This window comes from Suncus etruscus, chromosome 20 (assembly GCF_024139225.1).
Source record: "Suncus etruscus isolate mSunEtr1 chromosome 20, mSunEtr1.pri.cur, whole genome shotgun sequence".
NCBI lineage: Eukaryota > Metazoa > Chordata > Mammalia > Eulipotyphla > Soricidae > Suncus > Suncus etruscus.
Genome location: NC_064867.1, coordinates 23,622,747 through 23,911,104, shown reverse-complemented (window position 1 = coordinate 23,911,104; position 288,358 = coordinate 23,622,747). Strand labels below are relative to the sequence as shown.

Genomic DNA, 288,358 nt, shown 5'->3' with positions numbered 1-288,358 from the left:
TCTTTTTTAAGAGATAACAAGGGGGCCAGAGCGGTGGTACAGCGGCATCCTATATGGTCCCCTAGGAGCGATTTCTGAGCACATAACCAGGAGTAACCCCTTAGCATCATCGGATGTAGCCCAAAATACGAGAGAGAGAGAGAGAGAGAGAGAGAGAGAGAGAGAGAGAGAGAGAGAGAGAGAGAGAGAGAGAGAGAGAGAGAGAGCACTTCAAAGATAAGAGATCATTGTGCTTGGGACATGCTGAAGAATGAGAGAAATCCAAGGGTCCCAGTCAAGAGGCAGGACTAAAGAGGGAGTGATCTTGGGTCTTTTATAGGAGGCATCACAGAACCCACAAAGAATGGGCAGGGATCAATCAGCAGAAAAGGGGGAGGAAGTACAAACCTTGAGCACCAGGATGGGCAATGGAGAGTCATCAAAGGGTTTTGAGATGAAGAGTGACCTGGTTATTGGGATAAGTGAAAGAAGTATAAAGTTGATGGCACAGAAAAAGTGATCAGCTGAAATGCCTCTCCCATAGAGAAAATAAAAATAATACAGTGACCTCAGAGTACTTTCTATATATTTGACTTTGTCCTCGGATGAAACCCTTGCTTGGATGAAACCCTTTATTAACTCTTCATAAGACTCCCATTGGATAAGTATTCTTGTTTCCACAAGTGACAGGTGATGCAAAGAGATTTAGTAACCTGCCCCCAAATTGCATGGTTAGGAAGTCCGGATGCAGGATTTTGGTGCAGGCAGCCGGGCCAGTGCACCTGTACTGTTTGACCTGTGAGTGCACTTGTCAGGGAATTAGAAGGGAAAACAGGATGTACAGATATTAAGGCATATTCCTGCTCCCCAAAGGAATAATGGAGAAATGAGTACAACCGAACAGCAGTGTTCTGTCTCGGGTGGGGGAGCCCTTGTTCTCTAAAGCATGAGAGAAAGAGGAACTCTGAGGGGAAGGGGGTCATGTGAGATGAGGACAACTGAAGGATGTTCTGAGAAATCATTTAGATGTCCTCAGCTGCAGAAGAGCATAGAGAGAGGTGCAGAGGGTGGGCCTTGACAAGGGTGTATGAAGGGGAATTGGAGTTTTGAAACAGTTTTTCTGACCACATACTCTAACAGTTTTGTTTGGCAGGGCCAGGCACTGTGACTGACCTTCGTTGAGCCCTCCTAGTTCTAGCAATAAGATGAAAAGGATGTCACTACCGTTCTCTGTATTTCTTGCTTTAAAATCCAGCATCATCCAAAGCCCAGAGTTGTAAGGATCAGTTCTGTTTGTGCACAAGACTAGGCAGCACAACACAAGAATTAGCTATTTGCGTTGCTGTTGTTATTTTTCCATCAGTCCTGGTATCCTTGGCAGCCTCCTACTTAGAAGGAACTTAACAGTGGTTGCTGGGGGTCTAGGCCTCTTGGGATAAGCTCATCCTTACTCCAAGCCAGGGGTTGGAAAACAGGGTCATTCATGAAACTTCAGGGCATAGATAAATCAAGAATGATTCTACCTTTGGCCAACTAACTTCCTCAGTGTTTCAAGGGCAAATCATAGAATCCTCAAGGAAGCCTTCCTGTAAAAATCACTACATGTTGTGCAGAGGAAACTAATGAATAAGATATAAACCTAAGGGAATTGTGAAAGATTATGAAAAATACCAACCTAATTCAACTGTGCTTCAAACTACAGAGGCTGTCCCCACCCACCCGCCCTCTCGTACTATTTTGCGACTGATTTAGAAGCCTCATCTCTAAGTTCACCATCACAAGGCAAACATTTTGTTGCAGAGAAGTCCTTCCCTTTTTCTGCCCCCAACCCCTGCCCTAGAGAGGGATTCAACATTAGTTTCAACAACAACATTCATGTTGTTAGGAGAGGTAGCTTAAAAATAGGTCTCCCATAAAAGAAGTAAAAACAATTCTATTTGTATCTAAGAGAATCCTTTACTACTGGGTATAATATATTCAATTCACATGAATTCCATTCATCACCTATCTCAGCAATATTTCTGATTTGATTTGTTATCACCTCAGATGAGACAAATTTCAAATAGCACCTTTTGATATTGGGGAATCACACTGGAGGCCCCTGATGGGCTACTGGCTAGGTCATGAGAATTGATAGGACTAAAAGAAAGGAAGAAAAACAGAGAGAGAAAAAAGAGAAAGAGAATACATGTCCCTCAACTCTCCATCTGTATCCTCATACTCCCACATCAATGTAGGCTTGTTATTTAGATGTGAAGCTCTGTCTTTTTTTTTTTTTAACGTTTTTCCCAGTAGGCTACTTCAGAGAGTTCAACCAAGCATACTAAGGGGTCATATCCAAGAGTGTGGATATAAGGGCCACCAGAGCTATACCAAAGTGCTAGGGGTCAAACTCAGAGCTGCAAGCATGCTAGGCATGTGCTCTGCCAATGAAACCATCTCCTCAGGCCCTGATCTGTATTTTATTGTTTGTTTGCTTGGGGTGCCACACCCATCTCTGCTCAGGGCTTAATCCTGGCTCTGCATTCTGGAGTGCCAGAGATCAAACCCAGGTTGGTAAGGCAAACATCCACACTTTGTACTATCTCTGTAGCTCTGAGATCTATTTTTTAACATATATATTTATTTACTTTCAGAGACTTCTTGCCAGTTTATCTTCCCCACCCAGCTGAATCTGCACTCAGGGAGACCTGAATAATAGAAGCCCTGAGCCAGAGGTATGAAAGGAGTGCCAAGGAGATGGGGAGGCCCCAGATGCATTCTCTCTTCATGGCAAAGCTGCCCAGATCTTGTGACCCTCCAGACTGAATACTACCAAAGGATGCCCACTGGGAGGACTTCTTAAAGAGAAAGTAAATATGTGCTTCAATGCAGAAGGAACACTCTAATTTCCTGAAGCATTGGCTACTATGTGATGCAGCCAAAACCACAGTAAACTAAGGACTGCTAGTCACCATTCCAGGCTCAAATCCCAGAGGAAGTGCTTTTATTTTCCATATAAATTTCAGAAGGGATGGATCTCTAGCCTCCAGAATGGGGAGAATATAAATTTCTATTGTCTTAAGCTTCCTCCCCCATGCAAACCAACCATTCAGAGGATCATTAATTTCAGTGTGTGTGTGTGTGTGTCTGAGGAGAGAGATAGAGAGAGAGAGAGAGAGAGAGAGAGAGAGAGAGAGAGAAAGAGAGAGAGAGAGGAGAGAAGAGATCCAGTAGTGCTCAGGACTTACTCTAGGTTTTGTACTACTAGCAATGCTCAAGGGACCATGTTTTGCTGGAGATCAGCCCTGGCTGGCTGTATTTGAGCAAGAACCCTGATATACTATATCTCTAGCCTACCTTTATTCCCTCTGGAAGTTCTGTTATCAGAGATTCTCAATTTTGGCTGCACATTGGAATGATCTATGTAGGGCATCCTGAAAAATTCTGATACTTAAGGTCATACTTCAGATCAATAAAGGCAGATTCTCTGGGACTAAGAACCAAGGACTAGGAGGGTTTGACACTTCCCTGGGCTGCATCCACAGCATAATGTATGCACAAGTGCCTGTTGTGTACTCAACCTCTTACAGAAGAGTTAAACTTGGTTCTCTTTTATCAAACGAGGAGATAAAATCATAGCACTATTCCAGGCTTTGTTAAACATCTTATAATCGGTCATTTCCAAGGTACAGATTTGAACATTGGCCATATGGCTTCAGAGTTAATGCTCTTTCCTAACAGGTTCATTTCTTCTCATGCCATGGAAACACACATTCTTGGCAAAGTCCCAGCATGTCCAATTGCATGGAGCAAAACTGGAAATCTGCCTCTGCTTTCTGAGAAGTCCAGGAAAACCTCTTCCCAAATATTGTATAATTCATTATCGAACAAAATTGTACCAGAGTGCACCAGATTTCCCACTCCTTCCACAGTGTCTGAAGAAAAATTTCTAAACTTTTTGCTCCTCTTCCCTAAAGTTGCCCAAAAAAACCCTGAGAGCTAGACTCAAACCAGAATTAAGAGTCAGCTTGTCCTTCTATTTCTAGCTGAGGTCCAGCTCCTCAGATTGAAAGTTTCCTGACCTGTGTATTGGGGTGGAAGTCTCTGGTATATGCTTGTCTGAAATTAGTCCGCTACTTATTTAGCTGCAGCAAAATATTGTGGAAAGGGATAGAGAAATAATTCAGCATGTAAGGTGCTTGCCTTGTACACATGGTCAACTGGATTTGACTCCTGTACTGCATAATTATTTCCCATGATTCAACAGGAGTGATCCCTGAGAACAGAGCCAGTAAAGCTCTATACACAGCTGCTGTGGCCCCAGGACAGGAAAGGGAAGGAAGGAAAGAAGGAAGGAAATAAGGAAGAAAGGAAGGAAGGAAGGAAGGAAGGAAGGAAGGAAGGAAGGAAGGAAGGAAGGGAGGAAGGGAGGAAGGAAGGAAGAAGGAAGGACATAAGGAAGGAAGGAAGGAAGGAAGGAGGGAGGGAGGGAAGGAGGGAAGGAAGGAAGGAAGGAAGAAAGGAAGGAAGAAAGGACCAAGGAAGAAAAGAAGACAGGGAAGGAGGAAGGAAGGAAGGAAGGAAAGAAGGAAGGAAGGAAGGGAGGGAGGAGGGAAGGAGGGAAGGAAGAAAGAAAGAAAGAAGAAGAAAGAAGAAAAGAAAGAAAGAGAAAAAAGAAGAAGAAAAAAGAAGAAAGAAAGAAAGAAAGAAAAGAGAAGAGAAGAAAGAAAGAAAGAAAGAAAAGAAAGAAAGAAAGAAAAGAAAGAAAGAAAGAAAGAAAGAAGAAAAGAAAGAAGAAAAGAAAGAAAGAAAGAAAAGAAAGAAAAGAAAGAAAAAGACTAAGGAAGGAAGGCAGGGAGGGAGGGAGGGAGGGAGGAGGAAGGAAGGAAGGAAGGAAGGAAGGAAGGAAGGAAGGAAGGAAGGAAGGAAGGAAGGAAAGAAGGAAGGAAGGAGGGAAGGAAGGAAGGAAGAGGGAGGGAAGGAAGGAAGAAAGAAAGGACTAAGGAAGGAAGACAGGAGGGAGGAAAGAAGGAAGGAAGGGAGGGAGGGAGAAAGGAAGAAAGGGAGGGAGGAAGGAAGGAAGGAAGGAAGGAAGGAAGGAAGGAAGGAAGGAAAGAAGGAAGGAAGGAAGGAAGGAAGGAAGGAAGGAAGGAAGGAAGGAAGAAGGAAGGAAGGAAGGAAGGAAGGAAGGAGGAAGGAAGGAAGGAAGAAGGAAGGAAGGAAGGAAGGAAGGAACAAGAGAGGATTGCATGGAAAGGGATGATTTTCTGGATCCTGGTTCATTCTCCAAACCAGTCCTGGGACCCAACGACCTCAGCTTCCCTTCCATTTGGGCTTCAGCCAATCTGCCTCTTCAGTAAAATGTAGAGTTGAATTCCATTGGAGGTCATGTCTCAGTTCAGCCAGGAGACATGCTTTCCTTGGCCTTCACAGTGCTTTCAATTTTTTTGAATTGATTGCCAACATTAAAAATTTGGAATCATTTACATGCAAGACCATATTTCCAGCTTTTCTTGAAAAATTAAAAGAGACATTCCTGATATACTGGGTTTCTAGGGCCATCAAGGGCTAGAGTTTCCATTTTGAGAAAGGGAAGGTTCTTCTCATGTTTCTTCATTGTTGACCTGGCTAAGATCCCTATTTATCTACCCATGAGGCATCTGCATAGACTGATAAACAGTTTATGTCTGAGGTTTCTACCAAAAGTTGAGATTTCTTTATTCATGGGATCCTACAGACCATGAAGACTTAAGACAGACTCTCAGACTCTCATGTCAATATTTTCATAGAAAGGTAGGGGTGATCAAAGTAAAACTAATAAATGGTAATGCTCTCTGCTAGATACTTGCCTATGCTTTGCTTAAACCTGAATACACATAAGTTACAATGTTTGGCCTACTCCCTGTGCATTTTTATATTCTGGCTCATTTTTCTAAGGCATCATAAGCTGAGGCAAAGCAAAAGCCATAAAAGGTTGAAGACATTGTATGGTCAAGAGAGAAGACATTAGAATAATGTGTTCTCAGAGGGATGGTCTGAAATCACAAAGGCACTACCCGTTCTTCAAAACAAGATAAGCTAAAATAAATTCCAGGAAATTATGTCAGGTGGGTACTGAATTCAAAATTGTTTTTGTCCAGACCATATTCAATAAAGTTGTCTCTTTTTCTTTTTCTCTCTGTTTTTATCTCTCTCTTACTCTCTGTGTCTATATTTATGTCTCTCTCTCTCTCTCTCTCTCTCTCTCTCTCTCTCTCTCTGTCTCTCTCTTTTTCTCCTTCACAAGTTTTGGGAAAGCTCAGCTGTTTACTTGGGAACTTACAGATGATCTTACTGTCCCTGGAAATAGCACATAAAATTTAAGTCTTGTTGGCTCTTAGAGATCTTTGTGTGGGAGACTAATAAAATACAGCTGGATGCAGATGATAAGTAAACTTAAGTCCTTCTGACCACCAAAAACTTTTCTTTTATCCGTTTCTTTTGCTTTTTATGGAACTACTTGTTTACAAAATTAAAAATAATATGTGCAGATACTTAAACAGAGTAGAAAGATATAAAATGAAAATGTCTTCTTTTCATTATTTGGCTTTTAATTGTATTGTGCATAAAAATGACATCTTCAGTACTTTCAAAAGTAGACAATATGCACATATCCTAATTTTTGACCTAGTATAACTGTATATTGTGACAAATTCTCAGAAGTCCATATATGAAGACATTTTATGGTTGATAACTTGCCATCTGAAAATTGATGGAGTTCATCTGTGTTCAAGGTAAGCACCCAACTCACAATACTATTAGCTGGGTCCCTTTTTCAGTATCTCAATCCCAACTCTAATCCCAGTTATTTTCTTCTATGGCCTTGAAGAAAAACATATACATTATTTATTGTTAATATTTGATTTTCTATATCTTCCTAAATTTCTATATTATCATAGATTATCCTGTCTTGTTCTTTTCTATGTTTGCAAAACATTCCATTTTTTATGCATAGACATAATTTACTTAACCAATTTCTAATTGATGGATGCTTAGATTCTCTTGAGATTTGGACTATTAGAAAGAAGAATAAAATATTGGGTGCATATATCCTAATTTTTGACCCATGTATAACTTTATATTGTGACAAATGCTCAGCAGGCTATCTACATATGAAGACATTTGATGGGTTGATAATTTTCTATCGAAAATTGATGGAGTTCATGTATTGCGTTTTCAGAATGAGTAGAATACTATCATAACCAATAGTGACATAGAAAATAGTTTGTGGTAATAACCCAGGTTCTGAAACTAGAGAACCTAAATTCATATGTAAGCCCTGGCAAACTGAGACCTTCATATTCTCATCTGGAAAATGGCAGTAATCATAATCCCTGCCTCTGAGAGTTGTTCAGAGGATTACATGAATGATACTAGGCATTTACTAAGCAAATATGGTGCCTGGTTTTTATTTTTAGTCTTTTTTCTCAATAATAAAACTTGAGCCTGGTATTTTCAGAATGGTAACTTATGTAAGATATTTTCAACGTAAGATACTATAGTACCAATTGTTTATACAACTGCCCCAAACTGGTAAAATAGAGAAGATATAGCAATATAACAAAAAATTATAAAAGTCCTACTCACAGTACCGGAAAGATAGCATGGAGATAGGGCATTTGCCTTGCTTGCAGAAGGATGGTGGTTCGAATCCCAGCATCCCATATGATTCCCCAAGCCTTCCAGGAGAATTTCTGAGCATAGAGCCAGGAGTAACCCCCGAGTGCTGCCGGTTGTGACCCAAAAACAAACAAAACAAAACAAAACAAAACAAAAAAGTCCTACTCACATATATTCAATTGGCTCTTATTTTCTCATTTCCCTAGGAATATTTTAAATATAACTTTTTTCTTATCTAGTATAGAAACTATGTTTACTTTGCATATTTTTTTCTGAACTTATTTTGGATCAAATGAAGACAAAACAATCTCATTTGTTTTTTTTCTTTTAGGCCTCGTTTTCAGCTGTTCTCAAGGCTTACTCTTGACCCTCTCTGCTCAAGGTAACTCCTGGAAAGTTGGGAAAGATGAGGAATTGAACCTGGACCTATGGGATTTAAGCACCCTACCTGCTCTACTATCTCTCTGCCCCATTCAAGAACAACCTTCCGAGAGTATAATTATTTTTGGGGGGTTGGACTCAAGGCATTTTTTTTGTGTGTGTGGTTTTTGGGTCACACCCGGCAGTGCTCAGGGGTTATTCCTGGCTCCAGGCTCAGAAATTGCTCCTGCCAAGCACGGGGGACCATATGGGACACCGGGGATTCGAACTGATGACCTCCTGCATGAAAGGCAAACGCCTTACCTCCATGCTATCTCTCCAGCCCCTAGGGCACTTTTTCTGACTCTGCTCAGGAATCACTCCTGACGGTGCTCAGGGTGCTCAGGCCTTCGGGGCCATGTGTGGTTGCCAGGGATCAAACCTGGGTCAGCCATGCGTAAACAAATGTTACATTTGTTCCGAAAGAGAATAATTTTTATATACCCTAAATACTTGCAAACCTTTTCTGTACTTTTTCTAAATAATCGTGTCTACTTTGTGGGTTACCTAGACTGATTCATTTTTATCTAACAAGTTAAGTAGCACTAAAGAACTCTATGACATCCCAACATTCTTTTCTCTTTTGCCCTGACTTTAGTCCATAAAGAAATCCTAGCCACTCACTCTTTGTTCCACATTAGTTCATTTGTTCGTTTATTCATTTCTTCCTTCCTTTCTTCCTTCCTTTTTTTTTGGGGGGGGGGGTGTCACACCCAGCAGTGCTCAGGGTTCCTCCTAGCTCTGTGCTCAGAAATCACTCCTGGCAGTAATTTTGGGGCAGGCTCAGGGGACCATATGGGATGCCGGGAACTGAACTGGGGTCTGTCCCTGGTTGGTCGTTTGCAAGAAAAATGCCCTACCACTGTGCTATTGCTCCGGCCCCTCCTTCCTTCTTTCTTGCTACCACTTCCCCTACCACTGTTGATTTCTCTAATTAAAAATCTTCTTAAAATATTAATAAAGATGGTTGAGGTAAAGCAGCAGAAACATTGTACAGGGTGCAGTTGTTGGCAGAAGAGATGTGGTGTAGTGCGCTTCTGTGGAATCTGTCCAAATACAAGCAACTCCTGAATGAATGCTTAACTTGGAGACACCACAGTTTAATATTTTATAAGCTCCAGCCACTGCTTTGTGGCCACAAGAGGTCCCTCTGTCCTAGATGTCAGGTGATAGGAAAAGACTAAGAAATGACTCTTAGAAAAGCAATGAAGTGGGGCTGTAGAGATAGCATGGAGGTAGGGCGTTTGCCTTGTATGCAGAAGGATGGTGGTTCAAATCCCAGTATCCCATACAGTACCCCAAGCCTGCCAGGAGCGATTTCTGAGCCTAGAGCCAGGAGTAACCCCTCAGCGCTGCCAGGTGTGACCCAAAAACAACAACAACACACAAAAAAAGAAAAGCAATGAGGGCTCTTTCAACTCCTCTTCATGTTATATAAGTTAATTTTCTATGAATGGTTGGATAGAGAAAGGGTTATAGAGATTTTATTATTTATCTGTCTTGTCAAAGTCTTGTACTAATTCTGAAAAGTTGTGTGTCCTGTTATTGTGGCCTTGGATGACCTGAACCATTTCTATTCAGGTATGGTACTAACTTTAGGAAGTGCTGGGTTTTAATAGCATGCTGACATCAGGAAGATGTCCCTTTGTAGGATTTACCATGAAAAATACTCTAGCTTTATCATCTATTGAGCACCTCCCTTAAATTTTCACACTAACAAGAACATTTAGAACAGGGGTCCTCAAACTACAGCCTGTGGGCCACATGTGGACCTCCAAGAACACTTCTCTGGCCTGCCAGGTGTGTTTGCCACCATTGCCTGTCCTGCTTAGCAGCAGACTAGTCCTAGGCCCGCAGTGCATACATTGAGATTTGTGCCACACTTTTGATTCCCCACCTTCTCTCTGTCTCTCAACTCTTCTCAGTCTCAGGATGGGGTCCCAAAACTATAGCCTGCTACAAACAGGCCCATAGCTCATGGCAAGAAATACTGGCAAGTTTGTTGATTTAACTTTACTTGTTCTTCAAGATACGTGTAGTGTAGGATTTGTGTATGTGTTTGGGAATTTGTTCATAGTTTTTATTTTAAACTATAGTCCAGCCCTACAATGGTCTAAGGTACAGTGAACTGGCCCCTGTTTAAAGGTTTGAGAACCCCTGAGCTAGAAAGACAGATATATAATGATATATATCTGATAAATAGATAGATGATAATGATATGATAGATAGATAGATAATAGATCATGATAGAGCCTATAAAAATAATGAACTTACCTCCGAGGGTAAGGTCAAGAGTAATAGAAAAAAAAGAAAGAAAGAAAAGAAAGAAGGAAGGAAGGAAGGAAAAAGAAGAAAGAAAGAAAGAAAGAAAGAAAGAAAGAAAGAAAGAAAGAAAGAAAGAAAGAAAGAAAGAAAGAAAGAAAGAAAGAAAGAAAGAAAGAAAGAAAGAAAGAGAGAGAGAGAGAGAGAGAGAGAGAGAGAGAAAGAAAGAAAGAAAGAAAGAAAGAAAGAAAGAAAGAAAGAAAGAAAAGAAAGAAAGAAAGAAAGAAAGAAAGAAAGAAAGAAAAAGAAAGAAAAGAAAGAAAGAAAGAAAGAAAGAAAGAAAGAAAGAAAGAAAGAAAGAAAGAAAAAGAGCAAAAGTATATTAGGTGGCTAAAGTGACAGTAGAGTAGTAGGGCCAGCCTGAATTCGAGTCCCAGAACCCCATATGGCTTCCTGGAGTGGACCCTGAGCACAGAATGCAGAGTAAGTCTTGAGCACCTCTGATGTGACCCAAAATCAAAACCAAACTTAAGAACGAAAAAACATCATATTAGAAACTCTATTTTCAGATAAAAGAAATTGAGGAAACAATTAAACTTGTAATTGCATCAAATAGAACAAAATACTTAGCAATAAGTGCAGAAAAGGATCACAAAGCATATTATTAGGAAACTGTAATACAATATTGAATGAAATTAAATATATACAGGAAAACTTTCTCCATGAATTGGAAGATTTAGTATTGTTGAGATGCAATACTCTCCAAATTGTTCCCACAGATTGAATAAAATTTTATCAGGATCCCTCCCATCTGATTTCTTTGTAGAAATTTTCACTAAAATTCTTATGAAATTGCAAGAACATTCTAAATAACCTTGAAAAAGATCAAAGTTGAAGGACTTACTTTTACCAATTTCAAAATTTAAGATAAAGCAAAAGTAATGGGACTGGAGAGATAGCACAGCGGCATTTGCCTTGCAAGCAGCCAACCCAGGACCTAAGGTGGTTGGTTCGAATCCTGGTGTCCCATATGGTCCCCCGTGCCTGCCAGGAGCTATTTCTGAGCAGATAGCCAGGCATAACTCCTGAGCACCTCCGGGTGTGGCCCAAAACAAAACAAAACAAAACAAAAAAGCAAAAGAACTATAGAGTGTGGTACTGGTACAGTATAACACGATGGGTCAACTGAAAGTCATATTCAAGAAAATTAATTTGAATCTTTACTTTCCACTATACACAGAAATTATCTCAAAATAGACCAAAGATTTCAGTGTAAAACCAATAAAAATTATTGGAAGGAAACAGGTCTAAACTATAATTCTGATTTGTAATAGGTTCTCATATGTGACATCTAAAGCACAAGAAACAAATACACATTAATTATGCTTCATTAAAATTAAAATTAAAAATAGATAAAATCAAGAAAATAAAATAATACCTTTGGAAAGGGATAAAATACTTTCAAATCACATGATTGTTTTAAGTGTTACATTTAGAATACATAAAGAGCTCAAAACTGAATAAAAAGACTAATAATGCAATTAAAAACAACGGATCTGAACAAGTATTATTCATATAAATACAAATGGATAATACATTCATGAAAAAAGTTTAATTTCATTAACTTTCATGGAACTGAAAGCCAGAAGCACACATATATTCTATTTTACATCAAGTATGGTAAAATAATATAGTATTTGTTAGCAAGAATGTGGAAGCTTCATATATTACTACTGAGAAGTTAGTTAAAATGGAGAAGCCACTTTAACAAACTATCAAGAAGCTACTCAAGTAACTGAACACAATTACCATTTGGCCCAAAAATTCTACTCCTGAAAATGCCCAAAAGAAATAAAATTACTAGCACAACCTGGAGGAAACTTGCAAATGCTCAATGAAAGAAAGTAGTAATAAAAGATTACTATGCACCTCAAAAGAGATAGTGCCCAGAATACAAAAGCCACCCACTGAGTGGGAGAAATTATTCACCCAATACCCATCAGATAAAGGACTAATATCCAAAGTATACAAGGTATTGACAGACTATACAAGAAAAAAACATCTAACCCCATCAAAAAACGGGGAGAAGAAATGAACAGACTCTTTCACAAAGAAGAAATGTAAATGGCCAAAAGGCACATAAAAAGATGCTCAACATCACTAATCGTCAGGGAGATGCAAATCAAAACTACTATGAGGTACCACCTCACACCACTGAGATTGGCACACATCACAAAGAAGGAAAACAAGCAGTGCTGGCGGGGATGTGGAGAGAAAAGAACTCTTTTTCACTGTTGGTGGGAATGCCGTCTAGTCCAACCTTTATGGAAAGCGATATGGAGATTCCTTCACAAACTGGAAATCGAGCTCCCATACAATCCAGCTATACCACTCCTAGGAATATACCCTAGGAACACAAAAATACATACAAAAAATTCTTCCTCACACCTATATTAATTGCAGCGCTATTTACAATAGCCAGACTTTGGAAACAACCAAGATGCCCTTCAACAGATGAGTGACTAAAGAAACTGTGGTATATATACACAATGGAATACTATGCAGCCGCCAGGAGAGATGAAGTCATAAAATTGTCCTATACATGGATGTACATGGAATCTATTATGCTGAGTGAAATAAGTTAGAGGGAAAGAGAAAGTCACAGAATAGTTTCACTCATTTATGGGTTTTAAGAAAAATGAAAGACATTTTTAGCAGAATCTCAGAGACAAGAGAGATGAGAGCTGGTAGGTGCAGCTCATGACATGAAGCTCACCACATCGAGTGATGAGTGCAGTTAGAGAAATAACTACACTGAAAACTATCATAACAATGTGAATGAATGAGGGAAGTAGAAAACCTGTCTCGAGTACAGGTGTGGGTGGAGTGGGGAGGAGGGAGATTTGGGAAATTGGTGGTGGGAATCTTGCACTGGTGAAGAGGGGTGTTCTTTACATGACTGTAATCATACAAATGCAATTATGTTTGTAATCACAGTGTTTAAATAAAGATAATTAAAAAATAAAAATAAATAAAAGATTACTACTACATGAGTTAATTGTACTGTCTGTCTAATAAGTAACTCGAGAGAGGCATAGATCCTTGATTTCTGAGGACAGGTGTGTTGGCCAGTAAACAGCATAGTAAGAAGAAATCACAGATACTGGTGTATCTTTGTCACCTTATTCTCCTGGTGAATTGCTTTTTAGCACCAAAAGTTCCAGTGGGCATATCTGGATGGAATAGGACCATTTACTACTTGAATGCCAGACCCTAACTCTGACCTGTCCAAGACTTTTTAAGAGTAAGAAGCACATCTTTGTTGAGTAAACTAGTGAAAATTATCTTTTGTGGCAAGTGTTGTTACTTTGACTCATTATGCATTTTCCATTTATTCTCAAGTAGAGAACTACACAATGCACACTACATAGGATAGCTGCACCAGAGGTTGACCTAATAATAATGGAGACAATCTAGTCAGGGTAAAATAAATGGTACTGAACCATCTCTTATACTTTTCCCAGTAATTGGAGGTAAAAAATTTAGAAAAAGGAAAGAGTTGTCAGCTTTTTGGAAGAGATGAACTTTAAGTTCATCATAATAAGTATTCCTGGCTTTATTTCTTAATTTTATGTCTTTATTTAGCCCACTCACTCCCTTCTCAGGTTACTGCCAGCCAGAAACTAGTCTGAAGGATCTAGAAATAAAGTGGGGAGAACAATGGTTAGGATAATCAAAATCTGTACTAACACTTAGCTAGCAAATGTATTGTTTTTACCTATTATATCCTGATTAAAGAATATACTTAGAAAATTAATAAAATATGTAATTTAATAGGAAAATGAAGTCCCAGTCAGGGCAATTCAGTCCATAAGAATATGTGTAGATCTTAATATTAATCTCAGCAGCTCCCTTGCTCCCTCTAGGAATATGTTTTATGTCTGTACCTCACACTGCTACATCTCAATAACTGTTCTATTCACTGATTTAATAAATATTTATGTTTGTTGTTAACTTTGTACTTCTTGCTACAAAAATACTGCTGGGAACCCAGAGTCTCTGTGAATATAAAAATATTTCAAGGAAAATCAGAACATTGGTCATGGTTTTCATGTGTTCAATCAACCTTAGTCTTAGTGTTCTAGGAAGGTATTTTGTAGATGTGATTGGAATCCATAATTTGGAATATCTGAGTAGTATCCATAATTATAAATTTATATTGCCTTAAATTGGAAGAAGTTCCCTTGTAATCTGGATGGGTTTTGATCTGTTTGTGGGTAGAAATGAGGTTTCCCTGTAGAATAAATTTTACCTGTAAGATGTAGCTCTATCTCACACCAGCTTCCAACTCCAAGAGTCTACCCTGGAGGATTACATATTGGCCTGGCCAACACTCACAAGCACAAGAGCCAATTATTTGCAATGATGCTTTCAGTCTTACTGCCTAAGGCTAATGGCTGTTCCTTGGTACTTATGAAATAACCTGTTCAGTCAGAATCTGTGTTTGTTCTAAAGAAAAGGCAAGGCAGAATGTCAAGATGAGCAAAACTGGGAACAACGGAGATGAGAACTCGGTGATTAAAGGTGCCTGATTTGGGGCTGGAAAATAATACAGATGTTAAGGTGCATTCTTTTCATGTCTGGGACCTCTGCTAAATCGCAGACACCATATTTCCCATTCCAAGAACTGCTGAAAGTTGACCTCAAGACTCTTGAGTATCAATGGGTGTGACCCTGAGGAACCCCTAAACACTACCAATGTTGTTTTGGTGGTTATTAAAAAAATAAAGACACCCTCGGTAGCTCAGGACTTGAGCAACAACATGTCATCAGGCTCTAGCTTCAAATGATCAAGTCTGATCAGCTGAGCTGTCTCTGTGAGGGGCCCTTGGGCTCCCGAGCACTGCTTGGGTAGACCTAAAAAGAAAAGAAAACCTATTTTGCAAGCATGAAGTTATGACTTTGATCCCTGCGACTGCCCATATGTGCCAAGCTTGCTCCCAGGAGCTCTTATGTAACTCCCGGTGTAACCTCAAAGGTTTTATCTATGGTGCACAGTTATGTGTCTATAACCCCTGGAAGAAATCACAGCTAACAGTGATTGTACTAGTACTGCAGCCAGTTGCAGTGCACGCAGTAGGGAGGTGTATGAGCCTCACCCTAAGAATTAAAATCTGATTGCACGCAAGAAGCACAACTAACAGAGTGTAAGCCCCAGTGGGCACATATACAAGCACTGCCACTGAAGGATATGATTCCTGAGCAGCAGACATGTTCAGCATGTGTGAACAGTATCCCTAGACATGTGGGAACATTTGGTCATCAATAATAGCAAAAAAGGAAGAAAAGTAGAGAGAGAAAAGGAGATGTATAAAGAAATTTTGCTGGATCTTACTGGTAATCCCTTCCATAGTAAAATCTGAGTTAGGGATCATATTTACATGATTTAAAAGCACCTGGAAATGGATCAGAGAGTTAGTACAGCAGGTAAGATGACTGCCATTTTTTTTTTCTTTTGAGCCACACCTGGGGTTCTTAGGGTTTACACCTGGCTCTGCACTCAGGAATCATGTCTGGCAGGCTCAGGGAACCATATGGGATACCGTGGATCAAACCCTGGTTGAATGCATGCAAGACAAGGGCCCTACCCACGTGCTATTACTCCAACCTAAGTGACTGCTTTGCATGTGCAATCTGGGTTCCATCCCTAATACACATATGGTCCCCTGTATCAGGAGTGATCTCTAAATGCAAAGTTAGGAGAGAGCCCTAAGCATGGCAGGATTGTGACCCAAAACCAACTACAAAAGAGTATCTGGGATTGTATATATAGAACGTGAGAACAAAATTCATAGCTGAAAAATCAGGTCCCAAACCATAGGTAGTGCTAGTTTGGTAAACCAAATGAGATCCCAGAAAAATCATTGTTTCACACCAATAAAGTCGAGTCTGCAGCACAAAACATGAGCTAGACCAAAGAAGACATGTTTCTGTTGCTTTAAGGGGCATTGGTGATGGGAATGTTGCCCTGATGAAGGGGGTGTTTTTCACATGACTGAAACCCAACTACAATTATGTTTGTAATCAAGGTGCTTAAATAAAGATATTACTAAAAAATAAAAATAAAATAAAAATTACTTTAAACATCATGATTTATAAGATTGTTCATAACACAGATGAGTTGTTCCACAGTTACAAAGTTGTTAATAATTGAGTTTTTTAAAAAATAAATCTTTATTTAAGCAAAAAAAAAAAAAAGAAAGAAAAAAAGAAAGAAAACCATTGTTTTAGACAGTGATGATGGTACCTGGCTTACAGGCTAGTTAAGCCTTAATGGAAAGCACCTATGAAGTGACATCAGAATCTCTTCTGTGCTCTAAAGGTTTAAATTTCCATTTTCAAGTATATAAAAATTGGAGAAATGAATTTCCCCAAGTTTGGGGGTTTTTTCTTATTCTGTGACTTTCTTTGGTAAGCCTAACAGATTCTGTTGGATGGTTTTCAAAATAAAAACCATGTTTGGTCATGGATTTGGGTGAACTTTCCTTAGAGAAATCTCAATTAGGGAAAACCAGTTATAGCAGGAGGTCTTTCCCACTACTGGAAATACAGTTCCCTTAGTCTTCACAAACAGCCTTCTCAGAGACATTTGCACAATGAAGGGAATTCTTCAGAAAACCCAAACTCTGCCAATTACTGTTTATCACAGTTTCTTGATCTGCTTTTCGAACACCAGATTGTGAGAAAAATACCTTCATGGAGATGCTATAAGTTTTCTCAGATTCTTAATGAGAAAAACAGGCCTGAGCTCTTAGGCCAATAGACATGAGATCTCCTAGAAAAAATAAGATCTGTATGAAAGAAAGTAAAAGGGGGAACACTGAAAATTGGGATTGAAATTAGTGACTAAGAAAAAAAGAGCAAAAGAGATCAACATTCTTTTTCAAATCCTACCATGAAGGTGCAAATTCCAAGAGATCAGAGCCCTATAAATTAGGGAAAGAAAGATTGGTAAGTGGTGAGTTGCTGACCCAGCCACCAAAGTCCCAGAGAAGCATATGCTCTACAGTTGTCCCAGGCTGTCCACAGGGCAGAAGGGCCAGAAAAACTCCAGTTCTTCTGTAGACTAAAAGATTAACTTATTTCACAATGTCATGTTACTTAGGCCCAGATCTATATAAGTGATATAATAAGGAGCAATATACAAATCACTTTTGCAAAGGCTTGATGGTAAGAGAGAGAGAGAGAGAGAGAGAGAGAGAGAGAGAGAGAGAGAGAGAGAGAGAGAGAGAGAGAGAGAGAGAGAGAGAGAGAGAGAGAGAGCAGGTATGGTTTCAATTCCAGAATCCTCATAGTCCCCTAAGCACCACATGAAGTGACCTCAAGCACAGAACCAGGAACAACTCCCAAGAACCACTTGGGTGTGGGCCAAAGAAAAAATAATTAAATAAAAGCCTGATGGATTCCTAGTGGCTTTCCACCTTTCCATCCTTCAGACCACACCAGGTCTAACAATATGCACACAAAAGTCCTCAGTCCTACTTCTAACTTTAAATGAGAATTTGATGAGGTCAAAATAGGAACCATACCAGGGTCTGCACAAGCCTCTACACTGGGAGCCTGCTGAAAAGAAGGAGGAGTAAAGGATCTACAATGCCAGGCTCTACCAGGCAGCACTTCTCATTTTTGTTGAATTTTGCCAAATCACAGTTGCTGGTTCTGTCCAATACACCACTTATCTTCCATGACCCCAGTGGTGAAAAGCAGCCCTGAGGGCCTTAAAAATATTACTGGGCTTAAGGTGTGTGACTTGCACAAGGCAACCCAGGTTCCATCCCTGGCACTGCGTATGATCTCCTGAGCACCATCAGGAGTAAAGGAAGCACAACCATACATGCCTCCCTTAAACCCAAAAGACATTCCTAGTGGTCTGTACCCTCATGAGACCTCTCAGCCCAGCCTCAAGTGATGGAAGAATCAGTTTGATGAAAATCTCTCTGGAGTTCAAACAGCTATTTTCTTTTTCTTTTCTTTTCTTTTTTTTTTTTTTAAATCTCACCTGCAACTCATTCCTTTCTTGCTAGATTGTGTTTTCATTTCTTTTAGTGTTTGTGGCGCACTTGTCTCATCCAGTAGATTTTAGTTGAGTTCAGCCTTGTTTCTTCTCAAGGTGTTGTTTTTTTTATTTCTTACCCTCCTCCATCCTTTGTCTTTGGGAAATGTGGACAGAAATTCATACACATAAGATATGGCGATCCTCTTATCAATATTGTCTTTAAGATTATTCAGTCCTAAACTGAGTTCACATACTATTTCTTGCTTTCTTAGCTTTAACATAAATATTAGTAAGTGGGTAAAGATATGCTATGTAAAGCCTAATGGTGAACTACTGTGACTTTTATTTTCAAAGCTTATCTTTGGATATGGGGAAAATATGCTTCTGAGTTTTGCATATGATCTTCCTATTTTCTTTCTTTCTTTTTTTTTTTTTTGGTTTTGGGGCCACACCCAGTGACACTCGGGGTTGCTCCTGGCTATGCACTCAGAAATCGCTCCTGGCTTGGGGGACCATATAGGACTCCTAAGGATCGAACCGCAGTCCGTCCTAGGTTAGCACGTGCAAGTCAAACACCCCACCAATTGCACCACTGCTCCGGCCCCTTTCTTTTCTTTTTGTCATGCCAGAGATAAAACCGAGCTCTCACATATGCAAAAATCACTATATTGCCTTCTCCCTCTTCCTAGTTTCTAATGCAAATTCTAACATTTGGTATCACTCAAACCCAGGGCCCTGCAAACACCAATACATCATGTTTTCATTATGATGACACACTTCATCTGGAAATATCCTAACCTCCATTTCATAAAGGTTCATCCAGTTCTCCTTGTTGTGGGTGCCTCAATATCGTAATTATCATTTATTAAACATCATGTGCTTCCTTTCCTAAAACTAGCTTGGTGCATTTATCTGGTTTTGATGCTTTCAGAATTTCCTGACTGTCTCTTGCCAAATAATATGCTCTCTTTTTTTTCACCCTCAGTTTCTATTTATAAACTCCAAATGATCAGATGCCAGAGTCTGGGGCAGTGGTTGTTTGGTCAGGCCCAGCTATTGAATGTTGTTTGGTAACTGGTAAGGTGTGACCAGAGCCATCTGGCAAGACCAGGATCCTGATAGCACTAGTAGTGTTTATTTAATTCAGGCCAAAGTAGTTAAGTTCAGTTTTCCTTTTTTTTTTTTTTTCTGGTTTTTGGGCCACACCCAGCGTTGCTTAGGGGTTACTCCTGGCTGTCTGCTCAGAAACAGCTCCTGGCAGGCACGGGGGACCATATGGGACACCGGGATTCAAACCAAGCACCTTTGGTCCTGGATCGGCTACTTGCAAGGCAAACGCCGCTGTGCTATCTCTCTGGGCCCTGTTCAGTTTTTCTTGATGAAGCAAATCGTATTCACATGTTTTGACCCCCCAGGTAGCCAAATTGATTTCTGAGTTTAGATTGAAAATTAACAACAGTGGAGTGGTCTCTGAATGCATTGGCATTTACCATAACACACCTTGCCTTTCCATCCTGTTTAAGATTTGCAGATGATAATTTGTGTCCCAATCCCTTTCTGACAAATAATATCGAGTACTTTTATAGAACATAAGCAAGGAAACTGATTTCTGGAGCTTGGGGGCAATGAACATTTTCACGGCATTCCAAGTATTGGAAAAGAGAGATGTACTACATCAATCAAATAAACTTCAGTTCAAATAATATGGTTTCCTGCATGAATCCATCTCTCCCAGAAATTAGGTCAGCCCCCAAAGAAATTATTCTATGAATATGTTAAATATAAATTTCAGTATGAAATGGAGCTCATGCCATTATTTGGAAGTAGTGGATTGTAACTAATGATTTTGCTTGCTCCTGAGCTGGAGGGACTGCAGGTGATGGGAGGAAATGCTGGCTCTAATGGCTAAAATTTTGCTAGGGGGCAGGAAAATGGCTAGGTGGACTGGAGCTTTGCATGTGGGAGGCTTGAGTTTGATCCCCAACACCATATGGGGAGAAACCAAAACCTTCTCTGGGATTGCTATTCAGAATTCTTGGCAAAACTGATTGGGATACTGCTTTGTATTTGCAAATTACTTCCAAAATCATTTCAATTGTCGTTAATCAGCAGACATTGTGTGAAAAACAGTCCCAGGAACCAATATTCTCAAGCCCTTCTCCATCCAAGGACTAATATATTTTGCTAGCACCTTCATCATCTTTCTGAGAAAGGATAGAGTGATTCCCCATGGCCAGGGCTGGAGAGATACCACAGCAGGTAGGGTGCTTGTCTGGCATACAGCTGACCCTGTATTTGATCCTTGGCATCCCAAATGATCTCTGATGTTCCATATGGTCTCCCGAAAACCACCAGGAGTGATTCCTAAGTGCAGAGCCAGAAGTAACAACTCACCATTGCCAGGTGTGTCTCCTGAGTGGTTCGACAACCAAGTGCTTTGAGGTTCTCAAGGTACTGGGATGAATTCTAACTCTGCATTGAATCTGTGGCTCTCACCAACTGACTACATTTCTTTAAATATCAATTTCCTCCTCTGTGAAACAAGGTTGTTGAGAGAGGGGAATAAAAAAAAATGGTGAACTGTTGCTACTCCATTCACCATCATGTCATCTCCATTTTCCCAGCTTAGCCAAAGTCCGGGATGCCATCTGGGAGGACTGGATGTGTTACCCTTGGGAGATCTCTGGGTCTTACCCACCCTTTCTCTCTCAAGATTCCTTCACAGGATGTGTTAAAGGACTGTGAATGCATATATAATGGTGAGACCTTGAAAATATAGTTGATTGAATTAAAAAAAAACACACACACAACGGGTTCAGAGGCCCGAGAGATAGCATGAAGGTAAACTGTTTGCCTTGCATGCAGAAGGACGGTGGTTCGAATCCTGGCATCCAATATGGTCCCCTAAGCCTGCCAGGAGCGATTTCTGTCCATAGAACCAGGAGTTACCCCTGAGCGCTGCCGGGCGTGACCCAAAAACCGAAAAACCAAAACAAATAAACAAGAACAAAGAGTTCTTATAGTGGGTTAAGGCATTTGCCTTGCACACAGCTGAGTCTACTTCCATCCCTGAAACTGCATATGGTCCTGAACACTATTAGAAGTGATCCCTGAACATAGAACCAAGAGTAAGCCTTGCCATAAACAATTCATCTATTCTATACAATGTATATAACCCCTCTGATATATTTCCCCTCCTCCACACAGAGCCCCTTCTACTCCCTCATCTCCCAATCCGGATTCGTTATCTTCCCCTTAATTAACCCTCTTTACCCTCAATTCTTAACTTTTTAGGCACCAAGACGGACCTCCTGCCCCAACAGATTCTGCCCTTTTGCACACCCCTACAAAGCTCATTATTACTCCTTAACTCTCCCAACCCCAACCATCAGTAACTCACATTTATGCTTTTTAACTTCAGTACTATACAGTTCTAATCACAAAACAAAGTCGTGCATTGGATTTAACAACCCCCAACTATTTCAAAAGACATAAAATGGACACATATGTCTTTTGAATATTTTTTGTGTATTTTCTTTAACAGCTATAACTCTTTCTAAATATTCTTTTACTGTGACGATTCTACCCACTGTTTATCTTGTCTTCTCTTTGTGAGCTGTTCAATAAGGAATTTTAGTGGAAGAGTCGCTCAGTTTAATATTTATGATTGAACCATGTCATGGGGATTGTTTGGACTTATTCTTATGGCCCCCATATGCACTGATAACGCCACGTGGCATTGTTCTTTGTTTGCATAGGCACATTAAATGGGAAAATACTATACATACAAATAAGTTCTTATCTATTAGAGATAGGAACACACAAATCTCGCAGTGAAATGGGGCCTTACACCCTGAACATTGATATAATGACCTGGCACAGGTCTCAGAAGAATGGGCATCCTCTATTCACCCCTGAACCAGGGAAAGTATCTACGAAACATCCAAGGTTTTTTATAACAACACGTGGAAGCAATCCTCTACCAGGGAAGAAACTACCACGGCTCTGACATCAACCTGCTCAAAAGAGACTTCCCTTAACACTAAGAAGACTTGACAACAACAACGACCTGCTTACAGGACAGGGTTCTCTGCATTGCCTTTTAATTGTGAGGTGAAACAAGAGGACGCTCTGCACCATTCTGACTGCAATATAGGATATGCAGATTCCAGGATCTTTAATACAGAAACATGATACCAACAACAGAGACTGTGTGAAAAATAGAAGTGTATTGACACTACAGACAATGACCTGGATTGGACAAACTAGTTTTCCTGGAGCCTAGAGTTGGTCTTATGCCAGGAAACTTCAGGGGTAGGGTTTCATTGTATTTAGGCCATGGCTTTTCCTTTCCATGTCCCTCATATTTTGGTGGGCCTATGCAAACAATAATTGCCACTCTAACACCGTTTTACTGTGCTTCTTTGACTCTAATCCTTAAGAGAAACAATCCACTTAAACTTTTGAGGTTAACTTAAACTAATATGCATGTGCATGGAAATGTAAAAAAAGTACTTTGCCTTCAATAGTTAAAAAGTTACATAAGTTTTATGTCTTTAGATTCCTTTGTGTGCTGCTAAGAAATATTATGTACTACAATCTGGGGACTTGAGGAACAAAGTAATTGTACATGGGTTTTGTTTTATTTTTCTTAATGTTCTTTGGCTGAAAGTTCAAAATTAAGATATCAGCAATGGGACTACTGAGAATTCTGTTTATGGGTGATTGTCCTTCCACTGTAAATTTACCTTGTCCTCTTTCTTTGCATCTTTGTTCTCATAATGAAAAATAAAAAATTAATAAAAAAAATAAGAGTAAGCCTTGAATACCATATAGTGTGGCCCAAACACTGCCAATATATTTTTAAAAACTTCTCTAATAAAATTCCTGCTGTTCTCATGGTTAACCATGCCGGTTAGGTATGGAAAGTAAATGTGTTTTCAATTATTTTGGATATGAGAAACAGCACACCCAAGAACATTCAAACCATGAAAATATTTGATAAATGAAATATATTTGACTACAAGGTTCTCAAAGATACAGGAGAGAGAATGCCAATAATCTATGACTAGGAAAAATCTTTTAATTTTATTGGTATTTTGTATCTTTTTTAAGGCTCCACCCAGCAGTGTTCAGGGCTTAAAATTGTTCCTACACTCAGGGATCACTTCTGCTGGGGCTCAGGGGGCCTTATGAGATGCCAGGGGTTGAATCTGGGTCAGTTGTATGCAAGGCAAACACCCTTCATACTGTACTCTTTTCTGCGTACATTGGTAATTTGTTTTGTTTTGGGGCCACAACCCGTGATGCTCAGGGCTTACTCCTGGCTATGTGCCCAGAAATCATTCCTGGCTTGGGGGACTATATGGAATGCTGGGGGGAATCTAACCGTGGTCTGTCCTATGTTAGCATGTGCAAGGAAAATGCCCTACTGCTTGTGCCACTGCTCTGCCCCTCATTGGTAATTTCTTTGGGATCCCTGGGATTCCTGGGATTTAAACAACTTTATCACATACATGATTGTATTTGGGTTTCAGTCATGTAAAGAACACCACCCATCACCAGACAACATTCACATCACCAGTGTCCCAAAACTCCCTCCTCCCGACCCAACCCCCGCCTGTACTCTAGACAGGCTTTCTATTTCTCTCGTACATTCTCATTACTAGGATAGTTCAAAATGTAGCTATTTCTCTAACTAACTCATCCCTGTTTGTGGTGAGCTTCATGAGGTGAGCTGTAACTTCCAGCTCTTTTCTCTTTTGCGTCTGAAAGTTATTATTGCAAGAATGTCTTTCATTTTTCTTAAAACCCATAGATGAGTGAGACCATTCTGCATCTTTCTCTCTCTCTCTGACTTATTTCACTCAGCATAATAGATTCCATGTACATCCATGTATAGGAAAATTTCATGACTTCATCTCTCCTGACAGCTGCATAATATTCCAGTTTCTTTAGCCATTCAACTGTTGAAGGGTATCTTGGCTGTTTCCAGAGTCTTGCTATGGTAAATAGTGCTGAAATAAATATAGGTGTAAGGAAGGGATTTTTGTATTGTATTTTTATGTTCCTAGGGTATATTCCTAGGAGTGATATAGCTGGATCGTATGGGAGCTCGATTTCCAGTTTTTGGAGGAATCGCCATATTGCTTTCTATAAAGGTTGAACTAGATGGCATTCCCACCAGCAGTGGATAAGAGATCCTTTCTCTCCACATCCCCGCCAACATTGCTTGTTCTCATTCTTTGTGATGTGTGCCAATCTCTGGGGTGTGAGGTGGAACCTCATAGTTGTTTTGATTTGCATCTTCCTGATAATTAGTGATATGGGGCATTTTTTCATGTGTCTTTTGGCCATTTATATTTCTTCTTTGTCAAAGTGTCTGTTCGTTTCTTCTTCCCATTTTTTGATGGGATTAGATGTTTTTTTCTTGTAAAGTTCTGTCAGTGCCTTGTATATTTTGGAGAATATCTCCTTGTCTGATGGGTATTGGGTGAATAGTTTCTTCCACTCAGTGGGCGGCTCTTGTATCTTGGGCGCTATTTCTTTTGAGGTGCAGAAGCTCCTCAGTTTAATATATTCCCATCTGTTAATCTCTGCTTTTAGTTGCTTGGAGAGTGCAGTTTCCTCTTTGAAGACACCTTTAGTTTCAATGTCCTGGAGTGTTTTACCTACGTGTTGTTCTATATATCTTATGGTCTCCGGTCTGATATCAAGGTCTTTCATCCATTTGGATTTAACCTTCGTACATGATGTTAGCTGGGGGTCCAAGTTCAATTTTTTGCAAGTGGCTAGCCAGTTGTGCCAACACCACTTGTTGAAGAGGCTTTCTTTGCTCCATTTAGGATTTCTTGCTCCTTTATCAAATATTAGGTGATTGTATGGGGAACATTCTTTGAGTACTCAAGCCTATTACACTGATCTGAGAGCCTGTCTTTATTCCAATACCATGCTGTTTGGATAACTATTGTTTTGTAGTATAGTTTAAAGTTAGGGAAAGTAATTTCTCCCATATTCTTTTTCCCAATGATTGCTTTAACTATTCTAGGTTGTTTATTGTTCCAAATGAATTTCAGAAGTGCCTGATCCACTTCTTTGAAGAATGTCATGGGTATCTTTACAGGGATCGCATTAAATCTGTACAATACTTTGGGGAGTATTGCCATTTTAATGAAGTTAATTCTGCCAATCCATGAGCAGGGTATGTGCTTCCATTTCCGTGTGTCCTCTCTATTTCTTGGAGCAGAGTTTTATAATTTTCTTTGTATAGGTCCTTCACATTTTTAGTCAAGCTGATTCCAAGATATTTGAGTTTGTGTGGCACTATTGTGAATGGGGTTGTTTTATTAATGTCTATTTCTTCCTTATTACTATTGGTGTATAGAAAGGCCATTGATTTTTGTGTGTTAATTTTGTAGCCTGCCACCTTGCTATATAAGTCTATTGTTTCTAGAAGCTTTTTCATAGAGACTTTAGGGTTTTCTAGGTAGAGTATCATGTCATCTGCAAACAGGGAGAGCTTGACTTCTTCCTTTCCTATCTGGATTTTCTTGATATCTTTTTCTTGCCTAATCTTTATAGCAAGTACTTCCAGTGCTATGTTGAATAGGAGTGGTGAGAGAGGACAGCCTTGTCTCGTACCAGAATTTAGAGGCAAGGTTTCAGTTTTTCTCCATTGAGGACAATATTTGCCTCTGGCTTGTGGTAGATGGCCTTAACTATATTGAGAAAGTTTCGTTCCATTCCCATTTTGCTGAGACTTTTGATCAAGAATTTGGACCTTATCAAATGCTTTCTCTGCATCTAATGATATTATCATGTGATTTCTATTTTTCTTGTTGTTGATGTTGTGTATTATGTTGATAGATTTGCGGATGTTAAACCAGCCTTGCATTCCTGGGATGAAACCTACTTGATTGTAGTGGATGATCTTCTTAATGAGGCATTGAATCCTATTTGCCAGGATTTTGTTGAGGATCTTTGCATCTGCATTCATCAGCGATATTGGTCTGTAATTTTCTTTTTTGGTAGCATCTCTGTCTGGTTTGGGTATCAAGGTGATGTTGGCTTCATAAAAGCTATTTGGAAGTGTTTCTGTTTTTTCATGAAAGAGTCTTGCCAGGTTTGGCAAAAGTTCCTCTTGAAAGGTTTGAAAGAATTTATTAGTAAATCCATCCGGGCCTGGACTTTTGTTTTTGGGCAAACATTTGATTACTGTCTTAATTTCCTCAATAGTGATAGGTGTGTTTAAATATACTACATCCTCTTCATTCAACATGGAAGATTATAAGAGTCCAAAAATTTATCCATTTCTTCCAGGTTTTCATTTTTAGTGGCATAAAGTTTCTCAAAGTAGTTTCTGATTACCCTTTGGATCTCTACCATATCAGTAGTGATCTCTCCTTTTTCATTCCTAATACGAGTTATCAAGTTTCTCTCTCTCTCTTTCTTTGTTAGTTTTGCCAGTGGTCTATCAATCTTGTTTATTTTTTCAAAGAACCAACTTCTGCTTTCGTTGATCTTTTGGTTTGTTTTTCAGGTTTCCACTTCATTGATTTCTGCTCTGAGCTTTGCTATTTCCTTCTGTCTCCCTATTTTTGGTTCCTTTTGTTGAGTACTTTCTAATTCTATGAGCTGTGTCATTAAGCTATTTAGGTATGCCCCTTCTTCTTTCCTGATGTGTGCTTGCAAAGCTATAAATTTTCTCTCAGTACTGCTTTTGCTGTGTCCCATAGGTTCTGATAGTTTGTGTCTCCATTGTCATTTGTTTCTAGGAAGGTTTTGATTTCCTCTTTGATTTCCTCTCAGACCCACTGGTTATTCAGTATGAGGCTGTTTAACTTCCAGGTATTAAAGTTTTTCTTCTGTGTCCCTTTGTAGTTCACATATAATTTCAGGGCCTTGTGGTCAACGAAGATAGCCTGCAAAATTTCTATCCTCTTGATATTATGGAGGTATTTTTTATGTGCTAGCATGTAGTCTATCCTGGAGAATGTCCCATGTACATTAGAGAAGAATGTGTATCCGGGCTTCTGGGGGTGGAGTGTCCTGTATATATCTAGTAGGCCTCTTTCTTCCATTTCTCTTTTAAGATCTAGTATATTCTTGTTGTATTTCAGTCTGGTTGACCTGTCAAGTGTTGACAATGCCGTGTTGAGGTCTCCCACAATTATTGTGTTGTTATTAATATTATTTTTCAGATTTGTCAACAATTTTATGAAATATTTTGCTGGCCCCTCATTTGGTGCATATATGTTTAGGAGAGTGAATTCTTCCTGCTGTATGTATCCCTTGATTAATACAAAATATCCATCTTTGTCCCTTACAACTTTCCTAAGTATAAAGTTTGCATTATCTGATATTAGTATGGCCACTTCAGCTTTTTTATGGGTGTTGTTTGCTTGGATAATTTTTCTTCAGCCTTTTATTTTGAGTCTATGTTTGTTCTGACTATTCAGGTGCGTTTCTTGTAGGCAGCAGAAGGTTGGATTGAGTTTTTGGTTGGATTGAGTTTTTTGATTCATTTAGCCACTCTGTGTCTCTTCACTGGTGCATTTAGTCCATTGACATTGAGAGAAAGAATTGGCCCGGGAGTTAGTGCCATCTTTATATCGAAGTTTGGTGTGTCTGTTCGTCAGTCTTGTCTTAAAGTAGGCCATTCAGTTTTTCTTTTAAGAATGGTTTTGAGTCTGTAAAGTTTCTGAGCTGTTTTTTGTCTATGAAACCATGTATTGTTCCTTCAAACCTAAAAGTGAGTTTTGCTGGGAGCAGTTTTCTAGGTGAAGCATTTATTTCATTGAGTTTTGTCACTATGTGCCACCACTGCCTTCTTGCCTTGAGTGTTTCCGGTGACAGGTCTGCAATAAATCTCAAGGTGTTCCCTTGGATGTAATTTCTCTTTTCAATCTTGCTGCTTTCAGAATTCTGTCTCTATCTGTGGGATTCGTCATTGTGACTAGGATGTGTCTTTGGGTGTTTTTTCTGGGGTCTCTTTTAGTTGGTACTCTTTGGGCATGCAGGATTTGATCACATGTATTCATTAGCTCTGGTAGTTTCTCTTTAATGATGTTCTTGACCGTTGATTCTTCCTGGAGATTTTCTTCCTGGGTCTCTGGGACTTCAATGATTCTTAAGTTGTTTTTGTTGAGCTTATCAAAGACTTCTATTTTCATCTGTTCCCATTCTTTGAGTAATTTTTCCATTGTTTGATCATTTTCTTTAAGGCTTTTTTCCAATTTCTTCTGCTGTATGGATTTGTTATTAATCTCATCTTCCAGTGTACTAATTCTATCGTCAGCTGCTGTTCACCTGTGGGAAAGCTCAACCATGTTTTTTTTTTTTAATTATTTTTTTGTCCCCAATTCACAATACAAACCAGGCAAAGGGCCTGGGTTGAGGTGTGTGTATATATATATATATATATATATACTGACTATATAGTCAATGTAAAGAACACAGCTGTGGTAAGAATTGGGAGGCCTTATCTTATCTTTTTTTAAATATAATTTTTATTTTGATCATAGTGGTTTACATATTGTTGACAATAATATTATGGGTACATATTTACATAAAATCAGGGGGGTTCCCATCACTGATTTGTCCTCCCTACCCCTCCGTGTTCGTCCTACCTCCCATATCCTCCTCCCTCACCTTCGGGGCTGCAAGAATATGTGGTACCCTCTGTAACTAGCTTACTACTTAGAAGTCTTGGTCTTGGTACCTCCCTTATTTTTCCCTCTAACTGGAAGGAAGGACTACATAGTTCAAGTTATGTGGTTTTATTTGAAGAAGAGAAAATTAGTAAACTGGGATAAAAGTCTAATATGCTGAAAATGGGCGAATCTTTCTAGAGGCTCTCATCGTCGGTTTGAGAGATGAAGGAGAAAATAAGGTGAAACACCCCAACAGTACAAAAAGAATTGTCAAATATCCAGTGAGCACTTCAGTGATAACGATAGGCACCACAAAAAAAGCCATGGTCTTGAGTTAAAAAAAACATGGCGGAGCACCTAAAGAAAGAAAAGAAAATAAGAAAAAATATATAAATATAAATGGGGACAACAACTTCAATAACCACACCAAAACAAAGAAATTGACAAAAAGTAGATAGGATAATAATAATAATAATAATAATAATAATAATAAATGAAGAAAAAATAATATATAAAAGATAAAAAATTTTTTGTGCTTTTTGCCTTTTTTTCCCCTCCTGCCCTGGCACAGTAAATATTGGGGTCATTCGAAAAGGAATTTACTTGTCCTAAGCACTATGGGGTTTCTCCACCCTTGGGGTATATTGTCACAGAATTAACTATAGACTCCGTTCAGGTTCATTTACTCTACTGGTGGTGCTTTCCTGGTGTTTGGAAAACTTCTGCTCCATCCTGGGTGATGAGATAAGACCTCTGTATCTAGAGATCTCAGTATCTGCACAGGTCCAGGAGTGGGACTAATGATGAAGTCTTTCTTTGTGGTTCTAGAAGTTCTGTTCCCTTAGTGTCATTTTAATTCATCTTCTGTGGTTGGTGGTCTTGGTCTTTGCACTGATCCTGGGATGGAACCTAGGATAGTGTCTTTCATTGTGTTTCCAGAAGCCCCATTCCATTGCGATTGTCTCTGCCGGACCTTTGGAACTGGGGATCATGGTTGTTGTGCGGGTAGTATTTCAAACCCTAGATTAGGGCTTTTTTATTGGTCTCAAGATATATTCAGTCCAGTCATGGTTCTAGCAGCCAGTCATCTATAAATTGGCTTTTGGACTGACCAAAGGATGACAAGTATTCTGATTTTGTCTTATCATTAGCTGGTGAGGTAGGATAACTGTTCTTAGGTCAAGTTATTCCCATTTTCTTTGTTGTCAGGATATCATATTAGAGCTGGCACTTGTTGGTGGCCCAGCAGTATTAAGGATGTCCGGATGTTTCCTGTAGCTGTTGTGAAGAACTGTGTCAATTCTATGTCTGGGATCCAGGGTTCAAGGCTGGACGAATGGTGTCTAATCACCTGAGGTCTAAGTTGGGTCCATGTGACATATTTTCAAGGTGGGAGATATCCCTGTATTGTAAACAAGTATGAGTTCTTATCTCTAGTAGATAAGAGCTCTTTTTTATGTGTAAGATTTCCCCTTTTTTTAGTGTGCCTTTGCAGGGAGAAATGGTGCTACTTTGCATTGTCGGTGCATTTGGGGGTGGACAGAGAAGAAAACAGAAGCAGGCCACACATCCAAACAAGATAAAAATAGGAATAAAAGTATATGTGCTCACATATGTATATGTAAAACAAACATTTAAAAAAATGAATTAACAAAATAATTAAAGGAACCATGTGATGCTTTTTGGCGAAAAGCAGGTAAAGAGGTGTTGCAATACCGGTCTTATACTTATGTTGGAAGTATAGGTTTCCCCATTGTTTTTGGGGATTTTCTTGTGGTGTGTGGGTTCCTAGTCACCTTTCCTTCACTCCCCCTGACCTTCTTGAGATTGGCAAAGGATTTGCGGCAGGGAGGTCTTGTAAGAGTTCTTGCATTGGGGATACTTTTGGAGCTAAGTCCGGTTTCAAGTAACAGTCCACGGTAGGGAGATTTGGTAGGGAGGGCCATGCAGCATGAGTCCGCCGGGGAGTTGGTTGCCTTTTCTTGCGGGGAGCGAGGTGTGGGTTTGACTGGGTGTCCCTTTGCTTGGGTGCTGGGTACTGGTTCGTTGGGGTAGGAGGTCAGTCTTGATGCCTAATGGATTAAAAACTAAGGGTGAAGAGTTTTTATATGGTGGGAGGTCTGGATGGGATTGAGGGGTGAAGGGATTGTTGATTTCCAAAGGGGGGAAAGGGGAAAGTATATGGAAGGGGTAGGGAAGAAGAAAAGAGAAAATACATTAGAAAGAAAGGGAGAAGAGAAGAGAAAAAAGAAAAAAGAAAACAAAAGAAAAGAAAAATAAAAAAGAAAGTAGTGAGAAGAGAGGAGAAAATAGCAAGGGAATGCTAGTTTGCTTGAATGTGTTCGATGAGTAGGACCTGTAGTATAAGTCTGTATGTCACAGTTGCTGCTTCAGTGGTCTGACTGCTTCAAATCCTAAAAGAAGGTATAACCTAGAGATAAAGTGTATGTTAAAGAGTTTTCTGGGGACATTATTGTAGTGCAAGCTGGGTATGATATCTCGTGTGACTGAGCCCCGTGTGACTGTTTACCCTTTGTATCCAAGAATACCTGTGGACATAAAAGCTGAGAGGTTATTTTAAATATAGTAAGATTAAGGCATTAAAACATAGTGTTAGGAATGTTTCCTTTGGAGTCAGTGATTTTCTGTGGTATACTTTACCTGTGGTCCTATATAAGATCCCTAAGGGATTATTATGGGCCTTTGTAGTAGAAGGCTGATTACTTACCTGTTCTCTCTATTCTGCTGTTTCTACTGTTGCTGGTTTCTTTGTGGTATAATGTGTAGTCAAGAGTTTGTGTTGTTCCTTTTTCAAGTATTTTGGGAACTGCTCCCAATTATACTTTGAGTATTACCATGTTTGGAGTTTCTACCCTGTTATACCTTGTTATTTGATTGTTGAGTATTAGTTGTATATAAGGTGTATGTTCTAGGTGCTTCAGAATAGTGCTATCATTCTGTGTTTATCTTTTGTCTTCTGACTTACTTCGTTTAACATACTATGTTCTAGGTCCATCCATGTTGCTGCAAAGTCTGTGATTGTATCATTTCTGACTGCCATGTAGTATTCCATTGTGTATAGATACCACATCTTAATGATCCATTAATCTGTTGTTGGACATCTAGGTTGGTTCCAAGACTTGGATATTATACTGAGTGCTGCAATAAATAGTGGGGTGCACAAGTATTTTGGAATGAATGTCCTTCCATCTTGGGGGTATATACCTAGAAGAGCAATTGTGGGTCAAATAGCAACTCAATTCTGAGTTCTTTGAGCACTCTCCAGACTGTTCTCCATAGGTGTTGGGGCATTCCCACCAGCAGTGGATGAGAGTGCCTTTCATACCACATCCCTGCCAATAGAGGTTGTTCCCATTATTTTTGATGTGAGCCATCCTCACTGGTGTAAGGTGGTACCTCATTGTTGTCTTGATTTGAATCTCCCTGATGATGAGTGACGGTGAGCATGTTTTCATGTCTTTATTGGCCATCCTTCTGTCTTCCTCAGAGAAGTGTCTATTCATTTCATCTCCCCATTTTTTATGGCTTTGTTTGGTTTTGGAAGGCTCAGCTTTCTGAGTGCTTTGTATGTTCTAGATATCAGCCCTTTATCTGATATGTCAAGTGAAAAGATTTTTTCCCATTCTGTTAACTGTCTTCTTGTGTTAAGTAGGGTTTCTTTTGCCATGCAGAAGCTTTTTAGTTTGATGTAGTCCCATTTGTTTATATTTGACGCTAAAGTTCTTGCCATTGGTGCTCCAGCTCCATCTTTGAAGACCTTTTTGATATATAGGTCTTCGAGTTCTCTGCCTATTTTGTTCTCTATAAACTTTATAGATTTGGATCTGATTTCAAGGTCTTTGATCCATTTTGAGTTGATTTTTGTATAAGGAGTGAGGTATGGGTCAATTTTCACTTTCATACATGTGGTTTTCCAGTTGTACCAACACCATTTGTTGAAGAGACTTTCTTTGTTCCATTTCAAGTTCTTGCCTCTTTTATCAAATATTAGTTGGCTGTATATCTGGGGGATTATGTCTGGGAATTCTGTTCTGACCCACTGGTCTGAGGTCCTGCCTCTGTTCCAGTACCATGCTGTTTTGATCACTAGGCTTTATAGTATAGTTTCAAGTTAGGTAAGGAGATGCCACCCAGCTTCTTGTTTTTCAGTATGTGTTTGGCTATCCTGGGTCTTTTGTTGTTCCATATAAATTTTGTGATTGATTGTTCTAATTCTTTAAAGAATGATGTCTGAATTTGGATAGGGATTGCATTAAATCTATATAGTAGTTTGGGTAGGATAGTCATTTTGACTATGTTAATTCTACCTATCCATGAGCATGGGATGTTCTTCCATTTCTTTAGATCCTCTTTAATTTCTTTCTGAACTGTTTTGAAGTTTCCCTGGTATAGGTCTTTCACTTCCCTTGTAAGGCTTATTCCTAGGTACGTGATATATTTGATACTATTTTAAATGGAACTGATTTATATTTTGATACTATTTTAAATGGAATTGTGTTTTTAATCTCTCTCTTCTCAACTTCGTTGTTTGTGTATAGAAATGCTACTGTCTTTTGTGTATTGACTTTGTATCCAGCCACTTTGCTGTATTGGTTAATTGTTTCTAGGAGTTTAACTGTGGACTCTTTGGGGTTTTCAATGTATATCATCATATCGTCTGCAAATAGAGATAGTTTGAGTTCCTCTTTCCCAATTTGGATTCCTTTGATTCCCTTCTCTTGCCGGATTGCTATTGCTAGGACTTCTAAGATTATATTGAATAAGAGTGGAGAGAGTGGACAGTCTTGCCTAGTTCCTGACCTTAGTGCGAATGTTTCTAGCTTCTCGCCATTAAGTATAATGTTGGCTGTAGGCTTTTCATAGATAGCTGTAACTATCTTGAGGAAGGCTCAACCATGTTTTTCTTCAATTCATTTACTGAGTTTTTCAGACCTGTTATTTGACCTGAAATTTCAGTTTGGAGTTTTCTGATTTCTATCTTCATATTCTCTTGATTCTTACTAGTGTTCTCTTCTACACTTTCTTTGAGTTCTTTAAACATCTTCCATATTGCAACTCTAAACTCCTTATCTGAGAGACTGACTAGTTGGTTGGTCATGCTCAAGTCATCAGTTGCCATCATCATTCTCTATGTCTGGCACTGGCCTGCGTTGTTTCCCCATTGTCACACTTGTATTGTGGGTTTTTCTACGTGTTGTGGTTATATTCATTGGCTAAATGATGTGCATGGCCCGGAAGCGAAGCGGAGCGGTTGTGCTCCTCTGGCTCCACCCTTTCTGGGCTTGTAAACTCACCTCCAGGGAAGGCTCCAAGGAAGGCTAGCCGTCCGCAGGTGAGCCACACACAGGATAAAATCATGCTGAAGATGGAGCACAGCACAGAAGACAGGCAGATAGGGGTGTTCCAGCAGAGTTCAGCAGCTTCCCCTTTCTGGGCATGTAAGCTCACCTCCAGGAAAGGCTCCAGGGAAGGCGAGCCATCTGCAGATGAGCCACACACAGGATGAAATCAGGCCGAAAATGGAACACAGCACAGAAGACAATCAGATAGGGGTGCTGGCATCTGAGTTCCAGCAGAGTTCAGCGGCTGGGCGTGTAAGTTCACCTCCAGGGAAGGCTCCAGAGAAGGCAAGCCGTCTGCAGATGAGTCACACACAGGAAGAAATGAGGCCAAAAATGGAGCATAGCACAGAAGACAGGCAGATCGGGGTGCTGGCATCTGAGTTCCTGCAGAGTTCAGTGGCTTCCCCTTTCTGGGCTTGTAAAATCAGCCATTTCTTACTCACTCACTTGCTTGCTGGGTAGCTTCAGAATGCAGTTTTTGCGGGGTTCACTTCCCAGGGCTCTGAGGAGAGCTTCAAGGATTCAGAAAAGACAGAGAAGCACAGGACAGGTCTCCCTTCAGGTCCTCAGTTTCCTCAGAAGAAGCACAGCAGGGCAGAGACTCCACAGGTGAAGCAATCAGCACTTCACCTGGCAGTCCCCACAGTCAGCCATTTCTTACTCACTTGCTTGCTGGGTAGCTTCAGAATGCAGTTTTTTTGGGTTCCCTTCCCAGGGCTCTGAGGAGAGCTTCAAGGATTCAGAAAAGACAGAGAAGCACAGGACAGGGCTCCCTTCAGGTCCTCAGTTTCCTCAGAAGAAGCACAGCAGGGCGGAGACTCCACAGGTGAAGCAATCAGCACTTCACCACTTCTTCAACAGAGGCAGCCAACATATGCTTCATATGCACCAAATATGAAAAGTAATCAGTGTGCAAAGAACTTTTCACATATTCATAGGTGATACAAAGGCAGAAGCAGCCTTCTTAGATCCCTGAGGACTCTGTAGCCTGGTTTTAATGGTATTTAGTGAAAATAATATCAAGTCAACACAAACACCTGCTACTCCATCAGCCCACCACCAGCAAGGTTGCCCACCTAGGTCGATCCCCAGCCCGAAGATGCCATCAAGGTCCCGGAACCACACACTGGCCACCGCCATCTTCTCATTGGTAATTTTTTAAATGTTAAATTGAGGATGGATATCAGTGATAGACTGTAGGCATTATAGGTGTATAAAGCCTTTTTTGTTTGAGTCCCAGAGAGGGAGGGGAAAAGGGGGTAAGGGGAGGGAGGGAGGCAGGGAGGAAGGGAGAGAGAGAAAGAGGGGAGAGAGAGAGAAAGAGAGAGAGAGAGAGAGAGAGAGAGAGAACTTGCCTCACCTCTGTGCTTGCATAGGTTACAAGTGCAAAAAGCCTCAAGAAGGTTGGCAAAGTCTTGGGCATTACCCAATCTCACGTGACGAGCCAAATGCTTCACAAAAATCCAGTGATCGAAAAAGAAAGACATCAGCAAGCAGTCAAGACTTTTTGGGTGTTCTGCAGGCATCCTCTCCTCTGCCCCTATGGAAAAGAGAGGACCCCCCCAAAACAGCACCTTGATGGCTGAGTGGGGTTTGGTTATGTGACAGGCACCGCTTGGAGCTTTTTGCAGCTACCCACAGAGCAGGGTGTGGCTGTCAGTCCTGCAGCAACCCCAGCAGGTCTCATAAACCTCAGCACAGGGAACCCCAGTGTGGTGGAAGGTCAGGCTGGGGTGGACCCCTGCAGGAAGTGCCCCTCCTCCCTTGAGGTGACTGCTCAGCAGCTGGGGACCCGCCCTTGTTTGCTGAAGAACTTTGCTGCTAGGTTGGAGTCAAGGCCAGAAGACTCCGGGAATCCCCACTGAGGCTAAAGTTAGGCCCCAAACACTTCAGGGGTGAGGTTTCCCTGTTTTTTTTAGGCCAAAGGTTTCTCCTTCCAATTTCTCCCATATTTTGCTGTGCCTGTACAACTGCATACACACACATTTTTCTTTTCTTCTAGTCCATCTACTTCCTAAAAACATAAACAAAACAAAACAAAAAAAAGAGCATGCTAAAGCTTCTGCTATTGCATTAATGACATTGGTGATACAATAATTGTCACGAATATATCTGCTAATGAACTCTCCTTTTCTTTTTCCAATTCTTTATTTCTTTGAGTTTAGACCTCCTATTTTCTTTATCTTTTTTGATAACTTTGCTTCCTGCCATCCTGAAACAAATGTATTATGAACAGTAATGTCAACTATGATGCATTTTCTTTTAATAAATTTATTTAAAAAAATAAAGTTAGGCCCCTTCTGAGTCTTTTTTCCACTGGGGTAGGTCTTGAACATCTCTGTGGAAGAAACACCAGATTCCAGGACCCAGGTTCTACTTGGTACCAGGAAACCCATCTCTCACTTTCCAAAGCCAAACTTCAATTGTCGTCAGAGCCCCGTGCTCACTTCCCTTCCTTTCCAGCTTCCCCTGACTCTTCCAGGCTCTGGAAAAAACCAGAGAAGTCAGGCAGCAGCTCCACACTACTGGCTTGTGAGGTGGAGGTCAAGGCCCAGAGTCCACAAGCCTGGCTGTGGCAAGTATAGTTGTGGGCAGACGAATGTGGACACTCTGTGAAGCAACGGGCCCACAAATCATGGGGCCTTGGAAGTACTAGTACTGAGCCAGGTCTCTCCTCATGTAGCTCAGGCTTTCATGGGCCTCTGAATTACAGCTCTGGAGTGAGGCTGAGACTGCATTTCTCTCCTTTTTTCCTCTTCTAATTTAATAAGCCCACACTCAGATGCATTGGAGGTGGTGAATTAGACCTCCAAAGCTACACTAGAGGTGTTAGAGAGTAGAAGCTTATGCACTGAGGGGTCAAACTCAGGGCCTTGCATATCTTAGATATGTGCTTTAGCACTTGCACCATCTATTCATCCCCAAGAGCCTACATTTCTTCTTTTGCAGAGGAGATTATGCAATTGTACTCAGGTCTTACTACTGACCCTGTGCTTGCAATGTTCCGGGACATATGTGGTACTGGAGGTCAAACTGGGATGACCTAATGCAAGGCAAGTGCCTTAATTCCTGTACTATCCAACCCTGAGGGCCCAGTGATTCTTCTGTTGCTGGTATCGGTGCCACACTTGGAGAAGTTCACTTGAGTTCTAAAACACAAACCCATTGGAGATATGGAACAGAATTTTCCTAAAAAGAGAAGAATTGGGGATTGAGCAATAGAACAGTGTGCTTTGTTGTTTTGTTGTTGTTGTTGTTGTTGTTTTATGGGTCACACCTGGCAGCACTCTGGGGTTACTCCTGGCTCTATGCTCAGAAATTGCCCCTGGCAGGCTTGGGAGATCATATGGGATGCCGGAATTCAAACCACCTTCCTTCTGTATGCAAGACACATGCCTTACCTCCATGCTATCTCTCCAGCCCCAGAACAGTGTGCCTTTCACATGATTGACACATCTTGGCTCTCTATATGGTTCTCTGAAATCTACTAGGAGTGATTACTGAGTGCAGATAAGGTTTAAACCCTGAAAACCACTGGATATGCCTCCTCCTACCCCACCCCCCAAAAATAAAAGAAAAGAAAAGAAAAAGAGAGGAGTTCTAGATGGTCAATGTCTGGAGTGAGAAGGGTGAAATCTTGAGAGAAATTCAGATTTTGTGCAGTATGTTTGAAATCATTCTGTGCTTGCCTTACGTTCTACCCAAGAAGTCATTCATTTTTGAAAATTGAACCCCAAACCAGATATCCTTAGACTCGCCTCCTGAAATCTCATGATATGGGTCTTCCTATTTCATTGGAGTTTACTGCCCTTTGGCCCACTTGGACCAAACTTGGTGGTAGGCAACCAGTCACTATGTGCTTCAAGCCCAAGCTATAGCTCCTTAAGGCTAGCCATTGCTTTTAAAGCACAGACAACACAGTGCCAGATGGACATAGACAAGTAGCTGGTGTTCATTATATACACTGAGTTTGAGAAGAATGGATGGCTTTGAGGAGTTCAGATTGGACTCAGCAGGAGAATAGCAGACTAATGAAGGCTCTGGCATTAGAATACCTGTAGACAAATCCTGAACTGGCCACTTGCCAAGCTGCCTTGATTTGAACATAGCCTGTAGCTTTTCTGTGTCTTAGTCTCTCCTCTGCAAAATGAAGATAGATGGTAATATCTATATGCTTCTAAGAGTTGTTGTAAGGATTACATAATGAGTTTATATGTACACACATACACATATACACATAAACAAACATATTACTTTTTTGTGGGCCACACTCAACTTGTGTTCAGGACTTAATCCTGGCTTTTTGTTAAGAAATCAGTTTTGGCAATCCTCTACTAGGCAGTACTAAACGGTGCCAGGAATTGAACCTGGGTGAGCTGCATAAAAGGCAGCCCATTGTATTATCTCTCCTATCCAAAAATAGGAAACGTAGTAGAGTATATCTCCGTGATGATTAGTGATGCGGAGGATTTTTTTCATGTGCATTTGGGCCATCTGTATTTCTTCTTTGAGGAAATGTCTATTCATTTCTTCTCCCCATTTTTTGATGGGATAGATTATTTTTCTTGTTCAGTTCTGTTAGTACCTTATATATCTGAGATATTAACCCTTTACCAAATAGGTATTGGGTGAATAGTTTCTCCCATTTCATGCATAGCCTGTATATCATAATCACTGTTTCCTTTGAAGTGCAAAAACTTCTCAGTTTAATATAGTCATTTGTTCATCACTGCTTTCACTTGCTTGGACAGAGGTGTTTCCTCCTTGAAGATGCCTTTAGTCTTAATTGTCACGCCTCCATAAATTTTTAGGGGAATTCAGCCCTCCAGATGTATCCTTAGATTTTCCTGGTGGGGTAAACTGAAATATCCCCCACGAGATTCCTCAAAGGGCCCGCTGTGGACGCCTTTTTTCTCCTGCATGGATGGTTGAGGAATTTCGTTAGAGATGCTTGACATTGCATTTTTAGTTATTTGGTTATCTCTCCTTTATAAATCTTAATAGAAAAAAAATGTGGGGGCCGGAGAGATAGCATGGAGGTAAGGCGTTTGCCTTTCATGCAGGAGGTCATCGGTTCGAATCCCGGCGTCCCATATGGTCCCCCGTGCCTGCCAGGAGCAATTTCTGAGCCTGGAGCCAGGAATAACCCCTGAGCACTGCCGGGTGTGACCCAAATACCACCAAAAAAAATGTGGTCTCTATTAAATAATTGGCTAAAGAAAAATCCAGCACCAAAGATTATATTAAAACCCCGTTTTTGGACCTTATAAGTTTTTTCTTTCTTGCAGCTGAAGTTCTGGGGCAGATTGAAGTTAAATTGATAAAAAAAAAAATAAAACTGTTTGCTTTGTTATGATAATTAGTATCTTTAACACCTGTGACTGGCTTACCCTTATAAAAACCTCTGTCTCAAGAATAGAGTGGTCACACTCCTGCCAGAAGATGTGTTGACCCCACATACTCTGTGGTGATTATTATTTCAATATTATCCCGCTCGTCCGCCCGTGCTCCCTCTTTCTTCTCGTGAGGACTTCACCCCCACTAGAGCTGATGAGACGCAGGATGCCTGCAGCACTTAATGTCATGAAGTGTTTTGCCTATATTTTCCTTTATGTACCTTATGGTTTCAGGTCTGATATCAAGGTCTTTCATTCATTTTGATTTGATCTTTGTGCATGGTGTTAAAGAGAGTCTGAGTTCACTTTTGTGCATGTGGTTGACCAGTTTTCCCAAAAACACTTGTCGAAAAGGCTTTCTTTGCTCCACTTTGTATTTGTTGTCCCTTTATCTAAGATTAATTGGTTGTAAATCTGGGGGTTAGTTAGACCTACATTTTCTAGTACAATATACAAGGAAACCATTTCCATTCATTAAAGATACATGAAGTTAAAAACTCATTTCATAAATTTTCACACTAGGTCACACGAGAAACATTCCAAATGTTCCAAACCTCATATATAGGTAGGAATTAAATAATTGGGCATCACAGCTAGACATCAAGAATATAGAATATTTCCTTAAATAGCACTTAGAGCCTAAGATCTTTAAGAATTTTAGATTGTAAATGAAATACCCAGAAATGTCAAAATCCAAAACTCACACAATAAGGATGTTGCAGCACCGAATGCGAAATTAGGAAACATGAATGGCAAGTTACTTTTAGACAATAGAGGCTGACTCTCATTTTTTTTATTTGTTTTAACATTTTTAAAGCACTGTAATCTACAAAGTTATTCAAAGTTGAGTTTTAGACATTTAATATTCCAGTAACAATCCCACCACCTGTGTCTAGCTCCCTTCACCAGTGTTCCCAGTTCTTTCCCATTTCTCCATTCTCTCCCATCTCAGCCTGCCATCTTGATAGGTGCCTTATTTAGTTTTGTTTTGTTTTGGGGCCACATCTGGCAGCACTCAGGTGTTACTCTTGGCTCTGATCTCAGAAATTGCTCCTGGCAGGCTCTGGGGACTCTATAGGATGCTGGGTTCACCTTGGGTCAGCTGCATGCAAGGCAAATGCCCTACTGCTGTGCAATTGCTCTGTCCCCTGCATTTCTCTCCTTGGCAGTTCATTTAAGAGCTCCAAAAACAAAAAATGAAACAATATTTAAGGAACAAATATTAACTTTATAGCCTTTTATCAAACCTATGCCTAGCTTAAGAAAGTGAAAAACTCCAATCCTTTAGGGAAAAAGGGTGACAAATTCTTTTTAGCTACTTTCTGCTGATAGGAAACAGTTGTGGGTTTTTCAGAGTTTTTCACTTTCTATTTCTATCTATCTAAGGAACAAATATTCTATATTTAATTTTTTCTTTGTTTCTCTATCTAAATCTCTTTTTTCTATATAATAATTCTCTTTCTCATTTTCTGCTCAATTTCTCTCTTTTTAAAATAATTTCTTTCTTACATTCATTTTCTCTCCATTCATTCAATTTCTCTGTCTTTTAATTATTCATCTTTCTACTTATATCATTCTTTTTAAATCCTTGTAGAATCCAGAGTTCACTTATCCATCCATGGAAAGTGTTCAATCATTGAACTGCTCTTCTACAATGAATAGTCCAGTCCCCCTGTTTAAACCTACCATGTAAATTTACTGGAGCAAATGAGAGGATTTATTTGTTATAAAATTCAAGTTCCAGGACGTTATAGTTCAGTAGTAGAGAATATGCTTCTCACATAGGAGGTCTTGGGTCTAATCCCTGGCACCCTTCCCCAAATCCTGAAAAAAAATATTTCCTAATTCTGGTGAATATAACATTCTTTCAAAATGCCAGTGGTCTGCAAAAAGTGAATGCATCTGCCTCCTCATAGAGTGCTGACTATCAAATGAGATTTGCCAACTACCTAGCATTGAAAACAAGCTATCAGAAGCCATCTGATTCTATTTAATTAAATAAGCATATGTGCAACTGGAAAAATCCACAGATAATTTAACAACACCCGCTATCTCTCCAGTCACTCATTTGTCTGAGGCCATAAAATGAGTGAAGTTCTGGACTTGTTCCAGATTACTTAGGAAGAATTGTGCAAAGTCTTCTTTGCTCCATGAGGTTGAAGCTAGGGAGGGGCGTATTCCCAAAGCCAGTCCCATACTCAGTTTTCTGGATCAGTCTTCATGGGTTCTTGCTTCTTTTACTCCTGATTGGCATAGGAAGATCAATAACCTGATGATGATGATGATGATGATGATGATGATGATAATGATGATGATGATGATGATGATAGGAAAATTCCTAGGAATAAATGGATCAACTCTTTGTATGGGATAACTGATTTTCAAAAACCGTGGAAAATGAGTGTTATTGAACTCAAATTCAACGTGTTACTGCTGCTATTGATTTGGTTTTAGGGCTTCATTTGGTGGTACTAGGGGACAACTTCTGGCATAGTGCTTGGTGGTCTTTCTTAGCAGTGCTTGAGAGCACATGTAGTGCTGGTTATTGAACTTAGACTTCCTTCATACAAAACATGGTCTCCATCTAGTTACCTTTCTGCGTCCTCAACTACAACAGGTTAACTACTGCCAGATCCCACCTCAGGTGTACTATTACATCCTGAGGAGAAGGTCACAACCTCTCCTGCAGATACCTTTCCTTTTTTTCCTCCTCTGTTGCTACCTATGTATAACAGTTGGATAAAATACTTAACAGACCAGGGGGCCAGAGCAGTGGCACAAGCAGTAAGACGTCTGCTTGCCCGCGCTAGCCTAGGACAGAGGTTCAATCCCTGGTGTCTCATATGGGCCCCCAAGCCAGGATCGATTTTTGAGTGAATAGGCAGGAGTAACCTCTGAGAGTCACCGGGTGTGGCCCAAAAACCAAAACAAAAAACAAAAAAAAAAACAAAAAAAAAAAAACAAAAAAAAACAACAGACTACTTTCAGCTTGTCATGGATTCTACGGGAAATCTCGTTTTTTTTTTTTTTTGGTGGGGGGGCCATACCCATTTGATGCTTAGGGGTTACTCCTGGCTAAGCGCTCAGAAATTGCCCCTGGCTTGGGGGGACCATATGGGATGCCAGGGGATTGAACCTCGGTCCTTCCTTGGCTAGTGCTTGCAAGGCAGACACCTTACCTCTAGCACCACCTCGCTGGCCCCCCTTTTTTGTTTTTACTGAGCAGAAAGTCTGAATTCAACTTCGTGGTTTTTCTTCATGAAGTTCATCTACCAATATTCATTCTTCCCACTTTACTCATTTTCCATAAGCATCCTTACTTACCTGCAATAGGAGGAAATGCATTCTTTGTAGATGATCCAATATTTACCTTCTTTCTGTGCATTCATCTCTGTATCTGTCCAGGCTGACCTTACCATGACCCTTTGCCTACTTCCTATTTAATAATTCTTCAAGCTAAAGCTAAGATTCTTCATTAACTCCTATCTGTGTATAGACACATCACTTTTTCTGGATTCCTACTGCATTTCTTGACAGTGAGAAACATTAGTATTTATATTATTATATTCTTCATTAATGTTTTCATAACATATAAAGTGAATGTATATTTTCTGCTTTTTAGATAATTTTTATCATTGATTTAGAAGACCAGAATTCTGGGGGAGTAGAATTTGAACCCTAAGTCTTTGATTTTTTTTATAAGATCTAAAGCAGGGGTCTTCAAACTTTTTAATGTGGGGGCCGGATTACGGTCCCTTAGAGAGCTGGAGGGCCGGACTATATGAGCTACTAATTCCTACTCACACTGCACATATCTTATATAAATAAAATGAAAACCATTTATAAATAAACAGATCACGCACCAGTATTTCAATGGGAACTGTGGGCCTGCTTTTGACTAAAGAGATGGTCAATGTCTGGTTCCATATTTGTCACTGCCAGCTGTAACAAGTGATGTAAGTGGGCATCAGTTAATCTTGATCTGGTTGGAGATTTCAGATGTTTCATTCTTGAAAAAGTCTGTTCACTGGCATAAGTGCTACCAAAGATGGTTACCATTTTGAGTGCATGGTTCCTGATATTTGGATATACACTTAGTGTATATGCTGGCAGGTATCTTGGCAACCAAACAGCGCTCACTGCTTGCGGGCTGGATCAGACTCCTCTGCGGGCCGCATGTGGCCCGCGGGCCATAGTTTGAAGACCCCTGATCTAAAGGATAGTTTTTACAGATCACAATTAAAGTTTCTGAGGAAACATCTGACCACATATTGAATTGATAAGAAGTAAACTGCACTTTCATCTCTGGACTGAGCTAGAAGAAAGATTTTCACAATCTTAGAGACTGAAATGGTAGTACAATGAGTAGAGTATTTACCTTGCACAAAGTTAAGCAGGGTTTGACCCCCAGCATTTGCACATGATATCCTAAGCAAAGAGCAACCAGTTAGTCTAAGCACCATTGTTAGTCTAAGTTCTCCTTCAAAGACCAACCAAAAAGATTGTTACTCCCTCAAATCAGGAATATTTATATAACTACTCGAGGGCATTTTTTTGTTTTGTTTTTGGGCCATACCCGGTGACAGTCAGGGGTTACTCCTGGCTATGCACTCAGAAATTGCTCCTGGCTTGGGGGGGGGACCATATGGGACACAGGGTGATGGAACCATGGTCCATCCTAGGTCAGCCACGTGCAAGGCAAATGCCCTACTGCTTGTGCCACCACTCGGCACCCAGGGCATATTATCTTTATAATTTTTTTAAATAGCTGATACTTTCCTAAATAGTTTACTGCTTGGGGGTAATACTGTAGTACTTAGTGGAGCAGTGTTTGGGAGTCATTTAGACTATTCTCATTGTTGCTTAGTGAAAGATAAATGTGCTAGGGATTAAACTCATGACTTCAGACATGCTGGTCATGTGCTTTTACTACCTAAGTTATCTCCCTGGCACAAGGGCATATTTTCAAAAGTTGTGACTAAAGGACAATAGATTGTGAAGAGATACTAGAACAATTCCACTGAAGATATATATATATATATATATATATATATATATATATATATATATATATATATATATATATATATTGGGGATTGACCCTAGGGCCTTATGCATCACAAATGCATCACTCATGCATCATGCTATGACATATCCTCAGTCCTACAATCAAACATTTTTATGTATAAAACTAAGCAGAAACTAGGCTTTGATGTCAAGCTCTAACTCAATCTACCCCCTTTTCCTTGATAAGTATGTAATGGGCTATTGTCCCACGTGTAAGAGGGACAGTAATGCTAAAGTTGGTATGGCTATCCCAAGCCCTTCCTGCACATCACTTTTAGTATTATTTCTTAGTTTTGGAAAAAGAAATATATTTTTTGGTTTTTCAGGCCACACCCGTTTGATGCTCAGGGGTTACTCCTGGCTAAGCGCTCAGAAATTGCCCCTGGCTTGAGGGGACCATATGGGACACTGGGGGATTGAACCACGGTCGCAATCTTTTCTTGGCTAGCGCTTGCAAGGCAGACACCTTACTTCTAGCGCCACCTCGCCGGCCACTTGAAAATATATTTTAATAAAAGGATTATAAAATTTATATTTTATTGGGGCCGGAGAAGTGGTGCAAGCGGTAGGGCATTTGCCTTGCATACGTTTTTGCAGGATGGACCGTTGGTTCGATCCCCCAGCGTCCCATATGGTCGAGCAAATTTTGAGTGCATAGCCAGGAGTAACCTCTGAGCATCACCAGATGTGGCCCCCCCACAAAAAGGAAATGAAAATTTTGTATTGTATTTTTTGTATTGCTACAGATGGTAAGAATTTACTAATCTTCCATTCTTACCTTTACACAACCCTTTTACTAATTTTTTAGTGAAGAAACAGTCAGCCCCATATTTTTTAAAACAAAATCTCCCTAACATCTAAAATACTTTTTGTAGTGCTCTATTTGCCATCTTATAATAATTTCTCCCATATGCTACTCATTAGTCAAAGTGAATATATTTGGGGGGGATCTCATTTATTTATTTATCCTATTTAAGCATCAGGACAAACATTAAAATTCAAGGAAAGTTATCACTAAGGAGTGTTCTCAGCCTTGCAATGTGGTTGCCAGGCAACTAGTGGGTGGGCCTTAGAGAAAGGAAGTGAGAAAGCTTCATCAACCCAGAGCTTCAATAGCAATATTGGCTTTGACTTCAAACATACTAAATAATAGGACCTTGCAATTTGCCTCCTTCAGCCCAAGTTGTTTACTTTTCTTCCTGAATGAGAGATTAATCCAGTTTCATACTGAGGTAACATTTGCAACCATATTTCCTCTACAGGCATTTTTTTTCAAAGATGTTTCCCACTTTGGGAAATAAGGAAGTTCTGTTTCTTCATGTTTTACAACCTCTCTTTCCTTTCCTCTTTTCCTTTTCTTTCCCCTCCTTTGTTTTCATTTCCTTTTGTTTCTGCTGCTGCTGTTGTTGTTGTTGTTGTTGTTAAAAAAAAAAAACACATCACTTACAACCTTCTAGCCCAAGAGCAAAGCAAGAAAGAGACTTTAGAATAGCTCTATACAACCACAACATCCTCCTTTGTCTTCTCCATGTTTAACAGCCTTCATTTGTTGTTTACTTTTTTTGAGCTTCTGATGTGCACACACATATTTACTATGTGTGTATTCACACATAGATATACTGATAAGTCATAAATTCTGCTTATATCAAATGAAAGAAGGTGGTTGTGTGCTATATATATGTATACGTGTCATTCCATGGCATGAGGAGGAAATGCAAAAACTAACCTAAGAAACAGGCAAGACTCACAATTTGGCAAGAAGTCAACAAGATTCAGTTCTATCATTGGCTAAGGGCCAGTATGGCTTCCGCTTGTCATCTGCTCCCACATGAAACTGAAAACAGGGCTAGTAGCACGCCATGTAGAGAATAGAATTTCAGCAGTGGTTTGGCTGTGCACGTGTCTTCGTATATGAAAGACAATTCTGCCCAAACAGCTGCATATAGTCATAGAGTTGTAGGAAAGTATATTTGGGGTCTGGTGTCATTTCCTGTCTGAACAGTGAAGGAAATGGACCAGCAGCCAAATTTGGCAAGCTATTCCTGGATGAAAGTTAACCAGGTTTCAACTCTGCATTATCAAAATCTCTCCTATGCTTTGTACTTCCTTTGGATAGATAACTTTGTTTTCTTCTGTCTACTCTTAAATTTGGAAGTTCTATGAAAAGTTCAAAGTTACTTTCAGAATATATTTCATAGCATTTCTAAGCATTTGTAGATATTTTTTAATTTTGATTTAGTATCTAATGATACCAAATAGTAACTTAAGGCTCTTCTTTGGATACACCTTTTCCTTGTTTCTTCCTTTCTGTTGTGATAATAATTTAGATCTGTGTTATTCTAGAACCATGTACAATAAATCCCAATTTCTTAACTGCATCACCTATTAGTAAACTCTTACTTGCCCATCTACTACCTATGTGGCCTTCATTCTTGCATCAACTCTCATTTGAACCCCTTTCCCAGATGTTTGAAGTTTTTCTTGAATAACACATTTGTCCACTATTCTTTCTTGAATCTGGTAGCTCTTTTTTACTATCAAGGACAACAGAATTCTCAGGTTGAGTATGTCTTAAAATAGAAGTCAAAAGCCACTTTGTGGTCTTCAGAGATTTTCAGCCAGGTTTGGAATTTCTCAATAATTTAGAAACAGGGCCCTTTTCATTTTTTTCACTTGAATAGTTCACTCTCCATGGTGATTGCAATATTGAAGTTTTAAACTTAATATTGTATATGACATTGATCTCATCACAGGAAGTAATATGAATGAGTTACAAACAGGAGAAAGAAATAAGCGAATAAAGCATAGGGAAGAGATGGCTAGGTAGTCAAGAGAAAAACGTGGAAACGGAAAGAACAAAGAGGATTAGAGAGGGAAGAAGCTAATTGGGGCCTTGAGAAGAGGTCTTGGTAGTCTTAGTGGAGAAAAAAAAAGTTTACTGCTGGGGGCAATTTTTAAGCATTAACATGATCTATATGTATGGTCCAGAACTAACAAAAAATGTTTTCAACTTACTGATAGATAATATTTAGCAACACAATAACAAAACATTAAATCCCAGAGAAAGGATTAAGTCTTTAGGAGTGAGAGAAATGTATATAGAATTCAACAATCTTTGAAATCATTGTGTGGATTATAATTAAAACATTTACAACATTTCAATAAAGCAGAATACATAGATTAATATACAAAAAGAAAACATTAAATGCATCTTTGTGTGGGAGTAAACTTTTGTTTCAGTTACGTGTGTGAGTCAATGTGCATAAAATTATTTCCAAACTGTGGTAATACTGACATATAGGTCATAATTGAAGAAATATTTTAATTTTTATTTAATTTATTTATTGAAGAAAATGCATCACAAAGTTGACATAACTGATCATAAAACAATTGTTTCAGGAAGACCAAAAGTAACATGATTTAAAAAAAAATAGGAAATTGAAAGAAAAGCTAAAGAGATAGGAGAGAAAGGAAAGAAAATGTTCAGTGGCAAGTACATTTTTTAAAATTATTGAATAACCAATGAACTCATTAAAGCACTAGCAGAATGTTTAGTAAGCTCTTTTTTTAAAGGATGAGAGTTTAAAAAATACAGTAAAATGGTGTGGATGGCAATTGTTGTTTGCATAGACCCACCAAAATATGGGGGAAATGGAAGGGAAAAGCCTTGGCCTAAATGCAAGGAGACCTTACCCCTGAAATTTTCTGACATTAGACAGACTCTGGGCTCCAGGTATACTAGGTTGTCAAAAATATTTTTATTTATTTTATTTATTTTTTTGAGGGGGGGTCACACCCGGCAGTGCTCAGGGGTTACTCCTGGTTCTATGCTCAGAAATCGCTCCTGGCAGTCTCAGGGGACCATATGGGATGCTGGGATTCGAACCACCGACCTTCTGCATGCAAGGCAAATGCATTACCTTCATGCTATTTCTCTGGCCCCAATATTTTTATTTTTTAATATAATAAACAAGATTTAGGTGAAGCATTATTAAAGGTTCCTTTGATATTGTACTCAAATTCATACAATATATTAATTTGATTGAGTATAATAAAAATTATCAAATATATTACAATTTTTATGTAATAAAATAAATACTTCTCTAAATGATTTAAGAACATTTTCTTCTTAATTTCTACTTTTCCTCCAAATAATCCTTAATTTAGTTTTTCTGAGATTTATTTTCACCTTGTGGATTACATGCATGGAAAGGAAATAATGCACTGTAGTTGAAAGGCTTTATAAAATTTCAAATTTTCATAAAGAGCTGATTTATATCCATAGGTAATAGCCATTAGGTTGTTGGCTCAGAAAGTAAATCTTCATTAGCCATTCTGGGATGCATTTATGATAGATAATGAGACGTTAAGCCAATTAATTTTTGTTTGTTTGGGGCCACATCCCGTGGCACTCAGAAGTTTTCCTGGCTCTGCATTTAGAAATCACTCCTGGCATGCTCGGGGACCATAAGGGATGCTGGGGATCAAACCCAGGTTGGCTACGTGCAAAGCAAATGCCCTGCCTGCTCTGGCTCAAAACAATTAATTTTTAAAACAAAATATAGCTGATTTTTGCCTAGGACTAGGAAAGATATGTGGAGAGGAACTGAGACTATTTCCAGGAACTTTTCTCCTTGATATTTTCTGCTAATTAGATAGCTCTGCTAACCAGATATATATATATATATATATATATATATATATGGCTTACTTGTTATGTCCTAATTCACTTAATTCACTAGATTTTGTCACTTGTTATCTGTATGATAATTTCACCATCTTGTTTAGCTTTGTTTAATGGTTTCAAAACTTGAAGTTTATAAATTTTAGAAAATAACTGTTGAATCAAAGTTACATAATCCTGATGGTAAAGGGTCAACTCTAAGTTCTCCTCCCATTGGGTCATCCCCACAGCACCTAAATTCATGTTCATTTTAGCAAAGGCAGCGTCACATCGTTCTAATTACAGACCAATATTACGGTACTGGGATCTCAGGTTCTGACTTAGCAGGTATTGGAAGTACCTGAGACTCCATAGTGCTAACAAATTTCCAGGTGGTGACCTTGCTTCTGATCCAACAACTAATTACATTTAGAAGTTATAACATCCACAGTGAGGATTCTCTACTGTTTTGCTGCCCAATACAAGAGCTACACCACCACAGATGGCTGTTTAAATTGAAACTATTTTAATTAAATAAAATGAAAAATTCCATTTCTCATTCACACTAGCCTCATTGCAAATGATCACAAGCCATATGTTGATTGTTGGCTGCTGAATTGGACAGGGCCAATGTGGAATATTTCCATTATCATAGAAAGTTCAAAGAATGGAGTTAGAGCATTCTATGAAACAATGCCGACATATATGTACATCTTGCTATTGTGTTTTTAAAAATTAATTGAATTACAATTTGCTGCTTTTTTGAGAGGACTGTACCCGGTGACACTCAGGGGTTACTCCTGGCTATGTGTTCAGAAATTGCTCCCGGCTTGGGGGACCATATAGGATGCCGGGGGATCGAACTGTGGTTAGTCCTAGGCTAGCATGGGCAAGGCAGACACTTCACTCCTTGAGCCACCGCTCTGGCCCTAACAATTGGCTAATTTTTTAAATATGCCTGTCTTAGAGAAGGGAATCAAAGACATTGGTGAAGGGAAGTTGACATTGGAGATTATATAGTGTTGGTGCTTTGTAAGCCTGAAAATCAATTATGATCTTTGTAAATTATAAATCAATTATAACTTTGTAAATCATGATGCTTTAATAAAAATTAATAAATTACTTTTCAAGATCAATAAATCTAAGGAGAACTCATTCTCTTTCACATAGATATAAAATAAATTTTGACTAGAGAAAACTGAATAATTACAGATATACAACATGCTCAGAACTAGGAAAGAACAGTATGAGAATATTAGAGGAAAAGGGTCATTTTCGTTTCATTTTAATAATCATTTTCAATGGATATCTGAGTTAGACCCCAGACTCACAGACCTTTACATTACTCCTGGTCTCTGACCAGTTTTAAAGCAGTTCATTAATTCTACCTACAAGTGAGAATAAAACAGAAGTTCTTCTTGGATAACTACCTTATATACAATATTCTATAGAGATAATAACCTTTTAGAACAACAGATTATCACAATGTAATTACAATAGTGAAGATCAAATATCTTAAAGATGATATAAAAAGGGCTTGGGTAAAACAGGTCATTACCATCAACCATTCCAAAGTATGACTCTATGCAACCATTTGAAATGTTGTTTTTTGAAAATATGTAATGATGTGGGAGTATATACTAAAAGAAAAATTAAATATATTTGTATTTCTGAAGTTGTGTCCTTTTTTCTGGCTAATTTATATATTCTTTGTATTTTCCTGCATTTTTCACATTGTTTACAATGAACAATTAGTAGTTTGTTTTCCCTTTACCAGGCCTGAACTGTTTCAGCATATAAGAAACATCTTCTTACATAACTACCATAGAACTGTTGAAATCAGAAAATTTAGTGTTGATACATAACTATTATAAAACCTATGGCTTCTATTAAGAACTGTATAGCTAGCATGTGTGGATTGAAACCAGAAGGATCTGTATGATATTCTTTCTTGATTTTTTTTTCTTTTTAAATCAAAAATCATTTGCATGTAATCAACTATCAGGACAAAAGAGAAATAAAAGTGTCATACAAGTCACCTCTGACATTTCCTAATCAAGCCATATGTATTAGAAGGAATGCCAGTTTAAAAATGTACATATTCAGAAGTAGTTTCACATTTTTTTTTCAAATATATGTTACCATATCATACCCATCATTAAAGTACTAGTACTTCTCTGCCTTTTGTCTACCCCACACACTGCTTCCTCTCTAGTAACTTTAGTTCTCTTTTTGTTTTGGTTTAATTTTGTCTGTTTCCCTTGCTTTTTTTTATATGCCAACTATGAGTGAAATCATCAAGGATTCATACTTTCTCCTCTGTCTTATTTTGCTTAGTACAATTCCTCCAATTCCATTTATGTTGTTGCAAATAGTAAGATTTCAAATTAAGGTTTATTATTCCATATGTCTACACCCTGTCTTCTTTACCCACTCATTCACTGTTAGGTGTTTTTGATAGTTTCCACATCTTAGCTAGTATAAATATGGTTGCAATGACATAGAAATATGTACCATCTTTTAAAATTATATCTAGATATAAAGGAAGGAAATAACTCTATGATGCAGTAGATATAACATTAATGTTTTGGGAAGCCTTCATATATTGCTTTCCATAGAAGCTGGAACTTTTATGTTTCCACTAATAGTGAGAAGGTTCTTTTCTTTCATCAGCTTCTGCAGCATTGTTTTTCACCTTTTGTTATGGGCTAGACTGACAGGTACAAGGTGATGACACATTGTGGCTTTGATTTGCTACAAGGTGATGACACATTGTGGCTTTGATTTGCATTACCCATAATAAGTAATGTTGATTATTTTATTCTGCACCTAATGTTCATCTGTATGTCTTTCGAGATGTTTCTACTAATTTCTATTTATTGATAGGATTATTTGTTTTGTTGTTTAACTATGGAGGTCACCAGTGGAGGTCACCAGGTAACGTATGTGAGGTAGGGAAGAGAAAGATGACCGCCTTGAGAAGGAAATATACCTCTTTCTCTACCTCTGCCACTTGGGAAAAGCTGAGGAGATCTAGAACTGTGAGCCTTTCTCTGCCAACTAAAGCAAAGTCAATCCTAAACCTGATCCAGGTCTTTCAGGTCTGTCACCCTCCCTTACAGAAAAGGAAATGAGCAGTGAAGTAAAAACTGGTTTTATTTGGAAATACAGAGGAAGGAGAGGGAATGGATAAGGAAGGGAGAGAGTAACATTACAGCACAAGAGAAAAGGTAGGCTTCCCCAACGGTGGCTATAGCCCCAGTACAGAAACCAGCATGAAAGCAGGACAGTCCTCATCTCAAAAAGGGAGGTGAGGGCAACATGTGCATGCAGGCATCATATGATCATTTGCCTGGACCCAAGAAGCACACTTGTGCATCTCCTTTGTTCTAAGTTGGCTTATATAGGTTTCTTCAAACCTGCTTTTCGTGGAGCTTTCTACTTAGGAAGAGTCCTGTTGTTATTGTCTGGAAGAAGGGTTGAAATCAGTTGATCTTTGGTTTTTGGGCCACACCTGATGACGCTCAGGGTTTCCTTCTGGCTCTGAGCTCAGAAATCACTGCTGGTAGGCTCGGGGAACCATATGGGATGCTGGGGGTTGAGCCTTGGTTGGCTGTGAGCAAGGCAAATGCCCTATCCACTGTGCTCCGGCTACATGGGATCAGTTGATATCTTTGACTTGCCTTTCCTGGCTTTTCTTCTTCCTACCGAGCACCTCTTAACAGGCCTTAATTCCAGTACCCACTAGATGTCCTGATAGCCTTAGGGTTGGTTACAAGAGTAATTTCTTCAAATTCTATTTCTTGGTTTTATTATGTCCCAAGAACTTTTATAACATCCCAAGAACTCTGCCATGGGAGTGGGGAGTTTCCCTATCTACCTGCCTGAATCAGTTTTATAATACCTTTATGTATCTCTGGTACATAAAATATCAGATACATTAGGGGCCAGAGTTGTGGCGCAAGCCATAAGATGTCTCTGCCTTGCGAGAGCTAGCCTAGGAAGGATCACAGTTCTATCCCCCCCGCATCCCATATGGTCCCCAAGCCAGGGGCAATTTCTGAGCGCATAGCCAGGCATAACCCCTAAGCGTCACAGGTGTGGCCCAAAAATCACCCCCCCCAAAAATATATATCAGATACATGAAATACGTTTTCTTCAGATGTATGACATGCAAATATCAAATCATATATCTTATGCAATACTCAGCTGTTCAAATGCTTTCTGATCATTCTTATTTTATTATATTGTTGCATATTGTATATATATACCTGAGGTAAAAAAATAATGACCGGATATGTACCTAAAATATTATTGTCAACAATATGTAAGCCACTATGATCAAAATAAAAATTTAAAAAAATGAAGAGAGGAAGAGAGGAAGAGAAAGAGAGAAGGAAGTAAGAAAAATGTGGACAAACTAGCTTGCCTGGAGCCTAGAGTTGGTCTTATTTTGTTTTTGTTTTTCGGGCCACACCCATTTGATGCTCAGGGGTTATTCCTGGCTAAGAAATTGCCCCAGGCTTGGGGAGACCATATGGGATGCGGGTGGGATCGAACTGCGTTCCTTGGCTAGCGCTTGCAAGGCAGACACCTTACCTCTAGCGCCACCTCGCCGGCCCCTAGAGTTGTCTTATACCAGAAAACTTCAGGGGTAGGGTCCCTTTGTATTTAGGCCAAGGTTTTTCCTTTCCATGTCCCTCATATTTTGTGGGCCTATGCAAACAATAATTGCCACTCTAACACCGTTTTTACTATGCTCCTTTGACTCTAACCCTAAAAAAAAAAAACCTACTTAAACTTTCAAGGTTAACTTAAACTAATATGCATGTGCATGAAAATGTAAAAAAATACTATGCCTTTAATGTTTAAGGAGTTACAAAAGTCTTATGGCTTTAGATTGCTTTGTGTGCTGCTAAGAAATATGATAATGTATTACAATCTGGGGACTTGAAGGACAAAGTAATTGTACATGGGTTCTGTTTTATTTATCTTAATGTTCTTTGGCTAAAAGTTCAAAGTTAAGATGTCAGCAAGGGGGCTTCTTCTGAAAATTCTGTTTACGGGTGATTGTCCTTCCACTGTAACTTTACCTTGTCCTCTTTCTTTGCATCTTTGTTCTCATAATTAAAAATAAAAAATAAAAAATAAATAATGACTGGATACAATTTTCACATACTTTTTATAAAAGGGTCTATTTTATATTGACTGGAGTTTAAGGATTCACTCATTCACTTCATCAAGCGCTTATTTTTGTGTTTTATATTATTTAATTTTTAAAATAATATATGTATTTAAGCACCATGGTTACAAACATGTTTGTAATTGGGTTTCAGTCATATTAAGCACTTATTCATTCAACAACAATTGTTGAGGATTTTGTAATAATTTAGAAAAAAAAAAGGTAAAACTTGGGGCCAGAGCAGTAGCACAAGCAGTAGGGCATTTGCCTTGCACGTGCTAACCTAGCACGGACCGTGGTTCAATCCCCCAGGATCCCATATGGTCCCCCAAGCCAGCAGCAATTTCTGAGCACATAACCAGGAGTAACCTTGAGCATCACCAGGTGTGGCTCAAAAATTTATGAATGTCAGCAGAACTTTATGTAGAAAGTCTTTTTGGGCCGGAGTCATTAACAGGAGGTAGGGCACTTGCCTTGCATGCATTAGAACCAGGTTTCATCCTTGCACCACACATATTCCCCAGAACCCTGCCAGTAGTGGTCCTTGAAAACAGAGCTAGAAGCAAGCCTTAATTACTGCTGGGTGCAGCCCAAACAAAACAAAAATTCAAAACAAAACAAAAAGTCTTTGTCTAGCAATTATCTATGTGTGGCTTATGTAAACAGGATGTGGGGATGAGTAAGATTCCAATCTTTAGAAACTGGATTTGAATTCAATCTATGCAGTTCTAATCCTGAAATATTTACCCAGGATGAAAATTTTACTCCCTTTAATTGCTTCTGTGAAAGAAATATTCCTGCTTGTGAGTTAACATGAAAAGCAAGCTTTATTACTTAGAAAACACACAAATGTTTTGAAAAACTGTTATTTGTCTATTTATCAAAGCGTAATCTATTGACACCCAAATAGAGATTTCAGATCTACTGTTTGATGAGTTTTGACAAGTGTCTACAACCAATGTGATGCTGAATGTTCCATCCCCCCATACTGCGCCCTCCTACCTCTTTGCAGTCAAAAATACCTCCTAATCCCCCCTCCCCATTACTGCCTTAGGCAACTGCCATTCTGACTTCTATCACATTGGATAAATTTGGCAGGCTTGCTAGTTATATTGAATTATGTGCTGTACACTCAGATTTGTCCATAACAAACTGGTTTTGAGAATGTTATGATTTTTATCCCATAATGAAGATATTACATTTTATTTTTCAACTCACCATGATCAATATTTGGTTTGCTTTCATTTTGGGACTATTGTGAATAAGCCTATTTACATGCAGTTCTCAGTATGTGTGTTTTTATCTAAGGTTAATAACTGTACATGAAATTGCTGAGCGTTAGGGTAAATAAACTAAATTACTTTCCAAAGTAATTACACCATTTTACATATATAACACTATAAAGAATTCTAGCTTTTTTTATTCTCACCAATATCTGGTGTTATCAGTCTTTTTACTTTTACCAGTTTTAGCAAATATATAGTTGTGTCTCAATGTAGTTTTACTTTGTATTTCCTTAATGACCAATGATGTTGGGTATCTTTTATTTCTAAGTTATTTAGTTATCTATATAATTTCTTTTTGAAATTATTCTATTTTGCTTATATCCCTTCCTCATTAGATTGCCTCTTCTTACTGAATTTTCTGGTTTTCTTTTTTTTTGTTTGCTTTTGGGCCACACCCAGTAGTGCTCAGGGGTTATTCCTGTCTCTGAGCTCAGAAATCACTCCTGTCAGGCTTGGGGGACCATATGGGATTCCAGGGATCGAGCATGGCTCAGCCACATGCAAGGCAAATGCCCTACCTGCAGTGCTATTGCTCTGGCCCCTTAATTTTTCTTTTATGAGTAAAATTTTTAATTGTCTAAAAAATCTTTACCTATTCTCAGTGGCAAAGATTTGCTCTTAGGTCAATCTAGACATGTGACAATTATAGCTTTTATGCTTATGTCTAGTATCCAGTTTAAATAATAATGTCCTGTTATTTTAATATAATTTGGATTTTGTGTGTGTGTGTGTGGTTTTTTGGGGGGTCACATCCAGCAGCGCTCAGGGGTCACTCCTGGCTCTATGCTCAGAAATTGCTCCTGGCAGGCTCGGGGGACCATATGGGATGCCGGGATTTGAACCAATGACCTGCATGAAAGGTAAATGCCTTATCTCCATGCTATCTCTCTGGCCCCTTAATATAATTTGTTTAAAGACCATACTTTTACTGACTTATCAAGATGCCATTATAAAATATTAGTGTGTATGTACATATAGTTGTAACTAAACAGGTACAATTTATATTTTTTCAAAGTCTATAGTAACATTAAAAAATCAAGTCATGGGGTTGGAGCAGTGGTGCAGGCGGTAGGGTGTTTGCTTTGCACGCACTAACCTAAAGGTTTGATCTCATGGCGTCCCACACGGTTCTCAAGCCAGGCGAGGTTTCTGAGCACATAGCCAGAAGTAATCCCTAAGTATCATCAGGCGTGACCCAAAAGCAAAAACGAAAACAAAAATCAAGTCATCAAGTTATTTTACTAGCCAACGGAAATTAAAGTGAAAACCTTCAAGGTAATTCATTCCCAACTTAACAGACTGATTATTGTTCATGTGTGAGCTTGTTCCTCTACTAGAAAAACAATGGATATAATCACAGTATTTTAATTATTTTGTTGAATAATTTTTTTTTTTTTGTGGTTTTTGGGTCACACCAGGCAGTGCTCAGGGGTTATTCCTGGCTCCAGGCTCAGAAATTGCTCCTGGCAGGCACGGGGGACCATATGGGACGCCGGGATTCGAACCGATGACCTCCTGCATGAAAGGCAAACACTTTACCTCCATGCTATCTCTCCGGCCCCTTGTTGAATACTTTTATATTGTTCATTTATGTATACTTATACATTTTAGCAATCTTTATTAAATAAATAAACTAAAAGTTTTAAACCTCAAGCTATTTTTTTCTTAAAATATAAATTCAGCAAAACCATCATTTAAAAATGGTAAGTTTGGGGCTGGAGAGATAGCATGGAGGTAAGGCACTTACCTTGCATGCAGAAGGACGGTGGTTCGAATCCCGGCGTCCCATATGGTCCCCTGAGCCTGCTAGAAGCAATTTCTGAGCGTAGAGCCAAGAGGAACCCTTGAGCGCTCCTGGGTGTGACCCCAAAACAAAAACAAAAACAAAACAAAAAAATGGTAAATTTACTTTGGTATTTTGATTTGTCTTAAATATATTCAGACTTGTAATGAATTTATTTGACCTAGAATCTAAAAGTCAAATAATATGTCTGGGAGCACGTTTCCTTCTAAGTGTTTCATTTCTTAATGGTTCTTCTACTTCCTTGTGGAGATTTCACTTTAGTCCATTGCTTCTTGTGTCTTCTCACTTTTGTTTTTTGAGCCAATGGGACCAATATCACTAAATTAGCAAAAGTGGGTATATTTGTGCTCTGTTCTGTGGCAAATCTTGATTGGAAAGGATGTCTATCATAATTAACTTCGGTTACTTTATTTATGCTTAAAATATAGATTTCAAATTCTTCAGGAAAAAAGGAAGAGTTAAAAATGAAGACAAAAGCTTGGATTGAAAGCACTAGTTCTTTCACTTGCCTTGTGTATACCCATAAATATTAGGAATGATATCAAGGAACACACAGGGTTGTTGAGAGCATCAAATAAGAGCATTCTGCAAACTGTGTAATTTAAGTGCTGTTTAAAGCATTTTTCTCCTTCAGTACCCCCCAAAAGTTGCTGATATTCAAATCTGAATCATTGCTTAAATAGGCTCTGTTTGAATCAAGTTCATTATGACTGAGTTGTTAGCTTGTTTCACTCTCTTTAAAGGCTCATCAGCAAACATTTGCTTGTGGAATGATTCCCCTATAGCCCTGATAGACTTTAGAGCTTATTCCTCAGAAGAGTAAGTTGCTCGGAGCTTGGGTCAGAGTCAACTTATCATTGGCCAGAATTAATACTTTAGCTGGGGAAGCACTGAAATACTAGCAAGGCCAACTATGGTGTATAATGTCATATAAGCAAAGCTTTCCCCAAAAGCATACTTAAATGCCTTCAAGTATTATAAAATAAATGCTCTCACATTTTTCCTCGATAAGAGCAAATTTCAATAAATATTTTTGGAATCCATATTTCCCAATTTAAATAGCAATACTAACCCATAATAGAACATTTGAAAACCAGAAACATGTATAAAGTTGAAACTAAAATTTATCTGTAGATGCTGCAGAGATTGCTAGCATGGACTAGGTCCTGAGTTCAGTCTCCTATACCACATGGTCCCCTAAACACTGCTGAGTTTGACCTTCCTAGTCCAAGAACTCTGATAGGGTCAAATTTGCCAGGAATGGCCCCTACAAAAAATTAATAAAAAATAACATAACATAAAAAATGCCTACAATCAAAATACCCAAAGATAACATTGCTATTTTCATAATACTTATATTTATTATACTAATATATATCTTAGAAAAATTTTAAAATATTGACGTACTTTTGCATTTTACTTTCTCCCTGTCATAAACAGATCCTGGATATACTCAGATCAATGGATATACTCAGAAAAAAGTTTAAAGACTACCTGATGTTTATTTGAACTTAGGACATCCAAAATTTATTTGCATCTATTTATCCAGTTCCTTATCATTATGTTTAGTTTAAATTTTTTTCTACCCACATTTGTATTAAATTTGTTTTGCTAATAATTTGGAGTAAAGAAAATAATATAAGTACATTGAAGTACAGTTGAATTTTATTTATTTTTTGTTTGGGGTCACACTGTAGTATTCAGGGGTTACTTTTGGCTCTGTGCTCATCAATTATTCCTAGTAAGTCTCAGGGTTTGATGGGGTGCTGAGGATTGAACTTGGGCTGATTCCTTGCAAGGCAAACAACTAACCCATTTTAGCCCAAACATGAATTTTAAAGATAGAGTTTGGATTCTCAATGTAGCGATTATCACTTAAAGGAAGTGAAAATGATTAACTGTTTGGGGTATGAAACCAACTTACTTTTTTATGGATAACTCTTAGAGATCAAATATGCAGAATATACAAATATGGTACATATGAAATAAAAATCTATGAGGAAAACAATTAATGAATGAGAGAGGAGAATGTATCTGAAAAGGGTCTTGGGTAACTTAGAGAATAGAGTACTAACCACTTGAGATAGTCAGGAATTCTGCTATCTTTAAGCCTCAAGGAGAAGAGGGCGATAAAAAGCAAATATCTGCGCTCCCATGAAAGAAATGAATTTCCTCTCTAACAATCTCCTGATTTAATACTCTAAGTTCTACACAGCATTAGCCCTGTCATTTCTTCCTGAGTACAAGATGAAGAGAAGAGAAAATATGCAAATTAAAGTAAGGTCAAAATTTCATGTTGTAATTATTCTAAGTAGTATGTCTGTATTATCAATCTCTCCTATCAAAAGGAAAACTCATTTCCTCTACTTTAAAACCCCAGAATTAGTAATTGACTTTTTAAAGTAAAATGTTATTTTCTTCATATTTTGACATAACTTTCATAATTTTTGAAGAATGTAAATCTCCTTTTATCTATAAGTATGGTAATTGAAATGACACCATCACTCCAAAACAAAAATGCTAGCAAGATGTATTGACTAAGGTTTGAAAAATAATAACCTTATTAAGATATAATAAAATACTGAACATTAGATTTTAAAATGTTTGCTTTTTTAGTGTACAATGTAATCTTGAGTACATTAAAATTACTATCATTGTCACTATCTTATTTCAGAAACTTTTCATTATGCACCAAAATAATCCTCTTCCCATTTCCTCCCCCTGTCCCAACAACCATGAATCGGCTTCCTATCACTACAGATTTTCTTATTTTGAACATTTCATGTAAGTGTATGAATAAAAGATTTTGCCTTTCTCTTATCAGAATGTTTTCAGGAATCACCCACATTGTTTGATGTATTTCTACTTTATTCCCCTTAATATCCTAGTGCATAGACATACCTATTTCTGCTTATTAATTCAACAGTTGTATATTTGAACTACTTTAATTTTTTTTTTTTTTTTTTTTGGTTTTTGGGTTACACCTGGCAGTGCTCAGGGGTTACTCCTGGCTCTACGCTCAGAAATCACTCCTGGCAGGCTCAGGGGACCACATGGGATGCTGGGATTTTTTCTGCATGCAAGGAAAACACTCTACCTCCATGCTATCTTTCCAGCCCCAACTTTCATTTTTTAACTATAGTGAATAATGTATATTTATGCATGTTTATATACATATGTTTTAATCCTCTGAAGCGCATATATATGAATAGATTTGGTAGAGCTTATAACTCTATAATCAACATTTTGAGAAACTATTGAACGATTTTCCAAAGTACATATACCATTATATAATCTCACCACTTTTGTATTAGAGTTTATAGTATTTCTCATTCTCTGCAATGCTTGTTATCTATTGTCTTTTATTATGTTAGTCATTGTGAAAAGAATATTGTAGCTTATTGTGGTTTCAATTACATTTCTTCAGTGAATAATATTGAGCATAATTTCTGTTTCTCTTTTAAATGTTTCTTTTTTTATTTAAACACCATGGTTACAAGGTTGGTCATAATAGTCTTTTTTTCCACAGATAAAGTTTTTAATGATTGAGTACAGTCAGACAATGTATAGCAATCTTCACCAGTGCTCATTTCCTGCCACCAATGTCAACAGTTTTCCTCTCACCTTCTCACCTTCCCTTGTTGATGTATGGCAGTTGGACTTGGCACACCCCTTGGATAACCCCACTGTAATGATAGCTGAATGTGGACACGCCCCTGAACATGCTCTTTGGACTTGCACCCCTGTTATGCCAGGTATAAAAGAAAAAAATTAGACCTTTACCTGGGTGGATGGACAGGATAGTGACTAGAGCAGTGCCTGCTGGTCTACGGGGCATCAGAGATAAAGCATCAGAAAGTTGCTGCTTTCTTTGCATTCATTCCTTTCTCTTTCTGTCTTGAACCCCGGGCTTCCCAGGGCCACCTCTGGCTGGTAAATTATCATCTATTTCTTTCCCCCTTTCTCAAAAAACCACAGATGGCTGCAGTAGGCCTCAGACTTCAGGAGAAATTAAAAAAAAGGTACTTGGCTTCTCTACTTCTCTCTTTCTCTCTACCCCAGCAGGCATCACTGAGTGGGCACAAGATCTCATCTGGCAACAGGGCCCTACAGGCCCCTGCAAGCCTTGCAGCACTGGTATCTTGAAGCCGTAGACCTCTGCAATGTGCAACCCTGCAGCCTTGGGCCCATGCAGCTGAGCAGCAGCCAAGCAGCAGGTGAACTTGCAGCTTACTGAGGCAGGCATTTTATTTCTTGGATTTTGGGTCACACCAAGCAGCGCTAAGGAGTTACTCCTGGCTCTGCACTCAGAAGTCACTCCTGGCAGGCTCAGGGGACAACCATGTGGGATGTCAGGATTCAAACCTGGGTCTGTCCTGTATTGGCCGCATGCAAGACAAATGCCTTACCACTGTGCTATCGCTCTGGCCCCATACCTTATAGTTTTATGCGTGGGTATCCAGTTATCACAAGAACATTTGCCGAATTGCCTTTAAATCAAAATATAGCCATTGGGACTGGAAAGATAGCACAGAGGTTAAGTTATCTTTTTCCTTGCATGAAACTAACCCTGGTTCAGTTCTTGGTACCACAAATGATGACCCTCAACACAGAACCAGGAGTAGCCTGATATGGCATGCCTTCCCCCAAGATGTAATAATTGTCGAAGAACAAGTTAAGATTTTGTCTGGGACACCTTTTTTTTAATTAATTACAACCCTTTTCACTTTTCTCTTATTGCAAAATACCAATTACGATATGGTAATTTTATGCAGGTGTTAAAGTTTTTATTGAAAACTATTATCAGTGGTAGGAGAATGGAGTATTCTGGCTTTTTCTTTTTAATTTATAAAATGCAGCACCTGGACCTTATATTTTCTGAGGTTTCTGATCCATATAATATAAATTTAGTAGACATATATTATAATTTCTGAAGTAATTCTTATTTTATAAAAAAAATACACATAGTTTTAAAACTGTTCCCAAGAAATGAAAATTTCCTTTTAATAGATTCATCTGGAATGTGGGGAGAAAAGGAAAGCATGTGTGTGTTCTAGTGCAGGTGAGTTATTTTGCAACAAAAATTAACTCTAAGAAAGACATTTATGGGCTGGAGTGGTGGCACAGTCGTAGAGCATTTGCCTTGCACTTGGCTGACATAGAACAGACCGCAGTTGGATCCCCCCCCCCCCCCGCGTCCAATATAGTCCCCCAAGCCAGGAGCGATTTCTGAGCGCATAGCCAGTCCCCAAAACAAAACAAAGCTTACTTGACTCATCAGAATAATATATTCAATGTAATTCAAATATAAATTCACATTCTAAAATACATAATTTGAAGAAATGAATAATGGACTTGTTTTACTTTGGTCCAGATCTGAACATAGTATTCTACAAACAAGGTGAGTCATGTTGCCACCATTTGGTCTGATATCTCTAGTTTTCATTTTACTACAACTAATTGCAGCCCAGGGCTATTTAAAAAAACCTTAACTTTGTTGACGAGTACCAGGCTTATGGGACTATTAAAAACACATAGAGAGTAAACCACTAAACCTGTTTTCAGAGTCATATGCTTTATTCCAGAAGAACTCCTCAAAGATGATATACAAAGATAATATAAAGATAATCCAATTTGTTTCATGTGAGCCAGTGATTTCCAACCTCTTTGTTATCTTAATGGTTATTTTGCCTTGTTCACCAGTCAGCATGTGAATGCTTACCAGAGTGTTGTAACAGTTGAATAGATTTTAGCCTAGTGTTGAATAATCTTTAGGATTTATTCTTTAGATGAAAGGCCAAAAAATAGGGACTAGATGTGGGAGAAATGCTTTTGAGGGGTTTTATTTCCTTGTGTACGCTTAGATAAAATGCTTTTAAATCTTGTTGCTTTGCCTTTTTTCTCAGGCCGGGGCAGAAGGGTAGTTATAAAATGATGATTTAAATGTCCTCTGACTTTCAGGGCTACTCTAACTTGAGTCAGGGGCCAAAATAAAATTCGATCTAATTGGAAAATTGGAGCCCTTTTCAGAGATGGCAAGAGGCTATTGTGAAGGTTATTTGAGGATGAGGGCTATCATAATAATTTTAAAAAAGAAAACTCTAAGCATCATCCAGTTATCCTCCTAATGCAGAACAGTGGGAGATTTACTGACAGTGTACTTTCTCACCAGAAAGCAAGACACATAATTCCGTTGTTTGGCAGGTTGGATGTTGTGCTCATGTCGCCAACTTTTTTGTTCTTTCTAATTTTGCAGGGAGTAGCTATTACTATGAATTTATGTGTAAAGATTCTCTACTTTTAGGAAACATTATTTTTTCCAGTAATACTTCTGTGCTCAATACCAACCCTAAAAACTAGCTTATATTATAATTGATGTTTATAAAAGTCAACAAAGATGGAGAGAACAGTGCCGGAGCAATAGCACCGCAGTAGGGCATTTGCCTTGCAGGTGACTGACCCAGGACCAACTTGGGGTTTGATACCTGGCCTCCCATGTAAACCCCCAAGCCTGTCAGGAGAGATTTCTGAGTGCAGAACACTCATGCAACCCTGAGCATTCCTAAATCTCCTTTGGGTGTTCCCAGTAATCCCTGACACCACATTGCATCCTCAGGCCCTAGTTTCAAACAATTGGCCTGGTTAATAAAAACTGCTGACAGTCCTCCTGAGCACCATTTGAGTGCTCCCAGCTCTCCCCTCCAAAATATGACCAAATGGATAAGGATTAAGGACTATGCAGGTAAATTTATTATTTGTGATTTAATATTCTATAAATTCAATCCAATATAAGAAAATATATATGACTTCTGGAAAATAAGCAAAATTAGAACTGTACCTTCATCACTGACTGTGGATAGAAACTTGACATGATGATTACTAAGTCATTCAAAGTGATTGTTTTGAGAAGAGAAATAGTTGGAGACATTGTTCTATACTTGTTTTCTATATTTCAATGTAATCTCTTCATTTTCCACCCAAAGATGTCTCAACTTGTTGTATTTTCAAGTTAGAAAAATCAAGGAATCAACAAAATTGTAAAACGAGATTGCAGCAAGCAGAGAGAGAAAGAGAGAGAGAGAAAGAGAGAGAGAGAGAGAGAGAGAGAGAGAGAGAGAGAGAGAGAGAAACTACATTAGTTATTGAAAAAAAGTCATATCAGAAGCCTGTTTCTGAACCTAAGAGCTGGAGAAGGGAGATGTATGCTTGGAAAGTGTCTGAAGCGAGAGCATGAACTAGTGAAGAAAATAGACAAACGGGGAGATTGACAGGGGAGCCATCTGTTACTGAGCTGTGGCGTGAGCTCCCCTCTGCATGATAGGGAAGGGTGGGATGTCCGTGTGACTTAACAGTCATTACAGGACCGAAAATGTGAACGTGCACAAGTAACTGTTTTCTAGTGTCTCAGTAGGGAAATGATGCAATCTAATTGACATTTCATTCTCATGTTTTATTTTTAAAAATTCAAATGTAAGGAAATTTATAAAAGAGCTTCTATGCACTCCTCCTCCACTGTCACCAGTTGTTAAGATTGCATTCCCTGATCTTTCTTACCCTAAATCATTTTAAAATAAGTAACAAATATAAACCTCTTATCTCTAAGTATTTTAGCAGTAGGCAACAAACATAACTGTGAAGTTATAATATTAGCTATTGATTTTATATTCCACAACATGTGTGCTGACTATGTGCTAAATGCTTCCCATATATTATCTTATTATAAAAATCTTATATCAATCATTTATAGGTGGTATTATTTTTGCCTTTTATTCATGGGATTCAAACCTATTTATGACTATTTCAAATTCATGCTTTAAAGACACACACACACAACACATACACACACACACAGCATAGATAAGGACCAAGATGAGAGAAACAATACATCACTGAATTTCAGAGGAAAGAACAATCATGGAAGACCAGGGTGGTTTATATATGTTTTCCCAAAATAAATTCCTTGAACTAGACCATCAGAAAGTTTTCTTTCCTTTGTTAAGGTTGGGAAGATAGAGTATTAGAATTTATAAATCCATTTTCCATTGTAGGCTCCCAAAACAAAATAAACTGTAAACATTTACTTCTCATCTTTTTCTTTATGCATAACAACAATGACATACTCTCAAATAAAATTTTCTATAATACTTATTAAATGAAAATTATTTTACTTTAATAGCATTGATTGCTTTCATGGTGGAAAGTAATAGAATACTATAAAAGAGACTTCGACTAACTGTATAGAGAAAATTTAAATCTCAGGAACTGTCATAGCAGGTCTATTTCTAATGTATATAGATATGTGATGTGTGCAAATATATCATCCAGAATGCACAAGATCAAAAGCGTGAAGCTAAACACAGTTCATAACTTCACAAAACAAGAGTGAAGTTGTGCCAAAACAACTTTGCTCTTCAGATTTCCCATTGCAGCAACATTTAAAGCAGGATTATTTCCGAAGATGTGCATGAGTCAGAAGTGGTGAATGAGTCAGACTGTGTGTTGGACTTTATGGACATTTTTCTGCTATAGAGACATCACTAGAGTTTTCAGTGAGGAGAGGAGTTGCCTCTTTCTTATATTCCTAACTCACTTCTTCAGAGAAACATGAATGTAAATTGAATACCTGAGTTTCTGTCATTTTTTTAAAAATAGAGCACTACTTTTCTAAAAATATTTGAGTTCAGTGAACAATATTTCAACTTCATTTTTACCTAGTGGAATTACTGTTGGGAAAGGAAATTACAATAATCTTAGGTCAACAGTATTCTTTATCAATTAAAAAACAAGGTTAGATACACTCACCTGGAATACACCAGACAATATATTAAATGTTGGTTTGACATTTCAACTTTTGTGTAGATTTTAAAAGTCAATCATGATGAAAAGGTTAATGGAAAAATATTCATGAGACCCACAATAGGGATAAATTGTATGTTTCTTGGTCCCAGTTTTCCCTCACTGAGTATTACAATTATGACTCTAATTATAAATGAGTCAGGAATTTTTTTAAGACTCTGGTTCGGGGGTTAGGGAGATGATTCAAAGGGCTTGAGAACAGACTGTGTTCAGGAGGTCCAGGTTTCCTCCCTGCACATAGAGGCATTCTCTGATCCAGAGACAAGAGCCCCTGAGCTCAGCCAACTATGGCCCAAAAACAAACAAGAAAGACCTCGAGTTGGACTGAGGTTCTAAGTTTTATACTAGTAGAACCATGCTATTTTAATCCCCCAATTAGTTCCTTTATTAATGTGCACTACTTGTGGTTCTAAGACTAGTGTTGGAAAATTGGGCATCCATAATATGTGCTGTTTTTGCCTTTTCACTTGTGAATCTTACAATTGTAACTTGTTTTCCTCTCTGACATGCTCAGACTACTGTCATCATCGTGGCATGAAATAAAGAGAATAACAAAGAAGAGATCCATCTTAATCTTTGCATGGGGACCATACTTTTAAGCTGCTAAAAAGAGCAAGGTTTTTATAGGAGAATATGAAATAACTCTTAAATTACATAAATGAATGACGTTTAATCTATAAAAGAATGATACTATTTTGGTTATATAGGGAGGGGCTTAATCATAAAGTCCAATAATTTTGGGGGAAAGGAGCATTCAGACAGTGCTCAGGGGACTCCAAATCTGAAACAAAACTAGCTAACACAACAAGAATAGAATTAAATGGCTATTGCGATGACAGAGAAGAAATATACAGATAAAAGTTTATAAGGCAAAATATTTCTTTTAAATCCTCAGATTTTAGTATGCAAAAATAGATTAAAATTCAAAGAATTATATACCAGTTAAGAGTATGCATATGTATCCCTGCTGATAATTACTAAACAATGTGATAAATGGGAAAAGGAGATGGCTGATCAGTTCTGCAGAAGCAGAGAATTAAACACCTTCTTTAAGATTTCCTTCACAAAGGAACTGACTTTAGAATTGAATTTTAACTTGTACCAGACAACTGTTACAACAGAAAGGAAAGAGAACACATAATGAAAAGAGGGCATTCTGGTCATAAGGTGCTAATTAAGGGTCAGGGGGTCATGGCCCAAGCCATAGGCAGGAGCTTATCTGTGTCATGCTAGAGTTGGGATCTTGGATTTCAAACCAACGGTCGGAGGAGAGGATGGAATGAATTAATCTGCAGGTTTGTGCTTTAAAAAGTTTAGTCTTGGAGCTAGGGTTATGGCTCAAAGATCGAGCATTTGCCTTGTTTGCGTGAGAACCTATGTTCAATTTCTGGCATTACCCCACCCCCGATAAGAAAATAAAATAAGATTTAAAAGATCATTATAACCTATAATATTAATAAATCATGGAAGATGGTGCTGGAGCGATGGTGTGGAGCGGTAAGGCATCTTCCTTGCCAGAGCTAGCCTAAGACGGACTGCCGTTTGATCCCCCGGCGTCCCATATGGTTCCCAAAGCCAGGAGCAATTTCTGAGTGCATAGCCAGGAGTAACCCCTGAGTGTCATCAGGGGTGGCCCAAAAATCAAAAACAAAATAAAATAAAATAAAGAAAATGAACACAGAGCAAAAGAAACTCAAACTACAATAAAAAGACAGTCTACTGACTAGGAGAAATTATTTGCATATAATATATCATATAAAGAGCTAAGATCCAAGATCTATAAAGCACTTGCAAAAATCAATAACAATAACAGACTTCAACAACCCCATCCGAAAATGGGGAGAGGAAATGAATAGACATTTTCCCTAAGAAGACATATGGATGACCAATAGCATATGAAAAGTACTCATTAACACTCATAATTAGAGAAATGCAAATCAAAACAAAATTGAGATATCATACCAATAAGAATGGCATATGTCAAAAAGTCTGGAAATAACCAGTTGGCAAGATTGTGGTGAGAATGGAGCCCTCATTTACAGTGATGGAGATGTCATGTGGGTCAGCCTTTATGCAAAAAAAAAAATATGAAGATCTCTAAAAAAAAAAGGAATTAAATTCTCATACAACCCAGAGATACCACTTCTTGGTATCTGTCACCAAAATAAAAACATTAATTCAAAAGGTTATATGCATACTTATGTTCATCACAACTCTTAGTACACTATCCAAGATAAGGGAACAACCCAAATGTCCAACTATGAATGAATGAATCAAGAATGGAAAAAATATGGCATATATAAACAATGGAGCATTATATAGCTCTAGGAAAGAATAAAAGCAATCAATTTGCTACAACATAGATGGAACTAAACCATATCATAATGAGTAAAAAAAGGGGGGTAGATACAGAATGACCTCTCTCATGTGTGTGACTTGAAGATATATAACAAGGTAGCAACAAGGCACCAAAGGCAACACAATGAGAGAACTGATTCATAAAACTGAGTATGGGAGAGGGAGTTGAAAGGACGGGCATTAGAATTCTTGGGGAGGGAAGGTGTGTACACTGGTGATGAGTGTGATGTAGAAATTATGTGCACAGAAAGCTGTCATTCGCAATAATATAAATCACTGTACCTCAATAATTAAAATGAATAAACAAATGGAGAGGAGGAAAGAAAATGGCATGGGGAAAAGACAAGGAATATATGTCAAAGATGGACTTAATGTTTGGGTGACTCTTGAGAGTAATCTAGGGACTTTGTGCGCTGAGGATTGACTTGGGGTCAATCATATGCTCCAGCCCTTTGAAAATATGTCTCAGTTCCTCCATGGAACTTCTTTTTGTTTGGGGGACATACCTGGCAGTACTTATGGGCTACTTCAAGTTCAGAGCTTGGAATTCACTTCCAGTAGTGTTCAGGAGATCATGGGTTACTGGGGTTCTGAAAGCTGGGCCTCTAGCATGCAAAGCATGCAAAACATGCACTTGACTTGTTAAATTCTCTCTGACCTCCCTCAGTGATCCTTTGATCCCAATAAAAATCCAAGTCATCCAATTTTAAGAGACACAGTCAGTATTCCCTTTGAGGCAGCACTCCAAAATGGAATAAAGGATTTACAAATTGATTTTGATGACAAAACTCTTAAAGCTTTTCATATAATTGCTTTTCAGTTTACCTTCATTGTGGGATGAAACATTCTTATTTTGGAACACAGACAACTCCCCCAGGCATACAATCATGTAAATTTGTTTCTAGTTATGTCCCCAAAGACCCAAGCTTAGTGGCCGGCTCAAAATTATGCTCAATATAGTGTGGATGGTTTCAAAGCACACTTAAGCCCAATGAAGTTTCCCTGCTGCTGAGGGTGCTATCAGCAGACCCTTTATCCTTTCCATGATGTCCCTGAGTGGTCAGAGCTTGCACCCCAAGACAGTCCACATCCAAGAACTGCTTGGTAGAGAGATTATAAAGCCAGCTGCCTTCTTGCCACCATTTGGGCTGTCTGTCTGAGACAGACTGAGTCTCTCATGGCTATACAATGACTCTACCTCTCCCTCTACCCTGTCTCCTTCCTTCCTTCCTTCCTTCCTTCCTTCCTTCCTTCCTTCCTTCCTTCCTTCCTTCCTTCCTTCCTTCCTTCCTTCCTTCCTTCCTTCCTTCTTTCCTTCCTTCCTTCCTAACCTGACACTTCCCATCATTTCAAAGTAAGCGTCCCAGTCACTCAAATGAAGAATAACCCATCCTATTTTTGACAGTTGACCATAGAATGAGCTTCTTTGCAGTGGGCATTCCCACTTTTGTGGGTAGAGATTTTGTGAATGAAACTATTTTCAGAAATAGTTGTTTGAAGCACCTCAGCCCTCTGCCTCTCAGCCTTCTTACGTTTTTCAAAGCTAACAATTGTTTGATGTGAGATCCAAGGCTGAACTCTGAGTGTGTTCATTCAGGGCTTGATTTGTTGCTCTTTGGCCTTGGTTGGCTTCTCTTTGATTTTAATGATTATTAATCTTTCTTGGAAAATCTCTGGATCTGGTGGTGCCCTGGTCTCTTCACTGATGTAGAATTATTAAGAAGTTCATAGATCATTTCCTCTTCTGGCAATTTTTATCATGTGAAAGTTCCCAAATGTGTAGTATTTAGGGATAGAATAGTATATAGAGAGGGTAACTATGAAATTGTGTTTTATCCAAAAGATATGATTGGGCTACCATTATTGATGGGATATCAGAGGTGATAAGTTCTTGTCCATATGGATGAATGACTTAAAGTTGGAGAAAAGCATGCCATAGAAGTCAAATCAGTATCAAACAAGTCCCTTCTCCCTGGGAACCCACTAGTCTGTGTGTGTGTGTGTGTGTGTGTGTGTGTGTGTGTGTGTGTGTGTGTGTGTGTGTAAGCAAAGGGTCTCTGTCCTTCCTAGACTTCTCTCCCCAGTGAATCTTTTTTGTTTGTTGTTTGTTTTTAGTTTTTGGGCCACACTCAGTAGTGCTCAGGGGTTACTCCTGGCTCTGAGCTCAGAAATCACTCCTGGTAGGCTCTGGGAACCAGATGGGATGCTGGGGATCAAACTCAGGTCCATCGGGGTCAGCCAGGTGCAAGACAAATGCCCTACCGCTGTGCTACCACTCTGGCCTCACCCTAAATGAATCTTTAAACCAATATATGACCACAGTTTTGGTGCAAACCTGATCTCACAAATTAATGGGACATCCATAAACTAAGTCGTGGGGAACAAGATCATTAAGTTAAGTTAGTTAAATTTAGTTTTAAGTTAAGTAGACATACCCTCTAGCAAGATTCAAGTCCTGACACTTACTTTTTAGCTTTGTGATCTTAGGTAAGTAACATTTCTGTACATCAATTTCCTCTATTAAAAATGAGGATGATAATAACTATGAGTCATTCATCAAGTAAGATACAGTAAGCACCTATATGTTTTGAGAAAAAAAAAAGTGAATGAACTTCGTTGGGAGTGAGAACATTAAGGCATAGGGATAAACATTGGACCTGAAAACAGCCCAGAGAACTGATTCCATCAAAAAGTTTCCAGCTCCACACTGACAAATTGTGACAACACAATAGATTACTACAAATTAGAAGTTGGTCCTAAATATCAAGGAGCTCCCCTATTAATCTTTGGTACTGAAATATAAAACAAACTCTTTTGAAATGGGGGAAATACATAGAATGGACTAGGGTCGGCAAAATGACTAAATGTAGTATTATTAAAATTGTATTTTAAAGCTAAGAAATATGATAATATCCAACAGAAATGTGGATTTTCATAACTACCAAAATACATATATAATGATTAATTTCAGTGCATTTCAAAACTGCTTAAATCAATATATGTTATATATTATGCTCACATTATGGTATAATTCAGCGTCACATCAGAAACCATTTGCCAACGAAGTAGATGAATCCCAGATGAAAGATATGACCTAGAGAGTTATAAAAAAGTGCTTCATGTAATGTGCACTTGTTATATTTTCAGACAAAAGAAGAAAAACGGGGCATAATTTCCACCTTACCAAAGCAAAGCAGCATTTTAAGTATAAATTCAAAATACTCAAAATGTTCAGCCTTAGAAAATGTAAATATGCATTGAAGTGTCAGACAATGTACATTTACAAAACTGAATTCTAGGAAGGATAGTTCTTTTCTTTTCCTCTATCCTCTTGTTTAGTAAAAGACATGCATTTTAAAATGTAAAATAAATAAATAAAAGTAATAGACAGTACTATGAATATTGCTACAATAATGTTCATTTTGAAAAAGGTCGCTTAATAAAAAATATGTTAGATTTGTTTTGATATCTGTATAAGACAAAAGGAAGGAGTTAGATTTGTGTTCAAAGAAGCTATTGTGTATTATATTTTCCAGACATGTTAAATAGTTCTCATATTTTCTTACCTTGCATTCATGTTAAAGTAAAACCCATACAAAATAAATTGGTGAAATCCTTTAAGTTAAAATTAGTATTAAAGTCTCCATTAAATGCAGATGACTGGGAATGTGGTAGAATACTTGCCTTGCATACTTGAGACCCGAGTTTGATTCCTGGCATGTGTAATGTGTGGATGCACATACACACACTTAAATTAAAACTAATAATAAATAAATATAGAAAGTTTATTGAAAATAATAATAATAAGTTAAATGTCTTCTAATATCTTTATTTGAGACTTCTAAGTACCTTAATTAATAATGCTAGAGGCCTCATATCCCATTTAACTATTTTAAATACATTTGTAGTATTTGTAGAGAAGGAAGCATTGGTGGCTAGGAGGTTGCACTGGTGAAGAAGGGTTTTCTTTTTATGACTGAAACTAAACTATACACATATTTGTAACCCTGGTGCTTAAATACATATAATAAATAAATTATATGGTCACTGTAGCTTTTAAAAATAACTATTTTAAATACGTTTGTATTAATGATAACATTTTTCTGCTAAACAGATTTTGTTGTATTATCATAGGTCTTACTTCTCTGATCTTATGTCTTATGTCTCTGGTTTATTCAGTTAATCATTTATTAATCCATTTGTTCATTGATTTATTTGCAGATATGAACCATTTTTTGCAGCCCTTAAAAAATCTATTAGCAATTAGGGATCAAATTTATGAAGCCTAAGAAAATAAACCACCCCAGTGAATGAATATGATTTAAGATCTGAACTTTGTCCATGAAGAAACTAGTTCACAAACTAAGTTTTGTTGGGATTTAAATTCTCTATTATGGGATGGGATAGATGGTAATAAATTGTGTTGGGATCATACCCCTCTTCTGTTTGTTTTTCTATATCATTGTTTGTTTCTGATTTTTTGTTTGTTTTGGACTCTCCAATGGGGCTTGGAGCCATCAAGACTACACCCAACAGCCCTGGTAAGATCAGCCAGTGCCAGGGAGGGGACCTATGACCCTAGGAAAGTCATAGGATTCAATTATATTTCCTTACAATGATAACATATCATCAGCAAAGATAGATTCCTAATGAAAACAATGAAAAGTTAGGAAATCGGGCCCGGAGAGATAGCACAGCAGTGTTTGCCTTGCAAGCAGCCGATCCAGGACCAAAGGTGGTTGGTTCGAATCCCGGTGTCCCATATGGTCCCCTGTGCCTGCCAGGAGCTATTTCTGAGCAGACAGCCAGGAGTAACCCCTGAGCAATGGCGGGTGTGGCCCAAAAACAAAAAACAAACAAAAAAAAAAAAAAAAAAAGAAAAGTTAGGAAATCAACTCAAAATAATTAAAGTACAAATGAGAACATGAAAGCATAATAAATTAGGTAGAAATGATAAATTTGAGAAGCCTAAAGCTAGAAAAGAAGATATTTTCTTTTTTTTATTTTTATTTTTATTTTTATTTAAACACCTTGATTACATACATGATTGTGTTTGGGTTTCACTCATGTAAAGAACACCACCCATATAATCTAGTCTACAGTGCTCAAGCGAATAAGGCTTCATCCTACAATTCTGGGAGTCTCTCACATATGCCAAACTCTTCCACTACGGCTGTGTCCTTGATCTCAAAATAACACTGTTAATAGAAATATTTAATGCACTACCAAATCAAAGTTCCATAATAAAACATACAGAACTTCCATAATAAAAATATACAAAATATACAAAAACTGATATATATCATCTGGATATAAGGTATCAATAATACCTAGCACTATTTTAAAGATGTCACTTTATTCACATTATAATTCATATGTAATTTTAGTTATTAACATATTATCAAAAATACAGGATCTAGGAATAAGCAATAAGTAATAAGCAATAAGAGTAAGTAATCAAACATAAATACAAAAATAAATGTGGGGGGAGAGTGATTTGGGTTTTAAGTTCAGCTGTGTTTAGGGCTTATTCTTGTCTCTGTGCTCAGGTATCACTTTTGGAAGTACTTGGAAAATGACTCAATGTAGCACTGGGATAGAACCAGGGACAGGTGAATGTACTACCATCTTTTCAGCCCCTACAGAAATACAGTGCTCTCCAAAATAAATGAGAGTCATATATGTAATTAAAATTATTTCAGTAGCCACAATTTTAAAAAGCACAGATACAAGTAAAATTCATTTTGGTGATGTTAAATGTAATCCATTTATCACAGATATCATTTTTGCATGTCATTAATATAGAAATATTAATGATGTAGCTGACATTTTCCTGCTCAAGCTAATCCTTAAAATCCAGGGTGTACATTACATTTACAGCATTTATTAATCTATTCACTTTTCATGAGCCAGTGGTGACCATATTGAAAGCACAGAGCATAAATAATGAAAATGTTTGATAAACTATATCTATATGGAAATTTATGCATATGTAGAACTGAATATAAAGGAAAGAATAAATGTAAGCTTTTTAGCCCATTGGGGTGGTATAAATGCTGCAGGCAGAGTGTCCTATAAACAACAGAAATTTATTTCTTGTAGTTATGGTTACTGAGAAGCACTAGATCAAGGAACCAGCATGAACCTTCTTCCTGGTTCATAACAGATCCTTCTCCAGTTTAATTATATCACAGAAGGGGAGCTCCGTGGGGATATTTATTGAGAGCATTCATTCCACTAAAAAGATCTCAACCTTATAACATATTCCCCTTCCAAAGCCTTCTACCTCTATCATACTGGGTGTTAGGATTTCCACATAGGAATCTAGAACAAGGAATGTGAAGGAGTCACCTTCAGATTCTCTTCATAGCAATATATATCAGTTCATTGGAAACAACCATAAAATAGAAAAAATAGCCCAGGCAAAAAAAAACGAGTGTGAAAACAACAGCAAAAAACAGCATTCCTGGGGCTGGAGCCATAACACAACAATAAGGCGTTGCTTTGAATGCAGCCAAAATAGGACAGACCCCAGTTCGATTCCTGGCCCCAAGTTTGCCAGGAGTGATTTCTGAGTGTAGAGCCAGGAGTAACCCTTGAGTGCGGCCAGTTGTTACTCAAAAACTGAAAAACAAAACAAAACAAAGAAAACCAGCATTCCTTAACATCTACATAGATGATAACAATGCACAGAAAATAGGTCATAAAGTGTATGGACTGAAAAAGGTCAAACAAAATAAGAAATATTCCTTATAACTCTATTGAAAAGCATCTTTGTGCAACGACAAACACCTAAATTATGAGAAATAGTCACAATAATTACCACACTTGGGCTATGCAGGAAGTACAATTGTACCATTAAGAAATATTCAGTTACACTTATTTACATCTGTTTAATAGGGATTAAGATTAATTAATTAAGATTAATTAAAGAGGTTAGGCATAGGAAGAGAGCTCAAAAGAATACATACATTGTATGCTTCAGGACACTTAGATTCATTTTACCATCTGTGGCCTCTACAAGTATCATCTCCTGCCATTGTATCCCATGAATGCCTCTCAAGCTCCAGCATTCCCAGGGCTGGCTCTGGCAGTGGACCTAATTATTAATGACTAAGAACAATCCAGAATGACTCTACTTCTTTTTTTTCTTTTTTTTTTCTTTTTTTGCTTGTTTTTGTTTTGGGCTCACACCTGGTGACACTCAGTAGGTACTCCTGGCTCTGCACTCAGAAATTGCCCCTGACAGACTCTGGGACTATATGGGATGCTGAGAGTTGAACCACTGTCTTTCATACAAGCCAAATGCCTTACTGCTGTGCCAGTTCCTCCTTCTACTCCTATGCCCACAAAATACTGGTCAGATAACACTCCACCATTTTTCTTTTTGCATTTTAGAAAATATCTAAAGCCTAACAGTCTTTCTTGGTATAATTTAATTAATTTCTATCCTTAGCATCTGAAATTGTTAGCTGTGTGCTTATTTTAGAATGAATGAAGAAAAGAAAACCTTGAATTACTTTCTGTGTTTTATTTTTGTGTTTTTTTTTTTGTGTGTTTCGAAAGAGAACATTTATTTCAAGAAAAGTTATTTCAAGTTTACAAGAGAAAACTTGTAAACTTATTAAAAATCACTGAATTGGAGTGGAAAGTTCCAGACACCACAAAAGAACCTAGGGGAGAGTAAAAGAACATGTACGAAACCTATAGTTATTCCCATGACAGTATACTTCAAGAGTGGAGAAACCCTGTATCTCTTGGGCCAAGAGAATTCCCTTTCTAATTTCCCCAATATTTACTGTGCCTATGCAAGGAGGAGGAGGAGAAATTATTTTTTGTTCTTTTTTGTTTTTGTTATTGTTCGTTTTTTTTATTTCGGGTTTTTTGTGTGTGTGTGCCTTGTTTGTTTTTATTTTGGAACCATGGTTATTGTGTGGTGGTTGTCTTTATTATGGTGGTGCTTTTCAGGTTTTCTGTTTCATTGTTTTTTTGTTGTTGTTGTTGTTGTTGTTTGTATTGTTGTTATGTTTCTCTTACCTTTTCCCTTCTCTTAAATTCATATTTATAGCCTCTTAAAGGACTCCTCCCATTTTTTGCTTGTTTGATTTTTGCCCCATTTTATTTTTTTCTTCCCTTCAAACAGAGCCACATAACTTGAACTCCCTCACAAATTGAGGGAGAAATAATCGAGGGTACCAAGACCAAACAGTCGTATGAACATTGAGTAGAAATAAAAAATGATCAGACTTAAAACACCAAATCCAAAGCCAGTGACAACAGAATCGATACCCAATCTACAACAAGCTAGACACAGAGGGGATCACTTATACTAGCAGCCAGGGGGGCAAAGAAGGGAGATATGGATGCCTGCTGGGAACAGGGGTGGAGGGAGGACAACATTGGGAATACCCCTGATTCAATGTCACTATGTACCTAAAATATTACTGTGAAAATTTGTAATCCACCTTGGTAAAAATAAAAATTATTATTAAAAAAGCACTGAATTGTACACTTAATATGGGTACACTTTAGGGTATGTAAATTATATATTAATAAAGGCATTTTTATAAATATAGTGCTATCTTTGAAAGAAAACCAGATGTCAAGATCTCAGAATGTGTTTTGTCTAGTAGCACTTTCAGCAAGGATGTTAATGTTTCACTTCTGTATTGGACATATTAGAACTACTGACCATACTAAACTATTCATCAGAAGAAATTTGCCTTGTGATGGAGACGATGAACTCTAATTCTACTTAATTTCAAGAAATTTACATTTAAATAGCCATATTTGCCTAGGGACTATTGTGTCAGATAAAATAAATGTATGGTACCTGAGGAGACTCACTCAGGAATGAGTTTAATTTCTCAAAAGGTTTAAGAAAATGTTGGCAACAATCAAGTCCTAAGCACATTTTCAATCAAAGCCAAATTTAGCCGCACCTCAGAAGATTGAGAGGCAACTTGAATGCTTGCCTAGCATATGTAGGGTCCTGGATCCTCTACCTGGCACTAATTCATTTTTTTATTTTTTGTTTTTTGGACCACAATTGGTGGTACTCAGGGCTTACTCCTGACTCTGCCCTCAGAAATCACTCCTGGCAGTGCTTCAGGGATCACATGGGATGCTAGATATCAAACCAGGGTCGGCCCCATGCAAGGCAAGCTCCTTATCTGTGGTACCCATTGTATCTCTCCAGCCCTATATGTCTATATTCTTGAGATGGTTGATTAATTTGAGTAAACAGACTTTAAAACACTACTCTTTCCTGCATTTATATATATTCCTTTTCTTGAATATAGTCTCGTATGGCTTTTATTATTATAGTATTTATGCTTTGTTATATCCAGGTGCTTATTTTTAATTATTAGTCTATTAAATATTTGCTACAATATATCAACTTTATATATTTGAAATACATTCTACTTTTTCATATTGGGAACATTTTAACATATTGCATTTTATTTGTTAAGCTTTTTGTTTGTTTGTTTGTTTGTTTGTTTTGGGCCACACCTGGTGATGCTCAGGGATTACTCCTGGATATGCACTCAGAAATTGTTCCTGGTCTTGGGGGACCATATGGGACGCTAGGGAATCGAACCATGGTCAGTCCTAGGCTACCGCACGCAAGGCAGATGCCTTAATACCTATGCCACTACTCCAGCCATATTGTGGGACCAAATGGAATATCGGGGTTAGATCCCAGGTCCTTCCTGGGTCAACCACATACAAGGCAAACACCCTACCACTGTACAATTGCTTAGGCCCCATTTGTTAAGCTTTTGCTTAAGCATTCCAAATTTCGTTTCATTTTAATGAGATTTCTTAGCTCACAAGTTTACTCAGAAAATATTGTTCTCTAAGAAAATATAACATACTTGAAGAATTATATTTAGAGAACAATTTAAGTGTATAAATGATAACTTTTTAAGAAATATTAAATCAATTAGCAGTTTTCTTATAGCTAATAGTAATGCTCTTTAACATTTAACAAATCGCTATTTTAATTCTATTTACTAATTAAGTTAATTTTTAATTTTTTTCTTTTAATCAAGAAGTGGTATATAAATTTAGGCTGGTCATTTTTTCATAATGTAAATCACCATTCAATTGATTCATTTCTATTATACCTACCTCCTGTGAAAAAATTTTCTTACTTTGTTTTGGTTCATTACATTATTCCATTTTAAAGTCCTTTGGGCACAGAATTAATTCAGAATGTTTCTATTCTTATTTTATAATTAATATAAATTTAGAGGGATAAAATTTATTTCTGGTACACTTCTGCCAGCATCTCATTAATTATGATGTGTTGAACTAACATGCTTATTATTTTTCAAAAAGATTTTACTACAGCTTTGCTTTATAACAGTTAATGTGGTATTTTGAATTTTAATGTCCTTGTGATTTGTTTCTGTAGAATTCCATTTTTTCCTATTTAGGCATAATTGTATTATTATGTTGTGATGTGAGAATATGGTTTTGTAGATTTCATGCTATTGTACTTTGCATTAAATAAGTGCATTTTTCTGTCCCAGTAAATGACTAATTTGTGCAACTAGAAAAAAATCTTTTATAATCCTTTGCCTTATAATTCAATACTTTCCACATGTCTGTTAGCTCAGCATTATTCCTTAGATTTTTGCAGCTAATTCTTTCTCTTCTATTTGTTCTCAGATTTTTCCATATGTCTTTTTTCTGAGACTCTCTATTAGATTCTTCTACTTTGTTTGGTTGGTTTTTCTTCTATATGCCTCCCTCAGAGATGAATTTAGGAATAGTCTGATCCAAGCAGCCACACCTAATTTGACTCTGAAAGGGGCCTGTACCTCACTGAATGATGGACTGGCATGATTTTGAATGTCTTAATAATTTCTGAATAAAAGATTGCATTTTCATCTTACAATGAACTGCACTGCAAATTCTGTAATCAGCCCTGCTTGTTTCCTATCGTCGGCAACTTTGCTGAACCTTTTACCTTTTTTTTTTTAATCACAGGCTGATTGGAAATGACTTGTTGGATTTTCTAAGTAGGGCATTTCATCATCTATATGAAATCCCCTTCTGGTCAGGCAGCTTCTAAAAAGTAACTCCAGTTAGTTATTTCTCCTTATCCCCTCCCCAGGGTGAAATCATTGCTGAGTTCCTTCTTGTGTCTCCTTCACTTCTTTGTCAGTGTTCTTTGATTATTTCCAGAGGAGCTTGCGGTCAGGTGTCCAACAGATGTAACTCGTGTGGGCTCATCCAGGGCTTCTCCTGGGGTAGAATGGGTTCAAATTTAGCTCTGTGCCCTCCAATCTCTTCCCATATAGCCCAAGAAGCTTCCTCACTGCAGCCTCATAATTCCCAGGGGTCTAGAAGATAGCACTTGTAATTTTAGGCTTTTGATCCTTTTCTATCACACATGGCTTCCTCAGCCATATACTCATATCATCCTGGGAAAGTGCTTATATATGGAAAACATATTTTCCTTATATTATGGGAAAATAAACAGATTTTGGACAGGGTAAATCTTAGAGAATATCCCAGAAAACTGGAATTCAAGATTGCCTTGTCTGTTACCTATGGTTTGACTTTAGCTAGTCACTTCATCCTTCGAAGTCTTGGTCTTCCTATCTGAAAAAACACAATAGCTATGCACGGGAGGTTTTGTGCAAGCTAAGTGAGGTGAGGCCTGAGAAGTCCTCAAAATAGTGCCTAATGCATAGAACGTTCTCCTTTTCTCCACTGAGGTGCACAGCTAACTCTTGAGACTACAGCAGAATGGTAATGCTGATTGAACGTTGAGAGATAGTTATTTCTATGTGCAATGACCTCAGGAAGTAAGGCGAAGGACACTCTCCAGGTCTCAGTTGCCCTGAGAAAAAAATAAGAGGGATTAAACCAGGTATCCACCAGCTGAAATAATATATGTTTTCTCCTGCACACACAGTGGTACTCAGGAATTACTCCTGACTTGTGCTCAAGGATCATGCTTAGTGGTGTTTGGTTGGTGCATTGGGTTGGTATTTAAGAGAAGGACCTTAACACCTACACTATCTCTCTGGCCCATGCTACTGTGTTTTAACGCAGGATTTCAGTGCCCCAGGTACTTATCTCTGCCAGTTCCATAAAGTGAGTAAGCCAATATCGCCAACGTCCTATCCAACCCCAAGTGCTTGCATGTCTTGTGCTGATACCTGGCATGATATGGACTTGTCTAGGGAACCACATGACCAGAATTTGATTCCACTCCTGCCGGAAACAAGTAGGGCTCTGGAGTCAATACATCAAAAACTATCTAATTCAACTAATCCTTTTTTTCGGTTTGATTCTTGGAACACGAATCATGTTCCTGCTCCCTGAACTCTGTTTCTGGCTGGATGGTTTACCCCACTACTATCTCTGGTTTCTGGCATATCCTAGACTTTCTCTTTATTTTTCATGAAATCAAAATGATAAAGCTATCATTTTCACTGTGGTTTCTTTTTCTCTTCAGAATTACTACCCCCAAGATGCCCCTAGGGAGATAAGCTTTTCCAACAGAATGTGTGCTGATAGATGCAAGATTGTGTAGATGGGTGATCCATGAGTCCACATCACGGATGGAAGGGAACTGCGGCGGAAATTCAGTCCATATGTCCCCACAAATATATTCCTTGGTCGATCAGACATGTCGCTTTCTCAAAATGAACACAGGGGTGTTGAGTACTGTTAGCAATATGAAGATAAATACATTTTATTGAGCCCCACACTCAGCGGAGTAAGAGTTTCTGGGAAGGAAAACACATTCATTCCTTCCTGTATGTGCTAGAAAAATTTGGAAGATTTCAGAAAACAATTAACTTTCTGGGTAAATTGTGAGCTCACTTGCTACCTTTTCAGTGTTTATATCATTTCTTAATGCTTGCAAATGTTGATCAACTTCCTCCACCCATAGGCAGGCCAGAGTTTTTAATCCCCAAGTGACCAAGGAGGAAATGAAATCCCAATGGTTTAAAGTCTTTATCTGATGTCAAGTGGTGAACAAATGGCAAGGTTCGCAGCCATAGTCTTGGCCAAGGCATCTTAGATTGGGGTGAAATATTTGCATACCACTACAGAGAAAAGGACTTAGGAAAGATAAGTTTTAAGCTATGTGTTTAGAAAGAGAGACACAATGGTAACTGTTAGGATTGTTTTCATGGCTGAAATGTCAGTATATATTAATGCTATCTTCCTATGGAGACAGATGAATGAAAGAATCTAAAGATGTTTCAGTATGTGAAGTATTTATGCCAGTATTGAGGATACTTTGATACTGTAGAATAAGACAGTAAAAATTCTTACTTTTGGATATAACCTATAATCATGGGATCTAGTCAGGACTGGAGATTGAGGTGATTTCATTTTACTCTATATACTGAGTCTAAGCACTTTAACATTTTACTGTACTGGCTACTTTAATTGGCCCTAACTCTTCCAAGCACAGCAAGACCTCAGCAATCAAAGAATTTGCCATGTTAGGAGAAGGATTGTTTTATCATCACCACCTTTGACTTAATCTGGTAAAGGGAAACCAGGGAACCTAATTTGAAAGGTGGGGAAAATGGGCCAATTATGTGAAGCCATTGAACTCAGACTACTGGAATATGTAAGTATAACTGTCTTTAATAGTAAGAGAGCAAAGGATAGAGAATTGAATGGTCCAGTCAGAAATGCATGTGAATTGGAAGAGAGCTAAAACATTTCATTATATCATGCCAAATAGTAATTCCACTAAAATAAAGACAGTCAAAAATTTAACAAACAGAACTTCCCTTCCCCCTCATGCCATCTGATTTGACCTCCCCCCCACCTCAGTTTTTAAAAAATCTGTGATTTAAAAACCCAGAATGAGAGGTCAACTGGAGTCATTCATCCTGACCTTTCTTTTGCCTTCAGGCTGGAGCTACTCAAACTGTCCTCGAGATAATTGCCTCTCTTCTTCTGAGCTTCTTGTGAAAAGGAAACTCCAACAGCCCCTTGATAATAGAAGACAGTGCCATGATAGTAGCAGTACAAGGTTTCTTCTGTGGAGTGTACAAGTGCTGTGGCCACAATCCTTTTATTCATGAGCAGATGGTTCCCCTGCATCTTGGGATCCTCTATGTATAGGTTCAGGTGATTTGAAAAGATTATGCCAGTTGCCTTCCATAGTGTGCCTTCCATAGTGTGTCTTAACTCAGGCCTAATCATGCAAGAAACATTTTTCTAGGAAGTGGAGACGAAAGGAAGACCTCAGCTGTGTTCAGTAAATTTGAGCTCTCCCGATTCCCCACAGTGAATTATGACCCCTATTCAGCAAACCAGTCCCATCAATTTCTACAAGGCCTTAGTTTCCAGATCTTCCTTCCTTCTCAAGCCCCTTTGAGGTCCCTCATATGATCCAGCTATACCACTTCTAGGGATATACCCTTAGGAACACAAAAATACAATTCAAAAATCCCTTCCTCACACCTATATTCATTGCAGCACTATTTACAATAGCCAGACTCTGGAAACAACCAAGATGCCCTTCAAGAGATGAATGGCTAAAGAAACTGTGGTACATATACACAATGGAATATTATGCAGCTGTCAGGGAAGATGAAGTCATGAAATTTTCCTATATGTGGATGTACATGGAATCTATTATGCTGAGTGAAATAAGTCAAAGGGAGAGAGATAGACACAGAATAGTCTCATTCATCTATAGGTTTTTAAGAAAAATAAGGACATTATTGTATTATTGTAATAGTCTCTAGAGACAATAGGCATGAAGGCTGGAAGGACTGGCTCACAATATGAAGCTCACCACCAAGAGTAGTGGTGCAGTTAGGGAAATAACTACACTAACAACTATCATGACAATCTTAATGAGTGAGAGAAGTAGAATGCCTCTGTCTCAAATATAGGCAAGGGTTGGGAAAGAAGGGGTACTTTTGTGGTGGGAATGTTGCATTGGTGAAGGGGGATTTATTTTTTTTAGACTGAGTAATTTTTTAAATATCTTTTTAAATTTCTTTAATCAACTTGATTACAAATACGATTGTAGTTGGGTTTCAGTCATGTAAAGAACACCCCCCTTCACCAGTGCAACATTCTCATCACCAATGTCCCAAATCTCCCTCCTCCCCACCCGACCCCCACCTACACTCAAGACAGACTTTCTACTTCCCTCATTCATTCACATTGTTATGACAGTTCTCATTGTAGTTATTTCTCTAACTGTACTCATCACTCTTTTTGGTGAGCTTCATGTTGTGAGCTGGACCTTCCAGCTCACCTCTCTTTATTCTCTAGGAATTATTGTAAAAATATCTTTTATTTTTCTTAAAACCCATAGATGAGGGAGACTATTCTGCATCTATCTCTCTCCACCTGACTTATTTCACTCAGCATAATAGATTCCATATACATCTATGTATAGGAAAATTTCATGACTTCATTTCTCCTGACAGCTGCATAATATTCCATTGTGTATATGTACCACAGTTTCTTTAGCCATTCATCTGTTGAAGGCATCTTGGTTGTTTCCAGAGTCTGGCTACTGTAAATAGTGCTGCAATACATATAGGTGTGAAGAAGGGATTTTTGTGTTGTATTATTGTGTTCCTAGGGTATATCCCTTGGAGTGGTATAGCTGGATCGTATGGGAGCTCAATTTCCAGTTTGTTGAGGAATCTCCATATCGCTTTACATAAAAGTTGGATTAGACGGCATTCCCACCAGCAGTGAAAAAGAGTTCCTTTCTCTTCACATCCCCGCCAGCACTGCTTGTTCTCATTCTTTGTGATGTGTGCCAATCTCTGTGGCATGAGATGGTACCTCATAGTTGTTTTGATTTGCATCTCTCTGATGATTAGTGATGTGGAGCATTTTTTTCATGTGCCTTTTGGCCATTTGTATTTCTTCTTTGACAAAGTGTCTGTTCATTTTTCTCCCCATTTTTGATGGGATTAGATCTGTTTTTTTTTTTCTTGTAAAGTTCCATCAGAGCCTTGTATATTTTGGATATTAGCCCCTTATCTGATGGGTATTGGGTGAATAGTTTCTTCCACTCAGTGGTGGCTCTTGTGTCCTGGGCACTATTTCCTTTGAGCTACAGAAGCTTCTCAGCTTAATATATTCCCACCTGTTTATCTCTGCTTCCACTTGTTTGAAGGGTGCTGTTTCCTTCTTAAAGATGCCTTTAGTCTCAATGTCATGGAGTGTTTTACCTATGTGTTGTTCTGTATATCTTATGGTTTAAGGTCTGATATCAAGGGGATGTTGCTTATGACTGAAATCTCTAACTACAATCATCCGTGTAATCATGGTGCTTAAATAAAAATATTATATATATATATATATATGTATAAACCCTTTGAGGTGTTACCTTGTGTGTGAGTGTGTGAGTGTGTGTGTGTGTGTGTGTGTGTTTGTGTTTGTGAATGCCAGGGATTGAACCCAAGATCTCTCACATGCAAGACAAAAGCTTTACTACTGATCTATATCCTCAGCCTTGAGGTATGTCTCTGAACCCTCACAGATATTCAACTGTCTTACACAATAGAACCACAATATATAGTTTTTCAATCTCTCTTTACTTACTGCAAGCTCCTTCTGTAGGTTGTTTTGTTCAGGGAGGTGTTGACAGGTTTTCTAAGCATTCTTTCCCTCATATGAATAATTTCATCCTCTTGTCTTGCCTCTCTCATGTGGCCTCCATAAGTCTGCTGCAAAGGACAAGGTGACATTTGGTTAATTTTTCCTAATGTTCATTATGTGGGAGCTATCTAGGGATGCTTTCTTGTTGCCAGGTAATTTGTACATCTTTAACATGTTCCTCCTAGAGATTTCATTTTTTCTCTCTGGTATTGTCTACTGTAAATGGGAAGGATTTCTAACTAAACAAGAAAGAAATTAGGCAGTGTGCCAGGCAGGATGGAGATTGGTTTGGATCTAGTCAGAGTCACTAGATCCTATCCTGTCAAAGCTATATCTGAGTTTTTAGAGACTATTCCTTTAGTTTAGTATGTTTACTATTTTAAAATTTGAAATTTGGGCCTGGAGAGATAGTATAGCTGGTTAGTCACTCACCTTGCAGCAACTGACCCAAGTTTGATCCCTGGAATTTCACCACCAAGAGTAATCCCTGAGCACAAAACTAGGAGTAGTCCCTGAGTACCACGAGGTGTGGCCCCAAACCAAAAATAAATAAAAATTTAGGATTATAATGCAATACACAATGGAAAATAAACTTCCAGCTAAAAACCCCACCAGTATCCTTGCTATAGTACTGCAGTCTTTACTTTTTCACAAAAATACCTATTAACTGAACATATGTTAGTTCTTTGTATTTATTTTTATAGAAATAAAACATACCCAGCATATCTAAAGAAAATAAAATATTAAATAAGGAAGAGCACATAAGACTTTAATAAGACTTTTTTATAAGACATTTTTAAGAGCACCTAAGATTTTATAAGCACAGATGACTAAGATGGCTTTTTTTAAAGAGTAAAGATCCTCATTAATTAAAATTAAAATATACTCTGAACTGAGTACACATTTTAAAGGGTTAGAGAGCATGCTTATAAAGTATCAGATTAATGTCTGGCATCACATGGCCCCCCTGGCACTGTTGTGTGAAGGCCAGAGACACTCACACTGGAAGACTTAAAATCTGAAAGACAATGATTAAGAATCAATTATATGTCTGTTTTTTAGCTGGTGCAGTGTTTAGAGATAAATTCTGGGGAGTTAATGCCAAGTAGTCGAGTTTATGGCTGGTATATGTGAGTCTCTGTCGACCCATCACTTCCCAAAGCACCATTGGATATGTATCCAATCAGGAGGTCCCTGATGCCATGACACCTCAAGGCTGAGCATCTGAGTACTGCTGAGAGTCATCCCTATTTAAGAAAATAAAGGTGAAAGTCAGAGAAAGTTACAGGGGGTAAAACACTTGAATTGCATGCAGCCAAATTCATTACAATTCCTGACACCACATATGGTCTCCTGAGCACCACCAAGAATAATCCCTGAGCACAGAGACAGAAATAAGCCCTGAGGGCCCTGAGAGATAGCACAGCGGCGTTTGCCTTGCAAGCAGCCGATCCAGAACCTAAGGTGGTTGGTTCGAATCCCGGTGTCCCATATGGTCCCCCGTGCCTGCCAGGAGCTATTTCTGAGCAGACAGCCAGGAGTGACCCCTGAGCACTGCCGGGTGTGGCCCAAAAACCAAAAAAAAAAAAAAAAAAAAAAAGAAATAAGCCCTGAGCACCATGGGGTTGGGCACCAAATGTTTCACTCAAAAAAAAAAAGGAAAAAGGCATTCTGTAGTGACCACTTTGATGATCTCAGTTAGTAGAGAGAAAAGACATGTAAGTTTGAGTTGATGGAGTTCAAACTCATATGGAGAGAAGATACATAATAAATAATTATCAAATCATAAAATGTACTGTATAGCAAAGGACTGTACTAAGAGTTTTTAGAGCCTTTAGTTTCTGGAGTTAAGAACATCTTAGCAAAGAAGAAATCATTTATTTTTCTTCTTATGTTTTTATTTTGAGGTCACGTTCTGCAGTAATCAGCAACTCTCCCAGAATGGGGTTCAGTCATTCCAGGTAATGCTGGCAGACCATGTGGTCTCCTACATACAGAACTTGTGCTTTAGACCTTTGGGTCATCTCCCTGAGCCCTCTGTGCTTTCTTGAAAGAGGTCTTGAATTTACTCTGATGGGCAAAAGAGAAAAACCTGGATCAAAACCCTAGCAAACTCCCAGAAGAATGCACAGAGGAGAAGAGCAAATGGATTAGATTGGAGAAAGCATACCTGGTTAGGAGATGAAGCCAGTAGGGAGGCTGCAGACCTGACTATGCTTTCTATGTCTGCTAGGAGAATGAAATGGTTCTAAAAATGGAGCTGTTGCGAAGTTTAGAGGTGATTCCTATGTTCAGTCCTTCTGTGACATGTTGAATTAGTTTCACTCATTGAGAGAGAAACTAAACTGAGTTGATTTGCATTGAGTTAGACCAACAGAGGAGAAAACAATGCTATGAGATACCATGGGGGCACCTCATAAAGCAATCTGAGAAGGAATTCCCCAGAATAATTCTAATGGTGGTTAGAAAAATAGGTCAAGAGGTTAGAAAGCTACTGTGTATTCAAGCAAGGTATGATAATGAGACTATAAACCAGTCTTTTAAGAGACTTTACATGATCAACTAGATTTTCATAGTCAGTTGGCATGAGTCAGAGGGGAATTAGGGATGTGTCTGATGTTTTAGGTTGGAATTTGTGGGAAATTGTTAAAAAAATATTACAAAATACAGGAGAAAAGATATGTAGAGCACATAGTCATGGATTAAACCTCATACTGGATATGAAATTTAGGATTTCTGTGGTATATGCAGACGAGAAATCTCAGCAGAAAAAGAGAATATTTTAGTGATGCAATAATATCAAACGTTCCACAAAAAGGGCCGGAGAGATAGCATGGAGGTAAGGCGTTTGCCTCTCATGCAGGAGGTCATCGGTTCGAATCCCGGCGTCCCATATATGGTCCTCCCGTGCCTGCCAGGAGCAATTTCTGAGCCTGGAGCCAGGAATAACCCCTGAGCACTGCCGGGTGTGACCCAAAAACCACAAAAAAAAAAAAAAAAAAAAAAAAAAAACGTTCCACAAAAAAAAGAAAAAAGATAAAGGAAGATAAAGATTAATAACTAGTCATTAGATTTGTTCTTTAGGATTTCAACCATGACCTTTGAGAGGACAATTTTGGTAGAAGGGGAAGGAAGCCAATGGCAGAAGGTAATGGAAAAATCTTCAGCAACTTCTATAGAGAAACTATTCATGTGCCAAAGAAAAGGAGCTAATGGAGAAGGAAATGGAGGGAGAGGCAAGGAAGGCAGAGAAGCTGCTTCACTTATCAAGGAGAGAAAAGCTCCCTGAGGCACTTCTGCCTATACCTCAGGCATTGCTTTCCTCCTGGTGTCTAGTGAATGACTGCAGCAGCTCTCACACTGCTATGAAAGTGTAGGAAGGAGCTTGTCTTTCTTTCATAGACCATCCTACAGACAGCTAAGAGCTCAGACACCCATTGGATATCTTTGCCAATAGCTGGGGAGAAGACTCCACAAAGAGTTAACTTTAACTGGCCACACAGGTTTTAGACAAAAATCAGTGTGAAGGAGAAGGGCAGATAGCGATGAGTTCACTCACAGTGAGTCTGTAAGGAGTGGCCAGGACAAGAACCTGGTGACAAGAACCTCTTGAACTTTGGCTACAGAACTGAGGTTAAATACAGAGAACTGGGGTGGGGGAGAAGAGATGAAAAATAGTAGACCTAGAAGTGATACCAGGTCAGTGGTAAGTATCTTGGTCACTTTGGTGATGGTGGTGGGGTAATATGCACACTTTAAGAAAAAACATAAATACTGTGGCTACCTCAACTACAATAAAAATAACAGCAACATCATATGGATGAATATTAACCCTGGCCTTACAGCTTATAGATACAGCCAAATGGGATTTTCCAAGATGACAGCTCTTTCTCTCTAGGTTCCTGGTAATTGTTTTCTCCTCAGGCTCTGAAATGCTTACAAAAGATATGAGGCCCAAGGCCTAAAAGAAGGAGGGCCGGAAGTGAAGAGAAAATATTTTTTTTCTTTTTGCTCTAAGGCTGCTCTCCCGATCTTTGATTCTTATCTATGCATAACTAACACTGGGACAGGCCATTCCTTCAATAAAACCCTTCTGCCTTCTACTCAAATGAGAGTTGGCTTAAAGAACAAATAGTTCAGAACTGAATTATTCAATGATCACATACACATATTCATAGCTGGTTTCTGATTTGGGATCAGCTTGGATGATGGATAAGGCAAGGAGAAATTGAATAGAAGACGAGTAAAACTGTAAGTATTTTGTTTTATAAATTTTTTCTCATTAGGGACCCATAGCATAGGGTGATCAGTTATGGTAACACCAGGAAACAAACCTCATGGTCTCAGACTTGCCCTGGGCAGTCGACCACTGTGCCATCTTCTGTGTCTTTCTTAATAGATGTCACAGCAGTCCTGAACACCTCATCGCAAATTACAGAACCATTAGGAATTTGTATTCTACAAGCAAGTACTTTAAACCAGAAAACCATCTCCCCATCCCTAAAATATGTGTTTATTGGAGAATGAAAATTTGAGCCCATCTAGAGCTCTGATTTTTTCTTCTCTAGCAATGTGAAGACTGTGTCATGGCTGGATTTAGGCAAATCTATAGATGAAAAAGTTAGGCACAAATGAAGACTGGTGATGTGAAGTGCTTAGGATGTGGGTGAGGGTATGGCTTAAAGTCTTGGTCATGGGAAATAAGGGAATAGGAGAAATAAATATAGACAGAAGAGCTTTTGAATTTCAAAATGGGATGGATGAAATGAAAGTTTCAGTCTTTCTGAGGTGGCTTTTGGGAAGTAAAGGAATGGAACTACGTTTTTCAGCTAGATCCCAGTTTGTGAGTTCAGATGTCAGCTAATGGGATGGTTCCAGACTTGAAGTGTTGAACTGTATAAATGAAAGCAAGAGGGAGGGAGAAAGAGAGGGAGCCATACATTACATATTAGTCTGAGGCTTCTCAAACTCTTAACATTTGTTTCTTGAGAATTAGATAGATGAGTTCCACAGAAATGCAGGGTTATTTTTCTTCTCAATTTTGTTTTGTTTTGTTTTGTTTGGGGGCTAAACCCAGTAGTGCTCAAAGTACTCCTGACTTTGCACTCAGGAATCTCTCCTGGTGGTCTCAGGGTTCCATATGGATCAAACTCAGTTTGACTGCCATGTAGGCAAACGTCTTCCCTACTGCGCTATTCCATCAGCCCCCAAAATGCAAATATTTGAAAGCATTTTCTGTTCTTTGACTATATGACCTGAATTAGAAAGAAGAGGGGAAAAAATAGGCCTTTCTGTATACCTTTGAAAGAACAGTCTAGGGAGACCTCATTTCATGTCTGTCTTCTCATGTGAATGAACTAATAAAACAAGTTTGTATTCCAAATTTTGGAAATTTCTGGAAAAATGAAATGATCCTGGCAGTACTGAGTCAGGGTTCCTTTGCGGCAGCAATGATTCCTCACTAAGCCAACTAAGACCGGCCACCCTGTATTGCCACCTCACATCAGATTGAATGCCAGTAGGATTTCACTTTTGGTTATATTGTCTTGCTTAAAATGAAAAGGGAAGTGAAATTATTCTTATATCCAAATCTCTAAGAGTTCTTGAAAATTTGGAAAGCCAAATATAAACCAGGAAGAGTGTTCCTCTGTATTTTATATGTAAATATATCACTGTTGAAAAACTAAATGACTGCATAATATAAATTCCTCCAATTTTACTCCTTACCTCACTATCCTGGGTCCCATTGGTGTCTGACTCCTATAATAACATCTTAGTAGAAACAGTCAAATATATAACAGTTAACAAAAAGAGTGGCAAACAAAGAGATTTTGATAAGCAGCAGTCATTTTTTGAGTGAATCATATTGTTAGTTTGCTGATTAGTATGCCTCACCAATCCCAAATAATTAATAGATTCCTTTCAAGTGTACCTAATTCAATAGCCATGGAGAACAATCTAATGAATTCACACAGTAGTTCCTCAGTGGCTAAAATGCTTTCAAATAATTCCCTGAGTACCTAGCTTCTTGGCAGCCTTGAATATTTCCAAAAGATGGATCCAAGGAAAATTGATGAAGTATCTGTAATGAAAGAGGAGAGGAAGAATAAGAGAATGAAAGGTTTCTGGTGGGACTAACTTATTCACTGGTGCCCAGGAATAAAGACATTTGATATATTTCTTTTTTGGGGGGTCTTCCAAGTGATGATAGGGGGCTGGGGCTACCACCACCGTTCTTGGCCAACCTTTCCAGTAGTTCAATGCAAGGGAGTTAGGGTGCAGTACTTTTCAGGCCCTGTGATCTGGGGATTACCAGGGCCACCTCTGAGGTGCTCAGTGGCTTTTAGGGCCATAACCAGCAGTGCTTAGGTCCTCAAGGGCTGCCCCTGGCAATGCTTCCATTTGTTGTTGGAGGTTAAACCCAGGCAGGTCAAGTGCAAGTCATGCACATTAAGCCTTTACTATCTTTCCAGTCCACCACAGATTTTTTGTTGTTGTGAATAATGATAAAATAAACATAATCCAAGCTTGAGGAGCCTAATAGATTGCAATCAACATCTTGGATTAATTTAGGAAGTAAATGGATGGCCAGTTTGGATCAAGACACTGGCAGAGTAGTTTGTTTCCTTAACTCCTTTCTGTCTTTGACTTCCTGCTCAAATTAGCATTCAGATTAGCCTATGGATAGCTGGGTCAGAAGTTGAACTGCATCTTTAGAAAAGACAGGAAATAAAATGAGATTGAGATTTTTGGAAGTGAGTTTTGTAGTGTACGGAGGGGAATAAATAATCTGAAGGCCAAGTGCTTAGTGAGTCAGAAAAGTGGCAAGAGCTGTAATGTTAGAGCCTGTGAACTGGAAACAAGATATGAATTCATAACCTACAAGGGTATAAATGACGCCAAGGAGTCAGTAAACAGGGTTATTTTGGGAGGCCAAAGGAAGGCTATTATGGAGCAATGAGCCCGAGCAGCTCATGTTCTAGGTATTGAATTAAAGATAGAAGCAAGCAGAAGACAGTTTGGTGAACAGTGACAATCGTGATTAAAAGCTGAGATGGGGGCCCGGAGAGATAGCACAGCGGCGTTTGCCTTGCAAGCAGCCGATCCAGGACCAAAGGTGGTTGGTTCGAATCCCGGTGTCCCATATGGTCCCCCGTGCCTGCCAGGAGCTATTTCTGAGCAGACAGCCAGGAATAACCCCTGAGCACCGCCGGGTGCGGCCCAAAAACCAAAAAAAAAAAAAAAAAAAAAAAAAAAAGCTGAGATGGACTGAAGTATGAAGAAAATTGGAAAGAGATATGGCTGCGAACTATTGACAAGATAATTCCATCATAAGGGTATCTATGGACTTTGTAATGGAACGTATTACTCATGAGAATTCAACTGATATAACATATCCATGTAATAATCTGATGTGAGCACGGTAGAGTCATCCAGCATGAGTATGTTATTAATGCCTTCTCTCTTAATGCCCAACTCTGAAAATCAGTATGAAGGAACTGTTAGATGGTATTTCCTGAGGAGCCATTATGATGTTCTGCCTCTTTCTTTTTTTTTTTTTTTTTTTTTTTGGTTTTTGGGCCACACCCGGTGACGCTCAGGGGTTACTCCTGGCTATGCGCTCAGAAGTCGCTCCTGGCTTGGGGGACCATATGGGACGCCGGGGGATCGAACCGCGGTCCGTCTCCTAGGCTAGCGCAGGTAAGGCAGGCACCTTACCTCGAGCGCCACCGCCCGGCCCCTGTTCTGCCTCTTTCTCACTGTAACTTCTATGCAATTTACAGTGCAGCGAAAGCACTCCAACCAGATATTTTTTGGCAAAATATTTACACTTTCTTCAATAACATTGCTCACGGAATAGAAGAAATAGAAAGCAACTGCTTCATATCTGCCGACTCAAGCAGGAAGGAGAAACAATTGCTTACTATGCTGTTTGGGATGAAAACAAAATCTGCTTTAAGCTATTAAAAAGCCCGCTGGGAGCCGAGGATCGCACATGTTGGAGGAGCCTACTCCTTCTACTTGCTCATTCTGGGTAAATGGTACTCACAGGCTGACTTTTCTGTGATGAAGAAGGGCAGAGCTAACATCAGCAGGCATGGGTCCTCTGGCATACAGGACATAGGCATTTACCAGGATCAAAAGGAAACTTGCAAAGACCATGAACTTCTGGCATCCATAGCTACAGGTCTGCCAAGATAATTTGGGATCTGTTTGAATTTAAATGCCAAGTCTATGTCAACGAAGGCACCCTGTTTTGACCTACTATTAGGAGTTCAAAGTGAGATAGATAGGTGCTCTTTTTTTTTTTTTTTTTTGGAGAGCATTAAGCAGATTAGATGGTGATTTTTTCTAAACAGCTTCCTTTAACTCTTAAGCTCCCACCTGAGCAAAACTCACTGCAGAAGAGTAGATTTGACCTTTGTAGCCATTTGCTGGTGATCGATTGGTAAAGGCAGGCAAGGGCAGCAAGCTATCCAAGAGTTTATTCAAAACACAAAAGAGAGCTTTATTAATAAAGTAAGCAGCATTCTCCCCTTTCTTCCCCACAGCAAACTCTTAGGCTACTACCACTAGCCATCTGTTAAGGCAGATAAAGAACCTGATGGAATGATTTGGTACATTTCAGCACACCTATATTATGTATTTTGGAACCAAGACAGAACGAAGGGAGGGAGGAAGGGAGGGAGAGAAGGAAGGAAGGAAGGAAGGAAGGAAGGAAGGAAGGAAGGAAGGAAGGAAGGAAGGAAGGGAAGAGAACAGAGTAAAGTATTAAACATAGATGTATGTAAATGTAAAAATGTTTGTGTGTGGCCCTGGATTGGCAAGATAGGGATCAAAACAGGGCTGGTGTGTCACAACGATTGCATTCCAGGGCCGGAGAGATAGCACAGTGGTAGGTAGGGCATTTGTCTCACACGCAGCCAACCCAGGACGGACCCTGGTTCAAATCCCGGCATCCCATATGGTTCCTTGTGCCTGCCAGGAGTGATTTCTGAGCGCAGAGCCAGGAGTAACCCCTGAGAGCCGCTGGATATGACCCAAAATAAAAACATTAACAACATTAGGATTCCAGAAGATCTGAAAGAATCAAAACTCCCCTCAAGAATAACATGAAGATATTTGAAGTTGGTTCAGAGGCAAGAGGGGTAAGGATATGTCCTTACATATGACTTCCTCCCAAGCTAGTTAGCAGTTTGCTTCAACATGGTGCTAATGACAGCAGGGACTTGAAGTTTATCTTCTGCCAGTTTCTCCTTGCTCCAGGAGCTGGGTGCTAGATCAGGGGTTGGGGAGGCTGAGCCCTAGAATATGGAATACAGAGCCCCTTGGAGCCAATCGGTCGAGTTGGACCCTGTCTAGATAGAGGGCTAGAGATCCAGGCAAGCATGGGAGGTTGGGGATAGAGGTGGGGAGCTATAGCAGAAGGGAGCTGAGGAGACTAGCCAGGATAACTGGGGTGAGTGCTGATCCAATTAGGATGCTCCCAGGAAAGTGAACCTGACCTCAGGACTCACCCAGATTGCACCAGGCCAATTCCTGGGTGGTGGTGGAGTCTGGAAGGACACTGGGAGGGAGGGAGAGAGGGCCTGGGATGATAAATCCCTGGAGGAGGATTTATCAGAGGATGCAAAAATCGGCTGCGCAGCTCGCCTTGCCTCCTCCTCCTCCTCCTCCTCTCCAGGCCCAGCAGCATCTTTGCAACCAGTTGGATCCATTCTCTGTTCAGGAGTCACAGGGAGCCAAAGTGTGTGTGTGTGTGTGTGTGTGTGTGTGTGTGTGTGTGTGTGTGTGTGTATGTGTGTGAGGAGTCACAGCAGCATCTTTGCAAACAGTTGGATCCATTCTCTGTTCAAGAGTCATAGTCATCCAAAGTGTGTGTGTGTGTGTGTGTGTGTGTGTGTGTGACAGGCAAGATCAGAGGGGGCACCTAGGCCAAGTGTGTGTGTGTGTGTGTCTCTCACAGGGAGGTGTGTGTTTGTGTGTGTGTCTCTCTCACAGGGAGCCAAAGTGTGTGTGTGTGTGTGTGTGTGTGTGTGTGTGTGTGTCAGGAGTCACAGCAGCATCTTTGCAACCAGTTGGATCCATTCTCTGTTCAGGAGTCATAGGGAGCCAAAGTGTGTGTGTGTGTGTGTGTGTGTGTGTGTGTGTGAGTGTGTGTGTGACAGGCAAGATCAGAGGGGGCGCCTAGGCCAAAGCCCCCTGCTGTTGTCCCGGGCCCCTCAGCTCACCTAGGGCCAGCCTCCTGCATGCACCATCGCCGCCCTCTCAAGGCTCGGGGCGGCTGTCAACACCTAGTGTAGCCTAGAAGAGCGGGGTCTAGCCTGCCTCCGTGGCCAGCGCGGGCCACGCAGTCGAGGAGGCCCCCGCGAGAGCCGCCACGACGGCAGGGCGCCTGGGGCGAGCAGGGAGCCGGCGGGCGGGTCGAGCAGAGCGAGCGAGTCAGCGAGGGCCAGCAGGGGCGATCCCCACGGCGGCCAGCAGGAGGCAGTGCGGAGTCCGGAGGCCCTTGCTGGAGAGAGCCGCTGGCGTGGGATAGGTATGGGGGGTGCATTGGGGCTCTCGCATTTTGCATCTGATCCCCCAGCTGCTTCTGCAAAGCAGCCCCATACCCTCAGGGGGTGGGTGGGTTTCTCCTCCAGGTGCCTGAGGTGGTGGTGGTCCTGGTGTGGGGGTGCACTGGACGCCCCCACTTTGCAGCTCCCCCCCCCCAGTTGTTTCTGCAAAGAAACCCCTGTCCCCAAGGGTTTGGATGTAAGTGGGGTGGGTGGTGGGTTCCTCCACCAGGCGCCTGAGTTCTCCTAGGGGAGGTGGTGGTCCTGATGTGCATCTACCCGCCCTCCAGCTGCTTCTTCAAAGCAACCCCAATCCCCACTGGGGGGTGGGTGGGTGGGTTCCTCTTCCAGGCGCCTGAATTCTCCTGGGGGGGGGGGTGTTTCTATTTTGGTGGAGTGGGGGAGTCCACCCAGCCACCCCAGAAAGCGAGAAGGACCCACCGCCTCAGCAGGGTAGGTCAGAAGGTTACAGGTTCGAATCCCCAGAGTTCCTCTAAGCTCCCCCGGGGCGGGTGCGGGTTATTTTTGGCGGTGCGTGTGCCAGGGTGTATTTTTCAGTGCTAGGTGTTGGGGGAGCCTTTTCTGAACTCACCTGGGGGGGTGTCTTTGTGCTTTCCCCACCACCCCCTCTGCAGGACCCTCCAAAGCAGGGCCCAGGCTGCATAGGAGAAGAGAAGCGGAAGAAGCAGCAGCAGCAGCAGCAGCCCAGGAGGAGGAGGAGGAGGAGGAGGAGGAGAAGGAGGAGGAGGAGGAGCCGGCGCTGGGGACAGCGGGGACGCGGCTTTGTGCAAGCGGGTGTCTTGGGGCGCCCATGGCGGAGTGTAGCCGGGGAGGAGGCGCCGCGGGGGGACCCCTGCCCACCTCCCCAGGCCCGGCCCTGGGCTTGCCCAAGGGCGCCTTGAAAGCGGGAGCTGCCGGAGCTGCTGGTGGAGGCGACAGAGCAGGCGATCGCCCTGGCCACGGAGGCGTTTCCAACGGGGACTGCAGCCTGGGGGACGAATTCCGAGCCAGCCCGGCCAGGGGACCCCAAAACGAGACCTTTGGGGCGCCCCCCTCCTGTGTCCCAGCCGCCTGCCCTCTCCCCAGGTCGGACAGCAAAGCTCCTTCCGTCGGCCTGCCCCGCAGGAGTAGCATCATCAAGGTAGGCTTTGACAAAAAAATAAAAAATAAAAAGGGGGTGCCAGCCTGTCCACCCCGGATGCCCTTGAGTCAGTGCATGGGTGTATGGGTGTGTTTGGGGGTGATCTGTTCCCTAGCTCGCTTGCAGCTAACTAACCTAACGGGGGGGAAAAAGCAAGGTTTGCATGCAATGTTGTTTTTTATTTTGGGGGGTGCTGAGCAGCCCCCACATCAAATGCAAATAGCCTCTGGGAGGAATGGAGAGGCGATTCTTTTAAGGTGCAAAGAGGAGGAAAAACTGCACGCAGACATCTTCTACCTCCTCCCACCCCCCACCCCACCCCCGGTTGAACTTGGGGTGACTGTCACCTTGCCGGAGTTTGGCCTGCATTGATGGCCTGTACCCTCCCTAGGGGCAGGAGACTGTGTGTTCCTCCTCTTGGAGCCCAGGGTGGTTCCAGATTTTCCTCTTCTAAGGTTTTTCTAGAGGGTTGAATTCAAGCACAGAGATGATGTGAAAATATTTTTTCTTTTTTTCTTGAAAGCCCCACGCATTGCACAGAGATTCTAGATGCTAGGGTCTGTCTTCCCCCTCCTGGAGGTAGGTAGTTGACTTTTGCACAAAAACGTGGTTGCTTCATAATCTCTGGTCCTTCAATCAATCACATGGACAAATGGAGATTTCTGAAACTAAAGGCAGATTTCTAGCTTTTTGGGGGCTCCCAGCCTCTGAGAGATTATACAGTTCTGCACGATTTAATATTTTTTTTCCTTGTTGCTTTATGCAAGCAGGCCTCCAGTTCAGGGGGAAGTTCTTGAGGGGAGTTTGCTGGATTTTTTTTTTTTTTTGCTCCAAGTTCTGTAGCACAAGAGAGCCAGCAAGAATCTCTGTATCTGTGCATGTGTTGTTGTTATTATTGTTGTCCAACTCAAGAAATCCATCAGGAACTCCCTTGTAGTGCTTTCATTCTAATCATATTTTATTTTGCTGTTGTAAAAAAATACTTCTCATTGCATGAAATAGAAATAAAAAAAAAACACACAAAAAAACCAAAGTTGCTGAGCTAAGAAGCAGCAGCCGCAGGCAAGAGAGTTTATGTTCTGTTCAGGTTGGGAACAAATAGGAGAAAGTTGCTTTCTAAAAAAAAATCAAGGGGTGGTTGCTGAGACAGGGACAGCTTAGGAGCAGAGCACGTTGATATTGCCGTTGCCACCCTTCCTGTGACTGATAAATGCCGGGACAGGACAGAATGGTTCACAGTTGAAAAACTGGCACTGGTGGTGTTTGAATTTCATTGGTTCTGCAGAAATCTTACAAGCACCATGTAAGTCTCTGGTGGCGTTATCAACTTTTACAGCAGTCTAGGGAAATATATCACCTCGCTACTCTTATGTTACAGGCAATTGTGAAATGGTTTTTCCGCTTTGTCATCTGTTTGCAGAGTTTATGTCCAAGCAAGGAGGAAATGGAAGGACTGAAGTTTGTTTTAAGCATCTTGTGTTGAGTCTAACCTAGGAATTTAAGTATCTTTTTGGCTGCCTATTTCTCCCTCGTAGTGACATTTCCTTGGCTCTGTAGTTTGTTTCTAGGAAAGTTTTTTTTTTTTAACTATGGGCAATAAATAGTCAGTCCTATTGATTATGTGTTGTGCCTGTTTTTATTGATTACCTGCTATTTGTGGCGATTTTGCATGATGGCATTATGGAAATAGGAGGCAAAAATTTGAGAGATACCAACCTGTTGTACTCTTAACTCCTCTTATTTTTTTTTTCGGGCCACACCCGTTTGATGCTCAGGGGTTACTCCAGGCTAAGCGCTCAGAAATTGACCCTGGCTTGGGGAGACCATATAGGATGCCGGGGATCGAACCGCAGTCTCTAGGTGTCTCTAGTGGGACTCACAGCATTAATTGCTCAACGGCAGCAGCGTCTGATTTTATTTTGCATTGATAGGAGATGAGGAAGGAGTGTCAGCCCAGTATTTCTGATACCTGGAATCGAGCATGTTTTGTAGAGGTCATTGCTTTCTTGAAGATTCCAGAAATCAGTTGGGGAAGTGAGTCACTAATTTTTTTTTTTTGGAGGGGGGTTGGGTCACACCCGTCGACGCTCAGGGGTTACTCCTGGCTCTGAGCTCAGAATCGCTCTTGGCAGGCTCAGGGGACTATATGGGATACCAGGATTCAAACCACCATCCGTCCTGGATCGGCTGGGTGCAAGGCAAGAGCCCTACCGCTGTACTATCTCTCTGGCCCCCACTGATTTTTTTTGAATTCTGAAACTTTCAAAGATCTCTTTTTCATTTTTCTTTTCTAGTGAGGACAGTCGGCTTCTTCCCATTTGCCTTCTGGGACTGTCGCTCTTAGTACACAGAATCAGACAACATAGTAGTGCTTGATGTATGGCTTTCCACTGAATGGAGGAATGATGAGGAAGTAGATGATTTGTTACGTCCTGCTGATTTAGTAAAATGAATGGTTTTGGGTTTCCCAGTCTCTTTATGATCTTGGGCCTCATTAGATGACTTAACTTTTTTATATTTTTTGGGGGAGGCAGTTGTTAATTCTCACCTGTGGGTACTTGGGGACACTCTGAAGCTCTGTGCTTACAGGATTGATAAGTGTCCAGGAAACCATGCAACGATGAGGATTGACTCAGGGTCTGCCACATTTGTGGCAAATTCTTTAATCCCTCATTCTGGCTCCCAATTTGCACGTTTTCTTAAACATTTTTTAAAACTATGGAAATAAATTTGGCCGAGGCTGGGTTATAGGAAAGGGATATGCTATTTCAAAACAGGTAGCAGCTTTCTGCGTTTCCCATGGATTTTTTTGTTTGCTTGTTTTTGGACCACACCCAGAGGCACTCAGAGGTTACTCCTGGCTAGGCGCTCAGAAATCACTTCTGGCTCAGGGACCATATGAGATGCCAGGGATCGAACCCAGGTCTGTCCTGGTTTAGCCTTGTACAAGGCAAAGGCCCTACTGCTGCGTTTCTCTTTGAATGGGTGCCTGAAAGGAGCAAGATTGTAGAAGTGTGGAATGGGAGACATCACAGCCTCCAGACAAGATCCTAATAGAATACAGAGCTCAAATTTCATAAAGCAATAAATAGAGCACAGGCATTTATGTCACACGAATGGCAGAAATTAGATTTCACTTTGGTTGCAAAAGAAAAGCTCAGTAGAAGCCCATGGAAGAAGCGGCCCCTGGAATCTTTTCTTGGTATCCTGAGGTTCTGTCTGAATGTGAAGCAAGAACAAATGAGGTGATGCAAGGGTAAAGGTGGGAGTGGATTAGGAAACAAGGTGCTAATTGGGAGCCTTAGGGACTGGTCTGGCAAGGAGTCAATGCTGGCTACGAAAGGCATTTATAGGGTTGCTCTATGAAATTCGGGCCACTGAACTCTGGCTGTATCCTAGTTTCCACCTTCATTATAGCATTGACACACCTTTTAGTTAGGTAGGTCTCTAAGCTGAGGGGGAAATAGCTTCGTTTGATAAACAGTGGGCAAAGTGGACGTAGAGGTATTGGACATGTGCAGAAATGCTCTGTAGACTGACCAGAAGTCTATTTCTCTGCTCTAGTAATTTCTTTGGAACCCTATTCATTCTGTAAATATGGCTTGGAGTAAGAATTTATTGTATAACTACGTTTTACGTCAAAATTGATGTCCCAAATCTGTGCCCAGAGTAGGATGTTAGATTGTGGTGCGATAAGAGCATTGACTATAATTTTGGCTGAGCAAATCTTGTAGAACCTTTTACAAGTATACTGTAAAGAGATAACATGTGAAATACATGAACTGATTTTTTTTAGTTTTTTTCTTCATTATTGGAATCATACTCCTTTTTTAAAATTACTTATTTACAAAGGCTTGTTGCTAAATTTTTTTTTATCAGAAGTAATCTAATAAATGAAAACAGCACTTTCATTTTCTCTTTGCACGTTTTTTTTTTTTCTCATTATTGCCATTCGATATACTTCACACTCTCTTTGGAAACCATTAGTTGGGTCAGTTGTTCAGAAGGAACCATTTTTTACTAATGGCTTCATTCCTTCATTCAAGGGCTGAGTCTAAAAATACGAAGTGGAATTTTAAATCTTAGGTTTCCTTTTTTTCTTTTAGTAATAAAAGAAGTTAAGCTGTTTATTCTTTTGGGGTGGATTTCTTTTCATCGAAACTAGTGGACTCTTGGCTGATGGGATGACATTTACACTCAGCTCAGTTCTCTCTTTTTGGTGCTCATGTCTGTGACATTTGACAAACTCACACAGTCTTGTAACCACCACCACCACAATTAAGCTCAAAAATTTCCCCAGTCCCTTTGTAATCTTCCTTGCCTTACACCTCAGGCCATAGCAACCTTTGATCTTGGGCGCTTCCTAGTAAGTAGGACATACAGCAGGCTTCGTGATTTGGGTACTTAGTGACATCAGCAGCCTGCATGGCTTCAGCATCCGTGTAAAACCCATGAATTTTGTTTAATACTATCACCTCCCCCTTTCTACTGCAATTGAAGATTTCCTGTCACAGCAAGAGAAGTGCTGATGACTTGGAATCAGAGATTTTCTTTTCTCCATTCAGTGGGTGTAGGGGAAGAAATCTGTCTCGATGGGTTGCAGAGATGGTGAGTTAATAGCCAGGCCATTGTTGAGCCACTTGTTGTGGTGCTGTCCAAAGCTGCCAACTTCCATGGGTCCCTATGGTGACCTTCACTGGGTGACAGCCCTGTACCCTGACATCATTGCTCTAAGGATCTGAGTGGCAGAATGGGTTGTAGAAAAATTTTTTTAAAAATTTTATTGATTGATTGAGTGATTTTGGGGCCACACCCATCAGTGCTCAGTGGTCACTCCTGGCTCTGCACTCAGAAATTGTCCCAGGCAGGCTGAGGGACCATATGGGATGCCAAGAATTGAACCAGGCTCTTCCCTGGTCAGTCGCATGCATGCAAGGCAAATGCCCTACTGCTGTACTCTCTCTCTCTCTCTCTCTCTGCCCCCCCCCCCCCCCGTAGAAACATTTTTATTCTCTTTATGTTCATGCTTAACTGCCTACATGTTGATGCTGAGCAGGTAAAAACAAGCAGACTTTTCACTCTGTGAAACTAAATTTAGTTCAGTTAGTTATTTTGGGAGAAAAGTGCCTTTCAATGGTGTTCAGGAGACTTCGGGTTCCTCCTAGAGATTCTCGACCAATCTGGCCAGCAGCTCAACGCAAGGGCCCAAGGATGCAGAAGAAGGAATTACTCAGGCCATTGCTGCAATGTTTGGGGCCTCTAGTGATGCGCACCCAGAGATGCTCAGGGGAACTGTGTGGTACCAATGGTCCAACCAAGACTAGTCACATGCAACTTAACTCCTTTCTACACTTTAGTCTCCTGTGTTTTAAACAAAATGATGAAAATTTATTCATAGACATTAAAAATGGCTCAGGGTTTCAATAGAATAGACTCCTTCAGGATTGAACTAATAGTATAGTGGGAAGGGTGCTTGTCTTGCATACAGCTGACTTGAAATCAGTACCCAGCACACGGTCCCACTGAGCTCTTCCAGGAGTGGTCTCTTAGTGCAAAGCAAGAGTAAAATATGCCAGGTATGTCCCAAAGTAGAAAACAAACTAGACTCTTTGAAGGCAGATAATGTGACCTGCTCAATAAATTGATTTATTTTCTGAATTGGATCTTAAATGTGTGTTATTTAAGGTAAATTTGTCATGTGTAAATCTGACTTTAGACTTAAAAAATTTTTTTTATATGGGGATAAAAAAAAGCAACTGTGAGTAGATTAGAGTATAAAATAGTAAACTAGATTGCAAAATGAATTTGTCTGGATGAAGAAACAGGTTAGATCTCAGGTTTGAAATGTCTAACACCAGCCAGCTTTTTCTCCTTGGAACTAAGAACATTTGAATCTCTAGGCAAGACAAAACTGCCCATGAGCACAGAGGTCTGGTCAGAGGACATCGGGATATTCATTCCCTTTCCCCACCAATTATGTGCTACCTTTGCTCTTGCCCTTCTCTAGTCTACCTCTGAACAGTTTAGTTTGATTTGAGTTCTTTTGTCCACAAATCCTCATAAACAACTGACAGGAAATTGATTATTAATTGCTGATTTTGACAGCTTGAGCTATTTTCTTACAGTGTCCTCAGTCAGGTTCTCCTTTTGTTACTTTCATAATACAATGTTTGTGTCCTGCTAAGGATCTGAACCAGAGTGCTTCACTTTCTTATTTGGGGAGTCTGCCAGGGTCTCCCACATGCACAAGAATGCTCCAGCTCTTTGAACCATCTCCCTGGCACTAGAGTACTTTTATTTAAAATACAGGGGGAAGGTAGAGTGATATACATACAGGAAGTTGGGCTCTTATCTTGCACACAGCTGACTCAGGTTCAATTCCTGGCACCCCATTTTGATCCCTGACTAAAGATTCAGGAAGAAGCTCTTGAGTACCACGAGGTATGGACCCAAACATGATTATGAGGCCCAGTGACTAATATTCAGTAGTTTTAGGGCAATGCTGTTTACAGCCTAAATGCAAACAAAACTGAAAGAAAAATATCCCTATTTTCTCTCTAGTCTTTATTTTATATCTACTGGTATAAGGCTGCCAAGGCGCTTGATCTTTGTTTAATTTTAAGTTGGCTGCTACTCCTTCCTCACTTCCCAACCCGTGCATTTGTTTAGTTCCCACCTTATTCTGTATGAATGAGATTCTCTAATGCATAGTACACTGGGACCACAGGATCTGAACTCTATTTGTGATCTTCTGGCTAGTTTTGTTTTCTATTGGAAATGAGTTGGGAGGGTTGTTGCTTCTCAAAGGAAGGATTAGAATGGCTCAAGCTTGGGTTGAAGCTGCCAGGGAAGTCTATATTGCTCCCATTTTTCTTCGGTCCCAGAGACGCTGCAACTTTAGCTGTGCCAGTACCTTGTTCATCACTCTTCATGAAACATCCAGCCTGTAGGCAGAAGACTGGTTCTACCTCTTTGCATGTGGCAGAGGTGAGTGGAGGCGTGCTGCTCATCACTTAGGTTTGAGGATCTGGCGGGGATAATGAGGGAAAATGTGTCCCAGCTAATTATTGCAGCAGGTGTTGGTCTGAAGTTTTGGGGAGCCAAAACAGTGGTGGAAGAAATGAAAGTTTTGGAGTTGGATGCTTGGAAGGGATTCTGCCTTCCTGTCTTCCTTTCAGTTGCAGTTGTGGGAAGAGATTTCGCTGCCTGGAATGTCTAGTGAAACTCACCTCTGCAATAAGAGGAGAGTGAAAAAGCCTTTCCTTCACGTTTGGAAAAGTTCAAAAAAGCATTGCATCTGTGTGTGTGTGTGTGTGTGTGTGTGTGTGTGTGTGTGTGTGTGTATTTCTTTCATGTTCTTTATTCTCTTGTTCAGCATCAGTTGATCATGGGTTCCATTGGAGGATTCGACACTGCTATGCCCAGTTAGCTCATGTGACTGTTGACACTCTTCAGATCTATTCTAGAGATGCCTCCAGGCAGGATAGGTTTGAGTGTCTTTTTCCAAATGGATGCTCAGTATGTATGTTCATAATGGACTTTGCCCTGTATTAGAATAGCCGCTAGCTGCATGATCCAAAGGGCAGAACTGCAGTTTCTTCAGCCAAAGACATTTACAATTTAATTTGTCCAGGACTATCTGTAATTTCACATATTACCTGTCAAGGTTGGGACTTGTTCCTCCTCATTCCCCCCTTTCTCTTTTTATTTATTTATTTATTTATTTATTTATTTATTTATTTATTTTTGGTTTTTGGGTCACACCCGGCGTTGCTCAGGGGTTACTCCTGGCTGTCTGCTCAGAAATAGCTCCTGGCAGGCACGGGGGACCATATGGGACACCGGGATTCCAACCAACCACCTTTGGTCCTGGATCGGCTGCTTGCAGGGCAAACGCTGCTGTGCTATCTCTCCGGCCCCCCCCCCCCCCCCCACTTTTCTGGCCCCCCTACTTCCTCTTATTCCTCCTGAATGATAATTATCATAGGAATCCTACTTACATGCTCTGCACAAAACTGTTTACAAGCTGGGCCAGAGCCCAAGAGGCTGCTGTTTTTGCCAAACTTCATTACTTCCCTCTCCACCCCCACAAGCTTTAGCGCTTGCTTCCTCCCCCTAGGCCATCTGCATGGGCTCTCTCAGTCCACTGCCGTTCAGGAGGAGGATTGTAGCAGATTTCTCCATCTTTCAACAGCTACTCCCCTATATCGCCAAGCAGCTGTTTCCTTGGGCTCTGTAGGTAACTTCCTGTTATCTCCAGATGGTTTGTTTTTTTTGAAAGCATGAAGTCTAATGTTTGTCAAAATAACATCGAGTCTCCATTTCTTGGATAAGTGTAAGAGCGAATCAGTAAGTCGGCCTACATGATGCAACTAATTCTGGGAGTTTGGTGACGAAGTTATTTAGACTTGACTCCAGCTGGTTATGATTGAGATATAAAATTCAGTGGGCTGCGTGTACTTCAAAGGAGACATTTATTCCATGCATATCATTTTGGAAACAACCAAATGGAAGCAAATGTCTTCATGTAAGTGGTTGATTCCAGGATTGTCCTAAAAGATGTCCATATAAATATTCTGTCCCTTTTGTGACCCTGATATCAGAGTAGACTTTTGAAATGGATTTTTTTTGTATGTGCTCTGTTCTAACTTCAAAGTTTATAAGAACTCAACAGGAGAACTTTGTTTTCTTTTGTTTTGGTTTGGTTTTTGGGTCACACCCAGCGGCACTCAGTGATTACTTCTGGCTCTGTGCTCAGAAATAACCCTTGTCAAACTCGGTGGACCATATGGGATGCCAGGATTTGAACCACCGTCCAACCTGGATTGGCTGCTTGCAAGGCAAACGCCCTAGCGCTGTGCTATGTCTCTGTCCCTGTTTGTTAAAGCATTTAATCTTTGTTCCCTGGTAGTAGTCTTCCTTTGCTGATCTATAATTTTGGCTCAGTATTTTTTATTTTTATTTTTTAAAGAACTAAATTACTTCTCTTGGTCTTGGATTGAGATCTTACCAAAACAGATTTTCTTTTCTTTTTTTTTCTTTTTTTTTTTTGGTTTTTCGGGCCACACCTGTTTGTTGCTCAGGGGTTACTCCTGGCTAAGCGCTCAGAAATTGCCCGTGGCTTGGAGGGGGACCATATGGGACCCCGGGGATCGAACCATGGTCCTTCCTTGGCTAGCGCTTGCAAGGCAGACACCTTACTTCTAGCGCCACCTCTCTGGCCCCCAAAACAGATTTTCTTTAGGAGGGCTATGGAATTAAAAGCTGAAAAAAAATAGCTTAGGAATGTAAGAGAACCAGAGGATAGAATTGAGGAATCTTTCAATGTCCTTTTTATCATATATATATATATAATATATATATATTATATATATATTTTAGAAACTCGACTTTTTGTTGCAAGTCAGGGTTGGGGTGAAGAGAGTTACTCGGAAATGTTTTGTGTCCTCTCTGCCAGACTCAGCACAGTCTGCAAGGATAGTATCATTCTCTTTGAACAACAGCAAATCAAGCCCATTTCTCAAGGTTTAGGAATTTCCAAGAGCTAGTAAGAGGCCATTTAGACCAGATTTGAACGGCTTGAAAGCCCACACTTGCAGCTGATCCTTTTTACCTTCTGTGTCGAGTTCAGAAATATATTTTTTACTACCCTTTCCCCTTCTACTAGCCCCAGCCTCTATTCTTCCTTGATCTTGACAGCTTCTGATAATCCTGAAGAAAGGATTAGCTTTGCTTTTCGTTTTGTTTTACTTTATTATTAGTTTTAAAGTTTGGGGGTGGGTTGGGACCATACCTGGAGGTGCTCAGAGGTTACTTATGGGTCTGTACTTAGCAGTTACTTCTATTGGGCTTGGGGAACCATAAGGGATATCAGGGATCATACTGGGTTAGACATGTGCAAGGCAAACTCCCTACCTGCTGTACTATCTCTCTGGCCTTCATTTTATTTTTTGTTTAGGAGAGTTTGGCCTGTTGTGTCTGAATTTTGAGATGAAGCCAACATGCATACTGAGCCTTAGGCATAGTTTTCTCCACCATGCCATAAAACAGGATTTTGTCCTCTTCCTCTCTGTTTTACTTTGATGGCTATGAAAGCTTCTTAGGCAGGGGGAGTGATTTCCTATTTTTATTTCTTTTTAAAGAAAAAGTTGATTTACACTTACACACTTTTAGTGTCTTGGGACAGGTATCACCGGTAATATTTATTAGCATTTTGTTATTTCTAGTGTCTTCTGATAAGATATATCTCAATATATCTTGTTATTTGGAAATTGTTAGACAGACTTATAGGTAATGATAATGCTCATAGTTCTTTACTATGAAGTAGACAATATCCCTGGAATATGATAAATGAATTGATTGGGAAATTAGCAGACCTTACATTCCAGGATCAAGTAACTGGATTCAAAAATGAATTATAGAGGCCAGAGTGATAGCACAGCTTGTAGGGTATTTGCCTTGTACTCAGGTGACCCGGGTTCGATTCCTGGCATCCCATGTGGCCCCCGAGCCTGTCAGTAGCAGTTTCTGAGCATAGAGCCAGGAACCCCTGAGCTCCACCTGGTGTGGCCCAAAAGCAAAAAATAAAGTGACTTATAATGTAGATTCACAGGATGTTTGGGACAGATAAGGTAAAATTCTTTTTTTAATAATATCTTTATTTAAACTACATGATTGTAGTTGGGTTTCAGTCATAAAAAAGAAAACCCCCCTTCACCAGTGCAAACACTCCCCTAGCACCAGTGTTCCCCATCATCTTCCTCCCCCTACGCCCGCCTGTATTCCGAGATCGGGCATTCTACTTCTCTCACAATATGAAGCTCACCACGAAGAGTGGTGAGTGCAGTTAGAGAAATAACCACACTACTAACTACCATGACAATGTCAATGAGTGAGATTATGTAAAATTCTTTTGTAGTTAGAGATACACCAGGCCATCCTGCTTATGAGTACATTGAGCTCCTAGCTATGGTTGAGTTCATTTATTTGCATATTAGCATAACAGAATTAGAAAAAAAAAAAGGGTTATATAATACTGCAGTTTCGTGAGTTATTAATAGAACTAGATGTGGTTTTCCAAATAGTTATTTTTTGAAAAGTTGTTTCTTGCTATAGATAGCTACTGTGCATACATGCTGTGCCGGTACATGACACATATTCCGAAGACTGCTTACTAGTCAGGATATAGAGCAGACCAAGTTACTGTACAGGCTGGCCTGACATGAGGCCTGTCTTGTGGGAGACTGATGGGAGCAGGTGTCTGTTCTGTAAATTGAAAATGCCTGGCAGGGGCAGGCTGCTTGTTATGAACATTGCTGATAAAGCAATGTTCTCTTGACCAGTTAACGTGGGCCACGGGTGGGAGGAGTGACATCATTTGCAGCTACCATTAGAATCACTAGTCCGAGGACTCTCTCCATATGCTTTTGGTGCCTTTCATTTTTCATCTCCTAAGCTCTGATATCCTAGGGGCATAGTAAATGTAATTTTTTAAATAGCTAATATGGCCTAATGCTTATTCTTCAAGCAGTGACCGTGAATTGCTTAGATTTTATGCCTGTCAATCCATTCTAAAGATGCTATTGAATACCTATAGAATTATTATGATGTCTTTAGATCTGAGCAAATAGAATTCCTGATATGAGTGGATGTTTTCATTCTTGATGTTTTTGATGGTTTTTTGAAAGAGATTTGTATACTTTTTTTTTTTTTTTTGGTTTTTGGGTCACACCTGGTGTTGCTCAGGGGTCACTCCTGGCTCTGTGCTCAGAAATCACTCCTGGCAAGCACAGGAGATCATATGAGATGCCAGGATTCGAACCACCATCTGTCCTGGAATCACTGTCAATCCTGAGGTAATCCTGCCAGGCAAACTGTGCTAGCTCTCCGGCCTGAGATTTGTATACTTTGTACTTTCTTTTGCTTTGTCGACCCACACCCTGTGAAGCTCAGGGGTTACTTCTGGCTTATGCACTCAAAAATAGCTCTGGCTTGGCGGACCCATACGGGAGATGCCGGGCATAGAACCAAGGTCCTTCCTAGATTGGCCACGTGCAAGGCAAACACCCTAATGCTGTGCTATTGCTCTGGCTCTTTGTATACTTCTTTTTAAAGCTTTTTTCTGATTTATCTGTGTCCCCATAAGTGTTTTTTCTGTGCATTGGAAATTAATATTGGAAAAGCCATTGTGGATTTATGAATATTTCATCTCTAGAATATGTTACTTGTCATTTCTCTAACTGGTTAGACCAATTTATACTTGCCACCAGATCACTGAGCTTTAGTTGCTGTGAATGCTTTCCAACTTTTGGTGTTATCAGTATTGTTTTTCAGTTTTTTGTTTTGGGGCCACACCCTGCAGTGCTCAGGGGATCATGTGACCAACCCTTTGAGCTATCTCTCTGTCCTGTTTTTTTGTCTTTTGAGTCTTCTCCTTTATGATGTTATCTAGTGACACCTTTCTGTGGCTTGTATGGTGTTTCCATGATTGATGATGTTGAGCACCTTTTCATGTTTGCTTGACCATTTGGATATTGTCTTTTGCAAAAATGCCTTTTCAGGATTTCTGTCCATTTAAAAAAAAATGAGCACCCAGTGTGGTCCAAAAACCAAATAGAAAAAATCTAGAAACACAAAACTGGGAAAAACATCAATTATCTTAAATTGATTTGTAGGGCATTTTTACACTTTCTGGATCTGTGTGTGTGTATGTATGTGTGTGTGTGTGTGTGTGTGTGTTGCACGTATATGACTTCATTGTCTTGAAGAGTTTACTTGAATTAATAATTCCTGTGAAACATAATATATTGATACTTTTATTTGGTTAATTTTGTGACTTATTGAAGAAATCTTAGCTTAAGATCATGAAGATGCTTGCTTACTTACTTTTGCTTACAAAGTTTACTTCTTTGACCCTTCTTTTCACATGTAAATCAACAGTCTACCTGGTATTTAGTTATGATGTCAGGGTAAAGGTAAGATTTTCTTTACTTTTAATCTGTTTAAATAACTTGACACCATTGCTGAAAATTGCAGATTCACTAAACTGCAAATTCACGAAACTACCTAAAAAGACAGTTCCCTACTGTAATACAATGACTCTTTGCCATCAATCAGATGAGAATATATGAGTAGCTGTATCTGGAATCAGCTTTGTTTCATTTTTCTTTTCCCCCTTATGTCCATTCTATGGGGTCTTTCTGACTAAAGACATGCCTAATTCATATTGGTTTGCTTGTTTATGGAGATACATACACGAATGCTTCTAGCAGCAGTATCTCTAACAGTTCCAAACTAGAAACAACCCAAATACGCATTTTATAAAATAATGTACCATGCACTGATATACAGAGGGAAAAAGATGGAAAGGAAGAACAACTAGGAGATATGGAAGAAGAAACAAAGAACTGAAAGAGTAGATGATTGCTCTCTTGGTCACCCCTCTCTCAAGCATGATGTTGAGGAAAGAGACAAGACCCAAAAGAATTCAAGCCGTCTGAGCCCAGTTTGCATGAACTTTACATACAGCCAGCTAATCCGGAGGAGCTGCATGGAAGCTTGGTGACCAGAGAGGCAGAGAGACCAAGCTCGTCTTTGAGGGGCTAGTGCTGTTTGGATTCTGGATCATGGATAAAAAAAACCATGAGCTCTGCACACTTAGAAGCACCTCCTAGTCCAGTAGTAAATAGGTTTTTTCATTCGTTTGTTTTTGGGCCACATCCGGTGACGGTCAGGGGTTATGCCTGGTTATGCGCTGAGAAATTGCTCCTGGCTTGGTGGACCATATGGGATACCGGGGATCGAACCCAGGTCTGTCCTGGGTCAGCCGTGTGCAAGGCAAACACCCTACCGCTGCACTATCACTCTGGCCCCAGTTACTGTTTTTCTGAAAAGGGACCACTAGGCCAAGTAGAGGGTCCCACTCTCTCCTAGATGGAGACCTGATGAGACTTTAGGTAAAGTTGTGGCGGAGCCAAGCAGGGCTGGGAAGGCCTGAAGTTGTTTGCTTTTCTTTCCCCATGAGAACACAGTGGGAGCTTGAAATAGCACTCGAGAATTTCTGGGACTTCTCATAATTCAAGGTTTGGGGTGGGTTTCAGCATTTTAATCGCTTTGGGTATGCTCAGGCGGTTTAATACTAATCAGAATATGTATGCACTGCATGTACAGAAACTCCAGACCCACTCATTTGTGGAGCACCTGTTCTCCACATGACAGTTTTCTCGATAGTGTTTTTTGACCCCAAAGTAGCAAACAAATCAGTCATCCAGGTGTGCAGACACAAGCACAAATCATCAGGTTACTGCTGAATAGCACTAAGCTGAGAGTGCTGGAAGGTTAACATAGTCATAGCTCTCCTGGGCACTTGCCTTGTTCCATATGAATACAGGTCCAAGTGAGGACACCAACCGGATCTTCAGATGAGTCATTTTAGGACACTACATTAGCTGTATGAGCTAATGCTCATGAACAGATCCACTCCTGTTCAATGAAATCAGGAATTCTGGGAGTGTCTGCAGCCCACTGGGAGATTTTAAGGTATAGGCAGGGTTAAGATTAGCTGTGAAAACTGTCTTCTATTGGGTCTTTGATACCCACTTGTTCTGTTTCAGCACAAGTAACTGTAGCTCCCTAGCACACAGAGGATTGGGATAAACCTTGAAGGTCAAGATGTTGCGTTGTCTCCTTTTGAGGAGATAAGCCCATAAATGTGTGAGGCCTGGAAGTTGGTTCTGTGGCTTAATACAGTTGTTGGTGAAACAAGAGGCCATGAGTTCAAACCCTTGTGCTGACAGTTCATACTCCAGACGATCCTGGTACTTCCATAGTTGGGCTGGGATGCTTGGCAAGTTAAACAGAAAACACAAGAAGCATAATGGTGAAGGAGAATCAATTCCTTAATAAAATTTTAGAGAAATTCCCGTGAAATATCTGTGAAAATGATAGTCTGCCCTGTGTGCTAGTCAGTGCACTGTCTGAATGGTGTGTGTGTGTGTGTGTGTGTGTGTGTGTGTGTGTGTGTGTGTGTTTTGGGGGGATTTTGAGCCATATCCAGTGGTGGTGCTCAGGTTTAAATGCCATACCAGAGATCAAACAATGTCAACTATATCTAAGGCAAATACCTTACCAGGGGTCTCAAACTCAATTTACCTGGGGGCTGCAGGAGGCAAAGTCGGGGTGATCCTTAAGTGCAAAGTCAGTAGTAAGCCTTGAACATTGGGGGTGTGACCCAAACAACTAAAACAAAACAAAACAGAAAAAGATTTCTCTACAGCAAGGCCACAAAATGTTGTACAGAGGGCCACAAACGGCCCTCGGGCCACGAGTTTGAGACCCCTGCATACCCTCTACTCTCTTCAAATCTAAAAATATATTTGGATTTTGTTGTTTTGAGGACTTGGGGTGTGGTGGAGAGGCTCATCTAATGATGCTCACCTAGTTTAAACCTGGCTTAGGAATCATTCCTTATGGGGCTCAGAGGACCATATATGGTACTAGGAGTCCAATTGGGATCAGCCACTTGCAAGACCTGAACCTTTGTACTGTTTTTTTGTTTTGTTTTCGGATCATATACACTGTGATGCTCAGAGCTTACTCCTGGGCTGCTTGGAGGACCATATGAGATGCCCAGGATCAAATTTGGGTTGGTTGCATGCAAGACAAACTCTCAGAGCATTATTGCTCTGGTCTCCATGAATGTCTGATCTGAAGAACCCAGTTTAGTTGTCTGGAGCCTTAATCTCCCTGGATTAATCAATCATTCATACCTACCTACCTTTTCCATCTCTCTGCATTAAAACAATCCTAGAGGCCAGAGATATAGCAGAGTGGTAGGCCATTTGCCTTGCACGCAGCCAACCCAGATGGTTGCCTTGCACGCAGCCAACCCAGGTGGTTTGATTCCCAACATTTCATATGGTCCCCTGGAGCCTGCCGGGAGTAACCCCTGAGCACTGCTGGGTGTGACCCAAAAACCAAAATAAAACAAAACAAAACAAAAAATCCCTCACAAGTTAAAAGATACCTGTGTATCCATGACATTTTCTATGACATGTTATAGAGACATGTCTCTAATGTCACAACATTCTCATGACATGGCCCCCTTTTCATGCTCTGGGATATATTTATATATAATATATATATTATATATATATATATTATATATATATTGGGGGGTCACACTCGGCAGCGCTCAGGAGTTACTCCTGGCTCTATGCTCAGAAATCTTTCCTGGCAGGCTCGGGACCATATGGGATGCCGGGATTTGAACCACTGTCTTTCTGCATGAAAGGCAAATGCCTTACCTCCATGCTATCTCTCTGGCCCCAGAGGAATATATTTTTGAAAGAATTCACCTGATTTGGTGATGAGCACGATATTTGAGGGAGATGATTATACATTTCACACTTTGCTGACAGAAGGGGTCCTGTTTCTTTGAACCATCTCATGTTCCAATGGCAACATGTAGTAAAATGCCATTTACTATCAGAGCATCTAAGTGAACCCTTTCCAATCAGGTTTCTATTCTTGTGGGTCTCTGCCAGCAGGAGATGAACTGACCTCCGGATTCTTCCATGTACTTCTTTATGCTGGGCTGACTGTGTCCGTATGTTATGATCTTTGAGAAGACGTCTGCTTTCCTTCGGAAATTGATCTTGTGGTCAGGAGTTTCTATGGAGCTCTCAAGGATGCTGTAAAATCGACTTTATTGGCTACAGAGCAGGAATGTGACTATCAGTGTTGTGGATTCATGATGTCAGGGACTTGGCGTACATTTATACACTTCCTTCTCACCTCCCTGTCCTATTGGCATACATTTGTTATTCACATTTCTTTTTAGTTCTGCCCCTTGTCTTCTGATTAAACATGAGGGGCTCTGAGGGCTGGAGAGAGAGCACAGCGGTAGGGTATTTGCCTTGTACGCAGCCAATCCAGGACGGATGGTGGTTTGAATCCTAGAATCCCATATGGTCCCCCGAGCCTGCAAGGAACGATTTCTGAGCGTAGAGCCAGGAGTAACCCCTGAGCACCACCCTGTGTGACCCAAAAACAAATAAATAAAAAATAATAAACATGAGAGCTTCTGCTAGCAGAGAAGCTTGTGTCCACTTCTGCTGCAGAGATGCCAAGGGAGAGATGGCATCTGTGGAAACACCATCCTTAGAGGCTGGTCTGCAGAAGTTGGAGGAGCATAGACTTTGGCAGCTGAAGTGTATTTGTGTTTTCCTGAGGGAGATTGGAACCCACTCAGCACTACATTTATTTTTTCAGAGGCAGTTTGTTGTCTCAATGGGCGGCCTACCTAGTAGAAATAAACTTGAGCATTCTTTGGAGGAGAAAGTCTTTAATGTCTTGGTATAAAAAAAATGTCAGTCCCTTGTCAAGCCAAGAGAAGAGACTTCTTTCCTGCAGTGGAAGTAGTCAGTTCTTGCCCCCATCTTCTTAGTCAGGGGAAAAAAGATTTTTTTTTCAGGGGGTTTTGGAGATAGTACAGCATGTAGGGCATGTAGCTGACCTGAGTTCTATCCCTAGCACCCCATAGATTTCCTGAACCCCTTTAGCAGAGATTCTTTGATGTAGAGCCAGGAGTAACACTTGAGGGGAAAGGGAAGAAATAAACACCAAAGCATTCTTTCTTTTTTGTTTGTTTTTGGTCCTACCTGGTGTTGCACAGAGATCTTATGAAGTCTTGTGGATCAATCTCAGGTCAGCTGCTTACAGACCAAGTTAAGCCCTTGTATTGTCTGTCTGGATCCTTAATGATAGAGAACATTTTAAAGTCATCCTCTGGTCCTAGAGAGAAATGCTAGAAATAAAATGTTTCCTAGAAGCAGGAAAGTGGAACAGGAAGAGTAGTTTCTGCCCAGCATATTCCCCCTAAACAGTGGATCTGTCTGCTTGTCCTGTCTGCTGCTGTGCCCTCTCCCCAGGGCCTCTGTTTTGTTCCCTCAACTTCACTGAGCCTGGCAGCAAACTCAGCCAAAAAAGATGTCACCATGAGGAGCTGTGATCAAGCTCCTGCCTTTCCCCAGATAGAACCTGGCAGCTCTTAGCCCTACTGTTCCCAGTTGGTTCCAGAAGAATACCTCCAATGTTCTCTATTCCAAATTTCCAATAGAAAATGATAACATAGGGGCTGAGTGCTGGATCAGGTGGTAGGGCTTTTGCCTTGCATGTGCTGACTTAGGACAGAGGGGACCACGGTTCAATCCCCCAGCATCCCCAATAGTCCCCCAAGCCAGGGACAATTTCTGAGCGCATAGCCAGGAGTAACCCCTGAGTGTCATTGGCTGTGGCCCCAAAAATAAAAAACAAAACCCCCAAATAAATAGATAAATAAATAAATAAATAAAAGAAAATTATAACATAGTAAAGCCAAAGTCAGGGTTTCTGGGCGGTAGGGCTGGGAGTGGCAGGAGATACATGTCTTAGAGGGCTTGTCACCCACAGTGAACTTGGCTTTGCCACAGCAACTTCAGCAGGTCTCTCTGAAGGCTGTCCCTGGTTGTGGATCTTGCTAGGCCTTAGGGTGCCAGGGAACTGCCTGTTAGAGCAGAGTGGTCTGGGGTCTGATTCTCAGTGTTTGTGCCTCTGTTTGTTTGAAATTTTAGCCCTATAGAATGAGAAGACCTACTTGCTTCTCTTTTTGCTCTTGAGTTTTTCATTGCTGGATTTCTAATAGGTCTTTGGGACACCTGGGTGAGTCCTTTTCGCATGACTGAATAGTCAAACCCATAGAGACCTTGGGAGGATCCGTCTAAGGCTTTAGTTCTGCTCTTCAGCTGTTGATTTAGTTCTTCATTGCAGGAAGAGCTGTCATATTCCTCTGGGTTTGTTAATAAATCCATCATTTTCCCTTCTCCACCTCCCCCACCAGCCCTAATATAATACTCTATCCTATATTTGAGGTCATATCTAACATCCTTTTTCTCTTGTCACCCTAAGTTTAAAAGGTTTTCAATACACTCTGCTCTACCTCATTTGAATAGCATGTTTTGGTTTCATATTTTTAATTCGGTTTATTCTGTCATTGGCTTACTTACTGTTTTAAGTAAAAGCATTTAATCCAAATCCTGCATATTCTCCTCTCAGTCTGTAATTTAAAATATTTTATTTTGTCCCACACCCAGCAGTGCTCATTGGTTACTCTTGACTCTGATCAGAAATTACTTATGGCAGGCTTGGGGAAACCATATGGGATGCCAGGGATATAACCCAAGTTGGCCCACATGCAAGATCAATGCTCAGTACGTTGTACTATTGCTCTAGCCCTTCAATCCATATTTTTTTGTATTGTTTTCAGCATGGAGAATTGTTGGGAGGGCCTGATTGTTTGAATCTTTATTTTGATTCAGAGGTCAACATCTCTCAGTCTTGAAAGGGTCTACTGTAAAGTATCTGTGATTGGAATAATAAAGAAAATCATCTTTTTATTTCTGGAGAAAGGTAAAAACTCAAATGAATTCAGGAATTTTATTAAGGCATTAACAACTTAGAGTTATTTCTGTAGGTTTAGTATGCACAATGGAATTGAAAAGGACAATAAATTTTCCCTACAAAATTACAAATTGCACTTTTCATTTTCCTCAGTGAGTAATGGTTAAAGACCTGATTTTCTGTCTAGAAAATATTTTGATTTGAAGGGAAAGCAGCTAAGCTTAATATATGGCATTGCATTCTCTGTCCATGGATACACAAAGCTCTGTGTTGATTCCATATAGGTCACCAAGAGAATCTCCTTATGCAGTGAAAGAAACGCAAAACTCCCAAAGCAAGATATTATGAAGATGTAAAGTGGGGGTCACAATACTTGATCCTTTCCATTCCCTACCCCCAAGAAAAAGTCTGATTAAGTTTATTTATATGTTGCTCACAATTTAGATTTGCATAGTGCTTTTATCACTGCAGGCATTTTTTAGCAATGTCAAAGAAAATGCTGGAGACAACATAATGGATCCTGTGTGTCCAAAATGACATCTACTCACACAACCCATTAGTTCCGGTGAACTTTTTTGTATGCTGTCTGTTCTTTCTCCAGCCCTTCTCCTCAGGCACCTTCACACACTTGAATGAGTAAATTGGGAAGATAAAATCTTTTTCCTTTTGCTATTTATTTATTTGTTTGTTTGTTTGTTTATTTATTATTTTTTCTTTTGGTTTATGGGCCACACCCGGTGCTGCTCAGGGGTTACTCCTGGCTATGTGCTCAGAAATTTCTTCTGGCTTGGGGGACCATATGGGACACTGGGGGGATCGAATCTCGATCCGTCCTAGGTTAGCACGTGTGCAAGGCAGATGCCGTACTGCTTGGGCCACTGTTCTGGCCCCTCTTTTGCTTTCTTCATAAAAAGAGAAACCAAGTGCTATCAGAAGGTGGTTTGGGTATGGGGAGAGTATCCTTTGGAGGTGAGGAACCTTGGTTGAGCAACCAATAAGCCTGTTTGACTTCCTTTGACTTCCTGTCCGTGACCTGCCATGATAACCTCATACCACCATAGCTTATTCTGATAAAGCAATACCTCTGTGCAGCCTTGAAGTTAAGAAAATTGATACTCAGGACTCTGTTTTGAGTGTGTTTAGTGAGGACCTCTGCCCCTCTGGGTGCCACCTGTTGCTTTCAAGAGCCTCATGGAAGGTGCTGTCCCTGGTGTGAGGGGCCCTCCCAGAGGTGGGGACAGCCTTATGCCAGCTGTGCTCACTGACACCCTCACCCATGTGCCATATATATTGGGGTGGGGCTGGTGCCAACAAGGTCACACTCAGTGGGCTGTGTGCTGAACCATGAAGCGTCCAGAGATCAGATATTATTTTTTTTCAACTGTCATATAATTTATTTTTATTTAAACATCGTGATTACAAACATGACTGTAGTTGGGTTTCAGTCACAAAAAGAACACCCCCCTTCACCAGTGCAACATTCCCACCACCAATGTACCCCATCTCCCTCTACCCACACCCTCTGCGAGAAAAGGTATTCTACAGGCCCTTTTTACATTCAATTGATGATGAGGAAACCCACATTTTCCCTCCTTTCTCCTGCCTATTCCTAACTAACAGTATTAGCATCTGGTCTGATTGCTGACCTCTTAGAGAAGTCTCTCACGTCCCTGCCTTGGGCCCTATGCCCCAATCCTCTTTGGTACAGTGAGGTCTACCTCTTTCCTGTAGCTTCTTCAGTCTGCACCCCATCATCTCCTTCTCCCCCTCACCTCAGCTCCTTTGTCTTTCAGTTCTCATCTCTCCCATGTCTCACCATCATCATGTCCATATACACCAGGGATATTTTTTGAAGGCTTGGACCACAGCTGTCAGTGCTCAGTGATTACTCCTTGCTCTGCTTAGGATCATATGCTACTGGGAGTTAAACTAGGGTCAGCCCATGTACAAGTGCCTTAACCTTTGTAATATCTCTCCTGTCGTTGGGATCTTTAGAAATATGAAAGATTGCAATCACCTGCGATTCAGTTCTTACACTTTTTTCTTCCAGCCCTGCCTTCCATGGCAGTAATCTTGGCTCAAGTGTTCCAGCTCCTAGGTCTCCTTCCCTTTGACCTTGTCCTGAACACCATTTGTGCAGCTTGAGTGACAATCAGGTATTCCTGGTGACTCATGCTGATGACTTGAACTCATTTTTCTTCCTATGTCAGACACATCTGTATTCTCAGCATCCCATCTGCATGCCATGCAACCAACTCTGAAGTATCTTCATAGCCAACCTTGCTTTCTGCCCACTCAGCTTGCCTTCTCTGCAACTGTTTTCTTTCTTTTTCTTTCTCTCTCTTTCTTTTCTTTTCCTTTCTTTCTTCTTTCTCTTATCTTTTCTTTTTTCTTTCATCTTCCTTCCCTTCCTTCCTTCCTTCCTTCCTTCCTTCCTCCTTCCTTCCTTCCTTCTTCCTTTCCTTCCTTCCTTCCTTCCTTCCTTTCCTTACTTCCTTCCTTCCTTCCTTCCTTCTTCTTCTTTCTTTCTTTCCTTTCTTTCTTTCTTTACTTTATTTCTTTCTTTCTTTCTTTTCTTTCTTTCTTTCTTTCTTTTCTTCTTTCTTTCTTCTTCTCTTTCTTTCTTTCTTTCTTTTTTCTTTCCTTTCGTATCGTTCGTTCGTTCTTTCTTTCTTTCTCTCTCTTTCTTTCCCTCCCTCCCCTCCCTCTTTCTTTCCCTCCATCCCTCCCTCCCTCCCCCTTCCCTCCCTCCCTCCTACCTCCCCTCCCTCCCTCCCTCCCTCCCTCCCTCCCCTCCCTCCCTTCCTTCCCTTCCTTCCTTCCTTCCTTCCTTCCTTCCTTCCTTCCTTCCATTCCTTCCTTCCTTTCCTTCCTTCCTTCCTTCCTTCCTTCCTTCCTTCTTCCTTCCTTCCTTCCTTTCCTTCCCTCCCTTTTTTAATTTTTATTTTTGGGCCATAACCAGCAATGCTCAGGAATTAGTCCTGGCTCTGCACTCAGGAATAACTACTGGCAGTGTTCAGAAGACCATATGGGATGCCGGGGATTGAACTCAGATTGGCCTTGTGCAAGACAAATGCCATGACCACTATACTACCACTCTAGCCCCTATTCTTTTATTTTTAATGATCAACAAATCAGTCTGGATGAAATTATATTTTTAAAAGAAGTTAGAAAGCTTACGAAATTATAGAAAGTTATTCTTTTATAATAAAAGTGCTAGCATTTCTTTCTCTTTTTTTTTTTTGGAAAACATCAAGTCTGACTGTTATGCATTGCTATTCATATTAAGTGTATCTGTTTGTAACAAAACACAGACTTAATTGAATCTGAAGGAATTATTTCTCAAATAAAACTTTATAATTTTTCATTCTGAAATGGTTTGGAGAAAAGCATACAAATATCTAGTTGTCTTGCTTCTTCCTTCATTGTTTTAATACCAACGTTCACTTAAGATTTCAAAGAAAATTTTAATTGGTATCTGACTCAGAAACGTTTTTTATCTCTTATAAGAAAGCTGTTATAAGTTAGTAATGGGCAACATTGTGATCCAGGGAGAGACGATTTTTAGCATTTTGAAAAGGGTTTTCTTCCTCAAGAATTCCTTTTCTGAAAAATAAAATTTCTTTTCTTTTCAGGTTTCAGTTTGATCTAATCATATTTCGACAAGAGCAAGCAGTTTTTATTCTGGGATCCATAGTGTATCATTTCTTCATTTCCTCCATAGCTCTTTCTCATTGATTCTTTCCCCTTTATTTTGCAATTTGTTTCTATGATAAAAAATGTTTATGTAGAAAAGAACGTGTGTGTGTGTGTGTGTGTGTGTGTGTGTGTGTGTGTGTGTAGTTGAGTGCCAGTAGATTAGTGTGACTTGTCCCCCTAGGCCTTTAACACACATATAAGCTTGCCACTGTAGCAAGACACTACGTGTCCATCTTTTCTTTGGTGCAAAATGCTAAGAACAGCGAAACACGTTGGCACTGCAGCCCTTTCATTTGTGGTGAGACACTGGCCTCTATGTGGGTTGCACAGGAAGATCCTTGCAGGGAAAGTAGTGACCCAGGAGGACTATCTGTGCCCCAGCAGAGGCATGATGATGTGAGAGAGGACTGGGCTCCCTGCAACAGCAAAGCTGAGTTCACATGCCAAGTGGTGGAAGCCACCCCGGGAGGGTTTGATGATCAGGGGACTCCATATTTCTGGGAGATGGTGGTCTTTTTGGTTTTGTGATAGAAGAGAACTGAAACCCTTTCATTGACACTAGAGGTCAGGGGTGCCCTTATGGTCTCTGGTATTGGAAAGCAGGTGTTTTTAGCAGCATAGTCAGTCCCCAAATGGTGCTAGGGGGAGTCCCCAGACCTTCTTTGTGACAGCCACACCCACCTCATGGATTTCTCTTGCTGTGGGTGGTATGGGAGAGACTGCTTCTTTCATGTGCTCTTGCTGCAAAGTGCTGTGGCCACAGAGCATTTTGCAATGTGGGCAGTGAAGGGAAGAAGGAATCTTTCACTCCAAGAAGAGAGATCATCTGCGTCTACATGGAGGTGTGTGTGGGGGGGGCAGTTCTCTGGCTTTGCTGTGTTAGTGGAACCAGTGTTCTGGGTGCTAGGAACTAAGAATTTCAGTGTCCCTGGGCCACTAGCATGCTGGATGGTGCCATCCCCAAAGTGACCCACTGGACTTGAACCACGAACCCTGATTCCTTGAACATCTTCACCTATTTAGGCTCTCTTTTTAAAATTTACTATATTTAAAAGCTGTGGATAATAGGTTGTTTACAACACAATTGATTTTTTCCCCACAGATAAAAGTTGTTCATTATTGTGTTTCAGTCATACAGTGTACAACACCTTTCACCAGTGCACAATTTCTATCACCGCTATCCCCAATTTTCCTTCCACCCTCTTAACTAAAAGAATGCCAAAGGGATGTAGACAGTGCCTTTCATCTTAACTCCAGGAGAGATATGAGAAGGCATGCTTGTGTTTATTTATTTTTGTGGGTTTTTGGGAGTCACACCTGGCAGCACTCAGAGGTTATTCCTGGCCCTGTGCTCAGAAGTTGCTCCTGGCAGGCTCGGGGGACCATATGGGATACCGGGAATCGAACCAGTGTCCATCTGGGGTTGACTGCGTGCAAGGAAAATGCCCTACTGCTGTGCTATTGCTTTGGTCCCTCATGCTTGTGTTTAAAGGAGGAGAAAACCTGGCCAGGACTGAGGCATGGCAGAGAATTCATGCCTTATGTAAGGGCCTTGGGTTTGATCCCAAATAAAAGAAAAAGAGAAAACCCTGTTTTAAAGGGGGGGGAGTTGTTGGATTGTGGAATAGCTTAGTTGGTGATCATCTGGCCCTTAACATGGGGTCCTATTTTAGAGGAAGGCCTCCTGAACTGGTCAGTAAGAGAAGCCACTCTTAGTCAGTGCTCTAGCCAGATGGTTCAGTGTTTGGGTTCAGCAATGCAGTGGTGCCAGAGGCCACAAAGTTTGCCCTGGTATTGCATGGGAAGGCACCTAGTATCAGGGCTTGAAGCCAGGGTCTTGTGTATATCAGATATGTGCTCCAGTCCCTAAGGAGCATTTTTTTTGGTTCAAAGTTTGCTGTCACCATGATCAGTTCTGCTGAGAACTAAGACAGCCATTATTCACTTACTGTCCTGCAAACAGAAAATCTATCTAGTGCATCTGCTGGCCAGAGTCAATGACAAAGGCCTGGCAGCCTCCTTGTAGGCAGCAGACTGTAGACTCCAGGAAAAGCTCCACAGTGCTTTTGAAGGTTATTTTGGTTCTGATAGCCTTCAGTTGCAATCCTGTGGCTAAAGCCTCTGCTATGACATAGCACTTCAGGGGTATTTGCCATGCAGCAGAAGGACCCCGGGGTATGGAGGCACAGGGAATGATGTCAAGTGAATGGAACTAGGAGAGGCTAGAGGGATTTTAACACTCCTTCCCACAATGTGGGGTATATGCTACAGGACTTTTATCATTATAACAGTCAGTAGAAGGCAAATTTGATTGACTGCCGCAGACTGGGACCCAATTTTAACTTCTCTAGCAAGCCAAAGTTAGCTGCCTTTTAAATGGAAATTTACTTTCAGTGTCTTCTGTTTTTATCTACATCAAATTTTTTTTATTTGGGGGGGATAGGCAACACAGTCAAATAACTTTTGCATCTAAAATGAGAATGAAAGCATTATTACTTATAACATTAGCAAGATCTCCTATTGTGGAGGAAATTAATTTCAGGGATGCAGCTAACTGGATGAAACATTTTGTGGGTGGGTGCATATGTTTCTGAGACATTTTTGTCAGGTCTCCAAAGACAGCTGAAATTTTATGGAAAAAAAAAAAAGAAGAAGAAAAGGCAACCAAACAATGGATTGAGAGCAAGTGCTGTTGCAGCAGCCCCAGCTAACAATTTAAGCTTCAGAATGTTCTTCAATATAGAACATAGATAGCCTGAAGTGCCAGTGGTCTGATAGTTTGCTTTGCCCTCTCTGCTGGAGGATGTGGAGGTGGGAGATCAGAGGGTTGAAGCCAATGAGTAGAGCTCCCTACAAGTGGGGGAGGAGTTTCCTGCAAATGGAGTAGCTCCCCATTACAATGCAGGCCTATTCAACAGCAACTAACCATCCTTCTCTTTGAGGCTTATAATCTGCATCTCTCTAGTGGAGCTTTGGGTCTGGAAGGACTGTGGAAACAGCTTAGTACATAAACCTTTCATCTTCTTCTTTTTTTGATTTTTGGGCCACACCTGGTGACGCTCAGGGGTTACTCCTGGATATGTGCTCAGCGAACCATATGGGATGCTGGGGATCAAACCGAGGTCCATCCTAGGCCAGCCATGTGCAAGGCAAATGACCTATTGTTGCGCCACCACTCTAGCCCCTCCCTTTGATCTTCTTAAAATATATATACATATATATTTCTGTGTTGATGTTAGAAGCAAACCCCAGACTTTGAGGTAGTGATATATTTTTATTCTACCAGAGATTTATTTTTCCTCTTACGATAAAATAAAGATTAAATCATTTTTATGGGCACCTAAAAATACTGTCAGCCTTAAGTATTGTGTTTATATGGTGGATACGTTACTGTTCATGTATGCAGTCCAGTCATTAACTTTCTTTATCAATTGTATGCAGAAGAGCTGGAAGAGACACATAAATATGGACATTTTACTTCTACTCTGTCATTCACTAGTCAAGTTGAGAGCATATTGAGAATTTAAATTTTGGATCATTGGTGATGGGAATGTTGCACTGGTGGAAGGAGGGTGTTCTTTATATGACTGAAACCCAACTACAATCATGTTTGTAATCAAATTGTATAAATAAAGATATAAATAAAGAAAATAAATTTTGCAGAAGCCAAGGGGAAAAAAGAATTTGCATGAGTTAAACTGTGGCTGGTATCTTCAACATAGCTTTATTGTACTTTTAATTTTTTCAAAGAGGTTCATTTTCAAAATTTGAATAAAATTCCAAAGTTTTAAATTTATAGCCTTTAGCATCAATCATTACAATTCTCTAGTGCTTGAGAAGATTTATTCTGGGTCTATTATTGAAAAATTTCCTGGGCATACTGTTGTGATTTTGTACTTTAACTTCAGGAAAGTAAGCTATTATATAAATTAGTTGATATTATATCCTTCCACCCCCCCCAAATTCTGAGATGTTTTCTTTGAATACTTTGAGTGAAAATCTACTTCACAAGATAAAAGGCAAGAATTTTGTGACTGGAACTTTTTGGAGTCGCCGGGAAAGCAATCTGAAAATAGACACTGTTTATTTGCCCAGTTCCTCTCTTTCCCAGCCCAACCATATGGCTGCAGACACTGTCCTTCCCCCCATAGCAGAGTTGAAGGAAGAAGACCTTCTTTTATCTTCTGAATCCACCTTCCTTTCTTTGGAAACCCAGATGTGTTATTTTCACACACTGTTATTTGAGAAGGATCTTGAACCATTTCATTTAGTTTTTTTTTCTCCTTTCTCTATCATCCTCCTTTAAACTTAAATATTTTATCTGACTTCTGTCCCATGAAGGGAAAGTGTGACATTAAGGATCTTACCAATGAGTATGCTTTTAAAATAATATACTTTTACATTTTTTGGGGTATTTTTTGTAAGGGGATAGTGCCCCTTTGGTCATGATATGAAGGAGGGCATAGGATAGAGATATGGCATGGCACAGCATGTAGGAAAGTCTCAGCCCATGTGTATTTCTTGAGATATGAACCATATAAAGTAAAGCTTAGATGAGGCCATCAGCCTTGCATGCAGCTGACCTGGGTTCAATCCTGCCATCCCATAGCACTACATGGAGTAATTCTTTTTATTTATTTAATTTTTAATCCTTCTTCTGGGCCACACCCAGCAGCACTCAGGGGTTACTCCTATCTCTGCACCCAGGAATCTATCTGGCAGGCTCGGGAGACTATATGGGATTCCGGGGATCGAACGTGGGTCCGTCCCAGGTCAGCCGGGTGCAAGGCAAATGCCCTACTGCTGTACTATCACTTCGGCCCCTGCATGAAATAATTCTTAAGTGCAGAGCCAGGAGTGACCTCTGAGCATCACTAAGGGGTGATGCTGAATATAGCCCCCAAACAAAAACTGATAAACAAAAAAGCAAAACCTAGAGGCCCAAATGGCAGCCTGGAGATTCCCCAGTGGTGTCAGCTACAGGTTTTATTCCTTAGGGCTCTTGAAGCATCTCCCACCATAAGAGCTTTTTGCCCAGCTGCTGTTGCTTCGTAAGCTCTGGCATAGTGGCAAGACGTTAGGCATTACTGGTGCCAATTCTGTGGGTGCTGCTTTCAAGGAGCAACTGAGTGGTTAGGGCTCTGAAGAAAGTCAGCTTGGGTGTGGATCTAGACAGACTTTTTCAGGCATTTTTGGCTGACTGCTCCGTAATATTCAGGAAACAATAAATCAGTCAGAAACTGAAACTAGAAACCTGCCTTCTTTATGCAAATGGTAGTACCCCTGAGGCTAGGCCAATCCACCTGGACAGTTTGAGTGCCTCCCATCACTGCTGGGCAGGGTCTATTCCTTCCTACTTTTGAAAACACTGATGTGGAATGAGTCACTTATTTTTCTTATGTTCCTCATTTTTAAAATAATGGGTAAAGCTGGGGCCAGAGAATAGTACAGGTTTGATCACCAGTACCATAAATGGATTCCTGACCTTTGCCACTGGATGTGACCACAAAACAAGACCAAAAAACCCAAACCCAAACCAAATAGAAAACCAAATTATATGAAAGGGTATAATAAAAAAGGAATTGATTTCATTGGAATTTTTTAATGGATATAATTGACATGTAAGATTACACATCTTCCAGAACTTAGGATGTTTTATGTCCTGTAAATTCACAATAAATAGAAAATATAATAAGATAAAATGTTTTTTCTACAATTTGGTGATGGGAATCCCCCCTGATTTTATGTAAATATGTACCTAAAATATCATTGTCAACAATATGTAAGCCACTATGATCAAAATAAAAAAAAGAAACTAACTGTAATTAGAAGAAAATTAGGAAACATTTTCAAAGTGTAATAGATAAAATTAATTACATATACTTGATTTACACACATCTGAGAGCATTTGACTGGAAATCCATTTTCAAAACTCTTGCATATAAAAGCACTACAAGAAATATATATTCCATTTGGAAACAAAGTAATAATACAAAGAAGTATATACAAAAAATATACAAGTCAACTTTCATTGAACAAACATGAATGTTGTATGTAATTATCAAATTATGAGCTCATATCACTAATAAAAATAAGAAATAAAAAATAAAAATGAAAATTTATTTCATACTTAGTATAAAAGGTTATAATAATATGTATACTGAAAATATTTTATATTAATGTATTCACAGCTATTTATGTATAGTTTGTATGAATCACTATTATTGTGAACTAATATAGTAATGTAATTGTTATTGAATCTTATATACAATTCCTGTGGATTTGTGAACCAGTTTTTAATATCATTAGACACAATACCATAAATCATCAAATATTTATGTACATTAGCAGCAAAATTGCCTTTTATTTTATATACATGAATACAATTATATCAGTTAGTATTAGGTCACAGGTAAAAAGCTGCTAATGAGAAGAGCCAGAAAGAATTCAAGGGGCCAGACAGATAGTACAGCGGTAAGGCATCTGCCTTGCATGTGGCAGAGCCGGACAGACCTGGTTCCATTCATATGGTCCCCCGAGCTTGCCAGGAAGTGACTTCTGGATGCAGAGCTAAGAGTAACCCCTGAGCATTGCCGATTGTGGCCGAAAAAAAAGCCAATCAATTAATATGTAAATAAATAAATTTTAAAAATGAAAAAAAAATGAGATGTAGGAATATCCTCTAATAGGAAATATTTCTGTACTCATGTAAAGGATGGGAAAGAATCTTGACGTAGGTGTTTACAAGGGAAAGAAGAAACTAAAGAAATAAAAAGTTTTATTGTTGAAAAACAAATGTTTTTTCTACATCTTACCTTTGTGATATCATAGTTTGGTTTCACCTTTTTTGTTTGTTTGTTTTTTTGGTGTTTGGGTCACACCCAGTGTTACTCCTGGCTCTGCTGGTGGTATTTGGGGGGACCATGTGCCAGGCATTATTGAATCTAGGCCAGCTGCATGCAAGGCAAATGTCCTACATGCTGTACTGTCACTCCAGCCTGCCTTCATCTATTTTAAATATACCCAGAACATTTACAGCTAGAATTGAGCAAACACGACACCTATTTTATAATTATATGTTAATATTTCACATAACTAATTTAATACTAGACTGAAAAAGAGAGTGCCTTGATTCAATATTTGCAGTATGATTTCTGCTGAAGGCTAATTGCTTTCATGCCATTGTAAAGTAGAAAAATCATCAGTTGAGTCCTCGTAAGTGGTTTGCATATTAGTTTGGGGGGCATAGCGTATAATGATTAAATTTTTGTATGTATTACAGAAGGGTCACCATCATCCATCCGTTGTGAGCATTTAAGGTCTTACATGTAGAACACAGACTTAATTAGTGATCATGAGTAGAGTAGCAGAAATCTAAACTTACCTTTTCGATTTGTGCACTTCAGGTCAGATTCAGCCACTTCTGGGGGAGAAAGGGCAATCCCTACCTAGGAAAGAAATTAGTATCAAGTCACTTTGATGCATTTAAATTCAGTTTACTCTGGAACACATTTAATGAATTTTTGCTCTATTTTTAATTCTGATGTTACGTAGTAATTATTTTCACCCCAAATGATGTTAAATTAGTTCCATCTCAAATATTTAAATGAATATATATAAAAAATTAAATTTTGTCAACTGATTTGACACTTTCATTATCATCATGTAGTTTAATTAGCTCCTTTTTTAAAAAAAAAAAACTTATTTAATTTTTGTTTGTTTTGGGCCATATCTGGCAGGCTCAGGGGACCACATTTGCTGGGGATCAAACCTGGGCCTGCCACTTGCAAGGCAAACACCCTCCCCACTGTGCTATCGCGTGGGCCCCAAGGTCTCTAAAACTTTTCATTATGGAAATTAGATAAAGGTAGTGAGAATAATACTTCTCAACTTATGACTAAATTTATTTCTTCTGTTCTCCCAGCAACTGATCCCTATCTTGACATCAGACACAATATTCAAATAAACATCAGACACATTATTATCTGCAAATACATGCACATAAACTATCCCAACTTTATATAATTAAAAATGAGCAATTATTAATGTACAATGTTCTGACAGTGTTTCGACATCTACTTATCTCTAAAAATTTAGTTTTAAAACATGTAGTTTGCTTAATTTCAGATCTACATTTTGCAAATGTGTCCAGTATTTTAGAGGCTACTTCTGTGAGTCTGTCGTTGACTATGGACAGGGGAACATAAACTATCGGAGTGCTATCAGCAACCTACACTTGGAGCAGTTGGAGGATTTGGGCACAGTCCCAAATGGCATTTACTATTTTGTAGCAAACTTCCAGCAAAGGGACAGCTGAGTGAAAACCTGAAAATAGCCTAGCACTGTCATTGATGATGTAAAAATGTTTGTTGTCCTGGGGGCCAGAGAGATAGTACAGGATTTAAGGTGCAAACAGGTGATTCTGGTTAGATTCCCAGTGCTACATATGTTCCCATAAATCCCCCCAGGATTGACCTTGAGCATGGAAGAGTGAGGCCCAATCCTCCCCTCCCTAGTCCCATTCCCTGTAAAAATGTTGGCTGGTTTTGCTATAAGGCAGCTTTAGAATTAGAGTTCCTGGGGATTGAAAGAGACTATGTTCCAAGTTGTGGTTTTTTTACTTTTATTTTATTTTGTTTATTTATGTGAAGACAAATTTAATAAAATGTGATGATAGTAGAGAGTATTAACTATACATTTTTGGGGGGTCACACCCGGCAGCGCTCAGGGGTTACTCCTTGCTCTATGCTCAGAAATCGCTCCTGGCAGGCTCGGGGGACCATATGGGATGCCGGGATTCAAACCACCGTCCTTCTGCATGCAAAGTAAATGCCCTGCCTTCGTGCTATCTCTCCAGCCCCCCATGTTAATATTTTTATGCTAAAGCCTAATCTGGAAGATTAATGACTAGGTGAGAGAAATACTATGGCATCTAAGAAGACTACCTCTTTGTAACAAAGTATAATTTACTCTTCTTGCTATTCTTACTTTTCTTATAAAGTAATGTTGGTGAATGATGACACCCCAGAGGGAGGACCATGGTTATCACTGTGTCCCAGGAAGATGACTTGTGTTATTTGTTGGCTGAACTTGAGTAAAAGTACTAATATTTACAAACATATGTCGTGCTTTTGTTTTGTTTTGTTTTTAAATCTTTTTTTGTCTAAACATTTTTTTGTTGATGATGATATTCTCAGGTTGAGTTCATTGATGTTTAGCCAAAGAGTTCATTGAAATTTAGCCAAAATAGGATAACAGCATGCCTACACTCAGCTTCTAGGTTTTTTTGTTATTTCATGGTAGTGAACTCTTGGGTCTGCATTCCCATATTGCCATTCACTGTTGGCAAGTTATATAGCTTCTTTTATGCTTAAACTTCCTCTTTTGTAGAAAGAGAACAGTGTTGTGTTGATGTAATGGGAGAGGGTCTAGTGCAACATTGAGAATAATATTTGGTACACCAAAACATATGATGATTTTATCACTTATTTCTCTCAGTGGTTTTATTGGGGGTGGTGGCCATACCTGGCAGTACTAAGGGTTTACTCCTAGTTCTGTGCTTAGCATTCACTCCTGCTATGCTTAGGGAACCACCTGGGGTGCCAGGAATTGAGCTTAGGTTGGCTGCATACAAGACAAACACCCTTATTCCTCTTGTTATACTTTTCTTAGTATCTTTTGGGATCCTTAAGCTAGACTAAGCAGATAGTGACTAAGAGAGAGGATTAGTATAAAATGAATGAACTTTTATTTGTTCTGGCATTGAATTTTGCACATAACAACACAGATGTGCTGCTACTATGTTAAGCAATTTCCTTTATACTTAGTCTACAATTGATTTAGAACTGCTCCGGAGTTCCCATTTCTGGCCAGATGAGCGGAAACCTGAACTGTCTCTAGTGACCATTCAGTATTCCTTAGGATCGATTTTTATGAGAAATGAAAATTGATATTTATTTGTTCCTTTATTTTTATAAATAGCATCTGATGGCCATGCTTTACTGAAAATCTGCCTTATGGTTTTAATGCAGGAATTCTTTGTTTTTTTTTTCTTTTTGGTTTTAGGGCCACACCTGGGGTCGCTCAGGGTTGGCTCTGGCTCAGAAATTGCTCCCAGCAAGCTCGGAGGACCATGTGGAATGCTGTTCTGGGTCAGCTGCGTGCAAGGCAAATGCCCTGCTGCTGTGCTACCGCTTCGGCCCCTAATGCAGGGATTTTTAAAACTAATTCCACTCACAATTCTTTTCACCCCAAAATGTTATGTGATTCTGGGTATTTAAAAGAGGTTAACAAACGGGATATTTACTGAAAGATCATGAATTGATTTTAAAACAATTTTGCATCCCCTCCACACACAGTTTTGTCATTTCAATGTGGGGTGGTGACCCATACATAATCTAAGGAACACAGCCCTATTTTATTGCAACAATTGTTTTTTTTATTTTAAGATTCTTAACATTTTATGTTATTATTGTGGTGTTGGGCAACACTTGGATTAATCCTAGCTCCGCACTCAAGCATTACTCCTAGTGGTGCTAGAGGACCATATAGGGTGCCAGGGATGTCAGCACCCTATTCAATGACAATCTCTCCAACCCCAGATTTAAATCATTTTAATTCATGAAAATACTTTGCTTTTCATTTTTATTTTTTTTTAAATAGTCCTGGGGATTGAATCCAGGATCTCACGTATGCAAGGCATGCTTTCTACCACTGATTTCTGGTCCCTGCCCTGCTTATCAATTTTTAATTACATTATAAATATTAATTACGTAAATATTTATATATCATTGGGGGCTGTCACTCCCCATTCATTCTTGGCTTGGCAGTGCTAAGGATCAGCAAAACCACACATAGTAATGCCAGATGGTACCGAGGATTGACTCTGGGTCTCAATTATGCAAAGTTTATTCTCGCGCCTTTTGAGCTCTGAACTGACAACCCTGAGTGTCAGCTTTTGAAATCACAATAAGGTTTCAAAATTGTAGCACAACTGTCACTTCTCTTCAGCTATGAAGCAATTTGAAGCTCTGAAGCAAAAATAAAGCACACATGGACAGAGGAACATTGGTGGATTTGGGTATTGATGTGCTTAGACATCCAAACAAAAATTCAGCCGGTTTGGTCAAACTGAACATCTATCTGGAATCATTATTTAGACATAGAGAAAAGATGGCGTGTCCCCAGGTTTCACATTTGTATACTCTTTCGACTTCCAGGTACTTTATTTTACGGATTTAAGTTCATTTGTATCTCCCTATAGAGCCCTAAATAAGTTGCACCCCTTTGTGCTACCTTTCTTCTTGGACGGGAACTGAGATCTTTGCAGTTGTTCAAGGTGATGAGCTGTGTGGCTTAGAGGAGCCAAAAATAGATTTGTGGGCTTCCTCCTGAGCGGCCAGGTGCTGCTCTGCTCTGTTATTCTGCTTTCTTTGAGTTGTTCATCTTCTTTGATTTAAGAATATGAATACCCAGCACTAAATAACTGTTGACTGTGAGATGAGCCCTTGCTAGAGCTATAAAAAATGTGCTTCCTAAGCAAACCAGCTGTCACCCAGGCGGACAAAACCTACATGCAGCAGAGAGGTAGGTAGATGGCCTCCTCCAAAAAACTGGCGGTGTCTTCTGCATCCTTCACCTCTGTCCCAGCCTTTGTCACACTGGTACCGGGCTTTGATGAGCTCATCACAAGGATGACCCACTCCCTCCTCCTCCTGCTCCCCTTTCTGCCAAGCCCTCCCATGCCAAACCCTGCAGTTTCTAGATGAATGCTCCTAGAACACGACTTTGTACAGTTCCTCTCTCAGCAGGTTTGTGGTGCTGTAAGGCCTGGATCTGGGTTTGCAGGCCCCGGCTTGCACGTGCAGGGACCTGATTTAAATCCCTGTAGCACATGGATCTCAACACTGCTCTGTGTGATTTCTAGTTGTGCCTAGCAAGGCAGGGCCACATTGCTGGCTTCAATAGTATGACCAAAAATTACCTTGGGTCCTTGGACAGTTTTAGAGTCCACCCCCACACGCACTCACACACAGAAACCTGTGTGTGTAGAGTTTGGTAGAAAATCTTTCTGCTATAGCAGTTAGCGTCTGTGTGGTTTCAAGATGTAAAGAAAAATTCATAAAATACCACTTAACATTTTAGAATTTAAATATCACTTTTAGTGTATGGAAACCAAGATTTTTTCTGCTTTTAAAGCCACATTAGAGGAAGTTCAAAACAGTGAATTCAAACATTACCTATAATGTCTTAAGGAAAATTACATGTACCAAACAATGCATAACATGAGCAAACAGTCTGGTCTGTACGAGGTTGATGTTTTTGATTAAAGGCCTAGAATTTGGTGTGCTTTATTGATCAGTGTGTTTATTCTCACTTTGTTTTGTTTTGTTTTGTTTTGGGGCCACACCTGACATTGCTCATGGGTTACACTTAGCTTTGCCCTCAGGAATTAGTCCTGGCAGTGCTTGGGGGTCCATATGGGATGCTAAGGATGGAAACTGGGTTACCTGCATGCAAGGTAAATGCCCTACCTGTATGAAGTAAATTTTAGCTGAAATCTGATGTAGAGTAGGTCAGTGTGTCTATGTTGTTTTGCAATCTGAAGCTCCCACTAAGTGTGATCTTTATTCAGAAGTTTCATATCTTTGGGAGCTATTGTTCTCTGAAGTTTGGGATATACCCAGCCAGTAGTTGTATGAGTTGGTCTCTTTGTTATTCTTACTAGTATAATTAATATATTTTAATGGTTATTTTCATTCTTTTTATTCACACAGTGTTTCAGGTCTGTCATTAGGAAATTACTCCTTATTCTTTTGTTGTTTTTGTTTTCTTTCAGCTGCATTTTTTGAAATGTTTCTTTTCCTTTCTAGGAAGGTTATTTGACATTATTTGGGGCAAATCAGTTTTGCTTGTTTCTGCTTGCTGGACTTCATCCAGTGGTGCTCAGGGACTACTCGCCGCTTAGTATTTGAAAATCTCTTGGTGCTTTCAGAACGACGAGGTGCCAAGCATTGAACCGAGGACTCCTACCTGCAATGTGGTGCTGTAGGAGGCCTCAGTTTCCCTTTAGCCTTCAAACTCTGTGTTGAATTTGGGAGAGGACCGTGCCCTTCTTTTATTTATCCATTCTTCTCTCAAGAAGAGTGAGAGAAAAAGCTAGAAAAAGTAGAGGGACATCACAGCTGACTTATATGCAGAATCTCTTAACAGGATGAAAATCACGAAGAAAATTCAGGCCCAGCTTGCTTGTGCCCCCGGAAATGGTTCACAATCATCTAAAATTGTCTACTATATCAAAAGGCACTCAGTAAAAAGGGGTTTATATCTTTTTTAAATTAAAAGCATTCTGGATTTTGGTCTGATGGAAGGCTGTTTTGGTTTTCTTGTTTGTTGTTGTTGTTTTTTTAATGTATTTATTTGGGTTACACACAGTGATGCTCAGAGCTACCTGCAAGGCGAGGCAAGCACCTTACCTGCTGTGTTAGCTATTGTTCCTGTTCCTGTTCTGTGTGTGTGTGTGTGTGTGTGTGTGTGTGTGTGTGTGTGTGTGTGTGTGTGTGTGTGTTTGCATGCTGTAGTATTTGAATATGATAGCACCAGAATAAAGAGAGACCAGGGACCTTAAGAGGCCTGCCTAGGGCCCCTGCACCTCTGAGGAGGGACGAGAAATGTGAACTCTACAATTAGTCATTTTTTAAAATAATAACCACATGTTTTGCTTTTTAAGCAAGTTCTTTCTCAGATGTTTTGATCAGGAGAAACACCTTTGTTGATTGTGGGTTTTGCTGAAGTGGATGGGGTTTCCGCAAGGAGCTGATTCAGCATGGCTCCTGGATTCAGCATCTTTCCTGAAGCATTGAAGAAGGAAATAAGTAAATAGTCCCCTGGGTGGGAGAGAAGTGTCGAGAGGGAAGTAGGTCTGTGCCAACTGTTTCTGATAGGAAAAAAATATCCTGAAGCTTTTGTTATATACTGGCCTTTGTTATTGCCAACGCAGTAAGAAGAATTCTTGCCAAAGTGCAGACAGTATGTTCAAGAGAATAGTTTAATACAGCTGTCCCTAAATTTATTTCGTCTAAAAAAATATTCTCAAGGGGTTGAAGAAATAGTACAGAGGTTAGGGTACATGTTTTGCATAGGGATGACCCTACTTTGAAACCATTATCACATGGTCCTCAAAACATTGCTGGGTCCATTCACCCTCTTCCAGCATTGCATGAATAACTCAGGTAATTCTGCATAATAGGGCTCAAATAGCAGTGAGTTCTCAGGTCCTCACATTGAGTTGTGAGCTGGGATCCCCACTCCTAGATTTCTGAGCACGGCTTGGAAGAACTTACCCTGCAAAATATGGAGGATCACTCACTTCCCCTCGCCCCCAAAGCAACCTTTTATAAGCAAACAGAAACCACCCCTCAATTATACCTGGGACTATTTCCTTCCGTCATTTCAGTGCCCCTCAGGCTTCTGGTATTGTCCACTTTGGGAAAAAAATGATCTAACAAATATCCGGAGAAGGCCAGGGCTGCTGTCCCATTGGAAAAATGTGTTACATGGATCATCATGTTATTTCTCTGCTTGGGAAAAAATGTCCAAATAGTTGATGAACTTATAGAATTACCCTCACCAATTAAAGAGAGATTTTAAATCCTGTGCATTATTGGCATATCATGAAGGAAAAGGAAGTAGAGATAGTTACCGAACTGGCTGCTTCCTCTTTGGTGCTCAGGCCTGTATGGTGTTCAGACTACCGTTGTGATGTCCGGCAACTCTGCCATCCGCTCTCTGTGGACCTGTATTGTCCATGTGTTATCCTGTGCTTTGCAGGGTGAACTTTTGTGCTCATTGTCTTCCTGGTCTCCTTTTGCCTGTGCTCTTTGTCTCAGGAGCCCCTTGGAGAATCCTGGTTTCCTCAGTAGGTTGCCTGGCAGTAGCCGGAGAATGAGAAAGCTTTGCTATAAAAGGCTCTTCCTTTCCAGCCCAGCCTTTTCCTGCCACTCAGCTCTCATCTCTCATTTACAATCCGGATGTACCTAGGATGCAGTTCCATTTTGGTAAAGGACTGACATCCTCTGGGCCTCATAGATTGTTCTACCTTTCAAATCTAAAGGATCTTTTATTTCATTGTTATTTTCTTGAGCCTTCTTGGCCTATCTAGCTGCCAAATAAGTAGCAGAATGAGTCGTATTAGTGTGTATAGATAGAACATTTTATTTTATATTTTTAAAACTTTATTGATTTATTGGTTTTTGGGCCATACCTAGTGGCACTCAGGATTTACTCCTGGCTCTGCACTCAAAATTCACCCCTGGCAGGCTGAGGGACCATATGCTGGGAATCAACTGGGTTCCTCCCAGGTCGGCAGTATGCAAGGCAAATGCCCTACTGCTGTGCTATCTCTCTGGCCCCAGAGATAACATTTTAGAGCCTATATTTTTATTTTGTCTCTGGCCCAAGTATGATATTCTGGTGACCTAGAACTTCGTAACAAGTCCCCTCAAACATAGCATTGGGAGCAGAGAACAGGCTCCACTTTATTGAGATTCTTGTGGACAGGACACCCAGAAATGGTAGTTCTTGGTTCTGAGGTCTGGGACTGCTGATGAGGAGACTGGAAAGCTAGTTACTCACCATCTTGGGGATGAGGCTAAAGGATCCACTTCTTGGTGGTGTCTCACCTGAGACACCCTACAATGTATCAGAGGAAAGTGTCCCAGTGGAGGGCCTGTTTGGGCGCCTTTCCAGTGGGATGATGTCCATTGGGTGGTCCAGAGAAGGCCTCCTGGGACAACTGGGTGCAAGTTCGTGGTCTTGAAGAGCACAACTGTCATTTCCACAGACTCTGCATGTAGCAAATTTCAGGCCAGTACAGAATCAGCTAGAGTGCATCGAGGCCTCATTTCTGGATAAGGCATAGGGTTATGCTGAGGAAGAACCAGGGGCGGGAGGGACCCTGTAGCAGGCCTCTTGGCAACTTTGGGGACAAGACCTCTCAGGAAAAGGGGACACAATCTCTCAGGGAAAAGGGACACAACCCCTTGATGTGATTTTTCACTTCCCCATTTCTAGGGTGTGAAAATAAGGACATATGCCAAGAAAAACATTTGAGTGTTAGTCTCTCTCTTTTTTTTTTTAACCTGCCCATGTTGCTCTTGAGTATTTTTGTTTGTTTGTTTAATATTTTGTTTTGTTTTGTTTTGGGGCCACACCTGGTGGTGCTCAGCAGTTACTTCTGGCTATAGACTCAGAAATCACTCCTGGCTTGGGGGAACCATAGGGACGCTGGCGGATCGATCCGTGATCCATCCTAGGTCAGATGCGTGCAAGGCAAACGTCCTACCTCTGAGCCACCACTCCAGCCCCTGCTCTAGAGTTGTTATTTAAATTTTCCATCACTTTAGAATCAAAGAACTATTGACCCCCCCCTCCTCAGTCTTCTGCAAACTTGGGGGGTCAGGCAAATATAAGATTGTGCCATGAGAAAGGACATGATAAAGAACAGCAAATTTTGACCATAATTTATACAATCAACAAGTCATTTCCGCCAAAAAGATAAAAGGAAAGAATTGTTTAAAACATAGCCTTTGTGTATGTGGAAATTGTGCTGCTGGTGGTTGTTTTTTGTCACTGCTTCTAAACATCCCTTCACACCAATGGCGGTTCTTATCTTGAGTACTATACACATTGGAGTGTTAGCAACAGCTTCCTATTACCTTCATAGTGAAGGTTGCTGCACAGCACTTTCACAAAGGAGAGAATTATCATAATTCACAGTGTTGAAGAAAAAAAAATAAACTGAAAATAGAGCAAACTGGCCAGGTTTCTTCATTTGTATTAGGTCTTAGCTTTCTCACTTGTAAAAATAGGAGGTTAAAATCCCTAGCTCCATAATGCTTGTACTTTATTATTCTTTTACTTACTGAGCGCCAACGAAGGCAGTTACACGGCAGCTTAAAGTTAATATTAAATATAGCAGGACAAAGGTCATTCAGATACGTTTCAGAAAGTTATTAAATTCTAATCTCTTTACACTTGGCAACATAGTTATGTTAACGAAGCTCCCAAGTTAAGCATAAATACGATAGAAAAATTCTGGATTAAGTAAATTATTTGGAAAGATCAGGGAGCTGAAAGAAGCTAGATCAGCAGTCAGGGGGATTATACACTTTGCCTGTGCTGAGATCTGAGCTCCATTCCTGGAACTACAGAGCCTCCTCAGCATTGCCTAGTGTGGCCCTGTTGACTCCTGAGCACAGACTGGCCTTGATGTCCCTCTAGTCTAGACCATAGGGGCGAGCTGTACCATATTCTCAAGTTGGAGCACTAAACTGCCCAACTGTTTGCCAGGAATAACTAATAACTGGGAGTGCCCCCCCCCAGGCTCCCTGAGCACTGCCTGGGATCCCATTCACCCTCCAAACAACAGATATGGAAATAATGATTAAATTTAGAGCACTAATGAATCCTTTTATTTGTATATGATATGATTGATTTTATTTTATTTTTCAGTGTTATGAGATGCTTGATTCGTTTGTTTTCAGTTTTTCCTTTGAACCCAAAGCATACACCACTCATTTGGAGCCAAAATAACTGCTAAACAATAACTTTACAGGAAGTAGCACAGCCCAGGATCTAGGACTTCTTTTTCCCCTTGAGCTTTAACCACTTCTTCAAGCCAACACTTGGCTTGAAGCACTTAGCCATTTTGCCTCTTAGCAAGTTTGTTCACGTGATGCACATATTTTCTTAACTCTTTAAAATCCACTGCAGATGTGGGTATGCCCTTTTCATGATTAGATTTTTTTGTTTGTTTCCTTGAGCAGGTTTATCTATTTCGTTATTGAAAACAACTTATGGCTTTGTTGATTTTCCTTGTTTCTCTGTTGTGAAATCTTTTCTTTTACTTTGATTTCACCTTTTATCTTTAGGTCATTTATCCTTAATCTCTCTCTTTTTTCCTTTTGGGTATATTTATTTTTTTCAGTTCTCTGACTTTCTTTTTTTTAAGATCTGTGTTTTGTTTTTAAACAGACTTCTTATTCATATTAACTCTGTGACTTGCACATTGGAACTAGGAAAGAATATAAATTGTATGATGGACCTGTCTTGCAGTCTTGGTCAGCAGACCCCAGTTTTCCTGACTGTGAGGAAAAATTGCATACATAGGTATTTTTTCCCAGGAATTCACATGGCTAAGATTATGAGCTTCAGGACAATATTTTCTGGAATCTCTGACAGTAGAATTTGAAAGGCAATTATAAAATTATAAAAACAACAACAATCAAGTCAAACATCTCATAAAACCGAAAAATAAATTCATTCAGGCAAATTATAAAATAACTAATACCCATATGTACCACATATATAGCATCTGTTTAAATAATCACCAGAGAATGCGACTCTTGTCAACCCAATATCTTTTGCTCTGTCTTCCTCTTAGAGTAGAAAGTCTGAGGGATAGAGCCTGGGTATTTTGAAATGCTGTAGAGTATTTTGTCCATAAGGTTTTGTTCATGGTACTGTTTATCTGTAAGTATCTCTTGCTACCATAAATTGTGTATGTGACAATAGAAATGGGAGTCACTTGATTCCATTTTCTAGAAGATTCTAGATTCTAGTAAAGTTATTATTTTTCAGTTTTATAATTAATATCACTTAACTTGGTAAACTGTCTTTATTAGAAAAACCACTGATTGGGGGCTGGAGTGGTAGATAGCACAGCAAGTATTTTCCTTGCATGTGACCAATTTGGGTTCTATCCCCAGCATTCCATATTGTCCTCTGAGCACTGCCAGGAGTGACTTCTGAGTGCAGAGCCATGAGTAACCCCTGAGCCCTGCCGGGTGTGACAAAAAAAAAAAAAAAAAAGAAAAGAAAAAATCATTGATGTTGAATGTTCCTCAACACTATGACTAAGTAGGAGCTGACTGTATTGAGAACCCCAGTGTATTGCAACTACTTCTCAACAGGAACTATTTTCAGTATTAGTGACTCAACGCCAAATCATAAACTATTACTGTGTTTTGGTAATTTTACAGGCAAGGTTTTCCTTTATACTTGTCCACTATGAGGACTTTTAAGAAGAAACTGCTCTTGTATCTTACTTTCAATTAAAGTACAAATTAAGAATCTCACCCATAACAACGGGAATCTATCAAAACCATAAAAATGCTTAACACTCTGATTTAAAAGCAGTTTACAAGCAGTATGTGTTTACTTTTGCGGATCTCATTCAAGGGCTGAGTCTCTAGACCTCTGCTTGAATTCATCATGGCTGAGTTTCTGGCTATAGAGATCTTCTCCCTGACAGACAGAGAAATGCTGACCAGTTATTCACATCTTTTTTGTTTTGTTTTGTTTTTGTTTTTGTTTTTGGGCCACACCCGGTGGTGCTCAGGGGTTACTCCTGGCTGTCTGCTCAGAAATAGCTCCTGGCAGGCACGGGGGACCATATGGGACACCGGGATTCGAACCAACCACCTTTGGTCCTGGATGGGCTGCTTGCAAGGCAAACGCCGCTGTGCTATCTCTCCGGGCCCTTATTCACATCTTCTAAAAATGACCTTCTCTTCTAAAAGGACCAGCGTGGTAGCATTGCAGTTAGGATGTTTGCCTTGTTCATGGCCAACCCAAGCTTGCACCTTGGCATCCCTAATAGTCCCTTGAGCCTACCAGTAGTGATCCTTGAGTACAGAGCCAGGAGTAAGCCCCAACACCCAAAAATAAATCAAATGGCCTTTGTGATGAATCTCTCCTTTAAATCTATGGCAGTGATTAAAAAGGTTTTCTTTATTTATTTGTCTTTAGTAATTGGGAAAGCTTTCAATTTAGTGGCATGAGATACGTGATTTACTTGCTTGTTGGAGAACTACGGATGGTTGACTCTTCTGATCTTGGCAAGTGGATGGAATATCTAGTAAGAGGGAAGATCATGAAGACCATTGCATACCCGAATCTTCTGAGCAAAGCAGCCTATCTGCCCAAGAGAAGATCTTGTTTCACCAGGCTCTCAGGATTATTCCAAAGACAGTGGGAGGGTGTAGATGAGGAAGACAGGAGGAGTGCTCCCTCCTGTGTCTGTGAAAAATGGGGAGCACAGGTTTTAGAATCCTCAGACCATTTCTGTTCATTGCCTATACAGATGAAAAAATGTTTTCTCAGGGCAGGCAGTACTCATGTCTGCATGATCTTTATCCCAGTCCCTTTGTGTTAGTCAGACAGACAAACACAGAAAGTTTGTTTTCAAGGAATCAAAACAGGGCTTCTGTCTATTTTAGTCAAGACACAGAACTTTTAGCTCTGTGAGAATTATCATCCAGGAAAACGTTTGGTAGCTGTGGGAACAAAAAAGTAGAAGCTGATGTGCTTTTGATAGGTTGGTTTTATACCTATTTTTAGCAGGCCCAACAGAAAGAGTGGCATGCAACTATTCAAAAAAAAGAGAGAGAGAAAATTTTCTGCAAAAAAGGTATTTTAAAAGTGGCAGGGTGGAATATAATTTATGCTTTTTAATATTTAGGAACTATTAAAATTAATTCCTGCAATGCAGTTTCTTCATTGCTTGAATTTGGCTTTCCTGCGGCTTTAATTATCCTAAAAGTTATTCTGACAGAATCTTAGTATTCAGAATTCAGCACTGCTATTTAGAGTTTGTAACAGAAATGCTGTCAGAGCCTATTTAAGGCTCTCAGGTCCCCTCAATACTTTAGCAATTCTGAAATTTTGTGAAGATCTAAAAAAGGGCAATTTTGAAGATATGAAATATTCTTCATCCTCCTCTAACTGGGTAGAACTTTAATAATGCGTTGTCTCTTTACTCATCTATAATACTACTTATTAAGATCTCATAAATCTGTCAGCTCTACATGATGCCAAATTTGTATTATGAATCTTTCTAGGAGTGTACTTACTAATAATCTGAGGTCAATTTAGGGATCACAGATTCCTAAGTTTCCAGAATATAACTTGGCCATTTCCTATACAAGTGCATAAAGTGATTTTTGAAGTCAGATGTCAAGATTGTTTGTTAATTTCTATTAATTAGGCATTCCTCAGTCCTGTGTTTAATGGAGATTTTAGAAACAGTATTAAGTTCTTCTTTTATAGTATCTATCTATGTCACTAGATAAATTATAGTTAACATTGCAGGCAAATGAAACATCATATCTATATCTACCAGTAGGTCGAGAATATTGTCTTAGCCCACAATAATAATAATGCAGACAGTCTGTTTTTTGGGAGAAAGAAAAACATCCTTTAGGGACAGCTAAATATGCTATTCAAAGTCTGGAGTTTACTAAAGGACAAATTCTTCCTCTCGCCTCCTGCTCACTGGCATCTGTTACTACTTTGAAAAAATAAAATCTTCCGGAAGCAATATTTTGCATATGGAACTCTGGAAAAGTAGTAGAAAAGGCATCTATTGGAGAAAACATACCTTATTTTTTTTATAATAAATAAATAAATAAATAAATAAATAAATAAATAAATAACCCCTTTCTAAGAATGGCTTTAAAGGTTCTCTGGGGATGGGGCTGGCGAGGTGGCACTAGAGGTAAGGTGTCTGCCTTGCAAGCACTAGCCAAGGAAGGACTGCGGTTTGATTCCCTGGCGTCCCAAATGGTTCACCCCAAGCCAGGGGAAATTTCTGAGCGCTTAGCCAGGAGTAACCCCTGAGCATCAAATGGGTGTGGCCCGGAAAAAAAAAGTTCTCTGGGAGCCGCAGAGATAGCACAACAGTAGGTCGTTTACCTTGCATGCAGCCAATTCAGGACAGATGGTAGTTCGAATCCCCACATCCCATGTGGTCCCCGGGCCTGCCAGGAGCGATTTCTGAGCACAGAGCCGAGAGTAACCCCTGAGCGTCACTGGGTATGACCCAAAAACCTTAAAATAAAAAGTTCTTTGAATGGGGCTGGAGAGATAGTGTAGCAGGTAAGGTGCTTGCCTTGCATGCAGCCAACCTGAATTTGATCCCCAGCATTCCATATGGACCAGAAATGACTCCTGAGTGCAAAACCAGAAGTAACCCTGGGTGTGACCCAAAAACAAACAAAATAAAAAGCTCTCTGAATGTAATAAAACATTGAAAGTGCTCAGAGTAAACTTACCCACCCTTCACCTCAGTGCAAGTCCTCCAACCAGTGATCCAATGATTGAAATGTTTTCCTCCCTGAGCAGTCACAGTAAGTCTCACTCCCTGCAGAGCGGAGACTAGAGATCTCTGCCTGTTGCCCTTGGCAGGATAACGTAGGGCTTAGTCCGTCACTGTGGTTGATCATGACCTAGTGATTAGAAGGTAGGGACAGTGAGCTGGTCTGCTAGAAGGTAACCCATTAGGTGATCCGGCTGTGGTGAGCCACTCAAACCTGTGATGGGAGAAGTAGCAGCCCTTGAGAGTGGCCAGGACTGCATGAAGGAAAGCCTGCATTTCTGTCTAAGGTTTCCTTTTACCTACCTATCTTGGGCTCATAAAATACTGTTCGAGCACAGTACTTACCTTTAGCTGAACTTCTATGACTGAGAAATTCTTTTTTCTTCCCCTTTTTGGAGGGTGGTGGTTGTGGTTTGAAGCCTGGGGCAATGCCTGGTAGCATTCAGGGCTTGTTCCTGGCTCTGTGCTCAGATGTGACCCCTGGTGGTGTTCAGGAGACCATATGTAGGATTTGAACTGGGGTTGGCTATATGATATACAAGGCCACATAACATATCTTTATTCCCTGTACTCTCTGGCTTTAGTATTCTATGTTCTTAAACTCTCATTTTCCTTATGTAAAACACACACACACACACACACACACACACACACTCTGTGGCAAAAATTACTTGTATTCCTTTTAAGTCAAAACAAGTTCTTGTTTTTTCATTAGACTTGGAGAACCTTTGTCAAAAGTTCTCCAAATATTCTCTGCTTTTTTCCCTCAAGTTCTAGGATTTCCATTATGTATGTGATAAAGGATTTCTCAAAGGTCTTTTGATTCTGGTTGTTTCTTTCTGTTCCTGAGATTGTCTGAGAGCAGTGAGGTGTCTTCAGATTTGCTCATTCTTTCTTTGATTGTCCTAGTTTTCTATGAAGCACCTCTAGTGAAAATTTGATTGTAATTATACTTTTCAATTTAAAATTTTTAATCTTTTTTTAATTATGTGTTTATTTTTGGTATTTTGGACCACACCTGACAGTGTATAGAACTTATTCCTGGTTCTTGGCTAAAAAAAAAAATAAAGTTGATAGTTATTTGCTTATTTATAAACTATTTTTCAAGTGTTATCTCTTGTGCCCAACAGCAGTTACTAATAAGACAAAATACTCCCCCCCCCAATAAAAAAGAACACCATAGTTCTCAGGTTAGGTAAGATTAAACACTTGGAGTTTAGTAAGTAGGCAGATAACTACCAACCAAATATAAAATTTTTAATATAAGTTTTCTTTTGTGCCTCTTGTATAATGTGAGTTGTATTCAAGGCACTGCAAGGAAATGAAAGTAACTTCAATAGCATGAAGCTTACTGGTCTAAATGAGAAATAAGCTATTTTTATGATTAAATGTCCCCCTGACTGCTGTAATCTTTTGGTGGTTTCTACAGTTCTACAAAACAAAAAATGGTGATTTTTGACAGTTCCTTCCATTTACTTGATGCTTTTGTAGAGGAATGGACTTTTAGCATTTGATGCTATTGTGGAGGAATGGGCTTTTAGTATTTGATGCTTTTGTGAAGGAATGAACTCCTAGTGTTTAATTCTTTTGTGAAGGAATGGGCTTTTGATATTCTCTGCTCTGCCATTTTCACCAATGTATCTCACTACCTGACTTTGGTTTATAGACTACTCTCAGCCTCAAACTGAAGTGCTTAATTTGACATTTATCTAACTCCTAAATCTTTCTTGATGAATTTTTTTATGAAACTTATGATTGGATATACTCTTTATTGCTTATGCATTTGATCATGCAACATTTGCTTACCTTAATCCTATGCTCTTCCAGAGCTCTCTGGTGTCTCTAGGTCTTTTCAGATAATTTTTTCTTGATTTTCCCCAATTGAATAAAACTTTAATCTTCTTTTGATAAAATATGAGATTCTTTTATAACCATAATCAAGATAAAGCATTGGGACAATACTAAGATTAAACCCTACCATAATTTATCTAAATTCTAAATATATGCTATTCATCACAAACATTTATGTGTTATTTTTAAGTGTGAACTGTCTCATAGCTGTCCTGAGAATCCTTTAACTCAGTCTCTTTTTACTCGCCTTTTAAACTCCTAGCTCAGTGCCTGCTATGTAGCTCAAGATAACATTTGTAGAATGAAAGAACAAGCATAAGACAATTAGATGAAACTATGCAATGAAAACCAGTATGGCTTGAGTTGTGAAGACTCATAAAATACAATAATTATAGGGCGAGAATGCATAGTTTGGTTTATCCTTAATTTTTGTGGCTTTACTTAGTACTAAAATCCCATATCCTTTATGACCCATTTTATTTAATCACTTCCAGTTGGACCTTTTCATGACAAATTTTTATATTTTTATCCTTTTTTTGGGGGGGGTCACACCTGGCGGTGCTCAGGGGTTCCTCCTGGCTGTCTGCTCAGAAATAGCTCCTGGCAGGCACAGGGGACCATATGGGACACCGGGATTCGAACGAACCACCTTTGGTCCTGGACCGGCTGCTTGCAAGGCAAACGCCACTGTGCTATCTCTCCGGGCCCGCCATGACAAATTTTTAAATTGTTATTTAAGTGAATACAAATTGTTCTTAGGGGATATGATTTTGGGAGCATAAACTGATAATGGGATGGTCTTCAGAAATGACACCTGTCAGTGCTTGGGAACTACATGATACCAATAATGAAACCCAGCATTCCTGTTTGCAAAGCCTGTACTCCAGCCCTTCAGACTACAGTCTGCCTCCACATGGAATTCGGTAATGTGGAGTATAAGTGGGGGGGGGCGAGAAAAACTGGCTCTATGTTTAGGGGTCACTCCTGGTGGAACTTGGAAACTGGTGGAACTTGGGAACCATATATAATGCTGGGTTAGAACAGGATTGGCTGTATACAAGCCAAGCCCCTGATCCCCTGTACTATCTCTCTAGTCCTCATCATATGATGTTTTTAACAAAAAGAAATGTAGAAAATAAGAAGTCCATTATTTTACTTTTAGCATTGAACTATCTGTTTGTTTGTATCAGTCAGGAAATGAATAATGGATATCCACCTTGGCTTTATAGGGACCACTGCTATTTTCGGCATTATTCAGTGTAAGTTTTTGGTGGGAAATAACTCTGATACTCTTTTTTTTTTTTTTTTTTTTTTTTTTGGTTTTTGGGCCACACCCGGTGACACTCAGGGGTTACTCTGGCTATATGCTCAGAAGTCGCTCCTGGCTTGGGGGACCATATGGGACGCCGGGGGATTGAACCGTGGTCCATCCTAGGCTAGCGCCAGCAAGGCAGACACCTTACCTCTAGCACCACCACGCCGGCCCCAACTCTGATACTCTTGAAAGAGTTTTAGAAGATACCTCTAGGTCAGAAATTTGGATTTTATTCTATTAATCTCTGACTATTTCTCTAGGTCAGAAATTTGGGTTTTATTCTATTTATCTCTCTATTTAAGTCCCAGGAATACACTATTTTTTAAAAGTGAATGGCCTACATCACAATAGTTAATCAACATATCTAGTTACAATTCCAAAATAGGTAGGTTTTTAATCTGACCCAATTTAAGTTATAATCACGAGCTTAATCATTTTTTTTTGAGCTTAATCATTTTTAATGCAACCATTCAATGTACATTGTGTGTTTGAAATGTAATTCACATATCATAAAATCCATCCTTTCAAGTGTGCAACTCATTGATTTTTGGTATAGTCACAGTCATGCAGCCATCACCAAGATCTAATTCCAGAGTATTTCATCTCCTTTTTAAAAAAGAAACACCTTATCTCTGAAGCTGCTACTGCCAGCTCCCAACAGCCACTCATTTGTTTTCTGTCCCTTTGAATTTGCTCATTCTAGACAGTTCAGATAAATGGAATCATATAAGATGTGAACGTTTGCAGTTGGCTTTTTTTTTTTCATTTAGCAGAATGTTTTCAAGGCTCCTTCCCATTGTAGCAATCAATACCAGAATTTCTTTCCTTATTTGGGGGGGGGGGGAGTAGGGGCTGTGCTCATACCTGGAGATGCTTCGTAGTCACTTCTGACTCTGCACTCATGAATCATTCTGAGTGCTTAGGGGCCAGGGGTGCTGGGAGGTGGGGGACAGGGTAAGCCATATGAAAGGCAAATCTATTACTCGCTCATTGTATTATCAGTCTTACTCCCATCTTTTTTTGTGCAACCAAATAATTGTTCACTGTATGGGCCTACCATCTTTAATTGATGTATACCTCCATTTGGACAAGCATGCCAGCCCTTTCTACCTTCGGGCTGCAGTGGAATATGTAGCTGTGGGCAGTTGTGTACACAGGTGTTTTGTCTTTCTCTCTTCTACCTAGACGTAGAGGGGAGGGATCATACGTTGACTCTAATTTTTAGAAGAACAGCTAAATGTTTTCTAAAGTAGCCCCAAACAATGGCTGGATCACATTTCTCTAAACTAAATGTTTCAGATCCTAACAACATACAAGAGGATATTTGCTTGAAAAGCTAATGTGATTTTTTCTTGATTACGTCCTCGGGGTTTCCCGTGGACCTGTGATGCTCATGAGAATGAAGTCTTTTGCTGATTTCTCATGATAGCTGTTTAACTAGCACACTTTAAATTGCTTGCAAACACGCTATCTTGCCAAATAAGTTAACATGCCTCAAAAAAAAAAAAAAAAAGACAATTAATGACTTTTGTATTGTAAAAGTAAAGTCAAACAGAGATGTGGACTGGCTTTGCTAATAGGTCCCTAAAAGTTTTCTGTTGGGGAGTAGCTTCCTGTTTGAATCTGCTTCCTCCTCTATAAAATGAGAGTGATAATAATATCTACTTTATGTGTTCCTGTATCAAACTGAGATCAGGTGTAAAACCCACTTATTTGGTACTCCCCCAAGTGCTTAATAAATGTTAATTATTGCTAACATTTTTATTACTTAGATACTATATAAAGTGAAAGAATTCTCTTTGGGTGCAAAAATTAAAAATATCTGAAACTGCTTAGAGATGAAACTTTTTTTACTTTAGTCATCATATGATCATTGCTGCAAACAATAATAGAATCTATAATATAATAACATAAATATTATAAATATAAATATAGAATAATATAAACTATAATAGAATCTTTTTTTTGCCTTTTGGGGTTACATCCAACAGTGCTCAGGAGTAAATTCTGGCTCTGCATTCAGAAATATTCTTGACAGGCGTGGGGACCCTATAGGATGCCGGGGATCAAACCCAGGTCAGCCGTGTGCAAGGCAAATGCCTATCTGCTGTACTATTGCCCTGGTCCCTATCGTAGAACCTTTTTAAAGCAAGGAAAGAAGGGTCAGACAGTTAATAGGAATCCATTTGAAGTTGCTCTATAGTGGTTACTATTCAGTTTATTTATGATGGAAATAAAATTAAAGCATTTTCTTCACTGAAGCAAGTTAACTTTGGACACAGATGTATTTTAACACAAATGAAATGTGTCCTGTTTTATTTTCAGTGTTTCTCGATAGTTACTCTTTAAAAAATGATAGGGTAAGCCCTTGATAGATGTTGTCAAGATCTTTGATTTCATAAAAGGGGATCAGCAGGAACATTTCCATTTCATTTTGTTTAGAAATGAAAATTTTCATTACTTGATAAGTAATCAATTTTCCCTCCTATTGCCCCACTGTGCAATGGTACAAAAATACTGCACATGAATGATTAAAATGAAAACTTCAAAACTAAACACGAAATAAAAATTTGAACGAAACTGAAAATGAACAAGAATGGTTTGTGAACATGTGACTCAAACCCCTTTGCCAGTTTAAAGAAGTGTGTCTTTGTTCTATCTTTGTTCTCTGTGGGATGGTCCTTCCAGAAGTAGGTACACTGGAGTATCTTGGTTAGGTTTTGTGAATTAAGTAGAACTGCCACCAAATTGTCCATCTTGAAGGTCCATTGGTAATAATTAATGTGATCTTGGGTAGGGGAGGCCTCCCAAATGGTGCTTGGAAGCCAATGTGAGCTCCCCAGGGATGCACCCCATAAGACTTACTAGACCAGTTGTACCAGAAATCAAACTGGGGTTGGCCACATGCTGCAAGTTATATCTCAGTCCTTGTAATATCTCTCTGACCCTAGCTCTGGGTTTGTTTGTTTTTTTTTTTTAAAGTGGTGACTGTACCTGATGGCATTCAGGGTTACTCCTGGCTCTGTGCTCAAAAATCATTCCTGCCAGGCTCAGGGGACCATATTGGATGCCGGGGATTGAATCCAGGTCGACCAGCATCTAGGGGAGAAAATACTTCTCAAATGACCTGCTTGGAGTCTCCAGATGCCACAGAAACTAAGGTTGGGAGCTTCCTGGTGCTATCCCTCGAACTAAAGGCAATGGCTTTCGAATCCTAAAAATGTTCCCAAGAAGATAAGCAAAACCTGGAGCATTTGATTGAGTCCTCGGACAAGCTGGCTATCCATCTATTCTTTACTTAGATATGGTTTGATTTGGGAACCACACCCAGTTAGTTGCTCAGGGATCATTTCTGGTGGACATGGTTTGGGAGAACAAATATGGTCTTCAGGATCCATCCCGGGATGATTGCATGCAAGGTAAATGCCTTACCCACTGTATTATCTCTCTAGCCCAGTTTATATTCATTCTTAATTTAAAAGCAAACAAGCAAACAAACAACAACAACACTCCCCCAAAAAGCAAGCTTCCCAGAGCCAGGAAGAGAGCTCACTAGGCTGAACTGAGGCCTTGGTTCAATCACCAGCACCACCTGGTCCCTGGAGCATTGTTAAGTGCGGCCCCCAAACCAAAAAGCTAGGAAACCTCCCAAATCTCACCTTGGAACCAGTAGCTATTGGTTCTGTGCTTTTGATGTCTCAGTGCACAAATAAATCTACCCCTCAAGGTGGTCCAAGGATGAGCAATACTATGACATGAGACCAGGAAGGATTTGGAAGGTTGGGGCAGCCACAGTCAGAGAGGAGGATACCTTCTCTGCACATACATGCTACTAGAGTTCAAGGAGGGGAAGGTTAGCCATGCTGAAACTCACATGGTGCCTTTCAAAGGGCGGGCCCCAAAGCCATGCTGAGAGCCTGGACTTTGTCCACATCTGTTCTCTCCACCCTCCTTGGGGGCCTATTATTGCTTACTTCTTGGGAAGCTGCATTTCTCTCTTTTCCAGGTGTTGGAAGTGACTTAGCTGGAAAGCGAAGAGATTCAACCCCATTCTGATTGGCCTTGCATTTTGTGTACCAAAATCCACCTAGTCTGACTCCTCTCAGGGCCCAGAGCAGCACATCTGGCTGGTGAAAGTGCCCCCTAGGCCTCCCTCTTCTTTTTGCTTGGATATTTTGATTTTTAATGGGGGCTAGTGTGGTTTATATTATTTCTCCGCTCCTAGGTTGTGTGTGTGTGTGTGTGTGTGTGTGTGTGTGTGTTTGTGTGAGCAACCTCCTGGGTTCCTGGTTTGTGTGTGTTTTTTGGTGTGTGTGTGTGTGTGTGTGTGTGTGTGTGTGTGTGTGTGTGTGTGTGTGTGTGTGTAAGAAATCTCCTGGGTTCCTGGTTTGTGTATGTATGTTCCTGATTTGTGTGATTATGTGTGATTGTGTGTGTGTGTGTGTGTGTGTGTGTGTGTATGTGTGTGTGTGTCATCTTGAGAACAGGCTACATTTTGCAGTGAGATGGAAGAACACCCAACCTAGGGCAAGCTCCCAGAGCATAAATACTTGTGGCTGAGAGAAAACAATGGCTCGCCCTCTACTGTGGCAGGGAAGAGCCCGGGATTGGGAACAGCTGTGTTTGAAAGGCTCCTAATTATTATTTATTCTCTCCGTAGATCTATAGCCCAACAAATGTATGAATAGGACCTTTGCTGATCATATCTCTTTGTTGTGATCAGCGATACTATAAATAAAAGAGCTCCAGTGACTGTTTTCTTAAATTCCCAGAGTTTTTACCACAATTCAGGGTTAGTTTTCTTTCTTTTCTTTTCTTTTCTTTTCTTTTCTTTTCTTTTCTTTTCTTTTCTTTTCTTTTCTTTTTTTGATACAGTCATTTCAGCCTCTTCTCACTTCTAGGAACTCAAACCTCAAGTAGTCAACAAATAAATCTGCTGTCAGCAATCTTGAGGAACTCCTCAGGTCCTCCTCAGGCACCCCCTCGTCTCATCTAAATCATTTGTTTTCTTATCTCTAGCAGAGCTTGCTCTCATAAGCACCTCAAGTTCAGCATGTCTCAAACATAATTCAGGATTTTCTCCTGAAAGATTTTCTCCATTAGTAGTTCCCTAGGTCACTAAGGTCATTTTAAAAATGACTAAATGATTTTTTAAAATAATTTTAAAATGGTGCCATCTTTATATCCATTTATTTTTGGTTTACATTGGGGCCACTTCTTTCTCTGAGTTGTATTTTAGGTGGGTCTGAATTTTACCCTCTCTCAAGGCCAGTGGTTGGACAGAGCCAAAATTTTGGCATGACTGCTTCTGGAAGGAATTCTCGCACCTGGGCCTGTTCCCACATGTCAACCCCCTGGCATGTCCTCTACAGATTCCATCACTCCTAAATGTCCTTCCCAAGTAGATCTATTCCTCTGTTCCTCTAGAAGACTATTTATTTTACTCTTAATATCCTTGAAATGATCTGTCATTTTTATCATTTGCAGATCAAGCTTTTCTCTTAGATTATAAAACCAATTTTTTCTTAGATCTATTGGCACATGTATTGGGGCCAATACCTATGGCTCCATTTACATTGGCCAGCATCATAGCTCTGTCGTGCTTTGTTCTTGCTTTGCCTGTTCATTACATACCTACAGCTGTACTTTTGTACTTAGATACATACATATATGATTTCATACCGTCATGGTATAGAAATACATTTAGTTGACTTCAATATAGAAAAAGATGCATGAAAAATAGGAGCCAGGGATGTTTATTATTACTGGTTAGATTTCCTTTTTTATTTTTTATTTTTATTATTTATTTTAATAAATATTGTTTTTTGTTTGTTTTTGGGTCACACCTGGCGGCGCTCAGGGGTTACTCCTGACAGGCTCGAGGACCATAGGAGATGCTGGGAATTGAACAGGGTTCCATTTGCTGTTGGCTTACCACTGTGCTAGCGCTCTGGTCCCTAATAAATATCTTTATTTAAGCATGTATGTGCTTGGGTTTTAGTTTATATGTATGAATTACATATGTATAAATTATATATATTTTAAATACATATAAATATATGTAATTTTATATATATATATATATATATATATATATATATATAAAGAACACCCCCCCTTCGAGAACTTTGCACTTGATTTCCCTTTGATCCCACCCTTTTTTTGAGTTGCTTAGGATAAAAGCATGGAAAAGTTGTTCAGATAATAACATTGTAAGTACAGACCATCTCTGTCAGAAAATGGAATAGCCTGATGCGATCATTAGTAGCACATCAAACTGAAATTTCATTACTATTTGTTTGACGTTAAAGATGAGCCCTGAAAGCCTCACAAAATGCATTATGAAGAAGCTTTTGGTCTCAGAGTCTGAGTGTTCAAGGCTTATTCCTGCCACTTATTTCCAGGGTAATTCCAGACCTATTAGCAGTGTTTTTAGGTTTCTCTTTCTTCTCAAAATAAAAATAATAATACTACCTGGAAATGTTATTCTAAGAATTTGATGAGATATTTTGGGGTGGGTGAGTTTGGGTCACACCCAGTGGTGCACAATCTCTGCTGCAGGATCACTTCTGACTTGGGGACCATCTGCTGTGCTTGGGGCTTGCTGCATATAAAGCAAGTGCCTTATTCCCTGAGATACCTATCTGGTTCCTTGATGAGATCCTGAGTAGGAAAACGTCTTGATTCTCACTTAAGTTTTAGTTGAATATTGAATGTAAATAGATAAGTTACATGTATATATGTTACAAAAATATACATGCACATATTTGCTAGGACTGAATTATAATTGGTTTATGTAGTATCCATTGTAAGCATATTTAATGTCTCAAGCACAACTTTTTCTTTTTCACTCTATTTTTGTTTATTTTGGGACCACAGTCGGCAGTTCTCAGGACTTATTCCTAGCACTATGCTTGGATAATAGAGTGCTAGAGGAACAATTTATGATGCCAGGGATCAAACTGGAGCCAGCCGAGTGCAAAGCTAGTGACTTATTTCTGTACTAATTCTCTAAGCCCTACATTTTAAAATCTATTTTTGTATCAAGTCAGTCACTTTTTATTTATTTATTTATTTATTTATTTATTTATTTATTTATTTAGGCTAATAAAAGCTTACCAAAACCTGTTTTGATGATGATTTCCTAAGGCAACTGAGCAGAATGTTTTCTTCACATTCAATGTTTTGGAGCATACACATCCTTTCTCCCATGTTTTGCATAATATTAAATTAACAATATCTAAAAATAAAACTTCAGTAATTAAATTTAGCCCTTGTGTTTCAGAGTTATTTCTTTCCATCTTGGTATGAGGATGAGAAGTAAGCTGTTTCCTAATAATTATGCTTTGGCATTGGAATCTTCACCGAATATTCTCTCCAGCATGAGTGTCCTTTGTGAAAGAGCCTTTTCTCTCTGGTGGGAGGTCAATTCATGTGGAAAGTGTCATGCTTGGTGGCACCAGGAGACCCAGATTTACAGCTGTGAGTCCCACAGAACATGTTTTGAGTAATAAATAAATCTTGAACCCAGGACTGATCAGAAGAAATCCAGGGGCCGGAGCTGTGGTGCAGTGGTAGGACATTTGCCTTGCAAATGTGACTGACCTAGGATGGACCTCGGTTTGACCTCCAGCGTCCTATATGGTCCCCCAAGCCAGGAGCGATTTTTGAGTGCATAGCCAGGAGTAACCCCTGAGCATCACTGGGTGTGGCCCCAAAACAAAAACAAAGCAAAACAAAAAAGAAGAAATCCACCCATCCCCTTTGCCCATGTGAAGTCTGAGGTAAAAGAAAAGCCCTTGGGAGGGAAGATTGATTTTGATGTCCCTTTTCTTCTTTTCCCCGTTTTCCCACATTCTTTTACCCACCCTTCTCTTCCCCTCCCCTGCCCGTTCTGCCCTTTTCTTGTCATAGAAGAAGAATTTGTAGTGATTGCTGGCTGATTGTACAAATTTACAACTTGGCTTTTCATGACTGATTCATTCAGTCCCACCTTCTGGGAAGAAGCGGCCCTATTTTGTCTGTGCAGATTCCAAGAACACACAGCATGTATTGTTAGGCAGGCGTGTTTCTTAGGGCGGCTGCCCAGGCAGTTCTGAAGGGGAAACCCTGAGAAGCAGGAGCAGCAGGCCCACAAGGGACAAGATATAACAGCCGTGCTCTAAGGACAAGCTTTAGGGGACCCCGGCTAGGAGGCAGTGTGAAAAGAACCACCTAAAAGCCATGTGCAGGAGCATTGGATATTGTAAGACTTACTTTGCATGGTGGCTGGAGGAAGAAGGTTAAACATAGCCTTTGTGCTTTCTCTTTTATTTATTTTTATTTTTTAATTTTTTTTGCTTTTGGGGCCACACCCGGCGGCACTCAGGGGTTACTTCTGGCTCTGCGCTCAGAAATCACTCCTGGCTTGGGACCATCCTGGGTAAGCCACTTGAAAGGCAGAGCCCTACTGCTGTGCTACCCCTCCAGCCCTGTGCTTTCTCTTTTAAAGAGTTTTGTTAGATAATCATACTTAACTAAATATGTAAAGTTATCACTGAAATGTGCAATATCTTAATCAAGCTAAATTGTGAAGTTTACAAAGAAAATATCTTCTTTCCCATCATGTCTCCTGCCACTCAGTTTCTTTGACCCCAACTGTTCCAGAGAGACTTGGGTGCATGGGTCAACAGGTCTCTCTGCTTGTCCTTTCAGCTTCAACACAGCCACTCATAATCCTGTTTATCACTTTGCTTTGAACAAAGCAAACCTTCCACAATTTCCCAGTGTTTCTCAAGTCTGTATTGGAAATCTCTCATTCGCCTCGCTGTACAGTCCTCCTTTGTATTGATGTATAATTATTTAATCAGTTTCCTTCCTGATGGGCATTTAGATTGCTTTTCATCTTTGATTAGTATCAAAGGTGCTGGAATGCAGAAATGCTTTTAAACTTCTCTTGTTGGCTTGTAAAAACTGTCTTCTTGTAATGTGCTCTATTGATATAATTAACAACTTGGCCTAGAAAAAAAGGAAAGAGGAATTATGTAGGATCTCTGGTTCCAAAACACCAAAAAATTACATCTGTTAAGTTTTAAAAGAGAATCACTAAGGATTCAAGAGCTGCAAATTCTGCCCATAAAAGGTACAGCTCCAGAACTTTTCTCAATATCTGGCTGTTTTGGGCAACTGTCCCTGGATGTCTGGATTGTGGAATTAGTTAGTGTGTATACCAAAAATCCTGTATGTGCATGGAGATGGTAGAGCTATGGGGCATGCAAAGATCGTTGTGTCTTCTGCTAAGTCTAAGACAGTGATAAAAGTAACCTGAGAGACCAACAACTTGAGTGACATACGGTTAAATGCAAATCCTAGCACAATGTGGTCTTTGCCTTTGACAGCAGCACCTCAAAACCACAGTCAAGTCAAGCATCAGCCAAGTAGGAGAGGTTTACCATGAGGAAGTACCTGCTCATGCAAGCCCAGAAAAGTATTTTGATGAGTAGAGATGAGTTAGTTAGTTCAGAGTCTCGGTGTGGTACCCCATATCTGAGGAGAAAAAAACAACAGTGTGCCCAAATAGAATCAAAATTTTCTAGAGTATCTATGGTGGTCTAAGGGAGAGGAGAGGAGGCTGGCAAGGTGTGAGGGCTCAGAAAATTCCCAGGTCTCTACCAGCAGCATGAGTTTGGACTAAGGTGATGGGAGAACATTGGAGACTTTATCAGGGTGTGAAATTATCTAATTTGGGATTTTTTATTTGATTGTTTTGGTTTGGGGCAGCCGTACCCAATGATATGCAAAGGTTAGTCCTGGGTTTGGGTTTGTGCTCAGGCATAACTCTTGGGGGTGCTCTGAAAATCATGTGTGGTTCTAGGGATTGAATTTAGGTTGACTATTTACAAGTTAATTCTCCAATAACTCCAGCTCCATATTTGATTTTTTTTTTAATGTCATATTCTGACTGTCAGGAGAAGAATATTCTAGAAAGGGATGGTATGCTATCTTGGATGCTATTGCAACCTTCCAAGTGGGAGTAATAGTGGCCTTAAACAAGGTAATGAAAATGTTGGTAGGAGAAAATGCCAAAAATCTCTTCAGTGGGTGAAAACTACAGTCTCAAAGCAATGACAGGAGTCTGGAGGAGCCCTCTTAACACTCTCTTAGCTTGGTTTTTTAAAAAAAGATAAATGGTATGTTTAATGCATGCAAGTCTATGAGCCTTCCTCATTGTTTCTTTCAGATTAAACCCAAGACGTGGATTGCTGAGTCACAGGGAACTGGAATTTTTAAGTCTTTTGACAATGTAGTCAGATTACTTCCCCAAAGGCTTTTGCAGTTTACAGCTCCATCAGCAAATCAGCAGACCAGATCGTCTCTTTAGCTTCATCCTCACTGAGGATTGTCACTGCTGTGAACTGACTGCCACAGCAGGAAACCTGTTTTGCCTTTGCTTAGTTTGTGTTTCTTAGTGAGGCTGATGTTTTCCTTCATTTATTTATGATCATATTTCCACAAGTTATGGATTCACGGACATTGGCTTAGCTTTTTCATCAACTGTTTGTCCTTTTGATTTCTAGGACTCTATAAATATTTAGTTGTGTATCCTGTCTTTTATATTTAGAGTGTCCTCTGAGTTTGTTGTAGCACTTCTTGAATTTGTTGTTCTGCTTACTTTTATTTATGATGTTTTGTTAATCATAAAGTTGTTTTTTAGTGTAATAAAATATGTTGCTCATGATTTCAGCCTTTTAGTTTGATCCTGAGAAAGTCTCCTTTGGTTGTTGGTTATATAAATCTTGTAATTTCTCTACCTTTTGCATTTTGCATTTATTATTTTTATGTCCTAAACAATGGATTTGGGGGATATAAAATATGTATTTTTATTTTCCTATAGTTAAAAATATTTCAAATAATTGTTTTCCTCAGAAACTCAAAATATTTTTAAAATGAGATACAGAGAGGCAGTCTCAGAGATTAAATGAAAAGATATTGCCATTTCAGAGGCATTGATGCCTCAGAGGGTTAAATGCTGAAATTAGAAGTGTATGGGAAAGGTGAGGTCCTAAAATGTGGCCAGTCCCCCAGGTTGGATCTACATTTCATTAAAATGCTCCAGAGTGGTGTTGCAGTAGAGCTTTTGCCTTGCTGACCCAGGACGGACCAAGATTCTATCCCCCAGCGTCCCATATGGTCCCCCAAACCAGTAGCAATTTTTGAGCGCATAGCCATGAGTAACCCCTGAGCGTCACCGGGTGTGGCCCCAAAACAAAACAAAACAAGATGCTCCTTAGTGGATGATCTTCCCTTTGTTGGCCCAATATGGCCTTTCCAATGATGGTGGCAAAGGAAATTAGAACAAAACCAGAGACTCGGACAACAGTGTTCAAGCCCAGCCTCAGAAGAACCCCAGGAATTGTAGGTGTGAAGACTACCACAGTTTCTGTCATTTATCTATTTGGCAGGAAGATGAAGTTCTAAAGTTTGAGTATAATTCAAGTACCTAATGCAAATCGAATTTTTTTTTTTTTTGATTTTGTGGCTTGATTTTTTTTTTCCCCTGAAAGCATTTCCCTACCCTGCCCTGCCTGTTCAGGGGAAATTGGATGCCTGTCTGAGGGCAGGACCATCTGTGCATGTCTGTGCTTGCGTCCCATGGGGGTGAGCCCTTGTGATTACTTCTCCTGGGAGGCCTTGTTTCCCACTTGGTTCTGGATGCAAGAGTGAGAGATGTGGGTTGTGGTACTTTTCAGGCCACCCGGAGTCCCATGTACATCTGCTGGATAAACTTTGTGGTTTGTTTTCCTCTTATGTTGTTGCCAACTTGTTGAATAAAAGAAAAGCAGACAGCACAATATCACTGTTTACTTTTTCACAGAGATTTATAAAAAATAAAAATATGATTGCATTCCAGAAAGAATAAGGAGGTTCTTCTTTGGAGTTCTTCTTTTGGGGGTTATTTATCTCTTAGAAGGTATTGGAAGAGAATATTGGAGCTTTCTTTTTAATTCTATATATGATAACTATGAACATGAATAAATGATTTCCTCAATTCTTTTTTATGTTTCCAAAGCAGGCTAAGAAGTATTATTATTATTATTATTATTATTAATTTTTTGGTTTTTTGGTTTTTTGGGTCACACCCGGCAGTGCTCAGGGGTTATTCCTGGCTCCAGGCTCAGAAATTGCTCCTGGCAGGCACAGGGGACCATATGGGACGCCGGGATTCGAACCGATGACCTCCTGCATGAAAGGCAAACGCCTTACCTCCATGCTATCTCTCCGGCCCCAGAAGTATTATTTTTAAAGTAAGACCTGAATTGATATTAGAGAGCAGAAAAATAATGAATGTTGGAAGTCAATTTTGGGGTTTTTTTTTGGAGGGGCCAATTCTGGCAGAGCTTGGGAGTTATTCTTGGCTCTACAATCAGGAATGACTTCTGGCAGATCTTAGGAGACCAGAAGGGATGCCTGGTATTGAGCCTGGGTACAAGGCAAATGCTCTACCTGTTGTACTGTCTCTCTGCCACCCTCTTTTTCCCTCCTGGTGTTTTGGCCTAGGGGCTAACTTCACATTTTATCTTTATAATTTAGCTTTCTAGTCCAGTGCTCTTGACATTTTCGACTGGATAATTCTCTGTTGTAGGGCCAGCCTTTATTTCAGAGACGATTTAGCAACTTTTCTCCTGTCTTATTTGATGTTAGAACACCCCTTCCCTTCCCATGAAAGCTATTCCCATGAAAATGTGAAATGTCCCCTGGAGTTCTTTTGTCCACTGAAATGGTCAATGTCAAGAAATAGGATTATTTAGACCAAGAGTCATCGTAGATTTTTGTTGTTGTTTGGGGGCATACCTGAATTTTCAGGGCATACTCCTGTCTCAGGGATCACTCTCTGTGCTGCTCCAGACCATGTGCAGTGCTAGGCATCTAACTTGGGTTGGTTTTGTGCAAGGCAAGCACTCTTATAGGGGAGGGCCAGAGAGAAAGGATCTCACCAATGGCTTTGGGGGTGTGTGTGGGGGGGTGGGCCACACCCAGTGATGCTCAGAGGTTACTCCTGGCTATGCGCTCAGAAATCGCTCCTGGGACACCTGGGATCAAACTGTGGTCCAGCCTACGTCAGCTGCATGCAAGGCAAATGCTCTAACGCTGCGCCACCACACTGGCCCCTTACTTAGGACTTTTTAAGTGGTCTGCTTTCAAACCAAGGAGTTTTCTTCAGGGCAGTCAGGCTACCAGAGGGGAAGGGAACTCTTTCCCCTGAATTTCGTGGAAATACAATTGAATTTTATAGCCCTGGAAATCACTAACGAAATTTGTTATCTCGGAAATAGAATCAGTGCCCTGAGACCTGAGAATAGACGTGCGAATCTGGGAGGTTTCACTCTGCAGAGACTGATCTGCTGTAGGTCTCAGTTGGTTCCAGGTGAAGGCCAAAAAATCATATGGCTTTTCCACGGAGAATCAGTTACGGTTGTTAAACCTAGTTATTCGCTAAGAAGGAGGCATAAATCAGAAAACTGGGCATCTTTTTTCTTTGAATGTTCCTGCTTGTCCAGACTGGGCTGTCTGCAAGATTCGAGGATTGTGGCCGACTGTGGAAGCCTGACCTCTGCAGATGAAGCACCCACCTGCTGGGGAAAATCTGGAAAATCAATGAAACCAGTAACTGAACTCTGACTGGACAGTGTGTTTTAATGACTCTGAGTTACACAAGTGGCTAAAAATAAGTGAAGTGTGTTTTCCTCAGATATGGTTCAATTTTTCTTTCAGTTTGCTGATTTTGAAAGTTTTTTTTTTTTTATTAACACTGACAGGACAAATCAAGGAGGAACCAAGAGAGCCATGCCACAGGAGACTGGACATGAGTCCACAGAAGGCTGGGGTATTTGCTTGCATATACACAAAGTTCAAGTCTGATCCCTGAAGTGCGTGGTTCTCTAATTACTGCTGGGGTGTACCCTTGGTCACTGCTGGGGGACCCTACTCCCAAATAAAAATGATATCACAGACTTAGACTCAAGCAGAAAACTTGTTTTGGGTAACAGGTTGTATTTAATTTGAGGGGGGTGCCAGGGCAAAGAATACAGAGGATTAGGTGCTTGTTTTGCATGAAGTCCATTTGGGTTCCATTTCAGTACCACAAATTGTTCCCTAAGTACTGCCAGGAGGGAGCATGGAGTCAGGAGAAAGCCCTGAGCACAGCTGGTGGATCCACACCCCACAATTCTTAAAATACTTAACTAGAAATTGCTTTATGGAAAAATAGGTCTAAAAAGTGGCAATGGATGTATAGTTTGGTGTTCCACAATAAAATGTACCTGTCTTACATCATTTTCAGTCTTGCTTCCAAGCCTAACTGCCTATATAATGCAATTGTTATGAATTTTTTGTTAACTATATTAATTGCTTAATCATAGGAATTCTAAATCTCTTGCCAAAAACATTACTCTGATTACATTGGACAAGCAATTCATCATGTGTGTGTGTTTCTGAAAAGGGGAAAAATGGTTTTATGGGTGCTTTTATAAAACTCTTTGCTAATTAGATTAAAATGAATTGTTTATTCTTTCCTGTGTAATATGCTCTTTAATGCATGTTATGAAAGGATAGAACTTAGAATAAGCTTTTAGGGATCACTTCCATGGCCACTGCTGGCAGAAAGAAGATGCTAGAGAAAACAGAAAAGCTTTTGAAAAGAAGATCAGGCAGTTTCAGCTACCTTTGCTTCTTTGTTCAGCCTAGGGTTTGTCTGTGGTTGGAGTCGACAGTAATAGTAGAAGAGACAGGTCCCCTAGCCTCAGAGAGCAGAGTACCTGTGATTCGGGGTGGGGGTGAGTTTGACTCTGTTTTCTTACAGATTCCTGGCCTTAATCCAAAGGCATTTCCCCATACCAGCAGGGAGCAGCTACCCAATTTTTGTTGTGTATAAAGATACCATTTGGAAGGAGTTTAATGAGGCCAGTGCAGGTTCTCTCATAGCGGGATGCTTCCTTAGAAATGCCTGCAACAGAAGGTGGTTCCAGAAATTCTTCTCTTGTGCCTCATTTTTTTTGTTGTTGTTGTTGTCCTTGGGTTTTTTTTGTTTGTTTGTTTTGTTTTTGTGTGTGTGCTATACTCAGTGATGCTCAGGTCTTAGTCCTGGCTTTGTGCTTAGGGGTCTCTCCTGGCAATACATGGAGGACAACCTTGTGTGTTGCCAGGAACTGAACCGAAATAACGACATATGAAGCAAGTAACTTACCCCTGTATTCTTTCTGTGTTCTCTTTTTGCTCCTTTTCAGTAAATTCTTCAACCCAAAAGTTTATAGTCACCTTGTCACTTCCGCAGTGCTCCTTCCCCAATTAAATACAAGTGCACAGGAGTTCAGAAATAAGAGGAAAGTTTTTGCATGTCTTTAGGGGAGGATATCTATGCCATGTCTTTTATTTATTTTTAAAAGATCTTTTATATTTGTAGGGCAACGGTCTGGGACCCTGGCAGGTTCATCCCAGCTATGCCTGGCCTGATGGATGGGCCAGTGGCAGAAGCCCCTAATACAAAACCCTTATTCTCCTGAATCCTATCTACTTACTACTCATTCTTTACCTCTCCCAATGATCACCCCTTATTCTGTGTGTGGGCTCTTCTCTGACTGGCCCATCCTAAGCTCCATACTGTTGGCTGGCTTTTCTCCTTTCTCTGCTTTGATTCACTTGTGTAATCCCCAGCACTGAACCCAAGTTCATGAGACACTCTTTAAGTCCTGATGGAGTTGGGAAGGGAGACTCTTCGTTTTCACACAACACCCTGCCTGGCTGACCCCACCCTTTTAAAGTTAAATTGAACAGAAGGGCCTCTAATGCCACTTACCTGGGGAGCCCCCAAGGTTGGGGAGAATTTGGACAGCAAGATATAAAAAAATAGAGATAAAATAGTTTTTAAAATCATTTTAAATTGACAGTGGCAATAGACTGATTTTGAAAAAATGAAGACATTAAAAAAATGGATAGAGTAGAAAGTTTTTTGTGTTTTTTTTTATTTATTTTTTATTTTTTGGGTCACACCTGGCGGTGCTCAGGGGTTACTCCTGGCTGTCTGCTCAGAAATAGCTCCTGGCAGGAACGGGGGACCATATGGGACACCGGGATTCGAACCAACCACCTTAGGTCCTGAATCGGCTGCTTGCAAGGCAAACACCGCTGTGCTATCTCAGAAAGGTTTTTTTAAAAAGGTGAAAGTAACCTTTTTTAATGTAATTTTTATTTTAATCATAGTGGCTTACATATCGATGTTCACAGTAATGAAAGTAAGCTTTTTTTTTGTTTTTGGTTTTTGGGTCACACCTGGCAGTGCTCAGGGGTTACTCCTGGCTGTCTGCTCAGAAATAGCTCCTGGCAGGCACGGGGAACCATGTGGGACACTGGGATTTGAACCAACCACCTTTGGTCCTGGATCGGCTGCTTGCAAGGCAAACGCCACTGTGCTATCTCTCCGGGCCCAAAAGTAATCTTTTTAACTATCTCTTTTTTAGCATATATTACACTGAACTTTGTGCATGTAATTTTAAATATTCATATTATTTAAAGAGATAATTATAAAATATTTTATTCTGAAGAAATGTATAGAACCCAAATAGCTCTTTCTGTGGTCAGTGTAGTTCTACATTATTTGCTTTAATAACTGCATAGCATTTTATTGGAAGTGTGTTCCACAGCTTTTCTTTTTTTTTTTTTTTTTTTTTTTTTTTGGGCCACACCCTGTGACGCTCAGGGGTTACTCCTGGCTATGCGCTCAGAAGTTGCTCCTGGCTTCTTGGGGGACCATATGGGACGCCGGGGGATCGAACCGCGGTCCGTCCTAGGCTAGCGCAGGCAAGGCAGGCACCTTACCTCCAGCGCCACCGCCCGGCCCCCCACAGCTTTTCTAACCAATTCTATGTAGGATATTTCCAAAACAAAATTAAAGGGGCCGGAGAGATAGCACAGCGGTGTTTGCCTTGCAAGCAGCCAACCCAGGACCTAAGGTGGTTGGTTCGAATCCCGGTGTCCCATATGGTTCCCCGTGCCTGCCAGGAGCTATTTCTGAGCAGACAGTCAGGAGTAACCCCTGAGCACCGCCGGGTGTAACCCAAAAACCAAAACTAAAAAAAAAAATATTAAAGACTAATCAGGACCACAGAGATAGCTCAAAGGGCTGGAACACATGTTTTGCATACAGAAGTCCCTATACCCCACACCAGGAAAATAAATAAAATCATTGAGGTCTGTTCTGGATGGCTTGATCAATAACCTTTTCAATCATTACCTACTTCTATAAAAAGAGAGAGTTTAACTCCATGACTTCTTAGGAATTGAATTTAAGATGCATTTTGATTAGGTACCTCAGGCAACACTGCTGTGTTGATCCAAATTGCCTTTATACCACTCACCACTGTGTGAATTATGACTGATTTATAGCCTTGGTAAGTCTTGATTTTCTGGTTTGTTTATGGAGAGAATAATCCTGACATTACAGTCTCATTGTAAGGAAGAATTGAGCATGAAGTCTTAGTAGGAGCTTGGCATGGACATCACATGCTCGTTGATGCAACTCCTCACACTGATGGTTTCTGTGTCTCACATCCTTCTCTCTCATATCCTCTTCCAGATACCACCAGTCTGCTGTAAGATGGTTCCTTTCTCTTCAGGGAAGCCAGCACTTCTCAGTCAACCCTCACTCTCCTGTTATGGGGTTAATTTTATTTCCCCAAATCCCAATCTTAAAATCTTAATCCCCTATGGCATCAGAATGTGACTATTTGGAGAGATGGCCTTTAAAGGGCGAGTAATGTCAAATGAGATCATTGTTGGGTCCATTGTCCAATCTGACCGGTGTCCTTAAGGGAAATTAGGATTCAGGCATGCACAGACAAATGGCCCAGTAGAGCCAGGAGGAGAGGATTGTCATCTCAGCACATGAGGAAACGCCTGAGATGAGACAACCCTGTCATCACCTGAATGGCAGACTTCCAGATTTAGAATTGTGTGAAAGGAATTTTGGTTGAAGTTAGCCAGTCTCCTATTTTTGTAGCAGCCAAACAAATACAATACCTCTTCTCCTTTTGCATCAGGCATCATATTAATTGACAAACCCTATTACCTGCCCCTTCAAAATATGCCCAGCAAACAGCAACAGACAACTTCATACTACCTTCCATTGCTCTCACCCTGTTCCAAATTGACATTGTCTCTTGCCTATGTTCTTGCAGCTAGATTGTGTGGAATGTTAGATCATATCAGTATTTCCCTGAAACACGCAATGTGAAATCAAAACTTAAGTCTCTATAGTAGTCCTTGAACCATAATGTGAATTGTCCACTCTCTGCTTCAGACTTCTCCACCAATCTCCATCTGCTCAGCTACCTCAGCCTCCTTGCAGTATGAGGCTCTTTTCTGATTCCCTCTGCCTGGAATATAGCGGTGGTGTTCAGTCTGTCTCTGTCTCTCCCTCTTCCCTACTGTCTCTCCCTCTCCTTTATTTTATTTTCCTCCTCAGCACATTTGTGTGCATGCTATTTGTATTGTTAAGTATCGTTGTGGTGGTTTTATTATCTAGGGTTGAAATTGTGGCCTGTTATGTTCATTGTATATCCACAGCCCTTAAGCTCTGACATCAACTGATCCCACCATAAATTTGTTTTGAATGGATGTTCTTTTTGGCTGTCATCCAGTCTCCCACTCTTTCTTTGTGCTCTTACTGCATCCGGTATCTTGCGGTGCTGATAGCATATCCCGATTTATTACCATTTGCTGTCTCTTCCTCCCTGCACCTCCCACATAGTCTATAAACCACTTGAGCAGAAAAAAGTTCTTAGGTTCTGGTATTCCAGGTTCCTTCTGTAGACCAGATGCTCCACAAAACAGTTCATGAGTTTGTGCTGGCCCCGCATCAGTAGCATTTAGACCATCACTATTTCCCCCTTCTGCTGCAAATATGCCAGTGAACTCATGTTCCCCATTATAGATAGAACAGGGGCTTTTGTGACCTATCTTGCCCATTTTGTGTTTTCATGCCTTTCTCTTTCTCTTTCTCTTTAGTGCTCTTCTCTAATTATTGCTACAACCATTTTTTCCTTCCCTACATAGCATCCCTTGTTGGGCTGCAGAGAATTATTATTGTGAAGTGCAGGAGCTTGGCTGTCCTATCAGTGCTCCTTGCTGGACTCTAGATGATGAACCAGTTGGAGGATCAGCAGCTTCTAGTATAGAACAAGTGGAAATGGGATCTGGAATCATAGTTCAGTTGGTAGGACACTTGCCTTGCTTGTAGTCAACCCCAGTTCGATCCCTGTCATCCCACATGGTCCCCTGAGTACTGGCAGGCGTGATTCCTGGATCTAGAGCTAGGAAATAACCCCTGAAAATCACTGGGTACAGACAAAAAAAATTAAAAAGTAGATCAAGTGGAAATGGATGATTCAGACTGAAGGTTGAAAACAAGCAACATTTGAAAGAGAGAAAAGGTAATGGTTGTAGGAAGCTGGAGGGAGGAGGCAGTTTCTTCCACTCTCCAGCCCCCAGTATAGCCTTCCAGGGGGATGTGGTCTTCATCCTCTTTCACTTCATTTTTCTTTTAACTTGAGTTGGAAGATCAGTATGCAAATATTTTTAATTGAATTTAGTTGTTTTCTATTTGGCTTCATTAGTATTTCAAGAGTAATTTTCTCATTGTGGATTAAGTTAAAATGCTGGTCTGAAATTATAAATAGTATTTACATTGTAGTTTTATGAGATGGAGTTGGCAACATAGCAATTTTTGGAATAATTGGGGCCAAAGAGATAGTACAGTGGGTAAGACACTTGCCTGCATTCAGCTGACTGGGATTTTATCCCTGGCATCCCATATGGTCTTCCAATTCCCATTTAGGAGTGATCTCTGAGCGCAGAGTCAGGGATAAACCTGGTCACTACTGGGTGTGATACAAAACAAAACAAAACAAAACTTTCTGAAATAAATCTTACTAGTAGTGTGATTTTTTTTACTATTGATTTTAATTTGTTGGGGTTTCTTATTTTGTGTGTCTCATCTGAAAGAAGATTTCCCCTCTAATTCCATAGTTAACTCTGTGTAGATACTAAAAAATTGAAAGTAGTTTCTAAGTTCCATCACAAACGATTTTTTCCAGTAATCAGTAATCATCTAGAGCCTTTCTTATAAATTCACAATCCCAAGTAAGAAGAAATGAATGAATATATTAAAGACTTATTTTTGGTTTATTTGTTGTTATTATTGTTGTTTTGTTTTGAAGAGGATCCCAGCAGAGCTCAGGGTTTACTCCTGGCTCATTGGTCAGAGGCTGTATGTATGCTAGAAATGGAATTGGGGCCAGCCACATGCAAGCCTTACCATTGTACTGTCTCTCCAGACCTTAAAAACTTAATCTTATGAGCATCATTATCTTGACTTTTGTTATGTTCCATTGTTGTTATTATTGTGGGACTTTCACCCAGTGGTGCATGGTGATTGGTACTTGGGTCACCAAGGCTACTCTTGGCATTTGGGGTCATCCAGTTGCAAATATTGAAACTGGGGCCTAGATCTGCCAAGATTTGGCTCTTCCACTTGAGTCACATTTCCATCAGAAAACATCACTTGCATTCAGAGTGAGAAGGAAATTTTGGCTGAATATATCTTACCTGTTGGTAGTTTTAAACTTAAAAAGTGAAATCTATTATATTTACTTGGTAAGCATTTTTTTTTTTTTTTTGGTTTTTGGGCCACACCTGGTAACGCTCAGGGGTTACTCCTGGCTATGTGCTCAGAAGTCGCTCCTGGCTTGGGGGACCATATGGGACACGGGGGATCGAACTGCGGTCCGTCCAAGGCTAGTGCAGGCAAGGCAGGCACCTTACCTTTAGCGCCACCGCCCGGCCCAGTAAGCATATTTTTAAAACATAATCTCAGAACCTGGAACTCAGGATTTGTTTTCTGGTGATCCACAACACACATACCCCAAAAAGCACACCCCCCCCAAAAAGCCCATAGCCACACACATTCTATTTTTTGTTTCCTGTATTTAGATCAATGTAAATAGTTGTAAACATTACACACACACAGCTCATAGCCATACACATTCTATTTTTTGTTTCCAGTATTTATGTAAATAATTATAAACATTTTACTTTAAGCCAGTCCAGAATATCCAAATGCAATAATAATAATAATATCTCCCTCCCCTCTGCCCACTACTTTTAGAAAACTCTTTCTTTCCTCAGAAAAATTTTATCAATAAATTAATTGCCAGTCAAGTATGCTACCCCAGTTACAGAAACCCATTTTTTAAAATTTAGCATTTGACAGGTTAATTTGGAAGTTAATTGTGGTTAGTAGGATATCAGTGATTATTTCCTGTTCATTATTTTTGTGAAATGACTCATTTGATTCATTAAGAATTACTTGTTAGGGATGGATAAAAAAGAACATGCATTTTAATTGTTCTACTTTCTAAATCATATAGCATGGTCTATTACATAGACTGATAGAACAGATTTTCTTTGGGTGCTGCAGGGGATTGAACCAAAGGCCTCACACATGGGAGGCATTTGCTTATCACTGAGGCATATCCCCTTCTAGGCAGCTTTTAAATTTGGTTATTTGTTTATTATGTTATTTGTTTATGAGAGCCACACCCAGACAATCTCAGAAGGCCAATCTCTCACTCTGTGTTGTACTGTGGGGAACATATGTTTTTGCTCTGTGTTCAAGAGTGACCCCTGTGTTGTTGCTCTGGAGGACAATATGCAATGCCATGGACTCAAACCAGGGTCTGTAGGATGCAAAGCAGGCTCCTTAACCCCTATACGAAATCTCTGGCCTGGTGCATCTTTTTTCAAAAAGCATTTAGACTTTTGCATAAATATTCATAGTAGCTTTAATTGTATTACCTCCAAGGTGAAAATAACACAAATAATCTGTCAATAAATGAATGAGACTAAATTAAACAGGGTGCATTCATACCATGGAATACTGCTTGGAAATAAAAAATAAATGAAGTACTGCTTCATGGTGCCATATGGATGAACCTGGAACACATTAGACTAAGTGCCAGAAGCCATTCACAGACTTTTGATTTGTGATTCCTTCATATTTTTTATTTATGACTCCACTTGCATGAAATGTCCAGTGGGGCAAATGGAGACAGAAAGTACATTAGTGGTTTCATAAGGCTGGGCTGTGGTGGATGAAGGCAGCAGTAGTAAGGGGTTCAGGGTTTGTTTAGGGTGATGAGAATATTGATGATGATGATTTCTTGGTTCAGAATATCTTCCATAGTACTGAGATGCATCCTTTACATAGATGAATTACATGATAGGTGAATTCTGTCTCAAAGCTGCTGCTATTAAGAAAGATTTTGAAGAAGTTGGTGTTTGGAAAAAAATATTTTTGGTCACTCACCTGGCAATCTTGAGTTATATACTCAGGGCTCTATACAAAGGAATTACATCTAGTGGTGCTCAGGAAATAATACGGGATGCCAGGGATCGAATCTGGGTTGGTTATATGCTAGGCAAGCACCCTACTTGCTGTACTATCTTTCAAGTCCCTTAAGAAAGATTTTGGTGATAATTTATTCACTAATTTTTTCTATCAGGTAAAGGAGTTTATAGAAGTGCTTAACCCATTTACTGAGAGAAATAAATATGTGAGCAAATGAACTTAGTTCCTCTAAAGAAAGTGGTCAACGAACTCTAGTTAACAAGCCTCTCAAACTCTATATAAAGGAAAAAAGAATGTATTTGTAGACTAGGAATTTGAAAACATTATGTACTTTTGTACTGGGGAATAGTTTTCTACATTTGTGTCTTGAAATGTTCATTTAAAATCTGAAAAATTTTCTGGAAATAATACCTGCTGGCTCATAAACTATTTCCATTTGTTCTAAGAGATGATTTTGCTATGTGGTATCTCCTGGCCAATTGTAATCTGGCATAAGGCAGTACAGGCAATGCGATTGGCATGTGAATTTAGGAAGATAGAGTCACTTAATACTGAATTTGCTTGTATGAAATGGAAATGAAAAATAAATTTGCTGCAAAGAAGTCTCTGGAGAAACTATTAGGACTTCTTTTCTTTCTATCTGATACAGAAGGAACATTCCTTATGTAGGATATTTGAAAACCAAGTAGTGCTAGACAGGTAAAATATGTTCGAGTAAACCCATCTTCAAAATCGTTAGTGTTTATGTTGACATATTATAAACACTGAATTGCTTTATCTTTTTCTTGCTGATTGGTAAGCGTCTTGGTATATTGTAGATATTTATTTGTCTCCTGTGTGGTTTGTTTTCTTTCTCTGAGATTTGACCTTTGTTGTTGTAGTTAGAGTGAGTTTTGGGGCCATACCTGATGATGCTCATGGTTTTACTCCTATATCTGTGCTCAGGGATCACTCCTGGCAGTGTTTGGAGGAATGTGTTTCTGGGGATCTAACCCAGATTGACTGTAGGCAAGGCAAGTGCTTAAGCCCTTTACTATCTATCTCTTTGGCCCCTAAGCTTTGTTTAAGCTTTGTTAAAGGCACTTGTTGCCAGGAAGAAAATTTAAATTTGATATAGTCAGATTCATTGATTAAATTTATCTGACTAAATTTTGATATAGTCAGATTTCCTCATAGTCAGAAGTCCCTCCACCCTCTTTGAGTCTTTTTTGTTGCTGCCTTGAAAACCTTTTATTTTCATGTTGCACTGGCCCCCTAAAATTATACAGTTAATCCTGGGGTGGGAGGAAGGTAGATGAAAATTCTCCAGCTCTCTGGGTTCTTTTATAGTTGAACAGTAACCAAAACAGCATTAGACAGAATAGCAAAAGAAACATACCTTTGGAACATTCACATGGTGATGAATTCTACAGACAAACAAGGTGTACTTGGGGTCTTTATCCTATAATGGAACTTGGATCTCAAGAGGAGAGAAGAGGATATGCCAAATAAGAAGATGATAATTTCATCTTTCTATGAGAGAGAGAGAGAGGAACTGTTCACTGATAAATTTATACCCTGATGACTTCTCCATGCACACAATGCACACACACTCATTTTTCTGAGTGAAATAAAGAGTAGAGCGGTGATTTTTTCTTCTCATAGGAAAAGTATAAAAACCAAGAGAGGGCCAACTGAGCTGCTTCTCAAGCTTTCACTGTTCTTTATTTGAGTCAGTCTGAATTCCTGAGTAATGGGAACAGCTTCTCAATTACACAGACCTTCGCCTTCAGGCTCAGTGATAAGGCCAAGTACAAAATTCAGTAATATTTGTTTTGTGTTTTTGTTTGTTTTGGGACCACACCTAGTGCTGTTCTGGAATTACTTCTGGTAGTGCTTTTGGGGACCATATGGGATGCCAGGGATTAAACCCAGGTTGGCTGTGTTCAAGGCAAACACCTTTTCTGCTGTACTATCACTCCAGTTTTAAAGGTTCAGTATTTTTATTTTGTGCTTTTTGCATATAGACAGCCATTTGATCTTCCCACTGCCCTTTCCCCCAGCTTTGTTGAATGAGAAATCCTCTCCACATAATTTGGAATAGCGGTTTTATTATGTTTTGAGTTTTATTGTATTCGTTGGACTGGTTTTGGAATCTGTTCAGTTCTGTTAATCTATTCATCTGTTCCTGCACCAGTATCATGCTGTTCTAATTACCACATCTTCCCTATTTTTTGTGATAGCAGGTAAGAAATTTGCCTTATTTTTGAGGGCTGTGCTGATGTGGCAAATCCTTTCCAAATTTCATTTGGCATTTTGTTTGGGATGACATTCAATTTACTGATTAATTTGGTGAAAAACATTATCTCTAAATATGGGGTATTTCCATCTAGGGACAAGCTATGACTATTGTTTAATTGCTTTATATACTTATATATAAAATTTATATATATTTATACTTAAAAGTATATATATAAGCTATATATACTTATATTATAAGCAAAGGTATATAGACTTGTTTTCAGAACATTCTTTTATGTCAGCTATTTTCAAATTCCTTTGACTTTATTTACATTTTATAATTGGTTATTAAATATATGGGTAAAAATTTCTGGGTTTGACCTCATATTTGACCTCATTGGTGGAGTCCCGGTAGATCTAAGAGTTTGCCATTTATTTCTCTTGGGTTAGCATTTGGACAAGTAAGGAATTACTAAATTGATGAACTTTACAATAATTGTTAATTCACACATTATTAAAGCTGTAGTTTTTACTTGGCACCATTTATATTTTTTGAGAAGTTCCATTTCCTTTAAATGTCTGACTACCATAAAGCGTAACTAAAAGCTAAACTTAGAAAAGATTTAGGCGTTGTATTAGTGCAATATATAGGTAATTTTAAAGTTGGCATTTTCAGAAAGGTTTGTAGAAACTTTATGTCAATTCAATTTATACTGTCTGAGAAACTCAGGGGTGCCAGAGTGAAGTAGGATTTACATCCAGTGTTGGGAATCAAACTTGGGTCTTGAGTATGTGATGCATACACTCCAGCTCTGGTTCTCGCCCTGGAACAGAAGACACTATTTTTAAAGACGTATATTTTGAAAGGCTGCTATTAATTTGGTCTTAGATGGAGAGATGAGCTGGCTGGGTACACTGATAAACTCTAGTTGGAATGAAGTGTCTCTTGTCCTTGAGTTCTGCCTCTTGACCAGCCACTTGACCCAAATGGAAGCTGGTAGTGTCTCTGGATTTTCAATAAAATCAGGAGCCTGACCCAGCAATCTTCTGTTCTTTTACCTTTTCCTTTTAAACTCCAGCGATGTGAAAATGTTTGGACTTTCTGCTAGGATAGTTCTTTAGTATTAATGATTCAGAGTCAATTGTTTTTAATAACCTAAGTATAAATGATTAGTTAGGAGAATTAAGGAATGGATATACTCATTGACATTTTCATAATCCTTACCTGGCCTTGTGGCATTGCCTAGTACAGATAAAACTTGATATTGTAAAAAAAAAATTGTGCAAGGACATTTAAATGCGCAAGGAGGAAGCAAAAGCAATTAAAATTGCTTTTAGAAATATGACCAAGAATAAGTGGTATGAATAGAAATTAGTCAAGCTGTTTTGAATTAGAAAAATTTAGTGAATTAAAGATTTGAAAAAAAACAAACAAGTATCATACCTTGTTGTTACCCTCTTCTTGATTCCTAGAGATAATGATCTAGTACTTAAAATATTTTAAAGTGTTTATATACACAGGTACACAGCGAAGTGTGTTTTTCAATATGCTATTGAAAAAAGATTTATGTAATTATCAGTATAAAAGAACATCTTTAAAGAAGAGCTAGTCATGTACTAATAATTCATAGTCAAGAAACTGAATAATAAAATGGCATGTATTCTCTGCTAACAACTTGCATTTACAACACTTTTTGACCTATTTCTATTTTCTAATCATTCTATCACTACAAATTCTTTGAAAGAATACAAAGATCCGTCATAATTAATTTTTATCTCCCCATAGAAGTCCTAAAAATTACTCATAGAAATTACTCATTACTAAAAGAAAATCAAGACCCTCTGATACTAATGCTTATTTGTAGAAGAGCAGTTCTTAAGAAAACTTGTGTATACTATTATGATTATTCTATAATGATTTTCCTCATTCTAGAGATCTGAGGAGTTTGACTTGAGACTTTAGGAATTTAAGCAACAGGTTTTTGTTTTTTTTTGCTTTGTTTTTGTTTTGCTACTGCATTACTCCCGAGTGACTGTTCAGGAATATAACTCTCAGCTCCAGGGTCTCAGAGTACATACTATTAACAGCTGCACTAGGTGGTGAGTATTCACTCATTTTCTATTCCTAGCACCTACCATTGTCAACAAACAATGTAGTAAATGACTCCTACATTTAGGAGTAAAGAACAAGGAAGTGACAAAGTTACCCAGATTATCTTTCAGTCCCATAAACCATCATAAATATCTGTATCCCTTAAGGATCTTTGTTTTGTTTTGAGTGCATACCTGGTAGTACTTGGGGCTTACTCTTGGCTCTGGACTCAGGGATCATTCCTGGTGATCTTTCGAGGCCCTATTGGGGATTGAACCCAGGTTAGCCTTGTACAATGCAAGCATCCTAACTACTGTCTTTGTCCCCCTAAATAATTTCACGTAATTAAATTAAATAATTTTTAAATTACTTTGAAGAAAATGCAGGTTTGGTGGGAGTGCTTCCAAATGATGCTTAGGAAATGGGTGTCCCATAGGAGTTTCTTTGGCCAGCATTTTAATGTGAGGATCCAAGGAGGCTGTGCTAGGGATGACCCAGGGATGACCCAGATGGTACTAGTGGTCCCCAGGGCAATAATAAACCTGCCACACTTATATACTAGGACCATGCCCAACCTCTGTACTTTATCCCCAGACTGACAGTGAACATTCTGACAAATATTGTTAGAATATTTGAGATCCCTTGAGTATAATCGGGGAGAATCACCTGGGAACTTACATCTGCCCCAGTTCAGCTACATCAACTGCTATCTCTGTCCTAAGAGTTCTCTGGGATCCCTGAGTTCTGGAACTCTCAGAGCAAATGCCTTTTCTACCCTGTTTACAGGTGTTTGGTGGGAGAGTTTAGGGCAACAATAAGATGTCTAGGGGAGACAATCCTCCCAGTAGAGGCAGTGGCCGTTGTTTTCAAGTCAGAAGATGTGGTAGGAGTTGCAAGAAGCAAAGGAAAGAGAGGAGGGAAGATATGTGGATGAACAGCCTTGGCAAAGGCCCAGTAGATGCTGGAAGGATCAAGAAAATAGGATAAGAAGAGAAATAAGGTTGCAGGAGGCATGGCCTTGGGGGCCAACTGAGAGTGTGGTGTCTGCTCCGAGAGGAAAGGGAACCAGTTAAAGATTTCATGAAGTCAGGTAAGCATTGGGGCTCTCTTCCCTGGCTACAGTAGTCAGTGGGTAAAGGGGCAGAAGAGAAGGGCAGTAGGAGCCATGAAGGGATTTCAGGGATAGAATGATGGTGAAGAGAAAGAGAGTGGGCGGATATGAACTGGAGGCATTAGGTGGCATTGCTAATAGGTCAGATAGAAGACAGGTGAGTAGCCAGGTCTATCTTACTTGCCAAAATGTAAGTGCCTTTGAAACACCTCACAAGAAGTGTTTGGGAGACAGCAGGATCTGCAGGTCAAGCTTAAGAGAGTCCCAGGCAGTGGTCACTGGATGGATGCCAGCCTCTGGCCCCCAGGTACCCCAGTTCGTGATCCCTTCCTGGCAGCCTCCAACAGTTCTATTTGGATGGTCATTATCTTTCTGTACCTTACCTTGTTTGCTAAGCAAAATTAAGTCCCAAAGTCCTTGCCCGATGGCACCAAGATTTAATAACCTCTGAAAATGCAGTTATGTTTCACTTTGCATAATAGATACTTATTGAATAGTCTTGAAACTGCTCTCCTGAGCCTGGAAGGTTGGAGAGGGAAAGAGCTGAGGTCTAGGGCTGAGCACTTGGCATTTCTCCGAAGGCTCCTACCTCTCCCAGCCCCAGATTTCCTATCAGATACTTAAATGGAAGATGGTGTGTGCAAATAAAAGGTGGCAGGATAGATGGAGCAGTGAAACCTGCAGGGGACCCTGCCTAGATCCCAGATTAGAGAGATTACAAAGAATAGATTTCTCCCCTGCATCTCTGATGACATGGGGCTGAGGCAGAAAGAAAGAAGCCCTGTCAAGTAAACAGAGAGAGTTACCCTAGGACCTCTGTGGGGCCAGAACCAGGGCAATTATGGTGATAAAGGGAGGTTGAGGCAAGAATTCAGTTCCTAGCTCATTCAGTTCTTATCTTCTAGCCTTGGTTTATGGCTCAACACTCACAAAATCACTCACCTTGCCCAGTTAGGCTGCTTCGAAATATCTCGTGTGATACCTAATAAAAATGAGAAGCTGTTCTTATCATCATGTGGGCCGTAATCAAAGGATTCGTTTTCTGCCTCATGGATGAGAGGGTCTAAGAGCCTTTCATTCACAGAAAGACTGGAGTGGGGGGGTGTCCCACCCCAAGAAGGCAAGATGGCACCCCGATATGGTACATACTCAGCCTGGAAGGCTTTTTCAGGGCCCAGTCTGGTAGAAGGCACCTTTAATCGTGTGTGTGTGTGTGTGTGTGTGTGTGTGTGTGTGTGTGTGTGTGTGTGTGTGTGTGTGTGTGTGTGTATGGGGCACTTTGGCTGTTGGGAAGAGGCTGTTTGTCCTTTTAGGCAGATGGACAGCAGCCTGGAATTTAGGTAAGAGTTGACTTTGTTTCTTGAGCCTAAAGGTTGGGAACTCAGGCATGTTTTCAGCACTGCTAGAGGCAGAATCTTCTGAATCTTTGTTTTAAGAGTTTTAACTGATTGAATTAAGCCCATGACATCATGGAGAGTTAATCTGATTCAAAATGTTAATCACCTTTAAAAAATGCTTCCCAATTTCTATGACACTCCCCTCTAAATAAGCATTTGGCCCTGCACAAAAGCTCACTTAAATGGCCACGTACCACAATGCATATGGAATGCTCATGGAACATATTATCTTGAAAATGAAGGAAAGTCATTAGATGAGAGAGGGAAGAAAATAGAGGAAGAGAATGGATTATATTTCTTATTTGTATTTTAAAGTCTCTAGTAATGCTGCCTTAGTATCTTACTACAGAATCTCCCCAACATAATGGACATTATTCATGTGTAAGGTATTAATATCTTCCAAATTCAAAGTACTGTATTATCATTTTATATATATAGAGAACTGTTTTTCATCATTTTATATTATGACACCCCCCTATTAGAGAAAAGTGATTTTCAACCCATAAATTCTAGAATGTCACCCTGTACATTCTTCCTTCTTGGTTGTTTCCCATTTCTTGTGTCTTACCTTAGTTTACCTTTCTAGCCTTTGCTCTTGTCCCCTCCCTCTGTTAGCACAAGCCTGTCATGATTTTCATCTTATCTGAGTTAGTGTTTCTGGCCTTTCCAGGTCAACATCCACAGACAGTGAGCTCACAGGATTCCCCGAACACCCACCCTAGAGCACTTACATATTCCTCTCAGGATACTGATTAGGTACTTCTTTACCTACTACATTAAAAGCTTTCAAGGGCAGGGTCTGCCCCCCTTTGGAATTCCACCAGCCCTGTGTACTTTGTTGGTGTTAATGAGCTGAGGCTCCCTCAGAGATTTCTGCAGCCTGTGTTAGAGATCTGTGTGCTGAATTCACTCAGTCACTGCATTGCTAGCACTGATTATCCAGCCACTGAGCAGCCTCAAATATTACTATAATTTTGGGGTGTATTTGGAATGTAATCAGACAGTAGACAGAAGAAGAAAAGAAGATTCTGCCCCTTCTATTATTGGACAGCTACACCACCACCACCACCACCACCCCCCCACACACGAAGATTTAAAATGAACAACCATAAAATAAATGAAAAATCATGTCTGACGTATCCTTGGCCCTCATTACCATCAATTTAGCAATTGGTTAGAGATGATCCCACCCCCACCGTGAGGGATATGATGACAAACTGGGACTTCCTTTTATCTGTAACTTAACAGTCTACCCCATACTGATTCAGGGGCCAGTATGATGAGAGGCAGAGAAAGGAAAACATTAATGGATTGAAAGGACAGGGTAGGTGGAACCTTCATTTCTTTTCAGTTCTGGGAGGTTGGGTCTACTCTAGTTCTTGTCCCAAATTTTGGGGAACTAGTTGCCTGGTGTACTCAGGGACAGAATGCTCTAAGGACATTATTACAGCCTCATTATTTTTCCTGCCGGAGAGGCTTTGGCACACTCCCATGCCAGACGACATTGTGTCAATAGAACAAGCCGGGATCCTAGCAACAAATTAAAATGTTGGAAACTTATTGAAAATGCCTTTTTTTCTCGTGTTAGGAAGTTGCGTTGGCAGAGAAGAAAGCAAATCTTGCCCTTTGCCAAAGCACAGAAAAGCTCCTGTGTAATTTTCTCGTGGTCTGCCCGTGCTATTCTCTGAGAACTTTTAGCAGATGCTTGCTCAGAGAGAATGTATGGTCAAATCAGAAGACTGGAAAGCCATAATGAAGTTTGGCTCTGGGAAGGAGGGAGTTATGTTTATGCTTTCATAGCACCAGCCATTTGATTTTTATTTGGGCCCCCAAACCACTGTAAGCCCACAGAGGACCCTTTAATTTGGGTTTATCATTTCAAAATCTCTGGGTAGAGTGACTTATGCATCATTAGGAGCCTAAGCCACTTTTGATAACTGAAAGGCTCAGGATCTAATAGATGACCTCTTGTTTTCTTTGCATTCATTTTGGGGGTTGGAGGGCTCCTAAGTTGTGCTCAGGGGTTCTGGGCATTTATAAATTGAGATTTACAGTTTTAAATTGAAAGTCCACTTGAGAAAGTCACTTGGACTAGACTTGCTGTGATAGGTATTTTCTAGAAATTAGTATTTTTAAATAACAAAATATTGATAATACATTGATCAAGTAGCAGAATCATTAGATAAAACCATGGTTTTCCCATTTAATTTTCTTGAACAGTTGTTTTGCTTTTTGTTTCATTTTGGGGCCACACCTGGCAGTGGTCAGGGATCACTCCTGGCAGTGCTCTAGGGACCATATATGATGCCAGTGATTGAACATGACTTTATGCAAGGCAAATGCCATAATCCCTATACGTCCCTCAGTTACATGAGGGTTAAGAAGAAAGAAAACAACAAATGTCCTTAAAATGCATCTTTGTCCAAAGAACAAAAAGTAAAATTGGGACTCAGTTTTCACTGTCACTTTCTACAAGAAATAATTAATTAATGGGAAGAAGATTCCAACAGTAATGAAGGGCCTGGCGATGTAGCATAGTGACAAGAGCATCTGCCTTGGCTGTCTTGTCATAGGAACCATGTGAGAGATGGCCATGTGAGATACCTTAGAACTCACAAATAAGTGTGTGAATCCAGGCCCATGTGAGTTTTGGTCATCTGTGATGATGACCACAAGGGAGAGGGAAAAATCAAAATAAAATACATAGCAACAATGATGTTTTCCATGGTTTTGGTTATTTGGTTCAAAAGTGAGGCCCATTTGCTGGAGGATTTGTATTTTGTTTGTCGCAGGGCCAAAGACTGTACTTGAAGGCTAATTTAATTAACTTTTACTTCTTGGGGTTTCTCATTCCTGGGCAGAAAAGTAATTGCCATTGACTTTATTTCGCAGTCTTTTCCGCAGGCACCCTGTGATGAATCGCCTGTGGAATACTGTTTCTGGGAATGACTTGAAGCCAAGGACTTTTGCTTCATTTTGCAGGACACTAACAGATGTGCTAACTTGGGTCTTGCCCCTGGTGACTTTCCTGTCATAGATATTTAGACTCAAACCCTGTGGTTTTTTGACCTCAGCTGTATGGTGACATCTCTCCTAATGCTGCTTCTAGATGTTGGGTTTCCTTCATCCCAAATTATCCTCTTTTCATTACGTTAGAACCATCTGCTATTGCAGGTTGTGGGTAGGCTAGATCCATCTTTCTGAAAACACCCTTTCTGGACTTCTTCCCTCTATGAAGTCTGAGGCAGAGAACACTTTTACTTCCTGGCTGAGCATTTGGATGACAATAGAAAGGTCCTTGTACCTGGGGCTCACATCACTATTCTATATCCCATTGGAATGGACATATTCCAGAACCTCCAAGAACAGAGTTTGGGTCAAGAGTTTTTGTTCTAATGCTGTTGAGAAAAATTAAAATGAACCTTTCCCTCTCTGCTGAGAGCCATTGACTGAGGAATTTGCCCTGTCACCACAGGGTTGTGTGAATTTCCTTTAGGTATTTTTGTCATTTTCTCCCTCATTCTAGACATGTGACTGTGAGGTCACTGGTATTTTGCTGACCCTGTCTATGTGAGTGCATGAAGACGTATCTGAGATGGAAGATAACAGGGACGTGCCTAGGGGCCAGACCCCACCCACTATGTGCTTTGAGGTCTTGGGATTGGCTCTTGATCCATAATCCTCAATTGGAGCAGATGTGCTGGGAAATACATGAATGAATGAATGAATGCAAGTGACTGTTTAATGCTGGACAGATTTGGAAACTTTAGAAGTTGGATAATTTGGGCTGGAGCGATAGCACAGCACATAGATCATTTGCATTGCACGTGGCCTGGGACAGCCCTGGTTCGATTCCTGGTATCCAATATGTCCCCTGAGCCTACCAGGGGCAATTTCTGAGCACAGAGCTGTGACTCAAAAATCAAAAACAAAAAAAGAAGTTGGGTACTTCTTTGTGAACAGAATTTTTTTTTTTTTTTTAGGATTTGGAGATCATTTTATTTATGTTTTTTCATGAAATTTTTTTATTGTAAGAATTTATTCAAGAGACAAAACTGATTAACATAATGAAGTAAACTAACATAACATAATATAGTGACATGACATAACATAACATACAATATAATTGATATAATAATAATACATGTAAGTCAAATAAAGTTTCTGATTAAAAACACAATTTTTTCCCATAATGGCTTACATATCTTTCACAATAGTATTTTAGGTGCATATTAACATTGAATCAGGGGACTACCCATCACCAACTATGTCCTCCCCCCATTCCAGTTCCCTTTCTACAACCCATATACCCCACCATCACCACCCCCCCTCCCCCAGGCTGCTAGAGTAGGTGATCCCCTCTTTGTCTGGCTTACTATTAGTGATCACATATCTGGTTGTGTTGTGCCTGTCTTTATTGCTGTAATGCTCACCGGTAATTTAATTCGATATTTTTTTCTATATTGTTGTGGTATTTCAATTACCTTTTTCACGTCCTCTCTCAAACTGAGGTTGGAAGCCTCTAGGGACTCTGCCCATTTTCAGCGTATTTGACTTTTGACTTCTTTTTTTTTTTTCCTCTTATTTTGTACCCCAATCTATTGCTTTTCTTGCCTTCAAACAAAACCACATACCTTGATTTTTCTAGCTCTGCCTCTTAAATAGAGGAGGAAACAAGGGAGGGTTCCAGGACCAAACAGATATGTGATCACTAATAGTGAACAGAAATATTAACCACCCCTCCAAATCCCATATTTAATTCTGGTTATTCATAAATCAGTTTCGTTCAACACAATGTGATTTAAAAACTTATCAACAAAGTGAAGTGGCCCTTCACCTTAGTTAATTATGGTAACATTAATGTTTCTTTTCCATGGATGCCATTTTCTCTTCATCCTACCTCAGTCCTTTTTTTTTTTTTTTTTTTTCCATTTCACCCATTTGCACAGGTTTTTCTAAGTCTGTCAGAGGTATTGCCTCTCTTTCTGAGATTTTGCAAGAGCTTTAGAACTCCAGGTCGACAACTTTTGCTACTTTTGTTTTCTTGTCTGGGTGTGTGTGAGAGAGAGTAGTGTTTACTGCAGTTGAGGCCTACCACATCTATCAGAACCCAGGAGGGCTCCCTGGCTCCCAGGGCAAAACTAAACTGTTAGCTCTTCTGGGCTTCTTGGGCCTCCGGTTGATGTTTAGACCCCCGTTCTTCACTCTTGGTCAGTGAGGAGCCCTGAGCTGGCTGGGAAATGGCCTCCTTTCCTCACCACACTGACCATTCCTGCTACCCGCGCACTTTTTTCTCTTTCCTGGACTCATAGGAGCAGCTGTCACACAGCTGCAGTTTCTTACCTGCAAATAAAAAGAAGAAAACCACGTGGAAGTTTCTAAAACTGAAAGCCTTTCTTCTTTAGTGACCCCAAAACCCCCTACTTTGTTCCAAGAGTATCTGTTTTATGGGGGAGGGTACATTTGGGCCATCTCTGCCACAATTGAAGAAGTGCTCCTGCCTCTGAGGTCAGGAATGACCCCTGGTTGTGATCAGGACTTGGGGCTCTGGGGAGAGACTTGGGGTAGGCCAGGTGCAAAGAAAGTGCCTTAACCCCTGTGCTATCTCTCAGGCATTCCATGAATAGAGTATCTTTTATGTCTATAAATTATCATCCGTGAATCTACTGTTAGCAAGCTTTTCTTTGAGTTCTTTCACAGTAGTGGTCTGCCTCTATATTTAAAGTCTTTCATGTCCATTTAAAGATGACATAAATATATATCAGGGAACACATGGGGGTGGAGGAGGAAATCCCTCTAGAGGTTCATCCCTCCTACACAGCATCCTGGTTAGTGTCTGTTCTTCACTAGTCACACAATTAGCAGCCGTGTTGTTGGAGGCTCTTGGTTTTATTCGGGGTCTGACTTGTCATGCTGCAAAGACAGCCTCTTATCCTCTCTGTTTTGCCTCTATAAAATGTCTTGACTTGTGACCCTGGGTCAAAGCATGGTCACTAGAGCTAAGCGACACCTGTGGGAATATAATAGGCCATCTAGGATAAGAGCTTTGTTCTCTATAGAAATCAAATGAGATGCCAGAACTATTCACCACCAACTAGCACGTTGTATAATGCTACCAATCACTAATTTAAGCAAAGATGCACATCACCAACTAGTACAATTCACTAGTTGAAGCAAAGAGACTGAGAACTTTTCATGGTAAAAGTCTTCCAATTTTATCCAGAAAAGTATGCTAAAACACATTGATGAGGTACCATTTGGGCAAATGTTCTAATATGGAAGATGTCATAGGCCTCCATTGTCTTCTGAACTCACAGTTTCAGTTATGATGATTTTGTACCTTTTTGAAAATCAATATGCTACATTTTTTCTGTACATTTTGAAGATATTTTGCCAAAATAGGAAAACATTATTTTCAGCCATGTAGGTGAATTGTTATTTCTAATCAAGATAGGAAATGGAATGATTAATTATACAGTTTAGTTTGCCATATTATTATGTCTTCTCATACTTGAATATGTGGAATATTCACCTTCTATACAATATGCTTAAATAATAGGAGCCCATTGACAACCTTTGTTATATATTTTGAAAAGAAGTAAGTAATTATATGAACATAGCTAATTTTGTTTTTAGGATTATGACTTTTTTAAAAGTGGAAGTGGGAGTGGGAGGAGTATAAGGGTCTTATAATTCTGAGAATAAAAATAACTTCTCATTAACTGTTTTCATTGTTTTTTTCCTTGTAGTTGATTATAAAATTTTGCAATTTGGGGAAAATAAGGTTTTATTAAAGAATAAATCATTTTTCTAGTTCTTTGATTATTGTAAGACCCCTGTGTGGACAGGTGTGTTAGAGTTTGTTGTTTTCATGTGAATCTTTTCAGGGTTTATCTCCTTAGGGCAGGGGTCTCAAACTCAATTTACCTGCGGGCCGCAGGAGGCAAAGTCGGGGTGATCCTTGAGTGCAAAGTCAATAGTAAGCCTTGAACATTGGGGGGTGTTACCCAAACAACTAAAACAAAACAAAACAAACAAAGATTCCTCTAGGGCAGGGCCACAAAATGTTGTACGGAGGGCTGTTTGTGGCCCAGGGGCCGCAAGTTTGAGACCCCTGCCTTAGGGTAATCTTGGTGTCAGATTTTCATAAATTAGGAAATGAAAGTAATGATAATTTATAACTTACATGAAATGTCAGAGAGATGTCTCCATTGAGTGGGGGTGGAAAGATAGGATTTAAGGGTTATGGTTATAGAACAAGATTCATCATAGCAATTTCTAACAATCTCTAAGAAATAAATACATTATCTAACCTAAGATCCAAAGAGGGATGGAGATGACTCAGTGAGCTTAAGTGCATGCTTTGCATGCAGGAGCCCCAAATTTTATCCCCAGAACAACGAAGCTCTCCCAAGCACAACTAGGAGCAAATAGAACAATGCTAGATGTGACCCAAAAAAGAAAAAGAAAAAGAAAAAAAAAGTCAAAATCTACTGCTGTCATAAAGTGCAAATGTAGAGTCATTCCTGAATTTTAGAAGTAGGATTGCATTGTTTGCAAAACAAACAAACAAAAATAAAAACCTGGTAACTCTGTTTATTGCTATTTCAGTACAGGAAGCTGTGAACATGATTAGCTGTTATTTATTTAAGGTGGGATGGGGGATAGGGCTTCAAAAATGGAACCTTTAAACATAGAACCTTACACATGAGAGTAGGCACTCACACATAAGAATAGGGCCTCACACATAGGAATAGTGCTTCATACATGAGAATAGGACTTCGCCTATAGGAATAGGGCCTCACATATGAGTATAAGGCCTCACTTGTGGGATTAGAGACTCATTCACAAGAATAGGACCTAACATGTGGGAATAGAGCATAATACATGAGAATAGGACCTGATATGTGAGATTAGGGCCTCATAACGAAAGTAGGATCTCACATACAGGAATAGGGCCTTACACATGGAGAGCGTGGTTCTACTTAGAGTTATTGGAAGACCCAGCTGGAAACCTTCGATGATCCTTTGGGTTCAAATTTGGTGGCTCCATCCTTTGTGTCTTGGATTGGCTTCCACCTTAGACACTAGTAGTAATTTCATGGCATCTGTGTCACAAGGCTTAGTTCTTTTATTGAGTTGAACTAAATGAAAATATAAAAACATTATGCTTGAAGTTTACAACATTGTTAATGAGCATTAATGCTCCACAAGGACACATAAGCCTATAGCAGTGCTTCTCAATTATTTTCTGTCATGCCCCCCTAGGAAGAAGAAAACATTTTAGCGCTCCTGCATGACTGTAAATAGTATCTTTATTAAAAAAAAAAAAAACTTTAACCTGCAAAACAAAAATATATAAAATAATTTGAGCTGATTTTTTTAATCAGAGATGATGTCTGGATTAAGGCTACAATGAGCACGTTTTGCTATGCATAGCTTTTCGAAGTGGGGTTTGAACACAGCAACTCTCAGCTCCAGAGACATAAACACAGGGTTTAGCTTGTTATGACAGTGTTTGCCGACGTCAAACGCGACCCCCTTTACAAAGCCTTGCGCCTCCCTGGGGGGGCGCGCCCCACTATTTGAGAAGCACTGTCCTGTAGAAGGCTAAAGGGAACAGAAGCTTTGGGTTTTAGACTCTAATCCAATGTCACTTTTCATTTCCTGAGTGATCTCAGGATACAGATCTCTTGGTCTGTATGTACCACGCACTCTTGTGAATATGTGGGAACTGATGAACTATGAACAGAATTTCTAAATCCTGTTGGCTCTGTGTACCTGTGCTTTGAAAGGCTGTCCCACCTCGTAGCCACTCTCCAAGGTTTTGTGCACCCTGAGAGTGAGCAGATAGGGTGGAGAAATGACAGAGGACATATTTACTTCCACTAACAACTCCAGAGGACTTTTCAAAGAGATTGAGTTAGTCATCTGCATGGAGGGGCAGTTTTAGTATTCTTGATAGCCCTTCAGTGGTACCAGGAAGAGCAGAGTGGGAGGGGAAAATGGAGAATAGAATCCACAGGGCTACAGCATTATGCTCTGCCCATGATCTGAACAGTGGTAATGACCATAGTGGTTTGTGCAGTTAAAACCAGGAACTCTAATCTGTAGGATGACTTGAGCAATGGGAACAGCCAAAACAAGGGAGGGAGCAGCCAGACATTTACCAAGAACTTGAAAAATGCTCCAAGCCAAAAGAGAAGTTGTGAGAAACTCAATTGTGTTGCTGTATCTTTGACACTTGATAGTTTTTCTGATGCCCTTGAGTACTGGAGATTTTGTTGGTTTATTTGTTTTTCAGAAGGGATTATCTGCATCTTGGCATGGTTATGAGACTTGAATGAAACAGTGCATGGAATTCACCTGGTCTGAGGCTGAACTCTTTGCAGTTGCTTTCTGGGCTCCTTCCATTCTGACCCATATATAGTTCTCCTTCTTGAGTAACTCTTTCCCACATGAAAAGGTCACTGCTCATACTCCCAACAAGGGGCTTCCTTACTTTCCTTTACTTCCTTACTTTCTACTTTTCAGGTAGAACTTTTTTTAAGATGTAGTGCGGGAAGGAAGAGTCCATGAGAGCCTAACAGTTGACTGAAAAATATCACTACAGAAAATCTCAGAAGGGCAGGGACTTGGAGCAGGTAATATAATAGGCTCCCTTAGACCTGTCACTTTGAATGATCCCAGTACTCATTGAGGAGGATAGAATTCTGCTATATCTTGGCTTTAAAAAATAGCATGCAGGTCTGGAGAGATAGGTAGCCCATGATGTAAGCTACTTGACTTACCTGTGGCTCCAACCCTGGTTCAAATACCTGGTACCACCTATGTAACACACACACACACACACACACACTACCTGGTACCACCTATGTAACACACACACACATACCCAGTAATCATTTCTGAGCACAGAGCTAGGAACACACACACACACACACACACACACACATACACCCAGTACACACACACACACACACCCAGTACACACACACACACACACACACACACACACACACACACACACACACACAGTAATCATTTCTGAGCACAGAGCTAGGAATAGTTCCTGAACACTTCTAGGTGTGGCCAATTCACTGCAGAAAACTGTTTTTTAAAGGAAACTGGAGAAAGAAAGTTTACATGGATGGTCTCTGGATGCCATATTCTTTTCCTTTCCCACCATTTTTTCACGTGACTTTTGCAGTCACCTGTACAATAAAATTCTTACTCTGGTACCTGTACTTGATGACACAGAGGCTCAGAGAGAATGAATCTTGTTGTCTGAGGCTTTCAGCTACTGACAAGCAGAACCGACTTTGAGATTCAGGCCTGTCTAACGTGAAGACCCCTGGTCTACATCCTCCCACGCAGAAAGGCTGCCTGATAGGAGAAATGTGGGGGACAGACCTGTAGCCCCTCTGTATGCTGCCTGCCTGGATAACTGGCGGCTCTGCCTGGTAAACCCCTAGGGCCCCACAGTGGCTGGCAAAGGGCAGACTTTGAGTAAACGTTTACTGAGTGAATAAAAGTCACAGGTTAAGCTAGAAACCCAATTACTTTGGCAAGCAGCCGGTTTGTCAGCAATATGAAATTTATCATCATCCTTATTGAATTACTGGAAAAACTGACATTTATTAAGACAGGCTCAGCTCCAGTGGCCCTGCAGCAATTCAGAAATTGGAAGTGGACAGTACAGCAGGTCCCCGACTAATACCAGCTGCGTTCAATGTCATTCCTCTCTAATGTAGATGCGCCAAAACAGCCCAGCTCTCTCGAAATAAAGGACATTTTAGCTAAGGACTTGCTTTTGTTCCACATCAAAGATGCAGTTTCCATGAATGTCTTAGAGAAAAAGACAATTAAAATATAGAAGTCAACTTAAAAAAAAAAAGTAAAAGGGAAATGTTGCTTCCAGTGATAAGGTAGCTGATAGTCCTAAATTTATCCTTTAAAAAGTAATGAGGTAGAGCTGGAGAGATCACATAGGGTTAAGGCACTTGCCTTGTAATGTCAGTTTGAGCCCTAGCACTTCAGTTGATCCCCTAAGCACTGTCAGGCATAATCTCTGAGCATAGTCAGGAGTAAGCTATTAGCACCACCAGTATGGCCCCCAAAAGGTAAAAACTAACAAGAATATTCTACTCCATGGGCTCTTCTCTTCTTTTCCTATAAAGTTTTAATCTGTAGGGCTGGAGAAAGAGCTCAATGGGCTGAGTGCTTGCTTTGCATATAGGAGAGCCAGCTTCAGTCACTAGAATCACATGACCCCCAGCACAGAGCCAATTGTGGTCTCTGAGCATTGCCAGTTTCAAAGTTGTGGGGCCAGAGCAATAGAACAGCAGGTACTTGCTTATACATGAACAGCCTGAGTTTGATCCTAGCACTGCAGGTGGACCCCGAGTCCACTTGGAGTTATCCCTGAGCCAAGAATAAGCCTTGAGGACCCCTAAGTATGACCCAGAAATCCCAGGAAAAAAGTTGTAAAGTGGAGGCAAAAGTGGCTATGCATATGTCAACCTACTCTCCCCTGTCTTAGAAACTGGGAAATATATCTCTCTGTACCCCCCTGCCAGAGTTTATTAGAATTAGCAAAAAGCTCTCATTCACTCGAAGGGCAAAACAGTCCTTTTCCTCCTCCCAGAGAAAGCTCCCTTCTGAGTAAGTATAAGGACATTCCTTCCTACTTGGATGTTTTTGGTTGTTCCTTGGGTCCTCATAAGGACACATGGTGTGTTTTGCAGAAACTCCTAGAGACTCACACCATTTCCTTTCTTTGAGGGGAATGATTGATGAGTCATTAGTTTCTAGGCCAAGGTTGAAGGAGCTGCCATCTCTCCCCTGGCTCTATCTCTATCCAAGTTCAGTTACAGTTCAAACAGTGCAATTTTGTGCCTCTAGGAACTGCACATTATCTTTTAGTGGTTATCCTGATTGAACAAGTTGATTGATATCAACTAGGTAAAAGCCAACTGTAATTTGCATTTCTTTTTTTTTTTGGTTTTTGGGTCACACCCGGCGGTGCTCAGAAGTTACTCCTGGCTGTCTGCTCAGAAATAGCTCCTGGCAGGCACAGGGGACCATATGGGACACCGGGATTCGAACCAACCACCTTTGGTCCTGGATCGGCTGCTTGCAAGGCAAACACCGCTGTGCTATCTCTCAGGGCCCGTAATTTGCATTTCTTAAGCCTCTGAATGTTAAAGTGAAATACGAATTTAGTAACACTAGGTGGGGGGGAATAATAATTATCATGATCATAACTTACCTGGTTGGAATGTAACTTTTTCCTTCCCCCCTTTCATTCCTTTTGTTGTTGTTAGGATATCTTGAGGTCACAACTTTAGTTGTGGTGCTTTATACCCTGCTTACTGTGCTCCAGAGATCATAGTTGGTTATGGCACCAGTAACCAAATAAGGCTGTTGGAATTACATTTAGTTTGTGGATGGTACCAGTGGTATAACCTTAGTCGTATGCTTAATCTATTGCTTTATTAACCTATTGCCATGCCCCAATAATATTAAGTTCTTAAGTTCTTGTTAAGTCTTATCTGTGTCTTAGTATATATTGATAGCACGTTATATCAAATATGTAAGATCATTTAATAGTATCTGATCTCCCTTTATGCCATTTATTATAGAGATATACTAGAGCCCATTCTCTCTTTCTCTCCCCCACACTCTCTCTACTTACTTCCCTCCAGTTCTCTCCTTGAAAACCTTTATGGGTTGATGATAAGAGGTAAGAAAATGCTTTAGAATTTTAACACTCAGAAAAATGCATGCCTTTCAAAATTTTATATTGACCATGCTCACCTTTCTAAGTGTCTGACCGCTTTTTGCCATTCATTCCCGAGTTCAAAGATGGATTTGACTGAGTGCTTGAACTTCAGAAATTCCAAGGCTGTTGGCATGGTAATACTACAAGTTCCTGTTCTGCAGAAGCTTGTCATCCAGACCCACGTATTCTGACACTCAAGAATTCTTCCTTAAAGGCAACTGAGCCCCATAGTTCAATTAGTCTAAATGGAGATGTGCAGAAAAATTTTTATATTGATAGCATCTTGTAATAGCTCTGTCCTTGGTATCTTGCATTAAATAGAATAAATAACTAGAGAGTTTATTTTACTTATTCCTTCCATGTTTTTTAAGCTGTCTACTGTAAAATTTCTAATATTATGTGATTCATTTTTTATTCCTCAAAAATCCAGAAACTGAGCTTCCATTTGACCCAGCAATACCACTCCTGGAAATATACCCTAGGGGCCCCAAAACAATTCAGAAAAGGCACCTGCTCTCCTATGTTCATTATACCACAATTTGCAATAGCCAGAATCCTTAAATAACCCAAGTGTCTGAGAACAGAAGTGGGTAAAGACAGTCTGGTATATCTACACAATGAAATACTATGCAGCTATTAGGAAAACTGAACTCATGATATTTGTGTCTACATAGGTAGACATGGAGAGTATCATGTTGAATGAAATGAAACAGGGAGAGAAACTGAAATGGAATGATTGTACTCATTTACAAGATATAAAAAATAAACCAACTAACAAAAACATATGACAATAATACCCCAAAACAATAGAAATTCTAGAGGAGGGCAGGAGTGATAGTACAGTGGGTAGGGCATTTGCTTTACATATGACTAACCTGAGTTTGATCCCCAGCATTCCATATGGTCCCCCAAACCTGCCAACAGTGATTTCTGAGCACAGAGCCAAGAGTAACCCCTGAGCACTGCCACTAGGTATGATCCAAAAACTAAAAAGAAAAATAATAAACAAGAAATAATTTGCAGGGTGGACTTCACTTAGGACAGAGAAGGGATCACTATGACAATAATAGTTGGAAATGATCTCTCTGGACAAGAACTGGGTGTTGAGAGGAAGTAAATTGATATGCATGATACCTTTTCAGTAACTATTGCAAACCACAGTGAAGGGGAAAAAAGTGTGGAGAGAGAGAGAGAATATGTCATGAAGGCAAACTGGGGACATGGGAATGGGAGGGTCTGGTGGAGGGAACTGAACACTGGTGAAAGAATGGGTATTGGAATATTGTATGACTGAACCTCAGCTATAAACAACTTTTTAATTATCTAATTGTGATTAATAAACTTTTTAGAAAAGAAAAGACAAAATCATTTTTTGCTCTGTGGGTGGATTTGGAGAGTATCATGCTGAATGAAATTAGAGGGACAGACCGACACAGAATTATCTCTCATATGTGGGATATAAAGAAAAATAATAGTGGAATAAAAAATTTCCAAAGACAAGGGAAACCAAGTAAATGAGAACTGGTCTTCAGTAGGAAACGTGGCACTCGGTGGGGCTGGGTGGGAAGCTGGGAGATAAGAGAGGGAGGGAGAGTTGGAGGGAAGTATTTAACCAGAAGGAGGAGGTGGCACTGAAAGATGGTAAAGTGATATGTATGAAACTCAACAATTACAGTACTGTAAACCACAATGCAAAATCTTTTTTTTGAAGGTGTCTCTTGTAGAGGCAAGTTGTGGGTGGGAAGCAAATGTGGGTGGTGGAGGGAAGTGGGCACTGGTGAAGACATATGCCTGCAACCCAATCATGAGTAACTTTGTAATTTCACAGTAACTAAATGAAAAATTCAGGGCCCGGAGAGATAGCACAGCGGCATTTGCCTTGCAAGCAGCTGATCCAGGACCAAAGGTGGTTGGTTCGAATCCCGGTGTCCTATATGGTCCCCCGTGCCTGCCAGGAGCTATTTCTGAGCAGACAACCAGGAGTAACCCCTGAGCACCTCCGGTTGTACCCCCCCCCCCAAAAAAAAAAGAAAAGAAAAATTCAAACAACAATCAAAATAAAAGAAAGGAGGAACCAAAAGAAAAATGATGGAGGAGAGACATATAAATCCCCAAGCATGATGATGAGGTCTGATGATGTCCAAAGGACCTGTGATGCGCAGAATGCCAAAAGGTATATCTGAGGTTGCTCACATCTGGGAATGGTGCTGACAGGAGCAGAAGCTCGGATCTTGTCATAGCAGGAAACAGTTTTGAGGTGATGGTATACTGCCACTAGCAGTGTGAAATCAAAGTTTGATCACTACATCTGAGGGTTATTGAGCTCAGTAAGGACTTTAGTTGGCATTTCTACAAGACCTTGTTTAATCCTCAGCAGCAAACCAAGAAGCAGGAACTTGTACCCCTGTTCCAAACACATCAGACTGGAGTGCAGGAGTCAGCATGAGGGTGGAAAGTCAAAGGTACGAGGACCCTTTACACCAAGGCCTGTCCACTTTCCTTATCTTCTAGGGGAACAGTGTTTGTAAGCTTATGATGACCTTTTCTGACTGTTGTTTTTTTTTAACCCTCTGTTAAAAAAACAACAGAGGGTTTTTTTTTAACCCTCTGAGACTTATTTAGGGGTTCATTTCAGGCTATTTCTTTCTTGGTGCCCAGATATCTTAGACTTAAGGTGTCACAGCTCAGAGCTCAGTCATGGCTTTTTTATGTTCATGATCTGATTCGAGCCTCACCCTTGAAAGTACTTAACGTCAAGTAATTACTTTTCTCCTGCTATCAAATTAGTGACTGAGGTTGTAGAGGTTTATTTACCTTCATCAGCCCATATCACTGGTGGTTGGGGGACCTAGAGATTCTGAGAACTTGGGCTGGCTGAGGGGCTTGGCCAGAGCAGTGGGAAGGATGGGCAGGGCAACTTCCTGATCATGCTTTGCACTCAGCAGCCACAGCTTTGAGCCCTGCACGACTCAGGGTCCAACCAGAAATAAACATCCTATCCTTGAAAAGTTAGCTCTGGATGTGTGCCCAGGAAATGGGAGAATCTTGAGGTCACAGAGGGATTGATGGTACCACCCAGAGATTGACACAGCAGAAAAGCAAGTTGGAGTCCAGGGGTCCTGTGCCTCTCTCTGGGCAGGAAACCACTACCAGGATACCTGGACATTGATAAGAAGAAAGACAGCCTCCTTTCCTTCAATCTAGCTTTTGGCCTGGTCTACATTTTGGGTGCAGCTTCAGCAAGCATCCTGCTAATGTAGCAGTCAAGGACATTGCGCCAGACCCTGCATTTTGACCTCACCAAACAGAGAAGAGGAGCAGCCTGTCAGGCTGAGAAAACTTCCCATCTTTTAACCTGAGATGGTAGATCCTGTTCCTCTTAGGAACATTTTTAGAAAGATCATGCTTAGGAATAGAGAAAGTATGAGGTGACAAGTAGATGCTTTGCATGTCAGAGACCAAGTTTTATCCCCAGTGTCATATGATTCCAAAGCACAAACAGGAACAATCCCTGAGCAGGGGGGTAGCCCCTAAGCATCACCAAGTAGGACCTGGAAAAAAAAAGAGATTTATGGAGGAGGGAAAGAGAGAGAGAGAGAGAGAGAGAGAGAGAGAGAGAGAGAGAGAGAGAGAGAGAGATATCATGCATGACATTGTCAATAACAGTATTGTTAGGGCCGGAGAGATAGCACAGTGGTATGGCATTTGCCTTGCATGCAGCCATTCTAGGATGGATCCCGGCTTGATTCCTGGCTTCCCTATGGTCCCCCAAGCCTGCCAGGAGCAATTTCTGAGCACAAAGCCAGGAGTAACTCCTGAGCACCACTGGGTGTGACCCAAAAAACAAACAAGCAAACAAAAAAGTATTGTTTATCACATTTATCAGTAAAAATGGATAGAAAACAGATAAAATATGAAAGATGCCTGTGCATAGAGAAACTCAGCAGGGTTAGCATCCCTGTCTCCCAGGGGAGCACTAGAAGGGAAGGTAGCCAATAGCTATCATGATGCCTAGTGAGTTCAGGAGTGGAACCCAGTAGGAATGATTTCTATTCTGGACTCTGTGCTGAGAGCAAATGCAGCTTCTTCTAGTCTTTCGTCTCCCTTTGCTCTCTTTTTTTTAATATTTTTCTTACAAGGAATATATATACATATATATGCATATATATCATTATGTAAATCAAGGCTCCTTCCCATATCTGCAAGGTGGGTCCAGGAGATGGGACTGTTTAGAGTAGAGTGAGAGAGGCTGTGGAGAGCATTGGATCCCCCTTGTATCTTATTTTGAAAAGTCTTGGGTCTCGAGTTTTAGTCTTATTAAATTAAAAACTACTTTAGAGTAATGCTTTTAAGAGCACAACTAAATGACTTGGAAAGCATTTATAATTAGAATAAACATGGGTTAGCTAAAACTTCAGCTCTTCTCACTAGAGGACAAAAATGTGATTTCTGAGCAGTCATTATAATTTCCAGTAAACCCAAGTGGATTTTCCATCTTCCTTTGGTTGGGGAACAGAGGGGAAACTGTGTTCAATCAGAAGCAAACATAAACTTCCGGTTAATCTAATTCTCAAATGCATTTTGTAAGGTCACATGTCACCTACTCAACTCAACAGCCTTACAGAGGATTTCGAACTTGAAGTGCTTCATGTGTTGGGATGGGGGGGTGCTGTTGAGACTACAGGCTACAAAGCCCAAGATTGTCAGTCTTGGTGACGTTCATGGCAGTGATGATGTTATACCTGTGCATATAATGGTTGAATTTAAAGTATGAGCTAGATCTACAGAGAGCCATCCTTCAGTCTGTTGAGATGATCAATTTACCAGCCCGCTCTTGGTCCCTTCACTCTGCCTCTCTCTTCACCTCCTGCTCAGTTCCAAGGACTCATTCTTCACGTCCAATAACCCTTTCACAACTCTGTTCTATGTACTGCTCTACCTACTTCCACAGCCCACACCTCTGTGGCAGCAGATAATATATTCTCTGTTTGCCTATTCTTCCCCTTTCCTGGGTTTGGCCATGTGATTTGCAGAAAGGCTAGCCTGTGGAAGGCAGGATCTGGATTGTAATCTTAAGAGGCCTGAGTCATTGACTCTCCTAGAATAATGAGGATAGAGCAGAATCCCATACAGCAAAGTAGTAATCTCCCATGCAGATTAAAGAGACACATCCACTGTAAGAGGGGCAGAAACTCTTATAGCCAGTCTCATGGAGGTCCATTACCCTAAACAGCAAAGGACAGGAAGAACTGTAGAATTATGGAGGTCAATTACTATAAATGGAGCAGAGGATGGGAAGAATGGTAGCAGCCTCAGGAAATAAATAAGACCAGACCTTTGTGCTTAAAGTGTCATGATTGATCCTTGTCTACTGGTTTAGCAAAGGCCATGCTAGATTCAAATAGACTGCCCCCAGCCTGGACTTTGGGGGACTCTAAGACATGGCCTTCAGTTTAGAAGTATCCAGTCAGGCAGCCTGTAGGGTAGGGTAAGAAGGAATATGCCTGCCCTTGAGATTTCACCTTGGTTATATCCAAAGCTTCAGTGCCCAGCACTCTGTTAGGACTTAACAGATTATTATTATTCATGAGGTTACTACTTTCAAACAGGGTGTTGCTGTGATTCATTTTGTCCAAGGCAGTCTCTTGTCATTATGGCACATTTATCATTAATCCCCACTGCCTTTCCCAGAGCATCCCACTTGACCATTTCTCAGCCTTGGGGGATAGAGTCCATCTCACCTATCGCTAATTGTTCTAGCCATTCCTGCTGTTTCCTGGTGCTGGGTCCTTGTGTCCAGTGCCGCTCTCCCAGGTTGTTCTCTCTCTAAAGCTGGGGCCTGAGTGAGTGCAGGTTTACACCAGGGACTGAATGCTCAGCTTTGAAGTTTATTTTATTTTATTTTATTTGTTTATTTATTTTTTTGGCCACACCCGGCGTTGCTCCTGGCTGTCTGCTCAGAAATAGCTCCTGACAGGCACGGGGAACCGTATGGGACAACGGGATTCAAACCAACCACCTTTGGTCCTGGATCGGCTGTTTGCAAGGCAAACACCGCTGTGCTATCTCTCCGGGCCCAAGCTTTGAAGTTTTGATCAAGTTTTAATCAAGCCCTGATTAGAAATGGTAGTTAGTATAGCAGCCTGAGTCTTGGAAAGGACTGCATCCTGCTTAGTATTAGTCTTTACAACGTGTTTGCAAACAGAATTTGTCTTTAGATTAATTAGACTCAGAATTAGTCCTTGTTTTCACTCCCATATAACTGTAATTAAATAAAAGAATATAACTTAATGTGATTTGTTTTGTTATTTTGGGGGGGCCCACACCCGGTTATGGGGGACTCTTGGCTATGTGCTCAGAAATCGCTCCTGGCTTGGGGACCATATGGGACCCCAGGATCCCATACGAACTGCGGTCCATCCTAGGTCAGCTCATGCAAGGCAAACACCCTACCACTTGCATCACCATTCAGGCCCCTTAATATAGTATTTTAAGCTTGTATAGACCATTGTATGCTAATGTCATTATCTAAAATCTAAGTATGCCCTATAAATATACCCTATACATTTTCAGTTTCACACCAGTATGCTGACGCATGTTAACAAAATGTTTCTGTTAGAATTCTGAAAACTAGAGTTCATAGTATAGACTTGGTCAGAGTGCCTGAGCTATTTATTGGCCTTTGTTTCTATAGAAAGTGACCCAGATTCCTCCATAAGAAGGTTTTGTGTTGTATTATTTAAAACACAAGTAAGGTTCAGGAGGTCATCTGCAGAATGAGTTTTGTGGGTTTTTTGCATGGAGTAGTTCAGTCCCATCATGGTTATGTGCCCTTCTCTTTGGACTCATGGCAGCTAATTGTGATTTGATTTGATTTGAACCCAAGCATCCCATACGGTCCACTGAGCCTATGAGGAGTAATTTGTAAGCACAGAGCCAGGAGTAACCCCTGAGTACCACTGGTTGTGGCCCAAAACCAAAATAAAATTGGATTGATTTTATGTGTCTCCATAATATTTGTAGATAATCACAACTGTTGAAAAAGTTATGAAGTATTCTGGGGATTGTTGTTGTTATTGTTGTTGTTGTTTTGATATTTGAAATTGGTGATCCTTCCTGTGATATACTTTGAATTTAGGGCAGCTATAATTTCTAACTGAGACTTGGATTTCTGCAAACTTGAAAGCTGATCCTTCAATCCATGATGGAACTAGGGATGAAAGACTTTATCGAGGCCATGAGATCACTTCAGTCACGAGCTGCATAGATCATTTCCAATGCATTAATGATGAGCCTCTGCTGGTTTTTAATACTGCTTTTCATTTTAGTTTGACAAGCTGATTAATTTTGGAGGGGAATTGTGGTTTTAAAAGGGTATATGATGATTCAGGTTAATGGCAGAACAGACCTCTGATCCAAATTGGCAATGCTCTGGTCTCTTTCACAGATGCTCTAGAGAAATGGGCTCCAGTCTTGTGGATTCCTGCCATGAAGGCATTGACATTTTTATTGATTTTTCAGCCCAAGTGTGGCTTTCAATATAAAAATATATATTGTTAGAAGTTGTAGTATGGATGTGACAATGTGGACGATATTATTTTTAGTAGATGCAAAGATTGTGAAGGCTTTCGAGTACCACTTTATTACAGGTTTATTTTAAAAAAGCCCCTTAATTACATATAACATCTCCTTATAGAAAAGTGCCCATCACCCTATTTTTTTTTTTAGTAATTAAATAAAATTGGATTGGCTGTGACGTCTGTGAGGTACATTGTAAGGTGGAACCTTCGCCTGTGTGCTTGGCCTCTCTGCTCTATGAGTTTTGGTACATTCTGCATGCTGCTCTCATGTCTTTGAGTGTGCTGTTCTGGTTAGTCTTCTCTTTCCCATTCTCTGTCAGGACCCAGTTCCAATTAGGGAATTGTCCCAGAGGAAAAGTACATCATGAACCCATCTTCTCATGCTTTCTCAGTGACTTTGTTCCTTCATAGCTTTGTCTCTTTTTCCTATGTCATAGCTCTCCCTCCCCTCTTTCCAGGTAAATTCCTTCTACAGAGTATATCTCCAATCTGGATAAACAAATACACTCTCTCCCTCTGACTCCCAGGCCATTTCCCTGGCTTCTGGGTCTCCACCCTGCATCTCCTTTCTCCTCTTCACAAACTCTTTAAGTCCCTCTGATCTCTTTCACTGCCCTCTCAGGATCCTCTCCCTCACTGATCCTCTCAGGATCATCAAAACTGATCTTTGTACCTCACACACTTAACATCAAAGGAAGCATTTAAGACGAAATTAAGAAACAGGAAGACATAGAGGAAAAGCCAAGAGGCAATGTGGATTCAATTCTACAACAGTAATTTTAAATGTGAATGGAATAAATAATTCAATCAAAGGCTGAGTTGGGCAGATTCGTTTTTGTAAAAGGCCCAACAGATAATGCCTACACTTTTCATTCCAAGATAAAATAGGTTAAGTGCAAAAGGAGAGGAAGATATAAGTGATGCCAAGCTTGGGAGGCCACACAGATATTAAGCATGTTCCATTGTTCTGACCTGCACTTCAGGAAGCAATGCTGGCTGCTCTCCTTGCTTTTGTTTCATAAAATTGTAAATCAGCGATATGTCGATAAACTTTTCTTCAGAAACTGTGCATCTTTAACCACACTCTGGACAGTTAACCCGTATGCCTTTGAGAAGTACCTGATTCCTGCTGATTTGAGATAGGATTTCTCTACATATCTGTCTAAATCTAACTGGTCTGAATTGTTATTCAAGGCCAATCCTTCTTTAATGGTTTTCTGTCTGGATGATCTATTCATTGAAGAAAGAGGAGTATTCGAGTGGTTTGCTGGTATTGTACTGCTAGTTTTTTTTTCTCTCCCTCTGTTACAATTTGCTTTGTAAATTTAGGTGTTTTTATATTAGGAACACATATATTTTCAACATATGTTCCTCTTGTTGAGTTGGCACCCTTTATCCCGGAAACTACCAGGTCATCAAAAGGGATCAATGTTTTGACTTCCAGCATGTGTCTAGTCAAGGACTGTAAAATGTGAGACATGGCCCATCCCCTTTACAAGTTCACTTTCTACTCGAGGAGAGAGGATAACCCACACAAAACAATTAGAGAACTGAATAAGACTGTGATTAAGTGTTAAATTACAGGATTGAGACTGAATACTCTATGAGTTAGAAAAGGAGACAGCATTGAGGGCTGGACCAGTGCAGGCTCTTGCTTGCATAGAACTTGAAAGAGTATTTTTATAGGAAAGTGAGTTTCCCTTTTATATGATGCACTATTTTGTTTCAATTTATGATCTAATTATCCCCTCAACACACACATTCTCTCTCACTCCCTCTCTTTTTCTTCCCCTTCCAGCTCTCCCCCTTGCATTTCATGTGCAAATTGTTGGTTTAAAAAAAAATCCCCTAAATAAAATAATAACCAAAATGATTGCATAATAACTTATTATTGAGACACTTTTCTTTAAAATTTTAATTCAAAGTAATTGTGGAAATATTCGTTTCCCGTTGGAATTGCTGCTATTCTATATGCTGGTAGTGGATGCTGTCCAAAGGCATCCAATGGCTTTCCCTGCATATGGAACTCCATGGAAGTTTTTCTTCTAATTCTTGTCTACCCTCTTGGATAATTTTTTCTTCCCCCCCCAAACAATGCCAAATTTTAGGATATTTTAAGTGGAAAATTAATTCTTCCAAGACTGTATCAAAATAATGAAGAACAACAAAAGCATGTAGGAAAAACACTGAGAAGTTTCTCTAGGAGTTGATATTTGAAAATAACATTTACAGCATGTAATTTGAGTTCCAAACCTTTTCAAATTCTGTCTGCTTTACCAGTTATTAACACTTAAAGTTATGTAACCACATCTTAGATAGCTCCATCATAGAGGAAATGAGCAGGTTTTATAATGTGCTGAATAAGGAATTACCATGCACACAGTTGAGAAACACTGACAGATTTCACACCAATGTGGACCACTTAAGTGCCGTTATTGTAGATCATGAATTAAAATTCATTACATCAATATTTTTTGGAGCATAAAGTATCTCTAGTGGAGCTTATAGGAGCTCAGTGCTCACCATTAGGTTTTTCATTACTGAAGAAAAGCCAATGAATTTTCTTGCAGTTTACTTTGGACACAGCTGTACATTATGGTTTTGTAAATTTACTTCAGATAAATACTTTAGTAGTGGTGGAAATGTCTCACTAAAAGAACGTTGTCATAAACACACTATATCCAATTATAATCCTCTGATTTTGTAATTAAAGGTCCCATTGTCCTAAAGGGCAGGTGTGGCCCAGACATTGGATATTTTGGAGACTTTAACCTGACTTTGAAAGCATTATTTTTAGGACTTGGACATGTTGACTTTACAGGGAGCTGTTTTGAATACCATAAGAGTAGCATGGGGGTATAGGGTAGAAGTAATTTTTAAATGATTTTGGTTAGTATTTGAGCTAAATTATTTGATTATTTAGGATAAATTATTATGAGAGACATTGCTTCCAATTTTTATTTTGATGACTAAATACACATGTAAAATTAAATCATAATTTTAACTAAATCAATGAGATTAAAGATTAATGACAAATATGTGGTTTACTTATATATTTGCTAAAGATATAAGTATGTGGATGTGGCCTTCTGAAACATCATTTTAAGAAAGCACAGGCTATTCTTAACAATCTCCCAGGATATACTGGCTTTTTTAAAGATTACTTTATTTGGGGCCGACGAGGTGGCGCTAGAGGTAAGGTGTCTGCCTTGCAAGCGCTAGCCAAGGAAGGACCACGGTTTGATCCCCCGACGTCCCATATGGTCCCCCCAAGCCAGGGGCCATTTCTGAGCGCTTAGCCAGGAGTAACCCCTGAGCATCAAAAGGGTGTGGCCTGAAAAACAAACAAACAAACAAAAAAGATTACTTTATTTATATAAACACTGTGGTTTACAGGGTTTCATAATACAGTTGATTTTTTACCCATAGTTACAAAGTTGATCATGATTATGTTTCAGTCATATAGAGTACAGCACCTTTTACCAGTGCATGTTTCCTGCCACCAGTGTCCCCAGTTTCCGTCCTACCCTCTTCTCACTCCTTTTCAGCCCTGCCTGCCTCTTAGGTAGACATCCCCCGCCTTTGTGTGTGTGTCTCTCTCTGGCTCTCTTCCTTTTTTACCCTTTGACACACTGTGGTTTGCTATATTGTTAATGAAGAGGTATCATGTCTATCACTTTATCTCCTTTCGGTACCCTGTTCTTGTCCAGACAGATCATTGCCCACTGTCATTGTCATAGTGGTCCCTTCTCTACCCTAACTGCACTCCCCTACTATTTGTGGCAAGCTTCCTACCATGGACTGGTCCTTCTGGTCCTCATCTCTAATGTATATGGATATTATTACCATACTATCTTTTTAAAAAAAAATTCCACAAATGAGTGCAATCATTCTATGTCTATCATTGTCCCTATGACTCATTTCACTAATATATTGGCTATTACTTCCAAGTAGCACTTCAATTTGTTCTCAGAAGTTCTGTGGAAGTAGACCAGGAGATGGACCAGTGGCGACAGCTCCAGCCTTTCAAGTGTGAGGCCATGTGTTTAATTCCAGTACCATCACATGTGCCCGGTATGATCCGCACATCTCTATTAGTTGTGAATTCTGGCACTTCAAGCAATGCTCCCACACAATATAGCAGTTGTGGAATGGTGAATGATCAACCAAAAAGTGATCTCTTTTAGTACTGCTCCTAAAAATATGTATACTGAGCAACAACTAGTGAGTGTAATCCCCCAGTTAACATATATGTAGTCTCTGCAAATAAAGGAGTATTGCCTGGGTGACCATCACAACTAAAAGTGCAAATATCACAACCAAATGTGTGTGTAATGATGGAAATTGCAACATCAGCAGAGAGAAGTAGGGTGAGTTCTAGTAGCATGAAGTCATGATTTCCCTTAAATATGCCCCAGAGAGAGCTCATGTTCATTCTGTCTTCTGGGACAGAACTAACTTTCAGCAAATTCTCAGTTATAAGAGCATCGCAGTTATAAATTTTTGATGATGTTTCCTTCTGTTTTCCTTTCGTGAGGAGACCATTTCATCCTGCAGTGAATTTGTTGGTCAGTACCTAATATAAAGTAAATAAGATTTCAGGCAGAATTTTGAGCACATTTAAATAGGAACTCAATTTTATCATAACAACCCTAAGAAGTACGTACTATAAATAGCATGCAGGGGCGTAGGAATTATTTTGATTGGCTTCGCAGGTAGGGAAACTGGGACAGAGAGAACTTATAATGCTAGTTCACATCTTGTGGTCCATTGTTTTTCAGTGGGTGATCCCCAAATTGGAAAGTTCATGAAGTGTTGGATAATTTTCTTCTCTGTGATATAAAGCAAACCATTGTTCCATTTATAAAGTATTTTATGATTGATTTTCAAGTTTTTGTTAATAAAATTCTGTTATATGTGTTATGTTTCCTTTTGCATTTTGTCCTCAAAGATATTTAATAGTCTTAAATTTTCCCTTGGCTACCTTATAAAAAGTTCATACTCTGCTTCTTAACATATAAAGGTGGAATCAGAGAGATAGTGTAGGAAGTAAAGCACTTTTCTTTTTTTTTTTCTTTTGGTTTTTGGGCCACACCTGGCGGTGCTCAGGGGTTATTCCTGGCTGTCTGCTCAGAAATAGCTCCTGGCAGGCACGGGGGACCATGTGGGACACCGGGATTCGAACCAACCACCTTTGGTCCTGGATCAGCTGCTTGCAAGGCAAACGCCGCTCTGCTATCTCTCTGGGCCCACTTTTCTTTTTTTGTTGTTGTTGTTTCCTTTTGTTTTTCAGGCCACACCTGTTTGATGCTCAGGGGTTACTCCTGGCTAAGCGCTCAGAAATTGCCCCTGGTTTGGGGGGACCATATGGGACACCGGGAGATTGAACTCGGTCCTTCCTTGGCTAGCGCTTGCAAGGCAGACACCTTACTTCTAGCGCCACCTCTTCACCTCTCCAGCCTCATAAAGCACTTTTCTGAGTGCTCTTGACCTCAGTTTGATCCCTGACTCTGCATATGGTCTCCCAGGAAGAAATAGCTTTTCAGCTCTGACAAGGGACCCCCAAAGCCAGCAAACAAATAAAGATTATTTACATTTTTCTGGAATCCAAGAGATAGGGTAACAATTAAGGTATTTGCATTGCATATGGCGGACCCTAGTTCAATCCCTGTACTGTGTGTCACAAACACTACCTGAAGTGATCCCTGAGCACAGAGCCAGGAATAAGCCCTAAGGTACTGCTTGGGGTGGCCCAGTTTTCCTTCTCCACATCCTACCCCCAGACTGTTCTTTTTTCTTATGGAAGTGATCATCTTTAGCTTCTAATATTTATAAGGTAAAATAAGGCCACTTTTGAGTTTACTGATAATTTCCTTGATTATGTTTAGTTTGCTAATAAATCATTTGTTGCTTTTGCTGTTGCTGCTTCAGGGACACACACTCAGAGTTGCTGGGGTGGGAGGTATGAACTAGTCTTGGGGAATCTAACTCAAAGCCCCATTACATACAAAGTATGTACTCTACCACTTAAACCCAAATCCAGCCTCTGCTTATGAACCTATTAGAGGAATATATCTCTGCAATATCTCTTTTGGTTTGGAAGGTCACAGCTGGAAGTGCTTGGGGGTTAGGCTTGCCTTTATGTTCAGAGATAACTCCCAGGGTGAGGGAAGAGGCTCAGGTCACCAAATGGAGCAGCGGGGATTGATCCTAGATCAGCCACATGCAGGGCAAGTGCCTTTCCCCTGTACTCTCTAGCCCTCCGGTCAGTGTCTTTTTTAAATTGTATTTCCATTGGGCTCATTTTTTATCATTTTGGTATTTGTGTGTGTGTTGTATTTCAGTATGTTTTGTTTTATTTTTTTGGTTTCAAAAGCTTTTCTGCTCATGAGTTTTGTTCACTAAATTTTGTATATACAATAACAGTTGTTTCAAAGTCATTGTCTAATCATTCCAAATTCAAGGTCATATTTGAGTTAAGCCTTATTTGATTTATCTCTTAGCAAGTGGGGTTTATTTTAATGTGTGTTTTGTAGTTTTTATTGTCATGTTGAACAAAAATGGAAGATAATATACTGGACATGCTAAAGTCTGCACTTTAGTTCCTGGCACATTATGATTCCCTCAAGCACTAGTGCTGCGATACTTAAAACTAAAAACCAAAGTAAAATAAAAACCCAAAACTCCTTGGTCCAGAAGGGGTAGATCTCAGCAGTAGAGCACTTATTTTTGTTTTGTTTTGTTTTGTTTGTTTTTTTTTGGGCCACACCCTGTGACGCTCAGGGGTTACTCCTGGCTATGTGCTCAGAAGTCGCTCCTGGCTTGGGGGACCATATGGGACGCCGGGGGATCGAACCGCGGTTCTGTCCAAGGCTAGCGCAGGTAAGGCAGGCACCTTACCTCTTGCGCCACCGCCAGGCCCCAGAACACTTATTTTTATGTGCTACATGTGTGTGATCCTGGGTTCAAGCCTCTGCACCACTATATCAAGCAAATAAAAATAAGACACATGTATTGCTTCTAAGGCATTAGTTTCGGATAAATCAGGTCAGTATTGTCAGTAACTGAACACAAGTTGCCCTCTTTACCTTCACTATTCCACTGGCTTCAATTTTCTCTACCTGTGGACCCCCACACCCTATGTTTGGGGTGGGGTCAGGAAAAGTCCTGGAGAATTTTTCATGCTCTTGCTCTTGCTCCCTTTTCATGGAAGGCCCTTGCTTGGCTATTGGTAAAGTCGGGAGAATTCTTGGTCCTCCTGAACTGTTTTCATTCTCTCAGGAATGGGAACTTAGCATCCCTGCCCTCCTTCCTAATACAGCCAACTTTCTTTCTATTTCTATGCTGAATTGGAATCAATTTTTCTCCTCCTCTGCAGGCAGCAGAGTTCTGCTTGCTTAGATACAAGATCATGAGTCCAAGAGTGTTTGGAGTTTTCTGTATTCTCCCCACACATATCTGTGGTTGTGGATCTTTGCCTGGCTGAATGGTGGATGGTTTGTTTCTTCCCTTTCATAGTGTCTTTAGCAGACAATAGATTTGTTGATACCCTTTCTCCGGAGGTTCTGATTGGAGATGAGGGATGACTGGAAGTTAAGTATTTTCATGCTATTTCTAGTGGCAACTGAGCCTGTGTTTCCGGATGAGGGTCGTGTCCTGGTCCTTCTGACCTCTGCACATGGAGAAGGTACACCAAGGTACACTTCCTATGACTGGGGCCTCTCAGCCTTTCTAATATGATATACTTGCCTCGTTGACCCTGAATAATTACTCCTTCATAATTTTATTGATTCCTTTTGAAGCTTCTTTTTTTTTATTATATTCTAGGCTGTTACATTAGTGTTAAAGTTTATAGTGTAGGTACAAAATCATTGCACCCCTCTACTATTTTGCCCATGAGCTTCTACCAGTACTCTTATGTCACCCTCCATTGTGATCCCCCCCATTGTTTTTGTAATTGAAAGTCACAGTTATGTCATCATTTGACATTGTCTATTACCTTGTTTGTGTCTCTGCATTTCACAAAAGAATGACATCATCTGGTATTTGTTCTTCTCCTTTGATTTATTTTGGCTTCATTCCCTCTAGTTCCATCTATGTTGATGGATCTACATGGTTTCATTATTCCATACAGCTGCATTGCTTTTCTTTGTATATTTGTACCACACTTTATCCTTCTGGGTTATTTTCATTGCCTGGCTACATGTTAAAATGAACATAGATGTGCATAGATCTTTTAGAGTTCATGTCTTTGTGTTCTAGATGCTAACACATGGAGTCATTTCATGATGTTTATCCCCCTGATTTCCCCCTGGACTCTTTCTTCCATGTTCAGTATACATGGGGAACATATTCAGGGTCTTCTCTCCTGGAAGAGACTGACCACTCCTTGTAATTCAGCTTCAGGTATTCCCAGTTCTGCAAGGAGCACAAGAAAACTCAGGACTTTATGTACCCAGTGGTTTTTTTCAGCTTGTGCTTTCTGCATTCTAGAGCAGCCTTTGCCTCCTGTCCATGACTTTCAGCTACCTCTATTAGTTTTCAAGCTACCAGCAAGCCCATTTCTCATAGCCTCTTTGTCAGGCCTGGGCCAGGTGGGCTTTGAGAGTTGGTAAGATGGTAGAAGAACAGGCCCTCAAGGAGGTGACTGTCCAGGTAACTTCATTTCTGTAGTTGATGGTGAAGGACCCTCCCACCCATGTGAAACAAACAGCAGGCCACAGCCCTTAACTTTCCTGCAAGTTATTCTATTCATTGTTCACCACATTGTATAAAATGATCTGTGGAGTGACCTGCTTTATATATATTGCCCCAGATCCTTCCTCTTTGCACTCCACCTCATGTTCTGCCCATCTTCAAGAGCCCTACTAAGCTTTAGTGCTGTGTAAAAAGACCATTGCTTGGAAACTCTACAGTGCCTGAACAACTTCTTTCCATCCAGTCATTACTTTTGAACCACAATGGTCAGGCCTCACAAGTGCTCAGTTAATGCTTCTCAGGCCTGTGGCTAGGGTTAATTAGTTTTGCTTCATTTGACAAAGACAGAAAGTATTTAACCCACTGCTACTAGACTCTTGAAGTCCTAAACCCATTTTAATGGGCTTATGGTCTCACACCCTCTGAAATTATTGTAAATCAAGAAACCACCTCGACTCAGAACATGCCAGAAGGAGAGTAAGAGTGGCTTAGTTTTCTTCTCCATTGGAGTCTCTTGTCCCAGTTCACCCTCCCCTACCCAAGGCCCACCAGAGTTACTGAGGGGAGCCAGAGCTCCTTCCTGTTCTTCAGGGTTCTCAATTTTAGTCAAAGTCACATCAAGTACTTGGTTGCCACCTTTTAATGAGACTTTGAAACACCCTATGCTCACTTGTACAGTTACTACAGCATCTTAAATATCCCAGATGGTAATTTTAGTGGCCATCTTCCACTAAAGTAGGCAGTCTTGTTAGAAACCTGTGTTTTTTCCCATAGGATTCAATATGACTATTTCCATTTTTAATGTTAAAAATGGGGTATATACAATTAAGCTCTATCAACATGTTTATTCTTCCTGCATTCGCTATGGTACAAGATATTTTGCTCAGTTTCTTTCTTCTCAACCATGCCCATAACCTAATACAAATGGTACAAATATATTATTCTATATTTGATTAAATACACAAATGAATCTTTACACTTCTTTTCAGTTCTTAATTTTAAGCTGCCATATCTCAAATTTGGAATCTTAGAGTTGCTTGGAGATGGAGACAGAAGATTCTTTTTTTTTTTTTTTAATCTACATGCCCCACAGTCCAGGGTCCACTCCTAGAGTAGTAGTAGGGGGGCTGCTTCCATAGTACTAGGGAACCATGTGATGCCAGTGATGGAGATGGAATCTGGTATTCCCACAGACACAGCATGTGCTTTAGTCCTTTGCGCCATCTCCCCCAGTCTTGAGGTGGGCTCTTTTGGAAGCTGGTTTTCTTCCAGACAAGACATTTGTTTTGTATCTTTTCTTGGCATTAACAGCACTGATGAGTAGCAGAAACAGAGTGAACCAAGTTTACACTCCACTCAACTCACTGCTCAGAAGTTGTAGGCGACAAGTACGTTGACGATCCTAGAAAGCTCTAAAACATCACTTACGTGATTTCAGAACAGTTCAAGGCTCCTCCATCTCACTAGAAACCTGCATTGTTTTTCTCTGCTCTTCTTAGGTGATGAGTCCATGTAAGTTGGGCATTTAGTTTTCTCTTAGCTAGAAAAAACTCACTGTAGCACATGCCCTTTGATCACTGTTCATTGTTAGATTTAAACTGGCTCATACTAAGGCAGTGCTGAAAATAGATTCCAGCTGTGTGCTGACCTCGATGAGGCAAGTACTTGGCAAGTGATGGGCTAAAGAGCAAAATTCAGGTGGAAATGAGAAGGAATGGGGACAAAAGTCTGGAACTCAGGCAGAAGATCTCCATCTCCTACTTGTGTGCTAGAGTTTGCCTTCCCTCCCAAAGGAGTTGTCTGTACTCCCTTGCTTTTCGATTGGGGAATAGCTCAAATTCACTTACACCGTTGTTCCGAGCTCCCAGTGGTTTGGCCAAGAGGGACAGGGGTGCCAATGCACAGTTGTTCTCCTTTTGGTCTTGGAGCAAGCACAACTGCTGGTGTTTTCTAATCTCCTGGTGTTTCTTAATCTGTTTGCAAGGAAGGAAAAACAGACCTTCTTATTTAGGCCTCCCTGTGGGGAGAGGACAGAAGAGTTCTAAGTGACCACAGACAATGGGGGAAAAGAGACAGGAAGTGTCTGGGAAGTCATGTTAGTGACCTGTGCTGTTTTGAGTGACTCCTTCGTGGGCTCCGTCTGTGATCACAAGTTCCCTAGCAGAGTCCAGGCTAGAAGCCTCGTGAAAAACAAAGCAAGCAATATTTTTTAAAGCTACATGGAGATCCATTTAAGCCACTTCCTGTCCCACAGCTGATGGGTCTGTGAGCACGGAGGGAGGTAATTAGCCTACTTTAAGGCCACTCAGCCTTTTCCCTCTTAATAACGGAGAGCCGTGAATGTGAAATGTAGCGTGGGTAATAGATAGAAAGCGGTGGTAGAATATTAATCAATATGTTAAAACGACAGAATGAAATATGGCAGTGTTGGGGAAATGCCACTGATATATTTTTAATGGATAAATGGATTAGTGCCTCTGTTTATCTTTGTGATTTCTTTTTTACTAGTGGCACCTTTGAGGTGATTTATAAAGATGATCAATTTTTCCTAGATAGTATATTGTCTTTATTCAAAATAAATATGTCTTTTTTTAAAGGTAATGACGACCTTGATTCTGAAAAAAAATAGGACATTTATATATTTGTTTCATGTCTTTCTGTGTGGCTGATTACAAATTTAATTTCATGCCCACTGCTTGAATAGATAGGATACAATCTATGCTTTAAGAATTTGGAACAACTATAATACAGCATATCTTCTGGATACAATTACCACAGTTTTTATGTCTTTTGCTCTTTATTGTTCAAGGATGCAGTGATAAAGAAATATTCTGCCTTGTGTCTTTTATGTTCTATCTTGGCATTCAGATCACAAAAGCCTCTGTGGTTCATTTTGAAACTTGGAGGGAAACAATACCCATATGATTTAAAGTTTAAGTTTAATTACTTTCTGAAAATTGCTTTTGGAAGATAGGTCATCAGAAAGCAAAAGTAGTTTTAAATTTCAGAGACTAGCATAATGGCTTTTTTAAATACAGCTATTTTATCAAAAGAAGATTCTCTCCAAAATAGAAAAGTTAAAATTGCCTTTGTATGATATTTTTTGCCTGGCCTTTCCTTTTGTGCCATGAAACTTATAGAATCTAAGCTTTTATTTATTAATATAGTGACACATAGTAGTAATGGTCCCATTTCTTTATAACTCCTAAAAGGCACAACCACGTTTTAGGTTAAGATAGTAAAAGGTACTGGGATAAAATTAAGTATTAAGAAAATGATAATAATAATAATAATAATAATAACAACAACTAATAATGGCATTTAGCTAGAGAAGGGACATTAACCTCATAGGCATGCAGTGACAGAAACTTAGGATGAATAGGAACACATTAATTTGAGGGTGCATTAATGGTGGTATAGACTTTACAAATAGGTACTATTCAGGGGTCAGAGAGAAATATTACAATAGGTAGGAAGGGTACTTTTCTTGCACATAGTTGACCTGGGTTCAATCCCCTATATTCCCTTAGGGTCCTTTGAGCCAGGCAAGAGCAATATTTGATGTGACCCCAAAACCAAAAGAACAAAATCAAAAAAAAACCTAACAGGTTAGCTTTAAGTTCTCCACTTCATCATATTAATGCTCTCTCTTGATATTGAAAGTTTCAGGCAACATTATTTAAATTATTTATCTGGTGCATGATGAGTAGTAAAGTTTCTCAAAAGCTAAGGTTTAACAGAACTCTAGAAAGTTATCAAAAAAATCTTACATTCCTGGGTTTTAGAACACACCTTGAACTAGAATCTGGGCCTCCCATCCAGATTTAATTCAATGGCAGCAAACTATTCCTATTCAGAGTATTTGGGCCTTAAGGTTCTAGAGAGCCAAGAATTTCTGCTGGCATTCCAGTGTTTATTAATGTAAAAGGTTTATGTAATAGTTCCTTATTGCCATTTCTGGTCATTTGATAACACAGAGCTTCTAGGAATAGTCCACTCAGGAAGTGGTTTCCAGATGCCAGTGTGTATGTCCATCACCTGCTCTGTTGCTTAATAACGCAAATCCTGAGTACTACCCCTAGAGTGCTGATTCCATAGGCCTTGGAATTTATCTTTTAGCCAGGTAACCCATTGATAAGCACACTAGTGTAGGAGATATATTTGCAAACAAGCAATGTTTGCATGGTGAATGCATGGCTTTACTGTTGTAAGGCCATATAAATGGGCCCTAAACTTGATTAAAGATCTTTCATTGTTTTTACTTTGGGAGAGGGACAACAGTAGTCCTGGCTCTATGATTAGAAATCACTTCTGGCAGTGCTCTAGGGAACATATGCAGCTCCAGGAATTGAACCATGGTCAGATATGTGCAAGACAAGTGCCTTACCCTCTATTTTCTGGTGCCTTACATTCTAACAATTCTCAAATTTGAACAAGAAATTCTACGTTTTCATTGTTCTGTGACTCCTGTACATTATGTAGTCGGTTCTCTACACAAGATTTTATTGGGCATTACTAAATCTGTTTATTGATGCTTACAGATTGTTCTTAGTCAATAATGATTTCTAACTTATTGTATTACTAGGTTGTAAATTTTTTAAGCTTTCAAAGTAAATTAGCATCATTCATCATATGGCATAGAAAAGAACATCTTGACAGCATGATTTTATTTCCATGGAAATGAAATTTTACTCCTAGTCTTGTTTGTGTGTGAGTGTGTGTATGAGGGAGGGAGGGAGGGAGGGAGGGTAGGAGGGAAGGAGTCACACCTAATGGTGTTTAGGCCACTTCTGGCAATGTTGGTAGGACTGGCATGCAGTTCCAGAGATCCAGGCAAGGACCTCATACATACCAAGTATGTACTTTACTTCTTGAGCCATATCCCCAGCTATCACCTCTCCCCAGTTTTGAACATACCAGCCTGTGCTTATGTTACGCTAAAAACACCCTTTTCCATTTTCTCCTAGGATGGCACAAAGCAGAAAAGAGAACGGAAAAAGACCGTCTCGTTCAGCAGCATGCCAACAGAGAAGAAGATCAGCAGTGCAAGTGATTGTATCAACTCCATGGTTGAGGGCTCAGAACTCAAAAAGGTTCGCTCCAACTCCAGAATTTACCATAGGTACTTTTTACTGGATGCCGATATGCAGAGCCTGAGATGGGAACCTTCTAAGAAGGATTCTGAGAAAGCCAAGATTGATATTAAATCCATCAAGGAAGTGAGAACAGGAAAGAATACAGACATCTTCCGTAGCAATGGCATATCTGACCAGATATCCGAAGATTGTGCGTTTTCCGTCATATATGGGGAGAATTATGAGTCCCTTGATTTGGTTGCCAACTCTGCAGATGTCGCTAACATCTGGGTCACAGGACTACGGTACCTAATTTCTTATGGAAAACATACCCTGGATATGTTAGAAAGTAGCCAGGACAACATGAGGACTTCTTGGGTTTCACAGATGTTTAGTGAAATCGACGTGGATAACGTTGGACATATAACTTTGTGTAATGCTGTGCAGTGTATCCGAAACCTTAATCCTGGTTTGAAAATTAGCAAAATTGAGCTTAAGTTTAAAGAATTGCACAAATCCAAGGACAAAGCTGACACTGACGTCACGAAGGAAGAGTTTGTCGAGGTTTTCCACGAGCTTTGTACCAGACCTGAAATTTATTTCCTTTTAGTGCAGTTTTCAAGCAATAAAGAATTCCTTGATACGAAGGACCTTATGATGTTTCTTGAGGCAGAGCAGGGTGTGGCCCATATCAATGAGGAGATAAGCCTTGAAATCATCCACAAATACGAGCCATCCAGTGAGGGTCGGGAAAAGGGCTGGCTTTCTATAGATGGCTTCACTAATTACCTTATGTCTCCTGACTGCTACATCTTTGACCCGGAACATAAAAAAGTCTGTCAGGATATGAAACAGCCTTTGTCTCATTACTTTATAAACTCTTCTCATAACACATACTTAATAGAGGATCAGTTCCGAGGGCCTTCTGATATCACCGGCTATATCCGAGCTCTTAAAATGGGGTGCAGGAGCGTTGAGTTAGATGTCTGGGATGGGCCAGACAATGAGCCTGTCATTTATACGGGCCACACCATGACGTCTCAGATCGTCTTCCGAAGTGTCATCGACATCATCAACAAGTACGCCTTTTTTGCTTCGGAGTATCCTCTCATCTTATGCTTGGAAAACCACTGTTCCATCAAACAGCAGAAGGTGATGGTGCAACATATGAAGAAGATCTTAGGAGACAAGCTGCACACCACTTTGCCCAATACAGAGGAGTCTTACCTCCCCTCCCCAGATGTGCTGAAAGGGAAGATCCTGATTAAAGCCAAGAAGCTGTCCTCCAATTGTCCTGGATTGGAAGGGGATGTCACCGATGAAGACGAGGGAGCAGAGATGTCTCAACGGATGGGCAAGGAGAACGTAGAACAACTCAACAATGTACCTGGGAAGCGATTTCAGCTCTGCAAAGAGCTGTCTGAGCTGGTAAGCATCTGCAAATCAGTGCAGTTCAAAGAGTTCCAGGTGTCCTTTCAGGCCCAGAAGTACTGGGAGGTTTGCTCCTTCAATGAGGTGCTGGCCAGCAAATATGCCAACGAGAACCCAGGCGACTTTGTGAATTATAACAAACGCTTTCTGGCCAGGGTTTTCCCTAGCCCCATGCGGATAGACTCCAGCAACATGAATCCTCAAGACTTTTGGAAATGCGGCTGCCAAATTGTTGCCATGAACTTCCAGACCCCGGGCTTGATGATGGACCTGAACATTGGCTGGTTTCGACAGAATGGCAACTGTGGCTATGTGCTGCGGCCGGCCATCATGCGAGAGGAGGTGTCCTTCTTCAGCGCCAACACCAAGGACTCCGTGCCAGGGGTCTCCCCTCAGTTGCTGCACATTAAAATTATTAGTGGGCAGAACTTCCCCAAACCCAAGGGCTCAGGGGCCAAAGGGGATGTAGTGGACCCCTATGTCTATGTGGAAATCCATGGGATTCCTGCTGATTGTGCTGAACAAAGGACAAAAACGGTGCACCAGAACGGAGACACCCCTATCTTTGATGAGAGCTTCGAGTTCCAGATCAACCTGCCCGAGTTGGCCATGGTGCGTTTTGTGGTCTTGGATGATGACTACATTGGGGATGAGTTTATTGGGCAGTACACCATTCCCTTCGAGTGTTTACAGACTGGCTATCGTCATGTGGCCCTGCAGTCACTGACGGGTGAGGTCCTGGCCCACGCCTCTCTGTTCGTCCATGTGGCCATCACCAACCGCAGGGGTGGAGGGAAACCTCACAAAAGGGGCCTTTCGGTGCGGAAAGGGAAAAAATCTAGAGAATATGCATCCCTGAGAACACTGTGGATTAAAACCGTGGACGAGGTATTCAAGAATGCCCAGCCACCAATTCGGGATGCCACGGACCTCCGGGAGAACATGCAGGTACAGTTCTTTGTTCTTGCTGTACCTTATTTTACTGATCAACCTGTAATTTCTTATGTGTGTGTATTTGTGTGTTTTTTTTTAACTTGATTGATTGGTTTTTGGGACATACCCGCCGGTGCTCAGGGGCCACTCCTGGCTCTGCACTCAGAAATTGCCCCTGGCAGGGTGTGGGACCATATGGGATGTCAGGAATCGAATCAGGTCTTTTCTGGGTTGGCCACATGCAAGGCAAATGCCCTGCTGGTGTGCTATCTCTCAGGCCCCTTATTTGTTGTTTTATTTAGTCCTTATTTGCACTTGTGCAGGGCTTACAAATCTATAAATAACAAAGAGATAATAGGGTCTTATGTAAGTTTAAGTGGTTCCTAAATTCCGATTGCTTATTCCTACGTTTACTGCCATTCCCCTTTTCTCATCATGTATATCCCCAAAACCAGGAGCAGAGAGATAGTACAGCAGGTAAGGCACTTGCCTTGCACACAGCTGGCTCTGATTTGGTTCCCACCATTGCATATGTCCCCCAAGCACCATTGCATATGGGCCCCACGCACTGCCAGGGATTATTCCTGTGCACAGAGCCAGAGGTAAACCCTGAGCACCACTGGGTGTGGCCCAAACTTTTTCACACTCAGAACAAATCAGTAAATTTCCAAAACCAAAATTGGCTCTGCACAGATTGATAGCAGAGTGGAAAATACGACCTCCCCACATCTGAGGAGTGTTCATTCCTTCCTCCACTGTCAGTATCTACAGAGCCATTCTTGATCTCTCTCCTCATTCACCTGGGAGTCTCCAGTCATTCTGAGTGTTTCTTCGCTGGCGTGGAAATTGATGGCAAGACAAAATAAAAGTTGCATGTTCCTGCTGGAGCCCTAGTGCTGAGCAAAAAGCAAACCCTTGGGAGAACCAGTGATTTTGCAGGTCGAGTTTTTTGCTTCTGAGGACTTCTGCTGAAGTAAAAGTCACATGATGTATTTATTCGACCTCTAAGATAATAATTATCTCTGAACTTGCTAATGACTAAAGGCAATCAGTCAGGAATTATGCATGTAATTAAGGGCCGTCTGCATGTCTCCCAGTGTTGTGGGCCTATGAACGATGCAGAGCGAGGAAGCAGCAGCCGCCTCCCAGAAATTCCAGCCCTTATCCAGTCTGTCCTTCCCACGCAGGCAGGGATGCCACCACAGTAAAATCTGTCTCCCCAGAATCCAAATCTTTTGCCCATGAGCCGAGTTTGTGGTTACTTGGTTGATTTTTTTTAAAAAGTGAAACAGCAATAACAACAATTTTATCATGATGCAAATTTTCTTTTCTTTCTCTCAAAACATTAGAGTCCTGGAGACAGGAAAGGCTTTTCCCTATTTCTGAGGATACCGAGTTTGGTGAACAAACATTCAGTGCTGAGCCAGCCCCAGGGCCCCTGCCTTATGGTTGCTGCTGTGCATATGACGTAGGATTCCCATGAGGTCTGCCTTAATGCCAGCAGTATCTTTCTCAGCGCCGAGCACGGCAGAGAAGTTGGTGGCCATATTCAGGGAATACCTGCCAGCAGGCAGAACAGGCTGAGGTAACACAATAGGGCACAGATTCAAAATCTGTTGCTCTACCATGGCAGGGGAAGCTGCCAGTCAGCAGGTGATTAGACAGAACATGTGTCCAAGTAAGCACTAGAAAGAAAACAAAGCAGAGCTGTGGGAGAGAGCCTCCCAGAGACCCCACTTTAGCCAAATGCATGCCAGAGACTTTGATTAAAGTGAGGTGTTATTTGAGGGACCCCCTCCAATCCCCATTGCACCCTGTCTTGTGTTAAAGCACTGTGAATTTGAAGAAAATGTTTACATTGAAGACCAAAGTACTTCTTGTTTCCAGTATCCAGGGTATTGAACAACAGAAGGTTTTGAGGTCTGCATCTGTCTGTCCCTGGGTTGCTGTGCTATTTTAGGCCCGGACACAGGCACTCATGGTGATAACATGCCTGAGTCACAGCTTGATGAAAATGTGCCTCTTATCTTAGCAGAGTATCATCGTTGGCAGCTATCAGTGAAATCATGCTTCCTTGTTGTGTGACCTGAGAAGAGTAATAGAGAGAGGCTGTGAGGCCCAGGCTCATCCACAGACACGCGTGTAGAGAGGATTCACTGGGGCTGCCTGAAGCTGCTCCAGGAATGCCTTAGAGAGCTCGGAAGGGTCTCTCTAGCGGGATTTTTAACTGCATACCTCTGGTAATTAGAACCAAGCCACAGAGATGCTACTAGGGTTTTGGGTTACTAAGATTCTCAGTTGGGCAAACTCCACCAGTAAACTAAAGTGTCCCCCAAAAGTTCTGTAGATTTGAAGCCAGCAGGTATAAACAGGTGTGAGCATTCCTGTTTCCTACCATACAAATACTCCTTTTTATTTTGGGCAGCTGACATTTTGATACTTATTTTAAACCTGATGTTTTGAATGCAGAAGCCAGTCTTGTGATTGGCCCATAATTGCTTGTCAGCATTAAAACAGCCATGGACTTTGAGCTGTAAGGAGGCTATGCCCTTCAGAAGACTTGAACTTATTCCCACCCTTTCCATACTTTTGACAAACTGATCTTGCAAATGTCTGTCACTGTATTTTCTATGGAAAATATACATCTCCCACCTGCCTCCCCACACAAAATAATCATTAGCTAATTCTTTGTAACATTGCTTAAAATGCTTGTAACCAGCAGTTTAAGAATACTTACAGGGAACAAAAACAAAACAAAAAAACACAAAACATTGTTTATTTTTCATATATTACTTTTTATCTTCATGTACTATTATTATTATTTTTATTTACCTATCTATTTTTGGTTGATTTCTTTGTTTTGGTGTGGTTATTGAAGTTGTTGCCCCCACTTATACTTATCTTTTTTTCTCCTTTTTTTTCCTGGTTTTTGGGTAGCACCCGGCAGTGCTCAGGGGTTATGCCTGGCTGCAGGCTCAGAGATTGCTCCTGGCAGGCACGAGGGACCATATAGGGCACCAAGATTCGAGCCGATGACCTCCTGCATGAAAGGCAAACGCCTTACCTCCATGCTATCTCTCCGGCCCCTTCTTTTCTCTCTTTATGTGCTCTGCCATGTTGCTTATCTCAAGACCATGGCGTTTTTTGTTTGTTTGTTTGTTTTGTTTTTGTGGTGCTTAGCGTTATTGTTGGAATCCTTAATAGATATTTGACACTTCTTTTCGTAGTGGTGGAGTGTTTCATCTTCTTTTTCTCCTTCGTCTCTCATACCGATGATGAGAGCCTCTGGAAGAATTCCGCTTATTTTCGGCGTATTTGACTTTTACCCCAGTTTATTGCTTTTCTCCTCTTCAAACAAAACCACATAACTTGAATTACCTACTCCTGCCTCCCAATTAGAGGGGGAAATAAGGGAGGCATCAGGACCAAACACATGCAAGACTACGAAGTAATAGGATAGCTACAGAGGGGACCACATATTCTAGCAGCCCTGGGGGTGAGGGAAGAGGATATGGGAGGTAAGACAAAAACGGAGGAGTAGGGAGGACAAACCGGTGATGGGAATCCCCCCTGATTTTATGTAAATATGTACCTAAAATTTTATTGTCAACAATATGTAAGCCACTATGATCAAAATAAAAATTATGTTAATATAAAAAAAGACTAAATTTGTCACACATCTGCCAAAAAAAAAAAAGAATACTTACAGGGAACCGGAGCAATAATTCATTGTGGTGGGCATTTTCCTTGCATGCAGCTCACCCGGATTCATTCTCATCATCCCATATGGTCTCATATGGTCCCACAAGTACCACCAGGAGTAACTGAGAGCAGAGCCAGGAATAACCCTTGAACATTGCCAGGTATGGCCTAAAACAAGCAAACAAGAATATGCTCAAGAGGATGGAATGGTTCAATGGTTTTGACATTTGCCTTGCATACAACAGTCCCAGGTTTGATCCTGGCATCCCATATGGCACCCTGAGCGTTGTCAGCAGGAATTCCTGATTGCAGAGCCAGGAGTAATTCTTGCTCAGGGCGTGAATGAGTAATGAGGCCCCCTTGTGGACTAACGAGTCTCCCTTTCTTTCCCCTGCCAGAATGCAGTGGTGTCCTTCAAGGAGCTATGTGGACTGTCTTCCGTGGCCAACCTCATGCAGTGTATGCTGGCTGTGTCTCCCCGCTTTCTGGGGCCTGACAACAGTCCCCTGGTGGTCCTCAATCTCAGCGAGCAGTACCCCACCATGGAGCTACAGGGAATTGTACCTGAGGTCCTGAAGAAGATTGTGACAACTTACGACATGGTGAGTGACTTTATATGTTCATGTAGACTGGTGAGAAAGGAGCTTCAAGAAGGCCCCAAATGTATTGGGAGCACTGCCGTGGCAAGCCTTCCTTTTTCCCAGATCCCTGTGAGGGTCTTGCTTTGACTGTGTCAAGAAGTACTGAGCCTCAGGGCTCTGACCTCTGAGGTTTACGGGGGGCCCCACACTCTTCAGGAACTTGCCTTAATTTCTTTCACAAGAAGACCCTGTTCTCTGCACACATGTGGTAGAGATTTCACAATTATGCCCTGACACCGCACATTGATTTCCTCATTTATTTCTATTTCATTTTCCAAGCTGGGCCAGGTGAAAATATGAGCCGTGTTAAGTAGCTATCAGCACCCAAGGGGGCGGCAGCTTGTCATGAGACAGGCTTTTTTTCTCTTCAGGCTGCACACAGACAACCAGAATCCACAATCAGCTTGACATTTGGGAGGTGTCTTCCAAACACTCAGAGTGCTCCATCTTTGCATCTAAGGTAGAGCTTACATGTTCCCAGTCACATCCCAACTCTCATTTAGTGTAGCACTAAGGGAGAATTTGGGTGGCTGGAAGTCTTTCAGGTCGTGATGTGGTTGAAGCTGTCAAAACATGTCGAATGTGGTTGTCACACCCCAGCTGGTCAGAATGCTCTGTGGATGGCCAAACAGGCCATCGATATTCAGGATCCAGGTACCCCCAGGATGTAACTAGGACAAAGTGGTCTCATCCACTGCCTCCTCTTCTATAAACGCACACTGAGAACACAAAGTGTCCAGTTTCTTTCAAGATACTGCCATTTGTGATGAAGGGGAAAACAGGATCGACATCATCATAAACTATAACGGAAAGCTTGTCCTGCTTTGTAGCAGGATCTGCAAGCTGTAGTTCAAAGACACCCAGGCGATGGGAGGGGACGCCAAAACCACATCAGCAGTTGCCACCCTGGGTGTTGAAGAACCTGATTTCTTATGCTGTTTATACAGATCACATGGAAGCAAAGAGCTTCAGGGAGGAAATGATTTGGGGAAATACTGGTTTTAGCCAAATCATTCATATATCTTGACTTCTTGAACCTTGTCTTGCTGGCACATTGAGTTCTGTAGAGAATGATAGAGTAAAACTCATTTCCAGACATTGCCTTCGCCATGTTTCATCTGTTTCCCAAAACAAGCTCCATAGAATATTTGTCTTCGCTTCTGGATAGAATTGATGCAAGTCTTGTAGTTCATAAGATCTGGAAGTTAAAAGAGCAAGAATTTAGGGACCAGAGGCATGGCTTAATGGTAGATGAGCATTTACTTGAAGGCAGGAGACTTTTGTGTCATCCTCAGCACTGTAAATAGATCCCTTCCTCCCCACCAAAAAAAAAAGTGCAGTATTTTTTTCATCACTTATGAGATCATTCCTGAAAAAGTGGTATTTGAGCTCTTTTTGGGGTTCCCGTTCAGTAGTCACGTGTAGCAGATGTTTATTCCATTTTTCTTTCAGTTTTAAGTTCCTGGTCATGAAAATACTATAAAGGACTGGGCTCAGGACATTGCAGATAGATTTCAGAGACTGGCATTGACAGAGATACCAACTCAGAAGTAGGCCAGACAGGTAGATAGCTCAAAGTGACAGAGCACATTGCAAGGCCCTGAACATTACATGGCTCCCCAGAGGGAGCACTGCCAGGTGCAGCCCTCAAACACATTTTTTAAAAATAGACCTACCACAGAATGAGAACACTAATGAAGATATATATGCACACCTGTGTTCATTAAAGTGTTCTTTAAATAGCCAAGATACAAAGACAACATGCCAGCTACAGATGACTGGGTAAAGATGTAGCACATGTGAAATGGAATACCACTCAGCTATCTATTATTTGGCGGGGCCCACACCCAATTATGATCAGGACTAACACTTGGCTCTGCACTCCTGGCAGTGCTTAGTGGATCTTATGGGACATCAGGTATTGAATCCAGGTTGACAAGTGCAGGCAAGCACCTTATCCACTGTACTATCTCTGTAGTAATCAGCTAATTTTTTTACAAGATAATTCTGCCATTTATATGACAATTGGAACTTGAGAATAATGTGCTAGGTGAAATATGTCAAAGGAAAGACAAAATCAAAAATGGATGCTTTTACTCATATGAATTATAAATAAAGTGAATAAATACACAAAACAAACCCTTTAGATTCACTATAACTAAGGTGGGGAGAAGAAAGGTGGAGCAGCGGGTAGAGGGATACTGGTACTTTGGTGGTGAGAATGGTGTATGGTTATAATTATTTAAAGAGTTTGCAGATCTGTGCTTCTAAAACACATGTGTGTTGTAAACTCATATCATTGCAATTGGAGAAAAAAAAATAAACGAATGAGTCAGATTTCAACAGGCAAAGATAGTGAGGCAGTTGCAAGCCAAGTTCACAAGGTGAAATGCACTCGGAAATGGAAAGTAGATATTCTAGGAAATTCAGGTTTAGAGCGTGAAAGTCCTCACATACTCGGAAGCTGCAAAAAGGCCATTGCAAATCCATGTATTCTGGATTCTAGGAAGTTAGCTATAAAAAGAAACCCTGAGACCACCTGTCAGACACCTTTATTTTGCAGACTATGGAAACCCTTTTGACGTAAAAAAGAAATTAATTGGCAGAGTTGGTGTGAGAGATCAGACCAACTCGTCCCTGTAGTTTTTTCTGCTGAGCACACATCCACACGTCAAGAGCATTAGCATTTGCGGCATGTAGACAAATGATCAGTCTACTGATGTGTTCCATAATAGGGGTAGTAATCTCAGGTCATTCCAAGGAAGCTCTTAAAGTCAGCAGAAAGTTGTTTTGATCTGTGTTCCCCATACAGGTGGAAAAGATTTACTTTTCATCCTTTGGAATAATCAAATTTAGATTTTAGATTTGATGAACATGAGCTAAGAGAGACTATAATCAAGAGTAAGATAAAATTCCACTCAATAAATCTTATTATAGACCCAGGGATGCTGCTCGGTGCATGCCTTGCAAGTATAAGACTCTGGGTCCAATTCCTGGTAATCACTTCCCTGCCATCCTAATCTGATAATAAATAGCTGAGAATAACTTTTCTATCATTGCTTCAGAAAATGGAAAGTTTAGCTATTTTGCTTCAAATGTGTGTAAAGGAATATTCATGCATCTATTGTTTAGATCAGCTCATCCGGACAGCATTTGTTCTGTCTGTCATCAGGAAATCAGGATTGTGTAACTGAGCTGAGGCAGTTACTAGCAGTAGCACTCTTTGTAACACACAGCGATGCGTTGGTTGCCATTGCACAACAGAACTGTGCCTACCCTCTCCCATCAATGGAAGTGATCTTCTCCATTTCTTCTTTGGGTGTCCGAGGGTATGGCTTTAGGGTCACTGTTGGTAGTACTTGGTGGCTACCCCTGGTTTTGTGTCCAGGAGTGGCCTCTGCAGTGCTGAAAGATCATTTATGATGCCAGGGATCCAATCAGGGTTGGCCATTCGTAAGACCTGCACTTCAATCTATCCCTTGTTCACTCTGGCCCTTCAACCTTTCCTTAAACTAAAGTGTTTTTTAACCCTCCTTCTAACACAGATTTAACTGATAATTCAGCATTCTACTGAACTCAGTTTTACTATCTGATTAATAAATTTACACTGTAAACTCAAGTTGTTTTAGTTTTTAATGAGATCTACACTCATATCATCTAAAGACCCAGAGTTGACATTCTTCCTCAATAGAGAAAACATTGGTATTTAAGTATCTTTTCGTAGCATTAAATCAAAGGAAAGTTGTCCTTTACACGATTTCTAAATGAACCTGAAGGACGTGCACTTCATTGGAAGAAAGCAGGTGCAGAAAGATGAATAGTGCATGATTTCACCTTTTTTTGGTATATAAAAAAGTCAAATTTATAAAAAAAAAAAAAAAACTAAGATTAAGATGGCAGTTCTGGGGGCCGGGCGGTGGCGCTAGAGGTAAGGTGCCTGCGCTAGCCTTGGACGGACCACGGTTCGATTCCCCGGCGTCCCATATGGTCCCTCAAGCCAGGAGCAACTTCTGAGCGCATAGCCAGGAGTAACCCCTGAGCGTCAACGGGTGTGGCCCAAAAACCAAAAAAAAAAAAAAAAAAAAAAAAAGATGGCAGTTCTGAAGGATTGGGATAACTGGGGCTGATAGGGAATTATTAACAGCAGATAGAATGTTTTCATTAAGATGAAGCGCTTTAGAGCTGCATCAGGCCACACTGTCCCCAGTCTAAAACGTCACAAGCTGTACCCATCACCTTTGCTAAAAGCAAAGACCTTATGTTAAGTTCCCACAACATAGGGATATTTTTCTTTTATTTTCTTTATTAATGTCTTTATGCAATTTGATTACAAACATGATTGGAGTTGGGTTTTAATCATATAAGGAACACCCTTCTTCACCAATGTAACATAGGGATTTTTTTTAATGTAAAGTTTTTGTCTTTTAATTTATTTCCCTGTTTTTTTGTTTTTTTTTTTTTTATAAATATTCTGCTTTGGGGGCTGGCGTGGTGGCGCTAGAGGTAAGGTGCCTGCCTTGCCTGCGCTAGCCTAGGACGGACCTCCCCCGGTCTCGATCTCCCCCGGTGTCCCATATGGTCCCCCAACCCAGGAGCGATTTCTGAGAGCATAACCAGAAGTAACCCCTGAGCGTACCGGGTGTGGCCCAAAAACCAAAAATAAATAAATAAATAAATAAATAAATAAATAAATAAATAAATAAATATTCTGCTTTGTTCCTTTATAGTTAAATTCAAGTTTCAGGGGAAAAAATTTTTTTAATGTAAAGTTTTTGTCTTTTAATTTATTTCACTGTGTTTTTTTTCTGTAATAGTAAATGTTCTGCTTTGCTTCCTATAATTAAATCTAAGCTGATGTTTCAGGGAAGAAAAAGGAGAGGAAAATGAAGGAAGTGACACCTAGCTCTGGATTAGACCTTGGTTTGTGGCGATGGTTGATACACGCAGCTAAGGAAGCTTAGCAACACCCTTCTCGTCAAAGAAACGGCATGAATTCATTCCTCCCATACAGTTCTTTTGTCTCCTTTCAAAATTAATTAGTTTCCACCGTTTACATTCTCACAGTAATAGGATTTGATTTCTACTGCTTTCAGGTTTAATTAAGAATGTCTACTCTACTGAGGCCAGAAAGAGTCCCCATTTCTTAAGTATTAAAAGAAGGGGAAACAGTTAACAGGATATTAAACAATGTCTCTTTACTAATGCTTCCTTTTTTGTCATGTAGATCTTCCCTCAACACCTTCCCTTAAATATTTCTTTGGTAGAGCAGATGCTTTAAATAAAATATATACTGTTAAAGAGTTTTGCTCCTTACATTAACCTGGTGACATTCGCAGCCACTTGCTCTCTGTCATTGCTAAGTGTCATGTGCTTTTTCTTGCCACGGCTTAGCACTGTGAATAGATAAATTTGACTTCATAATTAATGGAGGTTGCCTGTCTGGACTGTGCTAACCAGATGTAATTTGTAATGAGATTTCTATTGATCTCCATCTTTTTGCTGCTACTTTTCATCCCGTTCCTGCCTTAGTGCATGGCAATAAAACTTGAATGAGAAGTGTCAGTGTTCCCAACTTGGATTTTTTGGGGAGAAGAAGACCTGCAAGAACCGTGTTTGATTTATGGATAGAGGTGGTCCTGTCAATAATATCCCCTTGGACCAGAGTGATAGTACAGGGGTAGGGCATTTGCCTTGCATGTGGCCAATTTGGGTTCATCCCTAGCATTCAGATGGTCCCCTGAGCCTGCTAGAAGTGATCCCTGAATGTAGTCAGGAGTAAGCCCTGATTATAGGCAGGTGTGACCCAAAGAGAAAAATTAAAAAATATATATAATAAAACAAACAAGAACCTATAATATATCCCCTTGTACATTCTTTGGAATCACTAAAACCCTCCAACAGAACCAGTCCAATCAATCACAACCCCAATCAATGAGAAGGAATGTTTCCAGCTACAGTGTAAGGACAGTGCCCCATAGATCAGGAGATGGGACAAAGCAGGTTGCCAAGAGGGTGCCTATGACTGCCCCTAAAGGTCTTATTGTACTGTACTTCTCATCTGTTTTTCTGTTCTTCCATATCTTTCCTTAAATCACTCTTTGGAAGTACCCTCATGCATATTTGCAGACATACACACACAATACCAAACAACCAACAGTTGGGGAAGAGAAGCATCTTGAAAAGGGTTGCATCTCTTAGCAGGTTTTATCCAACTTGATCCCCAGCGAGGACAGAGCTTCCAACTTGACTGAGGTTAAGAAATTATTTATACCCAGGGTTTTTAAGCAAACCACTGTATCATCTGACATGATTGTAGTCTGCTTTCAAGGGTATCAGTTGCTAGAAAGTGGTAACTTGGATGCCATCTGACTAGGTTGGTAGAGGAAAGCTGGGTACTTGCTGTTGACATCATTGCAGTTCCCAGTTGGATTCCTCTTGAGCCATTGCTTCACAGGGAATTGGTGGTGTGCACTGTTTCAGGGCTTCTCTGTTGGCTCATGACAGACCCTGGTCTAGTCAGTCATGTGAGGATGTGTTTGCTGCATAGGGAGGTAGTTCCTGTTGTTTTTTTCTGTCCAGGTCCTTCCTTGACTGCCAGGGCCTCTTCCACCTTGTGCCTCTGAGATAGCCTGGGTCTTCAGGCCCCTCCACACCAGGCCCAGACAAGGAAGTAAACATGCTTTCCTTTCTGCTCAGGAAAAGAATGTAAATGTTTTGGTTCCAGCATGATTACATTAATCTGTGGTGCTCATTTACCTGTTTCAATTGGAATAGTCCAAACTGAACATGGCCTGTGGCTGAGAAATGTGGCTCTAAAAATTCCCCAGCCTGCTTATGCCCCATACCCATTGAAGCTGCTCCATGTCGTGGAGGGGGTTCCTGGCTTAACCTCAATGATACAAAGTGCTTACCTTCCCTCCAAGACCTTTCTCTGCTATTGTTTTGACCCTCCTGCGTCCAGTTTTGGAGATGGGATTGTCCTTTTCTGTGTAAGTCCTTTATTGTCATAGGACTTAGTGTCATCTTTGTGTAGAAGTTTGGTGTGTCTGTTGGTCTGTCTTGTCTTAAAGTTAGACCTTTCAGCTTTTCTTTTTAAAGCTGGTTGTGAATCTGTAAAATTTCTGAGCTATTGTTTATCCTTGAATCCAACAGAAAAGTAATAATCAAAGAAACAAAGAGACTCTAATTGGCTCTCAGTATATTATAATATGTGTATTTTCATGCAGCTTGTATATCAGAAATTGAAGATCGGCTTGTACTCAGAGTTCACAGATTAATTCACTTGCTTCTCTCTTGATGGGGAAAAGGTAAAGGAGCATTTCTTACCCTTGAACCCAGAAGAGGACCATTTCTCCATGATCCTCTGATCTTTGCTGCAAGCAACAAGGGGCCGGGCCACACAGGCTAGCTACCTATCCACCTTTTTCCAAGTGCAAAAAGTTCATCATCATAGTATGCTTGAGATCCTGATAGGACATTGATATACCCAACCTGGATCCAACCTGGATTTGATTTCTGTACCCAAAATGCTTTTTTCCAGCATCTTTATGTACAGCACTGGAAGCCTTGAGCACCACCACTAACTGCCAGGCTAGACCAGATGTAAACCTGAGCAGCACGCATCTGAACTGCTGACATTATTGTCTACGAATCACTATGAATAGGTCCCAGATTCATAAGCACTGTTTACAAGGCCAAAATGGGGAAAAGAAAGAGAGAGACACCCCCACCCCCAGAGACCCTGGTAGACACACAGGAGCTCCCCCAATTCTCAACTGCACTTTGAAACACCAGGCTGGGTCACGTAATATGGGTGGAGTTAGAAAATGTGCCTACATTGCATAACCATGGTCTTGTTTCTGACAAGTGGACCTTTGGAGTTGGAAAACCTGCTGTGTTTATCTTTATCTTTATCCCACCTGGAAAAACTGGCCTTTTACAGTGATTCTGTGTGTTTGACTCTCGCTACTGGGATTTCATGTGCCATAAGTATGTTCTGTAGCGAATTAAATGGATTTTTTTTAGAACCTGAGTGGTTATTTTAGCCAGGCTGGCTTTGGAGTGCTAACTGTAATCAGCCAGAAAGATTCTCATGTGGACTTATTTTTTGGAGTCATATTCTTGTATCAAAGATTCATCAAAAGAATGAATCAGGGACTATTTCTTTAGAGGGCCAGAGAGATAGTTTAATAAACTGGACATGTGTTTTGCACACTGAAGTCCAGTGTTGGATTTCTGGTACCACATGGTCTCCTGAGCACAACCAGAAGCGAACTCCAACCTTACTTTCCCTCATCTTACTCTTCCCAACACAGAGCCTGGATTAGCCTCTAAACATTAAAGGGTATCACTCAAAAATGTAAAATGCTTTAAAAAATTAACCCACATGGACCCTCTCAGCAGTACTCTGCCCACCCGGAATGGTCAGTGCTGGAACTTGGCAATAGTATTTGGCAATGGTGCTTATTGACTCCCAATGTGACAACCAGTAGTCCTTTGGGGAAAATATAGAAATACAGTGCCAAGAATCAAACTCAGTGCTTTGTGCATGTCAGGCCTGTGCTTCATCCCTCCCTGGCGCCCAGCTTAGAGTTGAGAAAGCATGTGGTTGCAGTGAAAGTGTAATTTCATTATTAACAGTTGACAATAATCTTAGTGTCTTTTCCTAACGATGCAAGCAAGCTCCATCCATCAGAGATTAACTCGACTTATTGCCACATCATTTTGGGTATTTTAGAGTGGCTCATTCTTTTGCATTTGAAGTTAGGCCACATTGCAAGTCCAATTTGGAGCTGAGTTGGAACAGTGGTGATTATAACATATACTTTATAAAAGTTGTTAACTGTAATGCATCAATTTGTTTATAAATGTTTAGATAAATGTTTTCATGGACACATATTCTTTGGTATACAATCACATTTTATTTATTTTATGGCAGGAGTATAACTAGGAATCCAGAAATCCATTCCCAGTGGGTGCTCAAAGGACCGTGCAGGATTGAGGATTAATCCTGGAGGTCCCACATGAAAATCACATTGTTCTCTAGCCCTTTGAGTCAGTTCCCTTGCCCTATAGTCACATTTTAGAAGACATTTCTCTAAGAAATGAGGGAATTTACATGGAACCTATTCCCTAAAGGTGGGTCTATCAAAATTATCTGCTGATAAAAATATTATATTTTAGAGTTGTTTTGGAGTAAAGGTAAAAACTGATACATTCTCAGGGTACACCCGTAACATCTTTTCTCTAACAACTGAACGGACTATTTATTCCTGACCTTTTCTTCTGACTGTTTAAAAGAAAATTTAAGAGCTTTATCCATATTCCTTTGAATAATGAGGTAATGATTTTAGTAGCTGGCTGTTTTTCAATGAATAGCATTTGGCATTTGATAACTTTGAAACCTGATTTTTACTAGGCATAAGAGAAATTCTACCTTTGCTGTGGATTATTCATTTTATTTTTCCCAGGGTAAGGGAGGAAGGGCTGGTCTACCCCACTGAACAGAGATATTTGGGGATCACCCCACCACCCCTTACACAAGAAGTGCTATGGAGGAGTGTCTCATCATTGTGTTTTAATAGCTCTTGGTTTTCATTCTGGTCCCTCATATCCCCCCAGTCATTGAAGTAAAATAATTAATGTTCTTCATGTCACTGAAATAGTCATTCTAAATGCCAAAAATCCGATTTTACTATCACATGGATTTATCAGGAAAAAAAATAACACTGAATAATGGTTGTAAAATCTTTTCTAACTTAATTAGGGCATTTTCAGTTCTGAACCATAAGAAAATTGCTCTCACAGTAAACTCAGTGGGTGGACAATATGATGTGTTAAGAGTTAAGTTTAATCTTACAAGCTTAATTACCAATTAACTTTAAAATAACATAGTATGTCATATAAAACATTTATTTCCCTACTGCAATAAGTAGTAGTCAGATATTTAAGGCTAAATTAGACATATTTTAACATAGTGGTTTTATATGGGCATCCTTTACTTAGATCTTTCAAATATTTTATTTGCACTTCTTGATAATCCATTCTTGTATCCTATTTTTCTTTATAATTTTTAGACTCCTACACTAAAGCAGCGAAATAGAATTCTGCTGTCATTTATCGTAATATAGCATAAAGTGAACTTAACTTTAAATCATTTATCTGGTGCTGAAAGTAAAATAATCATAATTATAATCATCTTTAAGAACAGAAATAGATATTTGAGCATTTAACTAAATGGAACTGAGGTGGTACCTCCTTACTAACTTCTTTTTTGTGTGTATATGTGGGAGTCTTCTGAAACCAAACTCCATCTTGTTTGTAAGTCTGTGAAAATCTTTCATTGTAATCCAATTTTCCTCTGCCAACCAATATCATAAACTGTGCTTCTCCTTGGGGCCAGAGAGATAGCACAGTGGTAGGGCGTTTGGCTTGCACACAATCAATCCAGGAGGGATGGTGGTTCAAATCCCAGCATCCCATATGGTCCCCCGAGCCTGCCAGAAGCGATTTCTGAGCCCCCAAATGTGCTTATCCTTTTAAAAACACACACTAAATCTGACCTTCCTTCCAGGTTCTCTTCTAACATGCTCATGGAACATCTCAACCATTTTATCTTGAATACTTTCCATTTAGAATTTCCCATAGTGAGAGCAGATTCCCCCCAGAGAGCCTGTGGAACAGCAGGGATGGGCAGTAATTGGGATGTAATTGGGGGCACTTTATTGATTTAAATAGATATGGGAGTTATCCTCCAGGTCCCACCTGTCGTGATTCCTGAACACAGTAAGCCCTGAGCACTTCTGAGTGTACCCTCCCCACCCCCCAAATAATCGATATGGGGGCACATAGCACTGAGTGATTTTATTTCTGATATAAAGGGGTCATTGCCTGTCTTGAATACAGGCAAGGGATGGGGGAGGAGGAAGTTTGGGGGCATTGGTAGTGGGAATGTTGTACTGGTGGAGGGGGTGTTCTTTTTTATAACTAAAACCCAACTACAAATAAGTTTATAATCATGGTGCTTAAATAAAGATATTTTTAAAAAGGACAGTCATTGACCATATAAAGTTGAGAACTTCTGTCTTACTTCAGTGTCCCCAAATGATACATCATGTTGCATCATGACAGGGGGTGAAAAACTGTGGATTGGGGCCACTTTAGGCAATATCTATTTTGATTTGGTCTGTAAGACTTCAGGGTAGTTTTTACAGGTTAAATGATTAGGAAAAAATCATTAGAAAATTTTGTGATATATGAATAGCACAGGAAATGCAAATGTCATTGTCTCTAAGCCAGGCATTATTGGTTCCATATACAACATCAATACATCTTTCCCACAACTAGGCAGGATGATGCAATGGCCATAGAAACTAAGCCTGTCTTGGACGTTTCCAGCCTCCTCTCTAGAGCAAAGCCTCCTTCCTATCCATTAAGAGAGGTCAGGGGCAACATTCTTAAGGTGTTTTGTGCCCTGGTTTCCAGATTTGGTTCACTGGCTTGACTATTTAAAATTAAGACTTAGGGCCTGGAGTGATAGTAAAGTGGGGAGAGCGTTTGCTTTGCATATGGCCAACCCAGGTTCAATTCCATATGATCTCCCCAGCTCCACCAGGAATGATCCCTGAGTCAGAGCCAAGGAGTTTGCCCTAAGCACCACTGGATATGGTGCAAAATCTAAAAATAAATTTAAAATAAAAATAAATAAAATTAAGACTTAGCTTAAATTAGGACTCCTGGCAGTGCTCAGGGACCCATGAAGTTTCTAGGATCAAACCTTGGCCTTCAAATACGAAGCATATGCTTCAGCCCTTGGAGCTATCTCTCCAGATCCCCAAAGTATGATTTTTAAAATTGTGTATGAGTTTTGCTGTTGCAAGGCATCCAACTCCGCCTCCCCCAAATTATGATTTTTTTAAAAAAAGTTGTGTGTATATGTTTTGTTGTTGTTTGTGGTTATCCAATCCAGGATCCAGGCCCTCACACATGCGAGGCATGTATTCTCCCATTGAAACACATCTCCTGGAGCCAGAGAGATAGCACAGCAGTAAGGCATTTGCCTTAGACGCAGAAGGACGGTGGTTTGAATCCCGGCATTCCATATGGTCCCCCGAGCCTGCTAGGAGCGATTTCTGAGCATAGAGCCAGGAGTAACCCCTGAGCGCTGCTGGATGTGACCCAAAAACCAAGAAAAGGAAGGGAGGGAGGGAGGGAGGGAGGGAGGGAGGGAGGGAGGAGGGAGGGAGGGAGGGAGGGAGGGAGGGAAGGAGGGAAGGAAGGAAGGAAGGAAGGAAGGAAGGAAGGACGGCAGGAAGGAAGTAAGGAATGAAGGATGGAGGGAGGGAGGGAGGGAGGGAGGGAGGGAGGGAGGGAGGGAGGGAGGGAGGGAGGGAGGGAGGGAGGGAGGGAGGGAGGGAGGGAAGGAAGGAAACACATCTCCTACCCCATCTTTTATTTTTTTTCCCCTCCTTTAACATGCACTTAAAATTTGAATCCCTAAGAAAGCCATTCTGTTAACTCTGTAGGTGGAAAGGAGAACATGGTCCGAGTGTTCCTTCCTGGAAGACTATGCCTGAGCCCTGAAGTGAATTAGGGCTAATGAGTGAGGATTTGGTGAGTGGGATTTAAACCACTGGGATGGAGAACAAAACCAGTGCAAATTAAAATTTGTACCAATCACTCAGGGCTCAGGAGAGCATGTTATCTGTCAATAGAAAATGGTGACACTCAGCCCAAGATCTATGTGTTAACATGTTAGAAATTAGCCTCTACTCAATGTGAGGTCACTAGAATGGGGGCATGAGTTTCGGCAATGCTGGCCAACTCCCCTTGAGCTGTCTTGTTAGGCTGGGGAAGCCTAGGCTAAAAAAAGAGGCCATGGGTTGAGTAAGCAAGCTGGTTCTCAGTCTGCTCTGCAAACCCCACATTTCTCTCCACCTACTTCTAAGTCTGACAGAGAGCTGGCTCTCAGAAGAGAAAACCCAGTCTCTGCTCCCCACTTTTTATTCAAAGTGTTTCCAGGGAAGGGCTGATGGGGCTGCCTATGCCCTGCAACTCTCTCCCACTGCAAGGGGAATGGGCAAAGTTGCTTTGAAGACCTTCTATGAGTCACACTCCAGAGATCTTCTTAATGATATTCACTTCTTTCCCACACTCTCTGAGCTAGTTTTCCACTCACTTGCTCCTTGCCCCTCTAGATCTAAATTCCAAGAAAGTAGGACCCCCTGTATATGCTTCTCCACTCAGTTGGCACAGCAGTTTGCCCACATAAAATGCATGGCAGTGACCCTGAACTCAAGGATGCAGGTGTTGGAAGAGAAAGGGTCTTTTTTCCTTGTAGCTGTGTGCCAGGCTCACCCACTTTTCCTGGAAGGTTGATTCTGAGTGCTGGGGATGCTCCTGGGTAATGGAAGATGACAGCACTCACATCTCTGGCCACTGAGTGGAACCTCTGCTGGGCCTGGAAGAAGAAGAGCCTGAAGGGCTGGGCAGCCCCAAGACTTGTAGGAAAAATGGGGACTGAGGCAGGATGGAGGCCTGGCTGGAAGAGGTGGAAAGATGGGGCATGAGGCTTCCAGTTCCTCAGGCCCTTTGCCTCTTGTCTGACCAATGGAGACTTCTCTATTCTTGGCCTGGCTACTTTCCTGCCCTGTCTGGGTTCCCAAGCCAAATATACCCATGTCAAAGAAGAAAATATGTTGGGGTGAGGAGTGCAGGGGAGGAGGGAGAGAAAAGCACTTCTGGTGGACCACCTGTTGAGGCAAGAATCCTCAGTTGTGAACCCCAATCCTCAATGAACAGTGATTCATGCTCATCTATAGGGGTGTCTTTATGGATAGTTTTGAGGCACTGCTAAAAAAAAGGTATTAGCCCAGGAGCTGGTGCTAAGTAGAACCAGGTGTCAAGGCCCTTGCATTGCTCTAGGCAGGAGCTCCTGGTGCGGCCTAGTAGCAAATCTTCATATGCCATCCAAACCCCTTGTGTTCACTCTTGCTGGTCCTAGGGGTGAGCTGTACCCCACTCTGGTACAACCAGAGCAAGAGCCCTTGGCATCACCCCATCTCACCCTTCTACTGTCCACCAGCACCAAACCCACCTTCCTGAGCTCCCTGGGCAGCTGGCAACCTGCAGGCATTGCACCCTGCTGGTTTTTGCTCTAGAGCATGAGTTTATGAGCCAGCTGGGAGCGGGAGCATTCACATCTCCATGGTGAGGGCACATGGGGACGTGTTCTGTGTGTGCTCAAAGACACTAGAAATTGTGGGGGTGCGTGGTGAAGGAGGAATCTGCCTGCAATGTAGCAAATAGATGTGTTTGGCGAAGGAGCAGTGCTAACAAAGTATAGGGACACACACACACACACACACACACACACACACACACACACACACACGTCCCTCCTCAGCGTCCTGAGCGATTGGGAAAGCTCTCACCTGTTGTGTTTCCACTACCCTGACCTACTCCAGAATACAGTACAGTCACAGCCTTGCTGACAAGCATCATTAGCTTTACAAGGCTCAAATGAAGACCCCTGGGGGCCTGTGTTTCCTCCATCTCTGCAAAATGTGGAGGGTGGTTCCTCACCCCACCACCCCCATTTCCTGCAGTCTGGGTTTCAGATTACAAAGGGAAAAGCAGAAGGTGAGTTTCCCACAACCTTACAGCACACACGGAAAGGGGAAGAAACCCCAACAGTGAGGGGTGTGACCTACCCCGGGGAGCCGGCCTGGCTTGTACAGTAAATATTGTAGTAGTGGGTCATTATATTCTATGCTAGTTCGCACAGACCTCACCGAGAAGCCAGTGATGCCTCACAGAAAGACTGTAATTGAATTACTTCTGTTAATTAGGACTTTCTAAATCACCTTCATACCCTTAGAGAAAAAGGCTTGATGGAAACAGTAATAAAAAGTGGTGGTAGTGTGTACACTTCAAATGGTTTCTTTTGAAATTCAATTAACTTGGTAAAAAAAAAAAATTTCAGATAAGCCTGCAGAAGAACTAAACAGTCCTTGGTGACTGGAAAGAGTTAATAAGGCCTGCGAAGGTTCCAGTCTGGTCTCAGGAAGGAAGTAATGTTTGCTCACCTCACCTAGTTTGGGAACTCAACCTGGTTTCCCTTTTCCTGCAGGCAGGTTGACTCAGGCTATAGCTCTTCTGCCTCTTGAAGACTCTCCGTCATCCATTATCAAGCCTCTGAACTATGCAGAATTTCCCATAAGCCAAACCCTCAGCTTCCACCATGCGTCCTCTTTCCCTCTTTTTTCCCTGAGGCAGAAGCCAGGATGTCATACCTTCTCACCCTCAGACAAGCCCCTAGGAAAGTTCTTTGCAAGTTGCACAATCTTAGTACTTTCCTACTTTTTTCCATACTTTCCTACTTTTTTCCATCCTTTCAAGAACTTAGAGGGTTTTGAGCAGTCTTTGGCATGTTTGATGGAGGATCCAAAGATGTCATGTGAGTAGTTTTACAGGAAAACAGTTCCTTGTAGATTGCTTTGAGGCTGTAATGGCCAGTTCCCTAGAAAAAGATGGACGAGCTTGGAGTGTGGGGCGCTGTGGGACATGGTGCTAAGTGGAGACTTGTGGTATCTGTAAAAGAGACCTGTAAGAGGGAATCTTGATGGAGCTTACAGTGATCAAACATGAAATAATCTGAAATGGAGGGGCGAGGGGGACAGCTGACTAGCCTATTCTAACCACTGGTGAGATCATAAAATAATTAGATGAGATGATGGTGCCAGAGTGGTGGCGCAAGCAATAGAGCTTTTGCCTTGTACGCACTGACCTAGTATAGGCTGTGGTTTGATCCCCCAGTGTCCCATATGGTCCCCCAAGCCAGGAGAGATTTCTGAGCGCATAGCCAGGAGTAACCCCTGAGTGTCACTGGGTGTGGCCCAAAAAACAAAAAGTAATAATAAGATGAGATGCCAAAAGGGCCAGAGTGATAGTACAGTGAATGTTTCAACCCCAGGTTCAATGTCCAACTCCCCATGTGGTCTCCCAAGCACTGCCAGGTGTGATCCCTCTGTACAGAGTCAGGAATAAGTTTTGAGTACTGCCTTGTGTGACCCAAAAATAAAAACAAAATTTTTTAAGAAATGGTTGATGCGGGGCCGGGCGGTGGCGCTAAAGGTAAGGTGCCTGCCTTGCCTGCGCTAGCCTTGGACGGACCGTGGTTCGATCCCCCGGTGTCCCATATGGTCCCCCAAGCCAGGAGCAACTTCTGAGCACATAGCCAGGAGTAACCCCTGAGCGTTACCGGGTGTGGCCCAAAAACCAAAAAAAAAAAAAAAAAAAAAAAGAAATGGTTGATGCAAAGTGAAGTAAGTGCATATGAGCTGGTTAAAGTCATTGTTTTGTTTCTGTGTTGATAATTTTATCATCATCCTGGAGTTCATTTGAAGGTCCTTTGAGGAAGGCCTCTAGAATCCCTCAGTTTTCCTTTTCTCTGAATAGTAGATTGTACAGAACCAGCAATGGGACAAGATCAAAGCTAAATTTCTTTTCCATTTTCTGTCTACATAAAAACAAAATTCTTTTCAAATTTCAAATGTCTGAGTGTCTGTAAAAAAAGACTCATTGATGTTAAAGCTTGACTACACATACTGAAGTCCATTCTTCGGTTGATTTCATGGATAGGTCATCTCTGGTACCATCAAAACCTAGGTTTATCCAGAGGTTTTTTTTCCCTCCTTTCTCCAGTCTATTTTGCAGAAAGGGGGCAGGGGATGGTGGCTTCTCACCCCTAATCTCCCATTCCTAATTTAAATATGCTTTAGACCATATAATGACTTCCAGTAATGCTAAACCACAATTAACCTAAAAATAAAAAAGTTAGTTTATTTTTAACTTTGAAAATCTTATCTTTTCCCCAAAAGAAAATATTGTGAAACAACTTCCCCTTTAAAAACATCTGGGGGGGGGGATGACAGAACTGTTGTATTCCCTACACCTGGATTATTTAACTGTTGTTTAACTTTGACTCTTTTACCACATTTGCCCAAATAGACAGGCAGCTTGAGAAGAGATGAAGTGGGTCCTGATTTCTAGCCACGTCACACTCCATCATGTTTCTTGAGAAACTTCTTTCATAGCCAGTCCAGTTCTTAGATTCTGAATCCAGATTAACCTAGAAATATGGATGAATTCCTTCCAAATCAAGACTGGTGGGGGCTTTATCTTTTACTCACTTTGCCTGCATCAGAGAGACATTCCCGATGGCAATTAGAATAGGGTTTCGGAACAGAGCGCTGCCCCTCTGTGATTTTTGCCATGCTCTTTGCTTTTATTCTTCTCCTCAGGGCTTTTTGACCCATTTCCTCTTGAAGCAGTTTTCTCCCTGCTTCTCTCCTCTGGCCATCTGACTGCCTCAAATGCGTGTTGCTAAGGACTTCTAGTGGCGAGCACTGGAAATGCCTTTCAGGTATCCATGGTATAAGGAGCTCCCCATGACTGCTGTGTGGATGGATGCTTGGCCCCAGTGCGTGGTTTTGATGGACCCTTACCATTTATTCTCATGTATTTTCTAAGGAATTCTGATGGGTGGAAAGGTCACAGAACAATCTTCTTCCACATAGGGTATAGTAGGCATTTCTCCTGTCTTCACATTGCAATACAGTGCTCAGAAATTGGAGGTTATAAGCTATGAAAGTCCACCCCATCCCTGTGCTAAACGTTCTTCATTGGTGTCATTAGTGACCGTAGATGTGCTGCTCACAGTTTGGATTGGAAACTGTGTCTCTGATGTCCCTGCAGAGCTAGGGACACACCCAGCCCTGGGTGAACTTTGGCCATTGTCTTTTGGGCTATAACTTCCTTGGACAACTTGGTCTCTGTGGGCTTAGTCTTCAATCCCCAGAGGGTCAGAAGAGCCTTTTCTGAAAGACCCTCATTCTGCTAACTTTGCTGTAGAGATCTGGGATTTACACAGAGGTGGTGGGCCTGGAAAAGAACCTTTATCAATACTTAAGGAATGCAGGTGACTTAGCTTTAGGGCTGTTGCAGAAACAAACTGTTCATGGAAAAAACATCCTAGAGCACAGCCTACATCCAGAGACCATATGAAAACTGTAGAAGTCTCACCTCTTTTGGGCTCCCAGAATTTTTATCTTGTGTTGACCCTGCCCTCCCAGTCCCATATGATTGTAGCTACCCCATATGCATCTTATTAGCTGGATTTTTTTCCTTTGCCAACCCACTGAAGCTGTTTACTTACTCCTATAGCTAAAGAAGAATCGATCAGGGTAAGTTGGTAAGTTGGAACCTATTGAAAAATGAGGGACTTTTTTGACTACTTGATTATGGTGAACATAGGTCACTCAGAACTCCCAGTACACACCGGATTTAGACAGCATTTGGCATCCATCTCTGGCAAGAAATGGTTGTTAAAATAGTTTGTACAGTGTGGAGGCAGGCTTTTATGATGCCAAAACCGTTCTGAGGTTGAAGATGATAGATTCTTGAGAGCTGGACATATACTTTACTCCCAAATTGCACAGAAAACTTGGCCTTAAAAAAGAAAAAGCAGAGCTTTGAAACACATTCCCTTTGACAGTGACTTTGTAAAAACATTTGCTTTGAAAATGCAGATTTTTTTTTTTTTGGACAGTGATAGATGTGAGGGAATGACTGAAGCTTTTACAAGGGAATTCAGTGAATATGAGGGAATGTGAGGAAATTCAGCCTTTATGTCTGTTATGTGCATGATTCTGCCCAAGAAATTCAGGTGAACCCTGCTGAGAATTGGCCATCTGTTTATACTCAATTGACTGGGATATTCTGACCCATATCCCTCCGACAGTATGTTTCAAGCTTCTTACCACATTTCTGGGCCTCACAGAAGCTCCCATTCCATCCCTTACTCCCTCCAGCCAAGTTCAGCTCTTTGTGGGGGACCCAATGGCAAGCTCTAGCACCACCACAATCATCTGCAGTGCTTTTGCTTCTTGAGCCAGTAACACCTGCAGAACTGTTCCTGCACTATTGCTGCCCCCCTCTTTACCATGTGACACTGGGACACAACTGAGCATGTCATCCCTGACCCTGCCTCTCTCCCCAAGCCTTGTGGTCTTCATTGAACAATTTTGTGTATTGCCACGATTCTCAGGAGCATGAGCAGAATCGTCTAGAACCATCCAAAATTCCTCCAGTGTGAAAGCCCTCTTCTCTTCCAGGTATTCTGCTCAGGGTTCTGGAAATGTTTGATGTTTTCCTCTCTTTTTTTTCCCAGGGTTGGGGAAACTACACCAAGAAGTGCTCAGGGTTTAATCCTAGCTCTATTCAGCAATCATTCCTGCCAATGCTTGGGACAGTATATAGACCTGGGGACAGAAACAGGGTGGCCATAGGCAAGGAAAATGCCTTAGCCCCTGTGCTATCTATCTCTCAGTCTCTCCCTGTTTGAGTATGTTTTTTGCTTGGTGGGATTTTGTTTGGTTTTTTTTTTGTTTGTCGTTTGATTTATTATTTTATTTTGTTGTTTTATTTTGTTTTGTTTTTGTGGGGAGGTATACCCAGCAATGCTTAAGGGTTAGTCCTGACTCTGCACTCAGGGATTACACCAGGTAGTGCTTAGGGGAACATATGGGATATCAGGGAATTGAATGGAAGTTGGCTGTGTGCAAGGCAAGCATATAACCTCTAGATTGTCACTCCTGCCCTTCCCAGTGATATTTTACTTTAAACTTTTTTTATGGGTTGAGATTTTATGGTTTACAACACTATTAGTGATGATTTTCCCCCAACATAATTCCATCACCACACCCATCACCAGTGTATCTCCCTTTCTCCCACAAGAACCCAATGCTTCTTCCTTAAACCTTCCCTCAACTCAATGTGTGTATCAGTTCTGTTGTGTTGTGTCCTTGACCTTTTGTTGCTGCCTTACTGTGTATCTCCAAGACCTGCATGAGAGAGTTTGTTCTGTGTCTGTCTCCTTCCTTCTGACTGATCCCTGTGATATTTAATCTCATCTGCCTTTCAGAGTTGTCACTCCATGTGAGATGGGCCACTACCTTGCCTCACCTCAGTGACCACTTCTCGATTTTCTGTGCAGGGACACAATTGCTAAGGGCTAGATTTCTCCCAGACTGTCCTGTGGCACCCACCATCCACTCCTCTGAGACAGAACCCTTGTACCTCAATGAGTTAAAATCCCAATGGCACTGGTTTGGGGTGTGTGACACTCTCCTAATCTAGCCAGTTTTCCCTCAGTGTCATCTTGGTTCCTCCTGCTGTACCAGTTCCTAAGTCTACTCTGTCCTTCCCTATTGCCATGTTTTCATTTCCTTTCACCCCTATTCTGGTATACCCTCCTCTGGTCCTGGCACCAAAACCTCATTATGGAGACTGTTATTTAGCACCATCACTGCCTGCCCTGGTGTTTAGGACCAATTCACTAGTTCTTTTTGGGTTTAGGGTCTTACAGGATTTTTTCAAGCTCTTGGAAGGATGTTAGGTTTCCTAAGAAAACCAGGAAAGTTTCTCCAGAAGCAGTTGGTTATTTAGAGAGGCTTTTCATAGTGACTTCATTAGAGGGACAGAAGGCTGTTAGCTAGAGGATTATACCCTGCATTCGCACACAGCGGGGGACTGGACAGAGGCATTCCCCCATAAACAGCTGACTGAAGGCCTCATTTCTTATGATAGGAGCTGGCTTATATTTTCCAACAGCAACATCTTAAGTGATTTCTCTGTTGGATGTTATGGCCTTTTGCTATCCTTGGAGGCTTGGCAAAAGAAATTATGTCCCTCGATTTTTTTTTTTGTTGTTGTTTAGGAGCCCAGAATCCCAGTGTTCCTCCTTTGGGTTCTAAAATTCTTTCCTGCCCCTGCCCCTTTACATAGTACTGGGTCCTGTAAAGAATGTTATGGCGGGAGTGGGTAAAAAATAGCATTGTTAACTCTATAGAAAGACATTTTAGAAATAGGAAACAGAATCACAGCTTGTGAATGTCCAAGGGAATTTAATTTCTTTCTCTGTTTCAGTGAGTATGAGTGAGTTTGGGGGGAAAGGGGTGGCACTAGGTGGCCATCCTCCAATGCCTGGAGTCTGAGGGACCACCTTGCTAGTTAGTCTGCTCTGCACAAAATTGGCTGATGCTCTGCTGACCTCAGTTCTCGTTCATGGTGGCTGGATCTCCACAAGGCCTTGGAACTCTGGAGTGGTCCATGGAGGGGTCAAGTATCTCCTTTTTCCTGAGTCCATCGGCATGTTTGAAAGCAATGCTGTTATTTGAGTTTGGAGACATTTGCCTGTTCTGTATCACAGAGTGGCACATCAGTATAAGAGAACAAAGCTTTGTTATCTAACTGTTCTTGATAGGAACTTGAGCTCTATTCACACTGTGTGACCTCATTAGTAACAGCTACAATCCAAGTCTCATCTGAGTCTGGGAAGACAGGAAAGTCGAAGGAAGGAGTTAAAAGGCCATCTCTATCTAGAATGAGGGTCAAAGCATGATATAGAATAAAAAGTTTAGATCTCAGAATATGTTATTAGTAGCTTTCACCCAAGATCTTAAAATAACTAATAAATTACTTTTGTAAACCCTACTTAGGGAAAAAAATAATTGGTGTTTTCAGGATAAAAGCAAATAAGTGAATAGTTCAAAATCAGACATAGATCCTTTCTTAGAATCATAGATTTGCTTATTTTAAAACATTTTTCAGTAGATATGTAAGTTCCAGAATAGAAAATAAACAATCTACAGGAAGATAGTAGCATATATTTCTTTAGCAAACATATCTATAAGCCAGAAAGTTTGCTTTGAAAAATATGAGAAAATTGCTTTCAAAACAAAGCATTTATAAATGGAAAGTTAAAAGAATTAAAAATAAACAACCAGCCTTAGAATGTGTCAACCTCTGGGTTCACACCCAGAAAAGAAAAGAAGAAAGAAAACATTCCTATGAAAGGCCTGCCTGGTGTCTCTCTGGCTTAATTAAATATAAATTGTAATTTTCACTCTGCCATTCATTGAAACTTCCTGCTTTTTATCTACTTGAGTCCTGTATTAAAACTTTATATTAGAGTTAATCAAATTTATAAAATGTGAAATCCAGATTTTCTTAACATTAATTCTAGAAATTTGGGAGATATTAGTAATTGGACACTAATATAAAATCCATTAGCAACAACTATATAAAAGCTTCTTGTACTTTGTAAACAACATGGGCATCCATGTGTTAAGTTATTAGGGCAAGCAGCAGTATGTCCACTTGTATCTTTGCTCTTAAAGGGGATTGGGAAATGCATACATTTGCCTTAATACAAATAATGCCTATGAAAGCGCCACTGTACTAGGCCTTGCATTATATGGCATGTTATATAATATGCCCGGACTCCTTAGAGCTGCTGTTTGGTTTTGTTTTTCTCCTCTTTTGACTTACTGCTTAGAGTAGTACTGCTTCACCAGCTGCTTTTGTCTCATCAAAGACACTTATTTTCAGTAGTTTCACATCACAAGGACAGACTTACCTTTCGTAATGAATTGTCAAAACTGGGGCCAACTAAATTGCTTATTATTGTCATTTTAAAAATGGTTTGCCAGATACATAGCAGTTCTTTAAAAAATAACTTTTAGATCCTGAGAGATTGCTGAAAAGTCTGGAGCATCTGCTGTGCACATAGGAAGCCTGGGTTAGAACCACCAAGCACTGAACTAGAAGTTACTACCTTCCTCCACCCCAAAAAATGAACAAATAGTTGTGTACAGTACCTATTAGAAGTTACTGAATTCCCTTCTGCCTTGTATTTATAACCTTCTTGCCTTTGTTCTTCTCATATGTCCAATTCCAGCCATGTAGAAACCTATCTTGGTGTTGTACAAGCAAAAGGAGGCTTTGAGGTCATACAGAACACCAACTCTATTATTTAAGAATTATAGTCACTTTGCATTTAATCACAGATGGCCTTGGTAAACTGATATAGCTTTTAAGCCTTTTCTTATATCCCTAGGGAAGGCACCTCATACAGAATCACTTCCCATGGTTTTTAGGAGCATAAAATGTAAACAAGCACCTCAAACATAACCCAATGTGGAGGAAGTGTTGACATTACTTTCATCCTGATTTGTTCAACCAACACACATACACTATTTCTAGCCTAACTTGCTATAAAGGAGCAGATTCAGACAGAAGTGGGTCCCTGTCACATCTGCGTTGTATCCCCGGTTGGTCCCTGCTGCATCCTCGTTGCCAGATGCTCAGTGTCTTGTCTGAATATTACAGTCTGAACAAGGCTTAGTACCAGACCATGCCCTCCAACCTGCTAATGCCTTACCTCTTGCTCTTATCTGAGCAGAAGTTGGAGAAAATTCTTCTGTAGTGGACTCTTGCACTCTAGGAACATTTGTACCATTTTGCCAGATGAGGATTAAGGGACTGACTATTGACAACTGTTTATCATACACACATTTAATTATAAACATGTCTCCTAGTGATATATACCCCAAACTGTAAGAAGAGATAAACTGGCATTTCTTCCTAAAATCAAGTGGTGAGAAAATTTAATTTTATGTGTGACAAAATGAATCTCTTCTGCTATTTTCTTTCATTTTATCTACGTCCTGTTGAGTCTTCTCTGCTTCTCTACTTCCTTCTGGACGGGTTCCTCTCCTTTATTAGGATCTACAGAAAACTACTGCCTCTTGCTTAGGATCCTCAAATGAATGGCTTCTTGCTGTTTTTGCTTTCTCCAATTTGGTGTTTATCATTTGGGTTCTTACAGGTCATTCATAGTAAAAAGTTGGGGAGGGAGAGCATTGACTCCCATCCCTGAGAGAAATTGCCTGTTGAAATCCAAGTCATAAACATGGATGCCATGACACCCTGGCAACCCTCCCCATTAACTATTGCACTAGGTCACCAAGATTTGGGAGTAATTAACCTTCCCCAATCGCACATGTTTTGTCATTGCCACACCACTTATACTGCAGTGTCTGTTTATTGTCCCCGGCCAGCAACTGCTAGTCATTTATTTTCAGCACTTCGCTGAAGGTCTAAACCTGAGGTGGATTCATAATATTGTGCAAGAGTATGCCAATTATCCTCCAAAGAATAACAAGCAGCAGTAGAAGTAGAAGAGCTTTCCTTACGTGGAGATGCATTTTGTAACCTGGAGATATATATAGATATATATGTATATATACATATATATACATGTATGTATATATATATATATATATATATATATATATATATATTCGTTTTTGGGTCACACCGGCAGCACTCAGGGGTTACTTCTGGCTCTATATTCAGAAATCGCCCCTGGCAGGCACAGGGGACCATATGGGATGCCGGGATTCGAACTACCATCCCTCTGCATGAAAGGCAAACGCCTTACCTCCATGCTATCTTTCTGGCCCCAGGAGATATATTTTTTAAGTTCTGCATTTGTTTTAAAACTGAAAGATACGAGCCCGGAGAGATAGCACAGCGGTGTTTGCCTTGCAAGCAGCCGATCCAGGACCAAAGGTGGTTGGTTCGAATCCCGGTGTCCCATATGGTCCCCCGTGCCTGCCAGCAGCTATTTCTGAGCAGACAGCCAGGAGTAACCCCTGAGCATCGCCGGGTGTGCCCCCCCCCCCCAAAAAAAAAACTGAAAGATACTTTACTATTTAGCCAATACCTCAATTGAAAGATACTTCGTTTTTGCTTTGTTTTGTTTTGTTTTGTTTTTGGGCCACACCCTGCGGTGCTCAGGGGTTACTCCTGGCTTTCTGCTCAGAAATAGCTCCTGGCAGGCCCGGGGACCATATGGGACACCGGGATTCGAACCAAACACCTTAGGTCCTGGATCGACTGCTTGCAAGGCAAACGCCGCTGTGCTATCTCTTCGGGCCCTGAAAGATACTTCTAATAACACTAATGTGCTTTGTCATTCCTCTCCACTCCATTTCTCCATTCCTCCATGCAGACTTCTTGATAAAAGTGAAATTTATCATGGATATTTGAAATATTACTGAACAGATGAAAAGCAGGCATGATCATTTCTCTAATAAGAGTACCCAAAAATGTACTGACAGGCCCCCTGGATAATGGGGGAAGCAATCTTAACATCCATCATTTGCAGATGTCTTCATGAGTCTAATTATGTGAAGTCTTTCAAGGAACTTCCCCAACCAAATTAGGGTTCTTTTTTTTTTTTTTAATCATAATGGGTTACATATCTTTCACAGTAGTATTTTAGGTACATATTAACACTGAATCAGGGGAATACCCATCACCAAATTTGTCCTCCCCCATCCCCGTTCCCTTCCTGCAACCATATCCCCCACCATCATCCCCTGGGCTGCTAGAGTAGGTGATCCTCTCTTTGTCTATCTTACTATTAGTGATCATATATCTGTTTGGTCCTGGTACCCTCCCTTGTTTCCCCCTCTATTTGAGAGGTGGAGCTCGATAATTCGAGTTATGTGGTTTTGTTGGAAGAAAAAGAAAAACAATAGCATGGAGTAAAAAATAAGAAAAAATAAGAAAAATATAATGAAAAATTAAAAAAATAAGATAAATCAAATAAGCTAAAAATGGCGGAGTCTTTCTAGAGGCTTTCAACCTCAGTTTGAGTGAGGACATGAAAAAGGTAATTGAAACACCACATCAATACAGAAAGAAATATCAAATTAACTATCCAGTGAGCTCTACAGCAATAAAGACAAGCACCACACAATAGTCTCGGTTCTGAAATCAAACCATGCCGAAGTACAAAAAGAAAGATAAAGATAAAATAAAATAAAATAAAATAAAATAAAATAAAATTGGAGACATCAACTTCAATATCTACACCAAAATAAAGATGTCTATAAAAATCGATCAATCAATAAATTTATATGTGAAAAAATGATTATTTTGTGCCTTTTTTTTTTTCTCCCTGCATAGGCACAGTAACTATTGGGGATATTATAGAGGAAATTCCCTTGGCCTAGGAGATACAGGGTTTCTCCACCCCTGAAATATGCTGTCGTGGGATTAACTATAGACTCCTTGCATGATCATTTACTCTCCCCTCGGTGCTTTCGTGGTGTATGGAAGACTTCTGCTTCGTCTTGGATGGTAAAATCCGACCTCTGTATCTAGAGATCTTGGTGACTGTGCAGCTCAAGGAATGGAGCTTATGACGATGTCTTTCTTTGTGGTTCTAGCAGTTCTGCTTCTTCAGTGTCGCTTTAATCCATCTTCTGTAGTTGGTGGTCTTGGTCATTATGTTGCTCCTAGGATGGAGCCTGGGATAAAGTCTTTCGTTATATTTCTGGAAGACCCGTTCAGTTGCGGTTATCTCAGTCAGACCTCTGGAATTGGAGATCTTGTTTGTTGAACAGATGGTAGACCAAAAGGTAGGCTAGAGTTTTTTGTTGCTGTTGTTGTTGTTGGTCCCTGGATGCGTACTGTCCAGTCCTGGTTGTAACAACCAGTCATCTGTATATAGCGATCTTGGCATTTGCACAGATCGAAGGGTGGCATGTTTTCTGATTTTGTCCTATCGTTGGCTGATGAGGAAGGGCAACTTGCTCTTAGATCAAGTTGTTCCCATCTCCTCGTTGTCAGGTTATCAATTTAGAACTGTCGCATGTTGGCATCAGGGCAGCATTATGGATGCCCTGGAGGGGATTTGGCTCCTGGAGCTATTGTGGAGCACTCTGTCGTTTCTATGTCTGGGATCCAGGAGTCAAGGCTGGACGGTCGGTGTCTAGTTCCCTGGAGTCTAAGTTGTTTCCACATGATGTACGTTCAGGGTGGGAGATGTCCCTGTGTTGTAAACAAGTATGAGTTCTTTTCCCTAGTAGATAAGAGCTTGTTTTTACACGTAAAATTCCCCCTTTGTTTAATATGCCTTTGCAGGAAAAAGTGGTGCTACATTATATTGCTGGTGGATTTGGGGGTGGAGAGAGAAGAAAACAGACACCCGACAAAAACTAAGAATATATATGCTCACACATTCCTAAAGAAAAAAAGTTCCTTTAAAAAAAAAAGATTAAATATCATGATCCCTAGTCCCAAAAGTCTGACAGAGACAACTGCAACAGAATGGGGCTTCTGGAAGCACAAAGAAAGACGCTATCCTAGGTGCCATCCTAGGTTCAGTGCAAAGACCAAGATCACCAACCACAGAAGATGGATTAAAACGACACTGAGGTAACAGAACCTCTAGAACCACAAAGACTGACTTCATCATAAGTCCCACCTCAGGATCTGTGCAGATGCTGAGACCTCTAAACACAGAGCTCTGATTGTATCACCCTGGACAGAGCAGAAGTTTTCCACACACCAAAAAAACACCACCGGGAGAATAAATGATCCTGAGCAAAGTCTAGAGCTGATCCCATGACAGTATACTCCAAGGACGGAGAAACCCCATATTTCTTAGGCCAAGTGAATTCCTTTCCGAAGGACCCCAATATTTACTGTGCCAGGGCAGGAGGGGAAAAAACAAAAATACAAAAACCACAAAACCTTGGTTATTTTATATATATATTTTTTCCTTCATTTATTATTGTTATTATTATTTTTATTTACCTATCTATTTTGGTCGATTTCTTTGCTTGGGTGTGACTACTGAAATCGTGGTCCCCAATTATACTTATTTTTTTTTCTCTTCTTTTCTCTTCTTTCGTTATGTGCTATGCCATGTTTCTTATTTCAAGACCATGGCGTGTTTTTGGTTTGTTTGTTTGGTTTTTGTTTGTTTGTTTGTTTGTTTTGTTTTGTTTTTCGTCTGTTTTTTTGTGGTGCTTATCGATATAGCTGGAGTCCTCACTGGATAATTGACTCTTTTTTTGGTACTGGTGGAGTGTTTCACCTTCTTTTTCTCCTTCATCTCCCAAATCGATGATGAGAGCCTCTAGAAGGATTCCATCCATTTTTGGAGTATTAGACTCTTACCCCAGTTTATTTATCTTCTCTTTTTCAGGCAAAATCATGCAACTTGAACTAGCTAGTCCTGCCTACAGTTAGAGGGGGAGATAAGGGAGGCATCAAGACCAAACAGGGGCAAGACTACTAAGTAGTGGGTTGGATACAGAGGGGACCACATATTCTAGCCGCCCTGGGGGTGAGGGAAGAGGAAATGGGAGGTAGGACAAAAATGGAGGTGTAGGGAGGACAAATTGGTGATGGGAATCCCCCCTGATTTTATGTAAATATGTACCTAAAATGTTATTGTCAACAATATGTAAGACACTATGAACAAAATAAAAATTATATAATATAAAAAAAAGATTAAATAAAAGATGTAATTAAAGGAATAAAGTGAGGCCGGGAGAGATAGCATGGAGACAAGGTGTCTGTCCTTCCTGCAGAAGGATGGTAGGTTTCTGTCTTTTATTAAATTCATTTCACATGTGGCCAATTTCAGCTCCACAAATTTTCGTGCCCAGTTCTTATTCCAGAGCTATAGAACACCAAAAATAGGAATGGACTCCATGGAAATTCATGCTCTTCTGTCCACACTGCACCCTCCATCTCAGTCTGTTAGGATCATGCCTTTCTCCCAGGCATTGTCCACAGGCTTGAGTTTGCTGCTCCCATTGCTTTGGTCTCCATTCTCCCTGTTTTTCCTGCCCTGCCCATTTGGCTTTTGATCTGGTGCATGTCAGTCTATAAGTTGATGTATGTCTATGTCTGTTTCCCCTTGAGATGTTTGAGACATGGTTGGCCAGATCTTTGATGCCTAACTGTGTCCATCACAACTGAGTTGTGACCATCCTCACCTGCAGAAGTCCTTGGCTTCTTCATTTGGCTTTTATATCAAAGCTGGAAAAGGTTACCGATGATGTTCTGAATCTTTTCGCTATGCAAATTATGTCATAGCACAAATGACTTGCTGATGGTATAATCAGGTACTTAGGTATTATTCATTTTTAACACTGCCTATATGATATGTCAAGCTGTAAAGTGAAATATTTGAATTGACAGGAATGACTCAGAACTTGGGGAATGAATGTAAAAATGCTAGTTCCACCAGTAGGCTGAGAATTTTTTGAGGAACAGGGGCTACATCTGCAGGGTCTTGAGTCCCCAGTTCTGCTTAGGTACTACCAGTCATGAACTTCCCATGGATACTAAAGAAGGAGAAAACGAGATGCCTTCTCTGGCCCACAAACCTTCCAAGATTATTGTAATTTTCTCAGAAAAATGTCAATTGATCAGTGCTGTGTGTCTTGACTTAACAGTCTGGTGCATGTTACACTAGTAAAGGAGGTGTTCTTTACGTGACCAACTACACTACAGTCATATTTGTAATCAAGGTGTTTAAATAAAGATCTTAATAAAAAAATAAAAAAACAATCTGCTGCACTTCATCAGGAATGTGTCAATAATATTGTCTTTATATTATTATTTATTTATATATTTATATTATATATTATAATTATTTATATTTTAATACATATATAATATAGTCAAAAATAAATACTATAAAGACAAACAAGACAGAATTTGGAGATAAAGAATGAAGGATTAGTATTTGCTATTTAAAATATATTAGCCATGTAAAATAGATGAATGGTGTCATAATGTAAAGTACTTTGACACTGAAAGATAAAAAGTTAGAATTTAATACTTAAGTGTCTGTTCGTGTCCTCCAAGTGGAATGACTATCCCATTACTACAGTACTCTTGAGCCAAAAGGGTTGCTTCTTTTCCTGGCATTTGGGATAAGGTGATTGACCAGGTGATGACTGGATCCTTATAATTTTCCTTTTTTCTTTTGTATGTATGTTTGATGCAAGGGACTGGACTCAGGTCTCCTATGTGCAAGACATGCCCCCCACCTCCAATCTGTCTCCCTGGCTCTCTTAATACAGGCCTGTAACTTGGAAAGAGAAGTCAAAGGTGAATATTTGAAAACCCTGATTAAGTATAAAAGAGTAGAAGTTGGAGAGTTTGGGCCACAATTTTTGTATGTGGGAACCTCAGGGTCCAACCCAAGAATTACCTCATCCTGAGAAGACACCCTGAAAAAATTAAGTTAGAGTGATATCAATCGTGCTGATTTTTGTTCTATGTTGTAAATTGTGAGCTCATTTTCAGGTAAGGTCATCTGTGCTGAAAAGGGTGAAGTGTGTAGATGTGTGAGCATTTCTATAAGATTTAATTCTATAAGTGAATGACTGAAAACATGTTTTAAAAGGCTGATAAGATATGTATGCATTTATTTGTGACTTTTCACACTGAAAGAAACTTGAGTACTGGTTCAGGGTGCAAATTCCAGGTAGTCTGACCCCACCAATGATACAGCCATGCCCTAAGTTTTGTTTAAACTGTTCTATGGATGGGGTGAAGATAGTTAAGAAGTAGTACAATAGGTACATGTGGCAGAGCCTGGAATGCATTGGTCCTCAAGCACTTTTAGGAGTTACTCCGGAGCACAGAGCTAGCTCTGAGCACCACAAGATATAGCTCAAAAACTCAAAGTTACATGGAAATGCATGATTTGATCAGATTTCATATAATTTTACTTGAAGTGGGAAGCTGCCATATTGATTTATAAATATATAATATATAATCACATATAATATATGTCATTCAAATGACCAAAATATATTTCTGTGACTTTGATTTTCATCCAATTTTTGGCTCAGAGCTTCCAAAACCTTGACATTTCTTAAGTGCTGTGAGCGGTAAAGTTGTCTCATGTTGCTTTAATGAAGTAACTTCTAGAAAACACCTGAGATTGGGGGCTGGTTGCCAGGGGAGACTGTGGTAGAAGGTGATACTTGTAGTTCCAACCCCTGATTTCCTGGGAGGGGAGAAGAGCTAAAAGTGAATTCAGTCTCCATGATTCTATCAATTGTAGATCAGTAATGAAGCTTCCAAAACAAACAAAAACAGAACGACGACAACAACACAACAACAAAAAAAAAAAAAGGAGGAGAAGCTTGGAAGAGTTTCCAGGTCACCTTGCCTTGTACTCTTCTCTCTGGTATTCCTGAGTAAGAGCCTTTGAAAGAAACCAGTGAACAAGTCAGAAAACAAGCTTTCAGGATTCTGAGCTGCTCTAGCCAAGTCACAACCCTGAGGAAGGTGTCTCAGAACCTGTCATTGATATAGCCCAGAGGCACATCTAACCAAGGGCTTAGAGTCCATGCTGGGGTTTCTGGAGGAGAGAGTGACTTTAGGGAATGACCCCAGCCTTGGCCTTCTGGAATCTGATGGAATATCCAGAAGGCAATTCTCTTGACACCTTGAGGCCAGGATATTCCGTTGGTGTGGGAAGAAACCTCCACAGCTTCTCATGACAGATCATTTGCGGGAAAGAAACTGTGAGGTGCCTGCCCTCTCATCACTCTGTATACCCTTTGCAGATGATCCAGTCCCTCAAGGCATTGATTGAAAATGCAGATGCCGTGTATGAAAAGATTGTACACTGTCAGAAAGCTGGTAAGTTATCATCTATTTCTTTTCTTTAATATGAAGTTAGTGGCTTCATATTTTTATACTAAATACCTCAAATGTTTGACACTGTAAAGAAAATAATATATAAAAATTAGTTTTCCATGGTTGAAGAAAATACTAATACAGTGTTTTTTAATTTGTAAAATTATTTCTTTTGGACCATATCTTATGATGCTCTGGAATTTGAATATGGTATTTGAATGTCACTCCCAGTATTACTGGGTATAAGGAGACCGTGAGGGATCAAAGCCAAATCTCTCACCTGCAAATCATGTGCTCCAGCCCAGCAAGCCATCTCTTTGATTCCTAATTTACTCACTTTTAAGCCTGGATAACAAATTCAACAGGCAGAAACTTTGCAGATAGGTCAAGATTGGTCCCAAATGTGGCAGGAGAATTTAGGTATGTGAAATGAAATACTGAGACTAAGAATCTCTGCTCTGGTCATTGTCACCAGTGCTGCCATTCTCCCCTCTGGTGATAGGAACTTGAGACTTGAGTAGACAAAGAGGAAGGCAAAGAATGGGTTATTAGAAAGGAGAATGAGCCTTTTGACCCTTTAACACATTGTCATCATCATTAACTTAATTTGTTAAGTTAATGAGTTCATTAACTTAACATCCCAATGCCACTGTAGATAGCTCGATAACACCTACATCAAGACCATCTAATTAATTTTAGCTGGAACAAACCAAAAACCAAGTGTTTGACATTTGTAATAAGATCTACAAAATGGACTTTTTTTCTGCTTGTTTAAAATTTCAATTGACTATCTGGAAGATTCTAATATGAATAATATTTGTAAGCCATAAATAAGATAGTTGTCTTAATTTCTAAGGTTGGAGATTGTTGTTTTCTAAAATTGAGAGCTATCACTCTTACCTACTCTGGGGGAAAAAATAACACTCATCTCAGAAACGAACTCATTTAAAGTAGATTGAAGAAGGGATAAATCTTTCTTGGTGCTTATTTGAAGAAATAGTTGTATAGTGACAGATCAGTAGACTCTTTATCCTGTTAATCTTTGTCCTGTTAGCAAAATATTACTATCAAAATGCATTGTCTACTTCTAGTTCTCTCTCATTAATGCTTTTTATAGCAACAACTAAAATTACTTCAAATGCCATTTTTATCGTCATATGCTACACCAAGTTAGTAGCTTACAGTAGTCTCTAGAATTAAGTCTCAACTACAAGCTTTTCATACAAGGCCATCTACCAACTGCTCACCCAGTTTCCCATTTCATTTCACAAGGTTTGAATGTCTGTCTATAAGATACTGGAGTGCTGTTACACCAAAATGTAAAAAAAAATATAATGTGGGGGGTTTTGTTGTTGTTGTTGTTGTTGTTTTGTCTTCTAGCACCATCCTTTTGTGGGCAGGGGGATAACTCAGCACATGCCTATCATGCATGGGGTCAAAAACGCAGTCCCCAGGATAGTAAAAGAAAAAAAATGAATCTTTGTAAAGAAGGGTAATTTTCACTTGAATAGACACTCAGGAGCATACAGGGTTTTCCTGGACAGAACCTGACTGGAGCTAAGTAAGGAGAGAATGAACAAGGAAATAAAGTGACCATGTTCATCCAGTCTTCCCTAGCGACTGTTGTTTCCCATTTCCTGTTGTGTTTCTTTTCATTATATCTCTGTGGAGCATCTCTTCGGAAAGACTTTCTCCCTCCCCTTTTCACTCAGTATTTTTCTCCTTTTGGACTCAAATATGTTTCAAAAACTATTTGTGTTTGTTTTGGAATTATAGCCAGAGGTGCTCAGGGATTACTTCCAGAGTTTGGGAGCCAGACAATGCCAGGAATTAAACTTGGGGTTTCTGCATGCAAAGTTTGTGCTCCAGCCCATCTGAGCTATTTTCCCAGCAACCAAAATCATCCAAAGTTATAAAACCTTTCATAGTTCTAGGGTTAATTTACCTAATCAATTCAGCTGTTCAAACCATACACAATAAAATAAACAATAACTTCGACTGTTCTGAAGTTATTGTGTATTTTAGTATTTCACCTTCCTAACAGAATAGAAGTGTCTGGCACTGGAACTGAATATTGAGTTACTTTCTGTATTTCACCTCTAACAGCTGTTCTAACATATTGTACAGCGGAGTCACTCAAACATGAACTGACCAAATGTGATTTGATTTTTAGGTATTTACTTCTGTTAAACCTGTATACTACTATGAGAATTGTGGATGATTCAGATACAAAACTGTTTATCAGGAGGGAAAAGGACTGTATTAATTCAACAATTTAAGTCCATGTCAATTCTTTATGACTTCAATGATTTATGAAATTTCATCATTTCTAACAATCTTGCAGCTTAATGTTCTGTTTGATTTTGGTAAAGGTTGTGTTTGCTTGTATTCAAAAAATAGAGGAGTCTTGGCTATTAAAGATTTTTGGTTGGGGGTTTTAAAAAAGAAAAAACCCTGTGTAATGGTTGCTCTGAATTTAAAGATGTATTAAAAAAAAAAAAAGGCAGGTCCTTTTGGTTTCATAATTAACTGCTGACTGCCTACACAGCACTTCTGTTATCACAAGTCCTTATTTTAGAGTCCCTTGATCTTTTGTTTCTTATGTTTACAATTATCAATAGGGCTGGCAGTCATTAGTCATCTGAGGAATTTCTAATTTGTATTGGGCTCAAAAACATTTGTATAAGATTTTATTTCTGATAAGCAATTGCTATGCTGCCTGCTGACCTTGGATCTTGAGGTGACAGGCCAAAGAACAAATTGCTGCAGGAGAGAACTATTTACAAGTATTGAGACTTTCAATAGTCTTGTTGAGTAAACCTTCATCCAGACAATGAAATCTGCTCTCAGCTTTGGTCATGTCTTGCAGAGTTATACCCCTATTGGACAGGTTCAGGCAGAAAAATGAATAATTGGGGAGACAGAAGTGTATGTGAGCTGATGTCCCTGAAGCAGGGAGCAGGACAGGAGAGGTATGCTGAGATGTAAAGTTTCCTCAGCCCAGAGAGGCCAGAAATCCACCGACTCAGGAGGAATGGAACCCAAAAAGTCCTTGACACAGTGGGGAAATGAGCCATGAGCTCTTCCTTTTAGAAGTGTGGCACCACTGAGTGTTGGAGGAAGAAAGGAAACATTATTGAAGAAAATCAAGTTCCAAGGTATAGGAAGGGATCTGTGAGGTGAAGACACTCAATGATAAGCCCAGGATAGAGTGAGTCAAGTCAGTCTTACAGTGTCTTGTCCTCAGAAAAGGTGAAGTTTCTTTTTTCAGCTCCCAGAGAAAACATGGGTGACACAGAAGTTCTTTGAAAGAGGTGTGGTTTCCGCTGAGAAGGTGGACCAGGAAGCAGTGCCTGAGGACAGCCCAGCTCTGGGGTGAGGAAGTGAAAAGGAGTTGGGGTAAGGGGTGGAAGATATTGTGAACTTGGAGATCAGTAGTGCCAATGAAGTTAGAGATATGGGAACTAGGAGAATGACAGGCTGGCAGTCTAGGGCAACCTTGCCACCCGAGAAGACCCCGTGTACAGGGAGACATCTGTATATGAATAAACTAATGTAGATGCCCTTTCATGCACTTGCCTGAACCAAAAAATTCTGGCTTTTTTCTAAGAAATAGCAAGGTAGGTGATATGTAAGGAATATATATATGGGCAGGTGAGCTGCAGAGAGAGAAGAATTATGAAAGTATTTTCACATGGTTTTACATGCATATCTAATATGAATCATTAACAATCAGTATATGTAAGGTGGAGAAAGGTCTAGAGTCTAGCAGGGGTCTCAAACTCGCGGCCCGTGGGCCGCAAACAGCCCTCCATACAACATTTTGTGGCCCTGCCCTAGAGGAATCTTTTTTTGTTTTGTTTTGGTTTGCTTTAGTTGTTTGGGTCACACCCCCCAATGTTCAAGGCTAACTACTGACTTTGCACTCAAGGATCACCCCGACTTTGCCTCCTGCAGCCCCAGGTAAATTGAGTTTGAAACCCCTGATAGACTATGTTAAGCTTAATACTAAAGGTTCAGTTCTGTTCTTCTGTGATAGTTTGGCTCTAGTGCCATTTATTCGGCCTCGTTCCCTTTTGGTAACCAATTATTGGTCTTAACCTAACTTAACTAATTTAGCCAAGTTTTTTGTTTTATTTAGTTCATTTGTTCCTTTTGGTTTCTCTTTATGCTATATAATAGTGAAATTTGATTTCACTACTTATCTTTTTCTTCATCTCTGTTTTTTCAGGTTTTATTTCCCTAATTTTAATTTTTATTGTAGTTCAGGTAATAATTTTACAGTAGCATTAATGTTTATAATTTTGATGTGCCTAATTATTGCACTTTCATCACAACCAGAGTGCCCACGAGCTGCCACCGCTGTCTTTATTGTAACTTTTAGTCCAACTCTTCCTCCCCCTCTCTCTGTAGTTTACTAATCTCAGTTTCATAAACTAAGACCAAGGATCTGCTATAGTTTGATTCTGTCTATTCCTTTGTTTTATTTCCATACTGAAGATAGTGAGAGATCATCAGTTTTTGTCCTCCTCTCTCTGACTTATTTTGCTAAACATGATACCCTCCAGCTCCATCCAAGTGTAGCAAGTTGCAAGCTTTCATCTTCTAGCCAAGAAGTAGTCCATTGTGTAGAAATACCACAACTTCTTAATTCATTCATGTGTCATTAGACTTATAAGTTGTTTCCATATCCTGGGTATTGTACATAGCATTGCAATGAATCTAGGTGTGTTTCTAATTTTTCAAATTAGTGTTGTTGTGTTTGGGGTAGATGCCAAAAAGTGAAACCACTGTCATATGGAATCTATTTTTTGTTTGTTTGTTTCTCAATTGAGAAGTTTCCATATTGTTTTCTATAGAGGTTAAACCAGACAACATTCCTGCCAACAGGAATAAGGACCCTTTTATTACCACATCCCAGACAACACTTTTAAGATTACAATAAAGCTATAGTAAACAAAACTGGGATACTGGACTTAAGGCAGACTCTGAGACTTGGAATAGAATCAAGAGCTCAGAGATCAACTCTTAGCTATATATATTAAACTGTTAATCCTTGACATAGGATCTGGGTACAGATAGTGAACCAAGAAAATCCTCTTCAGCAAATGGTGTTGGGAAAATTGAATAGCCACTTGCAGTGGATCCTTATTTAACGCAATATGCTGCAATTAACACTAAGTAGGTTAGTTATCTTTAGATCAGACCAGAAGCCATAAAATACTTGGAAGACAGTATAAGCTGAATTCTCCAGGATATGGACCTCAGAGGAATCTTCAGTTGTTTGACTCCATTGGCAAAGCAAACAAAACAAAAATAGGTAGTTTATGAAATATAAAACTGAAATATGTTTTGCATGTATAAAGAAACTTGGATTAAAATAAAGACATCTGTCTGGGCCAGAGCGATAGTACAGTGGTAGGGCATTTGCCTTGCACGTGGCTGACCCAGGACGGAATTGGGTTCTATCCCCAGTATCTCATATGATCCCCCAAGTCAGGAGCAATTTCTGAGTGCATAGCCAGGAGTAACCCCTACACGTCACCGGGTGTGCCTCCTCCCCAAAAATAAATAAAGATATTTGTCAAATAGAAATTACTTGCACATCAGCAGAAGAACTAATATCCAAGTGAGGTTAAACATGAAGCATAGCAACAACAAAAACAAAATCATCAAGAAATGGAAAGAGGAAATGAAAGAGACTTCCCTAAAGAGAATATTGTAGCAGTTGATAGGCCTGTAAAAAATTTTTCATTGGCACTCATCGCAGAAAAGCAAGCCAAACAGTAATCAGATACTACCTCAGAGAATGACATTACCTCTTTCTGTCTTATTTCACTAATCAAACACATTTGAGGTTGATATATGCTCTTTATAAAGTGACAGGATTTCCTCATTTTTATGGTTGAATAAGAATTTCAACATTAGCTGTTTGACCTTTTCTATGTTCAGTCATCTATGGATGGGCCCTTATAGGTTGTGTGTAACTCTTGAGCTATTGTAATAACTTGTAAATAATAAATAATAATTTACAATAAATTGTAAATATGCTTCAGTGAACATGGGATACATACATCTTTTCAAATTATTGTTTTCCTAGTCTTTAGGTAAATGCCTGGGTCAGCAGAAGTGGGGTTTTTTTTAGCAGCTTGAGTAATCATTGGATTACTTTCTGTAAATGCATGCCAGTTACATCCTACAGCCTTGCCTTCAATCTTCCTTCCCTCCCCATTCTTTCCAACACTAACTTCCTTTGGGAGATCAGGTAGAAGATGATAACTGGCTATATTATAGTGATTTGTAGTTTCCTAGAGATTAGGGCTGGAGAGATAGTACAGTAAATGCTTGCCTTGCACATGACTGACCCAGGTTTGATCGTCACCATCACATATGGTCCCTTATGTATTTCCAGGAGAACATTTGAGTACAGAGCCAGAAGTTAGCCCTGAGAACCTCCAGGTATTCCCTCAACACCCCCCCTCAAAAAATATTTGTTAGTGATCTTTTCATATGCCTCTAGCCATCAGTATGTCTTTGAAGAGTATTTTTTCAGTTCCTCTGCCTACATTTTCTTTAGGTTGATCTTTGTTTTTCATAAGTCTTTACTGTTTGGATATTAATGCCTTGTCAGATGTGCACAGTACAAATATCTTCTCCCATTCAGTAGGACATCTTTGTCACTGTGTTTTTTTAGTGCCAGGCATTGAACCCAAGACATTAAAAAAAGCACCTGCTCTGTCACAGAGGTGCAGTTCAGCATATCCTTTTCAATTTGATTCATACGTCTTTGCTCTTCAGAGTTATCTTCATTGGATATAAAGCCATTTCCTTATTTTTTACTTTTGTTTCCCCTGTGGTTAGAACTGAGTCCTGAATCTGCAAGGACATCACCTGTGCTTTCTTCTATGTACTTTATGCATTTAGATCTCACATGTAAGCAATCCTCTTTGCATTTGTATTTTTTTTTGCACATGGCTGTTTAATTTTCTCAGCTTTGTTTATTGAGATTTCTTTTGTCCTCCACTGTATGCGCTTCACTACAAAGTTTTTTTTAAAATATCTATAAAAGTCAATTAAAGATTATAATATAAATATATTATATGATATATATAATATATAAAATATAAATATAAATAAAGATTATAATATAAATAAAGCAGCTTCTTTTTTTGTTTATTTTGGGTCACATCTGGATATGTTCAGAATTTATTCCTGGAGCTGCAGTTGGATCATTTCTGGTAGATTTGTGAGACCACCAGTATTGGCTGTATGAATGCAAGGCAAGCACCTAAACCTGCTACACCAACTCTACAGCCTCCTATTTTCTACTTTCAGTGTTTCAAATGACTCAAAGTGGCAGCTCTCTTTGATTTTTAATTTTCTTTTTTCATCATTGAATAGATCTACTTAAATGAAACAATGATTTAGTAGGGAACCCAAGCTGCTTTGCTTCTGTGAGTTAGATGTTTTTTTTACAGTCGATTGGAAATGGAAAACAATTAGTTCTGTGGATGGGGAGAAAAATCAATGGCATCCTTCCCTGTCAAAGATTGTAAATTAACACAGGCATTTCATCTCTATTCCCTTCTGCAGCTCCTTAAAAATGACAGATACAATGATAATCGGGATATAGTGATATTTTGTTCTTGGGTTTTTTGTTTTGATTTGTTTGTTTTGTTCTGGGGCTGCACCTAATGATGCTCAGGGGTTGCTCCTGACTCTGAAGTTACTCCTGACTCTTGGCAATGCTTGGGACCATATTGTACTTAGGTTGGCCACATGCAAGGTCAAGGCCCTATCTTGGGATTAGGATTTGTTTGTATTTGGTGGGGGAGGGGGTCACATCTGGCAGCACTCAGGGATTACTCCTAGCTCTGTGCTCCGAAATCGCTCCAGGCTGGCTCAGGGAATCATATGGGATGCCGGGAATTGAACCACCATCAGTCCTGGGTTGGCTGCTTGCAAGGCAAACCCTACCTCTGTGCTATCTCTCTGGCCCCTTATCTGTATTTTTTAAAGGTTGTTTGAGGCAAAGCAAGTAGAAGCAACAGATTTTTAGGGGATGGGTAAAAATAGCTGAAGACTGCCTTCCTTCACTGAAGACCTCTCTGACTTGCAGGAGGGCAGATCACCCTTGCCAGCTCTGAGAGTAGTGATTCCAAAAGCCTCTGTATATGGGACAGAGATAGAAGAGAATTGTCTAGAAGCTGGACACAAAAACACCTATCCCCCTGGTGGCTGACAGTGCCATCGTGATATGTCTTGAAGGTTAAAAGATTCTCATGGGCCCGGAGAGATAGCACAGCGGTGTTTGCCTTGCAAGCAGACGATCTAGGACCTAAGGTGGTTGGTTCGAATCCCGGTGCCCCATATGGTCCCCCGCGCCTGCCAGGAGCTATTTCTGAGCAGACAGCCAGGAGTAACCCCTGAGCACTGCCGGGTGTGGCCCAACCCCCCCCCCCCAAAAAAAAAGATTCTCAGCCTCTATCTTTCAAGGAATTTGATAGATGATGCTGGTGGGACTGAGGAAGAACAATACATTGTCATTACTTAGGAATTAAAGCAGAATTCAAGCCTTAGAAATATAAATGCAAAAAAATAAATAAATAAAGGCACAGTCTGCATTGAAATGGTTGAGTGCTGTGACTTCCTGAAGGGGGAATTGCTGAACATTCTGGCACGTTAAACTGTGCGTGTATAATTCTGATAAAAATTAAATTGCTACTAGATTCCAGTTGAATGGAAGTGATGAAATGAACCAAAAATAAAAGGAAGAGCAAACTCAAGGAGGAAATCCCGCCTGGGATATTCCTAGAAAAAATGAGATTCAGGCTTCTGCGACTGGGAACCATAGAAAGGAAGGTGAGATTTCTGCAAAGGCAAGTCTCTGGAACCAGCCCAGTCTGTGGGCAGGTGCCTTCAGAGATCGGCAGGTATCTGGGTGCTGTCAGGCTCAGGGTCTGGTTCCCACAAGAACAGGAGAATGATGACTGGCTGCAGGATTGGAGATCTGGGTGGTTTTGGATTTTTAGGAGCTCTAAGGGCTTCTCAGCATTAGCAGGGCTGCTCTACTTACCAGTGAGGAAAAATAGGGGTGTGGGGGAATTTTCCCAAGCTTTTATCCTGTAGGTCAGTCTGCTTCTAGGACTGATTCAATCACAGGCTCCCTATATTTGCTGCGGTCTTGCAATATGGGCGTGGGCACCTTTAATATGCCACTCCTTGCAATAAAGTTGAATACAGCAATCCCCCCCCCAAGCGGCCTGTCCTTTGGGGATACCCAAAACTCCTGCACTCAATTTATGCCCTGCCCGTCCATTCCCAGCAATGGTTCCTCCCTCTCTCTCTCTCCACACTGCTGATCTGTGTGTGTTTTTACGCTTTTCTGATTTGCTACAGCCAGTTCGTCAGGCAGGTGGCATCTCCCCTTTGGCCAAGCCCGATAGATTCATTTTATGTAAAAGCAGATGAGCACCTGTGTGAGGGTAATCAGAGGTACATTAGGCCAGACCCACATGCTTGAAAGGCGATTGCTCTGAGACCTTTTCATCTCCCAAACTCCTCAGAGCTGAGTGTTCTTAGGGGCTGGAGTTCCCAGATGAGAAGCCTGCTACTGCCCATCACTCATTCTCATAGTATTATCTTGCATAATGCAATAAACACAAGCATCCCTGAGCATCTTTCTGAAAGCACTTCTTCAGGGCTCTGGAAACATCTGCAGACAGACCTCGCGGGTCTTTTGTTTTGTGTCAGTTGGGAAGTTTCTCAGCTTGTGTTTTCTTCCCTTGGGAGAGCCCCATCCTCCATCCCCTACTTGTGACTTGCTATGTGATGACCTGTTAATTGCTTAAGCTTCACGGACCTCTTTTCTTCCCTTTGGAGGCTGGGATGGGGTTGTGGGCCACACCCAAATGGTGTTCTGGGGTGATCTAGTTCTGTGCTCAGGAGTGACTCCTGGTGGGAACTCTGAGATGGACCAGGTTGACTGGAGATTTAAACCTTGGCCACCATACCCTCAGGCATGCAATGCAAATGCCTCACTTCCTGTCCAATGTTTTCAGCTCTCATTTTCCTTCTCCTGAGTTCAGCTGCTTCCCCAGTGGCCTATGAATTCTGTAATGCGGAGGCCTGAGATCAAAGGCATGTGCTGCCATTACAGAATGGCCCAATGGCAGTGGCTCAAAGGGCTGAGGAAGTTGACAAACCCCTACAGTGGCCTGGGTATATGAATTTCATCCCACACACCTTCCAAGGGAAATTTATGACTTTTTCTTAAGTCTCTAGGGCCCCAGGCTTTTCTTTATGGAAGAAAGTAGAAGACATGTATTCTCTTCTGGGTACAATAAAGAATAAGAACCCAGGGAATTGGACTGCCAAGACTGGGCTAATGCTGCCTCATTGATCCCAACAAAACCTTCATTCTGTTAAGGGAAGATATGGCAAAGACTCCAAAGCTGGCAACAAGGCCACCTCGAGACCAGAACTTGCCCATAAGCAGTGGGTCCCACCTTTGTTCTCTGAGTCCCCTTACCTGCTTATAAGTACAAGCACTTCTCCCAAGTCCTCAGTCTCTCAGATGCCTGCTCATAAGGTGGCTTCTTTGCTTCACTGTCCCCCTCACACTCCCCAGTCTTGAACCTTTAGTATCAGGGCTCAGGATCCCAATCTAGAAGAGCCTGTAGCAGTTTCTAGACCATCTCTTTCAATGGAAGAGCAGGACAGGCCCTGCCTAGGCTCAGGTTCATCTCTTGTCCTTTCCTGGATCCTCAGAGAGAAACATGGTTTTGGCCTCAGTGCTCCTCACTCCCATGTTCCCTTTCAGGAACTGTTACTCTTCCCAGAGAGCTTCCTGGGGGTGATGGAAGGAGTGGCAGTGGGCGTAAAGTCCAAAGCAGCATTTCACTTCTTCCTCCCTCCTTCATAAACTCAGAGTCTCTGAAAGTCTCTGTGGGCTGTGACTGATCATCTCAATCATAGCCCACACTAACATGGACCTATCCCCCCTAAATTATTAACACTGTTACACCTGTTGGCTATGATGATGATGGTGATGATTAGGGGACACACCAAAGGTGCTGGGGACCATGTAGTCATGTAGTGCTAGAGATCGAGCTCAAGATTCCCAGATGTAAAACTCTCTGAACAATCTTTCTAGCCCTTTATTTCTTGTTCTTCTTTTTTTTTTTTTTAAGTGATAAGTACCATAATCCAAATAAAGTCTAAGTAAGTCATTGTTCTCAGACCAGTTGCCAGAGTTCTGTGTATAAATCTGAATAGGTATCTATTAGGCTTCCAAGGTCTTTCTAACTCTCCGGTTGTTCTACAAACACCACCACATAAGACAATCAGAAGAGTGGGTGAATGTGAACACTAGTTAGTGATACATCTTCATTTGAGAAAAAGGAAGCCAGAGCAATTTTCATGAACTTGTATTCTTTCAATAGAGGAGGTCAGCGCTGTGTCAAAATTCTGTTAGACATGAAAGGTTAAACATGGAATGTGTTCCAAAACAAGATGTGTTAATTACATATTGGAGATGAGGGTGGAGGATTGATGCTGAAAGGACAAAGCTTTTGTTTAGATCGAGCAAGACACCATGTGGTTTGTGTCATTGTACAGACAAAGCTTGAAGAAAGAAGCAGTCCAAGGCCAGGCCTGAGAAAATGGAGGAGGAAGGGTAGGAGGAAATATAGGAGGTTGGTAGGCCCAAGGGCAAGAGTTTTTTTTTGTTGGTTTTTTTTTTTTTTATCAAGGTTATGGTCTGTGTCCCCAGGAAATCAGTGGTTTGGTTCAGGAAGTAGCAGAATAGAAATTGGGAAGTTCAGGTTGGACACAAAAATGGAGGAATCCTTGGATTCTGAGAATAAAATTTGGGATGATAAAGTTTTTCTAGGCCAACATAAACACACCCTGATTCAAGGAGCACAGGGCATACTCCTTGGATGAAGGACTGCCAAGTGGCCAAGGGTCTGAACCCTGGAGAGTTTCATAACTTTCCATCATGATACCCGTCCTCTAGCCTGAATCTCAAACCATCCAAGGCTCACCTGAGGTAAAGCCTTTGTTTCACGCTGTCAGTGTCTTTAACATTCTGAGAGACTTCTATGGGCAGTAGGATTATGAAATGGCTTGAGTAAGACTTTGGGACCCAGATAAACTCTCACTCATTTGTTCTGCACATTGGGGCCCTAATGGGAAGCATCTAATGGGAAGAAGCTGCTTGGGAAGGACCATTGGAGTTGTAGGGATCAGAGCTTATTAGGTATGATAGCTTCTCAGTCCTTTCTGCTCTGACAAAATATCACAGACCAAACCAGATGGCTTCTAAACAGAGATAAATGGCCTCTTCCAGTTCTGGAGGCTAAGCATTCTCAGGCAGTGCAAGTGAAAACTTGATCTGGTGACTGTTGAAGTCACATGGCACATTGAAGGCCATGGATAGAGCCATCCCAATACATATGGATGTGCTAGAAAGGCTAAGGTCTCCTATAAGGGTAGAGTCTCCTAGAAGTGCATGAATTCATTTCTAAAAACTCTCTTCCCTGCCTGGCCTACCACCACCCAGACTCAGGATTGTGGCCGACAAGCTTGCAAGGCATTCAGACCTGAGCAAACAGGCAGCCAGAAAGCTGCTGGAGCTCAAGATTGAGTGAGGCCTGGCAGGCAAGCTGGCTGCCAGCCAAATGGGAATGCAGCTGGAGTAGATGAGTTCTTTCCAGAAGGAAAGGTTGGGATGAAATGCAGAAAGTTCTGGAATGAACTCAGAAGCGTGTAATGCAGGCCTCCATGTTTCCTTTGCCCTTGGCTTTATATATTCAGTCATTACCTTCTCACCCACCATGTCATTTGCTGAAGTTCTTGTTTTTTGTGTCTTCTTTCAATTGAGACTTAAGCATGTGTCTGTTAGAATAGTCCCAGAGACTGAGTACAGTACAGGGATGAAACTCCATATTCAAGTTGTAACAAACAGGGCACAGATGGTTGCAGCTGCCCAGTCACTTATTTCAGACCTCTCTCCAAGTCTTTCATCTCAGCCTTGGGGAGGATGGGATCATCTCTACCCTGCCCTGGGGGGCTCCAGATCCCCTTGGAGAGAGATGGGCATAGACAAGTGAAGAGAGAGTCACTCATAGGGAGCTACTTCTAGTAGTAAGAGCAGCATGCATACAATTCCCTCTGTGTGTGTGTGTGTGTGTGTGTGTGTGTGTGTGTGTGTGTGTGTGTGTGTATTTTGCTGGGGATTAAGCCCAGGCTCTCACACATACAAAACAAACACTCTACCATTGAGCTCCATCCCTGTCTCCTCATGATGAACTGTGATTCGAGTGATAATTGAAACCAGGTTTAAGAACAAGAGGCATGTCAGGTTTGTCTGGGAGCAGTGCAAATGGGGACAGGCTGGAAGACGAACTTAAGCTAGGGCGGCAACGCCTACACTTACAGCTGTCTTGACAAAGCTAGGAACAGCCACGGGGCTGGAGGTAGTGTGCACCCAGAAACTTTACATCCTATTAATACAGTAATAGCAGCGACATTACAGTGTCCTATGGGATTGCACGGCAAGGCTGCAGGGCAAAAACATCAGAAGCGAAGTTAACACAAAAACTGCAAGCTAATGTGATAGTACAGTAGGTACTTGCATGTGGCTGACCTGGGTTCTATCCCTGTAGTTTCCTGAGTTCACCAGGAATTATACCTTATTAGGATATCTCTAAACATGGAAGAAAGTGTCCCCCCCTCAGCAGTAAGAGAAAGACCAGCAACAGTTACAGGAAATATTTAAAAAATGTCTGACTCCCCACCTTCATGAAGTTGAAATCTAGGGGAAAGACTAAACAGAAAAGCCAAGAAATGTGCACAATTTTGCTCCTGTTTGTTTTATTCTTTTATTTTTAATATCTTTATTTAAGCACCCTGATTACCAACATGTTTGTGGTCGGGTTTTAGTTATAAAAAAAGGAACACCCCACCTTCACCAGTACAGATTCCCACCACCAATGCCCCCCCCCCATCTCACTCCTCCACCTCTTGCCTGTATTTTAGACAGGCATTCTATTTCTCTCATTCACTACCATTGTTATGATAGTTGTCTGTGTCTTTCTCTAACTGATGCTTTAAAAGTGTAGTGAAAATTGTGCTAGTTAGCATTTTGCCCTCAGAAAGCAAAAAGAAGGAAGAATGGTAGCTACCCATTGGTAGTATTTAGGTAACAAGGGCTTGGGGGATAGAAGGGAAGTGAAGGATTCTGTCTATTCACAAATTTATAATTAGTGTTGAACTCTATGATGATTATCTCTGTTCAAAAATTAAAATAAGAAGAAATACTTAAAGAAAAGGGGAGCATGGGAAGGAGGATTCATGAGGGCCTGAAATATTATAGTGATTGTGCCCAAATTGAAGATAGAGAAGAATAGGAATGAGACTGATAATTAAGAGCTAGAGAGAGAAGAATTTAGATACTTGCCACAGGCTGCCTCTGGTTCAGTCCCTGGCATCACATATGTATGATTTCTTGAGTACCACCCATTGTAGCCCCGAAACCCAAACAAACAAGACAGATAAACAAAACAAAGACATTCTAGGTTGGGGAGCTTTATCTTTGAGAATCAATGGAGTGAACACCTCGATTTCTCAGTAAAACAAGGGGGGTTCTTCTCAACACATTATGCCTGGAATAACCCGAACCCCAGTAAGCCCACGACCATGTGTTTAGAATGGCATGTGGGAATTGAATCCCCAAAGGACAGCAAATTATGCAACATGATTTCACCTCAATTTCCCCAGATGGAGAGTGTTGGCAAGGAAAGGAAAACCTCCCTCCTTGAATTCATTCACAATTTATACTGCTGTGGACTTGGCATCACAAGGATCTTGCCATCCATCTGGGCATCATGGATATATTTAAGAGACCTGCTTTATCTATTACACCTCATGTGGAATGGGATTTAACAGCTCAAACTCCATCTTAAAATAATTTGGCTTCTCTTTTAATGCCAAGAATGTTTGGGAAGAGGGCCAAAAGAAGGCAATAACCAGCTAGAATTATATGAAACGCAAATAGGCATTTCCACATCTTCATGGCAAGATGATGGCATCGCTGGCACAACTGAACCTCAGACCTCTGGAATTGGGGAACAGAAACTAGATCTCAGAGGCTGTATCTATACAGAAACTGGATAGATGTTAGTTGCAGGAAAAGATCAGAGATCCATAGTTTGTTCTCAGTATCTCATGAAACATGATGTTGTTGCACAAGAAAAGCGCATTCCAAATTATGTGGTGGTGCTCTGTGGGAGAATTCCTCAGTAGTTCTCCCAGCTCAGAGACCTGAAGACCACACCTTGCTATACTTGACATGATGGCGTAGTGCTTGGGACCATGAGGGCTTCACCCAGGAGCCTTGCAGGACTGGGGATCAAACTTGGGACCTCAAGTATGCACATATTATACTCAAGTCCTTTAAACTATCTCCTCAGCTAATTGACCTGTCTTCTCTGGAATTTCTTTTTCCAGGAAATAGCTCACTACACTAATTTGGCTAATTTGAGAGAATTTGTTTGTTCGTATATGAATTCAATATGAAGTCATGCATTTATGAAAGTGTATTTATAAGAATATATTTTTATAAATATATACTTGTTTTGTCATTTTAAAGATTTCAGCCTTTTGGTTTTTATCTTTGATTTTTATTTATGTTGATGACAAAATTATTTTTTAGGACTGCAAAGTAAATTTTCAGTTGAAAAACAATCTTTAAGTATTTCATTTTAGGAAAATATCTGTCTGTATTTTGAAAAATTATATTTGATTCTGCAATTTTTGACCATGCACTATGTGATGTATTTTAAATCCCATCATTTAAATTGGTAGAGAAAAGTCTAACCAGGACTTTGAAAGATCATCACTTATGTCTGGCAAAAGTAAATGGTTTTTTTTTTTCAAGATAGTAAGAAAAGATATGTTTCTACTTCCCACTTCCCTCTCCCTTCAAAGAAAAGACCTATCTAATGTCATTGTGTATCAAATATATATATATATATATACACACACACACACACACACACACATACACACATATATAATTATCTATATTGGTTTTTTGGGCCACATCCAGCAGTGCTTGGAGGTGACTCCTGGCTCTGAGCTCAGAAATCACTCCTGGAAGGCTTGTGGGACCATATGGGATGTTGGGGATTAAGCCAGGGTTGGCTGCATGCAAGGCAAATATGCCTTACCCTCTCTGCTATTGCTCTGGCCCCTATATCACATATTTTTAATTTTATAGCTCTTTGGTTTTGATCTGAGTTTATCTTTAATGGGAAGTAGGTATTTGATAGAAATGGAAATGTCTCATCACTCCATTCCATTATATGCTGCTGTACTCATGATCTTAGTCAAATTTTATATCATCTTGGAAAGTCTCCACTCATTCATTTTCATAAAACATGATACTTTGTCAGAACTGTATTTAATTTGTCATTCTGCTTTAGACACTTTCAGAAAAGCCTTTCAAACGATTTGTTATGTAGAATTTTGAAATAATTGGAAAGTTGTGTAACCAGTAGCAACATGTATTTTAAAAATTTCAGCTGCTTAGGTATTTGAGAAATGACATGGAAAGATGCACTAATTTACCCAAAATACTTTTTACATGAAGATTATTAGTAGAATTTTTCATGACCATACTAATGTTAAAACATTATACTAGCTAGAAATAAATGATTTATTTATGATAAATATGATAAGTGATGGCCTATGGTTTCCATCCCTTGACCCTAGAACTGAAGGAGCTTTCAGAGAAGTCAACTGACTCGTGACTTCTGGGGATTTTATTAGTCCTTTCCCTTTATTTGATGGTCTACTAGTTATCCCCTTCATTCTTCAGGGACCAGAAAAATAGCACAGGGATAAAGGTACCTTCATTGCATGTGCCAACCCTAGTTAGATCTCTGGTACTACCTATGGTCCCCCAGGCACTGCCAAGAATATCCCTGAGTTAGGAGTACTGCCTGGTGTAACCAAACTCCCCCACTTCCCAAATATATCAAGTTCTTTGCCACAGAGGAAACATATTTTCTACTTGATTAACATTCCAAATGAGAGACAACCCATAACTTTCTCTAGGAATAGGAACATGGGTTCGTGGAGGTTAGAGAAACCTAATTTTAGGTTCCTTGTTTAAGAGCTATGGAAGCTAAAAGACAGTCTTAGCAAAAAACAAAAAAACAAAAGAACAGGCATGGTACAGGACCAGTCCCTGCTTTCTGGATATATTTTATCCAAACTTTAATCCATGTACCCCTCATTTCCTTAGATTCATGGAAAAATCATCACAGCTTTTAAAGTGTAATGCCTTTAAGCACATTGAAATATAACTGTTATGTAATACAGCACATTGCAGTTGTATAATATGTCACATTTTTTCAAAGGACTGTATTCCACATTAGTTAGTATTGGTTTTCAAAGGAAATTTATGGAAAATTTTGAAGATTTCCATGTTTGGGGTCAAATTAACTATTAAACTCTTTGCCGTATTTTGAAAACCTTTAAAAGATTTGTCTTTGGGGCCGGAGAGATGGAAGTAGGGCGTTTGCCTTACATGCAGAAGGACGGTGATTAGAATCCCAGCATCCCATTTGGTTCCCCGAACCTGCCAGGAGCGATTTCTGAGCATAGAGTCAGGAGTAACCCCTGGGCGCCTCTGGGTGTGACCCAAAAACCAAAAAAAAAAAAAAGATTTGTCTTTTATGAGATAGTACAGAAGTTAAGGTGCTTCGGTCATACGTAGCCATCCTTTTTTTTTTTTTTTTTTGGTTTTTATTTATTTATTTATTTATTTTTTTGGTTTTTGGGCCACACCCGGTAACGCTCAGGGGTTACTCCTGGCTATGCGCTCAGAAGTTGCTCCTGGCTTGGGGGACCATATGGGACACCGGGGGATCGAACCGCGGTCCGTCCAAGGCAGCGCTGGCAAGGCAGGCACCTTACCTTTAGCGCCACCGCCCGGCCCCCACGTAGCCATCCTTTGATTTTATCCCCAGACCCCATGGTTCCCCCAATTCCTACCAGGAGTCACACCTGAACATGGAGCCAGGAATAGATCCTGAATACTAGCCAGGAATGACCCACACTCTCGCCCACAATTTTTCATAAAGTGTTTTGAAACAATAATTGGAGATCAGGTCTTGGATCTGATACATGAATAGAATCAAGTCGTTCTATTCCTTCTCTTGACCTTTCACTTCAAGTCAAAAGAGATAAATTCATTCTTTATGTGACTTCTTTTAAATAGCAGTTTACGTCTAACAGGTGGAGCATAAGCTAATAAGACATAATTATTGAGTTAGCCAAGATCTCATTACTCATAACTTTTATGTATAGATTTATGATGATGTTCTGGCAGAGGCTTTAGATGCTGAAAGCATAGCAGAGACTTGTTCCTGAGAGGATCCCTCCTTACTCCCTCCTCCTTCTTGGCCTGGTTCTTTCTGAACCGTGAGTCCTTTTCGCAGCAGGAATTCTTGTCACTAAGCAGCTGCATTGACAGTCAGGAGTCTGTGACCCTTTCACTCCCTGTTTCTCCCAGCAGACATGGCACAGCTAGCTCTGCCAGCCCATTCCTGCTGGCTTAAATCTATTCTTTAGAAACGTCTAACCCCTCACTTTGCAGATGGTCATCGCCAAAGACATGTTTCCAGGATCAAAACAATCCTAATTACTTTCAGCAGTAGACTTCTCTTAGCTGTAATTTACTGATGAAAAGAACTAGGGTGCTTAGAGCTGAAAATGCTGTTTTTCAGCCCTGTGTGGTACAGATGAAGAAATGGAGAGTTCAGGGGGGTCGAGTGATAAATACAAGTAGGTCACTTGCCTTACACTCGATTGACTCAGGTTCGATCCCCAGTATCCCATATACTGGTCCCACATCCCATATCCCAGGTCCCCTGGGCCTGCCAGGAGTGATTACTGAGTACAGAACCAGGAGTACCCCTGAGCATTGCTGGGTATGAGCACCTCCAAAAAATGTAGAGTCCAGTGAATCCCCCCCGCCATATGCCTCCCTTCAGCCTGGATAGGCACTGCTAGGGGACTTGTTCCATATACCCAGCTAGCAGCAGTATTCTAGTCCCACTCTGCTTGAGAGAAATTGGGTTGGTTCTCCTGCATCTTCCTGTCTTCCTGATTTTTTTAAAAAGTAATCTAAAGCCTCCATTTGACATGTATTATTAAAAGACTACTGTGGACATTGCTTGGAGGCCCTGCACCTCTATAAATGAATCTCTCCCTTTCTAGAATGAAGGGACTGCCACTCTGAAATATTGGTGACAACGACAGGCAGGAAGAGACACCCAGTAAATAGGGAAGAGTCAAAACAGTCCTGTTTGGGTGTAAACACAAAGATAACTGCATGCTGTTGGCACTGAGTGTTGCTGATGAGACAGGAGTGAAATGACCTTCTATAAGCTGACCAGAGGCACAGTTCCTGGCAGTGAGTGCATGCTGATTTAGAATATGGAGGTTCAGGGGCCCGGATGGATAGCACAGCGGTGTTTGCCTTGTAAGCAGCCGATCCAGGACCAAAGGTGGTTGGTTCGAATCCCGGTGTCCCATATGGTCCCCCGTGCCTGCCAGGAGCTAGTTCTGAGCAGACAGCCAGGAGTAACCCCTGAGCACAGCCGGGTGTGACTCAAAAACAAAAAAAAAAAAAAGAATATGGAGGTTCAGATGGCCTTACCCTAAGGTCTGGATGTTCAGTGCTGGCTTCCCAGTAGCCTATACACTCAGACAGGTATATTATCTGCTGTGGGAGATATGATATATGTGTGAGAGTATGTGTGGCAAACTCTCCCCAGAGGACCCAGAGGACAGAGATATATGTGTGAGAGTATGTGTGGCAAACTCTCCCCAGAGGACCTAGGGGACTCCCAGAAATACTTGGCTAACACAGTCTGTGGTTCAATATGATAACCCAAAGATGCAGCACTGAGAAGGTCTGGTAGAATTCAGGGAGCCACCAGGGTCACTCAAAGTAGTGATGGGAGTAATTTGCAATGCCAAGGGTAGAACCAGAGTCTTATAAACACAAAGCATGTGTTAACTACTGAATTATCACCTCCTCCTCAGTTTCCAGCCAGCACCTTAACACCCTTTAACTGTGCTCCCTCTTGCCATGCACCTAACACCATTCTGCCTTCACATTGTAGCTAAAGAATAAATGGTTTTAGAATAAAAGCCATTTGGGCTCCTTTGGGGATGCTGTCAGCTTCTGCAATCTTGTGGTTATCAGTTTTCACCTGTCACTTAAAAACTCACTCTGCTCTGGAGTCGGAGCAGTGGCGCAAGTGGTAGGGCTTGCACGCCTTGCATGCGGATGACCCAGGATGGACCTCGGTTGGATCTCCCAGCGTCCCATATGGTCCCCCGAGCCAGGAGCAGTTTCTAAGCACATAGCCAAGAGTAACCCCTGAGCATCATTGGGTGTGGCTCAAAACAAAAAAAAGAAGAAAATAATAATTCACTCTGCTCTTTAGGCAGAGCTGGATGTTTGAGTTACAGAAGAAGAAAAGTGCTTTTAAGTGTCGCAATAAGATAAGGACTTCTTTCATTGAATTCATGTTTCTACACTGAAAATAATTCAGAAAATCAAAAGATCCTTAACATCTCATACAATTTTTTTTATATTCATTGTAGATGTAAAGAAAGCAAAAGACCTCCCGTGACATGTTAGGATACATTTCCTGGCAATTTAATAATTAAGGGAATAAGACAATTTGCATTTTAAATAATTAGATTTCCTTGTAATATACAAACTTACCCAGCTAAAATTCATAATTCTGTCTCCTCCCATGTTCCGTTAGGCCAGTGTCTGTGTGCCTTAGTCCTTCTGTTGCTGTGCCCCATAGTAGATTTATTTTAGGCACATAATCATATCTTGAGCTCATATTAAAGAACCAGGACTTTTATTTAGAAGTGATGAATGATAGCTGGAAAACCTTGATAGTGAGTTCATACCAGTAAACATTAAAGTCCTTGGAAAAGTTCTGTTTCTCTGGCATTCTGTATGTGAAGTCCCCCGTGAATTGACTTTTGCTTCCCTTGTGTGTCCCTGGACATTGATTTGGTCTTTGCATGCTCTAGGAGAGTAGTGAAGGGTATGATTGTGCTATGTCAATCAAGTTGTAGTCCTTCATTTAATTAATGAAACCAAAGGGGCCAGAATGATAGTACAGTGGTTAAGTACTTGCCTTACAGTCCATTTACAACTGTTCAACAGGAAATCAAATACTTAACTAAAGAGGTGGAAAACTCAAATAAATAAAACTACAAAACAATACTTTAAGAAATAAAAGAAGACACCTGAAAGGGAAGCACATGCCCTGCTCGTGGATTGGAAGAATTAATATTATTAAAATGGCAATACTCCCCAAAGCATTGTATGGATTCAGCATAAGAATATCCATGACATTTTTTCAAAGAAATTGATCAAAAAATACTTTTGAAATGTTTCTGGTACAATGACACCTCCATTATATATATCTAAAGCAGTTCTTAGAGAAAAGAGATCACTTTCCCCTTCAGTTGTACTACAAAGCAGTAGTATAATGGTACTGGTGAACCAGACCAATAGTACAGTATTTATAAACTATAAAACTAGTACAGTGTTTATAAAACTATGAAACATATAAAAATAGTACAGGGCACTTGCTTTGCATGTATCTGACCCAGGTTTGATCCCCAGCATCCCATATGGTCCCCAAGCACCTCCAATAGTACTTCCTGAATGTAGTACCAGGAGTATCCCCTGAGCACTGTCCAGTATGGCCCAAAGCCAAAACAAACAAATAAAAATGGTACTGTTAATAGAATAAAAAAAGACTCTCAGATCATGGACTAGGATTTAATATCCTGATAAAGACCTCAAGTATAAGATCAGTAAATCTTCAATAAAGGAGTAAAAAAAATGAAGTGGAACACGGAAAGCCCATACAGCAAATGGTATTGGGAAAACTTGTTTTGCATATTAGTAACATGCAAAAATTAAGTACTCAGAAAATTACAGTACTTAAATCTCTTCCTAATATCATGCACAAAGTCAAGTCAGAATGGATTAAAGTCCTTGATATCATACATGAATTCATTAGGTATGTAGAAGAAAACATAGGAAGAATACTTCATGACATTGAAGATATCTGACCAAGCAAGAGGAAATAAAGATAAAAAATGGGATTGCATAAAATTAAGAAGCTTCTGCACCTCAAAGGAATTAGTAATCAGGATAGCCCACAAAATGGGAGAAATTATTTACTCAATGTTCATCTGATATGGGGTTAATATCAAAGATTTATAAGGCACTGATAGAAGTTTATAAGAAAAAACATACAACTCCATCTAAAAGGGGATGAGATGCAGAGAAACTTTCTTAAAGAAGACAGATGAAAAAATACTTTGCAATACTAATCATCAGAGAGATACAAATCAAAACAACAATGAAATATCTCACACCACAGAGACTGGAACACATCAAAAAAGAACAGCCAACGTTGGCATAGATGTGGGGAGAAAGAGACTCTCATTCACTGCTCATGGGAATGTGTAGGCTGGTTCAACTCTTTTGGAAATCAATATGAAATTTCTCAAAAAGAAAAAATAAAGCAACCTAGAAATTGAGTTGCCATTGTAATCAGGAATACTGCTTCTTGGAATATACTTCAAGAGTTCAAAACTAAAATGGAGTAAAAGCATTTGCACCCCTATATTCCTTGCAGTACTATCAACAATAACCAAAATCTGGAAATAACCCAGATGTTTGGATTAGGAAACTGTGGGACATATACACAGTGGAATATTACTTGACCAAATGAAAAGATAAAGTCATGCAATTTGATGCAACTTGGAAGTACCAGGAGAGTATTATTCCGAGTGAAGTTAGTCACAGGAAGAGAGACCCACAGAATGGTCTTGTTCATGTGTGGGATATAAAGAAACATAATGGTAGAATAAAAATTACCCAAAAACAATGGAATTAAAAACATAAGAATTGGTATTCAATAGGAAATATGACACTTGAGGCTGGGGGATAGAAAAAAGAAGGGGTAGCATCTATGATGGAGGGAAGGGTTGAACTTGAAAGTGGAGGTGGGGATGAAAGATAGTGAAAGTGTTTTGTATGCAGTTCTATCTGCAACAGTATTGTAAGCCACAATGCCAAAATCATTTTAAAAAAATTGCCTTTCATCAGAGCAGACTGGTGGGTAGGAGGCAAATGAAATCGGGAAGCTTTGGTAGAGAGAAGTAGACAGAGATGAAGGGCTTGGTGCTGAAACTCGGTATGCCTGAAACCTAATCATGAATAACTTTGTAATTTCATGGTGACTAAATTAGAGAGAAATGGCAACCACAAGCAAATAATCCAAGTGTTTGAAATATAATACTTTAAAAATGCGATCGGAATTTGAATTGAAACTTAGTATAGCCTGTTATAGTGGTGACTCATAAAACTTTAGTCATAAAAAATTAAATAAAAGAACTTTATTGATAATACTGTACTTTCATTAGACTACAGTTAATTTTTGAGACACTGATATATAAAATTGCTCATAATAGAGTTGCTTCAGGCATGCAATGTTCCAGCACCAATCCTATTACCAGTGTCCCCTTCCCTCTACCAATATCCCCAGATTCCCTATTACCCCTACTTGCCCCCATTGGCAAACAATTAACAAAAATATTTCATATTAATTGGTCCAGTAAAACTTCAAGGAATAGCAGACTGAAATATGAATTATCAGAAAATAAACCAATACAAGTTTGTGATGATTAATTGCTATATGTTCTCAATCTTTCTTAATCTAGTAGGAGAAAACATTATACTCCATTAGTGAGTGCCATCCTCAATGCCATTTGTTGGGAAGATTGTCCTGTTATTTAAATAAGCTCTTTTAGTGCTTCTTGCAAAACTGATTCCATAGCTATGAATCCCCCAAGCTATTTCCTGTCCATGCAGCTCTGTACAGTTTCTCTAAATCTGAATGATAATCAAACTGGATAGAATGTTTTTGGTGTTTATTTTATTTTGTTTTTTTTGTTTATCTTGTTTATTTTGTTGTTTTTGTTCTATATTCTTTCATTCTTTTCTTACTTGTAGAATCTCATTTGACAGATTTATTCAACATTCTGTGGGCTTTCCCTTGTATGGAAATTCCTTTTTCGACCTTGCTGCTTTTAGTATTCTGTCTCTCTCTTTGACTTTTGTCATCTTGAGTATAATGTCTTGGAGTTTTCCTAATTAGATCTATTTTCACTGGAACCCTCTAGATCTTGATGCCTGTAACCCTCAAATCTGGAAAGTTCTTACCAATGATTTGTTTGAACTATTGTTTCCTCTTGAACTATAGTACTCTGATAGACTGTTCATAGATTCAGACTATTTTCCAACCTAGTCATTTTTCCTAGTCATTTCTACCTTCTCATATTGAAACTCTTAAATCTTAGAGCTTCTATTGGCTTACCGTATTCTTCATTTCTGATTGTGGCACTATTTTCATTTTGACACTCATACTTTCTTGTGCTTTATAGACTACCTTTTCTTTAAACGATCATTTGCTTTAAACTCATTGAAGATCCGCATTCCAGTGTCACTAAAGATGTTGTCTGAGAATTTACTGTCTTCGATGATAACATTAATTCTTACTGAGCTTGTTGGGAATCTACATGTTTTCCTCGTGAGTTTCATATTCTTGCTGTTGGGGGTGAATCTTTGTAGTTGTATCCCTTGGAAGATGCTGAGGGGTTAACTATAAATTGTTCTCTGTCTTCTCTGTTTATCTGGGATGGTGGAGCACCCAGCAGAAAGTTAGGAAGAAACTGTGGTGTGGCCACTTTATTATGGGACATGTCAGGTGTGGGACCCACCAGTAGGGAAGGACTCTACCTTTTGGTCATTAAAAGGCCTAGTGATGGCCACTGGAGGCAAGCCTTACCAGGAATGGTGGAACAGCAAGCAGAAGGTCAGGCTATACATACTAAAAGTTTGTGTGTTCATAGTCTTTGAATGAATGGCTAGGACTGGTATTGCTGAGTCTTGGAGGACCATATAGTATACCAGGATCAAACGTGGGTTGGCCTTGTGCAAGGCAAATGCCCTATTCACTGTGCTATTGCTCCAGCCCCAAGATGTAGTCCTACATATTTTTGCTTATCTTTCCCTTGCCCTTGAATTCAGTCAAGTTCTCAAGATAACACAAAGGTCAATATTGTGAACTTGTTTTTTGTCTTTTCTGTTTTTCTTCTTTTTTCATTTCAGGTCTAAATCCAAGCTTTTAATCAATTGGAATTAATGTTTATGTCTGAGATATGAAATAATGTTTCTAGTTTTTTTTCCCAAGCTTTCCGAACACCATTTGTTGAAGTGACATCCTTTCTCCATTGTACACTAGTTGGCTTCTCTGTCATAAATTAAATCCACAGATTTATTTTTGCCTTCAAGGAATGATTAAATTGGCAGCTTAATACGTTTGTCTTTCATGTATCAGCTTTTGTTTACTGTTTCAAGACACATGGGAGTGAGTTTGCTATCAGTCACTTTGAGGAATTCTTCAAAATGACATCGTAGGGGTCCAAGCAGTAGTATAGCAGGTAAGGTTCCTGCCTTGCATGTGGCCAACCCAGGTGCAATCTCTGGCATCCCATATGGTCTCTTGAGCACTACCATGAGTAATTCTTGAGTGCAAAGCCAGAAGTAATCCCTGAGCACTGCCCAGTGTGGCATGCCCTACCCCCCAAATGATGTTATATGTGATTTCTACTAGAAAGGTTTATTCCTACCTTGTTAAGAGCTTTTGTACATTTTCAACAGTTAATTAATGTTTGATTAAAAAACACCAAAATAATGTTGTATAAAAGAAAGGTTGAATGCCCAACTGGGCAGGAATACAAATGTGCACAGGAAATGCAAAAATTACAGACTGCTTATTTATAATAGCAAAGAACTTGATAGCACCCAGTGTAGCTGGAGAAGCTGTTAAAAAGCAAATAAGCACTTTATATGCTGACATATCTATATCACATGACAGAAAAATGTCCAAAGAATAAGCTATTTTCTGGGCCACAATGGGAGGTTTATGACATTTGTACATGGCTAATAATAACTGTGTAGGGAGAAGGTAGAAGAAATCTGGAACAAAGCAAAACTTATTGAACCCTCGATATGGAGTTGTGTAAGGTTTTGACATATCACAAAATTAAAATATAAATAACCCTACTTATACTTTTTAGTTATGAAATAAAATATTCATTAAATAACTTAGAACACAATTTTTGATACATTCTCAGTAATATACACTAAAGAATCTCTTTACCCTCTTCCTACCACCCTACCTCCTATGTCTGGCCGTTGCCAAGAGAATTTAGATTAGATTCATAAAAGCCTCCATATTGTCTATAGTTAATCCCATGACAATATACTCCAAGGACGGAGAAACCCCATATTGCAGGGTCCTAAAGCCCCCCGGAGGGGCCCGGCCAGCGGGGAAACGGCTGGGAGGCTCTTGGACTTCCACACTTTTATTTGGCTGGGTTAAAAGAACAACCACACCTGTAAAAAATCTGAGAGAGGTTAGTAAATGAAGACCTCAGGCGAAATATCCGATCAGAGGTAAAAATTTATTGGTCCAGCATCTCTTATATAGAGGAGGAGAAATGGGCAGGAAAAAAGACATGTCAATCATACTTTTTGGCGCGAAGGTTATAGAACAAAGGCAGTAAAATATTCAGAAGGGAGGGTGACCTTATGTCTCCAAAGTGGGATCTGCAGCCCGCTTATCTGGAGCTAACATCAGTCTGTGAAGGGGCAGGTTTTTGAAGGTAGCTATTAACTCCGGAAAGAAGCTAAAGGGAGTGGTCTAGATCTGGAACTGGTATTGGGGTGTTTTACTTTTCTCTTTGGCTTCAAAGAAAAATCTCCTTCAGCTGTGAAATACCTTTCCTGTTAGCTCAAAAGCTTACAGCAAAGTCTGCAGGTGGGCAGCCTTAGGTAAAAAACTGCATAAAAGACAGAAGACAGAAAAATTGATCCTCTGACAGGACACTGTCTCCAACACCATATCTCTTAGGCCAAGTGAATTCCTTTTCGAATGACCTCAATTTTTACTGTGCCAGGGCAGGAGGGAAAAAACAAAAACAAAAAGCACAAAACATTGTTTATTTTTTATATATTATTTTTTATCTTCATTTATTATTGTTATTATTTTTATTTACCTATCTATTTTTGGTCGATTTCTTTGTTTGGGTGTGGTTATTGAAGTTGTTGTCCCCAGTTATACTTATTTTTTTCTCTTCTTTTCTTTTCTTTCTTTATGTGCTATGCCATGTTTCTTATCTCAAGACCTTGGCGTTTTTGTTTGTTTGTTTGTTTGTTTGTTTTTGTGGTGCTTATCATTATTGTTGGAGTCCTCACTGGATATTTGACACTTCTTTTTGTACTGGTGGAGTCTTTCACCTTCTTTTTCTCCTTCGTCTCTCAAATCGATGATGAGAGCCTCTAGAAGGATTCCGCCCATTTTCGGCGTATTAGACTTTTACCCCAGTTTATTACTTTTCTCTTCTTCAAACAAAACCACGTAACTTGAACTAGCTAGTCCTGCCTCCCAGTTAGAGGGGGAAATAAGGGAGGCACCAAGACCAAACAGGTTCTAAGTAGTAGGCTAGGTACAGAGGGGACCACATATTCCAGCAGCCCTGGGGGTGAGGAAAGAGGATATGGGAGGTAGGACAAAAACGGAGGTGTAGGGAGGACAAATTGGTGATGGGAATCTCCCCTGATTTTATGTAAATATGTACCTAAAATATTATTGTCAACAATATGTAAGCAGCCACTAGGATCAAAATAAAAATTATATTTAAAAAAAGCCTCCATATTAGTAGTTATGTGGATGTGATGAAAAATTAAGCTTTTCAAGGGCTAGGGAGAGGGTAGAGGGAAGGTAGAAGAAATCTGGAACAAAGCAAAACTTTGTTGCATGCACAATATCCCTAGTGCAGTCCCCAGTACTACCTACATTCCACATCACCTCTCTATGACCAGCAGTGTCCCCTGATTACTGCCTCCTCCAAGACCCCTTATAAAACTAATAAGATGTTCTAAGATAATGTAAGCATATGTTCTTTAATTGTGTAAAGACTCCATAAACTTAAATTTTAATTAGAGGCATGAAAAATCTGTGTGTATCCTAGACCTGTCCAGAGAGAGCAGATAGAAAATAAAGAGATGTCAATTAACAGTGACCACTTCTAGCCTCTTTGGTCTTTACATATCATTCCCCACTAAAAGAATCCAGAAGTCTTTGGATCCAGGGTCCAAAGTTTGGGAAAACATACATGGGAAATCTTAGAGTGTCTCTTTTTAGAAAATAAGGGTTGTGGGGGGATAAAATTTAACTTAGAACATGTGAAGAAATTCCATTGCCCAGAGAGTGAGCAATGGAATATGCAGAAGCTTCATTAATGGTCAAAATAATAATCAGTAAAAAGCCTGTCTTTTTTGTTTAAGAACTATTTAGTTTTATTATGTAACATACACCTATAGCTATCTGAACTAAATATTTAACATGATAATGAATAATCATCTAAGTTCTCCAGTTTGCCACTTTTAATACAATTCATTTAATTTTAATAGATTCAACTTTCATTTAACTAACACATACTCAGACAATAATTACTATATTTCCCCCACTTCCTTTTCATATTAATGTCTACATTTTATGTTCAGATATCTGATGTAGCATGCTATTACATTATTTTTTGATATTATTATAACTGGTGCTACTTTCCTACAGGGAGACTGGGGCATGAGGAACCCCCTAGGGAGTATTTTCAGGGGCAGTAGGGATGATTCACTTGATTTTGAAATTGATGATACTGTTATAACATAAATGCAGCATTAGAGTTCACCATCTTTTGCTACATCTTCTCTTGCTGTTCCAAATTCTGAAGCCCTCGCTGGGTTCCATTCCACTACTTTTTTCTTGCCCCACAGCCTTCAGTCTCTGGACCTTCTGACCCTCAAAAACCTCATCTTTAAAAAACCCAGCCCTTGCCTTATTGATTCTGTGAATTTCCAATATCTGAGCACTCCCCAGATAAGGGACTATTCATCACCAAAAACTGGGTGGGTCATAATAGTCTGTGTATTCTTTTGTCTTTCAGCCATGGAATTCCATGAACACTTGCACAGCATCGGTACCAAAGAAGGGTTAAAGGAACGAAAACTACAGAAAGCAGTGGAGAGCTTCACCTGGAATATCACCATCTTAAAGGTACAGATCACAGTTGTTTCTTCTGTCTGTCTGTCTGTTTAGTTTTTGGGTCATACCCTGTGGTACTCAGGGTCTATTCCAGTTTTGGTATTTAAGAGATCATGTGATGTTGAAGACTGAACCCAGGCTTTCTTGCATGCAGCCCAGTGAACAATTTCTACAACCCATGGAGCAGAATTGCTTCTGTCATTGATTTTCTTTCATGTTACATTCTTTACCTTGTACATTTTCTGGCAGTGTCCTGGTCCCATCAAGTCATTGAAACTTCTGGTCCCAGGGAGTCTTTGAAACCTAGGAGCTTGAAGTTGAAGGAGCCATTGCCTTGAAGCTTTGCTTCCAAAGGAAAAGGACCTTGCATTTCAGAACATTGTAAGGTTCATAAATAGATAGATGTGAACTATAAAATATTGATTACAGAGCAATGGATGGGATTTTAAAGCTGTTATTCAAATGTGCACACTAAACATAAAACAACAGCCTTAATATTGATATGATCCCATGCGGCATTTCCAGACATGTAAAAGAAGCACCATATGGAACTTTCATGGGAGAAGCTGTCTCTCTCTTCTTGACATCTCCAAGAAGCATAACCATTCCAATAATGGTCTTGGACTGTGAATGCTGTAGTGGATGAAAGGACACAAAATCCTGTCTACAACAATGACCATTAGTCCTTTGTTGAAATAATTATGACATGATTTTTTAAATACATATCTTGCAATTATGAGTTTTGTCTCTGTAGTTGTACTTCAGATCTGAGAAGGTTATATGTAAAATCACTCTTTGGTATTCACCCTTCGAACTTTATGCTTCATTGAATTCAAAACTGGCAGACATTATCATAGCTGCCTCTCTGAATTCCCTTATTCCCTGCAAGCTAAAAGATCCATCCCTGTGGCTGACTACTTTTGATTCAGTAATATGTCTGTATATATATTAGGTATATTTATTTCAGATATATATGTGAAAACAGCAGTCAACTTGTATTTTATTGTGGCAAAGCCTTAATCATTTTTGTTCTTCTTGACTTCAGTCAGACACTTCCCTACTTACCCATGTACATTTTTTTCTCCCTAATTTTAGTTAATCAGCTTTTGGTCATTTGCAGATAGAAGATTTACAGTGAAAAGGAATTTGGCTTTATAGCTACTGACTTCCTCCTAAAGCTGAGGTGAAAGTTGCACTAGAATTTAGTTGCTACAGACATCAGGGACACATGTTCATTTTGCTTTTATTTAATTGTAGACAAAATACAGACTTGTCAGCTTGACCTGCTTCATGACTTGTGGTCCTGTAACCTGGACATCTTCTAGGACATGATTAGGCATGTAGATTCCTAGGCCTGTTGGCTTTGCATCTCAGCAGATCTGGATTTATGCACGTAGAAGATGGAGAATCTCTGGGCTAAGCACCAAAAGTAGGAGCCTGGTGTCCATACTTCCATGGAGTATGGCTAACATATAGTACCAGATTTTAGAAATAAGTGATGGGATCACATAGTTATATGGTAGAAAGGTAAAAAAAAATATTGGGGGGGGGATGCATGGCAAAGTGCACAAGGCTTACTTTTGGCTCTCGACTCAGGGCACTCTTGGTAAGGCTTTGTGGACCATAATGGGTACTAGAGAGTGAATCCATGTTGGCCGCATACAAGACAAGTGTCATCCATACCAACTACACTTTCTCTTCAGCCAAAAATCTTTTTTTTAATTAAGAATAAGTCCAAGATAGAGAATGGACATACCTCCATATTTTCATATGGAAAAGCATTTCGCAAAACAGGGTAAAATGGGAACTGGAATGATGATAGCCTTGCACGTGACCAACTCAGGACAGACCCGGGTTTGATCCCTGGCATCCCATATGGTCCCCCCGAGCCTGCCTGGAGCTCTGAGCACAGAGCCAGGAGTAACTCTTGAGCGCTGCCAGATGTGTCCCCCCCAAAAAAAATAATGAACAATAACAACAACAGCAACAACAACAACAACAAAAAAAAAACAAAACAGGCAAATGAGTCTTCTGAAAACATTTGTAGAATGATATCTGCACTAATCAGGTCCCAGTGTGGTAAAACCCAAGCATTGGAATGGGAAATAGAGATCTATATGTCACTTTTGTGTTTCAGAAGTTTATTTCTGGGGGAGCCTCACAAGATGGGGGCTTTGAGCCGCACCTGGGGATGCTTAGGGAAGCAGATATGGAGTCATGGATTGAATAGGGGTCAACCACATGCAAAGCAAGCACCTTACCCTACTAAAGCTCCTGGAGTCCTATACACAAATTTGGATCTGAGGGGAATATGTAGATTATGTTTCTGGCAGAAGGAAAGTTGCAGAGAGCTTGAAGGGATTAAAGTCCAGAGGTAGGTTTGCTTGTTAACTTTGCTTTGTGTGGAGTTTCAGATGACACTGGATGGACCACAGGAAGATATTTCTTGAATAGAAATTACCTGGGGAGCTTAGAAATCCACTCTCTGCTGCCACTGCATTCTGGGTCTGAGTCACTGGATTTGATATTCAAATTTACAAGTGGTCCACTGCAGTCCCCTTGTTTAAGAAGATTCAGAAGCCCTGAATCTTTTATGTCAGGGATATTGGGGACATTTAAGCCAAATATAACAGTAACCAGATTTCTGACAGGCTCAGCTCCTGGTGGTCCTCAGGAAACTATATGTGGGGCTGGGGATCCAAGCTTGAGTGAGTGCTATGCAAGATCAAGTGCCTCAACTCCTCTGGCACCTTTTCTTATACTTCACCTCATTCTTTTGATCAAGAAAGAAGGCAGTGGGATAAATTTTCCCAGTCCATAGAACGCATTTGAATGAGAAAACTAGAAATGATTTCTCACCCAAGAGAGTAAGAAATTTCTTTCACAGAAGAACACCTATGCAGTGTCTCTGCTTCCTGTTTACTTGCATTTTGATCATTGTGAGAAAAGCACAGAAATACCCACCACTCCACAGTGGTCCACTGTTACATCTCCCTGTATTGACTTCTAGTCAATTTTTTAAAATAAAAATTATTTGTCTTGGGACCAGAGTGTATATAGCACATGTGGCTGTGGCATGTGGCTGACATGGATTTGATCCCCAGCACCCCATATGGTCCCCAGAGCCTGCAAGGAGTAATTTCTGAGCACTACAAAGTGTGGCCCAAAAACCAGCCAAACAACAAAAAATTCATTTGTTCTTGTAAATGTATTTTCATTATAAAGAAGTGATTTAAAAAAAAGATGGAAGTTTTTGAATGTCTGGAAAATAACTATTATTAATGATAGAAGACCTTCCTTCATAAGTCTTTTCCTCTGCATATAGATGGAAATAATTTAGCAATGATTTTTTTTTCCTCTCTGGAATATAAACTAGTGGTACACTGCACAAACACTGGTATCTCGGATATTATGAGTTTATGTAGACCTGTATGTAGATAGAAGTACTATATTGTTCTTTTTTTTAGCCATTTTTAAATAAATAAACAAATACTGGGGGCCTATAGTCCAGTAGTAGGGTGTTTGCCTTGCACGCTGCCGACCCAGGGCACACCTGGGTTCTATTCCCGGCATCCCACATAGTCCTTTGAGCCTGCCAGGAACGATTTCTGAGTGCAGAGCCAGGAGTAACCCCTGAGCTCTTCTGTGTGTGGGCCAAAAATCAAAAGAAAAAAAAAACACTAGACTTTACATTAATTTCAGAGAAGAAAAGTAATCCCTCAAGAAACTGAAGTAATGACTAAACACGTTCTACTATTGAGAGGTGGCGATGACCCAGGTTATCACCCTGCTGTCCCTGAGGTTCAGAAAAGAGATTGTAGAGTGAATCAACAGCACTGATCCTCCTTCTAGCTCTCCTTCCCATCGATTATAGGGGAGGTGGACTCAACTGGGTACTCATTTTGGGGTGCCAATGCCCTTGTCTCCCCCAGTGAATTGAAAAGTTGCAGGGTTTCCAACCCAGGACTTAGGACCCCAGTGACTACTCACCCTACTTCAGCCCCAGTGTACCACAAAACTGGGGGATCATCTGCAGACCCAGCCCCACCTGGCTTCTCTCCCCTTCAACTTCCCTCTGCCCCACCAGTCCCCCCTCCCTCAGAAGTAGAACCTGTGACCTTCTCCTTAGCCTGGTGGCAGCAGACATTCTGCAGGAAGAGCAGGCCCAAGCAAAGCACACACAGCCAGAGGCAACTCAGGTTGAAAAACCACAATAAGGACAACTTGTGCTAAAGCACCAACTGCTTCAAAACAAAAGGAACATCTCTAATTGCTAAGTTGTGGAAGTAACATCAAAGCAGATAAAAATTGGCCCACATAAACAGGCATTGAGCAGCGCCAGGCATCCCAGCAAAGCGTGTTATCATGCACCATGAAAAATCCCATCAGCGTGAGATCATACACTGAAAGTATGGAAGAGTGGGATAGAAGGTTGAGATCTGATAGCGAATTCGCAATAGCTATGATTAAGAAACCGTGAATTATGAGAAAATACGGAGACGTTTAGTGAAATCAGGAATAAAGAAAACAAAAGAGTGCTTTATCACAAAGAGTCTAACCCCCAAAGAAGCCAAACAATAATTGTAGAGCTGAATGAGAATGAGGTGAGGAATATAACAGCACTGGAAATAATGCAGATAGTATAGAAGAGAAGGGATAGAAATTCAGGAATGGTTCAGGTAGATGGGAGAGGAGAAAAGACTAAAAAGTTGGGGTTTCATTTTTGTTATTTTAGTTAATTTTTTTTTATTAGTTCACCATGAGATAGTTAAAATGTTGTTGATCATTGTTTCACTCCTGCAGTTTTCAACAGCCATCCCATCACCAGTGTTTATTTCCCACCATCAATTCCCCCCAGTTTCTTTCCATTTCCTTCTTCTCCCCCACACCCTACCACATGTTTTCTTTAAGGCACCATGGCTGCAATATTGTTAGTGAAAAGGTAACATGCATAACTTTACTTCCTTTTAGCACCCAGTTCTCATCCAGAATGCTCATTTCCAATCTATCATTGTCATAGTAGTCTTTCCTCTATCCTAATTGCATCCCCCATCATTTTTATTATCTTTGGGTATTATTCTCATACTATTTTTAAAATGTTGTTTTTTAGCAAAAAAAAAAATCTTTATAAAACACAATTGCATCTCCGTGAGGAAAGGCAACATTAGGAGATAACAGCTAAAAACATCCCATACCGTAGGTCCATGTTTTTGTTTGGGGCCACACCTGGCAGTGTCTGGGACTCACAAGCTATGTATTTAATAAGTGCACAGTCTTGGAAGAATTGCTATCTAAGCCCTATATCTACCATGTTTTTATAGAGTTTTTTTTTCAAGATTATTTCTGAGTTTAAGGAGACTAAATATTTTGATCCAAGATGGTTATAAAAATTTCAAGATGAAATCAACTAGAATAAGTAATGAAATTCATATTGGAATGTGTTGAATAGAGTTTTGAGTTTCTCAACTGCAAACAGTGCAAAACCAGATCCATGAAAACCTTTAAAATCAGACACCCTGGTTCAGTGTGTTGTAGCAGTGTTTTAACAGCTGTAATTTTCTTATAAAGTCTTTGGTTTTAGCATTAAAGTAATGCTGCTGTGTTAAAATGATATGGTGCTGGGTGAATTTGATTTTTGGTGAGGGGGTACTCCGCAGCACTCAGTTCTTATTTCTGACTCTGTGCTCTATCTCTATACTCTTATCTCTCCTGGTGGTATTTGGGGGGGAATGAGGTATCAAGGGATGAAACCAGGATTGGGACAGGAAAGTTCCCTACAGGCTATACTGTGTCTCTTTTTCTAAACCTACTACTTTCAACATTGTAGGACTAATGTCCTAGCTAGTGCATCATGAGCCCCCCAAAAAGGAAATAAAAATATTTATTGTGGAAAAAAGAGAATGTTGTATTGACAGATGACATCTCTTCCTATGTAGGAATTATAGTGGTGTGTTGTGAGGGGATTCCAGAACTGGGGAGAAGGTAATAATTCTGGGGGTAATAACATATGCCTTTGCCTCACCTCTAAGAAGCTGATTTTTATCCCTGAGAGAGCATGTCCTCATCAAGCAACCAGAGATCAATAGAACAGAGAGAAAAGCAGAAATAGAACAACAATATAATTATTAACAAAGCAGCTAAGGCAACACAGCAGAGCAAAGATAGTTTTTTAAAAGCAAATAGAGATTAAATGATTACATTATTTTTATTATACATATGAAGTATTCAATCTAGGCATAAACCTTTCACGCTTAATAAAAATTAAGACAGGGAGGGGCCAGAGAGATAGCACAGCAGTAAGGCTTTGCCTTGCATACGGCCGACCCAGGACAGATCTGGGTTTGGTTTCTGGCATCCAATATGGTTCCCCAACCCTACCAGGAGCAATTCCTGAGTGTAGAACCAGGAGTAACCCCTGAACACCGCTGTGTGTGGCCCCAAAACAAAATTCAAAGTGACACAGAAAAGCCTCTATGTGGAGATTGTAGCAGTTCCTTTGTGTTTTTGTTTGTTTTTGTTTTGGGGCACACCTGGTGACGCTAAGGGGTGACTCCTGGCTATGCACTCAGAAATCGTTCCTCCCTTGGGGGACCTCGCTTGGGACACTGGGGGATGGAACCTCGGTCCATTCTAAGTCACATGCAAGACAAATGCTTGCACCACCACTCCAGCCCCACAGTTCCTTTGTTATTAAAACTTAGGTGTAACTGAAATGCCCATTGGTAAGTGAATTAATACATCAGCTCTACTACAGCCAAACAACAAATTTAGTGCTAAAAATACAGCAGTGGAGCTATGAATAAAAAAAGGCTGAATGTTAAATGCATTTTTACCAAGTTATGCGATAAATGTGAGTAAAAAAGCTATGTATTCTAATAATTCTAACTCAGTGACATCTAGCAAAGGTGAAAGATGCATAGAGAATTTTTAGAGCAATAGAACTATTGTCACTAACTAACTGTCACTGAACAGTATCCATATTTGTACAGTTATATCAACCAGAGTGAATCCTAATGCACTGTAGACTTAATGGAGATTCAGCTATAACAGATGTTCATTCTGGACAGCAACTGGAGAGAGGGGATGGCATAGCATATGGAAATGGCCTGCATAATGCTCTGCTCAGTTTTACTGTGAACCTAAAAGTGCTCTTAAAACGAGTTGAAAAATCTTTAGCATTTTGAAGCACAAGTGGGAATGTCCAGTTATCAATTAGCTATGGATGTGGTTTAGCAACTTGACACAGAAGAGAAAATAAACTCCTTCGCAAGAAATCACAGTGGTACCCCTGGTAGACAAAGGTTCTACAACTTGTAAAATCGCATCATAGGAGTTTAGTAAGAATGAATAAAAACGAAACCTCTTTCATTCAACCAAGCAGTGGAATGTCTATTTATAGTTTCTAATTAAAGGTCTTTGTACAGCAGACAAATCACCAGCCGTGAGTGGTAAACAGCAAGCCTTTTTGTGTATTCAGGCCCCATGGTGGCTTAAAATTACCTTGCAATTTGGTGTCACCAGTGGCTGAGATTTTATTATAGTCTAGTCGCCTACTGGGGCAGTCATTACCCATCGTGACTCTTGCAGCAAATCCCAATCTTTTGTTGCTCAGGGTACTTTAAGGGGTGGGGGGTACACACTGGGTGCAGTTCAGAAACAAGAACATAAAAGAAGGGATGAGATAGAAGTAGAGCAACGAAAAAGTCAACCCACAGAGGGGATTGGACACAGAAGAATAGAATAAATTGAAATCCCTAGGAATAGGGAAAAATTGGAGCAAGAAGAGAGGTAATTAGTAGAAGTAGAAAGAACTCTGTGCATGGAAGGCAAATTAAATACAGAAAGGGAAGAATGGAACAAAAAGAACAAAGTAAGGCCAGAGAGATAGTACAGTGGATAAAGTGCTTGATATGTAAGTGGCTAGTCTGGGTTTGATCCCCCAAACTGCCAGACATTGTCTCTGAGCACAGTGCCAGCAGGAATAAACCTTGAGCACCACCAGGTGTGGCCCAAAGACTGTATTTCACCTCATCCTCCAGCCTGAATAGTGGTTAGACATCTGCCAAGTTTGACAATCTCTCCACATGAGAGAAATGAACAATAAAGGTGAAGCTCAAGCTGAGAATCCTTCCCCTAGTGGGTATTCAAAACCTACTGTGGGCCTGTGGGTCCTGACTTGCTTCCAGAAAGCAGAGCTTTCAGCTTCAGAGCTGGAGAGCAGGTTGGCACCAGGCTGTGGGCTCAGCACAGAGGAGGGATGGGAGATAGGTGTGATGTCACAGTTGACATAGGAGGGAAGTCTTTTAGTAAGAGAAATACATTGCCCAGATACTGGCTCTGCAGTGCTGACATTGGCTCTGCAGAAATGAAGCAGCACAACCCTAAATGCTCATGATCAAATTCTAGCTATGTAAGAGATAATCTTTGGCTTGGCTATCGGTTTGGGATGTGATGATGGCATGCCACCAGGCCTGATCATCTCCAAGTGTGGCCCAGATGCCCCAGCATTTCTGGAAGTAGCACAGGTATCTCAGCACTTCAGGGCCTGAGCAGCCTGACAGCATTGGGCCTTTGTACTAAACCACCAGCCTGATGGATCAAGATCCACTGGTGGCAGCTGCCCTCCCCCCCCAAAGTCATTAATTTGGAAAGAGCACGCGTCTCTACACTTGCCTGTCTTTGTGTTTGCATTGTTCTGTGATTTTTTAGCCATTTAAGAAGAAAAGATTTGGTTTCATTTGGGAATTGCATCTATTGGGTCTTGGGGGACCAAATGGAGCTAGGGATGGGACCCATGTGGGCTTGACACATGGACAGCACAATGTGTCAGCCCTGTTGTGCTCTCTCTGACCCCGAGTTTTGGGGTTTTCATTGAGGCCATAGCCACCTATACTGGAGGTTAGGGAGAGGGGGTGGGATCCGCAGTAGCATTAGTGATGAATTCTACCACTTGGGCTACATCCCTAGCCCCAGGAGAATAAAAAGGCATTTTCCTCTCAAGAATGAATTTTTAAAGGAAGTATCAGGATAGGCCATATAGCTAGCAGAACACGGCATTTTAATAAGACTGACAGGGAGGGTTTAGACATAGAAAATGCATAAACAGAAGTCACATCGTATCTAATTCTGTTAAACTGCGTGCTTTGTTCCAGGGACAAGCGGATCTGTTAAAATATGCTAAGAATGAAACTCTGGAGAACCTGAAACAAATCCATTATGCTGCTGTTTCCTGTGGATTGAATAAGCCTGGCACAGAGAACACCGATGTTCAGAAGCCGCGCCGGAGCCTTGAAGTCATCCCTGAGAAAGAGAACGATGAGATTGGAGAATGAAGGAACCTTCGTGAAATCCTTATGGAGTTTATAACTCTAGGACCAATTGTAGCCACGTGGGACATTCACTTTGCACTCACTCATGAAAATAATATTGGGGATTTTAAAGCACAACTGGAATAAATAATTACAGTCTTATTAAAACTGTGAATGTATGTAGCAATCCTGTGTGTGAAGGCAAATAAACTTTAAACACAAAATTATATTCCTGGCCAAAATATGCTATATTTGTATACAAAGGCATTATTAACTTGGTTCCAGTGTGAACAGACTATTCACTCTAGTTCCATTGAGAAATGTTTTCCTAACAAATAATTTCTTAAGGTAGTGCCATTCCATGTAAAATTAGTATTTATTGGAGGAAAACCTTGTCTGTACACTTCTGTGTGAGTGCCAGAGTTCAGGGTTCTGGATGCTGGTGGGCCTCACCTACCTGCTGAACCCTAATTGCTAAGAAGACTTAAGTGGACAGAGACCAGAGACCATGGGACACCATCAAGTTTAAGAAGAATGTGCAATTGGACTGAATCGTGTGGGGTGTATATCTGATGTACAAGCAATCGAAAAGCAACATACTGTAAATGGTTTTTCATTGTATGAAACAGTGTTCACATTAAAGAGATGTTTTATGATACTTCTCCAATAGCAGTACATGCATTTCATCAAAGTTGAACTTCCCGGTCAAGAGACTACTATGGGCAGCCAATTATTATAGGTAGAGCAGCTTGGTCAAAAATAAGTCTAGGGGCTGGAGCAGTGGCGCTGTGGTAGGGCATTTGCTTTGTACGCAACTGACCTGGGACAGACCTCGGTTCAATTCTCCAGCATCCCATATGGTCCCCCAAGCCAGGAGTGGTTTCTAAGCGCATAGCCTGGAGTAACCCCTGAGTGTCACCCGGTTTGCCCCTCCCCGGAAAAAAATTTATTCTAGCAAGGCCAGAGGGATAGCAAGATAATAAGCTGCTTGCTTTGCATGTGGTGGACCTGGGGGTTGGATCTTCGGCATCCCATATGGTGCCCCAAACCCCACGACCAGTGACCCTTGAGCACAACTGGATGTGTCCCAAAAGAAAAATAAAACAGAAATTTGGCTGGACCAATTGTGCTTTTTAGTGTGGAGTCGATGCAAACCACACTCCCTAGCTCTGTGTGCAAGGAGCCACCTGTGGGCCAAACAGCACATCATGCCCCCAAGCACTGGGGTCAGAGATTGCTTTTAGTGGCCCTAAAAATATTTTAATTCAAGAGGCCCGAGAGCGAGCACAGTGGTAGGGTGTGCTTTGCCTTGCATGCAGCTGATCCAAGACGGACTGCGGTTTGAATCCCAGCATCCCATATGGTCCCCTGAGCCTGCCAGGGGGTGATTTCTGAGCGCAGAGCCAGGAATAACCCCTGAGTGCTGTCAGGTGTGGCCCAAAAACCAAATATATATATATATATATATATATATATATATATATATATATTTTTTTTTTTTTAATTCAAATCTGAAAAATGTCCCCCCACTATTTTTTAAAGGTACCAGATTGTAACCAGTGACTACTACTCCCAGACCAAGATGTGTTTTCAGTTTGTGCAGGAATAAAATCTGTCTCCATCTTCCAAATCATTGAATCTGGTATTTGAGCCAGACAAGGATGTGTGATCTTCATGCAGAGCAGGCACCTAATCCAGGTTTGATTCCTGGTACCACATGGTCCTCCGGTGCACGGGTGACTCGAGTATCCCTGACACTATAGGATCTAATCAGCATCGCATCTTCAGACCCTTGCTTTGAACCTAACACCCCAGTTGGCAAAGAATTACGTGTAGGGTTCCGAGGTCTCCGAGCATGGGTTGGTAGCAACACACACACACACACACACACACACGTTTTTGGACTACTTTGTGGTTGGTAGCAACACACACACACACACACACACACACGTTTTTGGACTACTTTGTGGTTGGTAGCAACACACACACACACACACACACACACACACACACACACGTTTTTGGACTACTTTGTGTTGTGATAGTGAATTTCCCATAAGGTCCCTCTATCTAGTCCTGCTCCAGCTCTGCCTAGAAAATGGAAACCAATGGGCACCTGCCATTGGAGCAGCTGACAGCCAGGCTCTGAAATAAACTAGACCCAGACAGGACAAGCACCAATAAGAAATAGCAAATAAGTATCAGTACCTTTATAGACTGAGAAATAAAATGTCATTTTGGCTACCAGTAACAATCACTTAACTCAGCTGCCGAGGAAAGAACAATCCAGTCAACTGCATGCTAAGGACCCAGAGATCGTGGAAAATGACTTCCCAGATCTTGAAATTGGGGCAACTGCTGTACTTATAGAAATGACAGACATGATTAGGTGACTCATGACTCCTGAGTGTGGCACAAATAACTGCTGGTGACATCTTCAGCTCAAATACTGTCCTGCCAGGGTGGAAGTGCTCAGAGCTTCCACCATATTCTTTTTTTTTTT

General features: G+C 40.3%; 1 protein-coding gene and 1 non-coding gene across 2 annotated transcripts; one reads left to right on the top strand and one right to left on the bottom strand.

Annotated features, from left to right (window-relative positions):
* Positions 1-28,707: 28,707 nt before the first annotated feature.
* On the bottom strand, positions 28,708-28,838 carry LOC125998491 (small nucleolar RNA SNORA51). The gene has a single exon (XR_007492050.1). It is a non-coding gene; the product is annotated as a small nucleolar RNA SNORA51 (small nucleolar RNA).
* A 68,080-nt stretch (positions 28,839-96,918) lies between these two features.
* PLCL2 (phospholipase C like 2) lies at positions 96,919-286,513 on the top strand. Its single transcript, XM_049766129.1, has 6 exons — positions 96,919-97,311; positions 209,056-211,542; positions 215,628-215,831; positions 247,175-247,250; positions 276,450-276,559; positions 285,700-286,513. Exons 1-6 carry the CDS (start codon positions 96,982-96,984, stop codon positions 285,877-285,879), a joined length of 3,387 nt encoding a protein of 1,128 aa, XP_049622086.1. The 5' UTR covers positions 96,919-96,981; the 3' UTR covers positions 285,880-286,513.
* Positions 286,514-288,358: the final 1,845 nt, after the last annotated feature.

What these genes read in the sequence shown, in the direction of transcription:
- PLCL2 (XM_049766129.1), top strand. Translation starts at nt 96,982, where the DNA reads ATGGCGGAGTGTAGCCGGGGAGGAGGCGCCGCGGGGGGACCCCTGCCC. An exon ending in GCAGGAGTAGCATCATCAAG is followed by an intron (nt 97,312 to 209,055) that starts GTAGGCTTTGAC and finishes ATTTTCTCCTAG; the next exon opens with GATGGCACAAAGCAGAAAAG. An exon ending in ACCTCCGGGAGAACATGCAG is followed by an intron (nt 211,543 to 215,627) that starts GTACAGTTCTTT and finishes TTCCCCTGCCAG; the next exon opens with AATGCAGTGGTGTCCTTCAA.